General features: G+C 42.2%; 4 protein-coding genes and 1 long non-coding RNA gene across 15 annotated transcripts in view; 3 read left to right on the top strand and 2 right to left on the bottom strand.

The window, feature by feature from the left end:
* The window catches only part of LOC137380641 (protein PALS2-like), a 183,819-nt gene extending 181,396 nt beyond the window's left edge, over positions 1-2,423 (top strand). Inside the window, exon 12 of the mRNA XM_068052805.1 lies at positions 2,418-2,423. Within this exon, the coding sequence (XP_067908906.1) occupies positions 2,418-2,423 (6 nt within the window). The remainder of the gene's footprint in view (positions 1-2,417) is intronic.
* A 33,523-nt stretch (positions 2,424-35,946) lies between these two features.
* Positions 35,947-146,177, bottom strand: pex1 (peroxisomal biogenesis factor 1). 6 transcript variants are annotated; one of them, XM_068008745.1, is made up of 25 exons: positions 145,509-146,175; positions 130,892-131,038; positions 128,637-128,720; positions 126,406-126,520; positions 120,790-121,562; positions 118,214-118,333; positions 115,003-115,126; positions 113,073-113,182; positions 103,841-103,935; positions 100,845-100,977; positions 98,643-98,739; positions 82,689-82,859; positions 77,285-77,439; positions 75,842-76,031; positions 72,750-72,916; positions 69,433-69,567; positions 67,356-67,420; positions 66,339-66,481; positions 64,537-64,640; positions 56,589-56,765; positions 46,592-46,822; positions 45,945-46,142; positions 41,492-41,622; positions 40,892-40,932; positions 35,947-36,366 (listed from the first exon to the last, which is right to left on the bottom strand). In XM_068008745.1, the coding sequence occupies exons 1-25, from the start codon at positions 145,611-145,613 to the stop codon at positions 36,275-36,277; spliced, it is 3,903 nt and encodes a 1,300-aa protein (XP_067864846.1). In that variant the 5' UTR covers positions 145,614-146,175; the 3' UTR covers positions 35,947-36,274. The 6 variants fall into 6 exon arrangements, with proteins under 6 accessions (XP_067864846.1, XP_067864854.1, XP_067864877.1 ...); XM_068008753.1 differs by lacking the exon at positions 40,892-40,932 and having other exon boundaries at positions 145,509-146,172; XM_068008760.1 differs by lacking the exon at positions 41,492-41,622 and having other exon boundaries at positions 36,283-36,366; positions 145,509-146,177.
* Positions 145,345-169,270, top strand: rbm48 (RNA binding motif protein 48). Its single transcript, XM_068008798.1, has 5 exons — positions 145,345-146,050; positions 160,151-160,341; positions 161,155-161,300; positions 162,929-163,533; positions 164,861-169,270. Exons 1-5 carry the CDS (start codon positions 145,949-145,951, stop codon positions 164,930-164,932), a joined length of 1,116 nt encoding a protein of 371 aa, XP_067864899.1. The 5' UTR covers positions 145,345-145,948; the 3' UTR covers positions 164,933-169,270.
* clxn (calaxin) lies at positions 168,068-195,385 on the bottom strand. Of its 6 annotated transcripts, none has more exons than XM_068008809.1 (7): positions 195,235-195,385; positions 191,991-192,146; positions 177,622-177,726; positions 177,368-177,519; positions 171,834-171,881; positions 171,621-171,725; positions 168,068-168,867 (listed from the first exon to the last, which is right to left on the bottom strand). In XM_068008809.1, exons 1-7 carry the CDS (start codon positions 195,314-195,316, stop codon positions 168,817-168,819), a joined length of 699 nt encoding a protein of 232 aa, XP_067864910.1. In that variant the 5' UTR covers positions 195,317-195,385; the 3' UTR covers positions 168,068-168,816. The 6 variants fall into 6 exon arrangements, 2 of the variants coding, with proteins under 2 accessions (XP_067864910.1, XP_067864915.1); XR_010968571.1 differs by lacking the exons at positions 168,068-168,867; positions 171,834-171,881 and adding exons at positions 176,099-176,437; positions 192,308-192,497 and having other exon boundaries at positions 171,647-171,725; positions 195,235-195,320; XM_068008814.1 differs by lacking the exon at positions 171,834-171,881.
* LOC137345333 (uncharacterized) lies at positions 193,670-199,668 on the top strand. Its single transcript, XR_010968575.1, has 2 exons — positions 193,670-194,261; positions 198,594-199,668. It is a non-coding gene; the product is annotated as an uncharacterized lncRNA (long non-coding RNA).
* Positions 199,669-203,916: the final 4,248 nt, after the last annotated feature.

The following is a 203,916-nucleotide window of genomic DNA, read 5'->3' as shown; positions in this document are numbered from 1 at the left end:
TGAATAAGTAAAAAAAAAAAATTAAATAATGTCAAATTTCACAGAACACATCAGAGGCAAGAAGACTCTGTTACATCTCATGCCTTTAAATTCTTTGTAGGTTCTGTTTATAGTACACTATTTTAACTTTTTATACAAATAACTGAAGGGAAAGTGTTCTTATAAATAATTTATTTTAATTTTTCTACCTTTTTACAAATGTTCTTTGTATCCATATATATCAAGTGAAGGAAAGTAAGTTGCAAGGAAAATGTTTTTCATTTTTGCCTTCAAACACTTAGTTTACAAAGCAAAAGTTTTTTTTTTCCAGACTCCAAAGCTGTATCTGATCACAAAGTTATTTGTTGACTAAGCTTCCATTGTTTTGTGTCAGCTGAGGTTTTGCATCAGGATGATATAGAGTATTGTTTCTGTAATAAATGCAGAATAATGGAATGTGATCTTTCAGGAGTTTGACATAGCTACACTGTGTTGTTGAAAGGGTTAAGACATAGCTTCAGTCTATTCCAAAGTGTATAGTGTTCTTGTACCATTATGCATTTGAAAAGAATATATAAACTTGATGACAGTGGCCCAGTCCTGCCAACCTGGACTTGTCATTTTTTTTTTGTGGTTTCATTCCAGCATATTTACCTTCAGCTTTAAGTTGGGTTTAGGTAACTCCTGCAGTGAAAGTGGTCAAAATAGGCACGCTACTGCATCCTCGAGTATACAAGTTGTGATGAAAGTAGGCATGTCTCCACTGTTCATATTTTCTGTGGTGCAAGGATGTATCACTCACTTTATCCCTACAACAACTTGCATTTATATAGTGCCTTTAACCTAGCAAAATGTCCCAAGGCATTTTGCAAGTGTCTCTTGCGCTACTTATTAGATGTGCTGAGAGATGAGTGACTGACATTCCCACAATCTGTTTCAGAGCTCTTGTGGCCACCAGGTAAAGGTTATTAATATCAATCCTGGATGAGCTCCTGGCATAACTTTCATTTCTCCCTTTTCTTTTACTGAGATCTCTGATGGGAAACATGACCAAGTATGATGACCTTTAGTTTGCCTCGAAGGAAGTAGAAATCATATGTGGGATTTGAACCCAGGTATTCATTCCTTCTCACAGTGCACACTAAGCTTCTTCATTACTATAACTATTTTCATAATTATGATCCAGGATTTCCTTGGATGTAACATGAAATACGGTTGGCTAAGTGTGCCCTTGCAACACTAAAATTAAAACCAGAACTTGCCACCCCTTATTTAAATTACTTGTGTTACTACCACCACCACCCCCAGCCAACACACATGTCTGACACTGTGTGTATGACAAAAATGGATCTTTTTACAGCCTGTACTAACTGCTGTCACCAATCTGACCTTCCATTTACTTCATTAGTCTCTGGTAGCAATCCCTGAGCTTTCATTTCAACTCACCTTCACATGTTGACTGGTGTGATTCTTAAGTCCTTAATTTTGCAATACGGCTGTAATTGCTATTTTATTCCAAAAAATCACCAGCATGATTCTCTATAGATTGTGGTTTCTGAGTTAATTTTTAAAACAAAATGTATTGCCCCAGAGTCGGAGCGCATGACTGGCCCACACCTACCCTTCTAGTGGTGTCAACTTTTTAAAATTTTTGTAGTTTTCTCAGTGGTTGTTAATTGAAACTAATTTGGAATTCTAAGATGTTATACACTTGAGTGGAATAGACTGTAGCTTTATCTGTTGTCTGTCTACTCTGGGTTTTTTTGCATGACTCTACAGCAGCATATTTTCCTATTGAACTGAAGGCAAAGCAGTATATATAAGGACTTGCATCCCTATAATCAATTTAATGAGGTTATTCAACCATCTCATGGGCTCCACTGAATGCCCTCGATATTTATTGTTGCATTGCAACTTCCTTTGCCAGATCAGGCTGTTTCTGCTGATTTTATTTTTAAAAGCAACTGCAGATTTTGCAACTGCAGGTTTGTTATAAAATGAAACCTTTTGTACATTCTCTGTTGCGACTACAACTGTTAGGTAACTTATTGCCCATTGCTAGATCTTCAAATATTTGACCTGAAACATGGAAACAAGTGAAAGGAAATTGAAAGCTTTCACTCTTCCAACAAAGTTTACAAAGAGAAATATTTTAGTATTTCAAGAATTCCAGTGTTTGTATTTTTGATTTTTGTTTTACTTGTGGTGATAAGCATATTTTGAATGTGATTGAGATATGGATGTTAATTTTAGCTACAGTTACTTCAAAATATTTTATCAATGAATTGTGCTAGCGATTATGTTTGTTCTGTATTGATGCATATTTGTTACTGTACCTTTTAAATTGTAAAGTTGTTCTTTTTATATTTTATTTGAAGTGTTGTTTCCTGCCTTGGTGTTTTTATGTTTTTCTTGTTTTTTCCCCCTCCCCCTCCTAGGTATAGTTTAGATGAGCCTGGTCATCCAGGATTCTCGATTCAATTTGGTAATATGCATTCACCACATTTTTTTCCCCTTAATACTGAAAATAAAGTTCCTTGTTAACTGAGCTAGAATGACTGTCCTCTACTGCAAGGAGAGTACAAGAAGGGAATGAAATTGCAATTAACATGTATACAATTAATACCCAAGCTCATAGTGGGTTTTATGACATTTACATTCAATAGTCGTGTACATTAAGTGGAAGGTTTCTTTTGGGTTGAATGGTTGTGGTAAAAATGTAAATGAAGGAAGACTTTCAGGTGAAGGCTGGGGGTGCAAAGGAATTACTACGTCATGGGGGTTAATGACTGAGTTTGAAAGTACTCGAATACAGTGATCATGGAATGGGTAAAACTATTTTGAGAGGGAAGGAGAATAATCAGGTTGTGGTAGTTTGAATGAATTTTGTAGAAAAACAGAATTGAGGGCCCGCAAAGGCATTTCAGTAAATAAGAGATGACCTGATCTTCAGATTCTTCTTATAGTGTGATGCACTAGTTAGTGTAGAAATATGAAAAAAAAGTTAAAATCCTGGAGGGAGGTTTGTAGGAGGGAACGATTTATATTCCTGGGGCATTGGTACCAGTTCTGGGGCAACATTATCTATACATGGTGGTCAAGTTTAATCTGAGCAAAGCTGAAATCTTGGGCTGAATTTTAAATTGATGGCGAAGCTCTCGGCGCCGGTACACGAAGTGAATGCGGTTGCCGCAGGAGGGAAATGCGGCCAGCCGATCCTTAAGGAAGCGGAGGCCTTGGGCCCATTGAATCAAGAGCCTGAGGTGGGGAAGGGGATGCCTATGGCACAGTCATCTCACACAACAGAAGGTTTTGGGGCCATGTTTATAGGGCTGCCAGCCCTGCATGTTCTGATTGAAGGGTCACTGACCTGAAACGTTAACTCTGTTTCTCTCTCCACATGCTGCCAGACCCACTGACTATTTCCAGCATTTCTTGTTTTTATTACTGCATTCACTGTTGCCTGGATGGGAAACAAAACTTTGAGTGCCTTCTGTTCCCCCAGACCATCTCTGCTACCTTCACAGCCCTTGACCTTGTCAGCTGCCTGTGCTGCATACTAGGCAAGGTGCTGATCGCATGCCTGCACTAGCCATGGCTGAAGGAAGACTTTGGGTGGCCCCATGGTTTAGCAGTGCCTCCCTGCAGCTACCCCTCCACGCTGTAAAGGCAAGGCTGGAGGGCCTCTTGCTCAGGGATGGGATGGGGAGACCTGCCCGCCTGGACAGAGATTGCGGAAGAGGTTAGCAGCTGTGGACAAGTTTATTATGAACAAGGCTGACTGACATCTTGGATCCAGTGCAGGAAGTAGGTCAGTGACCTCATCCAGGCTTCTAAGGTGTGAACCCCAAATACCTTGAACCCATTGGACATTGCATCTGGCTCAGCGAGAGGGAGCAGTTGTTTTTCAGGCAGTGGCCACCCCAGTCACATTCATTGGGGAAGGGCATTAGGACATGATCTGGGATGCATCTCAGTCTTTGTTTAACTTTTCACAGTCCGTCAAGAGGACCCTCAGCAGTCTGGGGATTTTCCCCACTCGGAGACTAACTTTGTTCATCGTTGTCTGCAGCAGAAGACAACTCGCAATAGGAAGGAGCAGGCTAAGACTGGCAGTGGAGTACATTAACTCCATGTCGTCAACTAGTTGGAGGCGGTGGCCGTGGAACTGGCAGGGAAACAAGGCAGCTGTTCCAAAAGAGTGAATGAGCATCTCCTGGGGTATGAGGGTGTATCAAAAAATAAAGAGCCACACTGCATATGTGATCACCACTGGATCAATGGAGCTGCACAGTTGAGGCAGTTGGAATGTCATGATGAGTCAACCCTAATCCTTCAATGACTCTTTTCTCACGTAGGAGCTGAAGAGGCTAGGGGGCAGACAACCACCTCTGATGCGGAGGAGCGAGCCTCAGTAGGTGCACTATCACATCATTCCCCTGCACCCTCCACCAGCGCAAATACTCACATTGGTGGGTAGTTGCATGCGTTTAGATTCGGGCACACAACCTGGTGAGCACAGCATAGATGCCCCCAAGCAACTAACATAGGCTGTGACAGCCCGGTCCACTGGCTGTCAGAGGACTGTGGGCGGTCAAGCCGATGCTGAGTCCCAGGCTACTGAAGTGCCTCTCATGTCGGCAGCAACACAGGAAATGCTGCAGCGGGAGGACAGGCAACATCTGGCAGAAATGCCAACCATTCTGCGTACACAAGCGTGGATCATGGAGTCTGTCCAGGCCTTGGGTGCTGTACTGCCTCTGGCAGTTCAGCGTCTGGCTTCCTCCATTGAGAGATTGGTGACTCTCGTGGAGAGCCACATCCAGCAGACCAACCAGACCTGCACTCCATCACATTTGTCCATGAGCACCATGCAGAAATGGCAAGGTGAGAGGGGGTGAGGCACTTGGAGTCTCCACCAGGTCCATGTCCCTCTCAGGTCAGTGTAGAGGTACAAGAGTGCCTTAGAAGCAGGGAGGAGTGGCTGCCTTCTGCAGTTGGGTGTTCCTCTCGGGGTGCTTCTGATGTGGACAGTAGTTCCAAAGCCCTTCTACCAGTGACACCAGCACCTCCATCATCCACGCTGACAGAAGTTTTCCCTGCATCTGTGCAGGAGGCCCTCCAGATCTCAGGCAGTCAGAGGACGGCTGCCAAGGTCATCCCAAGACAGGAGCCAAAGAAGAGCACCTAGATGCTCATAGAGGATCAAGGGTGAAGGTGCAGTTGAATTAGATAGTAGTGCATTTGCTGTGACGCGAAATAAAATAACGACGTTCACTCACTACACCTCCTTTCTGTTATTGATGTCCTTTGGGAATTCGTTTAAACACTTCCTCCTAAGGGGCTGGAAGTGAGGGATCAAGCCCCAAGCGCTCAATACTTCAGTGCATTTTGCACAGAGGCAAAACCAGAGTGAAGGCAGCCACAACAGGAATGTTTAAAGGTAAGGTTTTATTGTTGTGGCTCCAGAAGGTGGTAAGGTTTAAGTGAGATGTGAATGTATCAGGGCAACTTGTGCCTCCATTGTGTGTATTTCATGGCACCCTTCCTGCTGTGCCTGGGGCCCTTCGTCTAGCACTGCCTGTGCAGCATTCTCTTCCACATCCTCATAATAGGAGGAGGCATCGAGTCCACAATGTCTTCACTTGTCAGTGCCCCCCCAATGCAGCATCAGTTTGTGCAGTACACAGCAGACCGCCATGATACGCAAGATCCTCACCAGGGCCTACTGAAGGACTCCACCGGATTGATCTAGGCATCTGAATCTCTTCTTGAGTAGACTGATGGCCTGCTTGATGGTTGGCCTGTGACAGGTGGTGTACTTCTGCTCTGCAGCCGTGCATGGATTCCTCACAGGCATCAAGTGTCATGTTCTCAGTGGGTAGTCCTCATCTCCCTAAAGACATGCAGGGGCAGGGAAAAGTTCTGGTGCCTGGAACTGCCTTAGTTTGTAGGCATCCTGGCTGCTTCTTGGGATTCGTGCATACACCTGTAAGATTTGCTTGCAGTGGTTGCAGATGAGTTGTACTTTGAGGGAGTGGATGCCATTCCGGTTAATGAAGGCAGCAGGCTGGTCAGTGGGAGCATTGATGGCCACATGAGTGCAGTCAATGACCCCCTGCATCTGGGGGAATCAAGTGCTTGCCCTGGCCCTGAATCTTGTAGCCCCCTCAGCTGAACTGGATTGGTGCTGAAGTGCACATAATCGCTGGACCTCCTGAGCAAGGCATTGGTGACTACCTTGAGACCTGCTGCAGACTGGGAGATTCCACACATCTCCAGCGGCTCCCTGGAATGATGCAGTAGCATAGAAGTTTAGTGCCATGGTGACGTTCAGCACCAGTGGCATCAGGTGCTGCTAACACTGAACTCCCATCTCCTTGTTGCCTCCTTTCACCAAGCGAAGCCATGAAGCCTGATGGTTCCTGTGCGCCATCAGAAAAATTCAAAACTGAGAAAATTGCAGTGTCTTGGGATGTTAAGTACCTTAATTGGCTTCCCACCTCGAATGTGCGAAATCCGCCCTCCATATAAGCCACTGACATTAAAATCCAAAAGCGATGACATGACGCCCAATGTCTTCTGTTTCTATTTTATCCCCCCGCCCCTGCTTCCTTTCCTGTCTCAAATGGTCCCTTAAAATTCAGCCCCTTATGTTCTCGCTGGGTGAGTAATCATTGCTGTGAGCAAAACTTTAAATTGATTTGGTGGATAGCAGAAAGGTCAAAGCACGTTGGGAAGATAAAAGGAAAAACAAGACATTTATAAAGCAATGTCTGAAGAAGGATCAAAATGTTCTGAAAAAAGGAAAAAGATCACTAACCTGAAACGTTAACTCTGCTTCTCTCTCCACAGATGCTGCCAGACCTGCTGAGTTTTTCCAGCACTTTGTTTTTATTTCAGATTTCCAGCATCTGCAGTATTTTGCTTTCATCAAAATGAGACTGCCAGACAGCCACAGATAGGTTTATATATATTGTAGATATACGTATTACGAATGAATTTTGAGTTGGATGTACAAGTTTTGATGTGATATATTATCATGAGATGTGGCTGGGACTGGGAGCTCAACAATCCAGGTTACAAAGTTTTAAGGAGGGATAGAATAAAATGGGTGGAAGGATGGCAATGCCGATCTAAGATTTTGTACAGCACAGAGGAGGTGGTGCAAAATCTAACATTTGGCTTTAGTTAAGAAAGCAAAAGAACAGTTAACCTCGGGAAAATATTGGACTGCCCAACAGTGAAAGAATAGGGTACAAATAGTCATTTGGTAGTACAGAACTTGAGTATTGCTGAAAATGGGGATATTTTGCCAAAGTTTTTCATCTTGCCCTCATCAGGACAATCCGTAAGAATACCAGTGTAAGGGAAAACGACTTTAATATACACAGTTGTTTGCAACGGGCAAGGTACAGGCCATACCCAACCAGCCCGTGCTTGTAAAACTCAAAACCGTGTCCGAGGTTAGATGTGATTCTGCGATTGGACAACGTTTGCTAAATAATCCTCAGTGTGCTAAGAATTACACTGATGACCAATTTAAGATTGTCAGTCATGTTCGCAGTGTGGTGCATTTGTATGTACTGGAAGGTACATCTATTATTATACAGGGTCCTGTTCTTTGCAGACAGATGGAACATGTAGAAACATTGCGCCTATTTCAGCTAAACAAAATAAGTGACAGCCATTCGCTGGTTCATTCCTCAGAGCAATGCCTTGACCAATCAGAGTCAAGCTGCCTATTTTAAATTTCAAACAAAGTTTGGCAGTTAACTAGCAGTCACTGTAAACTGGTGCATTCTCCATGCAAAGCCTCTACCAATCAGAGTTTGCTTGCCAACCAAGCAGCACTCTCTTCTCATACAGTATAAAGTTGTTTTCCCTTTATATTGGTATTCTTGCGGATTGTCCTGATGAATGCAAGATGAAAAGCTTTGACGATATATCTCTATTTTCAGCAATAGGGTACAGCGGAGTAGTGGTTATGTTACTGACCTAATCAAATCTCACCATGGCACTTTGAGAATTTTAATTCCGTTTAATGGAAAAGAAAAATCCTGGAAAAAAAAACTGATCAGTAAAAATGAAGCTGACAGATTGTCATAAAAAATCAACTGTTCACTAATATCCTTTTAGGAAAGGAAACCTTCTATCCTGACCAGCTGTGGCCTATTTTGACTCCAATCCAAATATATGGTTGACTTAAATATCTTCTGCAGGAACAGAGGAAAGAGACACACAAGAAGAAATAAAATGACTTGCGAAGTATGGAAGGGCAGCCGAAGTGATAATAGCTTGACAAAGAAGGCATAATGTGAGAAATCAGATATTTACGAGGGACAATGTGTAAATTTCTGAAGGAATTGGGGATAGGACAGGTAGAAAACAGGGATACCAGGAGCAGGCTCCAGAAGAAGAGGAGAAAACACTGATTTGGGGCAGGGCGGAATGGGTATCATTCCTCCTGAAATACTGGTGCACCCATCCTAAATCGCCAGCCAGCACTTGCTGCCAAAGAGAAAGAGGGAACACTTTTTAAGGCCTGAAATTATTTTAGAACCTATTCAGGCCAGGGGGCTGCAAAGAGGTGGTGCTGGATCTAGTCAAAGGAGTGGACTGAGTAAGCAATGTAAGAATAAGGGAACATTAATGAAAACAGTAACCATAACGATTAGTTTCAATATATAAAAAATTGAGGGAATTCTCAAAAATTAAGATATTTGACTGGAAAGTAATTTTTAGTGTGATAGAAAGGGAACTAGTCCAGATAAAGATGGGCAGATAAGAAAGGGCAAAACAATGGGCAACTTTCAAGCAGTGGATGATTCAATGCACAGCAGACATGCTCCCACAAGATGAAAAAGCACAAGATAGAGTAGTAGAAATATCATGGTTTTTTGCTCAGTTTTCAGGTGCTAAATTTGCATTCCACACACCAATCTCATGGTAGGATGATCCACACTGAAGGTATGCACAAAATGCAGCGACTGCTCCTTGGATGTACCACCTGGTGGCTGCCTGAAATGTGAATGCTGGGCTCATAAAATATTTTAATGCAGGTCCTGCACTTGTGTTAGGACCATTTTGGGAAATTAGTGTCTGGGAGTGTTTGATGTGATCATTCTTCAAGCCCAGAAAAACCTGCAATAAATAAGGAAGAAACGGGCTGAAGCAACGATATTTAAAAGGAGCTCCACTTCCATTAAACTCGCTTGATAAATTGTTTTTGGCTGCTGGCGAGTTTTGAATCCATTGTGTAGCTACTTTGACTGTGTTTGGAAAGTCTTTAACAGTGGTGCAGTGGTTAGCACCGCAGCCTCACAGCTCCAGCGACCCGGGTTCAGTTCTGGATACTGCCTGTGCGGAGTTTGCAAGTTCTCCCTGTAACCGTGTGGGTTTTCGCCGGGTGCTCCGGTTTCCTCCCACAGCCAAAGACTTGCAGCTTGATAGGTAAATTGGCCATTGTAAATTGTCCCTAGTGTAGGTAGATCGTAGGAGAATATGACCTCTGGCTGCAGTTGCATTCTGTCACTTCACTGGCTGCAGGAGTATTGTGAAGGATTTTGGGATATGTTGCAATCATGAAGGCACCATATACATTTAAGTTCTTTCTTTGTGCACGGGTTCAATCACAAGTTCCTTTTGATTGGATCATTTACTTCAGGCGTTTCTGCATATCACTGTCCGTCTTAAATCATTTGTTTATAATTGAAATAGCCGGTTTCTTCCTGAGAAATAAAACCGCATGGAATGAGAAAAGGACATTCCTCTCTGAGATATACGATACTCTTCCATTCTCTGCTCAATCTCTGTTAGTTAAGGAAAATTTCTGCAGAATGTTTTCTGAACTTTGCTCTGATCAAATTTCCCAGCTTGAGTGATGAGGTTATTAAGGAGAACAATGGTTACTTGCTGATGGGCAGAAGGCTGCTGCTGGAACATACGAGTCTGTTGTGTCATTCGTTGACCTGCAACTGGTGCCTGTAGAATACTTTACATTATTTTCCAGGAGAGCAGGAATAAGGGGAGAGAAGGAAGGTTGAATGATGTACGATAGAAATGCTAGCTCGGAGCAAAAACATTTTCTGAGTCTTGCTGGGGGTGCACTTTGGCTCAGAACACGGATCTCCTGTGCTGCTAGCTTTTTTTATTCTCTCATGGGATGTGGGCGTCACTGGCTAGAGCAGTATTTATTGTCCATCCATAATTGCCCTTGAGAAAGTGGTGGTGAGCTGCCGCCTTCAACTGCTGCTGCAGTCCATGTGGGGTAGGTACACCCTGTTAGGAAGGGAGTTCCAGGATTTTGACCTAGCGACAGCAAAGGAACAGTGGTGCATTTCCAAGTCAGGATGGTGTGTGGCTTGGAGGGGAACTTGCAGGTGGTGGTGATCCCACACATCTGCTGCCCGTGCCCTTCTAAGTTGTAGAGGCCACGGATTTGGAAGGTGCTGCCGAAGCAGCCTTGGTGTGTTGCTGCAGTGCATTTTGTAGATGTTACACACTGCTGCCACTGTGTGTCGGTGGTGGAGAGAGTGAATGTTGAAGGTGGTAGATGGGGTGCCAATCAAGCGGGCTGCTTTGTCCTGGATGGTGAGTTTCTTGAGTGTTGTTGGAACTGCACTCATCCAGGCAAGTGGAGAGTATTCCGTCACACTCCTCTCTTGTACCTTTATAGATGGTGGACAGGCTGTGGGGAAGCAGGAGGTGAGTTACTCGCTGCAGAATTCCCAGCCTCTGACCTGCTCTTGTAGCCACTGTACTTATAGGGCTGGTCCAGTTCAATTTCTGGTCAATGGTAACTTCCAGGATGTTGATAGTGGGGATGGTAATGCCATTGATTGTCCTCGACCTCAATGATGGGCGTGCCCAGCACATCAGTGCAGAAGACGAGGCTTGAACCATTTGCATCCATCTTCAGCCAGAAGTGCTGAGTGAATGATCCATTAATGTCAAGGGGAGATGGTTAGATACTCATGTTGGAGATGGCCATTGTCTGGCATTTGCATGGTGCAAATGTAACATGCCACTTATCAGCCCAAGCCTGAATGTTGTCCAGATTTTGCTGCATATGGGTACTGACTGCTTCAGTATCTGAGGAGTCGCGAATGGTGCTGAACATTGTGCAATCATCAGCGAACATTCCCACTTCTGATGTTATGATAGAGGGCAGGTCATTGATGAAGCAGCTGAAGATGGTTGGATGTAGGACAGTACCCTGAGGAACTCCTGCAGTGATGTCCTGGGTCTGAGATTATTGACCTCCAACAACCATAACCATCTTGAATTGAATTGGCTGAAGACTAGCATCTGTGATGCTAGGGTCCTCGGGAGGAGGACAAGATGGATCATCCACTCAGCACTTCTGGCTGAAGATGGATGCAAATGCTTCAGCCTTGTCTTTTGCACAGATGTGCTGGGCTCCCCCATCATTGAGGATAAGGATATTTATGGAACCTTCTCCTCCTGTTAGTTGTTTAATTGTCTGCCACCATTCATGACGATGTGGCAGGACTGCATAGCTTAGATCCGATCCATTGATTATGGGATTGCTTACCTCTGTCGTATGCTGCTTCTGCCGTTTGACATGTATGTAGTTTGGTTTGTAGCTTCTCCTGGCATGCCCTCCTGCACTCTTCATTGAACCAGGGTTGATCCCCCAGCTTGATGATGAAGGTAGAGTGGGGGATGTGCCAGGCCATGAGGTTATAGATTGTATTTGAATACAATTCTGCTGCTCTGATGGCCCACAGCACCTCCTTGGTGCCCAGTTTGAGTTGCTAGATCTCTTCGAAATCTATCCCATTTAGCACGTTGTTAGTGCCGCAAAACACGATGGAGGGTATCCTCAATGTGAAGACTGGACTTCGTCTCCACAAGGGCTGTGCGATTGCCAGTCCTACCAATACTGTCAAGGACAGATGCATCTGCGACAGCTATATTGGTGAGGACAAGTTCAAATAGATTTTTCTCTCGTTTCCCTCACCACCTGCTGCAGACCCAGTCTAGCAGCTATGTCCTTTACTGACCAAGCTGGTCGAGACCTCGTGGTGCTACTGTGACGAGGGTATTTTTTTTTTTTTTGTTAACTTTTGAGAATTTCAGTTTTAAAACTGAAAAGTATTCCATTGATGCTGGACCTTGGGGTGTCTTTTTTTTTAAAGAAGGTCACCAGTAGGTTTGGGAATGAGTTTGAACTGTAAACAGTCACTGGAAGGCACTTGTTTTCAAATAATCCAGCAGGGGTTGTTTCTGACTTGGAGAGATGTTTGCAAACAAGTGACAAACCAAGGTTGATGGTTGTCAGGATGCTTGCTTTCTGGAACAGTTTTAGTTTCAATTTCGACTGTTAAAGTCAGTTGCTTCACACCTTCCAGGAGAAGAAAGCTCATCTTTCTCTGGAGAAGAAACCCCGTATTTCCAATGTGGCAGCTTCCTATTTCCTCCTGTATTTGAAGGAACCTTGTATCTTTGAAGGAACCTTGCATCGAATGTGTGGGCACTGAAATCTTGTTGCTGCCTTCTGGCTGTAAGACTTATTTGGAGCCTTCTGTAGCTGCATCCTTTGGAACGCCTACCCAATCTGATCATCAACATCGCCTGGAAAGAACTATTCTAGGAAGATCCCATTGACAACTGACGATGCATTCGGGGCGCCAAACCAAAACAAAGGACATCTTTCCATACCTTCTTTTCAACCCAAGCTTTTTAAAAATAATTTCCTTTCATTTCTTTGTAACAGCTGTAAATAAAAAAAAACCTTTTTTATTTATTTCACCTGTATGTGTGAGTAATTGTGTGAGTGAATGTGAGGGCTAAGATAAATAAGGGGCTTTAATATTTTAATTTGTGTGTATGTTTTATTTTATTGGTTAGGATTTGGTTTATAATAATCTGATAATTTTCTTGTTTATTATAGAAACCTGGTTGGTGTGTTTTATTCTGGGGACAAATACAGTATCTGATTGACTGTATTGGTAAGTGGGAAAATTTAAATATATGTGATCTGTGAAGAAGTGGGACTGAATTAACAGTGCACTCCTCCTGTCTCCGTCCTAACATCTAATTGGGGCTCTTGTCGGGATAAACACAATGCCGACAATGTTTAATTGTAAGTGGGGTAAATTAAAAAGGGAAATAAAAGAACCAGGTTTCATGTGCAATAAAGTCTACACCACGGGAATGTCTTTAACAGTTGCGACTTTTCTGGGGAAGGAGGAAGTATCCCTGAATAATTTAACCAAGGTTAAGCTAATAGCTTTGACAGCACAATTAGGGTTAGAGTTAAAATCAGGAGCTAAAAAAGCAGATATAATTGAAGTAATAGGTCCTCAGTACCTTGCTCTATGGTAGCGAGGCCTGGACAACGTATGTCAGCCACGAGCGACGTCTCAATTCATTCCATCTTCACTGCCTCTGGAGAATACTTGGCATCAGATGCCAGGACCGTATCTCCAACACAGAAGTCCTTGAGGCGGCCAACATCCCCAGCTTATACACACTACTGAGTCAGCGGCGCTTGAGATGGCTTGGCCATGTGAGCCGCATGGAAGATGGCAGGATCCCCAAAGACAGTTTGTACAGCGAGCTTGCCACTGGTATCAGACCCACCGGCCACCCATGTCTCCACTTTAAAGACGTCTGCAAACGCGACATGAAGTCCTGTGACATTGATCACAAGTCATGGGAGTCAGTTGCCAGCGATCGTCAGAGCTGGTGGGCAGCCATAAAGGCGGGACTAAAGTGTGGCGAGTCGAAGAGACTTAGCAGTTGGCAGGAAAAAAGACAAAAGCGCAAGGGGCGAGCCAACTGTGTAACAGCCCCGACAAACAAATTTTTCTGCAGCACCTGTGGAAGAGTCTGTCACTCTAGAATTGGCCTTTATAGCCACTCCAGGCGCTGCTCCACACACCACTGACCACCTCCAGGCGCTTACCCATTGTCTCCCGAGATAAGGAGGCCAAAGAACAATAGCACATTTGGAATTGGAAGAAGAAGAAAGCAAAAGGAATAGAGTTGGAGACCACAGAGAGAGAGAGAGGGTATTTTAAGGGAGTAAAAACAGAGGGGAAAAAAAGTGACATCACAGGAAAACTAAGCTCATTGGTTGGTAAGTAACTGCTAGTTGAACTACTTATTCTAAGTTGATTTCAGATTAAAGGTGAATTGGAGAAATATTTTACAAATTTAAAAACTAAAGACCAGTTGGAAATTTTAAAAACAAATTAGCATCTAATTAAACAAAATCGAGATGCAGGGTCAGGTAATGTGTTGTACCTGCATGATGTGGGAGCTCGTGGACTCCATTGTGGTTCCTAGTGATCACATCGGCAGCAAGTGTTGGCTGCTCGAGGAACTCTGGCTCAGAGTTGATGAGCTGGAGTCTGAGCTTCGGACACTGCGACACATCAGGGAGGGGGAAGAGTTACCTGGGCACTGTGTTTCAGGAGACAGTCAAACCCCTTAGATTAACTACCTTGAATTCGGCCAGTGGTCAGGGACAGGAGGGTATGACTATGAGTGAGGCAAGTAGAAGGATCCAGGAGGTCGTGTTGCAGGAGCCTCAATCCTTGTCCTTGTCCAACAGGTTTGAGATTCTCGTTCCCTGTCTGGACGAGAGCAGGGACTGTAGGGAGGATGAGCAAACTGACCATAGCACCATGGTACAGGGAGCCATTCAAGTGGGGGGGAGAAAAGAAAAATGTAGTCGTAATCAATGATAATATAGTTAGGGGCATAGACACTGTTCTCTGTGGCCAGGATCGAGAGTCCTGTAGGGTGTGTTGCCTACCTGGTGCCAGGGTTCAGAATATCAGATGAGATGAGGAGAAATTTCTTCACCCAGAGAGTGGTGAACCTGTGGAATTCGCTACCACAGAAAGCAGTTGAGAAACAATGTATGTTTTCAAGAAGGAGTTAGATATAGCTCTTGGGTTTAAAGGGATCAAAAGATATGGGGCGAAAGCGGGAACAGGTTACTGAGTTGGATGATCAGCCATGATCATAATGAATGGCGGAGCAGGCTCGAAGGGCCGAATGGCCTACTCCTCCTATTTTCTATGTTTCTATCTCATCTGGGCTGCCGAGGAACTTGGAGTGGGAGGGGAAAGATCCAGTTGTCGTGGTCCACGTTGGTACCAATGACCTAGGTAGAATGAGGATAGAGGTTCTGCTGAGGGAATGTGAGCAGCTCGGGGCTATGTTAAAAAGCAGAACCAAAAAGGTGGTGATCTCTGGATTACTACCTGAGCCATGTACTAATTGACACAGGATCAATAAGATTAAAGAGGTAAGTGCTTGGCTCAAAGATTGGTGTGGGAGAAATGGGTTCAAATTCATGGGGCATTGGCACCAGTGCTGGGGAAGGAGGGAGCTGTTCGATGGGACGGGCTCCACCTGAATCATGCTGGGATGAGAGTCCTGGCAAATCACATAACTAGGGCTGTAGATAGGGCTTTAAACTAAATAATGGGGCGGAGGGTTTAATTGCATGGAAAATTAGGAAGTTAAAGGAGAAGGTAGGAGTGCAGGTTAGTGATGAGGCTGATTGATACCAGAAACTAAAAGATAGGGACAGAACGTGTGAACGTCATATTGCACCAAGGAATCGTACAAGGGTAGGGAAATTTGATAATAGAACAAACTTATGAAAGGCTTTGTATCTAAATGCACGAAGCATTCGGAATAAAATTAATGAGTTAACAGCACAAATAGACGAATGGGTATAATTTAGTGGCGATTACTGAGACGTGGTTGCAAGGAAACCAGGTTTGGGAATTGAATATCCAAGGGTACTCATTATTTCGGAAGGATAGGCAGGAAGGAAAAGGAGGTGATCTAGCTTTGTTAGTAAAGGAAGAGATCAGTGCTGTAATGAGAAATAATATAGGCACTGGAGATCAAGACGTAGAATCAGTCTGGGTAGGAATAAGAACTAGCAAGGGAAAGAAGTCCCTGGTGGGAGTAATCTATAGGTCCCCAAACAGTAGTTCTGCAGTGGGGCACAGTATAAACCAAGAAATACTGAGGGCTTGTAAGAAAGGTACAGCAATAATCATGGGTGATTTTAATATGCATATCGACTGGATTAATCAAATTGGCAAGGGTAGTCTCGAGGGAGAGTTCATTAGATTGTTTTTTGGAGCAATATGTTGTGGAACCAACCAGGGAGCAGGCTGTTCTAGATTTGGTATTATATAATGAGGTGGGATTAATTAATTAATGATCTCATAGTTAAGGATCCTCTAGGGAAGAGTGATCATAGCATTCTAGAATTTCAAATTCAGTTTGAGGATGAGAAACTGGAGTCCCACACTAGTGTTCTGGAGTTAAACAAAGGTAATTACATAGGCATGAGGAAAGATTTGGCCCTAGTGGACTGGGCAGGAAGACTAAAAGGTAGGGCAGTTGATGAGCAGTGGGAGATGTTTAAGGAGATATTCAATTCCTCCCAACTAAAATATATTCCAGAGAGGAAGAAAGATTGTAAGAGGGGGAGAAAAGCATCCATGGCTAAGCAAGGAAGTTAAGGATAACATAGACAAAAACTAAGGCATACCATATTGCAAAGGCCAGTGGCAGGCTGGAAGATTGGGAAACTTTTAAAGATCAACAAAGTGTTACTAAAAAAAGTAATAAAAAGAGCAAAGATAAATTTATGGAAGAAAACTATCACAAAATATAAAAACGGATAGCAAAAGCTTCTATAAGTATCCAAAAGGGAAGATAGTAGCTAAAGTGAATGTTGGTCCCTTGGAGGACATGACTGGGGAGTTAATAGTGGGGAACACAGAAATGACGGAGACACTAAATCAGTATTTTGCCTCATTTTCATGGTGGAGGACACTAATATCATCCCAATTGTAACAGGTAATGCAGAGGTTATAGAAAGGGAGGAACTTGGGACAATCATCATTACTAGGCAAAAAGTACTGAGTCCCCAGGGCCCGATGGGCTACATCCTAGGGTCTTAAAGGAAGTGGCAGCAGAGATAGTGGATGCATTGGTTATAATATTCCAAAATTCCCTGGATGCGGGGAAGGTTCCAGTGGATTGGGAAAATGCTAATATAACACCCTTCTTCAAAAAGGGAGGGAGGCAGAAAGTAGGAAACTATAGACTGTCATTGGGCAATAGTTAGAAGCCATTAAGGAAGTAATAACAGGACATATAGAAAGTCAAAACGCAATCCATCAGAGTCAGCATGGTTTTATGAAGGGTAAATCGTGTTTGACTAATTTACTAGAGTTCTTCGAAGATGTAACAAGTAAAGTGGATAATGGGGATCCTGTAGATGTAGTATATGCAGAAGGCATTTGATAAGGTGCTGCACAAAAGGTTAAAACACAAGGTAAGATCACATGGGGTTAGGGGCAATTTATTCTCTTGGAAAGAGGATTGGCTAACCAACAGAAAACAGAGTCGGGATAAATGGGCCCTTTTCTGGTTGGCAAGATGTAACTAGTAGGGTGCCACAGGGTTTGGTCCTCAGGCCCCAACTATTTACAATCTATATTAATGATTTGGATGCAGGGATAGAAGGTACTATAGCCAAATTTGCAGAAGATACTAAAATAGGTGGGATAGTAAATTGCAATAAAGAAATAAGAAATTTACAAATTGATATGGATAAGTTAGGTGGATGGGCCAAAATTTGGCAGATGGAATTTAACGTGGATAAGTGTGAGGTTCTCCATTTTGGTCAGAAGAATAGAAAGGCAAATTATTATCTAAATGGAGAGAAACTTCAGAATGCTTCGGTGCAGAGGGATCTGGGTGTCCTCATGCATGAATCGCAGAAAACTAGTATGCAGGTGCAGCAGGTAATAAGGAAGGCAAATGGAATTTTGGCATTTATTGCTAAAGGAATAGAGTATAAAAGTAGGGAAGTGTTGCTGCATTTGTACAAGGCATTAGTGAGACCGCACCTGGAGTATTGCGTACACTTTTGGTCCCCTTAGTTGAGGGATGTAGTTGCATTGGAGGCAGTTCAGAGGAGGTTCACTAGATTGATTCCAGAGATGAGGGGTTTGTCTTATGAAGAGAAATTGAGCAGTTTAGGCCTTTACTCTCTGGAGTTTACAAGAATGAGAGGAGATCTAGTTGAGGCATGTACGATGATTAAGAGGATTGACAAAGTAGACGTAGAGAGGATGTTTCCTCTGGTGGGGCAATCTAGAACGAGAGGTCATAGTTTTAGGATAAGAGGTAGCAGATTTAAAACAGAGATGAGAAGAAATTACTTCTCTCAAAGGGTCGTGAGTCTCTGGAATTCACTACCCCAGAGTACGGTAGATGCCGGGACATTGAGTAAATTTAAGGAGGAGATAGACAGATTTTTAATTAGTAATGGGTTGAAGGGTTATGGAGAACAGGCAGGAAAGTGGAGTTGAGGCCGAGATGAGATCAGCCATGATATTCAATGGCGTAACAGGCTCGAGGGGCTGAATTGCCTACTCCTGCTCCTAGAGGGTAGGTGCAGTTGCATTTATATGAAATTCAGTTACAGATGAAGCAGCTTGAGCTTGAGCAGGAAAAAGAATTGACAAAACCTGAACTTGGTAGAGAGGAAAGGGCAAAAAAGAGCATTTTGAAAAGAAAGCAATAGAAATGGAAAAACTTCAGCTTCAACAAGAAAGAGAATTGAAGAAACTTGAGTTTGAAAAAGAATTGATAATGAAATAACTTGAGTTTGAGGAAAATGAGAGTGAAAGAGAAGGAAAGGAATACAAATTTTAAAAAGATGGAATAAAGACAAAAGCATGTTCTTGATGCAGTGAAGTTTCTGGTGAGGAAGAATCTGACTCCAGCCCAGGACCTAGTGGAAGGCTGTTTAAATTTATACAAGCTCTCCCTAAGTTTGAGGAAAGGGATGTACAGGCATTTTTCAATTACTTTGAAAAACAGCCAAACAAATGAAATGGCCAAAATTAACAAAGTTACACCACCTCCTTTCCCTTCCTGCCCATCCTTCTGAAATACTGAGTAACCTTGGACAGCAAAGCAGGCTGATGGGCAGAGCTCATGAAGTTTATGCTTCTAAGGAGACTTCTGCAGATTATGAGAGGGTAAAGCAAATTAATTTTGATCGTTGGATATGGGCACTAAAGGTAGAGGCTACTTATGAGAACCTTAGCAAACTAATTCACCTGGAAGAATTTAAAAATTCACTCCCTCCATTGGTAAGAACCCATGTGGAGAATCTGAAGGTTTCAACGGCCAGACAAGCAGCAGAAATTGCCGATAATTATGAGCTTGTGTGTAACCCCAAACACTTTATCCGTTACCCCCACAAACCCTAGAAGGTGGGAAGGTGAAAGGAAGGCAAGTAGCCGGGCACAAGAAGGGACAGCTGGGAACGCCCCACCATCATCTCCTCGGGCCAGAAAGGAAGATGCTGAGGGTGGAAGTGAGGTCCATTGTCACAAGATGGGACATCTTCATGCAGAATGCTGGAAGTTGCAAAATAAACTTATTGGGGTATACAAAGCCAATGCAGAGAAAAGGGCCCTGACCGAGAGTACAGCAGATCAGGCTGCAGCTCTCACGGCAGCTGTAAAGCCAAATACCAAAACCAATGTGATTGTAGGGGTTGTGAATAAGATACCTGAGAGTTATAGGGAATTCTTGTCGAAAGGAAAAGTATTTCCTTATATCTCAAATGAGGCAGGCAAGCCTATAGTTATACTTAGGGATACAGGAGCAACACAAACTCTTTTTTGCTGGGGGAAGGCATAACATTTCCACCAGAGAGTGCATTGAATGTTAAAGTTTTAGTGAATGGTATTGGTGGGGACTATATATCTGTATGTCGGGCAAACCCGCCCACCTGCCAAGACTGAGGCACACATTATTTCGCCACCTGAACATTAAAGCATAAAATTGCAAGCCCCTGACTGGAAAGATATTTGCATAGTAACAGACAGTGTTGGAACAAGGCGATGCAGCCGTTGCTTTCCCAATACACACAAGTGGTCAGACCAGTTTTAGTCACATGACTAACTGGCTGTTGCAGAGGTTTGAACTGAGAGTTTTAAACTGAGAGTTTTACATTGGAGAAAATGGTGTTTGAAATCAGAAAGCTCCTGGTTTGAGAACATCTCTCTCTTCTGTCTGCTCTCAGCTCACTCTCAACAGCTTCGGAAACCTCAAAGAGAGAAAAGTCTCCTACGTTGAACAAGGCTTAAGAAATGTAAGAGCTGCCTACAATAAAAGACTCTACAGTGAGCTGGAACCACATAAACAGTAACCAGAAACCCCCTTTAGAGACTGCCTTAAACCTTTCATCTTATATTTTCCCCTCCTTTTTTGTCCCTATCTGTGTGCGCATGTTAGTGTGGGTGCGTTGTATATGAGGTTTATTCCTTGTTGCCAGATGAGAGTTCAGCAAATTATGAACTGACCAAAAATGCTATCCTCGGAGCATATGCATCAGTACCGGAAGCCTATCGCCAAAAGTTTAGAACCCTCAAGAAGCAAGCTAATCAAACTTAGCTGGAGTTTGAAAGAAGTAAGCAGCTGGTTTTTGACCAGTGGCTGAGGGCTCTTAAAGTACAGCTCAGCTATGAGAATCTCAGAGAAGTAATTCTGTTAGAGAAATTTAAATACTCTCTCCCATTCTCAATAAAGACCCATGTAGAGGAGCAGCAGGTTCAGAGAACCCAGCAAGTGGCCGTTCTGGCCGATGAGTTTGCTTTAATTTATAAGTCGGTTGCCCGGGGAGAACCTTTCCTGATTACCCCCAGAATTTGGAAAAGGGCAAAGTGTGGGAAGGTGATATCCACCCAGGCAGTCCTGGAAGAGAAAGGAAAGGAGACACAGGGGGCCCTCCTCCAGCCAAAAAGGAAGGCGCTGTGAGCACGAGTGAGACCCGGAGACCTGTGTGCTTCCAGTGTAATAAGGCAGGGCATTTAAAAGCTGACTGCTGGAAACTAAAGGGGGAACCGGTAGGGTTAATCAGGGCACACCCACTCAGGAAAGATGAGGGCCTGATGCAAAACAGAGAACAAGCTGTTGCTTTAACTGCAGTAAGAGTGCAACCCAGGAAGTTTACTACGGCCAATGCAGGAAAAGTTAATAGGATTCCTGAAGGTCATCAGGGTTTTGTATTTAAAAGGAAAGTAACCCCATATCCGTCGAGTGGGGCAAGCAAGCCCATAGTAATTCTGAGGGGCACTGGCTGCTAGATCCCTTTTACTGGGAAAAGGACAGACCTTTCCACCAGAGAGTGCAGTGAACACCAGAATGGTGGTGAATGAAATTGGAGGGCAATGTACACCTGTACCTTTACATTGGGTGCACTTGGAGTGTGACCTATTTTCGGGACCGGTGACTGTAGGGATTGTCCCTAGTTTGCCTGTGTAACGGGTTGGCCTGCTAGGAAATGATCTGGCAGGAGCGAAGGTAGTAGCTTCCCCAGTAGTGAAAGAGACCCCAGGAGGTTAGAGAGACAGGACAGTGCCAGGAAATGGTCGCTGGCAGATCCCCTGAATGTGTAGTGAATCAGGCCATGATCAAACCAACTCCCCAGAGGAGACTGAATTGGCATTGCAGGCAGATAACCATGAGGTCTGTCTGTCTGAGACTTTCTTCGGAAAGTTAGAGGACCCAGAGAATGAATGAAATGAATCTTCCCTAGCTGAGGCTCAACAAGCTGACCGAGTATTGAGAGTTAGCACAGGCTGCCCAGTCTGAAATTGAAGCAGAGGGAGTCCCTGATTGCTACAATTTAAAGAATGAGGTACTGATGAGGAAGTGGAATTCTCCTCAGCCCTGAGGACAAAGAGTGGACAGTGGTTCACCAGTTAGTGGTGCCACTGACATAACGGAGAGAAATGTTGAAATGGCCCATGAGATTACAATGGCTGTACATGTCAGTATACGAAAGACCAAAGTCCACAAAAGACAGCAGTTTGACTGGCAAAAACTCCACAAAGATGTGGTAGAGTACTGTAGGAGTTGCCACATGTGCCTGTTCGAGGGGACAGCCCAACCTACAGTGAAATCTGCACCCCTAAATCCTCTATCGGTATTTGGAGGACCCTCCAGAAGAGGGCTGGTGAATTATAAGGGACCCTACCGAGAACAAAAGGGGACAGACAGGCACAGGGCTGGCAAAAAGTTAGAGAGGAAAGGGGAAAAACGGACCAAGAGGACAGGTTAAAGGAGATCCAAGAGGACTCCCAAATGAAAACTCCTACCGTCTGGTCAGCCAACCCTGAAATGTTGAAAAAAACTAGTCCCCACATCCTCCTATGTAAATGCAGACACCAGAGGCATCCCACCAGAGTTGATAACAGCATTTACAAAAACCTGCAGAGACAAAGAACGTCCTCAAGAGGGCAGAGAAACTGTGAGGGTGATGCTTCACCTAGTCGAAATGTCACAGGGGCATGCAGTCAAATCTGGACAAATATCTGCAAGCAGGAGTGTCCCAGATGACAAAGGGAAGATTAGCAAAGAATGCCCACCCCCCCACAGTCAGGAGAAAAGGGAACCAAACATACCCTAAAGTGAAAAGCCCTTGCATGACTTATCAAAGTACTGAAGGAGAGATCAGAATGGATCCACCCACTGTTGACTCTCATGAGCAGAACTCCAAACCAGAGCTAATTAAATCTAACCCTCCCCTCTGCAGACAGGAACAAAGGCACCTTAGGCAGTCATGGAAATATACAAACTACAAACCTCCCCAAAAATCATGTTCATTGGGATGCCCATTCCCAAATGCAGGCTGATAGTGAAGAAACTTTAAATTCCTTGGGCAACACATAACTATCTCAGATCCACCTCAAGGGAAAAGGGGCAGTTTAAAGCAACACTGCGGCAAAGAAAGGACAGGCTGTGACAATATTTAGGATTTCTGAATGAATGAGAGAAATGCATGTGCTTTCCTGTACTTTCCCTTCTCTCTAATTTTTTTTATAATGAAGTGTTCTCCTAATATTGCATTTCATCCCACTGGATGTGGAGGTATGATGGAAACCACACCCGCCAAAAATGAGACATATTAATTTTGTCATATGGAACATTATTTTGAACTGTTACCGGACTTGAAATAACTTGTTTAAAAAGACCACAACAGTGGCTGAAAACATGGCTGCACATTTGCATTCCGAAGGACAGTGGCTGAAAACATGACTGCACATTTGCATTCTAAAAGACAGTTGCCTGGAGAAGACAATAGGAGTACCTCCCTGATTCAATTAGCCAGATGGTTTTTGATCAAGAGACATCGAATGTCATTGAGCCAGCATTCCACTCCCCACGGAGAGTGGCTGCTAAACTTGAAGGAATCCACAAAATCTCTCAGGATTGTTCCAAATAAGGAGCTAGTCACATGACTAACATGTTGGCCAACCTAGGGGTTGTTTGAATTGTGCCAGACGGAAAGGAGCAGACTGCCATTTGAAGAAAAAAGAGAAAGAAAGTCTCTCCCTCTCTCGCTCTCTCTCTCCCACGCAGAGTTCCAGCGACTCACGGAAGTAACTCAAGCCTCAAGACAGAAGACCATCAAAACAAGTTTGAACGTGTGCACTGGGCCCCAATGAGAACTGCAAGACTTAACTGCAATCAAAGACTTTACATCAAACCCACAGCCAGTAACTGAACTCCAGCTATTGTTTCAAACCTTTCCTCCTTTGATTCTTTCTCCTTTTCTATCTCTATTTGCATGTGTATTTATCGTGCATGCATGCTAGTGGGTCATGTTGCATATTTCTAGTAGTTTTAACTGAATTAGAGTTTTAAGGTTCATAAACTTACACCTTTCTTGTTTAAATCTGAGAAAACCTGTCTGGTTGATTTCTTTGCCATTACAATTAGAGAGGGTGTTGGTCAGCTCAGTTGGCCAGATGGCATGTTTTTTTACATCACAGTCTAGCCAACAGTGCGGGTTCATTTCCCGTACTGGCTGTGGTTGTTCATGGAGGCCTGCCACATATATATATATATGGTCCTTTGGGACTATGGCTATAACAACAATTAGAGAGCAGTCAGTAAGGACTCACTGAGAGGGAAGCTAAAAACGTGGTGTTTTAAAAATTAAATCCTGCTACAGCCAAACCAAGAAAAGGCTGAGAGGGAACCCCTAGACCCCTTTCTCACCTGGTCGTAACACTGACAAGTTCCTCTAACACCTCAAGCTAAAGGAATGTTGGCTTTTATCACACTGGACAGTTCTTTCCAGTGCTGAGTGATGCCATTCAGGCTAAAAAAAAATTGCCCCAGGGGTGGCACAGTGGCGCAGTGGTTAGCACCGCAGCCTCACAGCTCCAGCGACCCGGGTTCAATTCTGGGTACTGCCTGTGCGGAGTTTGCAAGTTCTCCCTGTGTCTGCGTGGGTTTCCTCCGGGTGCTCCGGTTTCCTCCCACATGCCAAAGACTTGCAGGTTGATAGGTAAATTGGCCATTAGAAATTGCCCCTAGTATAGGTAGGTGGTAGGAAAATATAGGGACAGGTGGGGATGTGGTAGGAATATGGGATTAGTGTAGGATTAGTATAAATGGGTGGTTGATGGTCGGCACAGACTCGGTGGGCCGAAGGGCCTGTTTCAGTGCTGTATCTCTAAAACTAAACTAAACTAAAACTTCTCAGACACTAGTGAACCTGGACAATGTTCCCAACTGTGTAGTTTACCTTGCTGATGTGCTGGTCTATAGAGACACTTGGAAGGAACATTTGGAACAATTGGGGAAGGGGTGGGGGCTCTGTTTGGAAGGTTACCATTGGCTGATTTGGTGATAGAATTTGTAGAAAAATTTTAAACCCAGAATGTCAGAATATTCGATTGATGTTTACTATTACAGCCCTATCATTGAAGTATTGTCCACATTGCGGGCAAAAATAATGTTATTGCTGATGCTTTATCACAAATTTAACTTTTTTGAGTTATATGAGTGCAACGATGATACAAAGCAAAACTTTATTAACTATAGGGAAAGAGTGAATGGGATGAGTATGAAAATATGTGTTTTAAAATATTTTTAACTTCTGTTTTTTAAACACTGTAATGAAATGCATTTAAAAATTGGATTTCATTTCTCCAAGGATGGAGGTGTTAAGAATGTTTCCATTTTTTTTTGTAAAATTTTGACAATTTCGGTTTTAAAACTGAAAAGGATTCCATGGATGCTGGACCTTTGGCTGCTTTTTTTTTAGAAGGTCACCAGAAGGTTTGGGACTGAGTTTGAATTGTAAACAGTTACTGGAAAGCACCTGTTTTCAAATAACCCAGCAGAGGTTATTTGACTTGGAGAGATGTTTACGAAGAAGTGACAAGCCAAGTTTTATGGTTGTCAGGAGACTTGCTTTCTGGCAAAGTTTTAATTTCAATTTGGACTATTAAAAAAGACAGTTGCTTTTTGCCTACCAGGAGAAGAAAGCTCATCTCTTTCTCGAAAAGAAATCCTGTATTTCCAATGTGGCAGATTCCTACTTCCTCCTGTATTTGAAGGAACCTTGCAATGAATGTCTGGGCACTGAAACCTTGTTGCTGCCTTCCTGCTGTTGTAGCTGCATCTCTTAGAAAGCTTACCCAATCTAATCATCAACATCACCTGGAAAGAACTGTTATGGGAAGATCCCATTGACAGCAGTCGACTCATTCAGGACGCCAAACCAAAACAAAAACCATACCTTCTTTTCAGAATTAGTTTTTTTTTTATTATTCCTTCCATTTCTTTGTAACAGTTGTAAATAAAAATCTCTTTTTATTTTTCCCGGTTAACCGGTGTGTATGTAGGTATGTGTGTGTGTGCGCGCGCAAGGGCTAGGATAAATAAGGGGCTTTAATATGTCAATTTGTGTGTATGTTTTACTTTATTATTGGTTAGGACTTGGTTTATAATAAACTGTTAATTTTCTTGTTTACTAAAGAAACCTAGTTGGTGTGTTTTATTGTGGGGACAAACATAGTATATGGTTGACTGTATCAGTAATTGGGAAAATGTAAATATATGTTGTGACCTATGGAGAAGTGGGACTAATTAACAGTGCACTCCTTCTGCCTTGGTCAAAACACTACTGAGCTGCTCTTGGTACTGGACATTCAAGTCCCCCCACCCAGAGTACATTCTGTTCCCTTGCTTCCCTCAGTGCTTCTTCCAAGTGGTGTTCAATGTGGAGGATACTGATTCATCAGCTGAATGGGAGGTGATAGGTGGTAATTAACAAGAGGTTTCCAAGCATCAGGTCAAACATGACTTCATGGGGGTCCAGCGTCAATGTTGAGTATTCCCAGGACAACTCCCTCCTGACTGTATACCACTGTGCTGCCACCTCTGGTGGGTCTGTCCTGTCAGTAGGACATTGTCTGTAAGGAATGATTCTGTGCGGTTGTAGCTCTCCCAGCACAAGCCCCCAGATGTCAATAAGGAGGACTTTGCAGGGTCAACAGGGCTGGGTGTGCCACTGTCATTTCCAGTGCCTAGGTTGATGCTGGGTGGTCTGTACAGTTTCATTCCCTTTAGGAATACTAGTCCATTTTAGGAGGGATTTAAGAGTCAACCACATTGCTGTGGGGCTGTAAGGATGGCAGATTTCCTTCCCTAGTTTCATTAATGAACCATTGTAATGACAATTTTAAATTCCAGATTTATTAATTGAATTTAAATTCCACCAGCTGCTATGGGATTTGAACCCATGTCCCCAGACTCTGGGCCTCTGGCTTGCCAGTCCAGTGATATTACCACTATGCCACCACCTGCCTGTGTGCTTGCAACTTTTCCAGTAAATTGGTTTCTAGGTAGCACAATAAATAGTATAGATGAGACAGGTGTTATTCCTTCATTACCACTAGGTCAAAATCCTGCAACTCAATCTCGAACAGCACTGTGGGAGTACCTTTACCACACAGACTCCTGGGGTTCAAGAATCCGTATGTTCTCAACGGCATAGACAATAAATACTGGCAAAACAAAAAGATTTTTAAACTCCTCCTGTTGACGATTTACATTGCTGTCATTATAAAAACATATCTAACAACCATTTATTCATTCATTGCTTCCACTGGCAAATTGATACAGAAAAGCATGGGAGAAATGCTAAACCTTTGAGTTATTCAACTTTGTATTCAGCAGAGCAGAAATTCATAATGTGTTAAAACAGCTGCGACACTACAGGAGAATTTTCAACAAGAATGAAATTAGATTGTTGATGAGAAACACTCAATCAGCAATAGTATTCTATATAATAAAAGCAAAATACTGCGGATGCTGGAAATCTGAAACAAAAACAAGAAATGCTGGAATCACTCAGCAGGTCTGGCAGCATCTGTGGAAAGAGAAGCAGAGTTAAAGTTTTGGGTCAGCGACCCTTCTTCGGAACTGACAAATATTAGAAAAGTCACAGATTATAAACAAGTGAGGTGGGGGTTGGGCAAGAGATAACAAAGGAGAAGGTGCAGATTGGACCAGGCCACATAGCTGACCAAAAGGTCACGGAGCAAAGGCAAACAATATGTTAATGGTGTGTTGAAAGACAAAGCATTAGTACAGATTAGGTGTGAATATACTGAATATTGAACAGCAGCAAGTGCAAACCTGAAGAAAAACAACCTGAAAAAAACAGTGGGTAAGCAAACTGAACAAACTAAGATGAAATGAAATAAATGCAAAAAAAGATTGTAAAAAATGTAAAAAGGAATGTAAAAAAAAGGAAGAAAAAATAACTAAAAATGACTAAAAATGAAAGTAAAGTTGGGGGCTGTCATGCTCTGAAATGATTGAACTCAATGTTCAGTCCGGCAGGCTGTAGTGTGCCTAATCGGTAGATGAGATGCTGTTCCTCGAGCTTGCGTTGATGTTCATAGTATTCTATATGCGGCCTCCGATAACCAACTTTTGAAAATCTGGGGTTATCTGGATGTTGTCGGTACTGTTGTACCAATATCAGTACCACTATTAGTGCCTGCCCTTCAGCTGTGATCCAATACATCATTTTGGTATTTGCAGAAGTGGGGGGTGGGGGTGCAGAGGTGTGAAGTGCTGAAGGGCTACCGCAGAAAGTAGTTACAACTATGTTCCTTGTTTGCAAGTCGCAAATACTATTTTGTATAAATTTTAGAATAGTCATTGCTACCTTACATTGGCCTTTAGGTAATTAATAGTTTACTGCTGATTTTACATCTATGTCTACCAAGCTGGAAGTTGCCCTGTGGCTAGAAAATGCCTGCCACAACATAGGATGGGCAGTCCTCAGCAGATCCAGGCCTACCCAAAGAGGTGGGTGTACAAGCAATGTGACATGAACTGGTGTTGAAAATGGGCTGTGTCCTATGGGTAAAGCACTAAACCTCATTCATGCCTGGGACAGCCCTACCAGTGCCAGTGAAAATCACTATCGTCACATCTTGTACATTATCAGCTCCTTTAAAGCTCTTGAGTCATTGCTGTATTATCGACAATGCTCTTCATTTCATTCCCAAGAGCGCAAGATCTCATCAGCAGAATCTATTTGATTCTAAAGAATCCTTTCATCAATACAATGGTACTTACAAATAGGATGGATTTATATTTAGTGTCCAGGTTGAAGAAGTACATCATGCAAATGAATGACCAGTACCGTGGAAACTCACAATGCATTTATTCTATGCCAGTCTACTGTTCCACCATTTTTTCAATGCATCTATACCAGCGTTACCCTCTTGAACTATGGTTGAAAAGAACAGCGCAAAGTCCAAAAACTCTAGCAAAAAGAATATGGGATGCACGTGGCATTCCATATAACAGGCATGCTGAAAGATTCATATCTCAGAGTTGCTGCTATAAAGGATTTGTAAATGAAGTAGCTATGTGTGCTTTAAAAGAAAGTGAATTTTCGCAGTTTTTTTGAATAAAGATATAGACTGCAGCTATTTAAGGTGTATTAAAGCCACGAGCTTCTTTGTGGAATATTGCGGCTCTGTCTATTTCCATTTGAGACAATAAAGATCAATTGTCTCATTCCAGCCCATTAAGTCAGGATGTCCCTTAATCATTTTGAGAATAGCAGATGTTTTCTTTGAACCGAACATCTCATGGATGGGATTGCTGATTGGGGAAAGATACAGGGGGATAGCTTTCCCATTGTATGGGTATACAAAGAAAAGGAAAAGAGACACAGGAAAGTCAAGTCAGCTAGCTTGGGCTGAGGAGGAAGGCTGGCTTATCATGGGAAAATGCATTCACTTTAAACACAGATCCAGAAGGCTGACGAGGAAAAGCTAACCAGCTAATAGGGATGTGCCTCAGTGGTGGATCTCAGAAGGTTGGTTCAAGTTCCACCCCAGAGACTTGAGCACATAATCCAGGCTGAGGCTTGTGTGCAGTACTGAGGGAATGCTACAAAGTTGGAGGTGCTATCTTTCAGATGAGATGTTAAACCCAGGTCCTGTCTACGTCCTTGGGTGGATATGAAATTCCATAGCATTATGTGAAGATGCTGCTTTAACATCTCACACTGAAGAGTGCCTGCAGAGTCTCATCGACAGGTTTGCGGCTGCCTGCAATGAATTTGGCCTAACCATCAGCCTCAAGAAAACGAACATCATGGGGCAGGACGTCAGAAATGCTCCATCCATCAATATTGGCGACCATGCTCTGGAAGTGGTTCAAGAGTTCACCTACCTAGGCTCAACTATCACCAGTAACCTGTCTCTAGATGCAGAAATCAACAAGCGCATGGGAAAGGCTTCCACTGCTATGTCCAGACTGGCCAAGAGAGTGTGGGAAAATGGCGCACTGACACGGAACACAAAAGTCCGAGTGTATCAGGCCTGTGTCCTCAGTACCTTGCTCTATGGCAGCGAGGCCTGGACAACGTATGTCAGCCAAGAGCGACGTCTCAATTCATTCCATCTTCGCTGCCTCCGGAGAATACTTGGCATCAGGTGGCAGGACCGTATCTCCAACACAGAAGTCCTCGAGGCAGCCAACATCCCCAGCTTATACACACTACTGAGTCAGCGGCGCTTGAGATGGCTTGGCCATGTGAGCCGCATGGAAGATGGCAGGATCCCCAAAGACACATTGTACAGCGAGCTCGCCACTGGTATCAGACCCACCGGCCGTCCATGTCTCCGCTTTAACGACGTCTGCAAACGCGACATGAAATCCTGTGACATTGATCACAAGTCGTGGGAGTCAGTTGCCAGCGTCCGCCAGAGCTGGTGGGCAGCCATAATGGCGGGGCTAAAGTGTGGCGAGTCGAAGAGACTTAGTAGTTGGCAGGAAAAAAGACAGAGGCGCAAGGGGAGAGCCAACTGTGTAACAGCCCCGACAAACAAATTTTTCTGCAGCACCTGTGGAAGAGCCTGTCACTCTAGAATTGGCCTTTATAGCCACTCCAGGCGCTGCTTCACAAACCACTGACCACGTCCAGGCGCTTATCCATTGTCTCTCGAGATAAGGAGGCCAAAGAAGAATTTGAAGAGCGGGTGAGTTCTGGTCCTGGATAACATTTATCCTTTTACCAACATCAGTAGAACAGATTACCAGATATTTACTTGATTACTGTTTGTATGAGCTTGATGTGTGCAAAATGTCTGTCATGGTTCCACAGTACAACAGCGTCTACATTTAGCAGTACCTCATTGGCTGTGAAGTGCTTTGGGATATCCTGAGGTTGTGAAAGGCACTATATAAATTGGAGTATTTTCTTTCTATGGTACTTTTTTATTTTTCTTGTCTTGAGAATTTTTGTAGTTGGCTTAAGCAAGATTTAAATACATCTGTTAGTCTGTATCTGCATTTAATGTCAGTAAAATGAAGCAATTTGTATGGCACCAAATCATTCTCAGACTACACTCAAAGATTAGAGGAGGGCAGTTGCAAGAGACGTTGGGGGCCGGGGCGGGGTAAAGGTTCCACTTTGGGTGCAACTGGCAATCTAGATGCAAACTGTGCTAGTTTCCAAAAGTTTTTTTTTGCTCAAGTTTCTGCTTGCTCATTTGCCTATCACCAAACTGAATCTACCATCACCCAATGCAGTCGGACAGCGTTTTAGAACTTAATTTTTCTTTTAAAAAATCCTTTCTATATTTAAAAGGTAACCTGGTGTGGTTTTATTAACACAGATAAAAATGGGTTTATCACACAACACAAGCATCTTTATTCAGTATCTAACCAACCAGTCCAGCACTTGAGTAACTTGATTTTAAATCACTGAAAATGACTATAATTTTTAAGCAGAACCATTTATTAGTTTCATTGGTGCAATCACTTTCTTAAAACCTGACTGGCCCCGCCCAGCTACCTAACCTTCTCTCCGAGGCTCCATGATTGTTCCTGGTCTGGGGTCTGCTGCAGTTCCAATAGTGGCCACTGCTCTCAGTGGCACGGCTGGGACTGGTGAGCTGCTGACCCTCTAATTGACCAGCAGCTCCTGGAGGTCAAATCATTTTCCATAAAGGGCAGGTAACCCAGCACCAAGCAGTTAATTGCCCTGGCACTGTAAAATGCAGCTGGGGATCCGTCATTCGAAGCAGGGTTCCTCTCGCCTTTTTGGCCTGGCGTCGGAACCCCCGCCTGTTGCATAAAATTCCGGCAATGGAAACTCTCTTGGTAGACTTTTAAAATTTCCACTTGTGCTTAGTTTAGCTTCACTGCAATATTTATAAAATTAGAATACGAAGTGGATGGTTATAGCTGTCACAGTTATTTATTTAATTTATTTAGAGATACAGCACTGACACAGGCCCTTTGACCCACCGAGTCAGTGCCGACCATCAACCACCCATTTATACTAATCCTACATTAATTCCATATTCCTACCACATCTCCACCTTTCCCCTACCTATACTAGGGGCAATTTATAATGGCCAATTTACCTATCAACCTGCAAGTCTTGGGCAGGAAACCGGAGCACTCGGCGAAAACCCACACAGTCACAGGGCGAACTTGCAAACTCCACACAGGCAGTACCCAGAATCGAACCCGGGTCGCTGCCGCTGTGATGCTGCGGTGCTAACCACTGCGCCGCCCTATATCCTTGGTCAAGCTTTACATATTTTATTAGTCCTCATTTCTTTTTTTTAAATTTGTTCCTGGGATGTGGGCGTTTCTGGCTAGGCCAGCATTTATTGCCCATCCCCTTGGGCAGGCTGCTGTCTTGAACTGCTGCAGTCCATGTGAGGTAGTTACACCCACAGTGCTATTAGGAAGGGAGTTGCAGACTCTTGACCCAGCGACACTGAAGGAATGGCAACATAGTTCCAAGTCAGGATGGTGTGTGGCTTGGAGGGGAACTGCCCTTGTCCTTCTAGATGGTAGAGGTCACGGGTTTGGAAGGTGCTGTTTAAGGAGCCTTGGTGCGTTGCTGCAGTGCATCTTATAGATGGTACACACTGCTGCCACTGTGCGTCGGTGGTTGAGGGAGTGAATGTTTGTGGATGGGGTGCCAATCAAGCGGACTGCATTGTCCTGGATAGTGTCGAGCTTCTTGAGTGTTGTTGGAGCTGCACCCATCCAGGCGAGTGGAAAGAATTCCATCATACTCCTAACTCTTGCCTTGTAGATGAACAGACTTTGGGGAGTCAGGAGGTGAGTTACTCGCCACAGGATTCCTAGCCTCTGACCTACTCTTGCAGCCAGGGTATTTATATGGCTACTCCAGTTCAGTTTCTGGTCAATGGTAACCCTCAGGAAGTTGAGAGTGGGGGATTCAGCAATCATAATGCTATTGAATGTCAAGGGGAGATGGTTAGATTCTCTCGTTAGATAAGGTCATTGCCTGGCACGAATGTTACTTGCTACTTAGCAGCCCAAGCCTGAATATTGTGCAGGTCTTGCTACATTTTTACACAGACTGCTTCAGTATCTGAGGAGTCGCGAATGGTGCTGAACATTGCACAATCAGCTAACATCCCCACTTCTGACCTTATGATTAAAGGAAGGTCATTGATGAAGCAGTTGAAGATGGTTAGTCCTAGGACTCTACCCTGAGGAACTCCTGCAGTGATGCCCTGGAGCTGAGATGATTGACCTCCAACAACAATCATTCTTGTTTGCGATAGGTATGATTCCAACTAGCACAGAGTTTCCCCCCCACTTCCCATTAACTCCAGTTTTGCTAGGATTCCTTGATGCCATACCAGGTCAAATGCTGCCTGGACATCAAGGGCAGTCACTCTCACCTTACCTCTTGCATTCAGCTCTTTTGTCCATGTTTGAACCAAGGCTGTAATGAGGTCAGGAGCTGAGTGGCCCTGCCGGAACCCAAACTGACCATCAGTGAGCAGGTTATTGCTAAGCAAGTGGAGCTTGATAAAACTGTTGACGACACCTTCCATCACTTTACTGATGATTGAGATTGGACTGATGGGGTGGTAATTGGCCAGGTTGGTCTTTTTGTGTACAGGACATACCTGGGCAATTTTCCACATTGCCAGATAGATGCCAATGTTGTAGCTGTACTGGAACAGCTTGGCTCGGAGCACAGCAAGTTCTGGAGCACAGGCCTTCAGTATGTTACGACCAGGTGAGAAAGGGGTCTAGGGGTTCCCTCTCAGCCTTTTCCTGGTTTGACCATAACAGGGTTTAATTTTTAAAACATGGTGTTTTTAGCTTCCCCTCAGTGAATCCTTGTTCACTGCTCTCCAACTGTAATGGCAAAGAACTCAACTAGACAGGTTTTCTTAGATTTTAAACAAGAAAGGTGTAAGTTTATTAACCTTAAAACTCTAATTTGGTTAAAACTATTAAAAATACACAATGCGACCAGGCTGGCATGCATACGCAATCAACACACCTGCAGATCGAGACAGAAAAGGGGAAAGAATCAAGGGGAAAGGTTTGAAGCAATAGCTAGAGTCCGTTTACTGTCTTTTGAGTTCAATGTAAAGTCTTTGGTTGCAGTTAAAATCTTGCCGTCTCGGGGCTCAGTATACACTTTTAAACTTGTTTCGATGGTTTTCTGTCTTCTTGAAATCCAGTTGCAGTCTCTCATGAGAGAGAGAGAGCGCGCAAGACAGGGAGATGTTATCTTCCTTCAAGCTCAGTTGCAGTCTGATTTTTTTTTCGTGTCAGAATTCAAACCAAACCTGGGCCAGCAGGCCAGTCATGTGATTAGCTCATTTTTTGGGCCAACCGGCCCAGTGGGGTTTTGTGGAATCTTTCAATCTTAGTAGTCATCCTCAGACGGGGGCTGGAATGCAGACTTTCACACATCCAATATCTTTTGATTCAAATTCATTTGGTTAATTAAATCAGGGAGCAGTTCCATTGTCTTCTCCAGGCAACTGTCCTTTAGAATGCAAATCTTTCCAGCCTGTCCTTTTAGAATGCATGTGCAGCTATGCTTTCAGTCCAGTAAGAGTTTAAAATTAATGTTCCATATGATGAAATGAATATGCCTCATTCTTGACAGGTGTGGTTTTCATCACAAGTACTATTGCCAGAATGTTGTCAGGGCCCATAGCCTTTGCAGTATCAAGCACTTTCAGTTGTTTCTTGATATCACGAGGAGTGAAGCTGAAGACTGGCATCTGTGATGCTGGGGACTTCAGGAGGAGGCAGAAATGGATCATCAACTCGGCACTTCTGGCTGAAGATTGTTGCAAATGCTTCTGCCTTCTATTTTTCACTGATGTGCTGGACTGCCCCATCACTGAGGATGGGGATGTTTGTGGAGGCACCTCCTCCAGTTTGTTGCTTAATTGTCCACTACCATTCACGACTGGATGTGGCAGGACAGCAGAGCTTAGATCTGATCCATTGGTTATGGGATCGCTTAACTCTGTCTATCGCATGCTGCTTTTATGCTGTTTGGTACACTACTAGTCCTGGGTTGTAGCTTCACCAGGTTGATGCCTGATTGAGGTATGCCTGGTGCTGCGCCTGGCATGCCCTCCTGCACTCTTCATTAAGCCAGGGTTGATGGTAATGGTAGAGTGGGGGATATGCCGGGCCATGAGGTTACAAATTGTGGTCGAGTACAATTCTGCTGCTGCTGATGGCCCACAGCGCCTCATGGATGCCCAGTTTTACATTGCTAAACCTGTTCAAAATCTATCCCATTTAGCACGGTGGTAGTGCCACACAACATGATGGAGGGTATCCTCAATGCGAAAATGGGACTTCGGCTCCCCAAGGCATGTGCGGTAGTCACTCCTACCAATACTGTCATGGACAGATGCACCTGCGGCAGGCAGATTGGTGAGGACGAGGTCAAGTATATTTTTCCCTCTCTGTTCCCTCACCTCCTGCCGCAGGCCAATTTTAGCAGCTATGTTCTTTAGGACTCGCCCAGCTTGGTCAGTAGTGGTGCCACCGAGCCACTCTTGGTGATGGACATTGAAATCCCCCACCCAGAGTACATTCTGCGCCCTTGTCACCCCCAGTGCTTCCTGCAAGTGGTGTTCAACATGGAGGAGTACTGATTCATCATCTGAGGGTTGGGGCAGTGGGTGGTAATCGGCAGGAGGCTTCCTTGCCCATGTTTGACCTCATACCATGAGACTTCAAGGAGTCTGGAGTCTATGTTGAGGACTCCCAGGGCAACTCCCTCCTGACTGTATACCATTGTGCCACCACCTGTGCTGGGTCTGTCCTGCCGGTGGCACAGGACAGACCTGGGAATGGTGATGGCCATGTCTGGGACATTGTCTGTAAGGTATAATTCTATGAGTATGATTGTGTCAGGCTGTTGTTTGACTAGTCTGTGGGACAGCTCTCCCAACTCTGGCACAAGCCCCCACATGTTGGTAAGTTTTCATATTAGACTCAAGTGTGAATAAAATTGTTTTTGGAAATAATAGCCCTGACTCTTGGGTTCATAATTAAACAGCTTACTAATATTTTAAAATTAAGTAAATGTTAAAATTTATTCAAGTGTTTTGTTTCCTTATACTTGTTGCTGCTTATGCAGTTAACATACTCCCTGACTTCTGTCAATGTAGCTGTGGAATCTGCTGTGTATAAGACTATCAACTCAAATTGGCATTTTGCTCTGGTGAAATTTATTTGACAACCAACAAAGTGGCCAAGACACAATAAAGTTAAAGCATTTATTACAAAAGTACAATCAGTTTGAATTATGAACTCAATAAATCCTGTCTGTTGCATGTTACCCTATTAAAGTACATTTGTCCTTTTAAAATTAAAGCAGCTATGGCTATGAACATAATGGAGTTAAAGTTAATCACAGTTTCAAGCATAATTGACATACTTGTAAAATACATTCTTTAAGATTAGCTTTGGTTTCTAGTCCACTTCAGACAGCTTTATATATTCTGGAATCGAGTAAAAAGTCAGATTGTACTAGCAGTGCAACAGATTTGACTTAGTTTATATATTTAAGGTTAAGATTTTTAAAAAGAAATTATTTCTTATGCCAAGGTAACTCTCTGTCCAGTCTTAACAATGACTCCACTCTGTCTCTTGGGGTCTCTACATTTCTGAAAGCCATCATACCTTAAAAGACAAAAAGCAAAACTGAACCATTAATGTTCATATAACTGGAAGACCATGGAAAATTTCTTTTAATCTGTGACACACAATCTGCACTCTGTCCAGGCAATGCTTTATGCCAAGGCAAAGGTCTACCCCAATCTTTGAAGAATTAATAGAAAAGACTTTCATTATCGTATTGAAGAGCATGTGGTTCATCAATTACATTGCAAAGGCTCTCATGATGTTACAGCATGGTAACATTCAGCCCATCATACCTATGCTGATATTTTTCTCAATTAGTTTAATCCCACTCTCCTGCATACTCCTCTTACCTTTAATAGTCCTCTTTTTAAAAAAAAGAACTATGGGCCGAATCTTGTGCTCAGCTGGAAGGCAGGTTTTGTGGTCGCCCAGGGTAAAATGGGGGGGCAGCCAATATTCGGAGCAGAACCGCCTGCCACACCACAGAGCCCTACGCTGGGATTCCCAGTTCTGATCTTCACGGGGGCGGAATAGGCCAACAATGACCTCCCTGCCCACAGGCCAAATGAGGCCCGTAAGTGGCCTATTAACGGCCAAATAACGGCTTCTTCCCACTGCCACTGGGATCTTACTGGGAGGGGGAGGGGCCTTATAAAATGGGGCACCCTCCCTGCAGGCAAGGGGTGGGGGGGACGTTTCACTGTATTGTGTCAAATTTGTGCTACATGGAGGACACCCCGGGAACAACTGTAGACCCCAGACTCCCTATGCCAGGGGCTCTGGACTGGCCCCGGCAACACCACCTCACCTCCCTGTGTTCTGGGATTCCACCACAGGGTCTGGGTCCCAGGCCTCTGCATACTGGCAGTGGCCACCGCTCGCAGTAGCGCTGCCGGCCCTCTGATTGGCCGGCAACTCTTGGAGGTGGGTTCCCCATCCCTATAAAATTTTTAAAGGGACAGGGATCTCGCTTCCTAAAACTTTGACCCCAAAAGACCAGAGGCTCGCTCCAGAGGGCCGAAAAAATGCAGAGGCAGGGTCCCCCCCACCCTTTCACCCCAGCGCCAGAAGCCCCGCCTCCTGCCCTATAATTCCATTTTTAATAATATATGGACTAGTCAGCAATAAATCCCACATTTTAACCATCAAGAATATTTTTCTAACCATCCCAAATTATTTCCGATTATCTTAAATTTATGTCTTCACGTTAGTGTAGCTGACCAGTCGGGGAAAAGAATCCATCATCATTTCTCAAATTACACAACCTTTCATAATGTTAAAGCACTTCATTAGGTTACCTGGTAATCTTTTCAACTCTAATTTTAAAAAAATCCAATTTCAATGTTAGTAAAATTCTAGTAAATCTATACTGTACCTTTTCTATATCCTTCCTGTAACAGAAATGTTTACAGCTGCATTGTGGTAAAGGTAAAAGGTGATGGATTTCTGAAGCATTATGATGAAATTAATGATGAATTTGTATCTTATTACAATGTCACTGGAAATAATCCAAGATAATCAGAAATAATTTGAAGAGGTTAGAATTCTGAATGCTCCTCAAATGCCTTTTGAGAATCCATCTAAACCATATCCACTGCATTTCCTTTAGAATTTATTTCATCAAAAAACTCTACAACATTAATCGATACCTTTTAGAAATCTGTGCTGTCTGACTCAGCTTGATGTTTAGTAATTTCATCCAATTTCACCTGCAGAATCCAGTTTCATTTTACTAATTTCAATGGAATGAAATTAGACGAGTTCTCCAACAAGTGGGCAATCTGTTCCACCAGGCATTGAAGATAATAACATACTCAGAGTAGTTGACTGCCAATTGGTCTGTAATTTCCTAGCTTATTTAGGTTTCATTTTTTTTTGGAGGGAGACACAATTACTACCCTCCAGCCTCAGACACAATTTTGTTGTGTAGAATTTTGGAAAATTAAATGTTGATAAATTGAGTGGAGGAAGTAATTGCTTATTGGGAAAGAGTACAGAGCCCTAGGGGAAGCTTCCGAGTTGATGGGTAAGAGAACATAAATCGGAGGAGTGGGCCATACAACCCCTCAAGCCTGCTCCACCATGTGATAAGATCATGGCTAATCCATTTTCCTGCCTGTCCCCATAACCCTTGATTCCTCTATAGTTCAAAAGTCTGTATTTCAGCAGAGACTATCAACAGGATAAGCCATCAATAACAACAATGGAGAGATTTGAGAAGCAACTAAATAGCTATAATAAAATCTGCCATTATCACCATTCTCCTCAAAAAAAATTCCTTGACCCCTCCGTCCTTGCAAACTACTACCCCATTTCCAATCTCCCTGAACACGTCACCTCCCAAATCCATGCCATTGCAGGTGACTCTGGCTATGATTGGATAGCTATAAATGGAACCAGGTGAGTGCAGACCCTGCAGTCCACCCAACTGTATGATGCTGGAGAGGCACTGGAGGAGGAGGATGGTGTGGCCAACTTTCCTGGAACTCCATGTTTGAATCCCTCCAATCTGTTTCCACCCCTGCAATAACACTGAAACAACTCGCAAAGTTACTAATAACATCCTATGTGATATGACTGAGATAAAGATAACTAGCTCTCCTCGTTCTTTTCCATCTGTTGGCAGCTCTGGCTACACCTTTCTCCCCCTCCAGTGTCTCTCCAGTGTCATGCAGCAGGGTGGGACTGCACTCAACTGGTTCCATTTTTAGCTATCCAATCATGGCCAGAGTCACCTGCAATGGATTCTATTTCCATTTCCACTCCCACACCGCTACTTCTTGTATCTCCCAAGGATCTATCCTAGCCGCTTCCTTTTTCCCAGCGAGATACTGCCCTCCTCAGCGGCATCATCTGAAAATGGAGTCAGTTTCCACCAGCTCTACCTCACCACCACCTCTCTCGCTCCCTCCATTTTCTCCTAAATTGTCAGATTGTTTGGCTAATGTCCAGTACTAAGTGTGAAGAAATTTCCTCCAACTAAGTATTGGGACTCCACAGCCACTGTCTTCAGTCCCTGCCACAAACTCCATTCCCAGCCACCTATTCCATCCCTCTCTGACAACTGTCCAGGGCCTAATCAGACTGCACACGACCTTGGTATCATATTTGACCCTGAAATGAGATTCCTACCACATTTCCATGCCATGATTAAGACTGTCTATTTCTACCTCCGTAACATCACCCAACTCTGCCCTGCCCCAGTTTTGCTGCTGAAACCCTCATCCATGTCTTTGTTACCTGTAGATTTGACTATTACAACACACTCCTCCTGGCATCCTACATTCTACCCTCCGTAAATCTGAAGTCATTCCAAACTCTGCTGCCCGTGTACTAACTTGCACCAAGTCCCATTCATTGATCACCCTTGTGGTCACTACATTGGCTCCCGGTTAAGCAACACCTTGATTTTAAAATTCTCAACCTTGTTTTCAAATTCTACCATGGCCTTATCCCTTCCTATCTCTAATCCTCTCCAGTCCTACACGCCTCATCTGCACTCTTCCAGTTCTGACTTCGAGCATCCCCGATTTTAATTGCTCCACCATTTGCAGCTGTGCCTTCAGCTACCAAGGCTCTAAGCTTTTTAATTCCCCAACTAAACTGCAAATTTGCACAAATGTATGATGGAAACTGACAACTTCATATTTCTAATTTAAAAATTGGAAAAGTGTGCACAGAAGCAATAATTTAAAAGATATGAAATCAAATACTACATAAAAATAAGGACAGATTTTAAAATGGAGACTCAAGGTGAATGGCAGAAGAACCAACAGCTCCATGAAGAAAAACTTTAAAGTGCAGTGAGTGGTTAAGATCAGGAATGTACTGCCCGACAGTAAGGTAGAGGCAGATTCAAGTGTGGCTTTCAAAAGGGAATTGGATAATTATCTGAAGAAAAAAATTTGCAGGGCTGCAGGGAAAACGCGGGGTAATGGGACTAGCTGAGTTGTTCTTGCAGACAGCTGGCACTGACATGACAGGCCAAATGGCCTCCTTCTGTGTTGTAACCATTTTATGATTCTAAACCTCTCTGCCTCTTTCCTCCTGTAAGAAGCTCCTTAAAACCTACCTCTTTGACCAAGCTTTTGATCAGTTGCTCTAATATCTCATGTGGCTCAGAGACAAATTTTGTTTGATAACACTCCTGTGAAGCACCTTGGGATGTTTTACTACACTAAAGATGTTATATATGTACAAGTTGCTGTTGAATAGTATTGATGGGTGATAGCAAGTTGGTAAAAGGCTTCATGATGGTTACTTTCTTAGAAGCGTGTTGGGCTAAAACTCATCAAAGGTGACAAGTGAAAGCATTCATTGTAACATGTGACAAGATTACCAGTGGAATAGCCATGCTGAAAACCATATCGAGGATAGATGCATAAAACTGGAACATTCAAGGTGAACAAGTTCAGAAACTTTAGAAAGTATAGATGCAAGGTAATAGGACAGCTGTATGATTAGTTGCTGAAGCCTTCACTAAGTTACAGTAATGTACATTTTAATCAATCTCCAATCTCACTTAGACTTAACCATTTTTTGCCCATGTTCAAGTAATCCTCACCATTTTTAATTTGCACAATTTTTGTGTTAAGTTGTAAGATTCTGAAACAAAAAAGATGATTAAAACATTACTGACATTGTATTGATTTTGATGGTCTTTGGAATTCAGGAAAGTTTGTAAACTTGAACTTGTTTGAAAGGTACCTCTTCAAAACACTTACACATTTGAAATCAGCTCTACAGCATATTGTACCTTAGCAGAAAAAAGGTACATCTGAAATTGGTGAGGGTTCCTCAAAGGCTAGTTAACAAAAAATTGGTAATCCTATACACTCAATATAAATAATAATGCTTTCTCTGGGTTATTTAAGATAAGCCAAATTTGTTCATAATTCAATAGTGCTGCATTTTAAAATCTTATACTATTTTAGGTGTTCACTTGATTAGATATTGTGGAGTTTGAAGTGCAGTAAAAAGGCCACACATGTTCATTTTCTAGTTTTCCCATCTATTCCGAAGGAATATTATGCAAGCTTTCATTTGAACTTTAGGCATGTATGCAGTAGTTAGATGACTATGTTATTCCACGTATTTGGTAAACAGTGAAACTTTTGTAGATCTTTATATTTTCAACTTTAATTTAGTAAGTATTTCTACTCACAGTTCTACGAAGTTACGCCATTCTTGCTGACTAATAGAGGGCCTTGTATTTTTAAGTGCTGTCAGTATGTGGGATTGGCAAATAAATTGTGAAGAATTCATGGGTCCTGATTGATAGTGGGAAATACTCTCCTGGAAAGAAAGATTCATATTGAACAAAATTTGATATTTAATATGCACAGCTAATGCAATCTTTTTAAACAAAACTTAATTCTGTAATGAATGGTCTTTGTAAATTCATGATAATTGAAACATAACTTATGGCAAATTAGCATGAACATTGATAAAACTGCAAAAATAAAAAGACATTTATCAGGAAGATTGTAAGCTTGTTAAGGACTGAGATACTTAACCACATCATTCCCCAATAGCTTCATCTACAGAAATTTTCTCATTCTATAATCATCCATTTCAGAGTTTGCATGCATCAAATACATGAGTAAGCGAACTCACTCAGCATGTTCATTCCACAGAACAATTTTTGCTTTACTAGTCTTCTAAACTATGTCATGATATAGTGATTCTTGTTCTGTAAAGCTAATTGGAAGACCTGACATGCTGATGACACTCCAGCTAGGATCTAAATTAGATGATTAGTGTTCCATGGAAGAAAAAAGCCAGTTTTATTTTACAATAAAACAATTTTACAATAAAACACTGTTGCAAGTCAGGGAAGAACACTAAGTTTGCATCAGTTATGGTACTTAATTAATAGATTCTATTTATAGCAAGTGTTAAATTCCAAACATCTTCCTTGTTAAACAATAACCTGCTTCTGTCTGCAGCAGTATCTGATGCAGGAAAAGACACAGAAAATTAAGTTATCTTATCTTGGAGGGTGTTCATGCTTTTGAACAAAATCTGCTGCACACAAGGATAAGCTCAGGCAACCAATAAAGAAACTTGTATTTTTTATAGTATCTTATGAAGTGAAAATCTCAAATACATCACACAATTAATTTGTTTAGAAGTGCTGTAACAGTTATACATTGAAAATATGAATAATCCTTTCAATTTTATGTTTTTTCCTGGGAGAACCATGTTGCTGGGCTGACTAAATTAGCTGCAACTGTATAAACATTTTAAACTTACCCCTTTATTTCAGTATCAGTGGTCAACAAGAGGCAGCTGCCCCACAGAAATACAGAGAACTAATGAAGAGGGGAAGATTGAGGCTGTAAATGTGCACAAATGTATAATGGAAACTGACTTCACATTTATAATATTAAATATTATTTAAAATATTAAATATTTTATATTAAAGATAGATAATATCAAATCAAATATTAAAAATAAAGTCAGACATTAAAATGGGGACTTAAGGTGAATGGCAAAACAACCATCATGAAGAAAAACTTTTAAATATAGCGAGGGGTTAAGATCTGGAATGCACTGCCTGAGGTATGGTAGAGGCAGATGTGCTCATGGCTTTCAAAAGAGAATTGGATAATTACCTGAAGGAAGAAAATTTGCAGGGTTACGGGAAAATGCAGAGTAATGGGACTAGCTGAGATGCTGTTGCAGACAGCTGGCACTGACATGACAGGCAAATGGCCTCCTTCTGTGCTGTAACCATTTTATGATTCTTCGACAGAATTACATTAGCATGCCCTTTTCCAGACCGGCCACCTCTACTGCTTAATAGGACAAGGATAGCAGGTGCATAGGAACACCACCACCTGGAAGTTCCCCTCCAAGATGGTCACACACTATCTTGACTTGGAAATATATCGCTGTTCCTTCATTGTCGCTGGGTCAAACTCCTGAGACTCTGTATGCAACAGCACTGCAGGAGTAGTACTTACCCCACATGGACCGCAGTGGTTCAAGAAGGCAGCTCACCGCCACCTTCTCAAGGGCAATTAGGGATGGGTAATAAATGCTGGCTTTGCCAGCGACGCCCACACATAATGAACAAAGTTTTTAAAAATCTGATCTTTAAATACTTAAAGATTACTTTTGGTCTTGTCCCCCCATATACAACACCACAGGAAATTAACTAGCTTCTATTCTGCTTTAGGCATAAAAGTGGAAAAAAACAAGAAAATATGGCAAGAGGCTTGAACTGATGGGAGCACAAAATGGCATGTAGAACTGACAACAAACAAGCAGTAGCTGTATTAAATACACTTTAAAGGGATACCATTCAAGTGGATCTCTGCTGGGTTATCTAACTTTATCCTAGTGTCACATGTAGAATGCTACGAAAGGGGACTACCACTTATTTATACAGCATCCAATAGCAACCATACTGAAATACTGTATTGTGAGTGAAATAGCATTATTTTATAAAATGATGGCCCATTTTAAAAAGGTTGGCGTGTATTCTAGTTATACAGAATGGTACAGCTGATTAAAAACTAGTTATACTATCTTTAGTAATTAACACAATGTTCATGTGGAGAAGTAAATTAAATAGTCTCCATAGGGTGTACTGTATACAAATGATCTCGCGTGTTCATTATGGTCTGAGGTTAATAGTTATAAAGAGATACTTGAAGTTAGGGATTTTCCATAGAGTGGAGAGGATGATTGAACTGAATCATAGAATTGTTACAGTACAGAAGGAGATCATTCGGCCTGTTGTGTCCCTGCCAGCACTCTGCAAGAATTCACCTAGTCCCACATCGCTGCCTTTTCCGCACAGCCCTGCAAATTTCCTCTCTTCAGGTTCTTATCCAATCATCTTTTGAAGGCCTCGATTGAAAATGCCTTCACCACACTCAGGCACAGCATTCCAGATCCTAACCATATGTTGCATAAAGTTTTTCCTCACGTCGCCATTGCTTCATTTGCCAATCATCTTAAATTGGTGTCCTCTGGTTTTTGACGCTTTTGCCACAGAAACAGTTTCTCCCCATCTACTGTTTCCAGACCCCTCATGATTATAGAAACCTCTATCAAATCTCCTCCTAATCTTCTCTTCTCCAACCTATCCACGTAACTGAAGTTCCTCATCCCTGAAACTATTGTATATTTTTTCCGCACTCTCTCTAAAGCCTTCACATCCTTCCTGAAATATGGTGCCTGGAATTGGACGCAATTCGCCAGTTAAGGCCGAACCAGGGTTTTATACAAGTTAATTATAATGTCCTTGTACTGCATGCCCCTATTGATAAAGTCCAAGATCCCGTATTCTTTATTAACCACTTTCTCAACCTGCCCTGCCACCTTCAATGATTTGTGCACATATACCCTCAGGTCCCTCTGCTCATGAACCCTCTTTAGAATTGTACCCTTTATTTAATGTTGCCTCTTTTTCGTCCTACCAAAATTAATCACTTCACACTTCTCCGCATTAAATTTCATCAGTCACTTGTCGGCATTATCCTCCTCAGTTCACAATGCTTCCAAGTTTTGTGTCTCCAAGATTAATGAAAGATTATGATTCGGTAAATAATGACTGCTAGCTTCAACTGGTTAGCAAAATAATAATGAGAAGGCACAAATTTAAGATTAAGAAATTATAAAGGTTAGAAAAATATATTTACATAGGAGGCTAAAATGTTGAATGGTTTGTCACAAACACATGGTTGAAGCACATTCTTTTAAAGGTGAATTATATATATGCTTGAAAAAGAGGAATATTAAAAGGACATTGGGATTGGAGTAGGTGATTCATGTGGACAGAAAACACAAACAGACCTGATGGGCCAAATGGCCTGTTTCTTTCCTGTAATAGTCTATAAAATCTGTGGAACTGAATGGAAGTTTATTATCCAAGTGTGATGATCATTTTAGTGAAATTAAAATGAAAATATGGAGCTAATTGTGTATAAATGTTTGCTGGTGCAACAACTTATGTTTTAAAGACAAAGAAAATTACAACATGAGCATGCCCCATCTTACTTTATCCAAAGGTATACAATGGCAAATGGTGAAAATTTCCCTACTGAAATATTACCCTTCAGTACAGAGTAACATCATCAAAATACATTTCAGAATGCCTTTACTTTTTCCTGTGTATTTTAATGACATTGAAGTGGAAAACTGATGTAACTGATGGGCAGTACAGTGTCACCATGTAGTGGAAATAATTGGATTTGTATCCATAATGTTCCCACATTTTCAGTTTTCTGGTCTGAGTCATGCGTTCAAAGGAGAGGCTGCAGCCCTACAGCAATACAGTTTAAATATGAGAGGACGATCCGAATCACTCTTGTGCAGCCCCAGTAGAGTAGGTCTCCAGCTTATAGTCAGTAAAATAAAAGTGTGCCAAAAAGAGACCAAAAAAATCTAACATTAACTTGTAGTACAGAAAACCCCTTGACTGAAGTTATTAAAACTCTATGCAGCACACTAAAAGACACTCCTTAAATCTTATTAACTGCAATGTAAAACAAAAAGTGATAGGAGAAATATCCTGTATGTAATAACTTAGAACCTCTATGTAAATACCCATCTCAAAACAAGAAACAGCAATCATTCTGTATTGGTAAAGAAGCTAACATTACCATGTTCTTGTTCCTCGTATTTGCTTTAATAACATTTAGCTCAAACCGTAGTTGTTCCATTTGCTCCTGAGTAAGTTCTTGGTATCCTTCTTCTAATGACATCATATAAACAGGGGGGTAACAAGATATAGTGTCCCTAACAGATGTGATAGTGTGATCAAGGCTCATTGAGTTCGGTCCTGACAAACATTGAGAGTTCTGGTAAAAGAAAAGAAAAACTTGCATTTATATAGTGCCTTTCACCACGTGGATTTCTCAAAGCGCCTTACAGACAACGAGGTATATTTTGAAGTGTAGTTACTGTTGTAAAGAATGTATAGTATTAATTAAAAGGAATCTACTTCAAAAAAAAAGTAAATTCTAACGTTTTAATATCCAATTTTAAGACAAGCCAAGAATATCAATAAAATTATGCACAATTTATATATGCTAAAAACTTAAACTAATAGCTATATAGTAGTGGTCACATTAAACCAGTTTGCTTCAGTAAATAATGTTCTTTCCACAGCTATTTCCAAGGAAGACAATGACATACAGATGCGGTGTGTTAGGAGAGCAACATTAGTTTCACAAAATAGTAACAGTTATGAAATTGGTAATAAAAAGTTAAAAATTAATTACACTAGTTTAAAAGAAAACATGCTGACCTGTTCAGAAGAGGTTCCAGTTCCCAGTTCTGATTCATAAGAGCTACCAAAGTAAAGACGCCAAATATTAGGGCAAGGATCATCAGGTAATATTTCGCTGGTATCCAGGTAAACTGGAGAATGCTCCAAACCTCCTTCTACATCCCCTACAGACTCATCAGAACCATTGCTGTGATTCAGGAAGATCATGGAAGATAGGCTCATATCACTATCAGAACCTGAACCTGCATCCTAGAGCAAATCAAAATTGTACTTAGTTACTGCACCATATATTGGTCCATCTCATATGATGGTACTGTTAACATTACTACAGCAGAACAAAGTGGAAAAACGAGCACTTGGAAAAATTATTCTTGCTGTCACAGAAATGCTGGCAGTAACTTTATGCATATCTGAGGAACAGAAGCTAAAAATGAGGACGATCATGAAGAAGTTGGGTCATCTCATTTTTCTGGCAACAGAAAATGACTAGGACAATGGACATCCAGCAGTTTTGCACTCAATGAAGTCTTGCAGTCATGTGATCTTCTCTCCACTTCCAAGTTTTATCAAGTCAAAGAAAGCCCATTTCTATTAACACCACTTTCAAAATCCTATGGGCTGTGGAGGATAAACAAACAAGGCGAAAATGGAATAACCTTCCATATATAGCCTTCCCCATACTTTCAATGTAATTTATTGCCTGTATGCCTCTCTCTCCATCCTTTCCAACAGTTCCTGTTTTAATTTAAAGTATCTGAATGTCATTATTCAACAAAAGTATTTTATATTAATAATTCCAGTCAAGCCAGGTGTTAAAACCTGCTACTGTAATGCCAATAGATGGTGCTACCTGTGACTGGTCAATGTTGAATGTTGGCCAGTGATTAAGTAACCTCCAGAAAGTGGCAACAGGCTGAGTGACTGGAGGAGAGTAGTGAAACCCTTGGAGAAAATGCCATCAAAAGACAGACAAGATAATCTTCAAGGTAGCAAACCGCATCAACCACTTGCAAGCTGTGATGGAGGTACAGTACATAAATCAATGAAAGAGCAATCATGGACAGTCCAAATAACCAGGGTTCTGTTTAGGTGGACTTTTCTTGTTTGACTTTCTCTTCACAAAGTAATTCTTCTTTTCGTTTCTTCAGCATTCCGATACCTCCGGCTAAGGCCAAGCGGCAATCTGTTCCTAGGTCACCACCAATGCAAATCTGAAACAAATCACTAGGCGATGCATGAAAGCAGTACAGGGTTAACTCCCTGTACAATCCAGTCAGAAACTCTTCATAGAGGCAGAGCTAGTAAAAATAAAAAGTATGGAGTCCAAATGCAGTTTTGTGAACAATCACTTCATGAAGCCCTATAAATAGAACCTATAAGCAATATGGGAGTCGGATAGATCACAGAACACTTAAGACTTAAAGCATAAAAAATCTCCAAGCGGAATACTTTCCAAGTGATTTTTAGGAAATGGATGATGAGCTTATAAAAATGAAGAATGACAAAATGGATATCTAATTGTTACAATTTTTATTTAACAGAAAAAAATGTGTTCAATGTAAAGGTGCAGAGGTATAAGGACAAAGAATAAAAGATTAGAAAGTGTAATCAGGCTTTAGGGAGGATCTTAATGAGAGAGGGTGGTGGAGAGGCAAAGGGTTCTAGGGAGGAAATTTCAGAGCACGAGACCCAGACAGTTGAATAGCATGGCTACCAAAGTTGGGGTAAACGGATGTGGTTGCACAAGGGTCCAGGTGGCAGGAGGGAGGACATAAATCAATTTAAACATGTGGATGAGAGTTCTAAAATTTGAATCCTAGGAGCCAATGTAGGTCAACGAAGGTGGGGGTGATCAGTGAGCAGAACTTAGGGCAAGATAGGACTCAGACCATAGAGTTGTAGAAAAAAATGCAGTTTATGAAGGGTGGATGACAGAAGACAGACATGGAGAGCACTGGAATAAACAGGTCTGGAGGTGACAGTGACATGCACAAGGGTTCCAGTGGCAGATGGGCTGAGGTTTGGGAGGAAGCAGGCAAGGTTACAGAAGTGGAATTGGCAGTCTTTGTGATGGAGGGAATGAGGTTGGAAGCTGAACTCAGGGTAGAACTGGATTCTCAAGTTCTTAACATTTCAGATATTGGTCAGCGATGGCGAAATGAACTTTTTTTGGCAAGGGTACAACTGGCTGGGGACCAAGGACAATGGCTTTACTCTTACTAGTAACGGAGAATGAATCAGAGTAGATAAAAGAAGTAAAACTGGGGAACATATAGTTAATAGGAACCATAATATAATATGGCTTACTATAATTGTCATGCATAAGGCTTTCTCAAAGATCAGGGTAATAAATTGAAGAGAAGCTGATTTTGAAGGGCTGAGAATAGAATTTGGGAAATAAAATAAACAACATTATTGGCAAACAATGATGTCGAGCATCAATGGGAAACATTTAAAAACAGCACAGAGTCGAGGAAAAATATATTCCGGTAAAAAAAAACAATGCTAATGAGACGCCATGGATGAATAAAGACATAAGGGAAAAACGGAGGGTAAAGAAAGATACATACACGGAGTATGTGGACAGCAGGGGACAGCATGACAAGGGAGAATATGGAGAGATTAGGAGCGAAGTAGAGAAATCAAAAAACCTAGGAAGGCAATTAGAAAATTAAGGAAAATATAACAAAATAGTAAAATATTTTACGTACGTACATACAAAGGGTAGGAATTACAGCTCAGTGTTCCTATTTACAGGGTTTTTAGAGGGGATAGAGAAGGCAATAACACGAGGAGGGTGTTGCAATACTGGTTAAAGAAACAACCACAGCTGTGAGGAGGAATGATATGCTAGAAGGATGATCAAATGAAGCCATATAGATTGAACTGAGGAACACAAAAAGGGACAATCACACTGCTGAGAGTATACTAAAGGCCCCTAAATAGTCAGGGGGGAATAGAAGAGCAAAAATGTAGGCAAATTGCTGATAACTGCAGAAACAATAGGGAATAGTAGGGGATTTCATATGCCCTAATATTAATGGGAATAAAATCAGTGTAAAAGATTTAAAGGACTCAGGAGAACCTTTTTTGCCAGTATGTAGCAAAGTTAAGATAAGGGGCAATACTGGATTTAGTTTTAGGAAATTAAGCTGGACAGATGGAAGGGTTATCAGTGCGAGATCCTTTAGTGGTATTGATCATAATTCAGTTAGATTTAACTTGGTTATGGAAAAGGACAAAAAAAAAAGTAAAAGTTTTAAACTGTGGAAAGGCCAATTTTACTAAGCTGAGATGTGATTTGGCAAAAGTGGACTTGAAACAGCTACTTGAAGGTAATTGGCAGAGCAGTGAGAGGCATTCAATAAGGAGATAGCGAGGGTCCAGAACAAATAATTTCCCAGAGAGAAAAAGGGTGGGACTCCCAAATCTAGAACCCCCTGTATGTCAAAAGCATAGAGTAGAGCAAGGCAAAAAAGGGAAGCTTATATCAGCTAACAAGAGTTCAATACTGTAGAAAGCTTAGAGAAGTATAGAAAATGCAGGGGTGAAATTAGGAAAGCGTAATGGCCATTAGATTATATTACTGCTAAATTACTTCGTTAATTTACAAAAATGGGATTAACAGCCAGGTAGACAAAATAAAAATTGTGCATGTTAATACATTATACAGATTTACCAGTTGCTGCAGTCTGAGTTCCAAGCAAGCAAAAACTTGGTGAAACTGCCTGGTGAAACTTAGCTCTCCTGTTTAGGTTGTGCAGAGCTGACTCCCAATGGTAAAACAAATTAAATGTGCAAGCAGTAGAAATGGGAGAATTTCTCCTCCAAGTACATTTAAAAAGTATCCAGGAGGTCCAAACCACCCCAAGTATTTTACAAGTCAGACTGGATATTACGTCGCATTTACAATCCATGCATTGTCAAATAGAAGCAGTGAGCAACAACCATGTCAAAGCAGTCACACTCTACCACTTTTCATGGCGAATTTGAATCCTGTCTCCAGATTTGCATTGCAAATTTACTGTCAGTGTGTAGTAGAATGTAGTTCACATCAATACTAAACCTGCAGTATAAATGTGCTCAAAAAACACAAGTAAAAAATAGTATAAGGGTCTGAAAGGGTTAATATTTGAGACAGTGAGAGTGATGTAATATTCACATGGGTAATAGACTTGGAAGAAACAAGAAGCATCATGAGAGGTGCTAGTAAGACACGCTTATGGAGAGTGTATATAGTTGTGTACATACAATAAACAAATTATTTAGACTTACGCAGACTCTGAGAACTCTGTAGACAAAGCTCAACCTAGCATCTTAAATGCTATCAATAATATATGACATGGTGGCAAAGGTGAACACACCCAAAGAATAATAAAAGACTTGACCTAGCAAGTAGCACCAAGACGACTGCAGATATCGAGAGACTGTGAAGAGCTCCAGAGCGGCTCTATAGCTGAAGAAAGACACGGACAGTTGGTGCATCAGCTGCACGGGCATTCAGGCTGCACCACGGAAGCGTGGTTGTCTGCAAAACGAATCCAGGTCCAGTGATCACATGCTGTGAGTCACAAAACTGAGCAACAGTTAGGGATCGGGTGAGAAACCTTTTGAAAAGGGTAGAAACATTGCCTAATGGCGCATTGGCAGGCAAATTAGGGAGAGGAGAAATGCAAATCCCTCACGAAGGGCGGGTCCGGTGTTGGCGGCCATTATTCGAGCAAACCACGAAGCCGATGAGCGGAAAACCTCCGAAAAACACGGGAACTCCCAAAGAGAGCGGGAACACCTCCACTAAAGCAATGAAAATTTCTAAATAGTAAGGGAACACCCTAAAGAGTTTAACAAAGGATGGATTCAAAATACACGATGTCTGAAAGGTTTCAGAATTCAGAAGGGCCCAATCAGGTATAGAATTGGTCTATGGGGAGAAAAAGATTTCTAAAATTTAGAACAGCTTCTCAGCTACACACCAATACTGAAGCATAGGAAGTAAATACTCTACTCCATGGGTGCAATTGCTGATGACGTGATCAAGCCATCAATGAGGCTTCAGACAAGTTTGATGATGTTTTACAAGCCTTCAATAAATACTTTAACTTAAGAAGCAATAAGATCCTGGAAACAGCCAAGTTTAATAAAAGGATCCAGAAGCTGGGTCAATCAGTGGGCGATTTCATTAATGATTTGGACAGATTGGTTCAGGGATGTGTGTATGGAGAATTGAAGTCTGAGTTGATAAGGGACCGAATTGTAGTGGGAATAGCTGATGAGTCTTTATCAGATCTCTTACAGTCAACATGATGGATCCATTTGCCCCCAGCAGCGACTACACCGTCACTTGCATCTGCTGTGGGAGAATCTGCCAGTCATGGATAGGCCTGACTAGCCACCAGTGGGCCTGTAATCGATGAGTACAACCTTCCCAAAATTTTTGTCCGCAAAGAAATGCCAAAAGAGACTGTCAAAAGATGACCTCATCCTTGAGAAAGTAATTCAGACGGCGCAACAGGTAGAGGTCCAAATACAAAATAGAGCCATTCTGCGGGCTGAAGAGAAACTTGGGTCAGAAAAAGTCCGATGACTGTACAGTTCCTGAAGCCCAGGATGGAAAAGCAATCCAGATAAGAAGGTACATTCAAGTGGGAAGCTGCACGACGCTGTAAAACCTTGCCAGTACTATGGTGTCAAAAAGACCCACAGGGGTGAACTGTGTCCTGCTAGTAAAGCAGAATGCTTTAATTGCAAAGAGACAGGCCATTTCAATGTGCCAGAGCAAGACCCCTTCTTCCAAATATGACAACAAAAAGTCTTTACACATAAAGCTGTGAAGTGGAGCAATTTCCATTGGAAGATAAACCAGGAGACTTCCCAGGTGAGATTAACGATGCCAATCAGGCATTCTGGGCGGCAGACTTTTATGTCAATGGACATATTACTAATTTCAAATTGGACACAGGTGCAAGTGTCACAGTGTTGTCAGACCAAGAGCCATGGTTGTCGAGACATTGCTTGCAACCAGCAGATACTCAGTTACACAGTCCAGGAGGGATAGAACCGAACATCAAGGGAAAGTCACAAGTTTATAGGGGAAGACAGATAATGCAAACCCTGTACATTCTGAAAAACCAAGAACTTTCTCTGTTAAGCAGAAAAGTGTGCTTAGACCTACATCTAATTAAAAAGGTGGATGAAGTCAAACAGCCAGAGTTCAACAGTTGCTTTCAATCAGACTTTCCAAAACTATTTTCGGATCTAGGGAAACTGAAGACAGAGTATAGTATAATATTAAGAGAAGATGCCAGACCGGTATGTATCTTTACACCTAGGAAGATACCACACCCATTGATGAATCAAGTTCAACATCAGCTGGAAGAGATGACCAGGATGGGAGTCATTTTTCCAGTCACAAAGCCAGCAGAGTGGTGTTCAGCTATGGTTCCAGTTCCAAAACCAAATGGTACTCTTCATTTCTGTGTGGACTTAACACAGCTTAACAAAGCTGTGGCAAGGGAAATTTATCCGATGTCTTTGGCAGACGAAAGCTTAGCATAGTTATCCAAAAGCATTATGTTCACTAAACTCGATACAAATAGTGGCTTTTGGCAGGTTCCATTGCAGGAGAAGTCAAGATTACTGACATTTATCATTCCATTCGAAAGATTTTATTATAATCATTTACCATTTGGTATAACATCTGCACATGAAATTTTCCAAAGAAATAAGTCAAACATTCTACAAGGTCTTAAAGGAGTATGGAAGACATCCTAGTCCATGTTGAATCTGTTGAAGAACATGACCATAGGGCAAGAGCGGTTTTAATTCAAGAAGAAGGGCTGACACTTAATGAAAAGTGTGAGTTCTCAAAAACATCTACTCGTTTCTTAGGACACATTGTAAGTAGCAAGGGCATAATAACGGACCCGCAAAAGATAAGAGCCATTAGGGAATTCCCAATTCCTACTTCTTTCCAACAGCGCCGACGATTCCTTCGAATCAGTTGGCAAAATTTTCTACCCAATTTAGCACAAGTTACTGATCCATTAAGATACTCTTGAAGAAAGATCAAGTATGGTATTGGAATTCTCAAAGAGCAGGCGTTCCGAAGAATCAAAGAAATGCTAATATCACCAGATGTCTTGGCACACTATCGCCCTTCACTACCAACCATAATTGCAGCAGATGCCTCATCTACAGGGTTAGGGGCAGTCCTTTTTCAAGAACAGCCAGATGGATATCGAAGACCAATCTATTATGCATCTAGAGGGTTGTCTGAGACTGAGACAAGATATGCTGTCACTGAGAAAGAAGCACTTGTAGTTACGTGGGCTTGCAAGAAGTTCTCAGATTACATTATTGGCTTGAAAGTTGTCACTGAGACAGACCACAAACCCTTAGTTTCCTTATTGGATGAGAAGGAAATCGCGAGGATGTCTCAGAGCATTCAGAGATTCCTGTTGAGGTTGATGAGATATACATATGAGACGGTCTATGTACAAGGAAAGATACAAACTTCCACTGATGCATTATCAAGAGCAACTGTTGACCATCCTACATAACAATATGCTAACTCTGTGGACGAGATAGAGTCGTATTCACAGTACACAGCGTCACAATGGCCTGCAAGTTCACGAAGCTCCAACAAGTTCGTCACGCTCAAAAGCGGGATGAATAATACATTTGCATGTACCAATTTTACACACATGGTCGGCCACAACAATGTCCCGGTGGTAAGATAATGAAAATCTTCTTCAAATTCAGGAAACACTTCACTATTGTGGATGATTTACTGGCATACAACGACAGACAAGTCATTCTGATCATACTTAGGTAGGATATTTTGCAAAGAATACATCAGGACCACATGGGTATCACGAAATGCAGAACACAGGCTCAGTCGTCCATTTGGTGGTCAGAAATATCCACAGACAGAGAATGGGGAGACGGTGGCATAGTGGTAATGTCACTGATCTAGTAATCCAAAGGCCTAGGCTAATGCTCTGGGGACAAGTTCGAATCCCACCATGGCAGCTGGTGAAAGTCAAATTCAACTAATTAATAAATTAATTTAATTAATAACAAAATTAGGAATTGAAAGCTAGTCTCAGTAATGGTACCATATCATCAATTGTCATAAAAATCCATCTGGTTCACTAATGTCCTTTAGGGAAGGAAATCCGCTGTCCTTACCTGGTCTGGCCTACATGTGACTCCAAACCCACAGCAATGTGGTTGACTCTTAACTCCCCTCTGAAATGGCCTAACAAGTCAGCTGTCAAAGGCAATTAGAAATGGGTAACAAATGCCAGTGAGCCGACATCCCAAAAAAGCATATAAAAAAGAAATTTTCAACAAGACCGTGGGAATGGATTTATTTATGTATAATGGAAAATCCTACATGATAGTGATACATTTTTCGCAATGGATTGAAATGAAAAGGTTGTACTCAACAATTACAGAATCTGTCAGTCGAGTTTTACAGGAGATCTTTGCAATGCGTGGTATTCCTGACAAGGTTGTGTCAAGCAACAGTTCACAGTTTGCAATCGAATACTTCACACAATTTGCAAGTAAGTGGGGATTTGAACATCTCAAGTTCCCCAAAATATCCTCAATTTAATGGCGAAGTTGAAAAAAGAGTAAGAACTAGTTAAGGCATTGTTGGAGAATGAAGATCTTCCAACTGTGTTCTTGAATTATCGATCACCTTCAGAGCTCGATGGGGAGGAAGCTAAAAACTCAACTTTCTATTCTACCCAACAAACTACTTCCAAGGACAGATGTCCAGGATCATCAGAGAGTTCAAGAGAGAGAGAAGTATTACAAGAAACAACAAGCTCACAATTACAATAAGAGATTTCATACCAGAAACCTACCCAGGCTGATGGAAGGAAATAAAGTATGGATACAAGACCTAGAAAGAGGTGCAGACATCCAGAGAGATGAAAATCATCAGAGATCTTATTTAGTACATGCTTCGAAAGGTACTACAAGACAAAATAGGAGAAACCTTATTGTTATTCCTCAGAACAACAATAAGTTACATATTTGGATGAAGGAGATGGTGATCATGAAAACCAGACAACTAGCTACTACAAACCTCAGTCAAAGCCATCCAAGTTGTTGACCGACACTTCTGAGAAAGACTTTTGATCTTCCGAGTCCAACAAGAACACAATCAGGCAGAGGCGTGAAGCCGCCTGACAGATTGAATCTGTGATGTCAGAGACTTGTGGGGGGAGATCGGGTAGTACGTAAAGTGGAAAAGAATGAATGTATACATCAAAAATATATATGGACAAAGACTTGGGGGGAGATGTAGTATAAGGGTCTGAAAGGGTTAATGTTTGAGATAGTGGGAGTAACCCCTCCCACTGTAGTGATGATGATGTAACAGTCACATGGGTAATAGGCTTGGAAGAAGCAAGAACAAACATGAGAGGTGCTAGCAAGACACGCTTAAGGAGTGTATGTAGTTGTGTAAATACAATAAACGAGTTATTATTTAGACCAGTACACTTTCTTTTTATTTGTTTGTGGAATGTGGGTGTCGCTGGCTAAGCCAGCATTTATAACCCATCCCTAACTGCCCTTGAACTGAGCCATTTGCTAGGCCATTTCAGAGGGCATTTAAGAGTCAACTACATTACTGTGGGTCTGGAGTCACATGTCGACCAGACCAGGTAAGGACAGCAGATTTCCTTCCCTAAAGGACATTAGTGAACCAGATGGGTTTTTACAACAATCGACGATGGTTTCATGGTGACCATTAGACTAGCTTTTTAATTCCAGATTTATTAATTGAATTCAAATTTCACCGTCTGCCGTGGTGGGATTCAAACCTGTGTCCCTGGTGCATTAGCCTGGGCTCTGGATTACTAGTCCAGCGACATTACCACTACACCACCACTTCTGTGAACAAAGCTTGACCTAGCATCTTAAAAGCTATCAAATATATAAAACAAAAATGATATAGTGTCTTTGAGTTAAACGTTCTTGTACTTGACGCACATACCCGGAGTACACTGGACGACAGAGTGCTGTGAACTGCATCCAGCTGGGCGTTGCACAGTAAAGCCTTCAGATCAGCTCCAGTAAAGTATTCAGTCATGGTTGCTATTTGCTGGAAGTCAACATCATCTGCTAAGGGTAAAGACTGGCTCAAAGCTTTCAAAATCTCATGGCGTGCCACCTGAAGTGGGAGAGGAAGAATGACAAGTGAATGTATTTCATTTTCAATATGAACCAATTCAAAGATTCAGCTACAAAATGTACAGTGTATTAGGATACATTGCTGCAATATGTACTATGAGCAGTAACATGATGACAAGGCAAATTTGTCAAAAACTTGGATAATGTACATATTGCATTCTTTACTTTCAAATGGAAGCATCCATCTATATCAGGCCCTGGCCACAAACATGGAGGATCACCATAGCAACACTCCAATGTTTTTGACACTGATGGACACTGCATAAAAAAAATGTAGCCCAACATCTGTTTCCTTTTAATATTTGGAATACTGAAAGCCTGTCACTATATTTGAGTCAACAAATAATACAAACTACCCAGTAAAGGTAGAATTGGAAAAGACTGTGAAGGATAATATGAACAAAAATGAACTGTTTTTCTTTTTCTTTTTTGTTATGGCATTCTGCTATATACCAATTAGAGTAAGTTAGTGATATTTATTAGATTTTTATGTGTGCAGTGTGCATCATCCTCCATGGGGAAGGAGAAGCAGAAAGTCAACAGGGTCTCTCTGGGGTCAAGATAGCTCCAAGGTGACTAAACTGGGGGGAATGATAACTTGGACTAAGTGAATTCTCTGTGACAGACTTGATACAGCAATACTTGAACCAGACAGGTCCATACCGAGGGCACTGTTCAATGAACAGCCAGCTTAGCTTACTTATGGAACCTAGAGGCGTAGACCCACCATTGGGGGACCAGAATTATTCTCACACAACTCCAAATATCCAGTTCCCCACTGGATATGATGGTCAAGCTGGACAAGCAGCAGCTCTGGCAAGTTGCGCGGGTTTACCTGGTTAAACACCAGAAGGATCCCTGTGCACAGTTGGTGGGCCCTGAGCCTTGGCTCTGCTAAACTGTGCCTATGTTCTCTGGACTTATGCAAGCTACAGGGAGAGAGTATACACCCCATGTTGGGCAAACAGAACTGAGATGTGGAGCTCTCAGTAGTTTGCTTTGTTGACTCAAACATGGTGACAGGTTTGCAAATGTGTCAGACACCCAAATTAAACAAAAAAATCTGAAACACTAGATAGTTTTCTATTTTCCAATCAAGTTTTATACTATAAATAACCCATTTTTTCACCAAGTTTTAAAGATTTATAATTATTTAAACCTAAAATATTTTATCTGAATAAGCAAATTGCATTCACTGGCTGTGATGTCCTCGGGACTTGACTGAGGTTTAGCCAAGTTTAGTATAGGATATCAGGCAAAGACAGAAAGGCAAAGACCTCAACACCTGAACACAAAGGCTTCTCCTTTTATTATCTGCTTTAGTTTCAGTTTAGTTTAGAGATACAGCACTGAAACAGGCCCTTCGGCCCACCGAGTCTGTGCCGACCATCAACCACCCAATTATTCTAATCCTACACTAATCCCATATTCCTACCAAACATCCCCACCTGTCCCTATATTTCCCTACCACCTACCTATACTAGTGGCAATTTATAATGGCCAATTTACCTACCAACCTGCAAGTCTTTCGGTTTGTGGGAGGAAACCGGAGCACCCGGAGGAAACCCACGCAGACACAGGGAGAACTTGCAAACTCCACACAGGCAGTACCCAGAATTGAACCCGGGTCACTGGAGCTGTGAGGCTGCGGTGCTAACCACTGCGCCACCCCTTCACTTTCACTTGCTAGCACGTGTGTTCTACAGCAGCGTCTGGAGTACACAATGCAATTGCAATTTCAAAACACTACAACACTACATCTCTCCTCCTCTTAGTAAATGAGAGACATAGCACGTTTCAATGGTCTGTTTCTAAAAATGTGAACGATAAACTTAAAAATAAATAGTTCTTTTTGTTACACAGTCACTTAAGTATGGTGGATGTTTTCTGACACGAAGAGGATATTGTCTGTCATCAGATGTAGTCTCATTTGACTCATGTTCTTCATGTGAAGTGTTGATGTCAGAATCAGATTCGATGCTTGCGAGTGGCGTTTTCAATGCTTTGAGGAATGAAGCGTTTCTTGAACCACGATTATCAGTGATCATTGATCCCTTTGTGTTGGTCACAACAAATGGTTGGATGTCATATTGGGTTGTTTGTTTTCCAACATGACCATCATGTTTCACAAGTACTTTATCTCCTGGCTTTAGCGGTATAGCTCTAAGTTTCATGTTTCGCTCTGCATGTACATTCCATTTGATCCTTCTGCTCTCGATCGCGTTTGGGTACATGTTGATCATTAGCTCTGCAGGGTAGCTCAGGTAAACATGTGTGCAAAGTTGAGTGTTGCTGGAGGTTTTCCAGTAGTCGAGTGAGGTGTTGCTCTGTAATTCAAAGAAAGTGATGTAGCTCTTGCTTCCATGACTTATTTTCAGCTGTAGCTGTACATATCACTTTTTTCAATGTTTGCATAAATCTCTTGACTTTACCATTAGCTCTTGGCCAACAGGCTGTGATTTTCTTACGAGTGAACCTTAGGTAGTTTGCAAATTTACTGAACTCACCGCTGTTGAATGGGGTCCATTGTCACATTTGAGGGATTCTAACCAAGGCGAAGATCTGGTCAGGCTTTGGGATGACTGCTTTCATTGAATTTGGCATAACTAATTCCACGATTGGAAATCTGCCGTAGTCATCAGTGACAACAAGCAGGTGTTCACCTGTGGGAAAATCTGTGAAGTCAACACTCACTTCAATCCATGGGCCTGGAGGTAGTTCGGACATATTGAGAGGATCATGAAGATTTGACATTGTGGTTGCTTGAAATGGCAAACACTGATTTTGTGCTGTGCCATACGGTCAATTCCTGGGAACCATACTTTTTCCCTAAGGAGTTGTTTGGTTTTGACAATTCCCTGGCGTCCTTCATGTGCTGTATCAACAACACATTCCCTTAATGAGTGTGGAATGACAATACAGTTGTTGCATAATGAAATCAGATGTGGTTGTGATGGTTAATTCATTTTGAACATTGTGAAGACCTTGTAATGTTTGAGCGATTTTGTTTGTAGACGGTTTCTTGATCATGTCATTCCAGTTTTGATATTTCATAGCCTCCATATATAGTTGCAAAGCTTCATCTTGCTTTGTTGCTGCTTTGATGTCAGCTAATTTTAGCGACTTTGGCACCACATTTATGCTTACGTAGTTAAGATGTTGTTCAGCAACCTTTGCCTCATGACTAGTAGGACTGACTGTTGGCAACGAATGTCACGAAAGGTAGTCCGTTGGGTTAAGCTTGCCTGGCTGATACTCAACTTGGAGTTTATACCCTTGTAGTTTGAGTATCCAACATTCTATTTGAGTGCGTGGTTTGCTATGTGGATTGTTGAACAAACGCACTAGTGGTCTACAATCGATTACTTTAAATTCGCTTCCATATAAGTAGAGATGAAAGTGCAAGATACCCCATGTGATTGAGAGTGTTTCAATCTCCTGCCCCGAACTAGAAAACTTTATCAACTTTGCTTCCAATTTCCACCCTTCTCTCACCTTTACATGGTCCATCTCTGACACTTCCCTTCCCTTCCTCGACTTCTCTGTCTCCATCTCTGGGGATAGGTTGTCTACCAATATCCATTATAAGCCCACCGACTCCCACAGCTACCTCGACTACACTTCTTCACACCCTACCTCCTGTAAGGACTCCATTCCATTCTCCCGGTTTCTCCGTCTCCGACGCATCTGCTCTGATGATGCTACCTTCCATGACGGTGCTTCTGATATGACCTCCTTTTTCCTCAACCGAGGATTTCCCCCCACTGTGGTTGACAGGGCCCTCAACCGTGTCCGACCCATTCCCCGCACCTCTACCCTCACCCCTTCCCCTCCCTCCCAGAACTGTGACAGGGTTCCCCTTGTCCTCACTTTTCATCCCACCAGCCTCCATATCCAAAGGATCATCCTCCGCCATTTTCGCCACCTCCAGCGTGATGCCACTGCCAGTCGCATCTTCCCCTCCCTTCCCCTGTCAGCATTCCGAAGGGATCGTTCCCTCCGCGACACCCTGGTCCACTCCTCCATTACCCCCACCACCTCGTCCCCGTCCCAGGGCACCTTCCCCTGCAATCACAGGAGGTGTAATACCTGCCCATTTACCTCCTCTCTCCTCACTATCCCAGGCCCCAAACACTCCTTTCAGGTGAAGCAGCGATTTACTTGTACTTCTTTCAATGTAGTGTACTGTATTCGCTGCTCACAGTGTGGTCTCCTCTACAATGGGGAGACCAAGCGCAGACTGGGTGACCGCTTTGCGGAACATCTCCGCTCAGTCCGCAAGCAGGACCCTGAGCTTCCGGTTGCTTGCCATTTCAACACTCCCCCCTGCTCTCATCTCTGTCCTGGGATTGCTGCAGTGTTCCAGTGAACATCAACGCAAGCTCGAGGAACAGCATCTCATCTACCGATTAGGCACACTACAGCCTGCTGGACTGAACATTGAGTTCAATAATTTCAGAGCATGACAGCCTCCCATTTTACTTTCATTTTTAGTTATTTTTTCTTCCTTTTTTTACATTCTTTTTTACATTTTTTACAATCTTTTTTTGCATTTATTTCATTTCATCTTAGTTTGTTCAGTTTGCTTACCCACTGTTTTTTTTCAGGTTTGCACTTGCTGCTGTTCAATATTCAGTGTATTCACACCTAATCTGTACTAATGCTTTGTCTTTCAACACACCATTAACATATTGTTTGCCTTTGCTCTGTGACCTTTTGGTCAGCTATGTGGCCTGGTCCAATCTGCACCTTCTCCTTTGTTATCTCTTGCCCCACCCCCACCTCACTTGCTCATAATCTGTGACTTTTCTAATATTTGTCAGTTCCGAAGAAGGGTCACTGACCCGAAACGTTAACTCTGCTTCTCTTTCCACAGATGCTGCCAGACCTGCTGAGTGATTCCAGCATTTCTTGTGTTTGTGTTTCAATCTCTGTTTGCAAATAACGTTGCTCTACAGGTGTTAGTGATCTGCTCGCCATTGCAACAATTGATGGGTTACCGGCCTGGTCTTTCTGTACCAGAACTGCACCTAAACCAACTGGGCTTGCATCCATGACTAGCTGGGTGGTTATCTTGGTCGAAATAGGCATTTTTTGTGCAACTTGCTAACAAACATCGTTTGATCTGGTGGGCCGCCTGTGTGATTTAGTCCATTCCCACTTGGTGGTCTCTTTTGGCAGTTCGCGTTGGGGGCAGAAAAACGACTGCAGTACATGACAAGTCCTAGCAGACTACGGTCTTCTTCCACGTTTGAAGGGTTCGCAGCGTTTGCAATAGCTTCAACTTTCCGTGGATCTGGTGATACTCCTTCACCACTGAACAGATGACTGAAGAATTCAATTTTGCTTTCACTGAACAAGAACTTGTCTCTGTTCAAAGTGAGGTTACATTCTCTGTGACATTGTAGGCATGCACGTAGGCGTGTCTCGAGTTCACTTTCGGTGCGGCCATAGATGAGAATGTCATCACTGATGTTCAGCATGCCTTCAAGTCTTTGAAGTGCAGATTGAATCAAGTGCTGGAATACCTCAGCTGCTGAGCTGACTCCAAAGTTGAGCCTCTTGTATCAGAAAATTTGGATTTGAGTAGAAAATACAGTAAGATATCTCGATTTTTCTACAAGCTCGATTTGATGGTAGCCTGCATTGAGGTCAAGTTTAGCAAAGTGTTTAACACCGTTCACTTTCTCTATGATATCATCGATTGTCAATGTCAAGTGTCTTTCTCATTGTTTGGCTTGGTTTGGTGATCGCATATCAATGCAGATTCTAATCTGGTTCTCGCTCTTGGGTTTCATTACGACTTGTATGGGTGAGACCCAATGGGTAGGCTCATCCCCAACTCTCTCAATAGTGTCAAGGTCAAGTAGGCATTGAAGTTCCTTCTCTGTTTTCTGACATGAAATGGTATTCGTTGCCGTTAATGCGCAACTGGGGACACAATAGGATCTACATGCAGCTTGCACGCAACACCTTTCAGCTTGTTGATACCAGTGGAGCAATCAGCATACAGTGCAAGAATGTTTTTGTTATGCGACGGAATCGGGTATGTGACAGCAATCATGTGCAGATCTGTTGCAGTGTGGAAAATGATAAGTGTATCAAATTCTCCTGCTATGACATCGAATATAGCTTTCATTCTACTGTCTTTGAATGAGACTGGCGTTGCAAAGTTCTGACGATTTTCAGCAGTTTGTCACTGTTGTAAGAGAAAATGTTCATGTTCTCTGGTTTGCAGAAAATGGGGCAATCATGAAGTTTGTTGAATATTTTGTCTCCTGTGATATTGACTGATGCTCTTGTATCTATGAGAGCATCTATGTCTGAGCAGCTATGGTCACTGTCACATGTGGCTGTTTTCAGTGTCTGAGAGAGAGCTCAAAAGTATGTTCGGGGTCATCTGCCTCTACGTTAGCTACATTCTCATCCCTTTTTGAAGTGGTATGCATACGTGACACCATTCTGTTGGTATTGGGCTTAGTAGTTGATTTTGCTGATAAGCGACAAACACAAGCAAAATGGTTGTGTTTTCCACAGGCTTTGCACTGCTAACAAGTAGCAGAACACTCTGTCCAGTGTGGGTAAGCACCGCCACAATTGAAACATTCTTTGGATAACTCGCAGCTCTGTGTCTTGACTGCTATTGCTTTGTAGGTGGTTGCCTGGCACATGAGCGATGAATACTGTTCATAGGAGTTGAACTTGGGAGTGTGGTAGTTATTGTTATCCTCAATTTCAGTAGCTCTAAACTCTGAAAGTGACAGTGATCTTGCTAACTGCAACAGCTCTGACAGCTTTCCATCTTTCTCAAGTGCTTTTCAGTGTAGTTGACTGGAGAGCCAGCCTTCGATTATTTGCGTTTTGGTTTCCCGTTTGACATGTTCAGGATCAGTGTAGTCACTTCTGGTTGCTAGTTGCCTCAAACACGTGCAATATTGGTCAATTGTCTCATTTCTTTCTTGCTTCGTGCGTCGGAAGACAATGGTTTTGTATATGGTATTTTTCTTGGGCATGTAGTAGGTTTTCAGCACATTTTTTGCTGAGTTGTAGTCATTTTGCTCAGGCATAAGTCTCTCAAAGATATCTTCTAATTCTTCACCTCCTTAGTGAAGAGCAAGGCTTTTTTCCTTGTGTCGTCTGTGATTGCAAAACCTGCCATTGCGCCTTCGAAACGTCGCACCCACTTTTGCCAATGTGGGGATAAGGATGATGGCTCAGAATATACATCAAAAGGTAATAGACTGGGCATAGACAATGGCATATTGATCAGCAACGCAGTGATGAGGGATCCGGGATCATGCTCCTTTAAGAGGAAGGTTCTCTGCAGTGATCTGAGATTATTTTCTTTGGATTGGATAGTTATTTTGGAGAGATAAATGTGTAAGTATACACTGTTCATGCTTTCTGTGCGTCACTCTAACAGTATCCAAGTTAAAATGCTGTCTGTGAAAGTAGACAACAACCTTCCAATTTTCATACCGTAAAGCAATATTTTCGTTTTTTTTCATCCTTTTCCCGTTTACCACGTTGCTAGTGTGATGTCCTTGGGACTTCAGTGAAATTTAGCTGAGTTTAATATAGGATATGAGGCAAAGACAGAGAAACAAAGACTGTAGCAGCTAAACACATAGGCTTCTCCTGTTATTCTGTTTTAGGTTCACTTTGCTAGCATGTGTTCTACAGCAAATTGCAATTTCAAAACACTACAACACTGCACTGACTACACCCTTAAAACTATACAATTTCAATACCTGCTCTGGAGGAGGGCAATACACAGATTTATCCAGACGACCTGGCCTTAGCAGAGCAGGATCAATCAAATCTGGGCGACTTGTGGCAGCCAACACGTATACCCCTGTAGACAACATTTTTAGGTAATTATTAGGTAATTCCTATTCTGGCCTAATCAAAGAAGAAAACTCATGGAGATAAGCACTACAAATTAATACTTGGTTAAACGCCATCCCCCCACACCCCCCGCAATTTCTCATTTAAAAAAGTATCCCAATTTGAGTTTCTAAATAGCACAGCCACTAAAGTGAAGAAGCTGCACTCCAGCTAGATCTGCTACTTACAGCTCATTGGAATTAATTCACTTGCTAGTATTGATCTTTGGGTTTGATTTGAATTCAGAACAGACCAATATGATTTATTTTTAGCAAAGAGCATATCCACTGAATTATATATTATATATATATTATCAGATTGCAAATTTATGTAGTGTCTTTCACAACCTCAGGACATCCCAAAGCACTTTACAGCGAAGTACTTTTGAAATAATGCAGGAAATGTGGCAGCCAATTTTGTACACACAAGGCTGGATTTGTACACACAAGGCTAGAGCCTGCTGCAGCGACCCGCCCTCCCCACCCCCCCACCAACCCCACAATCACGTGGAGGGGGCAGGTTGTCCCTCCCCGGTAATGGCGTCAGCTGGCTGCGCAGGTGCTGGCGCCATTTTAAAGGGCAACCAGCCCTGCCGGTCAATTTGAAGTTTTAATGCAGTATCCCCCAAAATCTTTCCAATAAATTTCTAAATGCCCCTTTCCACCCCCCAATAACAACGACATTATCTATTTGCCCTTCGCCACCCCCCACCCCAAGATACTTACCTTTTAAATTTGACCTTCCCCACCCCTCCCCTCACTCCCAAACTGCACAAAGTTTAGCGTTCACCCCTTCCCACCATCCCCTAGATCCATTATGCTTATTTGACCCCTTTTTCTGCACCCCCTCCCCCACCACACTGAAAATCTTAACTCCTCACCCCTCCCCACCAATGTCATGCTGGCTTTCCCTGGACAGGGAATTGAAGGCATGGGAGTGCCAGCCGACGCGCTGAAGATCGCGGTGGGCCCAGAAGATTTCAGCTAAGTTTATTTAAATTTATTCATGTTGTTCATTTAAATATTGAAATACTGTTCCCGTCACCCAGCGGCTGGGGGGGGGTCCGCCACGGAGCCTCGACTCCGCCAGGAGGATCAGGCTGGGTCCTCCCGCCGTCGGCCTCCATGGTGGGCCACTGCTGGACCCTTACTCCGCCATGGAGCCCGACGTCATGGGCTTGGTAAAATCCAGCCCACAGTAAGGTAGCAATGTGATAATGACCAGATAATCTGTTTTAGTAATGTAGGTTGAAGGATAAATATTGGCCAGACTCTTCGACTCTTCTTTGAATAGTGCCATGCGATCATTTCTCACCTGAAAGACTCATCTCCACCACTGCAGCCTCAGTATTGCACTGGAGTATCAACCTAGATTTTGTGCTCAAGTCGCTGAGTGGGGCTTGAACCCACAACCCAACTCTGATGCAAGAGTGCTTTCACTGAGCAACAAGTGACAACAATCTGCTTCAATCACCAATTCCAATGTGCATTCCACAGCCTCACAACTACCCTCTGGTAAACAAAATGTCCCTCCTACACTCTATGGCTAAATCTCTTCAATTAAATCTCATCTATGCCCCTCATTCTAGATCCACCAACTACTTACCCAGTTCAATCTCATCATAATTTTGAGAATCTCTATAAAATCACCACATAATTTTCAATACCTTGTAAACCTTCTACGCCATCCAGTTGTGTAAGTAGCTGATTAACTACTCTGTCAGTTACACCAGTGTTGTCATGACCACGGCGAGGTGCAATGGAATCAAACTCATCAAAGAAAAGAATGCAAGGTTTAGCTGCCTGTGCCCTAGAGACCAAAATGCATAAAACAGAAAGAATTGTGTTATTCTTTAGAATTCAAATTTTCTAAAATCACCTTAAAATAATCAATATATTTAATCTACTTGTGGGAATTTAACATTTATAGAAATGTGACAAGTACAATGCTGGCACAATAGTTTCTTTTTACTTTTTCCTCTAGCGTGATCGAATACAGCCTGAAAAGTGGCATGCTTGGTAAAGCTCCTTCAGTGCAGGACAGAAAAGGTATGCCTATTTTTCACATTACATGGTAACATGGCATTTCCAAACATGGTCACATAATAGCCCTGAGCCACCAGATCAAAAGGAGCCACCAACTGCATCAGATGGGATTGGACAACTGCTTCAGTCAGAGCTGAGATCAATTCATTGCCACCACTCAGTGTCTGGGCCCTGAATGAAACAGGTTAGGCAAACAGAGAGACCTGGGCCTTTCAACATCCTTTGGCCCCAGACCACTCAGTTCCCTTGCTCCTGAGTCTTCAGTGCCCTGATCCCACTCCTTCAGCCCCTGGTTCTTGTTCCCACTGCTGAGTTGGTATGGCAGCAAAATCCATCTCCTGGGCAAAACTTCTTCAGGAAAGATTTTGCTTTCTGCATGCACAGAGATTTCTCTGGATTACAAGAAACTCCCCAAGTCAGAAACTAACCTAGAAATAGAGGCTAAAGGCATTTCCTGGAATCAAGGATTTTATGCAACCAATTTTCTCTCCCTTTCTTTGTTGATGCAGCCATCGTGCCAGAGAAATATTAAATGAAATCTGACAGCTATAATTTTATGAAGGAAAAATATTGGTCTGCCACATCTCTGGAAATCACTGAACTGCAGTAATCAACAAATTTGGTCAGATCTAACATACTTGCTGAAAATATCTCGAATTGCCTGTTCACTTGCACCAATATATTTGCTCAGCAGTTCTGGACCCTGTGGAAAAAAGGCTGAAAATCAGTGAAATTATTTTAACTCAATTAGTTATTTAATACTGTTTAGATCCACAATGCGAGACAATTCATCTACTGACAGCTGAGGAAGGGAATTATTACCTAACACTCTCATTCTGCTCAGAAGCTTCTATTCGGAGTTTTGAGTGACCCCAAATGACACTTTCTCTGTGTGAAGAAGCACTAGCCTCTACTTGGCATTTTCACTTGATGATATGCCAGAAAACAGGAAGTGGGCAGCACAGTGGTTAGCACCGCAGCCTCACAGCTCCAGCAACCCGGGTTCAATTCTGGGTACTGCCTGTGTGGAGTTTGCAAGTTCTCCGTGTCTGCGTGGGTTTTCTCCGGGTGCTCCGGTTTCCTCCCACAGTCAAAGACTTGCAGGTTGATAGGTTAATTGGCCATTATAAATTGCCCCTAGTATAGGGAGGTGATAGGGAAATATAGGGACAGGTGGGGATGTGGTAGGAATATGGAATTAGTGTAGGGTTAGTATAAGTGGGTGGTTGATGGTCGGCACAGACTCGGTGGGCCGAAGGGCCTGTTTCAGTGCTGTATATCTAAAAAAATATATATCAAGAATTTCTAAAACTTCACAGCAAAACTGCAGAACAGAATGCTCGATGCTTATATTATAGCATGAAGTGGTAGGACACAGGGTCATGCTGGGATACTAATGGCAACTACTTAATCTTAAGAGAAAAGGCAAGAAAATCACCACATGCACAGTGGGACAATGGGAATAAGAGAATGGGGGGGGGGAAATATTATGGGCTGATCTTCACACAAATAGTTAAATGCCAGCCTTAGCTGTGGGTTAAAGAATTGAGCACATAATCTGTAGACTGACACTTCATTGCAGTATTGAGGGAGTGCTGCAGTCACATATGCCATCCTTTGGATTAGATGTTAAACCAAGGCCCTGTCTTCTCCCTCAGGTGGATGTAAAACATTTCAGGACACTGTTTGAAGAAGACCAGAAGAGTTATCCCTGACATCTTCACCAATATTTATCCCTCAATCAACATCACAGAAACAGGTCATCATCATTATCCCATTGCTATTTGTGGTACTGTCCTGTGAGCAAATTAGCTGTCACGTTTCCTACAACAGTGACTACACTTCAAAAGTACTTAATTGGCTGTCAAGTTCTGGGTCAAAATCCTGGAACTCCCTCCCTAACAGCTCTGTGGGTGTAGCTACAACACATGGACTGCAACAGTTCAAGGCAGCAACTCACCACCATCTTCTCGAGGGCAATTAGGGATGGGCAATAAATGCTGGACTTGTCAGCAGCGCCTACATCCCATAAACGAGCAATAAAAAAAAAAAGAGTTCTGTCCCAAGGCACTTCACAGAAACTTCAGGAACGAAGAGACCAGATGGGTTGACCAAAGGTTTAGTCCAAGAGGTGGGTTTTAAGGACAGTTTTAAAGGGGGCAACAGAAAGAAAGGTAGAGAGATGGAAAGGTTTTGAGAGGAAATTCCAGATTGCACATCCATGGCAGTTGAAAACATGGATGAGCAGTAGAACAGTCAGTGTTCAGGGAAGGGAAAGACGCAATGCTGGAAGTCAGAGTTGGGAAAGACCAAAGCCATCGATGGATTTAAATATAAATAAGTATATTAAATTTAAGGTGTTTTAAGGACAGCATCTTGACAAAGGATGCTGTAGACAACAATTTAGTTCATCAACTGCAGGTCTTCCTCATTCGTTGATTATCATTAAATTTTGGCTATTCGTCATTCGGTGTAGAAATTAAGTGAGCATTCAAAGAAATATAAAATGCTCTAGGCAGGCCTAGTTTAAAAAATCCATTGTTAGAGAAGTGGAAACATCATCTGTGACTACTGCACTAGTATATGTTATTTCAAAATGACATTACTGCCATTAAGAATCAGAAACTTTTATGCAATTGGGCACAACATTTTGATTCCTTGGTATAAAGTGACTGGAGAGGGTGTTCAACACCACTGTAGTAATAGTTATCGTACCTTAATACTAATAAAGTTCATTCCACTTTCTCTGGCGATAACACCTGCTAATAATGTCTTTCCAGTTCCTGGTGCGCCATATAATAGGATTCCAGATCGCTGTCGTATAGGTAGCTTTGCAAACAACTGTGGGTACTGAAAGGATAAGTGACGCAAGTCATTTCACAAGACTCCATAATCTTCAAAAGTAAACAATATATTTGTTTCATATATTTTAATTTATTCATTGCTCTAGGACAAAAATAACCCTGCATTATTGCTAAATTATCTTTTCATGCTTGTCGACAAGATTGTTTTGCATGAGTGCTTTTGCGAAGCAGGCTACCTAATTCACACTGTGTAATTCATAGTCTAGAGATACATTTCCATATGGATGGTTTAATGTGTAGTTTGTACACTATTAATCTTGGATAGTATTGTTAGTATTCTCCCCCTGCCTTCAGCAATCACCCTATAGTCGCTGACCTACAATGGCTCCCGGTCCACCAATGCCTCAGGTTTAAAATTCTCACTGTGATCAAATCTTTCTATGGCATCACCCATCCCTCCAATCCTCCAATTCTAGCCTCTTGGGCATCCCAGACATTTTTTTGTCCCAGCATTGGCGGCTGTGCCTTTAGCTGCCTGGACCCTAAGCACTAGATTCCTTCCTTAAACCACTCCGCCTCTGTACCTCTCTTGCTTTAAGATGTACCTTAAAACCTATCTCTTTTGCTCACTTATCATAATCTCTCCTGCCCTCTGTCCTATCATAGACCTTCCCCTTTGTTCCCCACCCCACCCCCCAATCACCTTTCACTTGCTCAAAGCCTACTACATTTTTAACCTTCGCCAGTTCTAATGAAAGGCAACAGACCTGAAACGTTAACTGTTTCCCTCTCCACAGGTGCTGCCAGACCTGCTGTGTATTTTCAGCACTTTGTTTTAATTTCAGATTTACTTTTGCTTTAATCACAATATTTTCCTTTTTTGGCTCAGAGTCGATTTTGTTTTGTCTGATTACACTCCTGTGAAGGGCCTTGGGACATTTTACTATGTTAAAGGTGCTATATAAATGCAAGTTGTTGTTGCTGTGACCCTTAAAACAAATGAAATTGACCATCTTCTTTCACTCCCCCATTACCTGTATATTTTGTTTCATGCCAGTTACTCCAATTCAGTTTAAGAAAATATAATTTCCAATGAGGTATAAAGTAGAAATTTGGTAATGAAATTAAAAGAATGATTTCATTTTTTTTAAATCTTTAGCTGAAGCACAACAATTATTTTCTAGTCTATACAATTTTCGTTTTAAATTCCCAATTAACCGAAAGCATTCAATATTGAGTAACAGTAAGGATAAATACAGAGGGAATAGAGGGAAAAAGTATATTGGTACATATATAGCTCAAATTTTCACATCTCTAGGGCAGTATGGTGTCATAACTCATTGGTGCTACCTGCCAAAACCCTCATTCACACCTTTGTCACCTCCAGACTCAACTATTCCAATGCTCCCCAGGCCAGCCTCCCATCTTTCATCCTCATCCATCACCCCAATGCTCACTGACCTGCATTGGTGTCAGATCCCACAAAACCTCAAAATAAATTCTGATACTCATATTCAAATCAATTCATGGCCTTGCCCCTCCCTAACTCCAACTCCACAAGCCTCCGGCATTTCTGTGTTCCTCGACTCTGGTCTCTTTCACATTCAAAATCTCCTTTGCTTCCCCTTAAGTGGCCATGCCTTCAGCATGTTCTTCTGTATTAAGGCACTATATCAATGCAAGTTGTTGTTGCTTTAGGAGCAGCACCACAGATTTACACCAGCATTCTCAGCGCTCAGTAATGATACGGAATGCAGTCCAGCCCCTATATTTATACTCAGTTCAGAAAGAGTTTAATTTGGGAATTTGGACAGATACCAGAATTTCTGCTCAACAGGGTGAGTGGGAGGATGCATTTGATAGAAGATCCATTGGCCATTGTCAGAGGGGTGTGAATGTGCTTCCTGTGTTCTTCAGAAATGAATGTTCAGTGCATGGGGCAGGGATTTGTGTGGGAATGTGTTTCTAACATGAGGTCCAAGAAATAGTGCTCATTGAGGAGTGAACTCTTCGGGCTGTTCACAATGTTAGGTGTTACCCCATTATTCTCAATTAGTCATGTGACATTATCTTCACAATGCCAAATGAACACAGTACATTTTGAAATCTTGAGACCACTCATCATTTCAGATTAACACAGAAGTATCAATAAATGCTATTTAGATCTGGGGCTGAATTTTGACTGTGGTACTCTTTCAACGCTGCAGCCTTCCGATATGGAAGAGCCGCCAAGAAGCCCCCACGATATTCGTGCGGAGGCTCATTTAAATGGGGGGGGGGCAGAGAAGCCGCCGCCAATGACTTGTCGGGGCGACCTCCGCATCCCCGGCAACAGTGTCTGGCGCCACTGCACAAGCAATGGCGCCATTTTTAAAGGGCTTTAAGCCCTTAGAATTACTGTTAATTGTTAAAGGTGCAGCAGTCTTACATTTTTATTAAAAAATAAGATAGATGCGGATGACCCTTCCTCAACCCCCCCAATGGTCATTTCAACGACCGAAATGACCAACACATGCCTTTTTCCCTACCCGAAGTTTACCCGCTAGACTTCTAACATTTGGCCTATAACCCCTTCTCACCATCCTCACATCCAATAAAAACTGACTTCCCCGCTCCTCCTCCTTCCACCCTGAAATTTTTATTACTCCATCCTCCCCACCAAGTTCTTCTTGTGGAGTTCCAAAGGCGCGCGAAGGCAGAATGGAGGCTGTAAAATCGGCGTGGGACATCAGGTAAGTTAATTTGAATATAATTAATGTTAATTTACATATGGAAATGCAGGGCCCGCCATCAGGCGGCAGGGGGCCGCACTGAAGTCCTCCACTGCCAGTGACATGCGGCAGGCCCTTCTCGATGTCTTGGGTTGAGACGGGTCTCTCCCCACAGAATTTTATTGGCCCCCACACTGCGAACAGCGCATCAAGGGGCCAGTAAAATTCAGCCCCTGGTGTTGATTTTTCTCTTTTGATTTTCAAAGTCTAGAAAAAACATTAAAGGGCAAGTGATTCAAACAAAATTAAGGCAACAGGGTTTTTGGATTTTGTGAAATTTAACAAAACATTTGGAAACTTTACAATCCATCGCTAACCTCCAACTGCACAGAAAACACTGGCAACCTTTTTTAATTTTAAATAATACACATCAAATATGATTATTTTCCATGCAATATCCTTAGTTCTCCAACCTTAAATAAAAATTACTTCACTGCACAACAGTTTAATCTCATACCTTGACAGATAATTGGATAGTATCCATAAGCATTTGCTTTACTTCATGTAGCCCTCCCACTTTGTCCCAACCCAAATCTTTAGGTTCGTGTAGGTTAGCATTTCTTAAAGAAATAGGTGTAAATCCCTCGAGGGCATGCTGGAAGTCCAATGTTGTCAAACATACTTCTACAAATAGAAAAATTACAAAATGCTTGCTTTAGGATTTCAGAAATTTGACATGTAATAGTTTGCCTTCAATTTGGCAAAGACGATACAAATTTGCCAATCAATTGCTGGTACTTATTCACTATTGGATTCAAACCATTTACTATTACCTTGACACAGGTATTGGAGATGAATTAGCTTTCGTCATGCAGTTATTTTCTTAGAATATGCACAGAGCTCAAGTTATAGCACTCCACAGTTAAATATAATTTACTACTTCCTGAAACTAAACATAAAATATTAACCCTTTGAGTTTCCATGACAAATTTATCTCAAAAGCACTCATCCCCCTGCTCTGTAAATACATTGTTGTTGGATATGCCAAGTTTTGCAGTACTGAATGTCAGTCCAAAACATCACAAGTAAGTTTGACCTGGTTACTCAAAAAAAGTCAGTCTTAGAATGACACAGCACAGAAGGAGGTCAATTCAGCTCATTGTGCCTGTGCCAGTTCTTTTAAAGAGCTAGCCATTAGTTCCACTCAACTATTCTTTCCCCACAGCCCTTCAGATTTTTCCCTTCAAGTATTTACCCAATTCCCTTTTGTAAGTTATTATTAAGTCAGCTTCCACTGCCCTTTCAAGCTGTGCATTCCAGATCACAACTCACTGTGTAAAAAAAAAAATCTCATTCTCGCCTCTGGTTCTTTTGCCAATTACCTTAAATGTGTCTCCTCTGGTTATCAACCCTTCTGCACTGGAAAGAATTTCCCCTTGTTTACTCTATTGAAATAGCTCATAATTTCGAACACCTCAATCAAATCACCCCTTAACTTTCGATGCTCTACGGAGAGAAACCCGAGCTTCTCTATTCACTCCATATAACTACAGTGCTACGTCCCTGGTACCATTCTCGTAAATATCTTCTGCACCTTCTCCAAAGCTTCTTTCCTAAAGTGTAGAGCCCAGAATTAGACACAATATTCCAACTGAGACCTAACCAGTGATTTATAAAGGTTTAGCATAACTTCCTTGCTTTTGTACTCTGTGGCAGCAATATTTACAGAGAGGTGGGGAGGAAGTGTGGGGAAAACCTAGAAAGGTTGAGGATGCAGAAGTCCTAGCAAATTGAATTGCAGGACCCATTACAATTTTTTCTTCCATTTCCCACCCAAGAGCCAGCCAAATTGACAGGCTAGCCAGCTGCCAGGCAGGGAAACCAGTGGCAGGAAGCCACAGTCCTAGACCTTTTATGAATTTCTGGACGAAGGGAGCCAGAGATTGTGCTTGGAGGCTGGGGGCGAGCAAAAAAAGAGAGGCAGGCCATGATCAGCAGATGGGAGGCTGAAGGCTTCCATGAAAGGTGCAGGAGCACTCCTACGCCTCCCAGCCCACTATGGAGTACTATAAAAGACATTTAACTTTTTAAGCAGATAGATCCTGCCTCTCTTTTACTGCTAGGTTTCCTGTGACCTGGAAAACCCAGTCAGCAATTGTTAAAGTTATAACAGGCTTGCATTTGCATTACGATGCCTAGAATTGGACACAGTCCAGCTGGGGCCTAGCCAATAATTTATAAACATTTTTCATAATTTCCTTGCTTTTGCACTCTATGCTGCTAGTTATAAAGCTAGGGATCTCCTGTCTCTTATTTTAAAAAGTCTCCTCACCTTGTCCAGCTATCTCCAAAATGATTTGTGTATTACACCCCCTGGTCTCTCAGTTCCTACACTCCCTTTAAAAATTGTAGCACTTAGTTTATATTGCCTCTCCTCATTTTTACCACCAAAATGCAACAATTCACTCAGTATCCTGACTGCAACCAATTTTTAGATGATTAAAAAAGGAACACCATGAGGATAGAGACTAATGAAAAGTAGAAAGGTTATTTAAAGTACTTAATAAGTTGACTTAAAATACTTAATGCGATACAATACCAGCATCCAATGCTAACATTATTAGAAGATGTTTAAGTGCCAAGAATACTGATTTTTTTTTTGAAAGGCAGGTCACAGTTTTAATTTGTGAACACAATTAAAAAATTGCTCATTCAATTGGTCACTTTACATGTACATGTGTTGGCGGGCTATTCAACTGTAGGGCACATATCCAAGCCTAGTCCTATCATCACCTGAACTGCACACATGTACATGACTAACATGGTTCATTAAACAACAAATGTGTGGAACTCGAGCCAATTTTTCCTCCCTTAACCCAGGGGTACCAACAGCAACATCCTTCCAACCAAGATCAGTTAACTCAGCACAGACTGAGGATCAAACCAGGGACCTTCCTGTTCTGAAAGGGTCAGCTAGTCAATACCATAAGGCTAGGTCAGGAACATTTTAACACAGTCACTATTGATCACTTGGGGAGTTTAACACACAGGTACACATGTAAAGATGTAGGTCCAAATGCTTTTGGTGGCCTCAGATGAAACAGTGATGAACAGATGAGGATCCTATATTAGACAGAGACAAAGAAAGAAATTTTAAAAAAGGAGACACTAAAATAGAAAGAGGAGAAAGAGGAAGACATTGAAAACAAAAAAAAGAGAACACAAGGATTCCAGAGGGACAAGTTTACATGGGCAATTTTCATTAGAAATGCAGACATAGAAATTGATAACGGAAATAACTGCACAACAGGAAGTAAAGTCTGTAAACAGGAAATGCAGGCAGCTATAATTTTTGTATTATAAATATTCAATGCTCTTAAATACATTTTAAATGTAATGGCTTGTGGCTATAATTGCTGCATAACAAACAGAAAATTACAAAAGATAATGAGTCCAGAACCTATTGTAGTGTTGGCACTGGAATATTTCTTCTCTATAAAGACAGCCAGAAAGATATCAGGTTAACTTAGTTCTTTAGAGTAATATACAGCCTGGTAACTTTATTCTAATTTATGCTATTGCCATTTAGGTCCAAATTTACAGCCATACCTTGTTCTCTGTTGTTTTTGCCATTTAATACATGTGAGTGCAGAGCTCGTTCCACCAACATGACGAAATCTCTTGCTACAAAGCCTTCGGTTGCTTTAGCCAGTCTTTGAAAGTCAATGTTTTGTAATGTCTCCAATGGAATAATGGTTTTATTTTGAATTATAGAGGTCAAGAGTTGTACTCGCTGATCCTGGTAACCAAAGAGGTATCTATGTAATGCATACATCTCCAAATATTTATTAATTTCAAACTTGAATTATTAGATGCACTTTGTAAATTACATTTCAATGAAATTCAGTATTTCTTATCCTAAATTATGAATTTTCAAGAGCACAATGATAAAGTCGCAAATAGTACAGGTTTCAATTTTTGGTTGTGCACAATTACAGTACCTAGTTTAACCAGAAATGAAAGAAATATAAATATTGTACAACAAATACAGTTCAAATCAGGAGACAAATTGGGTATAGTTCTGATATATACAATCTATGATATCCCATCACTTTAAAAAGACAAAACTGAAGAGATTTATCATGCAGTATATTTGGTCTCCACTTCCCTACGAGCTACTCCTGTAACAGTTTACAATGTAACTTAGTGTCATCTTGATTTTAACAGAATTCACTGCTTTAGTTTAGTGAAACAGCACTGAAACAGGCCCTTCGGCCCACCGAGTCTGTGCCGACCATCAACCACCCATTTTATACTAATCCTACACTAATTCCATATTCCTACCACATCCCCACCTGTCCCTATATTTCCCTACCACCTACCTATACTAGGGGCAATTTATAATGGCCAATTAACCTATCAACCAGCAAGTCTTTGGCATGTGGGAGGAAACCGGAGCACCCGGAGGAAACCCACGCAGACACAGGGAGAACTTGCGAACTCCACACAGGCAGTACCCAGAATTGAACCCGGGTCGCTGGAGCTGTGAGGCTGCGGTGCTAATCACTGCGCCACTGTGCCACCGCTTTGTGCTAAAATACAGAGGTTTCTATTTCCCCCAAAAACATTACAGGCAGCAAATAAATCAGTATTTGGTAGCCTGCAAGATGAATGGAGACAGCAAATATTCTCTTGCCTTTCCCTCTCTTCCAAGTTTCTATTGGTTTTAAAACAGACTAGAGTTCAGCCTAACCGGGCATATTCTACAGCTCCCCTGTATTACATGAACACAGTTAATTTACTATTTGAGACATCACATAGCTCATCTTCAGAGCTTGAAATAAGATCCTGAAGTACTAAACATTCAAAACATTAGAATTGTTTTTCCTTTAATTTATAGTATTTTTAAAAGCATGTTATTAATTTACCTCTGATGCCAATGCTACACTATAGTCCTCAAAAGATACAGAACATTTATAAAGAAAATTTCAATTCTATAATTCAAATAATGATGCAATGTAATTTAGTTTGAAATACTTGTCAAGTTGATACCTGGTTTGGAAGTGAAATATCCTGAATGCACTGAAATATGCGAGATCCTTCAGCACAAACCAGAGAGGAATGCAGAGTATACTCAGAAATGCTTGTGGCTATCACTGCAATTAGAGTTCCTTGTGAAACTGCTTCAGCAATTAAATACTTCAAAACTGAAAAAAAGGGATTGCACAAATTTCCATGTTAGCAATGCAAAATAACTCACTGAATTTTCAATATCAAATGTACAAAAATCTAGTATTACGGATTTTTTACTTATTTATTTATTTATTTAGAGATACAGCACTAAAACAGGCCCTTCGGCCCACCGAGTCTGTGCCGACCATCAACCACCCATTTATACTAATCCTACACTAATTCCATATTCCTACCACATCCCCACCTGTCCCTATGTTTCCCTACCACCTACCTATACTAGGGGCAATCTATAATGGCCAACTTACCTATCAACCTGCAAGTCTTTGGCATGTGGGAGGAAATCGGAGCACCCGGAGGAAACCCACGCAGACACAGGGAGAACTTGCCAACTCCACACAGGCAGTACCCAGAATTGAACCCGGGTCGCTGAAGCCGTGAGGCTGCGGTGCTAACCATTGCGCCACTGTGCCGGAGGAGGTTGGGGAGCAATGAAGAAGTCCGGAGCAAGCACAAGCAGCTTGGTGAAGCGGGAGGAGTGCACAGTATGAATGATTAGCTAAGAAGACATTCAATACCCTTGAGAGTATTACACATTTTACACAGCAACCAAATATATTCCCAATCAAATTTAAAATTTAAATTAAATTCCTACCACTCAAAAGGTATTTTACATTTACACAGTAGTTAAAATACATTTTTATATTTTGCCCAATTTGTTTTGCCCTTCATAGTTTCTAACATTGTTGTCGAGTCTTCAGAAACTGGGCAATCAAAAATTTGTACAAGTTCTGGGGAGTGAATTAAAAATAAAATTTGCTCAGTCAGCTCAAAATCCAGCAAAGAGGAGCTAATTTACAGTATTTGTGGTCCATCAAGGATAGCACTTCCAAATTTAGCAGCAATGGTCCTTCTACACCAACCCAGGTACTGGCAACAGCAAAATAATTGCTAGTCATGACTAGTTATTTTAAAAGTTGTTTTACATGCTACAGAAGCCATCCCCCAAAACAAAACAGTGCAATTTCTACAGTAGTGGGACTTGGTAGCCTACCCTCAACATAAATACAGCATTAGTATACTTCAATACCACACCATTGCTGTGGTAGGATGTGGACAACTATCTGCATTCAAGCAGAGTATAAGATAAGATCATAAGAAATAGGAGCAGAAGGAGGTCATTCAGCCCTTTGAGCCTGCTCTGCCAATTCAATAACATAACGGCTGATCGGATTGTGGCCAAAGCCAGTTTCCTACCGGCCCCTCATTACCCTCAACTCCCTTGTATATCAAAAATCTGTCCAATTCACTCTTGAATATATTCAATGACCCAGCCTCCAATGCTCTCGAGGGAAGAGAATTCCAAATATTAATGACCCTCTGACAGAAGAAATTCCACATCGCCATCTTAAATGGGAGACCCCTTACTTTGAATCTGTGCTCTCTAGTTCTAGATTCCCCCACGAGGAGAAATACCCTCTCAGCATCTACCCTGTCATGTCCCCTCAGAATCTTATATGTTTCAATAAGAATACCTCTCGTTCTTCTAAACTCCAATGAGTAACAGCCCAGCCTATTCAACCTTTCCTCATAAGACAATCCTTTCATCCCAGGAAACAACCTAGTGAAACTTCTCTGAACTGCTTCCAATGCAAGTGTATCCCTCCATAAGTAAGGAGATCAAAACTGTTCACCAGGATTGTCCAACCCATGGTGGGGTGGGGGGGGGGGGCAGGTGGGCACATTACAATTTTTGTCTTAAATAGGGGGGCCAGTGAGATAATTTCAGAAAAATAAAGGCATTAAAAATTTATCTTACTCTCAAAACAACAAATATGCATTTTTGTGAAGCTTTAAAAGATTAATTAATTGGCTTGCTTACTCATCACTATGTTGGATACTGATTTTGAGAGATACCTGGCATTTTTTTGTTTGTACAAGTAGTCAATATTTGCCTGCATATTTTTGTAGTGATGCGGAGTATTCCAGATAGATGTCCATCTGTCAGGAGTGATCTCGATCCCTCTCTTTCTCTCCCCGTGTCCCCCCACTCTGTGTTCCTCCCCTCTCTGTGTGTCCCCCTTTCTCTCTCTGTTCACCCCCCACCCCCGTTCTCTCTCTGCCCCCTCAAACTACACCCTGACAGTTGCAAGAAGCGGGAGTGCTCAGTACTACAGCTTTGTGGTTGGTCAGTTTTTTTAAAAACATCGCGCTGCCAGTTTCATAGCTGACAGGTGCTGACATCGGGAACAGTGGTGTCCGAACTTCGGACAGATTCAGGGTTTTCCGGCGGGCTTTTGAAAAATAAAAATAAAAATAAGTCAGAACCCTGTGATTCATTTACAAGGACACCCAGATCCTTTTTTGTACATTAACATTCTGTGGACTTTCTCCATTTAAATAATATTCTGCTTTTCTATTCCTCCCGCCAAAGTGGACAACCTCACATTTTCCCACAGTATACTTCATCTGTCAAATTTTTGCTCACTCACTTAACCTAGCTATATCCCTTTGCAGACTCTATGTGCTCCTCACAACTTGCTTTCCTATCTATCTTTGTATTGTCAGCAAATTCATCTCTGATGCACTCAGTTCTTTCATCCAAGGCATTAGTATAGATCGTAAATAGTTGAGGCCCCAGAACTGATCCCTGTGGCACTCCACCAGTTATAGTTTGCAAACATGAAAATGTCCCATTTATCCCAAAGCTCTGTTTCCTGTTAATCAGCCAGTCCTCTATCCATGCTAATATATTACCCCAACACCATGATCTCTTATCTTGCACAGTAATCTTTTATGTGGCACCTTACTGAATGCCTTTTGGAAATCCAAATACACTACATATACTGGTTCCCCTTTATCCACCCAGCTTGTTACATTCTCAAAGCATACTAATACATTTGTCAAACACAATTTCCCTTTCATAAAAGCAGGTTGACTCTGCTTGATTGTATTATGATTTCCTAAATGCCCTGCTACTACTTCCTTAATAATGGATTCCAGCATTTTCCCAATAACAGATATTAGACTAACTGGCCTATAGTTTCCTGCTTTCCGTTTCCCTTCTTTCTTGAATAGAGATGTTACATTTGTGGTTTTTCAATCTGCTGGGACCTTTCCAGAACCTAGGAAATTTTGGAAGATTACAACCAATGCATCCACTATCTCTGCAGCTACTTCTTTTAAGGCCCCTGGATGCAGGGCCACTAGGTTCAGGGGACTTGTCAGCCGTTAGTCCCATTAGTTTTCCTTGTACTTTTTCCTCTAGTGATAGTGATTGTTTTAAGTTCCTCCTTTCGTTTTGCCTCTTGATTTTCTACTATTCTTGAGATGCTTGTTATGTCCTTTATTGCGAAGACAGATACAAAATATTTGTTCAAAGTCTCTGCTGTTTCTTTGTTTCTCATTATTAATTCCCCAGTCTCATCCTCTAAGGGGCTCATGCTTACTTTAGCTACTCTTTTCCTTTTTATATTCTTGTAGAAGCTTTAACTGTCTGTTTTTATATTTCTTGCTTGTTTACTCTCAATCTAATTTCTCCCTTTTTTTAAAGCATCATTTGCTGGTATCTAAAATTTTCCCCATCTTCTGACCTACCACTAATCTTCGCAGCATTGTATGCCTTTTATTTCAATTTGATAGTATCCTTAACTTCCTTAGTTAGCCACAGATGGTGCACCCTTCTCAGTCTTTCTTTCTCAATGGAATACATCTTTGTTGAGAATTATGAAATGCCTCCTTAAAATGTCTGCCTCTTCTCTACTGCCTTACCTTTCAACCTATTTTCTCATACTGCTTTAGCCAACTCTATCTTCATAAACTTAAACAAAGGCAATTACAAGGGTAAGACACTTGTTTCAGATCCAAATATCTCAATGTAAAATTCTATCATGTTGTGATCACTCTTACCTAGAAGATCCTTTACTATGCGGTCCTTAATTAATCCCGTCTCATTACACATTAACAGGTCCAAAATAGCCTGCTCCTTTGTTGGTTCTGTACTGTTCTAAGAAACCGTCCCGAATAAACTCTATGAACTCATCCTCCAGGCTACCTTTGCCAATTTGATTTGTCCAATCTATATGAAGATTAAAATCGCCCATGATTATTACAGTACCTTTCTTACAAGTCCCCATTATTTCTTGATTTATACTCTGTCCTACAGTGTAGGTACTGTTAGGGGGCCTGTAAACTACTCCCACCAGTGACTTTTTTCCTTTGCTATTTCTTATCTCCACTCAAACTGATTCTACATCTTGATCTTCTGAGTCAAGATCATTTCTCATTACAGTCCTGATCTCAACCTTTATTAACAGTGCTACCCCACTTCCCTTCCCTTTCTTCTGATCCTTCCGAAATGTCAAATAACCTTGAATATTTAGTTCCCAGCCTTGGTCACCTTGCAACCATGTCTCTGTTGTAACTATCACATCCTACTCATGTATTTTTATTTGTGCTATCAATTCATTCATCATGTATCTGGTATAAAAGCTCTTGAGAGAGGAGTACAATATCCTCTAGCTTCCTCTTCTATTTCCAAACTTAGGAGTTCCTGATTTCAACTGAAAAAGGGCAAAGTATAGGGCAAGTTAGCATGCTCAGATTTTTTGCACTTCCTAGTAGCTAGCTAAAGGGTAGCATAGATAGTACTACAGCCAAAGAGCAGGCCACCTGTTAGCCACTCAATTAGCAAATACCTCTGAAATATGGGGAAGGAATAACAAAAACATAATTTGTAAAGGTTTGCGAAAAGTACTCACAAAATAGCTGACAAAAGTTGACTTGTTTCCAATGAAATACTGTTGGTATTGCAATAACAAGCATTTACATTCTGGACATGCTCCAGAAATTAATGTACCCGGATCACAGAAACATTTCAAAAGTTTTCCAAATATCTTAAGCAATGATAATTTAAAACAAAATCTTTTAAAACAACAGTAAAAGCCAAGTTGCTCAAGTGATACTGTCAACTTGTGTACAGTGCATAAGGCATTTATCTCTCAAATACAGAGTATCTAAACTCAAACCCCTGCGGTTGGTTTCCAATGTTCTAGGCCCAGATCTACTACCAATGACTCGAGTAAATCTAATTGCTGCGAGATAGCAAAAATATTTTATCACACTTTTTGCAATCAAATGAATCAGATAACATTTATTTTCAACAATTCATTATTGTTTTCCAATCTTGGAGTAATATAATTTTATTCTAATGTTATTAGCCTGTTACTTGAAAGGCAATAAAAGTTTTAAAATCAAAAGTAATTACTTTGAGAAAGCTGCTTGCTAAGAATAGCCTCAGCACCGTGTTCATGTTCTGGAGTAGAGACAGCACCAGCAACCTGATCCAAGTCATCCAACAGAACAATAGAAGGCTGCCTCCACGCAGCCTCTGTGAAAGCTTCTTCCCATTTCTTACGGATATTTTCAGCCCTTTTACCTAGATGTAAAAAACAAATTAATAGAGTTTATAGTTATAATTACACACAAACACTTCTCCCTTCAACATTTATGTCTAAGCCACAATTTTTAATAAATTTTACATGCTTACAGAAATTGTAACTTAATATTGAAGATTTTTTTTTGAAAATAGCAACATTTGACAGTTTTCTATACATTCTCACCATTTGAGCCCATCCTAATGAAAATAAAGCCCCAGGCAAAAGAACAGAAGACACTGTTCCAGATGTTTCATAATGCAATTCATGAGAATATGGAACTGGTCAGGTCACTTGTAAACAAAAACAAAATATTTCTGTTACATTGAACAAACAACAAATTGCATTTATATAGCTCCTCTGACATGGAACAATATCCCAAGGTGCTTTACAGAGGCACTATCAGACAAAAATGGACACCGAGCTGAGGGAGATATTAGAAGATTGATCAAAAGCTTGATCATAGATGGGGCTTAAGGAGGGTCTTTCAAAGGAGGAGAAAGTGGTAAGTGGAGAGGCAGACGGGCTTAAGGAGCGTATTCCAAATTTTCAGCATTGATGGTTGAAGGCATAGCCACCGACGGTGGGCGAAGGGGAAAGGGATAAGCTCAGTTTGGGTTCCGTCAGGGTCACTTAGCTCCTGACCTCACTGCAGCTTTTGTTCAAACATGGAAACATGGATAAACAGCTGAACTCAAGAGGTGAGGTAAGAGTGACTGCCTTTGATATCAAAGCAACATTTGACCGAGTATGGCATCAAGGAGCCCTAGCAAAACTGAGGTCGATGGGAATCAGGGGAAAACTCTCCGCTGGTTGGAGTCGTACCTAGTGCAAAGGAAAATGGTTGCGGTTGTTGGAGGTCAATCATCTCAGCCCAGAACATCAGTGCAGGAGTTCCTCAGGGTAGTGTCCTAGGCCCACCCATCTTCAGCTGCTTCATCAATAACCTTCCTTCAATTATAAGGTCAGAAGTGGGGATGTTCGCTGATGATTACACAATGTTCAGCACCATTCGTGACTCCTCAGATACTGAAGCAGTCCGTGTAGAAATGCAGCAAGACCTGGACAATATCCAGGCTTGAGCTGATAAATGACAAGTAACATTCGTGCCACACAAGTGCCAGACAATGACCATCTCTAGCAAGAGAGAATCTAACCATCTCTCCTTGACATTCAATGGCATTACAATCACTGAATCCCCCACTATCAACATCCTGGGGTTACCATTGATCAGAAACTGAACTGGAGTAGCCATGTAAATACCGTGGCTACAAGAGCAGGTCAGAGGCTAGGAATCCTGCGGCGAGTAACTCACCTCCTGACTCCCCAAAGCCTGTCCATCATCTACAAGGCACAAGTTCAGCAGTGTGATGGAATACTCTCCACTTGGATGTGTGCAGCTCCAACAACACTCAAGAAGCTAGATACCATCCAGGACAAAGCACACCATCCACAAACATTCACTCTCTCCACTACCGATGCACAGTGGCAGCAGTATGTACAAGATGCACTGCAGCAACGCAACAAGGCTCCATAGGCAGCACGTTCCAAACCCGCGACCTCTACCACCTAGAAGAACAAGGGCAGCAAATGCATGGGATCACCACCTACAAATTCCCCTCCAAGCCACACACTATCCTGACTTGGAACTATATTGTCATTCCTTCAGGGTCAAACTCCTGGAACTCCCTAACAGCACTGTGGGTGTACCTACCCCACAAGGACTGCAGCAGTTCAAGAAGGCAGCTCACCATCACCTTCTCAAGGGCAATTAGGGATGGGTAATAAATGCTGACCTAGCCAGTGTGCCCACATCCCATGAACCAATAAAAAAAAATTACCAGAGGAACATAGTTCTGAAGGGTGTAATGCAGGTTTTCAGGGCTTCAGGAGATTACAGGTATAGGGAGGGACATGACCAGGAAAGGATTTAAACACATGGATGATTGAAAATGTTGAGTGACCGGGAACTAGTCATCAGCAAGGACAAGAGTGATGGATGGCCAGAATTTGGTGTGGGATAGCATACGGTCAGCAAGCTTACGATGAGCTGAAGTTTATGGAGGGTGAAGGGTGGAGGCTGGGAGGCTAGCTGGAAAAGCATTGGAATAGTTCAGTCTGGAGGTGACAAAGGCATGGATGAAAACTTCAGCAACAGATGGACTGAGGTAGGGGGCGGAGGCAAGCAATGTTAGAGATAGAAGCGGGTGGTTTTCATGATCAAAACGATATTGGTCAGATGTTCAGCTCAGGGTCAAATAGGAAGGATGGAATCAATGACAAGAGTATGAAATCTGCAGCAGGAGTGGAAGACATTGGCTTTGATCTTCCCAATGACTACCTGGAAGAGATTATGGTGCATCCAAGATTGGATGGCAGACAAGCAAAACAACAGAGACAAAGGAGGGCCAAGAGAAGTGATGGGAGAGGTGGGTGTCATCAGCCAACACATGGAACCAGACCTGATGTCTACAGATGATGTTGCCAAGGGCAGAATGTAGATGAGGATGAGTAGGGAACCAAGACAAAAATTTTGGGGAACTCCAGTTGAAATGGTGCAGGGGCAGGAACAGAAATCATTGTTGGAGATGTTCTGGCTATGATTGGATTAGTAAGAATGATGAGGATTTAATGCAATAAATTGTTAATTGAATTAATTCATTGCTATTACTTTATACATAATGTAAACCCTAACCCTAAGGTAACCCTAACACTAAGGTTAAGATATTGTGTTTTTTGTTAAAAAATATTTTAAAAGAATTTATGGTTAAGAAATAAATGTTGGACCGGTGTTTTTTTTAAAAAAAGGAAGCCATCAGGTGGACGCAGAGAGAGTGCCTAATTGGCAACAGTGTTGTTGGATGTCACAAGGCTCAGGTTAGGCTTCCAACAGAAACACTGGTAACAGAGGCAGAAAAGTGACAAGCACTCCTTTGATTGGACAAGACCTGTAGTAACAGAGAGCACCTGGATAGGCAGAAAATAAACTGTCAAGCTTTCCGGTTGAGAGTCAGTGAGTGTGTGGTTTTACCTTCTGGAAGGAGATACAATTCAAGTGCTCCTGAAGTGTCAAAAAACGACAGAAGGAGGAGAGAATTCCAAGGAAGAACAGAATACTACAACCCAGCTCGTTTTCCCGCAATTCCCTAAAAGATTCTGTGAAGTTCATTGTGTTGAGTCATCTTGTTTCCTGTATTTGAGAAAGGCCTGCTAAATTACTTTTCAACGCCACCTGAACAGAACTGTTCTGGAAGATTCTAGTGACTTATCTGCGTGAGCTCGGAGGTTGGACTGTGTGCCAGTTTGATGCAACGTGTCTCATTTGCTATTTTTTTTCCAGGGGTGAGCAAGTGATCTGCCCGGGTGAGTTTTTTCTGTCTGTAATATAGCTTTGATCCAAAAATTCCTTTTGTTTTGGTTAACCTGTGTGTGTGCGTGTGTGCGTGTGCGTGCGCGCGAGTGAGTGAGTGCGAAGGGATTAAGGTAAAAGGGGACTTTTAAAACTTGGTTAAGGTAGAAAGGGGAACTTCAAAAATTCGATCTGCGTGTTTATGTTTTACCTTATTACTAGTTGAGACTTGTTCTATAATAAACTATTAATTTTGTTGTTCAGTGAAGAAACCTGGTTAGTGTATTCTATTCTGGGAAAAATAGTGTATCTGATTAACTATATCAATAAGCAGAAAAATGTTTTAAAATATGTTGGGACTTATGGAGAAATGCGACTGAATTAACATGCACTCCACCCACCTCGCGCAATCCTGACAACGTACAGTTGTAAGTGGGTTAATAATAATTGGAAAATGGGATAAAAAATAGGTTTCATGTAAAATAAAGTTTACACCACCGGAATGTCATTAGTCGCTGCAACTTTTCTGTGGAAGAAGGATGTATCCCAATGATTCGAGATATTTAACCAAGGTTAAACTAAAGGATTTGGCAGACATGTTGGCATTAGAGTACAACCAGGGGCTAAGAAAGCAGACATGATTGAAGTAATAGCACAACATTTGGAATTGGAAGGCAGAAAATCAGAGGGCAGTGCAGTTGAATTAGCTAAAATTTGGTTACAGACGAGGCAGCTTGAACTTGACAAGGAAAAAGAAATAGAAATAAGACGACTTGAGCTTGAAGAAAAATTGACAATAAAAAAACGAACTAGAATTGCAAAGGGAAAGAGAGAGAGAGAAGAAAGGGAAGTTGAGATTAGAAAGCTGGAAGTCAAAAGAGTGGTATTGACGCTAGTGGAGATTCTGGTGAGGAAGAATCTCAGCCCAGCCCCTAATCAAAAGTTGTTTAAATGTATACAAACTCTCACTTGGTTTGAGGAAAGGGATTTGGAGGCATTTTTCATTTCTTTTGAAAAGATAGCCGAACAAATGAAATGGCCAAAGAAAAGTTGAACACTGCTTATGCAAAGTAGGTTGATGGGCAGAGCTCATGAAGTTTTGCCATGCTTTCTGAGGAGATTTCTGCAGATTATGAGATGGCAAAAAAGGCTATTCTCACCACGTATGAGTCCCTGAAGCTTACAGACAGAAATTCCAGAATCTCCAGAGATTGGCTGGGCAGACTAATATGGAATTTGAGGGGGTAAAACAAATTAATTTTGATCAGTGGATACGGGCACTAAAAATGGAAGCCACATAGAAGAACCTGAGAAGCAACCTGAGCAACGGCTAAACAAGTTCCACGGTCGGAGGTAAAATTGGCACCACAGTCAGATAGCTGAATATCTGAAACTTTCCTTGGAAAAGGAAATTTTTAATAAGTCTTCTCTAATCATGGCTCAGCAAGCTGATCAAGAGTTCAAGAAATTGGCACAATCAGCTCTAACAGAAGCCGAGGCAAAAGGAGTTCCAGAAGGCTATTATATTGAAAATGGGGTTCTGATAAGGAAGTGGAGACCTCCTCACAGACCTGTGGACCAAGACTGGATAGTTGTTCAACAGATAGTTGATATCGCCAAAGTATTGCCGGGAACTATTAAAGATAGCACATGGGATTGCTCTAGCAGGACATATAGGGACCCAGAAGACCAAAGCACATATAAGTCAACATTTTCACTGGCCAGGTCTTTCCAAGGATGTGGTGCAGTTTTGCAAAACGTGCCAAATTGTGGGAAAACCACAACCTGTCATAAAATCAGTATCTCTAATTCCTATACCAGTTACTGGGGAACCATTTAGTAGGGTGTTGGTAGACTATGTAGGACACTTACCAAAAACAAAAGCAGGACACCAATATATACTCACTATCACAGATATGGCTATTCAGTTCCCAGAGACCATTCCCTTGAAAAAAGTTCTGCTACAGTAGTGGTAGAGAAGTTAACCCAGTTCTTCACTAGATTTGGATTACCGATGGAGGTTCAGTCAGATCAAGGTTCCAATTTTATGTCTAAAGCTGTTCAGGAAGTTATGGGTAATTTAAGTAGAACACAGTTGAAGTCTTCAGCATACCAGCCACAGGCACTGGGAGCTTTAGAAAGGTACAGTCAGACCCTCAAAAATAATGATTAGGGCATACTGTCATAAATATCCCCATGGTTGGAATAAAGGGCTAGACTTTCTTTTGTTTGCCACTAGGGATTTACCTAATGACTCTACAGGTTTTAATCCTTTTTAGTTTATGGATATGAGATAAGAAGTCCTTTAAAACTAATTAAAGGAAGATTTTTGGAACAGAGCGATGAATCCGCTGTGCTAGAACATGTATCTGTGTTCCGGGAACAGATTATTAGAGCTTGCAAAGTGGCTCAGGAACACCCTAAAGCTTGCCAAACAATTATGAAAAACTGGGCAGACATGTATGCTAAGACCCAAACGTTTCGGCCAGGGTATGAAGTGTTGATATTAATGCCTTTACATGGTGAACCATTGAAAGCAGAGTTCAGTGGTCCATATAAGTGGTCAAGAGAATTGGAGAAGTGAATTATTTGATTAACACCCCAGATCGTCAGAAAAAGAATTGGCTATGTCATATCAATATGTTAAAACAATATTATCACTGGCAGGAGAATAAGCAAACACGGGTATGTCAGGTAGTAGAGACAATGAAGGATGAAAGGGATAGTGAGGATGAGGCAGAAGGAGGCCGAGACAATTCTAAAATTGAACCTCCTACTAGCTGGTTAGCTAATACTGAATTGTTGGGGAGACTGGACACTATGTTTGTATCTAAATATGAAAGCAAACGAGAAGACCTAACAAGGCTACTCACAGCATTTAAAAGAGTCTGTCGGGATAAGCCAGGACGTACAACGTTAGCACACATGATGTGAATATATTGGAATCTGTTCCTATAGAACATCCTTACTGCTTCAGTCCAGAGAAACAGGCCCAAGTAAAAGCAGAAATCCAATACATGCTGGAGAACCATCTAATAGAACCCAGTCAAATCAGCTGGAGCTCACCAGCAGAATTAGCGCTTCAACCAGACTTTACATAGACTATAGAAAAGTTAATGCAGTGACAAAGGCAGATTCCTACCCAATCCCTCACTTGGAAGATTGTACTGACACAGTGGGCAGTGCCACGTTTCTTACAAAAATAGATTTGTTAAAGGGATACTGGCAAGTTCCTTTAACACCCAAGCTAAAGAAATATCGGCTTTTGTCACACTGGCGGGTCTTTTCCAATGCCAAGTGATGCCATTCTGCCTAAAAAATGCGGCAGCAACCTTTCAGAGACTAGTGAACTAAGTGGTAACCAGTGTTCCTAATTCTGTAGTTTACCTTGATGATGTGCTGGTCTATTGTGACACTATTGATCAAGGAGTCAATTATTGCAGTAAGGTGGGATGATATCTTAGAAGGTTCCTCAAATGAGGCCATATGGGTAGAACTTAAAAACAAAAAGGGGGCAATCACTTGGCTGGAAGTGTACTACAGGCCTCCAAATAGTCAGGGAGAGATAGAGGAGCAGATAGGTAGGCAAATCTCAGAGGTATAAAAATAATAGGGTAATAATAGTAGGGGATTTCAACTTCCCCAATATTAACTGGGATAGAGTGCAAAAGGCTTAAAGGGGGCGAAATTCTTAAAGTGCATACAGGAGAGTTTTTTGAGCCAGCACATAGAAAGTCCTACAAGAGAAGGGGTGGTACTGGACCTAATCCTAGGGAATGAAGCCGGATAAGTGGCAGTAGTGTCAGTGGGGGAGCATTTCAGGGATAGTGACCATAACACTGTAAGATTTAAGGTAGTTATGGAAAAGGACAAAGATGGACCAGAAATAAAGGTACTGAATTGGGGGAAGGCCAATTTCAATAGGATAAAACAGGATCTGGCCAAAGTGGAATGGGAGCAGCTACTTGTAGGAAAGTCTACATCAGACAAGTGGGAGTCATTCAAAAAAGAATGAGTGCGCGCTCAGTGCCAAAACGTTCCCGTAAAAGTGAAGAGTAGGACAAACAAGTCCAGGGAACCCTGCATATCAAGGGATATGGCGGATTGGATCAGGGAAAAAAAAGGAGGCTTATGGCAGATTCAGAGTGCTGAAAACTGCGGAAGCCCTAGAGTATAGAAAGTGTAGTGGGGTCCTTAAAAAAGTAATTAGGAGAACGAAGAGGGGGCATGAAAAACACTGGCAGGTAAGATAAAAGGAAAATCCCAAGGCGTTTTATAAGTATATTAAGGGCAAGAGGATAACCAGGGAAAGAGTAGGGCCCATTAAGGACCAAAGTAGCAATGTGTGTGGGGAGCCGGAGGACATTGGTGAGGTTTTAAATGATAACTTTTCATCTGTGTTCAGTATGGAGAAGGATGATGTAGGTGTTGGGATCGGTGAGGGGGATTGTGATATACTAGAACAAATTACCATTGAAAGGGAGGAGGTAGTAGCGGTTTTAGCGGGCTTAAAAGTGGAGAAATCCCCAGGCCCAGATGAAATGTATCGCAGGCTGTTATGTGAAGCAAGGGAGGAGATAGCAGAGGCTCTGACACAAATTTTCAAATCCTCTCTGGCCACAGGAGAAGTGCCAGAGGACTGGAGGACAATGAATGTAGTATCATTATTCAAGAAGGGTAGCAGGGATAAACCAGGTAATTATAGGCCAGTGAGTCTAACATCGGTGGTAGGGAAACTATTGGAAAAAATTCTGAGGGACAGGATTAATCTCCACTTGGAGAGGCAGGGATTACTAAATTGAATAGTCAGCATGGCTTTGTCAGGGGCAGATCATGTCTAACAAACTTGAGTGAATTTTTCAGGGAGGTGAAGAGATGGGTAGATGAGGCTAAAGATGTTAATGTAGTCTACATGGACTTTAGTAAGGCTTTTGATAAGGTCCCGCATGGGAGATTGGTTAAGAAGATAAGAACCCATGGGATCCAGGGCAATTTGGCAAATTGATCCAAAATTGGCTTAGTGTAAGGAGGCAGAGGGTGATGGTCGAGGGTTGTTTTTGGGATTGGAAGCCTGTGACCAATGGTGTACCGCAGGGATCGATGCTGGGACCTTTGCTGTTTGTAGTGTACATTAATGATTTAGACGTGAATATAGGAGGTACGATCAGTAAGTTCGCAGATGACACTAAAATTGGTGGTGTCATAAATAGTGAGGAGGAAAGCCTTAGATTACAGGACGATATAGATGGACTGGTAGATGGGTGGAGCAGTGGCAAATGGAATTTAATCCAGAGAAGTGTGAAGTGAAGCATTTTGGGAGGACCAATAAGACAAGGGAATATACAATGGATGGTAGGACTCTAGGAAGAGGGTCAGAGGGACCTTGGTGTACTTGTCCATAGATCACTGAAGGCAGCAGCACAGGTATATAGGTGGTTAGGAAGACATATGGGAGACTTGCCTTTATTAGCCAAGGCATAGAATATAAGAGTAGGGACGTTATGATGGAGCTGTATAAAATGCTAGTTAAGCCACAGCTGGAATACTGTGTCCAGTTCTGGTCATCACACTATAGGAAGGATGCGATTGCACTGGAGAGGGTGCAGAGGAGATTCACAAGGATGTTGCCTGGGCTGGAGCATTTCAGCTATGAAGAGAGACTGGATAGGCTAGGCGTGTTTTCCTTAGAGTAGAGAAGGCTGAGGGGGGACCTGATTGAGGTGTACAAAATTATGAAGGGCATAGATAGGAAGAAGCTTTTTCCCTTAGCAAAGGTGTCAATAACCAGGGGGCATAGATTTAAGGTAAGGGGCAGGAGGTTTACAGAGGATTTGAGGAAAACCTTTTTCACCCAGAGGGCGGCTAGAATCTGGAACACACTGCCTGAAGGGATGGTGGCGGCAGGAGCCCTCACAACATTTAAGTGTTTAGATGAGCACTTGAAACGCCACAGCATACAAGGCTACGGGCCAAGTGCTGGAAAATGGGATTAGAATAGATAGGTGCTTGATGGTCAGCACGGACACCATGGGCCAAAGCGCCTGTTTCTGTGCAGTATAACTCTATGTCTACAGAGACACACTGGTATATACTGATCATAACCCCCAACCATTCGTTGAAAAATTAAAAAATCAGAATGCCAGCTTATTCCGAAGGAGTTTATTGTTACAACCTTATCACTTAAAGATTATCCACATTGCAAGTAAAAATGTTATTGCAGATGCTTTATCTAAAATCTAACTTTGTTCACGTTATTAGAACGAAAAGAGTGAATGAGTATGATAGTGAAAGTGTGTTTTCTATTTTTCATACACTTCGTAATGAAATGCATTTTAAAATGGCATTTCATTCCTCTGAGGGTGGAGGTGTTATGAAATTGATTCTGTTTTTTGTTTAAAATATTTTTAAAGAAATTTATGGTTAAGGAATAAATGTTGAACCAGGGTTTTTTTTTAAAAAAGGAAGCCATCAGGTGGACACAGAGAGCACCAGATTGGCACCAGTGTTGCTGGATGTCACATGGCTCGGGTTAGGCTTCGAACAGAAACCCTGGTAACAGAGGCAGAAAAGTGGCAAGCACTCCTTTGATTAGAGAAGACCCGTAGTAACAGAGAACACCTGGATAGGCAGGAAAAAAAACTGCCAAGCTTTCTGGTTGTGAGTCAGTGAGTGTGTGGTCTTACCTTCTGGAAGGAGATACAATTCAAGTGCTCCTGAAGTGTCAAAAAAGGATAGAAGGGGGACAGAATTCCAAGGAAGAACAGAAGACTATGCCTCAGCTCGATTTCCCGCAAACCCCTAAGAGATTCTGTGAAGTCCACTGTGCCAATTCAGCTTGTTTCCTATATTTGAGAAAGGCCTGCTAAATTACTTTTCAACACCACCTGAAAAGAACTATTCTGGAAGATTCTAGTGACCTATCCACGTGTGCTCGGGAGGTTGGACTGTGTGCCAGTTTGGTGCAGTGTGTCTCATTTGCTATTTTTATTTCAGGGATGGGCAGGTGATCTGCCCGGGTGGGGCTTTTCTTTGTCTATAATAGAGCTCTGATCCAAAAATCCCTTTTTTTTTGGTTAACTGGTGTGTGTGTGCGTGTGCGCGTGCGCGCGAGAGAGAGAGTGGAAGTGTGAAGGGACTAAGGTAAAAAGGGACTTTAAAATGTGGTTGAGGTAGAAAGCGGACTTGTAAAAATTTAATGTTGGAACTTTAAAAATTTGATCTGTGTGTTAATGTTTTACCTTATTACTAGTTGTTGCATAATAAAGTGTTAATTTTGTTGTTCAGTGAAGAAACCTGGTTAGTGTGTTCTATTCTGGGAAAAATAGTGTATCTGATTAACCACATCGATAAGTGAGAAAATGTTTTAAAATATGTTGTGACCTGTGAAGAAGTGGGACTGGATTAACAGTGCACTCCTCCCGCCTCGGTCGTAACAACAAGGGCAGAATATAGGCGAGTATGAGTAGGGGACCAAGAAAAGAATTTGGGGGAACTCCAGTTGAAATGGTGCAGGGGCAGGAACAGAAATCATTGTTGGGAATGTTCTGCCTCTGATTGGATTGTTAAGAATGATGAGAGTTTAATGCAATAAACTGTTAATTGAATTAATTCGTTGCTATTACTTTAAACATAATTCAATATCAATTTATTCTAGCTGAGGTGGGGGCAGCCTGTATGGTCTCAGTTTCTCTGACCAGTGCTCTGGTGAGATTCTGGTACTAGCCTGGTTATTCGTGCACTGGCGACCTAATCTCAGTTCCACAGTGTACAGCAGGCTACTGACAGATTGAAGATAATGATTCTAACAGGGAGGATTTAGAGAAAATTCAGGATAATAATTGAGACAAATCTGTAAATTTTGAGGACACTCTCAGAACTATTTTCTCTTCAACTGAGCATAAACTCCACCATCCCTTTCCCTTTGTTGAAGTAAATCTTCATCTGCCACAGAGCTGAAGCTTGTAGAAGACCTTGGTTAAACCACATTTAGAATACTGTGCCCAGTTTTGATCCCCAATATGGTGGATGATAGGCTTTGGAGAACATTCAGAGGAGGAGGACAAGCATGCTTTTCATATTAACAACCTTAGTCACTCTGATAAACTTAAAAAGCTGGGAATATTCATTTTAGAAAAGTGCAGAGATCAGATTTATTCGACAGAGATATAAAAAACATGTAAAGTGACAGATTATGTTTCCATTGATTGACTGGGAAAACCAGGGATCGCGCAAATAAGTTACACACTTCGAGGATTAGATTAGATGTTAGGTGGTTCTTCTTTTCCCATGAGGATTGCAGACCGATGAAATAGGCTCCTGGCTTGTGCAGTGAATGCTGACTCACAACAAACCTTCAGAAAAGAACTGGACCAGTTCCTGCCTGGAGCAGAGGTCATGTCTTGTTTTTCATCGCCCAAGAAATTAAATGGCTGCTGGTGCATTGGGGGTATCTAATCATGATGCTTAAGCTATTATGACTGTATGCGGCAGGTTTGATGGACCAGATAGCCTTTCCTGCCCATCATTTTCATATGTTAGTCCCCCCACCCCTGCTAACAAATGTGGACATTCTCCACCTAATGGAAAGCAAATTCCTCCACCCCATCCACTGAGAAACAACTCATGCTTTATCCAGAGCCCAAAACCTACTCTCTCAAGTTGAGCCCGAGCCTAGCCCTTTCACCCATTATCATCTTCTTTCCACCCCTCCCTCCACACTGTTAGCTATGATCTTACTGAATGGCAGAGCAGGCTTGAGGGGCCGTATGGCCTACTCCTGCTTCTATTTCTTATGTTATGTCAAGAAGTGGGCCTTGACCCAGTGCCATGCACGCATACATTATTTTTTGTTGCTTCCTCCTCTCTACCCATCTTATTCTGCCACCCCCCCTTCCTCCCTCTCATCTGCCGACTCTCCTATCACAAAATCCTCACCCTGCATCCAGTTATCCTACTGTCTTCAAATATATTTACCTTAAAACTCCAACAATATGTGCTTGCTTAGTGGCTTTAAGGTAGTAAAACGTCCGAAGATGCCTCACAGGAGTGTTATTGATCAAAATTTGAAACCGTGCCACATATTACCAAAAGCTTGGTCAAAGAGGTAGGTTTAAATGAGCGTCTTAAAAGGAGGAAAAGGAAGCAAAGGGGTTTAGGGAGGGAATTCCAGGGCTTAGGGCCTCAGCACCTGAAGGCTCAGTCACCAACGGTGGCGTGATTAAAAGCAGGGATGCACAAGTGGCCAGAATCGAAGACCTTAGTTTTGTGTCCTTTCACAAAACCACTGCAGATTGACAAATAAATGTAACATTTTATTAATGTACATGTCCTCCCCTTACAATTTCCTCCAGAAATTATACTGCCCCTGTTGCTCAATTTGAACCACAACCAACAAAGCATTAAGACCCCATACTCATAGCAATGTGAAGAGTTCAAACAAACTTTCCTGGGTTTGTGAAAGCCATTTGCTGTAAATAACCAGGGTTAAAATTTGATGAGGCCCATTAGTAGGTGTGAGATGCATGATTACACCTCACCCAGTGCAAGTGATGCAGACAGCATACAAACTTTACACACTTCTCAATGCACCACACCCCCATCACTCTTCCACTGGCAATCTCTAGCAAACAGGACTCATTCGCATGCTCCACCTCACCCATTTACCATTGCTGCAAGTCACACATCAACATCCTTCCAGCTATTCAGTGATGATAGACAGATACGCTTCCCTCTCTCTTGTAGGAAAGAATCAGCAAAGAACCAATGGGGTCAAACTCAGGCCCTTGGAGACTGAGCTCAGCATTATTTGTGCAGCTGTCACGGAGGCCACAGCAACCAGCATCGCTGAAGTGATCCAGAATGAAGGCAAGTTTCTTGTCTGTGCACCTTCTCAAAGCCCAGTTTGCCCTTATCCTGCAATCTGGTATAATATATAAGTTGAAGATGGTATAACCATGCACCTCTTGCTTTCTAATCACCCACACCCTTAACCCAACCCTCCCCTTGTGCAATTATGCTTTCAGATATCAAAGAACTGCCGCCTGGCCAGCCGGGGTGCCTGAGGATGAAAGCCCAGAGAAAGAGCACACCTCTGAGGGAGAAGCACCATTATTGATCTGACACTGTCAGCCACCAGCTCAGATATTGGCACTGCACATAACTTAGATGGTAGCACAAACTGCAAATGGTGAGTCACCAGGCATGAGTAGGTGGCAGCCAGGCCTGGGGGGAAACACAGTGTGTACACCAGCTTCCTAGAGGGTGAAGTCACAAGACTCAACCAAGGACTTGGATGGGGCAGCGTACAGGAAAAGGCTGATGAGCACGCACACCAAAATGCTTGGTGCATTGAGAGACTTGTCAGAGAGCCTCCTGTCTCTGTCAAGGAGCATGGAGACATTTGACTCCAACTTTGCACATGGTTTGGCGCAGTGCTTGAATCCCATCCTTTCGAAGTGGAAGTGGTGTCCACCTTTCCTTGAGAACACTTGCAGACCCAGCCACGGTGCAGTATCTGATGACTGATGTCTCAGCTGTGGAACCTCAGAATGAGCTAGAGATCTCTGCTAGCTGTCATGCAAACCCAGCTTAGTTCCATGCAGACTCAGACTGCTGCCATCATTGCTATGGATACCAATGCTCAAAGAGGCTTGAGAGTCTCATAGCAGTTCAGCAATCTGTTGCCCAGTAGATTACTAGGATTGCTGAAGCACTGTCCCAGGGAAGTGGCAGTGACTCCATGGTGTATTCACCTGCTCTCCTCTCAGGCTAACATCATTTGTGCTCCTATCACTGCCACTCCGCCAGTACTCCTGCTGTTGCATGTCAGCAAATCCATACCAGACTTCTGCTGCGTAATGCTGAGGCAGTGCAGTCCGAAACCAGGTGCTCAAGGCCCAGAACTGCTCGAGAGCATCCTGCAAGATAACCTGCGGTCTTCCCCATTAAAATCAGCAGCCTTTCACCATCAATGCTGCAGCTACCGGGGTAGCACTATGTAGGAGCACTAGGACAGGCAAAGGCACTCTCAATACAGGCATTAAGGGATGCATAAGGGTGAATAGTTGAGTATGATATGCATTATTGGAAGTGCTGTTGGATAAGGTTGGCATGGTATGGTTGTTTGGTGCTGTCTTTTATTTCTGGATTTTGGTCAAGAGGGATGGTGGGGTGGGGAGGTGTGGAGCAATGGTAATCTGGGGATTTTTTTCGCAGAAGAACCATAGTCTGATTAGATGCTCAGAGACAGCCCATTCAGAGCGATGATGCCCTGGATGCCTCCTCATTTCCTACTCCTTTTCCTGAGGTGGTCGCTCAAACCCTGGTGGCAAGGGCTCACCTTATGATGGCCAAGTTGTGGAGGGCACAGCAGACCCTACTGAATCGGGAGGCACACGCTGGTGTGCACAGAAGGTCTCCTGCAAGCGATCCAGGCAGCGAAACTGTTTGAGGATGCCGGTCTCTTCCTTATTCTGTTCCTAGTTGCAGCATGGCTATTATAGGGGCGTTGTCCATATATGTTGGGATTGCGGAGGGGAGGCTCCTAGTTGCAGCATGGCTATCATTATAGGGGCGTTGTCGATATATGTTGGGATTGCGGAGGGGAGTCATCAGCCACATGTCAGCCCTCGTATCTAAGCAGCCACCCTCTGGTTCAACATAGTGGCTCGTGGATGGCAGGAATGGCTGACTGGCACAGGATGAAAGCATCGTGACTGATGTCAGGATTGTGAGCATTTCCGACATGATGGGCTGGGCATGGTTGCATGCTAAACTGCACATTTAAGAAGTGGAACTCCTTGCAATTCCAGTACATCTTCCTGTTGAGATACAGCACCTGCAGAACTACATGTGTGCAGTCGAAGCTCCCTACACCATGTGGAAGCCCGCTATTCTGGCAAACCCATATGTCCACTCCACCTGCTTCACTCTGCTTAGAGGGAAGACAATGAAATCCCCTCTCTTCAAATAACACTGGTAAAGGCATTGGGGGGAGGGGGCGTGCGGTCCCTTGTGCAACCAAAAGCACGTTCAATTGTGAGTGTTTAAGAAAAGGCGTTAACAGGACCTCCAAAATGACTGTCAGACATCACTATCTGCATGATATTGGTGTGCGCACAGGATACCTGCACTCTCACCCTTCAAAACATGGCGAATGCCAAAAGATGTACTGAAACTCACCGGGAGCGAACCCTCCCCATTTTTTTCCCCATCCAGCTCACATCAAGCCAAAACCAGTGGAGAAACAGAGTGGAAATTTCCAGCCCTAGTTTTGAAAATGAAATGTCTTCAAGGCCATTACTTTACAATTTCAATCAGAAATATTTTGAATTTTTAGAATAGTATATTAAAATTACTTTCTTATATTGAACATGCAAACATTTAATCGTTAGTTGCGATCAGTCTCATGTACATTGTAATTGTAAGTTATTCTTACCTCGCAAGGTTTTACAGTCAATAGTTTCCACATGTGCTTCCAGTTTATCTGATGCTTCTCTACAAATGGCCTTTGCTAAAGTAGTTTTCCCACTGCCCTGAAAAAGGTATATTTACGATATAGTAATTTTTATAAATGTCAGTGGTTAGGAACTAATTCTTTTTTCAAGACGCTTAATTATTTATTCGCCACAAAAATGCATAGACATCTACTTTATATACAATATTTTCTCTGAAGACTATTTATTCTGTCCATCTACTATTCATCAAGGAGATACCCCAATAGCTTAGCAAGTTTATCCAGTGAGCAGATGAGCCATGAAGAGAAGAACACAGGCCTCATCAAGGTGAGTTTGTAATGGCTTTAGTGGTCGTAAGACCTCCAGCTCCCAATATTCAGGTTTAGTACAGCCAGTGGAAACCCCAAAGAGAAACTGTTAGATGCATTTGGGCTGCCTGCCCTGAAGACCTAAATAAGAAAAACAGTTTCTGCAGTGTCTAGTCTTGGAAAATCCCTCTTTATTGTGCTATTCGGACGATAAGCAGGGGGGCGGTGAGGGTAGAGAGGGGGCGGGGAGGTAGAGAGGGGGAAGAGAGGATGGTTGGGAGGGGGGGGGGGGGCGGATTGCAGCCACTAGCAGAATATTTAGTTGTACGTCATGTTGCCCTACAACTGAATTAATGGCTTCCCTGGCGAAATGCAGCCTTCACCAGCACACCGATTGGTGCTGGAACATCTTGATCTGTCTATGATAGACTGGGAAGATTGTAGTGACGTGTTTCAGTGTTTCTCTGATGGCCTGATGCCCTGTCCTTCCTCTGAGGGTCCTCCTCTTCCTACAGCACAGCAGGGGTACTGCCAATGGGGCAATCGTTGTGGCCTCTTTGGAATTGGGCAAGTGGGAGAAATGAGATCCACACAGCAGAAGGCTCAACAGTAGAAAGTTGTCAGTGAGAAGCAAAAGAAAAAAAAAAATCAAAATTGGCTAAGATAAGCTTTTTATAAATTTAGTAACAACTGGGCTCCTTAATTGTCTTCCACCTTTAACTTAGTATCCAGCAATGCTAAACACTAGTTTAAAACAGGTGTACTTTACAGTCAATGCTAATGAGGCCACAAAGAGAAATCCAGTGTTATGTTCCCGTTTCTGCCCATCGGAATGACATCTAAAATACTAGGTTGTAAAGGTAAAAAAAAAATCTCAACTTGAGTTTTCAAAAACACAAAATGTTCAATAGAAGCAAAGCAAGTATCTCTAGAATATAGCTGATTTTTGGATACATATTTAATTGAACTGTAAAATTAAATGTACAACAAAAATGTATACATGCTAACTTGGTTCACAGCACGTACAAATGTGTAATTAGAAATGTAAACTTCTGTAATATGGTATTCTGCTCAGAAATGGAAGGAAAAATAAAGGCACGTTCATGCTGCCCCACCGTTATTACTGCATAAAAAGCCACGCAAGTAATTTCTAGCTGGAAAGAGATAGACTATGTGTTGCTAATTGCTGCATGATTTGTGCTATTAGCCTTGCAAAAGCAGCAGCTTGCTCCTCAACCTCCCAGCGACTACCAAGAAATTGCTGGATTTTTGACCTAAAGATAAATGAATCTCACTGATGACATTTAGAGTTGTTATTTCATGTTGTAAGGACTCTGTTAATTGTGATTTATGGTCCTGACATGAACCTCAACCTTGGAGGCTCAGAAAGGAAACAATAAATACTCCTGCAGGCTGTAAATTGTTCTCAAGATGCTTTTTCAGTTTTAATTTTTTAATTTTGTTCTTGCTTTTCCTTTGTTTCTTCTCACTCTCAATTTAATCTTCCTTTCCCTAACTTTATATTTCTTTCTGTATCGGATATGCCTCTGGTTCACCCCTATTTTCTTCTGTCATTCCCCGTTTCTTTATCCTTAAATTTCATTGGTTAAGGAGCTAGACCATTATACCCAGCATTCAGGAGGTCCCACATGCTACACGGACATCGTGGTGCCTATTATCAATTCACATTTTCAGTAATTTGAGGCACAAAATTAATATAACTCGAAAGGTGAGGTAAAGAAAAATCTAATTCACGGCAATCGCTGCTCAGGAAATTCTGGACCATTGTATTTTAATGTTGTCAAATTAAACATTTTAAATTTATGTGACACAGTTTTTCAATAGGAATTCTGAACAAAAATATAGGTTAGTCACCTTTACTCCTGTAAGCAGTAGTGCTCCACTTCGGAGACCCTGTGCAATTGAAGCAATTTCCCATGAAAGTGGGTGACCCAACAGGCTGAGAGAGATGTGCTCAAAAGCTGACAAGGCAAGCTCACGAACCCCTCTGCAAGGTATTATAATATAATGCATTATTATAATAGTTACATAGCTAGGTTACAGAAAGAAAAAAAACACCTCCTGCAAACATACATATATACTGTAGCTTATTGAGTTGTTTTACAACAACAATCAAGTTGACAAAATTCTCTCCACACAAAATTTACTCTTTAACAACATTGAAAAAAATTAATACATCTTTTCAGCAAGCAACGTCAATCTGCTGGTGCACATGAACTGGAATGGGGCACACCTTATGAAAAACCTGGAGCTCGCCTCAGCCAGTCATTCCATAACTGAAAGTAAACAAATGATCTTCTGCTGCTGAAATATTCAAATCAAGTAGTAGCAGTTTGACTTCCATACTGCTGATAAGCAATAGAATAAAACACATAGGCTTCCCAGGGGAACAAAGAATGAAAATTCTTCAGTGTCATCAGTCTTCAGGTGACAAAATAATATTGAAAGCAAATATTAATATAAATGAGCCTGAATATATCCTACATGGAGGTATTTTTTAGTGCAGACAAATGGAAAAAAAATCACAATACAATTGAGGTGATATAAGCAAAATATTACTGTGTAATGAAAGCACTTTCAATCTACTGGATATTTTAAAAATTAAAACTGGCATATAATGCTGTAGGTGAATGGAATCATTGTTTAAAGTCATTAGTTATACTGTCTGAAAAAATGTTGTGCTTCCAGAAATGAGCTGCACAATCAACCTTGTATCCATAGAAGCCCAGAAAATGTTTTAAAAATTTATACAGGTCTAGTAAAATATTCTCATAATAACGTGGTCAGCGAACTTCTAGCATGAAATGTGCTCCCAAATATGAGTTCACTAATCTGGAGGAGGAAAATCAAATGTGAAGGGCCTGAGGCAGCTGCATAATTGATGCCTTGAATAAAAATAATCACTTTGAGATAGGAGGCAACATATTCGCAGAGCCTGTAACAGCAACTATGTTGAAGTTAAAAGCCTTTAATTATGCAAAACTCAAGTCTATACCACAAAACTAACTCCCAAAACTCCATCCAACTTTCCAACTGCAGCTCAGGATCTGTGTGGCTGGAAATGACCATCTCCTGACTCGTACTGGCCATTATTGTTAGGCAACAGCAAAAAATAGCAGTAGTCAGAGATGAAAATGGTGTCAGGGGTCTTAATGGCATTAGGAGGCTTAACTGCATCCTTTGACCTCAATTTTTACAAACATTTATGAGCTTCCAGCCTGTTTCAAACAGGAGCTCCAACCACTAGAATGGAAGCCCACTCAAAAATCGGGCTGGACAACTTGCTTGGCACTTAACACCAGTTGTCTAAATTCAGTACTACTACCTCCCTGCTTTGAGGCAAATGACATGCACCCCATTTGTATTATTCTACTATAGTGCCCCATGGAGAGCACCCTACCAGCAGCACAAGCTGCCCCCGCTAAAACTAACCCTCCCTCCCACCCCAGCTCTCTGACCCATCCCACCTTGTCTCAGAGGGGCCGAAGTCCGACCGGGCCAAATAAGGGCCTGGGCCACACAAAATAGCAGTCTGACTTCCAAGCCCAGCAGAAGAGGGCTCACCCCCAACCTTTCAGCTGTGGGTGGGGCCACCATCTCAACATTAAATTCCAGCCCATATGTTTTCTCTCCACTGAGATAGAAAGCATGGCTTAGTTAAAAGTTAGTGCAGTTATACGTATTACAGTGCAGACTGTATGCCCGCATTTGCACAAAAAGCATTTATAACTAAAGCGCAGCTTCGTGTCAAAATACCACTGCCTTGCCCTGGAAAAAAGTGCTATGACATGGCAACTGGCTTGTAGTTCTTTAAAGCAGTGGTTCTCAAACTGTTTTGGTTGAAGGACACCTTTACAAATCGTTTCATAATCACAGGCCACATCCCCATCTAAATTTTAATATAAACTTGCGCTTTTACATTTTTGAATGTAAAATTCATCAGTATCCTGTTATAGAGAATTGCGTGAAATTTTGCCAGGGCTATCCGATATGGCAAACATTCATGTGATTGGTGACATGAAACTCTTGTCTTCTCTTCAGCTGAAAGGTAACCTTATAGGTTCAGCAACATGCCTGTTGCATATATCACCGCACAACCTTTCTGTTCTTGTAGTGGAATTAGGCTTGATGACTCCTGTTGCGAACAATGGCTCCTTCATCGACTGTACTAGAATATGCTGACACACTGCCTGATAGGCGGCATTTCTGCCACCTGGACGCTGCCAGTAACTGGTCCTGTGCACATTATTTCAGACCCCCTGGAAACTCATTCCAGCCCCCAAGAGTCTGCGGACCCCAGTTTCCGAACCACTGCTTTAAAGCACTGACTGGGCTTTTAATAATGGAGCAAGTCTACAGCAGGATGTTGCGGAAGTGGGATTGTAAAGAGGGAAAAGCACTTTGTGATGGTGGGGGAGGGGTTGTGTTAGATGCAGAATGAAATGTTAAGTGAGAGGACTGATTTTTTTTTTCTACACAGGCATCTGGTGGGCAGCATGGTGAAGATACATGCAACCTACTTTGGAGGTAAATCTGGGAGGATTCATTCTGAAGTATAACAAATAGTGACAGAACTGGAAACATATTAGAAATTTTACACTTATGAACTACAGAAGACTTTTCCTTAATACAAGTGTCGACATTGGAAGATAAATTCTACAACTTAATGCCAAAGCAGTGAACAAATCTGGACATTCACATGCAGATGAATAAGGATATATTCTGAAAACAATTTTCAACTGCTGGTATGAACATAAAAGATGGCTTTCAGTTCCAAGAACCACTGACCCACGACGCCACAGTAGTTTATATATGCAACATTACTGTATAAATCAGAATCATTTCCTTACCCCAAACAGCTCAATTTGTAAAATGGCAGAATCTGGTCAATATCATCCACAGTCTTTGCTAAATTGGAGTCGATAGTTGTGGAATGCATAACCACCTTTGCAAAAAGGAGCACAACAGTCAGTCATTCAACTGAACTATAAAAAAGGCAAGATGCAATTTAAGTATGACAATAAATAACAATACATCTAAAGTGTATTTCGACTAGGTGTGGAAGGGGTCTCAGCCCCCCACCCCCACTTTCATCCCTTCTCTGGTTTGATCGCAACAGGGTTCATCTTTTAAATAGTGATTTACCTTACCACCTCAGTGAGCACTTATCCCTGTTCCTCTAATTATAACTGCAAATGAACCAGACAGGTTTTCTTGGATTTAAACAAGAAAGATGCAAGTCTATTAACATTATCACTCTAAACCAATTAAAATTACTAAAATACACGAAGTATCCACACTCACATTCACACAAGAGGCACACACAGGCCAATAGATTACGGAGGGGAAAAACAGAGTTGGGAGGTTGGAGTAGAGTCCTTAATAAAAGTGGAATTTAAATACTGAGTCTTCGTATCTTTAGTAGAAGTTAAAGTTTTGACGTCCTCACTGGACCATGTGCACAATTCAGCTTGCTTCTCTGGCTCCGGAAGGCAGGAGGAAGGGCTTTATCCATGTCCCTTGGTTGTTGACTGTAAGGATCTGTAGTCTTGAGGTTTAGTAGTTGCCACTGAGACTTCCCTGGGACTTTGCTGGAGAGAGAGAGAGACAGAGAGGGAGAGAGAGATGTTCCTTCCTTGGAGTTCAGTTACTATCTGCTTTCTAAGGCACTATTCACAAACTCTCAGAGTTACACAGGCAGTCTTGTCATGTGACCATCTGTTTGCAACAGCAGCTTCTGGAATAATCTTTAAAATTCAAGGCTGGTCAGACATACTTGGTGGGGGTGGGGGGGGGTTGGTTCTTTCAAAGTCAATGGGTGTTGATGGCTTTTGACAATCAACATTGACAAATCCATTCCAGGTAACTGAATCAGAGAGCACCTCCATTGTTCTGGCTAGACTGGGTAATTACCTCTGTCTCCCAGCCGGCCTTTGGCTTCTCATATGCAAATTGTATGTGGCCATCTTTAGCTGCTCTGTCCTGTTTTCTTTTTAAAGTTATTTGTAATAATGTTCAGTAAAAAGTCTCAGGCAAAGTTCCATACAACAAAATTAATATTTTCCATTTGGCATGTGGGATTTTCATCACACCTCCGTGCCATGCCAAATGAAATGTGACCATGGGAGTTAAAAAGAGAAAACACAGGAAAACACACATGCATTTTTCATTCACTCTCATCCACTCAGAACCCTTAACATTGTTGCATTTGTCTTTTCGCTGCAGTAGTAGTGCTGATTTAAACTGCCCTTTTTCCTTGAGGCGAGTCTGAGATGGTTAGGTGTTGTCTAATGGGTTTAAAGTTTCTTTAGTATCTGTTTGCAATAACCTGGGGATAGGCTTCTCAATAAACACGTGGTTGTTGAGGAAGCTTGGTGGCTTCAAATTTCCGTAATTGTCTAGGGCGAGTTCTTCTTTGTGCACAAGCTTTAACCCCTTAGCTGTTGTTTCTGCAACCTGTGGTTCTAACTCTCTGGGTTCCAGTACCTTGCTAATTTCTCTCCCCATGGTAGTAGTGAGTAATAAATTGGTTTTAAGCCCCTGTAAGGTGTCTCAGATTTCCCCTGGGCCTTTGTTCTTGCTGTAGTCTTAAGTGAGATTGTTGGATTTAATTAGCTCTAAACTTGAGCTCTGATCATAGGAGACTGCAGTGGGTGGATCCACTCTGACCTCACTTTCAGTGTTCTGGTGATCCATACAAGTGCTGCTCACTTTAGAGCATTTTTGTTTCCCTTTTCTCCTGACTGTGGGGAGGGTCTCTTTGCTAATCCCCCACCCCCATGTCCTCTGGGACATTCCTGCCCACAGGTATCTGTCCAGATTCCACTGCACTTCCCTGTGGCACTTCGACTTGGTGAGGCATCGCTCTCACTATTTATCTGCCCTTTTAGGAACTTTCTTTATCCCCACAGGTTTCAGTAAATGCTATTAGCAGCCCTGGTAGGGTGCTCCTTTCCCAGGCATTTACATACGAGGAGGTGGGGTCTAATTTTTCCAACATTTCGGGGTTGGCTGACCGGACAGTAGGGAGTTCCATTTGGGAATTCTTCTTTAACTGGTCCTCTTTGTCTCCTTCCTCTCTAACTGTCTGTCAGACCTGTGCCTGTCTGTCCCCTTTTGTTCTCGACAGGGGTCCCTCACCATTCACCAGCCCTATGCTGGAGGGTTCTCCAAAAGCTAGTACAGGGATGAGCGGTGCAGATTTTACTGGTTGGGGCTTCCTCACAACCAGGCACATGTGGCAAGTTCTACTGTACACCACCACATCTTTGTGGAGTTTTGGCCAGTCAAACTGCTGTTTAATGCGGGCTTTGGTTTTTCATACACAGTACAATGTACAGCCATTGTAAACTCATGGGCCATTCTTAATATTTCTTTCCGATACATCAGCAGCACCACTAACTGGTGAACCATAGTCCACTCTTTGTCCTCAGATCTTTGAGGAGAGCTCCAATTTCAATTTGGCAGCCTATGCTAACTTCCTTAATACTGGGTTGGCTTGCTGAGCCCCAACTAGGGAAGATTTGTTTAACCCATTTCCTGTGTCCTCGAACTCCTTAAAAAAAGTTTCAGACAACATGGTCTTCTATCTGTGGTGCCAGTTGAGTCTCCTCTGGGGGAGTTGGTTTGGCCATGACCCGAATCACTACACAATCAGGGAAAATGCAGGGGACCGTCTCCTGCCACTGCCCTGTTGCTCTGACCTCCTTCTGTTTCTCTACTACTATTGGGGAAGCTACCACCTTCGCCCCTGCCAGATCATTACCTAAGAGCAGGTCAACCCCATCCACAGGCAAACTAGGGACAATCCCTACGGTCACCGGTCCTGAAACTAGGTTGCACTCCAAGTGCACCTAATGTAAAGGTACGATCGTATACTGCCCTCTGATACCATTCACTACCATCCTCGCTTTCACAGTGCTCTCTAGAGGAAGGTTCATGCCTTTTCCCCACAAAAGGGATCTGGTGGCCCCTGTATCCCTGAATATGGCGATGGGCTTGCTTGTCCCACTCGAGGGGTATGGAGTTATTTTCCCTTTGGACACAAAATCCTGATAGCCTTCAGGGATTTCATTACATTTTCCTGCACCTACAGCAGTATTTTTTCTGGGTCTTACTGCTGTTGCAGTTAAAGCCACAACCTGTTCTGCTGTGCTTTCCATTGGGGTCCCTTCTCCTGAACTAGTCAGGTGTGCCCTGATTAACCCTACAGGCTTTCCCCGTTTCCAGCAGTCAGCTGAGGTGAACTGCCTTATTACAATGGAAACGAACAGGTCTCTGGGTCTCACTCCTGCTTTCAGCACTATCTTTTTTTGGCTTGAAGAAGGTCTCCTATGTATTCAGCTTTTCTTTCACTCCCAGGACTGTTTGGACTCCCATCAGTCTCCCTCTTCTTATCCTTTTTGATGTTGCGGGGGTAATGAGGAAAGGTTTTCCCCTGGGTACGGACTTGTATCTGAGAGCGAACTCGTCAGCCAGCACTGTTTGGTTGCCTTGCTCTGTGCACTTTTTGTTCCTCCACGTGGGTCTTTATAGAAAGTGGGAGAGTTTTTAAATTCAAGTAGAATCACCTCTCTGAGGTTTTCATACGTGGGCTGTACTTTAAGGGCCCTTAACCACTGATCAAAAGCTAGATGCTTACTTCTCAAAAACTCCAGGTAAGTTTGATCAGCTCATTTCTGGAACATTCAGAATTTCTGGCAGTAGGCTTCCGGTACTAGCTCATATGCCCCAAGGATTGCATTTTGGTCAGTTCATAATTAGATGAACTTTCATCTAGCTTGCTTTGTAGCAGTAGTGTTCAGCTCTCAGCCGGCCATTTTAACTGTCTAGCAAGCTTTACAAAAGTTACAAAAAAAGCTTCCATGTCTCCCTCATTCAATTTTGGGATCAACTGGGAGAATTTCAAGAGCTCAGCACATGATCCTGAGTTAAGTGTAGTCTCCATATTAGCTATGCTTTCACTGGGGTACGTTCCCCTGTTGCCCGCTGGTTAACTCAAGCCACCGTAACTCCATTTCCTCCTGCTCCTTCTGGAAAGTTCTCTTTCCCTTTCCTGTCGCTCTTTTTCTCTCTTCTCTTTTTCCTTCTCCTCTCTGGAATTCCAATTCATGTTTTCTCTGTTGGAATAGTATTTTTGCTAACATTACACTATCCGCGTCTAATTCCAACCCTATCTCTGATTCTTGAGGTTAGAGGGAAAAATGATTGGCCACAAGTCTTAGGAGTTCTGATTTCTTAACTTTGGCACGGAAAGTGATCCCACACTGCCCAGCCATATTCATAGAAACACAGAACACAGGAGCAGGAGGAGGCCATTCGGCCCTTCACCGCCATTCAAAAAAGATTATGGCTGATCATCTAATTCAGCACCCTGTTCCCGCTTTCACCCCAAACCCCTTGATCCCTTTGGTATTAAGAAATATATCTATCTCCTTCTTGAATACACTTAATGACTTAGCCTCCACTGCCTTCTGCGGTAGAGAATTCCACAGGTTCACCACCCTCTGCGTGAAGAACTTTCTCCACATCTTGGCATACCCCATATCCTGAGATTGTGACCCCTGGTGCTGGATTCCCCAGCCAACAGGAACATTGTCCCTGCATCTATCCTGTCTAGTCCGGTTAGAATTTTATAGATTTCTATGAGATCCCCTCTCATTCTTCTAAACTCTCGTGAATATAGGCCGAGTTGACCCAATCTCTCCTCATACTTCAATCCTACCATCCCAGGAATCAGCCTAGTAAATCTTCTTTGCACTGCCTCCATGGCAAGAACATCTTTCCTCAGGAGACCAAAACTGCCCAGATATGGTACTCCAGATGTGGTCTCACCAAGGCCCTGTATAACTGCAGTAAGACATCCTTGCTCCTGTACTCAAATCTTCTTGCAATTAAGGCCAACATACCATTCGCCTTCCTAACTTTTTACTGCACCTGAATGCTTGCTTTCAGAGACTGGTGTACAAAGACATCAAGGTCTCGTTGCACCTCCCCCTTTCCCGATCTATCACCATTCAGATAATAATCTGCTTTTCTGTTTTTACAACCAAAGTGGATAACCTCACATTTATCCACATTATACTGCATCTGCCATACATTTGCCCACTCACCCAATTTGCCCAAATCACATTGCAGCCTCTTTGCATCCTCCTCACAGCTCACAGTCCCCCCTAGCTTTGTGTCATCTGCAAACTTGGAAATGTTACATTAAGTTCCCTCACCCAAGTCATTAATATAGATTGTGAATAGCTGGGGCCCAAGCACCGATCCCTGTGGTACCTCACTAGTCACTGCCTGTCAGCCAGAAAAAGGCCCGTTTAGTCCTACTCTGTTTCCTGTCTGCCAACCAATTCTCAATCCATACCAGTATATTACCCCCAATCCCATGTGCTTTAATTTTGCACACTAACCTTATCAAAAGCCTTCTGAACATCCAAATGCACCACATTCACTGGTTCTCCCTTAGCTATTCTACTAGTTACATCCTCAAAAAACTCCAGTAGATTTGTTAAGTATGATTTCCCTTTCGTAAACCCATGCTGACTTTGTCCAATCCCGTTTATGCTTTCCAGGTGTTCTGCTATTACATCCTTTATAATAGACTCTAGCATTTTCCCCACTACTGATGTAAGGCTAACTGGTCTGTAATTCCCTGTTTTTTCTCTCCCTCCTTTTTTAAATAGTGGGGTTACATTTGTCACCCTCCAATCTGTAGGAACTGCTCCAGAGTCTATAGAATTTTGGAAGATGATCACCAATGCATCCACTATTTCCAGGACCACTTCCTTTAGTATTCTGGGATGTAGATGATCAGATCCTGGGGACTTGTCAGCCGTTAACCCCATTAATTTCCCTCGCACTTTTTTTTTTAACTAATACTGATTTCCTTCAGTTCCTCCCTCTCATTAGACCTTTAGTTCCCTAACATTGCTGGGAGGTTACTTGTGTCCTCCTTTGTGAAGACAGAACCAAACTATGTGTTTAACTGTTCTGCCATTTCTTTGTTCCCCATTATAATTTTCCCCATTTCTGACTGTAAAGGACCTACTTTTGTCTTCATTAACCTTTTTCTCTTCACATATTTATAGAAGCTTTTACAGTCAGTTTTTATGTTCCCCGCAAGTTTACTCTCACTCTATTCCCCCCCTTAATCAAACTCTTTGTCCTCCTTTGCTGAATTCTATACTGCTCCCCATCTTCAGACTTGCTGCTTTTTCTGGCAATTTTATATGCCTCGTCTTTGGATCTAATATTATCCCCAATTTCTTTTGTAAGCCACAGTTGAGCCACCTTTCCAGTTTTATTTTTGCGCCAGACAGGAATAAATAATTGTTGTAATTCCTGCACACATTCTTTAAATATTATCCATTGCCTATCCACCGTCAACCCTTTTAGTAAAGTTCCCCAATCTACCATAGCTAACTCATGCCTCATACCTTTGTGGTTTCCTTTATTTGGATTCAGGACCCTAGTTTCGGATTCAACTACTTCACTCTCCATCTTAATGAAGAGTTCTATCATGTTATGGTCGCTCCTCCCCAAGGGACCCCACACAACAACACTGTTAATTAATTTTTTCTCACTGCACAATACCCAGTCTAGGATAGCCTGTTCTCTAGTTCCTCAATTCTTCCATAGATAGGGCTTTTAACTTATCCAAAGTTACTTCACAATGGCTTGGCGAGGGACTGGCTCTGGACGGGGACATGTTAGTATTCTAGCAACACAAACCATAAGAAAACCTGTAATGAAGTCTTTTTTTTGATTGGGATCAATTTGGTTCCCCACTTCCAATTTCTCATTTGTCTGTGGGTACAATGCCGGACTAGAGCCCACAAATTTCTGTTATGACCAGGTGTGGAAGGGGTCTCAGGCTCCCCTTTTGCCCCTTCTCTGGTTTGACCGCAATAGGGTTTATCTTTTTAACAGTGATTTACCTTACCACCTCAGTAAGAACTTGCTCCTGTTCCTCTAATTATAACTGCAAATGAACCAGACAGGTTTTCTTGAGTTTAAACAAGAAAGATGCAAGTTTATTAACATTATCACTCTGAACCAATAAAAATTACTAAAATACACAACACATCCACACTCATTCTCACGTGAGACACACACAGGCCAATAGATTACAGAGGGGAAAAACAGAGTTGGGAGGTTGGAGTAGTGTCCTGAATAAAAATGGAATTTAAAAACTGAGTCTCAGTGTCTTTAGTTGAAGTTAGAGTTGAAGTACTCACTGGGCCACGTGCACAATTCGGCTTGCTTCTCTGGCTCCGGAAGGCAGGAGGAAGGGCTTTATCCATGTCCCCTGGTTGTTGACTGTAAGGATTTGTAGTCTTGAGGCTTAGTAGCTGCCACTGAGGCATCCCTGGGACTTAGAGACAGAGAGAGACAGAGAGAGACAGAGAGAGACAGAGAGAGACAGAGAGAGACAGAGAGAGACAGAGAGAGACAGAGAGAGAGAGACAGAGAGAGAGAGACAGAGAGAGAGAGAGACAGAGAGAGAGAGAGACAGAGAGAGAGAGAGACAGACAGAGAGAGAGACAGACAGAGAGAGAGACAGACAGAGAGAGAGAGACAGAGAGAGAGAGACAGAGAGAGAGACAGACAGAGAGAGAGAGACAGAGAGAGACAGAGACAGAGAGAGAGAGAGACAGAGAGAGAGAGAGAGAGAGACACAGAGAGAGAGAGACACAGAGAGAGAGAGAGAGACAGAGAGAGAGAGAGAGAGACCGAGACACAGAGAGAGAGAGAGACACAGAGAGAGAGAGAGAGAGAGAGAGAGAGAGAGAGAGAGAGAGAGAGAGAGAGGTTCCTTTCTTGGAATTCAGTTACTGTCTGCATTCTGAGGCACTATTCACGAACTCAGTTACACAGGCAGTCTGGTCATGCGACCACCTGTTTGCAACAGCACCTTCTGGATTGATCTTTGAGATTCAAGGTTGTTCAGACATACTTGTTGGGAGGGGGGGTGGTTGGCTATTTCAAACCCAATGTGTGTTGATGGCTTTTGACATTCAACATTGACAAATCCATTCTAGGTAACTGAATCAGAGAGCACCCCCATTGTTCTGGCTAGACTGGGTAATCACCTCTGTCCCTAGCCAGCCTTTGGCTTCTCATATGCAAATTGTGTTTGGCCATCTTTCGCTGCTCTGTTGTTTTTTTTTATAAAAAGTTATTTGTAATAATATCCAGTAAAAAGTCTCAGTCAAAGTTCCATACAACAAAATTAATATTTTCCATTTGGCGTGATTTCCATCACAAGTGATAAAACATTTTTCATGTCATTAATTAGAATACAATAAATGTGGTATTTAATACAAAATTTAAAAAGTTAGAAAACTTCCAACTACTAAATGATTTGGCAAGATAATATTTACATAATACAATGAATGTCAGAGTCAAGTGTCAAGAGAATAACGCTTCCATCATTCAGAGAACAATGAAGAATAGCTTGCATTTATATAGGACCTTTAATGCAGCAAAATATTCCAAGGCACTTCACAGGAGTGATTATCAAGCAAAATCTGACACCAAACCACATAAAGAGTATTAGGGATGGTCAAAGAGGAAGGTTTTAAGGAACATCTTAAAAGGAGGAACACTTGAACGATCTTCACAGGCAGCCACAAGCAGAGAATTAACAATGATGCAGAGTTTTAAATTAATGTCTTGTTCATGCAGAATGCCAATGCCCATCATCTCACCTATTTGTGGGCAGATTATTAGTGGAGCTATCACATTTATATCAGTATACAGGGGGCCAATAATATATATATTTTTTCTAAGCAAATGGAACACTTGTCTCTGCATCCAAGTGCACCACATAGCAGCCAGTATAAGAAGCAGGTATATTAAAAGGAGGTAGTAAAAAGCTGATTTCACGTGAAAGTCATTGCCACCAATGGATCTGCATCCATCCCATGCAAACAACACCAACATAAATACTACTCAGTAGTTGGGTTTGTTTTACATTGGGTGCAATATGTAACAGCATTAGGTTCCAGCGCCAAAAAAAACTCCACTTAGCACTGTAAAAGTATAATTGTCAATAATTTGAGGTTATAGTATATTTACCTCTATACCAATCTCTTTAACCAAACGGGGATGCAATAAAAAACATTCGTTCCTTTCAGCTTTTGACTTTGTTACAAGCTGTTCTATAAACAGCATAAACTCGATCTCTCCTGCAACACAAAATAATTGTTTTAGTATCAACTAAATACTACCTTTAGTTTCAACATCAAATGAAAAATATTTCCAAAAAAATACAATAACCGAGTTCCTAAAAATCTCCATGAATATACTAAAACTGAAATGAAACAAAAAAGTTGTTTTGCAACTTCTTGACAGGTAATGAGCATGAATAGAAAACCAATTCATTTCAGTATACTTATTAATTCAGGCATTTGTTATTAAAAAATTGCTCACAAGCAACAAGCAGAATTCAATGATATAACAAGGTTACAAATGAGAATTCTGTTTTTCAGCTGGATATTAGAAATTTTACAGAAACCCATCACCACAATTGAGAGTTTCCAAACCAACATCATTAACAGTGTCCTCAATCAGGTACTGGATTGCTCAGTGTGCTGCAGAGAGTTGACTTAGATCTAATCTTCAATGAGGCAGGTCAGTTGACCTCAAACGATCCTGCTTATCTCCCACTTCAAAAAGTATGGTCAGAAAAATGCAAAGTAATACAAGACTAAACAATACACAGAAATAATGAATAAATTATTTCAATAGCCTATGCTGAAGATATGGTGATTTTGTTGCATTTGGAAATAATTGTTTTGCAGCACACCCAAGGCATAAATATTCCAATAAATCATGGGACATAATGATCAGTAGTAATAGCAACTGCAATAACTTTAGGTCAGTCATTTAATTCTATAGAGTCATTACAGCACAGAAGGAGGCTGTTCGGCCCTTCGGGTCCATGCTGGCTCTCTGTAGAGCAATCCAATCAGTCCCATTTCCCTCCCCCATCACAGTAGTCCTATAAGTTTATTTCCCTGAAGTGCCCATCAAATTTCATTTTGAAACAATTCATTGTCTCCGCTTCCACCACTCTTGTAGGCAGAGAGTTCCAGGTCACTAACACTCGCTGCGTTAAAAAAAAGCTCTTCCTCGCAGCCCCACTGCATCTCTTGCCCAAAACCTTAAATCTGTGTCCCCTAGTCCTTGTACTATCAGCTAATGGGAACAGCTTTTGTCATTATATACCTTCAAGAGTGTGTTATTTTCCCCAGAGTAACATTAATTCTTGAAGCCTATATTCATAACAAACAGCTGCTAAGATTTGGTGTCATTCTGGTTGTCCTGCTCGGCACCCTTTGCAGAGCCATCAATATGTGTTAGGGCATAGTGGACATGATACTCCCAACTGTGGACATGCCAAAGTCTTATCCATTCTTATCCGATGACCAGTTGCTACAGCCACTTGGCAACAGGCACCAATGTCAAAAACAACAACTCACAATGTCACTTGGCAGCTGCATGTGTAGCACTTGTGGCAGAATCTGCCTCTCAATGACTGGCCTTCACAGCCATCAACAAAGGTGCACCAAGAGAAGACACCCCACCTAAATGGATTGTTTGCGACGTGTCCATCATCTTTCACAGATGGAAGGATGCCAACCAACCAATCCATTCTTTATAATCAAATGATAAAAGCAATAGAACCAAAACCCTCTTTGCTTCACTTGTAAAAGCTTCAAATGATCAACTGAAGTGCCCATATCTTTTTTACTGGCCTGGTTTCTTTAACGATCACTCTTATGATATGCCTGTGATTTCCTAACCCCCTTAATTCTATCAATAGCATTCAGTATTCAAATAAAATATCATATAAAAGCAACTCTCAACCAGATTGGTTTTCATTGTTCGAGTAGCATTAGCCAATTACTACCAAAAGAATGCAAGATTAATGTAATTAGTGCAAAAGTAATTTGCAAACACACCAGAACCCCACTTTAATGTAGTACTATTATTCATAACTTACGTGCAGCAATTGGTATTTGCACAAGATTTGATAATGCTGCAAAAAAGGGCAAATCCTCGGAGCTCACAACACTTAGCCAGGAAAGGAAGGAGGATTTAATATCATCTTCTCTAATTTCCTGTGGCTGAAGAAGAAAATATTATTTATTTTTTAATCCACTGATTTATGAAGAGTATATTTGCATACTTAAAAGTTAAATAATTTAATTTTAATTTGTACAGTTGTTGAATATACTTTTTAAAGTAAGTTAACTTTACTGACTTCGGAAGTGTTGCAATTTAAGGCTTAAACTCTTCAAATGTCTTAATCTTGAGTATTTATCTGAATTATGCTCCACAATGTACATGCACCTTTTAAAATTTTTTTAAAAATTCAACACAAGATTGGTTGTCCCAATCAGATTCATTATCTTTGTTCTAATCGTAAAATTAATCTAATCCTGACCAATGGCACCAAGCAAGGCTGCATAATGGTTCCAATTCTGTTTGCCATCTACTTTTCAGCCATGTTCTTGTATGCACTCAAAGATCTCAACTTAGGAGCACACATTCAGTTCCAGACAGATGGCAACCTCTTCAATCTGCAAAGGCTCAAGGCGTGCACAATGATCAAAGAACAGCCACAAAGCGAACTCTTGTTTGCTGACGACTGTGCTCTCATAACACACACTCCGTAGGATATCCAGCTGCCCGAACCTCAGAAGCTTCGGCCTTACAAATAAGTCTGAAAAATACAGAGATCTTGTAGCAACTTGCCCATGGCCACAAACTCCAAGACCCCATAGTCACAATTAACAATACACCCCTCAACTCAGTTCAGAAGTTCTGCTATCTTGGGAGTATTCTCTCCAACACCATGCTGGATGATGAAATCGCCCTTCGCCTGGTAAAAGCTCAGCATTCAGCAGACTCACCACGGGCTTTGCAGAGAGCATGCATTCTGTCTCAATACAAAGATCAAAGTCCATCAGGCAGTGGGTCTCATATCACTTCTCTACAGATATGATGGCATGGATAACCTACTGGCATCACATAAAGCAACTAGATACATTCCACCTTTGCTGCTCAAGATCTATCCGCATCATCAAGGGGTAAGACAAAATCCCTAACACCGACGTCCGTGCATACCTGGTATTGATAGCATGCTTATCAAAACTCAGCTTCACTGGGTTGCCCATGTGGTTCACACGTGGTTCCCTGTATGCTAAAGACAGTATCCTACAGCCAGCTGAGCAAAGGATCCCACACTATAGGATGTCCCAAACTTAAATACAAAGATATCCTGAAAGCCAATCTCAGAGGTTGGACCTCACTATATGGAAAAAAACCATGGACAGATCCAAATGGAGAAGTCTCTGTCATTAAGCAATCTCAACATTTGAGGAGAACAGAGTCAGGTCCCTACTGGACAAGTGGGCATGCCGCAAAGCCAGTGCCTTCTCCCATCCTTCCAACAGTGACTTCATATCAGATTGTAGAAAAACAACAGATGGTCAAAATCAGTTTGTCAATAATATAGAAATATGCTAAAACAGCCAAAAGGCTTGGCTATGAAAACAGTTATTTGTTGTTTGTACTCTATAGCCAAAAATGCTTCAACACTTAGTTGAGTAGCAATTGCCTAACTTTGATAACGATTTAAATTCAGTTATATCAGAGATAAATTGTGACTTAAATTCAGTTTGTCAGCTACGGGTTTCTCTTTGCCAGTGGCTATGGCTGTCACCAGTATGCCAGTTTGGCAACATGAAATCAATTCTTTTTCCTGGTTTCAATATTTACCCACAAGGCAAATTATCAGTGGTTAGTAGCCAAGGAGAAGATTTGCTTGCAGATTACCACAATATTATTGTATGGGCTGAATGTTCGAGGGCTTCCAAAGTTAGCGGCGTGGAAACTATTCAGAAAATCGCAAGTGCATTGCCTGTGATGTTCAGAAATTAATGGAATAAAAATCACGTGCAAGCCGTGATTTTTCAATAAGCTGCCAGACACATTTGAGATCAGTGTGCATTATTGGTAATTTCTGTCCTGTATATCTAGTTACATTTATTTACTTTATCAGGACTGACTTCCTGCCAGCCTTGAAGTACTGTATTTAGTGTAATTTTTGCTTACTCAAGTTAGTATGCTTTAAAATTGTGCACTGCCCGTCTTGTGTGAACTCTTATTTCATCAGCTTAGATTACTTCCATTACTACATAAAGAACTTGTTCCAATGGATGAAAGATTAATAATTAGAGAGCATGGATTTAAGGTGATTGGCAAAAGAATCAAAGGTTACATGAAGAAAAAACATTTTTACATGAGGTGTGGTTAGTATTTGGAATGCGCTGCCTGATAGAGTGGTGGAAACAAATTCAATAGTAACATTCAAAAGGGAATTGGATAAATAGTTGAGGAAAAAATATTGCAGGAATATGAGGAAAAAGAGGGAAAGATGGGACTAGCTGGCTGGCTCTTTGAAAGAGCCGGTGCAGACTCGATAGACCAAATGGCCGCCTTTTGTACTGTACTATTCTATAATTCCACACGTAATATTTGTAAGCGCAGCTGCAGATCAAGATTTAGTCTAATATCACAGATGGTGAACAACCAGTCTCCTTGCTGAACACTCATCCATCAAAACAACAGGAGAATCCATCATCAATCCTAAAGTTACTCACTGCAACATGTCTTCATGTAGTCTCAGGTCCGAGTAGTGTCAATACCTGCAAAGCTTTCATAATTGCCAGAAGAGCAACCATATACCATTTTGGGCTGTTTACAAAATAGACTGAAACAGTGCAAAATAAATGCAACCTTAGTGAACACCCAAGAAACAAATTCACAATTGAACAGTGTAAAGCAATACAAACCTAGATAAAATGGTTTAATTTGGTCTTGTACATAGACCTACCAGCAACTGACACTGAAGGTATAATTTTTAATATAATATTGTATATAATACAATAATTATATGCATCAAATGTACTTAATTTTCTTTTCAAAAAGTCATTTGTAGTTAATTAGTCTGTAAGTTCCTCATAGTGAGTGAAGATATCCAATGCTTCTAGTACAGGCCCAAGAATAGAAACAGCCGGGTTCTGGGAATAGGTCCTCTTCTTGCCCTCTCACTTAGAGAATGAAGTGGATAGAAGAAGCAGATTGCATGTTTTTCTTAATGGGAAATAAAATATTTACTTTTTTCTTTGCTGCATAACAACACTCACCAATGTTTGTAAGGGTTGCAACTGAATTCTGGCCGGAAGGGAAGGATCTAATTTTAATGAATTTATCCTGACTGCAGCAGATGCTTCCACGTTCAACCTCCGTCTCAATTTATCTGGAATCTGTCAAGAAACTGATAGTCAAACAAACAGCAAAATATCGCAGCATTTACAGTTAGCAATTATTTTCTTTATATAATCCATAACATACTCATTTTAAAAGCCCACTGCAGCAGCAATAGCTTTCATTGAATTGATTGATAGTTGTTTTCCCATTTCCACTTTTATATAAAATGACTGGTATAAACCAGTGTATAATGTTAAAGTTTTAAATGTCCTCAGGGGTTTTCAGAAGGGGAAACTTTATGCAATTAAGTATTAGACAACCAAACATATCTTTAGTGCATATTCATAATGACAAATATTCTGGAAAAATGTCTCTTTGAAAACAGAGACATTTTGTCGAAGCTTTTCGTCTTGCACTCAAGATAATTCGCAATACCAATGTAAGGAACGCAACAAATTTATACTGTATGAGAGTGCTGATTGGTTGGCAAGTGGACTCTGATTGGTAGAGGTGTTGCCATGGAGAATGCACCAATTTATGGTGACTGACAGTTAACTGCCAAACATTGTTTGTAATTTAAACCAGGCAACTTGATTCTGATTGGTCAAGGTGTTGCCCTGAGGAATGAACTAGCGAATAGCTGTCACATGTTTTGTTTAGCTGAAACAGGCACAATGGGCTGGATTTTTATTAGTGTGCCGCGCTCTACGGCAGCACAGTGAGCACGGTAGCCTTCTGCCATGGAAGGGCCACCACGCAGTCCCCGCGATATTAAGTGCGGGGGCTGATTTAAATAGAGGGGGCGGAGCACCCGCCGTATCCCCGGCAACGGCGTCCAGCGTCACCACGCAGGTGCCAATGTCATTTTTAAAGGGCTATAAGCCCTTAACATGGATCTTAAAGTTTCAGTAGTGCAGATATTTTTAAAATAAACAATTATGATATGGAGGACCTTCACCAACCCCAATGGTCTTTTAATTGGCCCTCATTGACAAAACTCACTTTATTCCCTGCCCAACCTTTCCCCCCTAACTTTCTATCAATTGCCCTTCAGCCCCTTCCCACCAGCCCCACAGCCAATAAAAAATGTTTTCCCCGCTTCTCCACCCCGCCTGCCCTGAAAATTTTATTCCTCCCCTCACCCCACCAGGTTCTGGCCTTGGAATTCCATACGGAGTTCCAAAGGCGCGCGAAGTACGAACGGCGGCCGTAAAATCAGTGTGGGACGGCTGCCGCCTGCAGGTGTTTACTTACATATCATTTAGGTTTATTTAAATATGCAGATGAAGGGCCCGCCACCAGGTAGCGAGGGAACCGCACCGAGGTGGGCCTCTCCCCGCAGAATTTTACCAGCCCCCTCGCCGCAACCCACTGCATCGAGGGGCTGGTAAAATTCAGCCCAATGCGTGTACATTTTCTGTCTGCAAAGAACAGGGCCCCGTGTATTAATATATGTAGCTTCCAGTACACGCAAATGCACCGCATTGCTTCCCTTACATTGGTATTCTTGCGAATTATCCTGATGAGTGCAAGATGAAAAGCTTCGACAAAATGTCTCTAATATCAGCAATACACAAGTTCTGTACTACCAAATGACTATTTGGAATGTATTTTCTGAATAAAGATATTTATATAATTTTAAATTCTCTAAATTTAGCAGTTCAATGCTGTCTCTAATACTGATTCACGTACTAGCTCTGACTGACATTTGAACTCAGTAATTCAGATAGGTTTGCAGAGCCGCATCCAAAAATCATTGGAGGAGTGGGGAAAGAGGCAATCTAAAGTATTTGCATTTCTATACAACCTCAAGACAAAAAAAATCTCAAATGGTTCACACAACAAATAATTTCTGAAATGCAGTGACTTATGTTGGCAAATGCAGCACAATTTAGTACCAACAATAAGACGAATGCTAGTTTTTATTGATGGTACCTAATAAGGGAGAAATGATGGCCTGGGCATCAAAACTCTGCACTCCTCTGTAAAAAATGTCACAAGACCTTTTAGCAGCCTTCTTTTCAACAGAACAGGTGACTGCAGAAGACTGGATGTCTAACGATGCAGCTCTCTACCATTACTGCACTAGAGTGCCAGCCTAAATTATGAACTCAAATGCTGGGTCCAAAACTGAGCAATGCTGCCGACCTAGCCAAGCTTCTGTCATGTAATATACTGCGGCATTGATGAAAGTCATGAGGTCTGTCGACAAGACTGTCCTGTGCTTATAGAAGACCAGAAGTCAACAAAAACAAAAAAAAATTACAATTTAAATACCAATTAATTAACTGACCAGAGTGGTAACTGAGAAACCGAAACTAATATCCTGATCATAATTACATAAAACCATTAAAGTTTTAGAGCACAAAAACAGCTTTTCATGGAACATAATTATTCCAGAGCTGCTTTATTAGGATTGAGCATTTTGTAAAAAGCCTATTTGAGCATTGTTTGGTAAATTCAGAAAACTGAGACACGCATTGGAACACAATTCTCTACATGCAATACTAACCCAAACTTTTCCACTGTGAAAACCTGCAGACATAGTACATTTTAAATGTTCACACCGGTGAGTGATTAATTTAACTATGCAGGATTCATTTTCTTCTGCTTTTCCAACTCTGGCTTTTCTGTCACTTCCATCGCAGACTATATTTTTTTTCTCTGTTTGTAGATTTTGCTTGGTTATTTCTTTTTGTTGTTTATATGACAAAAGCTTTGTCAGTTTCCCACAAATAATCTGTGTATCAGTGTTATCCAGTGTAAGCACATCTTGATGCCAAGAAAAGATATGAACTGTATCAGACTGCATTTGGTTCCATGGTATTGAACTGTGTACTTCTAAATTATAAGGGAATCTCTTACACACTCTGAATACGGAGTCTATTTCAAAGGACATGGAAACATTGTTTAAAAAATTATCTCTGTGAACAACATTAGAAGGAAGTTGTTCTGGGCCATCTGAATTTAAATAGAATATATTTTTTATCAAATGCCATATATCCGACATGATGCTTCTGTTCGAAAAGTCTTGATTTTCCCTTGCATGTTTTTCATTCACTCCATGTTGAACATACGACCTCTTGCAAGGATACTCAACGCTAGGCTTCTCTAAATTTTCATTATGCATTTTGCTGCTGTCCAAGTTAAGTTCTTTATCTAAAATACTGTTTTTAACAAAGGAAGCTGTTACAGAATTTCCTTCAATTTGCCGCAGTTTAGGTGACACAACAAGTTCAGTGAAAGGCTCTAATCTTCCATATGCAGCAGCAGGTGTTAGGGAACCTAGACCAGAAAAAGAAAGATATATAAGTGTTATGAATACTGGACTTTGTAACATGATCATGTCTTAAAAACTGTGATTTTTACAAGTTTAAGATGGAGTCCGGAAGGTCAGGTGGCCTCACCTTCACTCTGCAAAAGGTTACCAGGACAACAATGAACACAGATTAAAGACGTTCTTCTGAAAACAGAGATTACAGGGCTAAGACCTGGAGAACAATGGGTTTCGCCCTCCCAGGCTTTCGGGTCGTAAACAAGGAGTCAGCAATTCAGAAAATGTTGAAGTACCAGGCAGCAGTTGGCATTTGGGAACAATGGACAGGCCCAAGTGGCTTTGTGAAACCGGACTTCTGGACTTTGCATTTTGGAGCAGAACAATAAGCTATTGACTTCTGAGTTCAGATAAACTTAACTCTCTGAAAGCAGGGAGGCTGTAAGAGAAGAAATCAACTGTTGTGGCCTAAAGACAGGCTAGAAGAAGGGAACTCAGCAGTGGCAGCTTCTCAGAGAAGAAACCAACAGCGGCAGTTCAACAGAGAGAGAAAACAGGAGGAGACACTTGCTCTCAGAAGCCTGTTAGAGTAAAAGGCTGCTGAGTTGAACCCGGTTTTGAAAGTTGAAGCTTGCAGAGAAGAAGACGACCAGCAGGATCACCAGGAAACGCTTTATTCACAGACATCCAGGTCAGAAGTGCTCGGAGAAGTGAGCAAAGAGAACTTTGATTTCTGAAATAATCTGGGAGATCCAACCATTGCAACTGGGAGGAGTTTGAGATATTTTACCGCAAAGGACGTTGTCAAAAAAAAGGACTGTGTAACGTATATGTGTAGTGTGAAGTTTTTTTTTTAAGTAAAGAAAATACATTTCTTGGTAATTTGGGGTGTCAGCTACTTACAAAATGCTATTCAGTTAATTGGGGATTTCTTTTAATTTAGTTATTATAATAAAGCTTAAAACAAGAATTCTTGTCAAGAAATACTAAATTCTCTTAAGAAAACTCAATAATTTTTTTCCACATAGGAATTAAGTAATAATTCAGGTACTGAATGAAGGCAGTTACCTCCACTTACATCTGACACAAGAGTTTCAATACATCAGCCAGGATCTTGTTCTCCTCCCAATATCAAGTTCTGCGACGCCATGACAGGGGGAGTAGCCAGGAGATTGGAGTGGTAGAGGCCCGCCGTGGAGCCCAACACCGGGATTGCTGCGCCAGATCTTCCTGGTGGTAGGGAAACTTCATGGTGGCAGGACCATACTTTAAATATTGAAATTATCTGTTTGCACACATTTTAATGGAATTCATCGCAATGCTACCAGCCGTTTCCAATCTTCATCTTGATGTGCAGCACTCAACATGCCTTCACGGTCCCGTCCTTGAAAAGCTGGCACCACCGAGGCGAGAGTCCTCGGTGCCTGAAAAGATTGGTAGGTAATATCCTGCTCTTATTCATTTTTGCTGCAACTCGGACATTTGCATTAAAGTAACCAGAAATGTGGCTGAGGAGTTTGGAACACTGCAGCCATTAACCAGCATCGGCAACGGGGTGGAAGGTGTGAACGCTACAGGTTTTGCACAGGAAAAGGGGTAGGGGCATACTCCGTATTTTTGGAACTGTCTACAGGGCTGGCAGCCTTTTAAAATTGGCACCAGCTCCTGCTCCCATCTCAACCGCAACTGCCACATGATTGGGGGGGCAGGGGGGTGGCCGCTGTCCATATGTTAATGAGACGCCAGACGCAAGATCGCGGCACAGTGGCAGTGTTCGGCCCATGAGTGCTGGCTGCCATCTTTTATCGCCCGCAACCACTTCCGGCAGCAGGACAAGTTTCAGCCCATCATGTGCCTTCCAACTCAACGTGCTCTATAACATAACAAGAAATAAAAATGCACAGCAATGGCCCAAAGAGATCAACTGACCAGCTGTCTTTCTCTCTGTACCATTATAAGCAGGTGCTCAGCTGAGAAAACTGAACAATCCAAATCCTACCACTGCAGCACTATTGTCTTCCAAGTGACGGCACTTAATATAAGCTCCATTCTTGTCTCTCTCTTTCTCTAGATACACCCTTCAAGGGAAGGATGACAGGCATGGTTTCAGAAGACTACAACTTTCTGAAAGTAAACTGATATCACATTATGGCTACAAAGCAATGAAAAATGGTCGGAAGTGGGGTGGGGGGGTGGGGGGGGGAGGGATAGTTCTTTAAAAAAAGATACAAAGGCAGTCTTCCCCACCCCACCACCCCCCCCTCCCCCCGCAACTACAAAACAAGGAAACTCCCTTTCATAGAGGATCAACAGTCAACAAGTTAATTTTTCTGGTAAAGTGAAAAATGGAATGCAATTTAATATCCATTTGCAGACTATTCAAGACAGGATTGCTAGCCCCTAATGGTTGTCATTTGAAACCAACCTCCCATTTACCTGAGACCCTCAGGAGACTTGTTGCATGCGTTTTTCCTTCACCAGCAAAATAAAGCGAAAGAATATTTTTTGGAGGGTAGGGCTATCCTAGCTTCCATATAACATATGAAACGGCCCGATTAAAATATCATTGGTGTGATGTTTTTTTTTTTAAACAGAGAGCAGAAAGAATTATGGCCTCCAAATGGCAACAGCCCACAATGATACAATTGAAATCAGAAGCTTACAGTGTGGGAATCAAAGATGCAGATCCATGTACCATTGCTTGCTGTAGCATTCCTGAAATTGGTCTTCCAGCTCCTGACCACACCTTGTTCCTCTGTGCAATTTTGCCCTACTCCAGGCCATTTATTTAGGCCCTCAATTTCTGCCCCATTGCTAGCCATTTCTTAAGCCCCAGCTCCTGGCAAAATAACTCTCAGTTCTCCTTCCGCTTTATGCCCAGGTCCCACTTTTAATTCACTACCAGAAATGTGGTTAGGCCCTGCTCCCAGCAAAATACTTCCTGGTCCTAGAAAGCAGGAACTTACCACAAGCAATGTCATGGAAGATCCGCTTTTTCTTTGTAGCTCCCTTCAATACAGATATGCCAACACTTGCAAATTCATTTTGAGACACACATTTTGGAACCTTGCTCATGATAGGACTTCCAAATCTCTTTTTTCCTAAACACACACAGGTGCCTGCGAAAGAGGCGAAAACTTTGAAAAAGTTCAAGAGGTCAGCAGTTCCAGCACCCATGGGCGGCCAGCTTGCGCTGGATTGTGCGGGTAAGTTCTGTGTTGGGAAAATGGTGAGTGGAACGCGTCCCTCTGAAGGAGACTTGCACATGCGGGGCTGAAATTTATGGTGCCAGCGCCAAAATTGGCAGGTGGTGAAAACAACGGCAGCCCGCCCATGTGGGCCGAACCTGGATATTAAACGCGGCGGCTCATGTAAATGGCCATGGTGACTGCCCACCCCAAAGACATGGAGGGAGGCGGGCTGTTCATCTCAGACAATGGCAGCAGCAGCCTTTGCGCAGGCGTTGACGCCATTTGTAAAGGGCTTCGAGTCCTACATTTAAATATTTAAAGAAACACTGATGTAAAATTGATTTTAAAAAATTAAATTAATTTATCTTGCCCCTCTCCCACCCCCCACCCCAAATAATAATAGTGTTAATTACCTGCCCTCCCCAGTTACCTTGTGCACCTGACCTTCAACCCGACAAAGTTCATAAACTTTACATTCTAACCCTTCCCAACATCCCCTACACCAATGATATGACTCTGATGTCGCTCCCCAACCCACCCCACCTGCTGCAATGAAAAACCGACCTGCTCTCAGCTCCCCACCAGTGTTCTACCTTGGATCCCCGCACAGGGATCTGAAAACGCGGGAGTGCAGGCCACCGGCGCGAGCACCGCACCAGGACAGACAGCAGGAGAGTAAAAGGTACTTAATGCATTTAATTCATTTACATATTTAAATTGGGCTTCCGTCACCAAGCGGCGGGGAGCCACCACGAGGCCTCGCCACTGCAGGCGATATCAGGCTGGGCCTTCTCAGCATCGATGCCCGTGGCAGGCGTCCCCTGCCATGACCCTCAATGTCGGGTGGGGGTCTGTAAAATTCGCCTTGGGATATAGCATTGGCACCCTGCCAGTCTCAGCCAAAGCACAAAGACACACACACAGACTGGTAACTCAGATGGTGCAGCTTCCAGCGACTTGCTGTTGGTGCTGCTTTACCAGACCTGGTGATCAGATTTGCATGGGTTTTAAATGTTGCAAGACCTCAGACAGGTTTTATTTATTTTCTCTGAATTGTTTATATTTTACAGTGGAAGATTAAAGATGCAAGACCATTGGTGTGCATATTTCCAGAATTATTTAGCAAGGTGCAAACACCAAATATTTTATTGGACTGAGAACTAGCTAAAAGGAGAGTCTATTTGTGCAAATAACTGCATTTTGCATTCAGTAGGCTCTCCAGCTCCATTGATTTCGGTTTTTCCAGTTCAGTGTAACCTCCACAGGATCACTGAACCCAGGGACTGGTTAATCTTTCCTCGAAGATGATTTTAATTAGATTAATACTGCCTAAATTTACATATTCCTATTTTTTCCCTTCGAAGGCAAATGAGGTCATTGGTTCCAACGCTGTTAATATTTGACAGGAAATTATAAAGAGACAGTCTTCCTTTTTAACAATTATGTATCCGTCTTTTTAGGTTTTTCTCCTATATTGGTTTATGTTTGAAAAAAAAATGCAACGCATGATCTATAAACCAAATCTCTTGATTTTCAAAAGTTTGTCTCTTGAATTATGAGATGGTGGGGTTAGCATCACTGTCAATATACCAGCTACTTAATAACATGAATATAAATAATGAAGCAACACGATTATTCACTGATTTGCATTAAACTTACTTACCAATTTCAATATAAATCACAGTATGTTTTTCTACCCATATTGGAAATACTCCTCCTGGAAAAACTATTCTGATCTGGTCCATAATATGTCTTTCAAGTGATGTACTATGAAGCTCCTACAAAAATCACATAAGATTAGTCCAGGATTCATATCTACATGCTACTTGAACATATTCAGTCACCATGTAAGTTTAAAAAAAAGCCAGATATTCTATTTTGTAGAAAACAGAACCAATATGAATAAGTTTAAGTGACGATTGTCAGTGAACTAAAACAAAAATAAAATGTTATCTTAGCAGGTGTTTTCAATACAGGTTCAAGCCAACTTAAACAATTGTGTAAGTGTAATGTTGGCATTAGAATTTCAGTAAAGAATAATGCTGGGCATGTGAAATTTCATACCACATTCACTTGAAATATGAGAAGCACAGGGCCTGATGATATGCATCCCAGAGTACTTAAGGAAGTGGCCTGAGAAATAGTGGATGCATTGGTGGTCATCTTCCAAGATTCTATAGACTTTGGAACAGTTTCTACAGATTGGAGGGTAGCTAATGTCACCCCACTATTTAAAAAAGGAGGCAGAGAGAAAGCAGGGAATTATAGACCAGTCAGCCTGACGTCGGTAGTGGGAGAAATTCCATTATCAAAGATTTTATCGCAGAGCACATAGAGAACAGTGGTAGAATCGGGCAGAGTCAGCATGGATTTACGAAAAGGAAGTCATGCTTGACAAATCTACTAGAATTCTTCGAGGATGTAACTAGTGGATGTGGTTTATTTGGACTTTCAGAAGGCTTTCAACAAAGTCTCACATAAGAGATTAGCGTGTAAAATTAAGCGCATGGGATTGGGGGTAGTGTATTGCGATGGATAGAAAATTGGTTGGCAGACAGGAAACAAAGAGTAGGGATAAATGGGTCTTTTTCCGATTGGCAGGCAGCGTCTAGTGGTGTACCACAGGGATCGGTGCTAGGACCGCAGCTATTCAAAATATATATTAATGATTTAGATGAGGGAACTAAATGTAATATCTCCAAATTTGCAGATGACACAAAACTGGGTGGGAGGCTGAGTTGTGAGCAGGATGCAGAGGGGCTTCAGGGTGATTGGGACAAGTTGAGTAAGTGGGCTAATGCATGGCAGATGCAAGATAATGTGGATAAATGTGAGGTTATCCACTTTGGTAGCAAAAACAGGAAGGCAGATTATCTGAACGGCTATAAACTGAGAGAGGGGAATACACAGTGAGACCTGGGTGTTCTTGTACACCAGTCGCTGAAGGTAAGCATGCAGGTGCAACAGGCGGTAAAAAAGGCAAATGGTATGTTGGCATTCATAGCGAGAGGATTCGAGTACAGGAGCAGGGATGTCTTGCTGCAATTATACAGGGCCTTGGTGAGGCCACACCTGGAAAAATGTGTACCGTTTTGGTCTCCTTATCTGAGGAAGATGTTCTTGCTATAGAGGGAGTGCAGCGAAGGTTTACCAGACTGATTCCTGGGATGGGAGGACTGACATACGAGGAGAGATTGAGTCAGTTAGGATTATATTAGCTGGAGTTCAGAAGAGTGAGGGGGGATCTCATAGAAACCTATAAAATTCTAACAGGACTCTATGACTTGACAAGGTAGATGCAGGAAGGATGTTCCCGATGGTGGGGAGTCCAGAACCAGGGCTCATAGTCTCAGAATACGGGGTAAACCTTTCAGGACTGAGATGAGGAGAAATTTCTTCACCCAGAGAGTGGTGAGCCTGTGGAATTCGCTACCACAGAAAGCAGTTGAGGCCAAAACATTGTATGTTTTCAAAAAGGAGTTAGATATAGCTCTTGGGTCTAAAGGGATCAAAGGGTATGGGGCAAAAGCGGGAACAGGTTACTGAGTTGGATGATCAGCCATGATCATAATGAATGGCGGAGGAGGCTCGAAAGGCCGAATGGCATACTCCTGCTCCTATTTTCTATGTTTCTACACAGAATTAATTGCGATTATATATGTGTCCTTCCACTGGTGGGCATTCATGTCTGAATAAAGAGCACATTCATGCCAATGACCCAACCTCAAATATCTACAGTTTTAATAATCCCAAACTGGAAAAATCCATTGTGCACCTCCTACTTAGAACTTATGGAATAAATCTAAAATATGGTATTATATAATTGCACCTTTACAAACAGCACATTATTACATTATCTTTTGTAAGCAGCTGTTAAGATAATAAATACAGTACCAATATTTCCCAGTCACTAGGTGAAAGAGGTTCCACGATTGCTTGTTGACAGGAGGAGACTTGTGCACAAGGCCTGAGAAATACCTGAATCACAGAAAACAAATACGAAATAACTGTCTCATCACAAAAGCAAAAGCATGATGCTTTTATGAATCACTCCTCGTGTACAGATCAGAACACTTAACAGACAGCTGGGCACGAAACAGAAAATGAGAAAACAGGGTAAGCGGCTTAAAGACATCCTTTGATAGCAGAAAACGAAGCAACAAAGCAAAGGTATGTTTGGAAGAGAGCTCCAGAAAGTAGGAGCACATTGGTTGAAGCGATTACTGTCATGGGTAGAGTGAAGATAGTGAACACGAGTTGGTGCAGGTACTTAACAGCTAGAGGAGAAGCCAAAAGTGGGAAGAGGTGGGTTGAGGGTTCAAGGCCATGGAAGGATTTGAACAGGACATTGAAGAAGTTAACACAGCTTGACAAAGACAAGGAGTGGGCATGCACTATGATATCCGAGATAGGTTTTAATTTGTGGAAGATGCAGGCTTAGAATATTCAAAAAGCCAAACTTTGAAATGAAGAGGACATGGATTAGGGTCTTGGCAGCAGTAGGGAGAGCTAGGGGTAAAAGCAGAAAATACGAGGAATTTATAAGAAAGCAGTCTTGGTGCCAGATTGGATGTGGGAAAGGAAGCTCAGTATGGGATGTTTTGCAACTCGAGATTAGCTTGAGATGGCAGCTATGGAAACTGATGAAGCCCAAAACATGGTGGTGATAGCACAAGTCACAGGATAGCTTTTTGTTTTCACTGCCAGTAAGCTGCATGAAGCCAAGACTGATCCAGGCCTCAATATTAGTCAAACAATCCGAAACAGTGTCAACAGCAATGGAATTTTAGATGAAAGCTGACATGTTTCTGGGCATCATCACTGAGGGGTAGATGGATGATGCCCAGAAACCTAGATGACAAAGAGAAGACCAATGATACAGTGCTGAGTACATCGGTGATGAACATATGGGAGAAGCATTGTAATTTAACATAGTAATTTAACTGCAATAGACAACAAAACGGCAGTGCCATGGAGGCGGACTGCAGTGATCGTGCCAATGGCAACGGAAGGGTCAAGGAGCATTGAGAAAGTGAGCGAGCTAGTCATGGAAGGTACCATTTATGACTTTGACCAGTGCAATTTCACTGATATGGGCAGAGCAGAAGCCAAATTGGAAAGCTTTGAATAATTTGAGAGAGAAGTGTAGTTGTGGTGCAATGAGGCATTGCAGATGTTTGGAAATGCAAAGGATGATTGAAAATCGATCATTGAGAAAATGGAGACAAGGGTGGGTTTTTTGAGCAGGAAAATAACTGGTTTTGACTGAGTTTGGGATAGTGCCAGAGAATAGACACAGGCTAATGATGTCAAGAAGCTTAGCTAAGAGGAGAAATTGGATAAACAGGTGGTGATCAAAAGAACAGCAAGGGGTTGCAGACAGGATTAGTTACAGCTCTGGGGGGCACAGCAAAAGAGAAACGGTGCAATCTGAGTGTATGGCTTGGAAGTGTGGAGGGACAGCTGGGAGATATGGGGATGAGAATGTATAACCTGAGGCAACTATACAGATTGGTCAGTTTTGCACACAATGTCATCCATTAGCTCCTTACATACAGTATCTAAGATGCAGATGGAAGGAGATGAGGAAGAGTGCAAGAGAAGGTAGGTAGTGAAGAAAATTAGTTTGGAATTATTCCTACTCTCAAGGATGATCTTGGAGGTTTATGTAGATATGACTATCCAGATGGAACTATTTGAGAAGGTTATCCTAAATCTGGTCGTGGATAGTTATGCTAGTTGATCACAATGTGGATTCCAGCTTGCGGCCCATAAGATTTGAGACCAAAGTAGTGTCTGTTGTATCAATGGAATAATGTAGATGGAAAACAATCTAAACCCTGGTAGGGGTAAGCACAAAATGGAGACAAGATAACTGTGGAAAAATTCAAGTCAACACCTGGAAGGTTATGGGTCAGAAGAGTGAGAGGTTAGCATATGAGAGGGTGTCAAAAAACAAGAGATGAAACATATTCAATAATAATGAGTTGAATAAGAGAGATTATAGTTAGAACCAATAAAGGTAAATTATTACAAGCAAAGTGGAGAAGACAGACAGTCTGGGAAATACCAATCAGACTAGTCTTTAACTTAATGACAACTAAACAAGGTTCAAAGAATTTATGTTGGAAAGTCACTGCCTTACAGACCTGTTCTCCATCTTTGACCCCAAGTTTTTCTCCCAGTTGCCTGTTGATCTCTGCAATTTTTTCTCCTTCAAATCCAGTATATCTGCGTCCCACCCAACTTAGGAATGCTGACTGCTGAATACCCCAGGACAATTCAATTGCTTGGCACTAAACATTGTAAAGAAAAATGTACAAGCAATTATATAAGCATTGTATTGATAGAGAACTAAACAGTATGAATGCTCAATAGTCTAAGCACCACAAAAGAGCGATACAGTTGTGCAGCACCAGAATTCCACAAGCTGCGTCTTGGAATAAGCACACACCTTTATGCCCATAAAGAATGAATCAACGTTAGCATAACCATTGCGATGAGAAGTCAAAGTTAAGTAATTCCTGGTTACACATGTGCACTTCTACCTGCAGGATATGGCACTGGTAGTGCCTAGGGACAGGAATATTGACCTGCCCCCTAAGATAGAGATGTGCATGACAGAGATCGGTCCAGATTTTGTGATAGTAACGACAGCATTCGCCGTCACTAATCCACTGAAACAGACAGCGACTTCTGGAGTCTGCATATACGCAGAATTACAAGGAAATCCAGAAGTTGCTGTCAGTGATTCTACCCTCCTCCAGTGAGTGTGCTGTTGAGATCACCCCACCAACCTCCCTAAACCCAGAGTGCAATCCTTAAGCAATTAGTGAATTGACGAAAACTTCCACTTTTACCCTCGCTATAAAAACCCTCGAAAAAGTAACACAATGTTGAATTAGGTGTAATTGGGTTTTTAAAACAGCGTACTAGGTTCATAATTATGATTAATCACTGGCCTTGAAAAGCTAATTTTATATTTGTGAAATGTCAAATTTCTCCATTATGATAAAAAAAAAATCACAAATTTTCAAAATAATGTTTTACGATGATGTTCTTTTTTCTATCTTAATCCAATCATAATCATTTATTTCACTACCTAAAAATTTACATTAAAATTGATAATCAGCACTTTTGACTTGCTGGTTTGCCATCTGTGAGAATACTTCAATGTGATTGGCTGCGTACCCTGCTTGCTGACATTACTGATGCCTGGAGATCCCCTTGACTTGGCGCCACGTTTAAACTGTTGTCAAGAAAGGGGAAATCTACACTATAAATCTTTAGATCTTTATGGGCAGTTTTCAAGGTCAGCAGCAAGTGCCATTTCTTTGCTGCTGACTGCACGATCCAGCCCAAAGACTATAAAGAGAAATACAACAACTACAACTTGCATTTCCATAGTATCTGTAATATAGAAAGAAATGTCCCAAGGAACTTAAATATCTACAGAACAAAAATGTTATCAAAGTGGAGACCTGGGTTGAATTTCTGTGGAGGTCCTCCCAATCTTCTGCCATAACTTCAGCACTATTTCTCTGGGGTTTCCACTAACTATTATGTTGGGAGACAGGGAAAACTCCAGCAAAACTTTCAGGCGCCAGTGTCAATTACAGCTCAAGATATTTTTCTACAACCCATTAACAATCATTAACCCTAACCTGTGGACAATTCTGAAAGCATATGTCTACATTTAAAAAGTAAACTTTAATAGTAGAATTATTTAACATGGTTAATTTAAAACCAAATCACCAAAATAATACAGTAAAGTGGATAGAATATTTTTAGAAGTCATTTTTGTTTGCTTTTGTTTTACAACATTCTTCAAAATCTAATTCACTAGAATATGGTCCTGAATACAGTTTGGAACAGCTAAAGAAAAAGCTTATTTTTCAAAATTTAGAGGAAAATGCATTTGCCAGTCTTCTTCTTCTTTGGCCTCCTTGTCTTGGAAGACAATGGGTAAGCGCTGGAGGTGGTCAGTGGTTTGTGGAGCAGCGCCTGGAGTGGCTATAAAGGCCAATACTAGAGTGACAGACTCTTCCACAGGTGCTGCAGAAAAAATTGGTTGTCAGGGCTGTTACACAGTTGGCTCTCCCCTTGCGCTTGTCTTTTTTCCTGCCAACTGCTAAGTCTCTTCGACTCGCCACACTTCAGCCCCGCCTTTATGGCTGCCCGCCAGCTCTGGCGATCGCTGGCAACTGACTCCCACGACTTGTGATCAATGTTACAGGACATCATGTCGCGTTTGCAGACGTCTTTAAAGCGGAGACATGGACGGCCGGTAGGTCTGATACCAGTGGCGAGCTCGCTGTACAATGTGTCCTGGGGGATCCTGCCATCTTCCATGCGGCTCACATGGCCAAGCCACCTCAAGCGCCGCTGACTCAGTAGTGTGTATAAGCTGGGGATGTTGGCCGCATCGAGGACTTCTGTGTTGGAGATATGGTCCTGCCACCTGATGCCAAGGATTCTCCGGAGGCAGCGAAGATGGAATGAATTGAGACGTCGCTCTTGGCTGACATACGTTGTCCAAGCCTCGCTGCCATAGAGCAAGGTACTGAGGACACAGGCTTGATACACTCGGACTTTTGTGTTCCGTGTCAGTGCGCCATTTTCCCACACTTTCTTGGCCAGTCTGGACATAGCAGTGGAAGCCTTTCCCATGCGCTTGTTGATTTCTGCATCGAGAGACAGGTTACTGGTGATAGTTTTGCCAATGACCTGCTCCTAAAAGTCAAGAGTATGTGGTTATACAATAATGTTCTTTCGTAGATGTTTAAATAACATATTGCTGAATTTTTCAAACTTGGATCGCTGTACTTCAGTTGGTCAGTGAGGGAATTGCAAAAGGCCTGACAGATCAACAAATTTCTGCATTGGTTCACTTATATATACATTCATTCTGTAACAGTATATTAATAAGCAAAATTTGCTACCGGGTTAGTACCATTTTCCTTTCATTAGCTGTCATAAGCATTTGGAAGTTAGGACAAGGGGCCCCACACAGAATCATTCAAAAACCACGTGCTTTTGTTGAATGCGGCAGTTATATACCCAACTAATGTTGCTGTAATGGGGTATTCATGTTACATTAAGTCAAGATGACCAATATAACATCTTTTTAACCTCATTGACCAGTTACCGATTCACCAATTTTACAGTAGACCAAGATCACCTTTCATAACCCTTCAGTTTTGGTCTAGATGTAATATAATATTGAACTTAAATGCGAAAAGGCAGCTTAGTACTTTTCCACTACCCTTTGTGTGAAGAAATGCTTCCTGACATCATCACTGAACAGCCTAGCATTAATTTTAACGTTATGCCCCTTGTTCTGGATTCTATCAGAGGAAATACTTTCTCTCTCTCTATCCTTTAAATCATTTCAAATACCTGTTACATCACCCACTAATCTTTTATACTCTAGTGAATACCAGCTTAGCCTATGCAACATGTCCTCATAATTTAACCCTTTTAGCCCTGGTATCATTCTGGCAAATCAGTGCTACATCTCCTTCACTACCCCTCCAAAGGCCAATATATCCTTCCTGAGGTGTGATGCCCAGAACTGAATTGACAACTCTAAACAGGGTTTACCCAGAGATTTATACATGTGAGATATAATTTCCACTCCTTTTTATTCCAGTCCTTGAGATAAAGCCAACATTTGATTAGCCTTTGAATTTTTTTTTACACCTATTCTTGAGCTCTTATGATTGCTCTATGTGAATTCCGTAAATTTAGCACAGTTATTAAAAAAAATTAGCAATGAAAGAAAATCTAGAGGTGGGGAAAGTGCAACTTTTGTTTAAACTATTCTTCCATGTTATACAAGAAAATAACACTCTTACCAGAAATTTCTGACATCAAAATCATTTCAGTAGAGTCTCTCACCATAAGTCTTTCCAGTTAAATTATCAGGAATGTCCAGGGCATAGAATCATAAAATTATTACAGCTCAGATGGAGGCCATTCATGCCAACTCGCTACAAGACAACTCAGTTAGTCCCACTCCCCATAACCCTGCAAATTTTCTCTCTTCAGATAATTATCCAATTCCCTTTTGAAAGCCACAATTGAATATGCCTCCATCACACTCTCAGGCAGCACACTGCAGATCCTAACCCATTTGCTGCGTAAAAAAGTTTTTTCCTCATGTCGCCCCCTTTTTGCCAATCACCTTAAATTGTGCCCTCTGGTTCACGATCCTTCTGCCAATGGGAACAGTTTCTCTCTATCTACCGTCTAGATCCCTCATGATTTTGAACACTTCTATCAAATGTCCTCTCAACCTTCTCTTCTCTTAAAACCTCAGCTTCTCCAATCTATCCATGTAACTGAAGTCTCTCATTTATTTATTTATTTATTTATTTAGAGATACAGCACTGAAACAAGCCCTTCGGCCCACCGAGTCTGTGCCGACCATCAACCACCCATTTATACTAATCCTACATTAATCCCATATTCCTACCACATCCCCACAATTCCCCTACCACCTACCTATACTAGGGGCAATTTACAATGGCCAATTTACCTATCAACCTGCAAGTCTTTGGCTATGGGAGGAAACCGGAGCACCCGGCGAAAACCCACGCGGTCACAGGCAAACTCCGCACAGACAGTACCCAGAATCGAACCCGAGTCGCTGGAGCTGTGAGGCTGTGGTGCTAACCACTGCGCCACTGTCTCATGACTGAAACCATTCACATAAATCTTTTCTGCACCTCCTCTGCACCTTCACATCCTTCCTTAAGTGTGGTGCACAGAATTAGACAGAATACTCCAATTGAGGCCAAAGTAGTGTTTTGTTAAAGTTTATAATAACTTTCTGCTTTTATACTTTTTACCTTTACTTATAAAGCCCGGGATCCTGAAAGCCTTTCTAACCACATTCAAAACCTGCCTTGTCACCTTCAACAATTTGTGCATATATATCCCCAGGTTCTGTTCCTGCACTTTAGAAATGTACCCTTTATTTTATATTGCCTCTCCTCGTTCTTCCCACCAAAATGTATCACTTCACAATTCTCTGTATTAAATTTAATATGCCATGTATCTGCCCATTCCACTAGTCTGTCTATGTCTTCTTAAAGTCTATCACTATCCTCCCTACAGTTCACAATACTTCCAAGTTTTAAGTCATCTGAAAATTTTGAAATTGTGTCCTATACACCCAACTCCAGGTCAGTAATATATCAAGAAAAGCAGTGATCCTAGTACAAGTCCGTAAAACAACCATTCACCACTATTCTGTTTCCTGTCACTCAGCCAACTTCGTATCCGTGCTGCCACTTTCCCTTTTACGCCATGGATTTCAACTTTGCAGGCAGGTCTATTGTGTGGCACTTTACACATACACTACATTAACCACATTACCTTCATCAACCAACTGCTAACGCATCAAAAAACTCAATGAAGATAGTTAAACACAATTTGTGTTCAACATCTCCCCTTGACATACAATGGCATTACCATTTCTGAATCCCCCACTATCAACATCCTAGGGGCTACCATTGATCAGAAACTGAACTGGAGTAGCCATATAAATACCGTGGCTACAAGAACAAGTCAGAGGCTAGGAATCCTGCAGCAAGTAACTCACCTTCTGATTCCCCAAAGCTTGCCCACCATTTACTAGGCACAAGTCAGGAGCGTGATGGAATACCCTCCACTTACCTGGATGGGTGCAGCTCCAAAAACACTCAAGAAGCTCGACACCATCCAGGACAAAGCAGCCTGCTTGATTGGCACCCCATCCACAAACATTCACTCCGTCCACCACTGACACACAGTGGCAGCAGCATGTACCATCTACAAGATGCACGTCAGCAACGCACCAAGGCTCCTTATACAGCACTTTCCAAACCCGCGACCTCTACCAACTAGAAGGACAAGGGCAGAAAATGCATGGGAACACCACCACCTGCAAGTACCCCTCCAAGTCACACACTATCCTCACCCGGAACTATATTGCCATTCCTTCACTGTTGCTGGGTCAAAATCCTGGAACTCCCTTCCTGCAGCAGCGTGTGTGTACCTACCTCACATGGACTGCAGTGGTTCAAGAAGGCAGCTCACCACCACCTTCTCAAGGGCAATTCGGGATGGGCAATAAATGCTGGTCTAGCCAGTGACGCCCACATCCCATGAACGAATAAAAAAAAAACCTGCGCTGGCTTTCCTCAAGTATTCTGCACTTATCCAAGTGACTATTAATTTTGTCCCAGATTATCATTCCAAAAGCTTTTCACCACCAGGGTTAAACTGACAGACCTGTAGTTGCTGGGTTTATCTTTATAACTTTTTTTGAGATAGGGGATTATGGTGCAACTTCAAAACTGCCTTACAGCCACTCGAGAGTTATCTAACTCCAAGGATGGATGGTAACTCTGAAATAACACTGTCCTCCCTCAGCACTGTCGTGGAGTGTCAGTCTAGGTTACAAGTTAAAGTCCTGGATTTGGACTTAAACCTAGTACCTTCTGTTGTGGCCAACATTTATCCAACAAAGGACATCTCATTATTATCACATTGCTGTCAGTAGGACCTTGCTGTGCACAACTTTGGCTATCATGTTTTCCACATTACAACAGTTATTACACTTCAAAGTGCTCAATGATGGTAAAGTGTTTATTTATTTAGAGATACAACACTGAAACAGGCCCTTCGGCCCACCGAGTCTGTGCCGACCATCAACCACCCATTTATACTAATCCTACATTAATCCCATTACCCTCTCACATCCCCACCTTCCCTCAATTCCCCTACCACCTACCTATACTAGGGGCAATTTATAATACTCAATTTACCTATCAACCTGCAAGTCTTTGGCTGTGGGAGGAAACCGGAGCACCCAGCGAAAACCCACGCGGTCACAGGGAGAACTTGCAAACTCCAGCAGTACCCAGAATCGAACCCGGGTCGCTGTAGCTGTGAGGTTGCGGTGCTAACCACTGTGCCGTTATGGGACATCCTGAGGTAATGAAAGGCACTATATGAATGTAAGTCATCTTTAAGACAAATTCCTAGTAGATGACAATAGATTGCTGATGCGGTGTTTCCACTCAATAAAAAGGAATATCTCCAAGATCCCCACTGCAATAACAAATGCTGATTCATCACTTATACACAACCAATCCCAAAGTCATCGACCAGACTTTTTCCATAAATTCAGACAATGCAGTTTGCTACATCTACAAAGGAGGATTTAATGATTACAACTGAAACAATACAAGTTTAATCAAGTGGTAATTCATCATTATTTACAAGAATATAACATTTGAATAGAACAAGAACAAAGAAAAACAGTACAGCACAGGAACAGGCCATTCGGCCCTCCAAGCCTACGCCGATCTTGATGCCTGCCTAAACTAAAACCTTCTGCACTTCCGGGGACCGTATCCCTCTATCCCCATCCTATTCATGTATTTGTCAAGATGCCTCTTAAACGTCACTATCGTACCTGCTTCCACCACCTCCCCTGGCAGCAAGTTCCAGGCACTCAACACCCTCTGTGTAAAGAACTTGCCTCGCACATCCCCTCTAAACTTTGCCCCTCTCACCTTAAACCTATGTCCCCTAGTAACTGACTCTTCCACCCTGGGAAAAAGCTTCTGACTATCCACAATGTCCATGCCGCTTATAACTTTGTAAACCTCTATCATGTCGCCCCTCCACCTCCGTCGTCCCAGTGAAAACAATCCAAGTTTATCCAACCTCTCCTCATAGCTAATGCCCTCCAGACCAGGCAACATCCTGGTAAACCTCTTCTGTACCCTCTCCAAAGCCTCCACGTCCTTCTGGTAGTGTGGCGACTAGAATTGCACGCAATATTCTAAGTGTGGCCTAACTAAAGTTCTGTACAGCTGCAGCATGACTTGCCTATTTTTATACTCTATGCCCCGACCGATGAAGGCAAGTATGCCGTATGCCTTCTTGACTACCTTATCCACCTGCGTTGCCACTTTCAGTGACCTGTGGACCTGTACGCCCAGATCTCTCTGCCTGTCAATACTCCTAAGGCTTCTGCCATTTACTGTATACTTCCCACCTGCATTAGATCTTCCAAAATGCATTACCTCACATTTGTCAGAATTAAACTCCATCTGCCATTTCTCCGCCCAAGTCTCCAACCGATCTATATCCTGCTGTATCCTCTGACAATCCTCAACACTATCCGCAACTCCACCAACCTTTGTGTCGTCCGCAAACTTACTAATCAGACCAGCTACATTTTCCTCCAAATCATTTATATATACTACAAAGAGCAAAGGCCCCAGCACTGATCCCTGCGGAACACCACTAGTCACATCCCTCCATTCAGAAAAGCATCCTTCCACTGCTACCCTCTGTCTTCTATGACAGAGCCAGTTCTGTATCCATCTTGCCAGCTCACCTCTGATCCCGTGTGACTTCACCTTTTGTACCAGTCTGCCATGAGGGACCTTGTCAAAGGCTTTACTGAAGTCCATATAGATAACATCCACTGCCCTTCCTTCATCAATCATCTTTGTCACTTCCTCAAAAAACACAATCAAATTAGTGAGACACGACCTCCCGTTCACAAAACCATGCTGCCTCTCGCTAATAAGTTTTTTTGTTTACAAATGGGAGTAAATCCTGTCCCGAAGAATCCTCTCCAATAATTTCCCTACCATTGATGTAAGGCTCACCGGCCTATAATTTCCTGGATCATCCTTGCTACCCTTCTTAAACAAAGGAGCAACACTGGCTATTCTCCAGTCCTCTGGGACCTCACCTGTAGCCAATGAGGATACAAAGATTTCTGTCAAGGCCCCAGCAATTTCTTCCCTTGCCTCCCTCAGTATTCTGGGGTAGATCCCATCAGGCCCTGGGGACTTATCTACCTTAATGCTTTGCAAGACACCCAACACCTCCTCCTTTTTGATAATGAGATGACTGACTATCTACACTCCCTTCCCTAGGCTCATCATCCACCAAGTCCTTCTCTTTGGCGAATACTGATGCAAAGTACTCATTTAGTACCTCTCCCATTTCCTCTGGCTCCACACATAGATTCCCTTCTCTGTCCTTGAGTGGGCCAACCCTTTCCCGAGTTACCCTCTTGCTCTTTATATACGTATAAAAAGCCTTGGGATTATCCTTAATCCTGTTTGCCAATGACTTTTCATGACCCCTTTTAGCCCTCCTGACTCCTTGCTTAAGTTCCTTTCTACTGTCTTTATATTCCTCAAGGGATTCGTCTGTTCCTAGCCTTCCAGCCCTTACGAATGCTTCCTTTTTCTTTTTGACTAGGCTCACAATATCCCGCGTTATCCAAGGTTCCCGAAACTTGCCAAACTTATCCTCCTTCGTCACAGGAACATGCTGGTCCTGGATTCTAATCAACTGACATTTGAAAGACTCCCACATGTCAGATGTTGATTTACCCTCAAACAGCCACCCTCAATCTAAATTCTTCAGTTCCTGCCTAATATTGTCATAATTAGCCTTCCCCCAATTTAGCACCTTCACCCGAGGACTACTCTTATCCTTATCCACAAATACCTTAAAACTTATGGAATTATGGTCACTGTTCCCGAAATGCTCCCCCACTGAAACTTTGACCACCTGGCCGGGCTCATTCCCCAATACCAGGTCCAGTACAGCCCATCCCTCGTTGGACTATCTACATATTGTTTCAAGAAGCCCTCCTGGATGCTCCTTACAAATTCTGCCCCATCTAAGCCCCTAGCACTAAGTGAGTCCCAGTCAATATAGGGGAAGTTAAAATCACCCACCACTACAACCCTGTTACCTTTACATCTTTCCAAAATCTGTCCACATATCTGCTCCTCTACCTCCCGCTGGCTGTTGGGAGGCCTGTAGAAAACCCCCAACATCGTGACTGCACCCTTCCTATTCCTGAGCTCCACCCATATTGCCTCGCTGCACGACTCCTCCGAGGTGTCCTCCCACAGTACAGCTGTGATATTCTCCTTAACCAGTAATACAACACCCCACCCCTTTTACATCCCCCTCTATCCCACCTGAAACTTCTAAATCCTGGAACATTTAGCTGCCAATCCTGTCCTTCCCTCAACCAGGTCTCTGTAATAGCAACAACATCATAGTTCCAAGTACGAAACCAAGCTCTAAGTTCATCTGCCTTGCCTGTTATACTTCTTGCGTTGAAACAAACGCACTTCAGACCACCAGTCCCACTGTGCTCAGCAACATCTCCCTGCCTGCTCTTCCTCTTAGTCTTACTGGCCTTATTTACTAGTTCCCCCTCATTTATTTCACTTGCTGTCCTATTGCTCTGGTTCCCACCCCCCTGCCACACTAGTTTAAACCCTCCCGAGTGACGCTAGCAAACCTCGCAGCCAGGATATTTGTGCCCATCCAGTTTAGATGCAACCCGTCCTTCTTGTACAGGTCCCATCTGTCCCTGAAGAGATTCCAATGGTCCAGATAGCTGAAACCCTCCCTTCTACACCAGCTGTTCAGGCACGTGTTTAGCTGCACTATCTTCCTATTTCTAGCCTCACTGGCACGTGGCACAGGAAGTAATCACAAGATTACAACCCTAGAGGTCCTGTCTTTTAAACTTTCTACCCAACTCCCTAAACTCCCCCTGCAGGACCTAGTCACTCTTCCTGCCTATGTCATTGGTACCAATGTGTACCACAACATCTGGCTGTTCACCCTCCCCCTTTAGAATGCCCCCTGTCCGTTCAGAGACATCCTTGACCCTGGCACCAGGGAGGCATCATACCATCCTGGAGTCTCTTTCACGTCCACAGAAGCGCCTATCTGTGCCCCTGACTATAGAGTCCCCTATAACTATTGCTCTTCTGCGCTTTGTCCCTCTCTGCTGAACAACAGTGCCAGCCATGGTGCCACTGCTCTGGCTGCTGCTGTTTTCCCCTGATAGGCCATCCCCCCCAACAGTATCCAAAATGGTATACTTGTTAGAGAGGGGGATAGCCACAGGGGATTCCTGTACTGACTGCCTGCCCCTTCTCGCGGTCATCCATCTATCTGCCTGCACCTTGGGTGTAACCACTTCCCTAAAACTCCTGTCTATGACGCTTTCTGCCACCTGCATGCTCCTAAGTGCATCCAGCTGCCGCTCCAACCGCTCCATGCGGTCTGTGAGGAGCGGCAACTGGGTACACATCCTGCAGATGTAGTCGTCCGGAATGCTGAAAGCGTCACGGACCTCCCACATCTGACAGGTGAAGCACTTCACCCCTCTAACTGTCATTTCTATCACTAATTAATAAATTAATTTAAGATAAATAAATACTTATTAAATCCTGACTAAATTGTTATAACAACTATATGGTCCCTAGTGCTAGATTCCTACTATAAATATTAAATGCTAACAAAATACAGCAATCTCCTCCCTCTGGTTTAGTTACTCTACTTATGAATTAGTTAATTAGGGTTTTAATCAATTTTTATCAATGTTTTATTTTCAAATTCATATATATTGAGGTAACAGCAATAAAGCTGGAAATGCACTGAGTATAAACATTCCCCTCACACATTCATATAAATAAACTTCCAGGACTACTGGGACAGAGCAGGGGAATGGGATTGACTGGCCTCTTCTAGAGAGCCAGCACAGACCCAATGGGCCAAATGGCTTCCTTCTGTGCTGTAATGACTCTACACACATATTCGTAATCCCACAGGAAAGCTGACAGAATTGTTATGATGATGTTGGGCCAACATTTCCAAGTTACTGAAACCAAATTACATTCAGACAAGTTTTTGTGCTTGCACAGATACTTATTCACAAGTATTAAAATTAGATTCAGGTATCTAATTAATTTTATTTAAAGATTAAAAGAAAGGTAACTTTTTAAATGCCGTTCTGATTAAAATGGAGTCATTCTACACCGGAATGAAAACCAAGTGATGAGATAGTATCACCTACAGCTGGTTTCAAAACACTTAGTGCAGGATGTACTTGTACTGCCATTTTTGAAATACTACAAATTGTATAACATTAAGCAAGGGACTAAATTTGATTCAAGACACAGCCTCACATCACTTTGAGCTTGACAGAGGAACATAGCAAGGATATGGTAGTGTACTGATTGTCACTGGTCTAGAGGCATGGATTAATCATCCAGAAGAACACAAACTCAAATCTCACCATGACAGTTTGTAAAGTGTACTTTTTTTTTAAAAAGAAAACATAAGAAATTAAGAAATAGGAACAAGAGTAGGCCATATGGCTCCTCGAACCTGACCCACCATTCAGTAAGATCATGGCTGATCTGATCTTGGCCTCAACTCCACTTTCCTGCCTGTTCCCCATAATCTTTGACTCCCCACAAATTCAAAAATCTGAATATATTCAAGGCTGAATTAGACAATGATTCAGCCTTCACAACTCTCTGGGGTAGAGGATTCCAAAGATTCACAACCCTCTGAGAGAAGATATTCCTCATCTTCATCATAAATGGGAAACCCCTTATTCTGAAACTATACCCACTATGCTAGATTCCCCCACAAGGGGAAACATCCTCTCAGGATCTACCCTTTCAAGCCTCCTCAGAATCTTATATGTTTCAAAAAGATCACCTCTCATTCTTCTAAATTCTAATGAGTTTAGGCCCAACCTACTCAACCTTTCTGCATAAGACAACCCCTTCATCCCAGGAATCAGCCCAGGGAACCTTCCCTGAACTGCTTCCAATGCAAGCAGATCCCTCCTTAAATACAGAGACCAAAACTGTACGCAGTACTCTAGGTGTGGTTTCACCAATGCCCTCTACCATTGTAGCAAGAATTCCCAAATGTTATACTTCATTCCCCTTGCAATAAAGGCCAACATTCCATTTGCCTTTCTAATTACTTGCTGTATCTGCATGCTAACTTTTTCCGATTCATGTACAAGGACATCCAGATCCCTCTATACTGCAGCATTCTGCAGTCTCACTCCATTTAAGTAACATTTTGCTTTACTGTTCTTCATACCAAAGTGGATAACCTCGCATTTTCCACATTATACTTTATCTGCCAAATTTTTGTCCACTTGTTTAAACTATTTATATCCCTTTGCAGACTCTGTGGCCTCCTCACAACTTGCTCTCACCTATCTCTATCTGTATTATCAACCAATTTAGCTACAATACACCCAGTCCCTTTATCCAAATCACTCATACTGATTATAATTGTTGAGGCTTCACGCGTGGCACTCCACTATTTTGTTTGCCAACCTGAAAATTACCCATTTATCCTGACTCTGTTTTCTGTTAGTTAGCTAATCTTCTACTTATGTTAACATATTCCCCCAACACCATGAGTTCTTATCTTGAGCAGTAAAGTTTTAAATGGCACCTTAGTGAATGCTTTTTGGAAATCAAAAATACACTACGTCTACTGGTTCCCGTTTATCCACCCTGCTTGTAACATTCTGAAATAACTAAATGAATTTGTCAAACATGATTTTCCTTTCATAAAACCATGTTGACTCTGCTTGACTGTATTATGATTTTCTAAATGTCCTGCTACTACTTCCTTAATAATGGATTCCAGCATTTTCCCAATGACCGATATTGTGGTAGTGATTGTTTTAAGTTTCTCCCTCCCTTTTGCCCCCATTATTGAGATGCGTTAAGTGCCTTCTACTGTGAAGATACAAAATACTTGTTCAAAGACTGCCATTTCCTTGTTTCCCATTATTAATGCCCAGTCTCAACCTCTAAGGGACAAATATTTACTTTAGCTACTCTTCCTTTTTATATATTTGTAGATGCTCATACTGTGTGTTTTTAATATTTCTTGCTACTCTACTCTCAATCTATTGTTGCGTCATCCTTTGCTGTTTTCTAAAATGTTTCCAGTTTTCCAGACCTACCACTAATTTTCACAGCATTGTATGCCTTTTCTTTCAATTTGATATCATCCTTAACTTCCTTAGTTAGCCACAGATGGTGCATTCTTCTGAGTCTTTCTTTCTCAATGGAATATATCTTTGTTGAGAATTAAATGTCTGTTGCCACTTATCTACCATCTTACCTTTTAATCTATTCTGGCAGTCCTCTTTAACCAACTGTCATGCGGAACTGCCTTTATTTAGGACACTGGTTTCAGACCCAAGTTTCTCACCCTCAAATTGAATGTGAAATTCTAACAAGTTATGATCACTATTCCCTAGAGAATCACTCAGTATGAGGTCATTAACTAATGCTGCCTCATTGCACATAACCAGATCTAAAATAGGAATCAGTTGCTAATGATCGCCAGAACTGGCAGACAGCCATAATGGTGGGGCTAAAGAGTGGCGAGTCAAAGAGACTTAGCAGTTGGCAGGAAAAAAAGACAGAAGTGCATGGAGAGCCAACTGTGTAACAGCCCCAACAACCAAGATTAATTAATACTGCCTCATTACACATAACCAGATCTAAAATAGCCTGTTGCCTGATTTGGTTTTCGAAAACCAAAGAATTATAAAAAGCTAGTATGTGTAAAAAAAAAATGACCATGAAAAAATGGCCAAATTATGGTAAAAATCTAACCTGTTCAAAAACATCCTTTCAGGGAAGGAAACCTGCTGTCCTTACCCATTCTGGCCTATATGTGGCTCCAGTCACACACCAATATGGTTGACTCTTACCTAACCTCTGAAATGGCTTAGGAAGGCTCTAGAATTGGTCCATCACCACCAAAATCACCACTTTCTTAGGGCAACTACGGATGGACAATAAATGCAGGCATAAATAACAGACAACGGGGAGAGAATGGAGAGAACAAGACGCCGTTGCCGGCAGCCATCACCTCCTCCAGGTGTAGTTGCGACGCTCGCTGTGAGGCCAGGTGCAGGAAGCAGTCCTTGACGTTGCTGAGTCTCAGCTGCACACACACGGCGCCAGAACCCAACATTCTGTCTCACCGCCAGCAAGATGCGGCACGGCCTACAATCACACATAGGCCGCACTCTGGGGAAGGGTTCCGCGAGCACAGTTACGCCCTCTCTTCCGTTAGCCACAGGATTCCAGAGGTACGAATTTAACCTGCATTCCAAAACACAAGCACCCGCCAACTTCGTCTTCACAAAACAAGCTTGCAAAGCTGTTTGATTGACATCGGACCACCCTATCACTTCCCGAGGAGATGACCAGGGCGCTCAAGGAAGGCGGGGTTTTTCCAAGGGACGTGGAGTTGCCAATAGTCGAGCGATCGGTGTTCGATTGCGGCCGCCTGTTGTTTGGTTGAAAATGGCTGCTCAAGCTCCGGAGGTGTTGAAACACCATCAGCAGGATAGTGTCTGTTTTACACGGCCTAAGTACAGAGAGGGTCGCAGGCTGAGGGCTGTGAAAGTAAGTCCTGTCTGAGTATTTGGTACAGTCTAGGCGAGAGCCTGGGCCTGAGGGACAGCTGGGTCCTGGTTTTCAGTAACTGCCCCGTACCGCTGCTTGCAATGCACAGTTGTGTCTCTGATTAAATCCTATTCAACCTGTATTAGGATACTCCTAACAATATGTCTGGGCTCATAGAAACATCTATGGAAAGCTGCGCATCACAGAAACACGGAATCGTTATAGCACAGAAGGAGGCCATTCGGCCCGTCATGATGCGCTGGCTCTCCGAAAGAGCAATTTACCTAGTGCCATTCCCCGGCCTTCTCCCCGTGGCCCTGAGCATTCTTCGTTTTCAGATGCCAATCCAATTCCCTCTTGAATTCCTCGATTAAACCTGCCTCCCCCACACTGTCAGGCAATATATTCCAGATCCTAACCATTTGCTGGGTGAAAAAAGTTTTTCTTCATGTCATAGAATCATAAAATGTTTATGGCACAAAAGAGACTACTTAGCCCATCATGTCTGTGCCGGCTGAACTTTACAGCATGTAGTCCTGCAGGTCACATCACTTGGGGTGCTTATCCAGACACCTTTTTAAATGAGTTGAGGGTTTCTGCCTCTACTACCCTTACAGGCAGTGTGTTCCACACCCCTACCACCCTGTGAGTGAAAAATCTTTCCCTCATCTCCCCTCTAATCTTTGTACTAATCAGTTTACATTTATGCCCCCTAGTCACTGACCTCTCTACTCTATGTAGGCCCCTCACAATTTTGTACATCTCAATCAAACTTCCCCACAGCCTCCTTGTTCCAAGGAGAACAGCCCCAGCCTATCCAATCTTTCCTCAGCTGCATTTTTCCAGTCCTGGCAACATCCTCGTAAATCTCCTCTGTACCCTCTCTAGCGCAGTTACATCCTTTCTGTAATGAGGTGACCAGAGCTGCACGCAGTACTCATGTTGTGGCCTAACTAATGATTTATACAGTTCAAGCATAACCTCCCTGCTCTTATATTCTATACCTTGGCTAATAAAGGAAGGGATTCCAAATGCCGTTTTAACCACCTTATTGACCTGTCCTGCAACCTTCAGGGATCTGTGGACATTCGCTCCAAAGTCCCTTACTTTCTCTACACCTCTCAGCATTCTCCCATTAATTGTGTATTTTTTGCCTTGTTTGACCTCCCAAAATGGATCACCTCACACTTCTCCAAGTTGAATTCCATATGCTGCTTTTCTGCCCACCTGACCAGTCCAATGATATCTTCCTGCAGTCTACAGCTATCCTCCTTGCTATCAACGACACGGCCAATTTTTGTGTTGTCTTCAAGCTTCTTAATCATGCTCCCTACATTTACATCCAAATCAATAATATATACCACAAAAAGCAGGGGACCTAGTACTGAGCCCTGGGAACACCACTGGTAACAGCCTTCCAGTCACAAAAACACCAGTCAACAATTACCCTTTGTTTCCTGCCACTGAGCCAATTTTGAATCCAGTTTTCTACATTTCCCTGGATCCCATGGGCCTTTATTTTTTTTAAACCAGTCTGACATGTGGGACCTTGTCAAAAGCCTTGCTTCTTTTGCTAATTGTCTTGAATTTGTGCCCTCTTTTTCTCAATCCCGCCACCAATGGGAACAGTTTTTCCCTACCTACCCTATCCAGAGCCCTCATGATTTTGAATACCTCTATCAAATCTCCCCTCTGCCTTCTCCAAAGAAAACAGACCCAACTTCTCTCTGGAATTGAATTGGATCTTCTCTGGATGAACATGTAGAATTTTCTTGTTAAGCAATTGAGCATGTTCCACATTTCCGTTATTCTTTTTGTGGGAAACTGTTTCTTGATTTCACTGCTGAATGACCTAGCTTGAATGGTAACTTTTTTTTGTGCTGGATTCCCCCACCAGAGGAAATTGTTTCTCTGTCTTTACCCAATCTGAGCCCTTTGTCATTGTAAACACCTCAATTAGATCACCCCTCAGCCTTCTAAACGTAAGGGGATATAAACCTTAACTTAACCCTCTAAACCCTGGAATAGTTCTGATTCTTAGCCAGTAGTTCACTTTCCTGAGCTGAGTACAATTCTCTGTCGCTTCTGGATCTGATAGTGACCTCCAACTTGACGATTTTTTTCTTCTGCCCTGCAACTAATTCTGCACATCTACACCTTAATTTCGCTCGGAAAAGCCACCACCGGTGCGTCATCTGATACACTACCCTTCAAATAACTTCTGGACTTCACTCGCCCACCACAGCTGTCTCCAAACTTGTACAACAGTTCATTGATGCTCCATGTCTAATCCACCTACCGATATTAACTTTATCCCACCACAGGACCTCCTGATTTTATCTGTGGACTACCTCTTGTTGTCTCCTCTCTACCAGGATATATATATGCTAATAATTCCTACGTAATCAGGCCTATGTAACTTGCGCTTTCCCTGTGGCCATTCATGTGCGTGTTTTGGCTGTTGCTCCAGACCAGAGCCCATCACTTCTATTTCCTCTATTTTTTTCTATTCCTTTTTAGCTATTCTCTTTACCCTGCCTAGACCCCTTGCTCCTGTTGACATGCATCCTTTCATTTCTCCTCCTTCTGGACCACCCACCTCCTCCACATCACTGGGAGGGGGGGGCATGGTCCGCCCCGGCCATTTAAATGAGCCATCGTGCTTAATATCGCGGTGGGTCCGCGCGGCAGTCTGCCGTTGTTCACATCCGCCATATATACTTGCCATAGAGGGAGTGCAACGGAGGTTCACCAGACTAATCCCTGGGGTGGGAGGATTATTTTATGGGGAGAGATTGCAGAAACTGGACTTGTATTCTGTAGAGTTTCAAAGAATGAGAGGTGATTTCATTGAAACTTACAAGGCATGACAGGATAGCTGTGAATACGATGTTTCCTCTGGCTGGTGAGTCTAGAACCAGGGGAAACAGTCTCAGAGTAAGGGGCAAGTCATTTAAGACTGAGATGAGGAGGAATTTCTTTGCCCAGAGGGTGGTGAATTCTCTACCCCAGAGTGCTGTGGAAGCTCAGTCATTGAGCATGTTCAAGACAGAAATCGATAGATTTCTGAATACTAACAACATCAAGGGATATGGGGATAGTGAGGAAAAATGGCGTGGAGGTAGATAATCAGCTATGATCTGTTTGAATAGTGGAGCAAGCTCAATGGGCCAAATGGCCCACTCCTGTTCCTATTTCCTATGATCTTAGGTATTCTGCCCTCCCAAATCCCTAACCCAACCCTTCAGTCGTCCTTGACCTTCCAACTCCTTGAGGCTTACTCCTTCTTAGGTAAACTTACAGATTCCCTCTTTGCCTCTCTTGGCATTCTCCAAAGGACCTGTTAAGGCACTCGTTGTTACCTCTTACATGCTGCAACCCCCAATTGCTCCATTCTACTCTCGCGCTTACTTTCCTACCCAACGAACCTACTAGGGGGCTGATCTTATCAATCTCCTCCCAGTGCTGACTCTGTGGTCTCTGCCAGCAGATCAGCTCTCACCTCCCCACCCCCCCTGCATTTCCCTTCAGAATGTCTGTTCACTTTTGAACAAGACTGTTACCATCCACAAGGTCTTTGTGGATGATTGCATTGATATCATGGCCTTAACGGAAACCTGAGAGGTTGATGTCACCTTTTCTCGAAATGTAGTCTTCCCTTCTGGCTATATCTTCCACCATTTTCCTCACCCATACCGTTGCAGTGATGGTATCACCAAATCGCACCTTAGTTTGTCCCCCTTACTCCTCTGGGAATTTCTCATCTTATGAGCAGCTCACCTTGTTCTACCCTTTTCACCTCTCACTTAAAACCGTCGTTCTCTACAGCCCACCCAATTAATATGCCAGTTTTACTCACTGAGATACCTTCACTTTTTCCTTCCTCAGCCTCTGCAGTGAATGATTTCTCATCCTCGGTGATTTCAACCTCCATCTCAATAAATTAGGCTCTCTCTCCTCTCAGTTTATTGCCCTCTTCTCCTCCCTTTATCTCGCCCTCCATGTAAACTTCCCAACCATGGATGCATCGCCGCTCTAAACGCTGGCACCTGATAGATTACATCTTGGTGTGCCAGTGTGACCTAAAGGACATCCTGCATACTGGAGTCATGCCCAGTGCTGACTGTCATACAGACCACCGGCTCATTCGTTCAGAGCTGAACTTCCACTTCAAGCTTAAGCCCAAGAACCGGCCTAGAGACAGCCCATCAAAGAAATTTCGAGTCAGCAACCTGCAAACCTCATCTTGCAGAGAGAGCAGATATCAAGCAACTTTACAGACTAGACTGGAACATCCTGATTTCACTGCTGATTCCACTCCAGAAGAACTCTGGGAACACATCAAAGCTGCAGCACTGGATACTTCCAACGAGGTCATTGGACCCAGCACCAAGAAGAAAAGGGACTGATTTGATGAAAATGACAAGGAAATTCAAATTCTGCTAAAAAAAATAAAAAGGTCAGCTCATCAGGCTCATCTGGCTCAGCCAGCCAGCCAAGAGAAAAAGACGGCCTATCGTCAAGCATGCAGCACCCTTCAATGTAAACTGAGGAACATCCAAAATGACTGGTCGATTGCACTTGCGGAAAAAACTCAACTGTACGCTGATACTGGCGACATAAGTTTCTATGAAGCACTAAAATCTGTCTGTGGAACAGCACATCAAACCCAAAATCCCCTGAGGAGCGCCGATGGCAAGACCCTACACACCAACAAGGAGTCAGTCCTGGATCGTTGGTCGGAGCACTTTGAAACACTCTTCAGCGTCAAGTGCACAGTGCATATACTGCCATCAATTGCATTCAACAGCAGCCTGTCGAAGAACTGGATGAGAGCCCAACTCTGGAGGAAACTGTGACCGCCATCAACCAGATGAAGAACAACAAAGCCCCCAGAGTAGATGGAATTCCACCCGATGCTTTGATGCATGGTGGCCCTGCCCTATACACCAAGCTCCATGAGTCTTTCAGGTCCTGCTGGGAACAGGGCAGGATTCCACGGGATCTTTGTGATGCTGTTATTATCACCTTGTACAAAAACAAAGGAGAAAAATCAGACTGCTCCAACTACTGTGGGATCACCCTCCTCTCTATTGCTGGGAAGATCCTGGCTAGAATACTTCTGAACAGGCTTGTGCCTATCATTGCGGAAGAAAACCTCCGAGAGACAGTGTGGTTTCAGAGCAAACAGAGACACCACTGACATGGTACTTGCACTCGGACAATTACAAGAAAAGTGTCTTGAGCAAAACAAAGGCCTGTATGTCACTTTCGTAGACCTCACCAAGACATTCGACACTGTGAGCAGAGGTGGACTTTGGAAAATTCTTGGAAAACTTGGATGCCCACCCAGGTTCCTGGCCATGGTAAAGCAGTTTTGTGAATATCAGTATGAACAAGTCAAGCAAAACAGTGACCTTTCAAGTCCCTTCTGTATCTCCAATGGCGTGAAGCAGGGATATGTGCTGGCCCCGACCCTATTCACCATCTATTTCAGCATGATGCTGCAGCAGGCAACAGAAGACGTTAAGGAGGGAGTTTACGTATGCTTCCAGAGGGAGGCCTTTTCAACCTCTGGCGCCTTCAGGCTCACACAAAGACACAAGAAAAACTCACCCGTGAGCTTCTTTTCGCCAATGACTGTGCTCTCCTGGCCCACAGTCAGTCGGACCTGCAACGTACAACAACATGTTTTTCCCAGGCGGTTTAAAGAAAACTGCTGCATCAGCCTGCACCCCAAGAAGAATATAGACCACCAAGCATTGTCATCGAGGGAACCGAGCTGAATGCCATCAAGCAGTTTACTTATTTGGGGAACGTCATCTCGTTTGATGCCACCATAGACAAGGAAGTGGACAATAGGTTCTCAAAAGCAAACAATACATTCGGCAGACTCTACAAACGTGTGTGGAACGACCAAAGCCTCAGAGCACAGACCAAACTCAAAGTGTACAAAACCATAGTCCCCACCACCCTTCTGTACGGTGCCGAGTCATGGGTCCTATACCACCATCATGTACGCCTTCTAGAGCACTTCCCTCAGTGCTGCCTCCACAGCATCCTCAAGATCTGCTGGCAGCACCGCATCTCAAACATTGAAGTCCTGGAAACAGCCAACATCACCAGCATCGAGGCCATCCTCCTGCAAAGCCAACTGCGTTGGGCGGGTCACGTTGCCCGAATGGACGTCAATTGCGCCTGCCCAAGATCATCTTGTATGGAGAGCTGACCACTGGTAAAAGGAACAGACATGCAAGGTTGTGAACAGACGTCCCGTGCAAACATTTCAAGGACTCCCGGAAGAAGTCCCTCTCTGTGTGCCACATTGACCATCGCCAGTGGGAAGCGCAGGCCAAAGATCATGATACCTGGAGATGCTACCTCAGGAGGGCTACAGACATCTTTGAGACTGAGCGAAGAACCAGCATGAAAGAGAAAAGGAGAAGGATAGATCCAATTGCCCCCAGCAGCGATTACATCTTCACTTGTACCCGCTATGGGAGAATCTGCCACTCACGGATAGACCTGACTAGCCACCAGCGGGCCTGCAACCAATGACTACAATCTTCCCAAAATCTTCGTCTGTGAAGAAATGCCAGGAAGAAATGTGGTTAGGTGTCAAATCTTGTTTGACGCTCCTGTGAAGCTCTTTGGGACGTTTTTACTACTTTAAAGGCATTCTATAAATACAAGTTCTTGTTGTTGAATCACTTCCAGGACCGATATATCCTTCCTGAGGTGCAATTTACATAGGATTAAACAGGATAAACGGCACAGATACAGGCCATTCTACCCAACCAGTCCATGCCGGCATTTATGCTCCACTGAAGCCTCCTGCCATCTTTCCTCATATAAATCTGTCATCATATAAATCTGTCATCATAACCCTCTATTCCCATCTTCCTCATATACTTGTCTAGTTGCCCCTTAAATGCATCTATGCAATGTACTTCAACCACTCCCTGTGGTAGTGAGTTCCACATTCTCACCGTTCTTTGGGTAACACAAGAAATAGGAGCAGCAGTAGACCATATGGCCCATCGAACCTGCTCCACCATTTAATACGATCATGGCTGATCTTAGGCTTGAACTCCACTTTTCCGCCCATTCGCCATATCCCTTGATTCCGTGAGAGACCAAAAATCTGTCTATACCAGCCTTAAATGTATTCAACGATGGAGCATCCACAACCCTCTGGAGTAGAGAATTCCAAAGATTCACAACCCTTTGAGTGAAGTAATTTCTCCTAATCTCTGTCCTAAATGATCGGCCCCTTATCCTGAGACTGTGCCTGTGTTTTAGATTCCTCGACCAGTGGAAACAATCCGTTCTATCTTATCCAGCCCATTCAGAATCTTGTATGTTTCAATGAGATTGCTTCTCATTCCTCTAGACTCCAGAGAATATAGGCCAGATTTACTCAGGTAGAGAAGCTTTTTTCTGAATTCCCTATTGGATTTCTTGGTGACTATCTTATATTGATGGCCTCTTATTATGCTCTTCCCCACATGTGGAGCTCTGTGTCCATTCTATCAAAATCTTTCATAATTTTAAAGACCTCTATCAGGTCACCTCTCAGCCTGTTCATCCTTTCCTGATAGGTATACCCATGCATTTCTGGTATTATCCATGTAAATCTTCTCTGCACTCTCTCCAGTGCTTCTACATCCTTATTATAATATGATGACCAGAACTGCACATAGTATTCGTGGTCTAACCAAGATTTGATATAGATTTAGCATAACTTCCCTACTTTTCAATTCTATCCCTCTAGAAATAAAGCCTAGTGCTTGGTTTGCTTTTTTTATGATCAGCCTGACGTCAGTAGTGGGGAAAATTCTAGAGTCCATTATCAAAGATTTTATAGCAGAGCACTTGGAGAACAGTGGTAGAATTGGACAGTCAGCATAGATTTACGAAAGGGAAATCACGCTTGACAAATCTACTAGAATTCCTCGAGGATATAACTAGTAGAGTTGTTGAAGGGGAGCCAGTGGATGTGGTTTATTTGGACTTTCAGAAGGCTTTTGACAAAGTCTCGCATAAGAGATTAGCATGTAAAATTAAAGCGCATGGGATTGGGGGTAGTGTATTGCGATGGATAGAAAATTGGTTGGCAGACAGGAAACAAAGCGTAAGGATAAATGGGTCTTTTTCCGAATGGCAGGCAATGACTAGTGGGGTACCGCAGGGATCAGTGCTAGGACCGCAGCTATTCACAATATATATTAATGACTTAGATGGAGGAACTAACTCCAAATTTGCAGATGACACAAAACTGGGTGGGAGGCTGAGTTGTGAGGAGAATGCAGAGAGGCTTCAGGGTGATTTGGACAAGTTGAGTGAGTGGGCAAATGCATGGCAGATCTATAATGTGGATAAATGTGAGGTTATCCACTTTGGTAGCAAAAACAGGAAGGCAGATTATTATCTGAACGGTTATAAACTGAGAGAGGGGAATATGCAGAGAGACCTGGGTGTTCTCGTACACTAGTCGCTGAAGGTAAGCATGCAGGTCCAACAGGCGGTAAAAAAGGCAAATGGTATGTTGGCCTTCATAGTGAGAGGATTTGAGTACAGAAGCAGGGATGTCTTGCTGCAATTATACAGGGCCTTGGTGAGGCCACACCTGGAATATTGTGTGCAGTTTTGGTCTCCTTATCTGAGGAAGGATGTCCTTGCTATAGAGGGAGTGCAGCGAAGGTTTACCAGACTGATTCCTGAGATGGCGGGACTGACATATGAGGAGAGATTGAGTCGGTTAGGATTATATTTGCTGGAGTTCAGAAGAGCGAGGAGGGATCTCATAGAAACCTATAAAATTCCAGCAGGACTTGACAGGGTGGATGCAGGAAGGATGTTCCCGATGGTGGGGGCGCCCAGAACCAGGAGTCATTGTCTAAGGAAACGGGGTAAGCCATTCAGGACTGAGATGAGGAGAAATTTCTTCACCCAGAGAGTGGTGAACCTGTGGAATTCGCTACCACAGAAAGCAGTTGAGGCCAAAACATTGTATGTTTTCAAGAAGGAGTTAGATATAGCTCTTTGGTTTAAAGGGATCAAAGGATATGGGGGGAAAGCGGGAACAGGTTGCTGAGTTGGATGATCAGCCATGATCATAATGAATGGCGGAGCAGGCTTGAAGGGCCGAATGGCCTACTGCTGCTCGCATTTTCTATGTTTCTATATTTTCTAACCTGCGGTGCAACCTTTAGTGATTGGTGTGTTCGTACTTCGAGATCCTTTTGTCTCTCTACCCCACCTAGACTCGTATCTTCCAAGTAATAAATGACCTCTCTACTCATCTTACCAAAATGTACTACCTCACATTTATTCGTGTTGAACTTCATTTGCCAATTATTTGCCCATTCTGCAAGTTTGTTATTGTCCTCCTGTAATTTGTTATAGTCCCCATCAATTTCCTATCCTCCACCCCACACATCCCCCCCCCCCCAACCGCCCAAAATTTGATGTCATCCACAAATTTAGAAAAAATTGTCTGATTCCAAAGTCCAAATTATTAATGTAAATTGTGAACAGTGGTCCCAGCAATGATCCTTGTGGAACACCACTTCCCACCTTTTGCCACTCTGAATAACTATCCTTTACTCCCAGTCTCTGCTTTCTGTCTCGATGCCAGCTAGATATGCATTCTGCCACTTGTCCTCGACTCCGCATTCTCTAACCTTATTCATTAGTCTATTTTGGGGCACCTTATCGAAAGTCTTTTGAAAATCCAGATGAATTACATCTACAGAATTATTAAGTAGGTGAAATAATGTGTTTGCTGTCTCTTCCCTAGATTTGTTTAAAATGCATGGATGCAATCCATCTGGACCAGGGCTTTTTCCTCGTTGAGTTTTGATTAGTTTATTCAATACATCCCCTTTTTTTTTACTTTTAATGCACTCATCTGATTACTCATCTCATCATTCAATGTCATGTCTACCTGTTCTATCTCACTGGTAAATACTGAATTGAACTAACTAATATTTCTGCCATCTCTCTATCTTTATCTGTGGTATTATGTTGCCTGTCCCTTAATGGTCCTATTTCCATTCCAGCCATTTTTTTATTAATGTGGTGGTAAAATATTTTACTATTCTGTTTTATGTTCCTTGGTTTAATTTATTGGTTCCTTTTTGCTTTCCTAATTTTTTTTTGCTTCTTTCCTAATCTCCTCATATTCTCTCTTATCATGTACTTAATGTATACCTCTTTCCTAACCCTCAGTTATTCCGTTATGTTTTTATTCATCAATGGAGTCTCACTAGTGTTTAGTTTGTTCTTCCCTTTTAGTGGGATATATTTTTCTTGCACTCTATTGAATACCGTTTTAAACATTTTCCATTGTTCTGCATTGTTTGCCAATATTGTTCCCCATTTTATTTTCCCAAGTTCTATTCTCACCCCTCAAAATCAGCTTTTCTCCAGTCTACTAACCAGGTTTTTGTCATAGTTATGTCCTTCTCTATCATCACCTTAAAGTGTACCATATTATGTTCACTGTTGCCTAGATATTTCCCTACTTTTGCGTGTCTTATCTGCTCTGGTTCATTCCTCATTACTAGATCTAATAGAAAATCTGCCCTTGTTGGATTTTTTACATTTTGGGTTAGCAATGAGTTCTGTACACATTGTAGGAACTCCATTCCCTTATCCCCTACACCTACCTCTTCTGTCCAATTAATATCGAGGTAGTTTAAATCCCCCATGATTATTTTATGTTTTTTACTCAATTACCTAATTTCTCTGCATATTTCATCCTTCCCCTCCACTATTAGGTGTTCTGTAGACTATACCTATTAGTGTGATTGATTCTTTATTGTCTTTTATTTCTATCCCTATGTATTCTGTTTTTGTCTTGCTGATAGCTGTGTCACTTTTTTTCTGCCATTATGTTATCCCTGATAAATACAGCTACTGTACCTCTCCTTTTTCTCTATCTTTTCTAAAAATGTTATACCCTGAAATATTAAATTCCCAGTCCTGATTTTTCTGTAGCCATGTCTCAGTAATCCCTACCATGTCTGGTTCCTTCCAACGCATGATTGCCTTCAGCTCCCCTATTTTATTGTGGACACTGTGTGCATTGTTGTACAGACATTTTAACTAATTTTTAATAGAATTTCCTCACACTTTATGTTTAACCATCTTTTTAGATTCCTGTTCTATAACTCTATTTATTCCCTGGCCATCAATGTCCTCTCTTACTTATTCTTTCCTATGCTCTCCTTCCCTGTTTTGTTTACCTTTAGGCTGCTTACATTTCTTGTAGATCCTTCTGCCTATCTCACTTGTTTAAAGCCTTTGTCACCTCCCCATTTACCCTATCCGCTAGGACACGGGTCCTATCCCAGTTCAGGTGGAGCGTTTCCAGAACTGAATGCGGTATTCCAGATGGTGCCAGACCAAGGCTCTGTATAACTGAATAACGATGTAACTTTGTATTCTAATCCTCTTGCAGTCATTCTAAGGCATGCTTGGTGCTGCTTCTAGCTTGATGGTGATCATGGAATAAAGATCTTTCAGGCCACAGGTTTACAGATTTTGGTATTATACAACTCTGCTTATGGCCACAGCACCTCATAGATGCCCAGTTTTAGCCTGTTGAATCAGTCCTTAGTCTGTCCTACCTAGCACATCGCTAATGCCACGTTACACAATGGAGGGGGTCCTCATTGTGGATGAGAACAGTACTGTTCAGCTGCCACCTCTACCACTGCTAATGTGCACAATCATATCTGCCACAGGTAGTTTGGTGAGGATGAGGTCGGGTAGATTACTTTCTTCTGTTCGTTTCCTCACCATCTGATGTGGGACATACTCTAGGGATGGTGTTGATATTACCACGCTGCAGCTGTCTGTTCAATTTTCTTCTTAGTATTGAACTTTGTTTATAACATTGTAACTTGCCAGGCCACTTCAGAGGGTATTCACATAGTGTGGGACTGCAGTTTCATGTATGCTAGACTATTGTCTGTTTCCTGAAGAACAGTTGTGAACCAGTTGAATTTTTATCACGCTATTTTTCTTGTGCTATTTCCCAAGTTATCAAATCTATTGGATTCAATTTCACAACTTCACATGGTGGGATTTGAACTCTCAATCTCTAGGTTACAATCACATAGCCCAGCCTACTATATCTGCAAAAATATTTCTAGTGTGTCTGTAATATTTTTCTATATATAACAGAGTACTTAAAATAAAAAGTACTCTCTTCTAGACTTCTACTTGAAGGTTTTGGTCTAAGGTCAGTAGCAGCTGTCTTGCTCTTGAGTCAGATTGTAGTTTCAAGCCCCACTCCACAGACTTGAATATAATGACCTGGATTTTGCTGAGTGGCAAAGGAACTATTTTCCCTGTTCACCTCATGTACAGTTGCCCAGAGACTTTTCACAGGCTCGCTACTGGATATTTCAAGTTTTCGGGCATCTGATTTAATGTGGTACCTTCTACTGGGGATCTGTAGCATCTGTGAACAGGGCAAGCAGCAGAGAGGTTCTTCAAACAATCAGATTGAAGAATAGTCACCGAGCCGCACGTACGCTGAAAAGCAGGAAGTAAAAATAAGATATATAAATTACATTTAAATCATTGTAGAGGTAGCTAAATAAGGATATGGACTTACATATAGGATTAAGGGAGGGACATAGAAACAAAAAAAATTGAAAATTAATTTTTATCTTTTAAAAGTCTGCACCATTAAGTTTCTTCTGATGGAATGCGGATTCACACTTGTAAAATTAATTGTTCAGAGCCAGAGAGGTTATTCAGCAGTAATTATCACTTATTACCCCGTTAAAAGGTCAGTACTCCTCATTGCACAAACCCTAACTTTATCATTTGTCTTTAGTGTAAGAATAGTGGATAATTAGCCTAAATTCTATATCGGTGATCTCATGCAGATTCTATTGGCGAAGACTGCAACAGTGCAGCCTGTGAAAACAGGGTGTACACTGATAGCAACTTCTAGATTTCTGTGTTTAACTGCAGGTGCCAAAAGTTGCTGGCAGTTTTACCCTCTAAAAACAGCGAGTGCTGACAGTCTAGCTGTTATTAGTACAGCAAATTCTGGGCTTTAGTTGAAGCTGACAGTGCAGTACGAAAGAAGTGTTGATTGTCAGAGGTGTTGTCTTTCGATGAGACTTTAAATCAAGTCTGCCCTCTCAGTTAGTTGTAAAAGATATAATGGTGCTATTTCAAGAAGAGCAATGGTGTCCTCCTGGTGGCCTGGCCAAGACATAATCATCAATCAACATCACCAGATTATCTGGTCATCTATCTCGTTACTGTTTATGGGGCCTTGCTGTGGAAAAATTGGCTGCCTTACAGTACACAGTTACAACACTTCAGAAGTACTTTGCTATCCATGAACCACTTTAAGATGCCCTGAAGTTGTGAAAAGTACTTTATGAATGAGTTTAGTTCTTGCTTCTGCTCATTCCAGCAGTCTCTATCTAGTTGGAGCACGATGAGCAGTGTAAAAGTAATTGCATAAAGGTCCATTGAGTACCTAAAACAAAAATATAATTTATTTGTGGTGTAATAAAGATTTTTTTATTCTTTTCATGGGATCTGGGCATCGCTGGCAAGGCCAGCATTTCTTGCCCATCCCTAATTGCCCTTGACAACTAAGTGGCATTCTAGGCCATTTCAGAGGACATTTAAGAGTCAACCACATTGATATGGGTTTGGAGTCACATGTAGGCCAGACCAGGTAAGGATAGCAGATTTCCTTCTCTAAAGGACATTAGTGAACCAGATGGGATTTTACGACAATCGATAATAGCTTTATGGCATCATTACTGAGACTAGCTTTCAGTTCTAGATTTTTAATTAATTAATTGAATTTAACTTTCACCAGCTGCCTTGGTGGGATTGTGCAAGATAGGATAGTGCAAGAATACTGGTTAAACACAGTAATTTTAGACATTGTTATCAGATATTAAAGACAAAATTCAGGAAGTGTAATCCATTTTGGCTCTTATTTTGTTGCCTGACCACGTCATTAATCTAAAGCAGTACTATAGTGTTAACAATTATAAAGTCACTAGCTTTATGTTTTCCTCACATTAATAATGTTTAACAATGACCTAGGTGTACACAATAAATATGGAATCGAGGCATCTGCTAATACAGGGAGTGCCAGCTGTGGGAGTCATGAAAGAGCTGATTGAACTACTTGCTTTGTATGGAACGATTGAAGAATATTCGGTATTGCATGAGTACCCGGCTGAGGACTTCACAGAAGTTTATCATATCCAATACCAAAGATTACAGAGTGCAAGGTAATGAACCAAGATAACTTTCTCGGTGCAAAACAAATTAAGCCCCTTAATTTTTTTTTGTACCTTAATCAGAATTAAAGTATAATTGTAATGAACTTACTTTGGTTTGCTTCTTAAAGCAACAAATTATCAGTTTTGTTTTTACTTAAGGGTCTGAGTCATACAAAGTGAATTACTTCTAAGAATACTGTACAGTATGCTTTTGGTTTAAGGCAGTTAATTGGGCATTGGGTGTTGTAGAATCTTAGTTTGTGGTTCCATGTGTGTTTGAAAATCTTTAGGGTAAAAATTATGCTGTCAATAGTTGTATGTATCAAATTTACATCATTTTGAATAAAGTGCGGGTAGTTTTTATTATGATGGACAGAGTAGCTGCCAGTATAACCAAAATCCATTTGTCAGATAATTTAGTGTTACTATTTTTCTCTGCAACTTGGTGCAATTAAGTTACAAGATTGATAAAACTTAAAATTTCAAATTCCTGGTAATTTTAACCATATCTTTATTATTGGGAACCCTGTAAGTGAGAATTGTATACAAGTAGGATTGCTGTATTGTGATAAATATTAGACTCCACACTTTTTTTAAATTCTGTATTTTAGTTGCTTGTAGCTTTTAAGAATATTTCATTTTTGTAGGAATGTTACTTCAGCATAATCTGGACACCGGAATAAAGAAATGTCACAATTTGTACATTTTCCTGAAAACACAATTTAACTGTAATTTTATTTTCTATAAACAAAGTTCACTTTCATAAAGTATACTGCAATACATAACAATAGTGTTTAACCATATGTTTTAACCATTTCTCAGAATAGCAAAACGCAAACAGGATGAGCGAAGTTTTTTTGGTAGTTTGCTTCACGTGTGTTATGCCCCAGAGTTTGAAACAGTGGAAGATGCCAGAGCAAAATTAAAGGAGAGGAGAAGGTACATAATGAGGGCAACAAGCAACAAAGGTTTGTTCATGGAACACTTTTTTTCATTTCCTTTTGTCACCTTACAACAAAGTCACCATGAAAATGTGGTTAGTCTTTTCAATTTATAAAGAGCACTTTAATATTATAGCAAAGCATTAAAGTTTACATGCTTCACACACTCATTTATCTTAGTGGGCCACTTACTATGTACGGTGGAGACCCATGAAATATATATAAATATTACAAAACAAGGATTACTTCAGTTTAAAATATGAAACATATAAGTTCATTTTAAAAACTGCACAAGCATTTTCATTAATGCTTTTTATCTTTCAAGAAGAATTTCTTGGTAATTTATGCTAGTTTCTTTTCCATATTGGTATCTGAAATATAATACTACATTTGTTATTTTTAAAACTGGTAGCTACTTTCCTAGTAAATTCACAGTGCATTAATCAACATGCATTAAATGTATTTTAATGTTAAGAGCATTGGTTTAAATTGGAAGCTTGGAAGTTATTTTAATAATTTAGCAAAATGTTAGATTTCTTTTATGTTCTGATAAAATCTGTCAGCTATAACCAGCATACTTCGAAATGTAAACAGTGAGGAGGATAGTAACAGGCTTCAGGAGGATATAGCCACATGGGCAGACAGCAGATGAAATTTAACTCGTGAAGTGATTCACATTATTGGGAAGAATGAGAAGAGGCAATATAAACTAAATGATACAATTTTAAAGAGGGTGCAGGAGCAGAGACATCTGGAGTGTATGTACAGAAATCTTTTATACAGTGAGTTGTGATTTGGAATTCACTGCCTGAAGGATGGTGAAAGCAGATTCAATAATAACTTTCAAAAGGGAAATGGATAAGTACTTGAATGGGAAAAATTTGCAGGGCAAGGATAGTGGGACTAATTGCATAGCTCTTATAAATGATTGACCAAATGGTTGCCTTCTGTGCTGTCATTCTATGCCTCTGATATGAGTAACACTATTTTAATGCATGACATCAATAAATAGAGTGAATTTAATTAGCTGTAAGAAAAGGAAGAACTTTCATTTATGTAGCACCTCAGGGCATCTCAAAGTGCATTAGAGCCAATGAAGTACCTTAGAACTGTAGACATTGCTGTAATGTATGAAATGCAGCAGCCAATTTGTGCACTAGATCCCGTGAACAGCAATGAGAGAATGACCAGATAATCTATGTTAGTGATATGGTTGAGGGGTGAATATTGGCCAGGACATCGGGAAGAGCTCCCCGCTGCTGTTCAAAATAGTACCACAGGAACTTTTACATCCACCTGAGAGGGCAGATGAGGCCTTGGTTTAACATCTCATCTCATTATAGTATTGCACTCCAGCATCAGTTTAGATTCTGTCCTCAAATCCTCGAATGGCACTTAAATCTACAGCTTTCTAACTCTGATTAGAGAGCTACCAGTTGAGCTTTAAATCGCTTAATCTAATGCAAATAGTGAACCTCGAGGTGTCTTTATGTTGTAATATAGCAGCGCCAAGTTTTACCATGCTATTTCATCAGTTATGTTAAGTTACATTTCACAATAAAATTTCTCATCCATGTTGCATGTACCTGAGAAAATTTATAGTAGCCAACTTACAAATATTTATTTATCATACTTTTTCACATTTGTCCTTTTAGATATAGACCTGTACAAGACAGAAATGAAAGTTGCAAATCCAGTTATATTACCAAACATCACAAGGGAAGCATTTTCTGAAAAACCTGAGCAATGTGGAAGTTTGGAACCCAACCAGCAGGAGTGGAATACGGATTCCATGTATGGTTACCCATTGTTATGGCCTCCACCACAGCCAGACTATCAACTGTCTTCATCCATTTCAAGGATCAGACAAGAATATCCTCAAATGCCTTCATCACATGGAACATCACCAAAAGACTTTCCTCCTTATACAGAAAACGCTTCATGTTTTGAATCAGAATTACCTTGTTTTCACAACCAGCATCGGGACAAATCTCATGATGCTCAGGACTCTCTGAGTTCAGAAAGAAAAAGCCAGGCCCCTATTGTTAGGACTTGTGTCTCAAGATTTGTTCCCAGAACTACTCAGCTGCAGGACAGGAAGAAAATAAATCAGCAAATGGACATTAATATCTTTGGTGGATTAGATACTAATAGTAGTACAGTACAAATAGGACCAAAACTTCCGGAAATACCAAAGGTGGACATGGGGGATAATTCCTTAAATGCCTCTGCTACTTTGATCAGAAATAAACTTACAGAGGTATGCTTTATACAATGTTAAGTCTATGGTAGAATATTGGGAATAAGGTAGCCAAATGTGATGAGAACTATGGCCAGAATTTCCTCTGTGAGCACACTCTCAAAAGTGCACCCATTCTCACACCAATTCTGCCACTGTCAAGTTGCACTCAAATTTCCTGAAAATCTCATTAGAATACGCCGGAATATAAAATGGGCATTAATCAGCATACATAATCTGGGCCCAAGGAAAGGGCCAGACTTGCATCGTATCTTTTCTCTTTAAGTATGAAAATTAAAATTTCAACTCATTCAACCATTATTCATGTACATTGGGCACAGCGGTTTAAGAACCTGCAATTGGGGAAGCTTTTCAATTTTAATATGACTTATACCAATACCATAAAAATCAATTCAAAGAAACAGAAAACACAGAGCTGGTTTCAGTGAGATATGTTTGCTTTTAAAAAAAAAAGGCTGAATAAATGGCAGTAAAACCCAGAAACAATACTCTTGCTTCCTCCTGAGCCTGAAAATCTGGTTGTGATTTGGAGAGGTGCTGAGCAAGAGCAATTGCAGGAAATGTGCAAACATGGTGCCGTAACTTGGGAGAAGGGCTTTTAATATAGCCAGAGATGTATTCTGGCAGAGGGGTCGATAGTCAATTGCAAAAGATCAAGGAGATTTGGGTGTGTTGTACTTATGCATGTAACTTGTATCCAAATTACGCCATCTTTTGGATGCTCCCAGATTGTGCAGTGCATGTGTGCGTGCACACATACACAGGAAATTTCCAGTTTATTTATACACATGGAGAGGATTTCACTGACATGGACTGGTTAGGCTGAATGGCCTGTTTCTATATTGTCACATTTATGTATTTTCAATTTTAAAGTACTTTATACATAGACTATACTATAAGTTCGAAGAACCAAATGAAAGTCTTACTTCCTCATTTGCTGTGCAAAAAATATTGAAAACTGGTTGATTTTCCATGTGACAGATTCTCCACTTTCTCACAGGAAAGCAAGTGCCAAGTGGCACATGGGGACTTGCATGCAGGGAGAGATAGAGAAGAGAGTAGTGTTCTGTAATAGTATTCTGGAGCTACTGCTCCGTACATCCTAGTGGTTAGTTCATGAGTGGCATAGGCAGAGGCCTGGGAATGAACTACTTGCCTATTTTTTTAAGCAAGAGACTAATATGTGGATGGGAGAACCTGAAAAGGAAATTTAAAAAGAACAATTAAGATATATTGGCTTTCTTAGAGTATTTTGTTTAAAAGTAACGTTGAAAAAATTGATAGGTGAGTTTATCATTTAAAAGATTTTTCTTGTTGCTTTCACAAGGTGCTGTCCGTTTCTACAACAGAAGCTGAAGTATCACAAACAAAACCTCCAAAGCAACGTCGAAGAATTTAAAGATGAACTCCCTGAAGGATGAAAGAATTGTATTACTATAGTGTCTTGTCACATCTCAAATACTTTCTAAACAATGTATTACTTAGAACAGAAGTAATTCTTGCTACGTAGACATATGTAGAATCCGATTTTAAACCTAAGATGATTCCACAAAGACCACAGAGGTGAAAAGTTACCAGTTAATAAGAGAGGAAGGGTTCCCACAGACACTGGGAGAACTTCCATTCTTTAGATAGTGCTATGGGATCTTTAATGTCCACTAGAATAGGCAGAAGGGGTTTCAATTCAATGTCTCATCAGAAGTACAGTATCTTCACCAACATAGCAATTCTTCAGTAGAGCACTGGAGTGTCAGCCTAGATTATGTGTTCAAATCCTGACAGGACTTCAACATACCAATTGCAGTCATGAGCCCTAGGCCTAGGAAATTCAAGATAGTAAATTTAGGTGGAAAATTAGATTTGCAAGAATAAGAGTTTGACATACATTCAGAACGGCAGACATAATAAAGAGACAGAACTGGAGGCACAACATACATGGTTGAATGTAAGAACAAAGAACAGTACAGCACAGGAACAGGCCATTCGGCCCTCCAAGCCTACGCCGATCTTGATGCTTGTCTAAACTAAAGGTGCATATAGAAGAGAGAGATGGCAGGTAACAATGGGGAAAAAGAAGAAATAGTTGTGCATAAGTACAGAAACAAGTAAGTCTGCATTTATAGAGAAGGTGAAAGACATGCTAGGAAGAGATTGCTTTCATGAAGACTTTCATTTTCACCCATGAGTAGTGTCATGGGAGATGAGCTGCACTTAAAAACAATCAAAACAAAAATTTATTTTCCACCCCGCAAGACAATGAATTTAGAAAAAAATATATATTCACCAATCTTACTTATTTGTTTATTGTGTAATTTCCCATAACCATTTCTAAAATGGAGATGGAGCAATGAAATAGTTACTGAAGAGAGAGGAAATGGTTCAATGGATTAGAAAAAATGTACATTTATTATTTGTTCTTGGGATGTGGGTGATGCTGGTAAGGCTAGTTGCCTTGCAGATATGGTGGTGATCCTTCTTTAATGGCTACAGTCCTGTGGTGATAGTGATCCTATGATGATAGGTAGGGAATTGTAAGATATTGCCTCAGTGCCAATGAAGGAAATATGATTTTTGCCAACGTTTGGATGAAGGAGAGCTTGGAACTGATCGTGTTTCCATGAAATTGCTGTGCTTATTATTCTTGGTGGTAGAGGTCACGGAACGAGAAGTTTTTAAAATGAAATGTTAGAAAACATAGTTGTAAATGTACCAGTGGATCTCCCATGGCTTTGCTTATATTAAGAGGATACACTCTCTATCATGCCTGTATGCGTCATCCTTGTGTAGCTGATGTTGAAACGTTGCGATTCTCTGTGCTTTCTTTCATTTGTGTTTTGCTTTTTGTTTTTTTTATTGTGCTGTTTTCTGTCCACCTAGCTTTTTCTTTGTGTTCTTTTTGATTAGTGAATTGCAGTCTGGGTGCAGTTGTATCTTTTTAAATTTCAGATTATTTTAATATTTAATGTCAGAGTGGCAAACAAATCTCAATTCTTGAATGGAAACTGTTACAGTTGGAAAATATTTTGTCCTTCAGGCTCAAGGATGAATCTATAATAAATTGAAAGAGGAAAACTTCTTTGGAGCCAAAGTAGAAGTGAAATTAGAGACCTATGTCAAAGTGCATCCCAAGCTGCTGGTAGAGTTATTGGGAAAGGAGGTAAAATGGTGAGTACCAGGGTGTAGTGGTAGGTGTACTTGTATTTTTATAAGATTTAAATGTCATTTATCTGCCCACTCTGCAAACTTTATATGGCATCTTGCAATTTGATGAAGTCCTACATGCTGCACAGTTTGGTATCATCGGAAAATTTCAACATCATGCCTCCCATTCCTATGTCCAAATCCTTCTTTCCAGATGGAAAGTTTAACCCAATCATCGGAAAGTTTAGCTGTTCTGTAGGACATTGGCTGAATTTGTTGAAAACTTGCTCCCTCTGCAGCATAGGCCATTATTATGGTGCAGCAATTCCAGGAAATTACTATGCCAGTGACTTAAGGCATTACGTATACCTTGCCATAATTTGCTGGGACATTAGCGCTGCTCCATAGAGACACTCGGTAAAAATATTGCACACCTCTGGGAAAATGAGACTTTAAATGTTCCTAGAAATTACTACAGGTAAATGTGCACCCACTTTCAGTTCACATTTTTGAATAGCACTTATACCATCTAAAGCTGATTAAAAATTCACAAGAAATTAGACACTTTTAGATTAGGATATTGCGGATTTGGCTTGCCTTTATTTATTAACGAAAACAAGTAAGTCTACAGTGAAAAGAAAATTCAAAAATTTTGCAAGAGTTACTACAAAGATACAGTGGACATTCCAGAAAATAAAGATATTCCCATTCTCTGACAGGCATTAGGCAGGCACAACGTACCTGGCAGGATCTTGCAGGAGGAAGGAAAGCAGAAATGTCTGGCAGGTGGAGGGAGGGGAAGCTGTACGCTTGCAACTGCACTCAACCATTAGCCTTGGAGCTTTCTGACTGCCACAGGAGAGGACTCCAGGACCAGCTACTTGAGTGTCTCATGCCAGATGCATTAGAAAGTGAGGCAGGAGAACTGAAATTACCACTTCCCACCTTATTTTAATACTAATACTGGACTTGCAACTATTCGAGGTGCAGGCTGTCACACACAATCATGGTTCTCCACAAAAAATGCCAGGGCTTCAAGTTGAGGGTGAAGACTTGACATAACAGGTTTCCACCCCCTTTGCTCTTAATTGCCTAGGAACTGAGCATTCCCCAAGCACAACAAAGACAAATATCTCCCTACTGAAATTTATGATCAATGGATTAGATTTACTTTTCCCTCTATTGCTCAATAAGTTCGTTATTCCTATTTAGAATCTGTGAATAAAAGTTCAACTAAATAAACAATTTAATGCAATGCTGAAAATCCCAATTCCATTCAGTCAGTTACCACAACAGTATCAGAAGCAACTGCCATTGTAATCCAGTCCAGTTTGGATGGAGGTAGAGAGGACACACAAAGGCGATGAAATTGGTCATAAGCAATAGAATCGGCTGCCTGTTTAACATCACATCCAATTTTATTTTCCATTCAAATTAATTTCACACCCAAAATACTCCCTTGTAAACAAAATAAATCGAATTACTAGCATTCAACAAATGTGTTCATTCAATGTAGTGAGTTTATGCTGTCACTTAATTGTACAGACGCTTTAGGCAAAAATGGCATTGGTGAAATTTTACAATTTTGTAGTACACAGCCCATAATCAAATTTAAACATCTTTATCTTTTATACATAACTGTACATTTTGCTTTATTAAGCATATAAAAACGGGAATCTTTCCTTTTTAAAATTGTAAGACAAATTTTGAAACAATCAAGAATGCCCTGCAAGTATTGTGCAAACTGTCTAATAAAAACATTTTCAAAAAGTGGCCCTTCTCAATGCAAGCTTTCATTTTTACTCCAGCAAATTTTTAAACAAGAAAAATTGAGATAACTGGAAGTACAGATTTATTTTGCAATCTCAAATACTTATTAACTTAACATGTAGATGTTTTTATATAAAAAAACAATTTACTGTAGGCATATACATTCATTCCATGCAAAGGTTATTGAGCTGGTGCAACAGGAAGACTATTTTATATAAGTTGATGAGTGAGAAAGACACTTAACCATTTGCACAATGCTTGATTTATCAAATTCCTTAGCGCTTGAGCTACTGGTAATGAATGATGAAGTACGAGTTTAGTTGACCATTATGAATACAATGGTGATGCAGTCTAAAGACGCGTCAACAAGAATTACTCATCCTTGGATTTCTTGAAGGCCTGTTCCTCAAATGCAAGTGCACTCTACAGATAGAGATAACAGGCATAATTATTGACTTCAGTTTTTCACTAATTCAAAAATATAGAGTCTTTTGCCAGTTATCCAATGCTGCCATTATAGTTGATACTTAATGTATGTTTCAATTTTCCACAATCTCATAATTTGTTTATTTCAGTTGTAGTTTATTTATCAGTTAGAAGCTACAGTTTACATTAGGTGACATTAAATATAGAAGAAATCATGAGTGGGACAGTATTAACAATCATTTCATTAAGCACAAAAGTGAAACTCAACCAATTTGTCAGATCATTACAACACAAGTGTGGTATGCTAGCATTCAAGCTATAGATACAATTTATCTTGTGCCTGTCACTTCCATATATTAAATCTGTCTTTATTCATAACTGCCTGAATTATACTGTAACTTTGGCATTGGTCCAGCACAACATTTTGTATCACTAATTTCAATCATGGGGACCCCATCCACCACCTTAAGCATTTACTTCCTCAAACACCAGTGCACAGTGGCAGCAGTGTGTACCATCTACAAGATGCATGCAGCAACTCACCAAGCCTCCTTCGAAAGCACCTTCCAAACTCGCAACTTCTACCACTTAGGACAACGGCAGCAGACACATGGGAACACCACCACCTGCAAGTTTCCCTCCAAGCTGCACACCATCCTGACTTGGAACTATAATCACCGTTCCTTCACTGTCGCTGGGTTAAAAACCTGGAACTCCCTAACAGCACTGTGGGTGTACCGACACAACATGGACTGCAGCAGTTCAAGAAGGTGGCTCACCACCACCTTCTCAAGGGCAATTCGGGATGTGAAACAAATGCTTGCCTTGCCAGCAGCAGTCATGTCCCATGAACGAATAAAAAAGTATTAGGCAATATCATTTTCCAAGAACCTGAAGTTTAGCATCACAATCTTGAACCGCCAGAAATAAAGTCAGTCCACTGAATAGCTTAACTTTCTTATTATCAAAAAGCTTGCTATCCTGTCAGCTTCTTTCTAACTTCAGAAACATCTTTAATAGTAGGGGGCCAATGAACAGAACTCCAAGCATGCCTTAAGAAAGAATGGGAAAACCTTTACATTCCCCAATTTGAGATGCTACCAGTGCTGCACCACTTGGTGATGTATAACCACAGTGTAAATTGAATCTTTACACGGGTTCTGCAACCATAAAGCAAACTTCTCAGAATTGCGACAGAACTATTCTTGATAAAAGGATCACCTAGGGAGAGGAAAGGGTATCTTACTGGGTAGTGTTACAATTCTTCACTAAGTACATCATTTATAGTGGTAAAACAAAGTCAAATTAATCCCAAGATCTGATTTTAATTTATCACTATTAACAATTACATATTCTGAAATGCAATGCCAATTCATAATTTACATTTTACAAAATTTATACTGGCAAATGGTTATCATAGAAAGTTTAAGGCACAGAAAGAGGCCACTTGGCCCATCATGTCTGTGCCAGCCAAAAAAACGATCCACCTATTCAGATCCCTCCTTCCAGCATTTAGTCCGTAGCCCCTGCAGCTTATGGCACTTGAGGTGCATATCCAAACTCCTTTTGAATGAGTTGAGGGTTTCTGCCTCAACTACCCTTTCAGGCAGTGAGTTCCAGACCATCACCACCCTCTGGGTGAAAAAACATTTCCTCACCTCCCATCTAATTTTTCTACCAATCACTTTAAAACTATGCCCCTTCATCACTCACCTCTCTGCTAAGGTGAATAGACCCTTCACATCCACTCTATCCAAGCCCCCCATAATTTGGTACATTTCGGTCAGATCTCCCCTCAGCCTTCTCTGTTCCAAGGAGAACAACCCCAGCCTATCCAATCTTTCCTCATAGCTGCATTTTTCCAGTCCTGGCAACATCCTCATAAATCTCTGTACCCTCTCGAGTGCAGTTACATCCTTTCTGTAATGAGGTGACCAGAATGGCACACAGTACTCACGTTGTGGCCTAACCAATGAGTTATACAATTCCAGCATAACCTCCCTGCTCTTGTATTCTATACCTTGGCTAATAAAGGAAAGGATTCCATATGCCTTCTTAACCACCTTATCGACCTGTCCTGCTACCTTCAGGAATCTGTGGACATTCACTCCAACGTCCCTCTCTTCCTCTAAACTTCTCAGTATTTTCCCATTAATCGTGTATTCCTTTGCCTAGTTTGACTTCCCCAAATGCATCACCTCACACTTCTCCAAGTTGAATTCCATTTGCCACTTTTCTGCCCATCTGACCAAACCATCAATATCTTCCTGCAGCCTACAGCTATCCTCCTCGCATCTACCACATCGCAAACTTCTTGATCATGCTCCCTACATTTACGTTCAAATCATTAATATACAGCACAAAAAGCAGGGGACCCAGTACTGAGCCCTGCGTTTTTCCACTGGAAACAGTCCTCCAGTCGCTGAAACAACCATCAACAATTATCCTTTGTTTCCTGCCACTGAGCAAATTTTGTATCCACCTTGTTGCATTTCCCTGGATCCCATGGGATTTTATTTTTTTAACCAGCCTGCCATGTGGGACCTTGTCAAAAGCCTTACTAAAATCCATGTCGATCAATGTCTGACTTATTTGTGCTCTCCTTATAGATTAGTGACCATCATATTCCATGCATTGATTATATTGCATTGTTTGACTACATCCCAAAATAATGTTGAAAATGGAATGATAATGCACTATATATAACAATTTAAGCAACAACATTTAAATTGGGCCATCAAGCAACCTACCTTTGAATCTGGTAGGCAGGGTCCAAAAGCTTCCAACAAGAGGTTTTCAACCTTTACTGCCTTCTCAAAGTCCACATATGAGACTTTGTTATCATGATCATAGTCCTAGTAATGAAAAGGAAACATTTTGCAACAATAATTAATCATACAGTATAGATTTAGACCACACGGAGCAATTGGGTGGTATAGTAAATTACCACACTGTCCATTCACCTTTAGCACTTGGTGCTCTCTTCTAACACTCTTCCACCAGTAACGGTCCTACAAAAGATTTATTTCAGCAGTTAAAAGCCAGTTTTTATTCAGTATAAGATAGTGAGAGAGATCGACAATGTTTCAAAGATGGAAGTCAGTCTCAGTGATGAACTGATCTATGGAACAGTATCCCAGCAATCAATAAATCTTTTCAGAAGAAGGGGACACAAGAAAAATGACAAAACAAACCAAAACAGAAACACTGCGACAGGTTAAAACGTTGGCTTTTGTCCAATGTCTTGATGCATTTTTCTATATTGGCTCAAAAGCTGGAAAATACTAGTCTCCCAGTTTTTATTTCTTCCAGTTCTAGAAAAAAAATTAAAGTTGTGTTACAACTGAGGCGGGAGGACTGCACTGTTAATTCAGTCCCACCTCCCCACAGGTCACAACATATATTTAAATGTTCCCACTTATCGAAACAGTCAATCAGATACTCTATTAGTCCCCAGAATAAAGCACGCCAACCAGGTTTCTTTAATAAACAACTAAATTATCCATTCATTAGAAAACAATTCTTAACCAATAATGAAGTAAAACATATGCACAAATGGAAATATGAAAGCCCCTTATTTTTATCCTAGCCCTCAAACTCACATACACAACCGGCTAACCAGGAAAAAAAGGGATTTTTGTTTACAGCTGTTACAAAGAAATAGAGGGAATAAAAAAAAAACTTATACTGAAGAGAAGATATGGAAGTTCTTGTTTTGGCAAGCTGTCCCAAAGGTGGTTGCCACTAGGAAACTTCCAGGAACAGTGCTTTCTAGGCAATATTGATAAACAGTCTGGGTAGGCTTTCAAGAAATGCTTCACATAGGTCTCACATCAAGTGTGCAGCAACAAAGGTTTCAATTCTCACACATTCGATGCAAAGTTTTTCAAAGATACAAGGCTTCTGCAAGCATTCAGGATTTCTTTAAATACAGGAGGCAACAGTACAACTTGATACAGGATTTGCTTTTCAAGTGAGAAAGATGGGCTGGATCTTCTGTTCTCCTGGCAGGTCAATAATCAAACTCCAATTGATGACATGTACAAGTACATTGATGACTGTATCGGTGCTGTTGCCTGCTCCCACCCCGAACTGGAAAACATTATCAACTTTGCTTCCAATTTCCACCCTCTCTCACCTTTACATGGTCCATCTCTGACACTTCCCTTCCCTTCCTCGACTTCTCTGTCTCCATCTCTGGGGATAGGTTGTCTACTAATATCCATTATAAGCCCACCGACTCCCACAGCTACCTCGACTACACTTCTTCACACCCTACCTCCTGTAAAGACTGCATTCCATTCTCCCAGTTTCTCCATCTCCGACGCATCTGCTCTGATGATGCTACCTTCCATGACGGTGCTTCTGATAGGACCTCCTTTTTCCTCAACCGAGGATTCCCCCCCACTGTTGTTGACAGGGCCCTCAACCGTGTCCGGCCCATTTCCCGCACCTCTACCCTCACCCCTTCCCCTCCCTCCCAGAACAGTGACAGGGTTCCCCTTGTCCTCACTTTCCACCCCATCAGCCTCCATATCCAAAGGATCATCCTCCGCCATTTCCACCACCTCCAGCGTGATGCCACTACCAAATGCATCTTCCCCTCCCTTCCCCGGTCAGCATTCCGAAGGGATCGTTCCCTCCGCGACACCCTGGTCCACTCCTCCATCACCCCACCACCTCGTCCCCGTCCCATGGCAATCGCAGGAGGTGTAATACCTGCCCATTTACCTCCTCTCTCCTCACTATCCCAGACCCCAAACACTCCTTTCAGGTGAAGCAGCGATTTACTTGTACTTCTTTCAATGTAGTATACTGTATTCGCTGCTCACAATGTGGTCTCCTCTACATCGGGGAGATCAAGTGCAGACTGGGTGACCGCTTTGCGCAACACCTCCGCTCAGTCCACAAGCAGGACCCTGAGCTTCCGGTTGCTTGCCATTTCAACACTCCCCCCTGCTCTCATGCTCACATCTCTGTCCTGGGATTGCTGCAGTGTTCCAGCGAATATCAACGCAAGCTTGAGGAACAGCATCTCATTTACCAATTAGGCACACTACAGCCTGCCGGACTGAACATTGAGTTCAATAATTTCAGAGCATGACGAGCCCCCCCCCCACCCCCCCCCCCCCCCCCCCATTTTACTTTTATTTTTAGTTATTTTTTCTTTTTTATATTTTTTACAAATTTTTTTTTTTTAAGTTTATTTCATTTCATCTTAGTTTGTTCAGTTTGCTTACCCACTGTTTTTTTTCATGTTTGTACTTGCTGCTGTTCAATCTTCAGTCCGTTAACACCCTATCTGTACTAATGCTTTGTCTTTCAACACACCATTAACATATTGTTTGCCTTTGCTCCATGACCTTTTGGTCAGCTATGTGGCTTTGTCCAATTTACACCTCCTTTGTTATCTCTCGCCCCACACCCGCCTCACTTGCTTATAACCTGTGACATTTCTAATATTTGTCAGTTCCGAAGAAGGGTCACTGACCCGAAACGTTAACTCTGCTTCTCTTTCCACAGATGCTGCCAGACCTGCTGAGTGGTTCCAGCATTTCTTGTTTTTAAATCAAACTCCAATTCCATGTTTTTGCCAAACCAGCTGGCCTTTTTTAACAGTTCAAAATGAAACAAAAAACCTTTCCAGAAGCAAGTCCTATGACAGCCATAAATCCTGACTTGTCAATAAGCAAATAGCTCTTCAGGTCAAATCCCCTGCTGGGTTCTTTACAAACACGTGCCTTCCAGTAAAAGTTTGTTTACTGGTCAACCTTCTGTTGACCTTCCTTTTAAGAAAACACCCACAAAGTTCAGCAATCTCCAGATGATTCAATGTGCAAAATTCAACTATAATTTCTTAAAACATATTTTGCAAAGAAAAATAGAAGCGCTCATATAACAGTTGCATATTGCTTAATGAATAGAATCTCTTGGATTTTAATTTAAAATGTTCTTAAATTTTAAAAAAGCTTAACGTACTTCAATTATATTATAAAAGCAAGTAAAATGGAACTCTGGTATAGTTAAGAACATAGTTAATGAAATGAGAGGCTATCTGGTTTACCAACTTATTTCTTTCACAGAACATCTCTAATCCACTGTCATGTACTCTACCCATCCCATTCATCTCTTGAGGAAAGGCTCTTCCTTGGGGAAGGGGAAGACAATGGACTGAATTTTACCAATCAGGTGGATGACCTAACATCAGGGGGCTAATCGGGTCAGTGGCATGCAGTGGCAGGACTTCCTCAGCGATTTTATGAGCAGCCAATTGAGGGCCGACAGGCAGGGGAGCCAGCTAATTAAAGGGGGCGGGCAGGGCATGGTGCCGACAGCTCACTGATAAGCGCCATTTTTAAACGCACATCTAAATCATTCAGGTAGACACAGGCTACTAAGGGGCTTATATCAACGGAAGTTGCAGAGGAATGTCTTCATTACTAGGAAGGGTCACTCCAAGATTCAGTGACACCATCCCTGGAGGTGCTCCTGCAGGCAGAAAGGCTTAGGAGAGATGTTCTTTTTCCAGCAGTCAGGAGGAAAAGGACAGTTGCAGCCACTTCCCTTTGGAGGAGTGAGGAGAGGCCCAGAAATGCTCAGCTTCATGCAGATGGTGAGCCTTGGGTGTCATCAGCAAAGCAGCAGATGCTTCAGCAGCAGTGTCAAATATGTGAACATATATCGGAGTTTCCAGAGGCAGTGCACTCACATGCGCAAACAATGGAGGAATCCATCCATGCCATGAGCGGTGCAATTTTTCTGGCTGTGAGCGCATGGTGTCCTCCATTGACAATGTGGTGACCCTCATGGCCTGAACAGCTGAGGCTCTTGGGACTGTCTAAGGATGTAGGAGTCATGGCAACTTCCCTCTAACCTCGCACACACCTGCATGATTCATTTATGGTTGTCACAAGTGACTTGAACATCCAGGGAGTGGAACCTCTTCCTGTTCAGAAAGTCGCTTGGCTGCTCTGAGGGAGCCTTAATGGCTGCCGGCTTTGGCGCCAATGACCCCCTGCACCTGGGGAAATCCAGCCATGGCCCCAAAGCCAACTGCCCTCTCAGCCTGACTGGCTTGATCAGTTATGAATTGGATAATATTAGCCAGCCCAACTGTACATGACATCCCCTTTATGCAACGATGTGCCGCTGACTGAGAGATGCCTTACATATCTCCAGACAATCGCTGGAACAAATCACAGGCAAAAATGTTGAGTGCCAATATCACCTTTAACGCAACCGGCATTAGGTATCCGCCACTTCCCAATGGCCTCAACTCCTGCTCCAGCATATCACACAGCTCCGCCACCACCTCCATGGAGAGACGTAGTCTTCATAGAAATTGGTGCTCAGATATCGCCATGAAACCAAGCCTGACGGTACATCCTTTGAGCTGGGTAGCACCTTTTGCGACCATGATGTTGCCTTTTTTCTTCCATGTGCCCTCCTTGTTCACATCCAATGACTTCCTCAATTCGCTGGAGCTCCCCTGGCTGCTGCAAAGCTGCTCCATGCAGCTGCATCCCCATCTCTCTGACACTTTCCCCCTCACCAGAGGAGTCAAACTCTGAAAGCACAGACCCCATAGCCAAATGAAACCTGCACTGTGATCAGCCTCTCAAGCCTCCAGTGGTTGCTGTGGACCTGGGAGATGGTCTTCCACTAACAGCATTTAAGATTGGACTCATCTTCTGCAGTGCCACCAAACTTGATAGCCCTTGCACGTTCAGCACACAGCGTTCCTGTCTCAGCTGAAAGATGGAAACAGTGCCACTTCCCTCCACCATTGAGCTGCCAGACAAATCTCACCTCTTTTGAGGAGGTGAGACGCTGAGCCTCTGAGAAATCTGTGCGGCCTTCACAAAATCGAAAAAAGCTTACAAAATTCCAGACAATTGGCTGTTTAACAGTCTTAATTACCTGCCCACCGCTGATCTGTCAGCCACTGACGCATCGCACCGCCTGCATCTCGTAAAATTGCTCGGCAGCGGGATGAGTCTAGGAGCCATCCCGGCACGTCCCATGCTACTTTACCAGTCTCCCCCCTCCATTCCTGCCGCCATGGGGCTGGTTTTGATGTTATAAGTTGATCAAAAAAAATTTTTTTGAAAAAACAAAATTAGACTGAATCCTCTTCCACTTTTTTGTGTAAAAACAGAAATATTACCTTTTGGAGTCTTGAGTTTCCTCATGAGCATTCCCTACACTTTTCTCAACTGGGCCAGGTTTACTGAGAAAAATCACAAAGCAAAGACGTCCCTTTAAAATGTTTTACGACATCATGATGAGACAACATCAGAGGCTTTCCTGTGTGATCTTCCTCATTTCAGGATATTGTTAATTTTTGCCCTAAGGCATGAGACGGGTATATCCCTTATCTGCATTCCCTACCCTAAGGGAAGAGCTGGTTGGAAGTGTATTGTGTAGAGGTTGCTCTTTAGAAAAAATAAACAAAATCTTAGAAAAGCATGTCTTATTCTTCATGCAGTTTTCTCACCATCTTTTTCAGTGCTATCTCTACCAAGTCTTTTACTCCCTCATCAGGGTCTTCTTCTGTTGGTTGTTTGATTAGGCTGCTTTTGAGCATGTGAAACATCTCCTCTCGTGAAATGAACCCATCTCCATTCAGATCAAAAACGTCAAAACAGACTGGATCAGAATAAATCAAGAAATAACTTTAGTGTTTATTAATTGGCATCCAAACATTTACATATATTTTATGCCATGCAACAAATGTGTAAATAATCCTACATTTTATCTTTTCATCCAAAGTCCCTCGGAGAAATATTGATAGTCCTTCAATCCATTCCCTCATGTTGACGTAGCTATCATTGTCTTTGTCAAATGCACGAAAAACTGAAAAAGTAAAATTCAAACTCACATTAAGTATTTGAAGTTTACTTAAAATTATTGGGTCTGCAGAAAAGACCTGAAATGGATTTTGGGATTCACCATCTAAAAGCAAACCAGCTGAAGAGTTTAAACTTTGCAACTCTCCACTTTCAGTTATCATGAGAAAAAAAAGTAAAACATGGTACTACATCCTTCCACTAAAACTCTGAAACTGAGTAAAATACAGTTCTACCAATATTGTTTTTTACCCTAAAGATGGGGATAATCTGATGGCAACTTAATTTCTGGTTAGATTAACCGTTCATTCATCTCACTGCTGTTTGTGGGACATTGTTGTGCGCAAAATGAGTACTTCATTCATTTACATAACAACTGTAACTTCATTTTGAAAAAATAACTGGGGGTAATTTTGTCTTTGGGTGCTGCTGTAAAATGGGCGATATCAATTCAGCTGCCCCTTACACATCTCTCCCAACTTTCACTGACATCAATGGAAATGAAAATCAGGAGAGATGTCTAACAAGATCATTTCCATCAACAATATACCAATATGAAGGTACTATTCTTTAACTTATGTATTCCCTCAATGCAAAAAGCATACAATTATTAATATTCCTCTGAAAACATAAAATAGTTGCCTGGTCAGACACTTCAGAACACGATGAAAACATTGTTTGGATTGTAGAAATGCCTCCTCATAATTCATGCCACTTCACCCACCTCATAAACCAAACAAATGAAATAGCATAGACGAATATTAACATGTGTTACATGATAATGTAAGTATACAGATGCCAAATAACTGCATGTGCACACACAGCAGCATCTTAGATTTCTGGCTTGTGTGTTTGAATAGTAAACAGAGACAGTTTCTGACTTTGCAGAAGGACAATTGGATTTCTCAATCTGAATGGGTGGTGTAGTCTACGCCTCCAATATTTATATGAGGAAAAGCATGTAATTAACCAGTGATTTTCATTACCAGATTGTTTCTCACATCAATAGTTCCTTAATTAGATGTTCAGATAGTGGTCTGTACAATTATCCACACTAGCTCTAGCTGTGGTTTGAACAGATCGTTTGATGGTTATAGGGATTTTGGCTCATGGTGAGTACCTCTGGGTAACTTTGAACAGTTAATAACAAGGAGCAAAAGTTGTAAATGACCAAAATCTGAAATAAAAACACGAAGTTCTGGATATATTTAGCAAATCACTAAGCATCTGTAAAAAGAGAAGTCAGGTTAACACTTCAAGTGCAGACTCTTTGCTAGAACTGGAACCTACAAGATAAGTGAACACCCTTAATAGGAATGAATAAAGCAAAGGTGGGGGAGGGCAGAACTACAGCCAAACACAAGAATGACAGCCTCTGTCCCCTCTGTAGAAGGGTTAAGTGCCAGCAAAACTGTTTTCATAAAATCTGGGAAAAGTAGGAACTGGTGGATGTTGTGTAAGGATCATCTCAGTGAGGCAACAAAAAGATTATAAAGGAACTGAGTAAGGTATGAGAAAATTGCACAGAAAATGAGCAAAAATAAATAGTTCAAAAGACGAGAAAAAACTGCAAATGCAGGAGAATGGAAACAAAATTGAAACATACTAAAAATAAACATTTTCTCTTTTTGAGTGGTGTTGGACCGATTGTATACTTTCAACATTTTTTATCAATCTGTGGATACTTTTGCAGTACCTCACCAATAATTAACTCATTCAACCTTAGGCTCTTCCCAGCAGAATGTCTGAATTTAATTTTTCTAACTATCAACTTGCTCCATTGGAATAACTTGTGTCAGGCAAACTCCCACCTGCCAAGAATGAGGAAAATTAATTTTGCCACATAAACATTGATTTTAAACTGCTGATGACGAAAGAACTTGCTTTAAAAAATAATTGGAAACTTTGGCTGGAGACAGACATTAGCATGTACTTCAAAGAACAAAGAGGCTATTCCCTGCTCCAATTTAATCCACAATGGACTTTTGACTACCAGAGGTTGAAGGTGGAAAGGCTAGTGTTCTGCTAAGATGGCAGAATACACAAACAGACATGCCTGGACTGCTTTGATCACATGGCTGCTGACTATTGGAGTTGTTGGAATTTTGAACTTGCCACAGAGTGTTTGAAATGCAGAAGGCTGTTATCTCCTGGACTGAGAACACCTCTCTCCTGGTCTCACCAGCTTTGGAAACCATTGAAGACATATAAAAACCAAGACAGAAAATTCTCCTATAGTGAATACTGGGCCCCAACATAAAGTAAGAGCTGTCTACAATCAAGGACTCTACAGCGAGCTAGAACCACAGAAACAGTAACAAGAAACCCCCTTTAGAGACTGCCTCAAACCTCGCCATTTTATCTTCTTCTGCTCTTTTCTGTCCCTATTTGCGTGTGTGTATCGCGTGTGCATGCTAGCGTGGGTGTGTTGTATATCCGTAGGCATTAACCGTATTAGAGTTTATGTTTAAGGTTTAATAAATTTCACTTTTCTTCTTTAAACCTAAGAAGGCCTGTTTGTGCTCATTTCTTTGCCTTATAATTGGAAAGCTGTGAACAAGGATTCACAAAGGGGGAGCTCAAAACACAGTGTATTTAAAATTAAACCCTGTTTCAATAAGACCAGGTGAAGACAGTAAAAGACCCCTAGACACCTTTCTCACCTGGTCATAATATTGGGTGCAAAATTTAGATCTGGAAGCCAATCGCACTCCTGGCGGTTGTGCTGCACTGCCAGCTGTTTCTGGCGCAGCCTGCACGGCTCACCATTTTGAGAAGGATGCTTGCATGGGTGTCCCCAGCAAGCGCTGGAAGCAACGGAATTGATGATATCATGATATCACACAGCTGATGTGATACCCAGTTTGGACCATGCAAGTCCATTCAACAAATTCGCACGTCACTCAGCAAAGACCAAGTGTTCAGCTGCAAGAGGGGTCCAGCACTAGCATTATTTAAAGGGTCAGGCATTCAAATTGCACATAAGGTGCTTTTGACTTACTTACGCTTAGGCGGCGTTTTTGGAATTGGTTCTTAACAGCTGCTGCTTATAGTCAAGGAATACCTGACCCAGGTATGGGAGTTACAGTGCCTCTTGGTCTACATGACCAGGAAATAGAGCTGAGGAAGCAGTGAGGTGAAGCTCTGCAAAGAAGGTGGAGGAGGAGGGTTCTACACAGCAGGCCCTACCCACCAAGGATTTTTCAAGAGCACTTCTCGTACCTACAGCTAACCCAGCAGCAGTGCCTGAGGTCACCCAGATTCCACAAGGTGGTGGTCACTGAACTGTGCCTTTGTTGCAGTGGAAGCTGAGACAGCAGCCATCAGACGCTCCATCATGGTTGGGTCTGCTAGTGCTGCTATGGTGTTGGCCACCACTTCCACAGAGGAAAGGCTCGGATCCAAATTCTGCACAATGCCCTATGCTACATTGGAGCGAAACTCCTCAATGCTCCTTTAAAGTGACAGGAGGTTCTGTGGCAGGCCTGCCAATGCATACAGCATCTCAGTGTGCATGCTCATCAGCCTTCTCCCTTTATGCCACCCCATCAACATCCTCAACTGAATCCCCTGCACCAGAACTGGTGTGCGACCTTGCCATCTGGATGAGTTGACACACGGACTATCCTTTTCGTCTGGCCTGGCTGCAGCCCAGTCATGCCCAGTCACTCCCTACATTTAGATTCCAACTCTAAACTAGCCTCTAAAGTTTGTTCAGTGCCAGTATCTGAGTTAGTGGCCGTGAGTGTCAGATCAAGTGATGGTGTTTCCTGATCACAGATGTGGGGTTGCTCTCTCTCTTCCTCTGCGTGTGCTGTGACTGGACAGGCAGGAGCTCTTGGGCATCTGAAAGCATAAAAGCAGAGGACATGATTGGGTTGAGGCATGGGGTGGGAAGGAAAGCAGACGGTCCATAAACACAACATCTGCAGCTTTCACTTCATGCCAGATCTCAGGTCGAGGATGAGGAGGGAACTGAGAAGGGGTATATGGCAATAACTTGCCACCACCCTCGATGATCTCAGTGATGGTGGATGTCATGGGCTCTGTTGCAATCGGACCCATGTTTCTCAGCACCATCTCCTCTGTCAGGCTGAGTGGAAGGAGTTGTGGCGGCCATCCACACACCCCCACTCCCCGGTCCTCTGGTTCTCCCTCCTGTTATGGGTGACTTTGTCCTGTGAGAGAGAGAACAGAATCTGAGTGATTTTTTTAAAAAAATTATTCATGGGATGTAGGCGTCACTGGCCAGACCAGCATTTATTGCCCATCCCTAATTGCCCTTGAGAAGGTGGTGGTGAGCTGCCTTCTTGAACTGCTGCTGTCCATTTGGGGTAGGTACACCCACAGTGCTGTTAGGAAGGGAGTTCCAGGATTTTGACCCAGCGACAGTGAAGGAATGGCGATATAGTTCCAAGTCAGGATGGGGTGTGACTTGGAGGGGAACTTGCAGGCGGTGGTGTTCCCATGTATTTGCTGCCCTTGTCCTTCTAGTTGGTAAAGGTCGCGGGTTTGGAAGGTGTTGTTTAAGGAGCCTTGGTGCATTGCTGCAGTGCATCTTGTAGATGGTACACACTGCTGCCACTGTGCGTTGGTGGTGGAGGGAGTGAATGTTTGAAGATGGGGTGCCAATCAAGCGGGCTGCTTTGTCCTGGATGGTGTCGAGCTTCTTGAGTGTTGTTGGAGCTGCACCCATCCAGGCAAGTGGAGAGTATTCCATCACACTCCTGACTTGTGCCTTGTAGATGGTGGACAGGCTTTGGGGAGTCAGGAGGTGAGTTACTCGCCTCAGGATTCCTAACCTCTGACCTGCTCTTGTAGCCACGGTATTTATATGGCTACTCCCGGTCAGTTTCTGGTCAATGGTAGCCCCTAAGATGTTGATAGTGTGGAATTCAGCGATGGTAATGCCGTTGAATGTCAAGGGGAGATGGTTAGATGTGTGGCACAGTCTCTGCATGATGTGCCTGCCACAGCTGAATAGCTGGAGATATGTGGAGGCAGCAAGAGGTGGGTGTGAGGCTGGCATCAGTGTAAGGTATGTTAAGATGAAGTGGAGTACATGAATGTTGGACATGAGTGCTGAGTGCTTGTGAAGGCTGCTGGGTGAGCAATGGGTGTGTGGTGCAGTAAGCAGCATGAGAGGCTGGTTGTTTGGTAGGATTGAGAGGTGATGTGAGAATGCATTCACTGACCTTGACTGTGCGTAAGGTCATTAAACTTCTTCTGACACTGCTGCCAGGTCCTCGGAGCCAGACTCCGGGCGTTTACCTCCCTTGCCACCTGCTCCCACTTCCTTTGGAGGGTCTGGTGTGAGGGCCACCTGCCATCCCTACAAACCCCCAACGCCCCACCCACCTGATGTAAACATGGCCTCTCTCCTAGAGTCCACCTCTAACATCAGTGCCTGCAGCATGGCATCTGAAAATCTTGGAGCCCTCTCTCTGGCCTAGTTCTCCATGGTCCTTCAGTTTAATCATATCAATACGAGTTATTTGTTGCCATCAGCTTTCCTTTGAACAGGACCGACTGCCTTTAAGAGCTGGAAGCTAGCTAGAACACGAGCTAACCTTGCACGCTCTTAGGTCTCAGTTGTGCATGCAGTCAGCCAGCAGCGTGGGTCATGCTGGGCCGCACACCACAATCATTTAAATGAGGAAGCAGGATGAAATTCACACACTGGGACTGGCATGAGCGGATTGCGAATCATGCCCCTGCACCCGAGAAATGGCACACACCAATTTTTAGTTCACTATTTTGCCCCATCATTCATGATTTTTCCCTAAATATACCTTATCTCACTAGAAACTCACCATCAGTAATCTTAGCCTATATTTTCCCATGAATACCCAGTCACAGAAATTGAGTGGAAGTCTCACCCCACGTAAACCTCAGTGTTACAATCAGGTGAGGAGGAATCAAAGGGCTCTCCTCTTTTCCCTCTCCTTGTTTGACCACAACAGGTTTATTTCTTTTTGAAGTGGATATACTTTCCAATTCAGCAAGCGTTTAACTGTTTACACACTGTGATCGTAAAAAGAATGAATCAGACAGGTTTTCTTGAGTTTATCAAAGAAAGAGGTTAGCTTTATTGTACTTAAACCGATCTAAGTAAAATAATAAAATGTGCTCCAACTTTCACACACACTCGAAGTTCACACACACATACAAATAAGTTACAGAGTGGGGAAGGATAGATTGGTTGAATTAGAATCCAGAGAAATATAAGGGGTATACAGTCTGTGGATGTTGGTGACTCGGCTGGCTTCAGGATGAATTTGTTGGTCACGCGACTTTCCTTGGTGATCCTAAGGCTTCCGGTTTGAAGACGTGGACGGCTGATTTGGTGGTTCTCCTGCAGACAGCAATGCAGCTGATTTCCTTCAAGGAGTCTCAGTCTACAGCAGGGATATGCCTTGGTGGTCACAGTCAGCAGGCAGGGTTCGAAATTTCCAAGGTGGATTGGGAAGAGAGAGAGGAAGGATGGATCCCACTTGGGTCTTCTCTTGTCAGTGTCTAGCTGCTTGTCTGGTTACTGCAGAGAAAACACCAGCTTAAGCACACAAATGGTGGGCCTGTCACATGGCTGTCACCCAGTGATTCAAGCATGGCGGTTACCAATGTATATTCCCTCTTGCAACTTAATCAGTCCATGTCTAGGAATTTCCTTCTCACAAGTAATTAGGTTTGAGTGGTTCCTCTCCACCAGTTTAACATTCGGGTGATAGCCCTGATGCCTTGCTAATGAGACCAGGATAGGTAGTTCACTCAGATTTTCCCAAGTCATTATTCTTGATGGGTCAATGCAGACAATCCATATCCACCTCAATTCATTGGAATGTGGAGTACTGTGATGCAAATTAGGGTGGCCATCATTAGCAGACTTTTGTCTGTTTCTTTTTCTTTTAAAAATTTAAGTCAGGTTTCCAGCCACTGGATTAAAAATCATCATTCGACACAGCACACTTTTATGACACCAGTTTTTACCCCAATAAATTTTCTAGCAGATAGGACTAACAAGGGAAGAAAAGCTTGCCTCAAACAGATAGGTGCTTTATTTAAGTATTCAGCTGGGGATGTGTCCATCCTGCAATCCATTTCTTGCTAGTTTGGTATGTAAGAAGTCAAAAGTGCCTACTTGAACTGAATGCGCAGAATCATTAAGTGGCATTAAGTACACTGCAGATTATGGGAAGGACAAAATAAAATAAAAGTAAGTAAATGTGGCCCATTTAATCCCTTTTTCACATTTGTTGTTTTTTCCTATGTGCACTCAGACTTTCATAAGCCTCTGTGGCAATTATTGCAAATCATTTATTTCCCCCCACTGTTACTAGCACCAAACAGTATCTAAATAAGAATCCACCACCTGACATGTTTGAAAAAGGAAGAAACATGGAAGGTTGCCGAGGCAGTCAGGCTTCATAAGAGATGTTATGGTCCCGATATTTACTGGGGCAGAATTTCAGAGTGGGGTTGGGGGAAGGGATGTTCTGGTTGGGATACCCAGAATCCCAGGTTTCCACAAATGCTGTGGAGTTTTAACTCCAGAAGCCAGACAGATTGACAGTCTTGCTTCCCTGAAATTCAGGGAATGCTCCAGAAGAGGCTGCAGCTAAGGAGCAGGTAATTCCTGCTGCTTGGGGTAAAGATCACAGAGGTGTGTCCAGCATGGTTTGGAGGTTAGGGTCTAATCACGGGGTGTTGGAGAAAGATTGCGGTTCAGGGGAGAAGGGTCAGTGATCTTGGTGCTTTGTGGCAGTGATCTCCGAGGTGAGGGGGCCAATATCGTGGAGTGGGAAGCAGGTTTGCTTGGTGGCTGAGGGAAGCATTCTTGCTCCTCCTGGCCCACAAGCAGTGCTGGTAAAGCAGTTCTTTCATGCATCAGTGTTCACCTCCCTTTAACTGCTGATTTCCTAAGACCTGGGAAACCGCATCGGCTAGCTCTAAAACTGGAAAAAAGATAAAAGCTGAGACACACAGCTCATTAAAATATTTAAATGAATGGCTATTTCCTGGGACCGAGTTGGTGGCCCAAAGCCACCACCCCCCAGCCCCATCCTGCCTCCATTAAAACGAGGTGGGTAAGGTATGGATTGAGGTTTTTTACATTTTACCATCCCAGCTAACTCAAACCCACCCACTTTGTATATTTAAAATTACCCACTATATGTCTATCCAGTGCTACTCACACTTAAATTTGCAAACAGACCTTACATTGTGTGATCAGTGTAATACTTATTCAGCAACTGCTAAGATTTCACCATGTAAGTAATTAGAGCAGCTTACCAGTTATCCAGGAATTTGCACTTTTTATATCTTCCTTTTTCTATAAGTTTTCTCCCTTCCCTTTTTTCTCTCCTTGAGATGCTGTCTCTTTGTTAGTGTACATTCATGACCAATTACCACCCTCCAAGCTCTCCAAAATTCCAAATTTCAACTGTGGACCCTGACAGTAAGTGATTGTATGCTTTTCAACAGCAGGAGGCATTACAGCCAAGACATCCAAAATAGTCAGTGTTTAGTGATTATGAAAGGAAACCTGGGTCTGCTGAGGCCAATTTTGTGTCCCTATCAATGCCCTGGCAGCTAACTCAGCATACATTGGTTGAACCTGGAATTATCCCAATCTTTCGTTCATCTATTCACTACTTAGCCAGTTGAGCCGTTAGAAGTGCAAGGCTGCACTTTTTTCACTTATTTCTTGGTTTTCCTCCTTACAACATATGAGCTTCTTTTGCAGTTGTGTGAAACTGTGGGGAAGAATTTCTGCGGGGGCTTTCTCAATCTCCTGCCACAGCTTAGGTCATTTACACTGTTGGTCCACTGAAGTTAAGGTGGGGGATTGAGAGAACCCCATAGAAATTCTGCCTCTGTTCCTTTTTTCTTTGATGTTTGTCCTTGCTTATTCAGAGGCATAAAACATCACATATTTGCTGTGCTGATCCACCGACAGATCTTTCTGAATGTCAGAAATCCTTAGGCAGAATCCCAAATTTTCCAAACTGGTAAAAGTTTACCATATACAACTGTGTCCTATGCTGCTAAGTATTTTTTTTATTTGTTTGTGGGTTTCGCTGGCTCGGCCAACATTTATTGCCCATCCCTAATTGCCTTTGAACTGAGTGGCTTGCTGGGCCATTTCAGAGTCAACCACATTGCTGTGGGTCTGGAATCACATGTAGGCCAGACCAGGTAAGAACAGCAGATTTCCTTTCCTAAAGGGCATTAGTGAACCAGATGGGTTTTTACAACAATCAACAATGTGTTTCATGTGTTTCATGGTTACCATTAGACTAGCCTAGCTTTTAATTCCAGATTTGTGAATTGCATTCAAATTTCACCATCTGCCGTTGTGGGATTTGAACCCATGCCCCAGAGTATTAGCCTAGTGTCTGGATTATTAGTCCAATGACATTACCACTATGCCACCACCTCCTCTAAGTATGCACTAGCTCCTACAAATTCAGAAAATTTCTTTCCGTCCTACAACATACCAAGCTTGTTAAAGATTGCATAGCTGAAGCTCTCACAGAGGCCTATCCCATCTGGATGATTTGAGGTGTTTCAGCTCTTACTGATCTCATATATCTGACACAATGCATTCATTGTTCTTTCATCATCGCTTGATCATTATTGTGGATTTCCCCAAGTGTGGTGGGCCACGTTTCTACCTCAAAAGCATTACATAACTGTAAATTGTTATTATAATGAATTGAAAAGAAGAAATACCAACACTTTTTCAGGGCAACTGGAAATGGGCAACAAATGCAGCTTTACCAAGGTCACCCACAACCCAAGCACAAGTAAAACAAGTCATACAGCCTAAAAACACCGATCATATTTCTCAATTTTTTTGAGAAACCACGTATTATTAAAATCAAGACCAAGATCTAAGCCATGTATGGCACAAAGAAAACAATTACCCTGCAAAGATGGGCTTTAGCTTCTCTTAACCCACTGCTGAAATTTGGCCCAGCATGTAATAATGCTGCATTATTTTAGAATTTTAATGTTAGCTGCTCTGAACAGTTCTTGAGGCAAATGAAAAGAAAGTGCCTTGGGTTCATATTTGTAGCATATGAAAATAAAACAGAAAAGAATAATCCTTATTAATATAATTAAGTAACAGAGTAAATTTAAAAGAATTCCTGGAGAAAGGCTATTAGATATACTTATTAAAATGCAGAAAGAGAACAGTGTTCTGCTTAAGACTGAGGCCCTGAAATGGTATCCTTATTTTTAGTATGAAACTTAAAGTGAAGGCAAGATGATTTCAAGGAACCGCAGACATACCTCTCCTGGGAAATTAAGCCCTTCACGTTACCAGTAAAATAATTTTTCCTAGCATGCTGGTCATAGAGTCATAGTCATAGAATTATACAGCACAGAAACAGGCCCATCAGCCCATTGTGTCTGTGTCGGCCATCAAGCACCTATCTATTCTAATCCCATTTTCCAGCACTTGGCCCATAGCCTTGTATGCTATGGCGTTTCAAGTGCTGATCTAAATACTTCTTAAGGGTTGTGAAGGTTTCTGCCTCTACCACCCCTTCAGGCAGTGTGTTCCAGATTATAACCACGCTCTGGGTGAAAAAACCTTTCCTCAAATCCCCTCTAAACCTCCTGCCCTTTACCTTAAATCTATGCCCCCTGATTAGTGACACCTCCACTAAGGGAAAACGTTTCTTCCTATCTATCCTATCAATGGCCCTCATAATTTTGTATACCTCAATCAGGTCCCCTCTCAGCCTTCTCTACACTAAGGAAAACAACCCGAGCCTATCCAGTCTCTCTTCATAGCTGAAATGCTCCAGCCCAGGCAATATCCTTGTGAATCTCCTCTGCACCCTCTCCAGTGCAATCACATCCTTCCTATAGTGCGGTGACCAGAACTGTACACAGTACTCCAGCTGTGGCTTAACTGGCATTTTATACAGCTCCATCATAACCTCCCTGCTCTTATATTCTATGCCTCAGCTAATAAAGGTAAGCCTTCCTAACCACCTTATCTACCTGTGCTGCTGCCTTCAGTGATCTATGGACAAGTACACCAAGGTCTCTCTGACCCTCTGTACTTCCTTGGGTCCTACCATCCATTGTATAGTCCCTTGCCTTGTTAGCCCTCCCAAAATGCATCACCTCGCACTTCTCAGGATTGAGTTCCATTTGCCACTGCTCCACCCGTCTTACCAGCCCATCTATACCGTCCTGTAATCTAAGGCTTACTTCCTCACTATTTATGACATCACCAATTTTCGTGTCATCTACAAACTTACTGACCATACCTCCTATATTCACATCCAAATCATTAACGTACACTACAAACAGCAAGGGTCCCAGCACCGATCCCTACGGTACACCACTCACAAAAACAACCCTCGACCATCACCCCCGGCCTCCTGCCACTAAGCCAATTTTGGATCCAATATGCCAAATTGCCCTGAATCCCATGGGCTCGTAACTTCTTAACCAATCTCCTACACGGGACCTTATCAAAAGCAAAAAGCAAAAGTGGCTATAGCATGCATGTATCTGGGTTACTTAACACTTAATGCTGTTGTTAACCATGCTTAGAGGTTGCAGTATACTCAGCAAATAATGAAAAAGTGCATGCAGCCTGTATCGAACATGGATCATTGTTCCTAACACATTCATGCACTTGTGCTGCTACTAAACACTGGCTGGTCTCTGCCTCCAAAACGTTATGTACCTGCATGTCTCTGGGGCTGCTGGTCCCTCTCCTGACAGTCTCTCACTGGGCAAGATGTCAAGGATATGTGACACTGCTATTTTTAGTAGGGCAGCATTTTTCCAACCAGGGCCTGGTACAGCAGGAAGGTCTAAAGAGCAGCGGCACCGATTTTTCTACCAAAAGCCTGGATCAATACCAATGACCAGCAGTCTGAAGAAAAGCAACAAAAAAAAGAACAACTTGCATTTATATAGCAGCTTTCACAACCACCAGATGTCCCAAAGTGCTTTACACCCAAGAAGTACTTTTGAAGTTTAGTCACTGTTGTAATGTAGGAAACGTGATACCTAATTCATGTACAGCAAATACCCACAAACAGCAATGCAATAATGACCAGATAATTTGTTTTTGTGATGTTGGTTGAGGGATAAATGTTGGCCAGGACACTGGGGATAACTGCCCTGCTCTTCTTCAAAATAGTACCATGGGATTTTTTTCTGTCCACCTGAGAGGGCAGACAGGGCCTCGGTTTAAAGGCCAGCTCAGGTCTACTGACAAAACCCGACCTGAGCCCACCAGAACCACATCCGATCCCGAGCCCAACCTGGCCCAAGTCCTTCCATTTTTTCCCGTGGCTGACCTGACCCGACCCTACCTTCCGTTTTTCACTTTGTTGCTTATCTGCACAAGCTTAACATAACAGTACCAAAACCACCTTTCAAGTCCAAAAAGTACATTAACATTGGAGCTACTTACTGGAGGTGGTGATAGAGCGTGTCTGACCCAGCCCGAATGCCGGACCCGGAAGTGCCGACACATGTCGTCGGGCCCCGTCGGGTTCGGGTCGGGTAGCCGGCCTTTACCTCGGTTTAACGTCTGATCCAAAATATGGCAGTTCCAACAGTGCATCACTCCCTCAGTACTACAGTGGAGTGTCAGCCTAGATTGTTATGCTCAAGACCTGAAGTGGGACCTGAACCCACAACCTTCTAAGTCAAAGGCGAGAGGGCTACCAACTGAGCCATGGCTTACATCTAACGTGCCCAGCCCAAAGCCTACAGGGAAAGAGAGACAGTTTTTGGACAACTAATAACCTGTGTAAACACAGGATCTAGGGAAATTAAAGTTATGGCACCAAGCCCCAAACAGTCAGCGTGTAGTCTGGCTTTCATCAGGGAGAAGCACGGTCAACATTTCAAGGAACGGGTGTCTTTTAGAGCAGTAGGAAGACCCAAAGATCAATATCCAAAAAAAAACTCAAGACAGAGCTCAGTCAGTCTCTTCTGTGGAAGAAGTGGAACCTTTTTTCAAATTTACAAAATGACACATTCCATATGACAGTACTTGGCCTCTATTTTTCACATCTTCTCCACTACATGATGCAGATTGAGAACTCAGTGAACACTCCAAAAATCCATGGGCAGGACCTTTAGGCACTGCTGCGGTCAGGAACAGAGGCAGGCAGGCATTAAGATAGTGCCAATGGCCAGCGTGCCAGTTCCCACCTCCTCCTGCCCCCAGGTCATTTTCCCAGTGGAGGGTTGGAGGGCGAACAGGGATACCTACCACCCGACTCCACCACATGTGGCAGGTAGCCAACTGAACTAATTAAAGGCCTATTGAGGCCGGCCTCTGCCGGCCAGGATTTTCCAGTCGGCTTCCAGGTCCCCGCAGGCAACGGGGTATAGTATAGATGCCTGGAGGTGGCCTCCTGGCAGCAGACTGGCGGGGGGTGGCAAGGCGGCAGCACTCCAGGCAGGCTTAGAGGTCTTCCCTGCCTGTCTGTGTTCAGCAGCAGCTACAGACCATCCTGTGGAGGGGTTCCCCCCATCACAATGCTGGGCCATGCGCAAAGGCCTTTTTCTACTTTTATTTTGAAAAGGTTGGAGAGAGGCCACTGCTGCTTTCAAGCTGGAGGGCCAATAGAATTAATGGGACTGTAAGCCTGCCCTCTGGCCACTAGTTGGCTAATTCAGGGAAAATCACAGATGAGTGACTTTTTCGAACACAGTGCATGCTTCTGACTCTCATTTCAGCCTAAGGGGGGGGGGGTCCTGAAGCCCTCAGGAAAATCCAGCCCTATATCTATATCTCACTTCTAAGGCACAACACATGGATTTGCTACACATTTTTAAATGACAGTTTACACATTCAGCTAACAGCATAGCAAACGCTTTTTATTTAGCTACTTGAACTGTGATGGTTTGGCTGTCGATGAAATTGTGAGCAATACTAATGGCAAGAGGTGTGAAGCCACCTCCATTGCCAGATAACTGCAGTCTGATACAAAATCAAAGGTATAAAAATTCCCAGGTAACCCATTGGAACGCTGTGGAAATATTTTTAAATTTAACTTGCAATGTTGTAGTGTAAATAAAGAACTGACGCAACTAATGGCTCATTTGAATATTTAAAAATTTAACTAGTATTTGAAAGCTAGTGAGCACAGCCCTACATACATATACAAGCACTCATGCACAGCTCTACAGTGGGTCCAGGCAAGATCCAGCATCGCTCAATTCACAGATTTACATATCCTGAAAACTTGCCACATCTGCAATTCACTGTAATCTCACCTCTGTCCATGATCATATCATCAGTCATTCCAAATGTGGTGTGCAAAATATTTCTGAACTTGTTTCGATCCAGTCCAATTCCAATACGCTGCTCAGGAAAAGTGGCAACAAGTGTGCTGAAGACTTTCATCAAACACTGCACCTCATGTCTGTTGACTGCAACATAGGCACAGAAAAAATGAGTCTTAAACTAAGATATGAAAAACTGCATCTCTATTTGATAAAATGTATTATTGATCTTTAGTAGGAATATTACTGAAATGATTATGCAATCTGATTTGCTACTAAATTGGCATTAAACGAAAATTGCTACTTACTAGTCTTTTTCAGTTACACCTCATTATCAGCTTTATTTTTGCTTCAGAACTACTGGTGAGGGATAGCCTGACAGCAAATCTTGTTGTGAACTCTTCCTCCTATGACATCACAAATTCTGCTCCAGTGACTTTACGGGTGGAAGTGCCACTCACAATCCTCTGTCTCCAATCACAGTGTCATTGGAAAGAACTTTATGATGTTAAACAGGGAGAGTTTGTGTCAGTTAGGTTGCCTCCAAGAAGTAATTCTAAAGCAGGATAACAACTGAGCTTGCCAAATCTCCCTCACTTAGGAGAGTTTCACTTGTGACCACCTATTATTCGTCTTCAACGTCATAATTTTATGCCAGCATGTGCTAATAATTCCAGGCATCATACAGCTTATAGTTTTATAACTAAAAACCATATAGTTTTTATAGAAGGCTTTCACTTGCCCTACCCCATAGAATTCTGTTATTCTCCAGCAACAATATTAGCGGAGCCTACAGACATTTGCGGGGGGGGGGGGGGGGGGTGTGTGGAGGGAGGGGGTCGCGGGTGTAAAAAAAAAAGAAATAGAGAAAAGGTGAAGCAGAGAGAATGAGAAAGGAAAAGAGAAAGAAAGAGAACCTATTAATGTCACTTGGCTGTCCTCTTCAGTCCATGTGACAGATGCAGCTTTTACCATATTTATGCATGACAAGGGCTGATGGTATGGCTTGGAACTGAATATCTGACACCCATGGTGTCGAAAATTGACAGCTACTGTAGCAGCAGTGTTCCTCAATTAATTAAGTGTAAAGGCGTCTTCCTTTCCAACATTTAAGATTTCTGCAACAATACAGTAGAATATTGTTTTAAATTCTTAAAATATTTAAATTTCAAAAGCAGCACCATAGAGCTTGTTAAAGGGACCCAGGGCTGAATTTTATCAGCGAGCCGCGCAGTCAGCAGCCTTCCGACACGGAAGTGCCACCGCACAGCCGCGCGATATTACCCATGGGGGTAATGGAAGGGGAGGAGGGCCACTCCCAATGACGTAGAGGAGGCACTGCCACGTCCCCGGCAATGGCATCAGGTGCTGCCACACAGGCGCCAGTGCCATTTTTAAAGGGCTTTAAGCTCTTCAGAATTTATTGACATATTTAAAGGTGCCGGTGTGAGTAACAAATTTAATAAACTTTTAATTTAACATCGAATCCCCTCTCCCACCCCAACCCTCCACTGAGTTCTAAACACATAAATTGACCTATCCCCCCAAAAATACACTTTATGAAATTCTGAATTTCCCCCCCCGAATTTCAGTACCTTTGAACCTCAACCTCTTCCCACCATCCCCACAACCAATAGGAATAGGTTTCCCCACTCTCCCCATACCCTGATAATTTTATTCCTCCCCACTGGTGTCCCGCCTCGGAACTCCAACGGAGTTCCAAAGGCATGCGAGTTGCAGCCAGTTGGTCGTAAAATCGGCATGCAAAAGCCGCCGGCAGCATGTATTTTAATTTAACTCATTTCAACATTTTAGTGAAGGCCCCGCAGCTTGCACCAAGACCTCGCCGTCGCCGCGAATATCCGGCAGGGCCTTCTTCGCATCGTGGGTCGAGACGGGCCACTCCCTCTTGCATTTTATGGGCTATGCCGCTATGACCCACGACATCGAGGGCGGATCAAATTCAGCCCCCAGTCTTTGATTATTTATAAAAGCAAAATACTACAGATGCAGGAAATCTGAAATAAAAACAGAAAATACTGTGAATACTCAGCAGGTCTGGCTGGCAGCATCTGCGGAGCAAGAAACAGAATTAACAGGCTGAATTGTACCGCAAACTTTTGGATTCTGCACTTGCCAGCAGCGAGACCTGCTCAGCGATTTTCACGAAGGTAGCCTCCTAACTGGACGGCGGGCTCTCGATTCTGCCTACTCAACCAGAGGGCCGGCAGCACTGAAACCTTAGCAGCCCCATCGGGAGAGGTGAGTGCAGTTGAGGCAGCTCGGAGACCTTGAGGGCGCCTTCATGTGACAGGAAAGTATAATTTAAAATTCATGATGAATAAGGGCAGAAGCCAACACCAATCGCAGGGCAAAGCCCTCTGGGCAGGATGGTTGCAACTGCAGGGCTGCCTTTCGTGCCCATGCCGTGGCCTTCTCATTGGGCCATGGAGCCTCTAGCTCTGATGACAGTCCACCATCCTCCCACCCTGGGCTACCACAGACAGGCCGCCTGCATGGAGCTGGTAGCCTCCCCACGCAGCTGAGAACTGCTCTGCTGTCATCAAAATGCCAGCGGACCCATAAAATGGTCCCTAGCCGGGTCCTTAATGATTCTGTCCACCGATTTACTGGCCCCTGGTATTTTACCGCTCCCACTGCCTGGGGCCAGTAAAATTCAGGCCTGTTGATGCCCCTTTGTCAGTTTTGCAATCTTGCAGTCCGTCCAGCTCTGGCCAGTGGTCCAGCTAGTGCTCCAGCCAGCACTCTGGCCAACACTCTAACCAGTGGTCCAGCCAGCAATCTCTCCCATGGTCCAGCCAGCGCTCCGGCCAGAGGTCCAGCCAACATTCCGACCAGTGGTCCAGCCAACATTCCGGCCAGTGATCCAGCCAACGCTCCGGCCAGAGGTCCGGCCAGCGCTCCGGCCAGAGGTCCAGCCAACATTCCGACCAGTGGTCCAGCCAACAATCCGGCCAGTGATCCAGCCAACGCTCCGGCCAGAGGTCCGGCCAGCGCTCCGGCCAGAGGTCCAGCCAACATTCCGACCAGTGGTCCAGCCAACGCTCCGGCCAGTGGTCCGGCCAGAGGTCCAGCCAACATTCCGACCAGTGGTCCAGCCAACGCTCTGGCCAGTGGTCCGGCCAGAGGTCCAGCCAACATTCCGACCAGTGGTCCAGCCAGCGCTCCGACCAGTGGTCCAGCCAGCGCTCCGACCGCTCCCCTCCTCACTTACAGCGCTTGGTAAGTTTGCAGAGGGTGTCAGACAGCTGCTGGTACTGCTTTCTGCTCATGTCCAAGGGCCGTATCCTCGACATTTCTGCTCCGGTTCGGCCACCCGTCCCTCAATATCACGGCTGCCTTCCAGTCTCTGGACCCGTCTGTGACCAACGCCAACCGTAGCCTTGGTAACGCCAAGCGACGCGGCCCAATAGAAAACCGCGATGTCATGGGCCGCGCGAGCAGTCAGTGGTGATGTCAGGCTGGACTTTGTCAGGAATTCGAGTAGAATGTCTGCACTGTCTACACTGGCAGAATATCTAAATTGTACTGGTAAGGTGTCTGCACTATCTACAATTGCAGGGTGTCTGCACTGGCAGAGTGTCTAAACTGGCAGTGTCTGCACTCTCTATACCAGCAGAGTATCTAAACTGGCAGAGTGTCTGCACTGTCTAAACTAGCAGAGTGTCTGCACTGTCTACACTGGCAGAGTGTCTGCACTGTCTAAACTGGCAGAGTGTCTGCACTGTCTAAACTAGCAGAGTGTCTGCACTGTCTACACTGGCAGAGTGTCTGCACTGTCTAAACTAGCAGAGTGTCTGCACTGTCTACACTGGCAGAGTGTCTGCACTGTCTACACTGGCAGAGTGTCTGCACTGTCTAAACTGGCAGAGTGTCTGCACTGTCTAAACTAGCAGAGTGTCTGCACTGTCTACACTGGCAGAGTGTCTGCACTGTCTAAACTAGCAGAGTGTCTGCACTGTCTACACTGGCAGAGTGTCTGCACTGTCTACACTGGCAGAGTGTCTGCACTGTCTAAACTAGCAGAGTGTCTGCACTGTCTACACTGGCAGAGTGTCTAAACTGGCAGAATGTTCTGTCTAAATTGACAAAGTGTCTAAACTGGCAGAATGTCTGGACTGTCTAAACTGGTAGAGTATCAGCACTGACAGACTGTCTACACTGGCAGAGCATCTACACTGACAGAGCGTCTGCACTATCTACACTGATAAGAGTGTCTGCACTGACAATTCTGTGCTCTCTATACTGGCAATGTCTGCACTGACAGAGTTTCTGCAATGACAAATGACTGAGAGGTGGCAGATGGAATTTAATACTGACAAAATGTGAGGTGATGCATTTTGGCAGAAGGAATGGGGAGAGGCAATATATACTTAATGGCACAGTTCTAAAGAGTGTGCAGGAACAGAGGGACCTGGGGTTGCATGTGCAGTGATCTTTGAAGGTGGCAGGACATATTGAATGGTTAGTAAAGCATATGGGATCTTGGGAGTCATAAATAGAGGAATTGAGCACCAACGCAAGGAAATTATGCTGAATATTTATAAAGCTCAGGTTAGGTCCCAACTGGAGTATTGTGTCCAGTTCAGGTCACCACACTTCAGGGAGGATGAGAGGGTGCAGAGGAGATTTACCAGAATGGTTCCAGGGATGGAGGATTTTAGTTACAAGATTAGGTTGGAAAAGCTGGGTTTGTTCTCCTTAGAACAAAGGAGATTGAGGGGAGATTTAATGGAAGTGTACAAGATTATGACATTATAAGTTAGACAAGGAAAAGCTGTCCCATTAAAAAATGGTACAAGGACTACAGGACACATATGAAGGTTTTGGGCAAAAGTTGCGGGGGAATATGAGGAAGCACTTTTTTTACGCAGCAGCTAGTAACGACCTGGAAATCACTGCCCACAAGGGTGGTGGAAGTGGAGACAATTACTGACTTCAAGAGGAAGTTTGATGGCCAAATGAGAGAAATAGACTTGCAGGGCTATGGGGATTGAGCTGGGGAGTGGGACTGACAGCATAGTTCTGTGGAGAGTGATGGGCCGAATGGCCTCCTTCTGTGCCGTAAATGACTCTATGGCAGAGTTTCTGCACTATCTACACAGACAAGAGTAACTACACTGTCAGAGTGTCTGCATTGTCTGCACCAACAGAGTGTCTGTAATCTCTATACTGACAATGTCTGCATTGGCAGAGTGTCTGCACTGGCAAAGTGTGTGCACTGTCTGCACTGACAGAATGTCTGCAATGACAGAGTGTCAGCACTGACAGAATGTTTACTCTGGCTGCATGTCTCCATCTGTAAATTGTGTATTGAATTTGTATATAAATGCTGCGTTTGGAAAAATCTACTGCAAGAAAAATCTGTAAAAACTAGAAATAATTTAAATGTGAAAATTTACCCCTCCTGTTTTATGAAGTAAAAGAGTTTGACAAGTTCAGAAATGAGCACAAGTTCATTTTTCTGTAGGGTGCAACCTCCTTGGAGTGTCCCAGCACCAGTACTGCTCTCTGGAGGCAATCCCAAAGTGGGAAACAACTACTTGAGTGTATAAAGTGGCAGGAAAAACACAGGAAAGAAAGGGAAGGGTGTCAAAGTTTGGTAGGAGAAATTAGGAGATGTAACCAAATGTCAACTAAATCCATTTTAAATAAGGTATTAAAGCAAACAAGCAAAGAGGTGAAGCTGTTTAAAATGGAAATGAAAATCTCAACAGATATAAAACAGATTGCCGATTTGCTAGCACTGTTTTTTTTTATTCGTTGATGGTATGTGGGTGTCGCTAGCTAGGCCAGCATTTATTACCCATCCCTAATTGCCCTTGAGAAGGTGGTGGTGAGTTTCCTCTTGAACTGCTGCAGTCCTTGGGGTGTAGGTACACCCACAGTGCTGTTAGGAAGGGAGTTCCGGGATTTTGACCCAGTGACAGTGAAGGAACGGCGATATAGTTCTAAGTCAGAAATAAAAACAAGAAATGCTGGAATCACTCAGCAGGTCTGGCAGCATCGGTGGAAAGAGAAGCAGAGTTAACGTTTCGGGTCAGTGACCCTTCATCGGAACTCAGTCAGGATGGTGTATGGCTTGGAGGGGAACCTGCAGGTAGTGGTGTTCCCATGTATTTGCTGCCCTTGTCCTTCTAGGTGGTAAAGGTCGCGGATTTGGAAGAAGCTGTCAAAGGACCCTTGGTGAGTTGCTGCAGTGCATCTTGTAGATGGTACACATTGCTGCCACTGTGTGTTGGTGGTGAAGGGAGTGAATGTTGAAGGTGGAGGATGGGGTGCCAATCAAGCAGGCTGCTTTGTCATGGATGGTGTCAAGCTTCTTGAATGTTATTGGAGCTGCACCCATCCAGGCATTGTGAAGTCAGGTGGTGAGTTAATTGCCACAGAATTCCCAGCCTCTGTCAAAATTACCCTGCTTGTCTTTTTTCCCTTCTCTCTAAAAATTACTCAGTAATCTAGGAATTAGTTGACAAAAATAAACCTGTATACTTCCAGCTTTGTTCCTGAGAATGTGATTTTAACACTGGATTTATAAAAGTTGTCATGATCCTGTCTTTTTTTTCTCTCCAGGAAATATGTGGTGTGTCTTTAAGACAGCAAAGGATCAGTACTGCTTTGAGATCGAGCAGGCCTTAGGAATTACCAAGAAGGTGCATTCTCATTGCCTTGGATACAGCCACTTTGACTGAGCATCGAGAGATACATTTGTTACAATTTAATTTTGAACTGTCTTATAGTGCAAACAGCCTGTTCTAACAGAGGACACAGACAAACAGCTGTGTGTTAGCACCTGAAAGAAGAGCTCACAGCTCATTTATACTAAAGGAAGAGAAATTAGTCTGTTTATTCATTATTCTCTCTCAAAATTATAAAAAAGTCAAGCCAAAACAGAGATCTCTGATAATTTAAATTGAAGGAAGGGAAGTGAGACTGTGACAATCTTTTATCCCTCAAAAACTTTAAAGCCAATTTGATTCATTAAAATGTGTTTGCAAATTGTTAATGTAGAAATTCATCACTGGAGAAGGAAAGCAACAATTCGGACTTCTGGATTAGGCCAAGGACCGTTCTACTGTTGAAGAATCTTTTTTCCCCATCGGAAAGCTGTGAGGACCTCAAGCAACATTGGACTGTAAATTTGGAAGGACACTAATTTTTTCTATTTTAATGTCTTTATTAATATTGCTCTTGTTGTTGATATACATATTTGGGGCGGCACAGTGGCGCAGTGGTTAGCACCGCAGCCTCACAGCTCCAGGGACCCGGGTTCGATTCCGGGTACTGCCTGTGTGGAGTTTGCAAGTTCTCCCTGTGTCTGCGTGGGTTTTCTCCGGGTGCTCCGGTTTCCTCCCACAAGCCAAAAGACTTGCAGGTTGATAGGTAAATTGGCCATTATAAATTGTCACTAGTATAGGTAGGTGGGAGGGAAATATCGGGACAGGTGGGGATGTTTGGCAGGAATATGGGATTAGTGTAGGATTAGTATAAATGGGTGGTTGATGTTCGGCACAGACTCGGTGGGCCGAAGGGCCTGTTTCAGTGCTGTATCTCTAATCTAATCTAAAAAAAAATGTTGTTTATGTTTTAATAGTGTTTAAGAATGTAGTTTTTCTAATTAAACAGTTAATTTGTTGATTTAAAGACACCTAGTTTGGTTAGCCTCATCCAGGGGTTAATAGATGGTACAATTTGGCTGGGTCTTTCTTTAATTTGGAAAGTTTAAAATGATATATTAGGTAATCTGTGGAGGGACGGGATTGAATTAACAGTGCATTTTTCCCACCACAATCAGAATCATATATTTTGATTGGGGGCTTTGACTGGAGCAGTCGGTCATCACAAAGTATATTGATTCACTTGAACAGTAAAACATTTTTATGAGACTGAGTCTATTTTTGGGTACCTCTAGTGAAAATGCAAGTAGAGAGCACAGTCTGCAATGTTTTGCATTTAGAAGTCCAGCCAGGATGTTACATCTTGTTAGGGCCAATCGCCTTCACATATCCAATGCACTTATCCTCTTCTTAATTTCACATTGATTGAATCAATTTGTCTGGATATCAGCATTTATGATGTTGGAGAAAGTCGGCAAACACAGAATAAGTATCATCCACTTGATATTTTTGGCTGAAGGCATTTTCAAACACAGTTAAGCTTTGTCTCTTGTTTTCCAAAATGCTACACTCCACCATAATGGTTAATTGGGGTGGTTATTGGAGTGTCCCCCTTGCTACAATTCCTTGATTGTCCACCACTTTTCTTTATTTGACGTGGTAAAGCTGTAAAGCTTCAACTTCATCTGTTGATAACGGAAGTTCTTAGCTCTTGTTTTGAAGTTTAACAGGCAGGTTGCCCTCGATCATTACTTCATAGGTTGATATCTCATATAGTATGCCTGGTACAATTCCTTATATTCTCTTCTAAATTCCCTATTGTACTTGGAGTTGGTCTCTGGACTTGTATCATGAAGTTACAGGTTGTGGTAGTATACAATTCATTTCCTGCAAGTCCACAGCACAATATGGGTGCCAAATTTTGAGCTATTAGGTCTGTGCTTAGTCTATCCTATTTAGCACAGTGGTACCGCTTAAAGGAACAGACACTGTCATTGTAAAATTTTTATTGGTGAAACTGGGGAGAAAGAAACTAGATAACTAGAGGCCAGTCGGTTTAATTCCAGTTGTGGGGATGCTACTAGAATCTATCATCGAGGATAGAGCAAGTGAGTGCTTGAGCAAATATAAGCTGAAAGGAGAGAGCAAGCATGCTTTGTTAAATGTAAATTATGTCTGAATAATCTAGATGAATTTTTTGAGAAGTCCACTAATAAGATAGGTAAGGCAGTGTCTATCGATGTCATCTAGATGGACTTCCAGAAGGCATTCAATAAATTGCCCCACAAAAGATTATTAGCAAAATGAGAGTACATGCAATTGGAGGTAGTAGCCTTTTGACATGGGTTGGAGAATGGTTGGCAGGTAGAAGACGAGAGTGGGAATAAAGGGTATTCACGCAGATTGGCAGGATGCAATGAGTGGTGTTACCCAGGGATCTGTTTGGGATTTCAACTTTTCATCTTTTTTTATTTAAGACTTAGATGAAGGAACAGACAGCTGCTTATCCAAGTTTGCAGATGACACTAAATTAGAAGGACAGTAGGCAGTGCAGATGGGAGCAGGAGGTTGCAAAGGAACATAAACAGATTAAGTGCATGGGTGAAACTATGGCAGATGGAAAAGTGTGAGGTCACCTATTTAGGACCTAAAAAAGATAAATTGGTGTATTTTCTAAATGGTGAGAAACCAGGAACGGTAGAGGAGAAAAACAATTTTGATTCCAAGCACACAAATCATTTAAATCTAGTAGACATGTAGAAAAAGCTATCAAAAGTTAATGGCAAGTTAGTCTTTAGCTCAAGAAGGGTGGATTATAAAGGGAAGGAAGTTACGCTTCAGTTGCATGCGGTCTTGGGCATAGAATCATAGAGTCATTTATGGCATAGCAGGAGGCCATTCGGTCCATCGAGTACATGCTGGCTCTCCACGTAGCATCCAGTCAATCCCACTCCCCTGCACGATCCCCATAGCCCTACAGATTTCTTTCTTTCAAGTGCCCATCCAATTTCCCTTTGAAATCATTGATTGTCTCTGCTACCACCACCCACATAGGCAACGAGTTACACTTCATTACCACTTGCAGCGTAAAAAAGTTCTTCCTCATATTCCCCCGGATCTCTTGCCCAAAACCTTCGATCTGTGTCCCCTAGTCCTTGTACCATCAGTTAATGGGAACAGTTTTTCCTTGTCTAATCTACCTAAGCCTATCATAACCTTGTACATCTCTATCAAATCTCCCCTCAATCTCCTTTGCTCCAGGAAGAGCAACCCAGTTTTTCCAACCTAACTAAAATCCCCCAACCCTGGAATCATTCTGGTAAATCTCCTCTGCACTCTCTCAAAGACCCTCACATCCTTCCTAAAGTGTAGTGACCAGAACTGGACGCAATACTCTAGTTGGGGTCTAACCAGAGCATTATAACTGTTCAGCATAACTTGCCAGCTCTTGTACTTTATGCCTCTATTTAAGAAGCCCAAGATCCCATATGCTTTACTAACCAGTCTCTCAATATGTCTGGCCACCTTCAAAGATGTCTGCACATGCACCCTGAGGTCCCTCTGTTCCTGCACACTCTTTAAAACTATGCCATTAAGTCTATATTGCCTCACCCTTGTTAAACTCCAGAAAGCTTGTTGTTGAAAGATAATGCTGGTGATTGTATTTACTCAGTTTCACATTTATTGTGTAGAGTAAAAGGATTACAAACATGTAGCTCCTCACTCAAAACCTCTCCCAGTCCCAGTGAGCGTCTGCTTATAAGTGCTCAACTAAAACCCTAATTAACACCTTCAACTGCATATAATCAAACCATTGACACACAATTAACAGATTCTCTTTCTTTTACAATACAACTTAGATTAACACACTTGAACAACATTTCAAAATAAATTCCATATCATGCACAAAGTATTAACATGCTCAAATATTCCAAATTAAATCAAAATAAATTCCATATTGGGGACAATGTTTTTTTTTTACATTGTGAGACGTCCCTCCTCTAACAAATTCTTTGAAATCACATTTCTCTTTGTGAAACAATCTGATAGCTGATGACTTACATCTACCCATTTAAGTTTAGAGATTTCCTTTCTGTCCAGCATTTGTTTCAATCCAGCAAGGTCAATACGTAATCTTTTCTCACTCACACTTTTTGTAGAGTGTACATTGTCCCACAAAGAACCTTTATCCACATAACATTCAAAGGGTATCCTATCTTCAGGATGTCCCTCGTTCAGAAATTCACCCAAAATATTTGACAAATAGAACCCCATGTCCACTGCCTCCACAAGACCCAGTGTTTCTGCAGCTAATGTGCTTTTAACAACCCGTTTTATTTTCTTAGCCTCCAGCCTTAGCTAAAGGACAACATTTCCCATTTTCACCCATCAGAACTACTATGAAGCCAGATGCACTCGAATACCCATCAGTAAGATTAGCATGTGAAACATCACTAAAAATGATTAGCTTCATGTTCTTTGGGTCACCTAGAATGGGAACTTTGGTGCACATTTCTCCAGATTTAGTTTTTTCATGTTTTTATTTGCCCTTAAAACATTCTCAATTTTTGGATGTTTCATCATCGTGCTTAACTCCAGCACATCAAAACTAACATCAGGCCTAGTCTGAGAGCCCAACCAGTTCAATTAACCCACCAGGCTTCACAATTGTTCAATCTCTGCTTTAAATAGATTATCATCTTTCTGTTTTGACCTAACACGATTAACCAGGATGGGAGTAACAGTCTCTAAATAGGATTGTTGATTCAAACATACCAGACTTATTCTGCTTAATATCTAAACCAATATATTGAAAGGCCCCACAAGCCTGACTCCCAATCTTAAATTCTGTCCTAATCTTATTAATAACATATTTCTCAAAATCCACAGTACCACTCCATAAGAAATCATCAACATGCATCATGAAGATGCCTGTAAGTTTCCCTTTATGATACCAATAAAACATTGCAGGATTTGCTTTTTGTTGAACACAACCAATTTTCAACAAAACAGATCTCACCAAGAAATACTACACCCTGGAAGTATTAGTAAGGCCATAGATGCATTTGTTCAATTTCCAAAATTTTTCTTCTGTATCTGCTGCCTCTTTAGGTGGTTTCAGATACTTTTCTCTCTGAAAAGTATCACCTTGCAGAAATGCAGCTTTTATGTCAATGGATCCACATTCCCATGAACATGTGGCCAAAAGAGCCAAAAAGATTTTCAAGATTACTTTTCCAGCTGTAGGAGAATCCACTCTAGCATCGGTATCCCCCAGT

This window comes from Heterodontus francisci, chromosome 2, assembly GCF_036365525.1.
Source record: "Heterodontus francisci isolate sHetFra1 chromosome 2, sHetFra1.hap1, whole genome shotgun sequence".
NCBI classification, from domain to species: domain Eukaryota; kingdom Metazoa; phylum Chordata; class Chondrichthyes; order Heterodontiformes; family Heterodontidae; genus Heterodontus; species Heterodontus francisci.
This window is presented reverse-complemented; position numbering and strand designations above follow the sequence as displayed.

Excerpts from the sequence above, each read along its gene's own strand:
- pex1 (XM_068008745.1), bottom strand. The coding sequence starts at position 145,613 with ATGTTGGGTTCTGGCGCCGTGTGTGTGCAGCTGAGACTCAGCAACGTC. Across the intron at positions 103,936-113,072 it reads TTAAAGAGATTGGTATAGAG|GTGGTTATGCATTCCACAAC; the intron begins GTAAATATACTA and ends CTTTTTGCAAAG. Across the intron at positions 46,823-56,588 it reads TGTCGTCCAGTGTACTCCGG|GATGCAGGTTCAGGTTCTGA; the intron begins GTATGTGCGTCA and ends GATTTGCTCTAG.
- clxn (XM_068008809.1), bottom strand. The coding sequence starts at position 195,316 with ATGTCGAGGATACGGCCCTTGGACATGAGCAGAAAGCAGTACCAGCAG. Across the intron at positions 177,520-177,621 it reads TTTGGATGAAAAGATAAAAT|TCTGTTTTGACGTTTTTGAT; the intron begins GTAGGATTATTT and ends ATTCTGATCCAG. Across the intron at positions 168,868-171,620 it reads CCTGCCTACCAGATTCAAAG|AGTGCACTTGCATTTGAGGA; the intron begins GTAGGTTGCTTG and ends CTCTATCTGTAG.
- rbm48 (XM_068008798.1), top strand. The coding sequence starts at position 145,949 with ATGGCTGCTCAAGCTCCGGAGGTGTTGAAACACCATCAGCAGGATAGT. Across the intron at positions 146,051-160,150 it reads GCAGGCTGAGGGCTGTGAAA|GTGTACACAATAAATATGGA; the intron begins GTAAGTCCTGTC and ends ACAATGACCTAG. Across the intron at positions 161,301-162,928 it reads GAGGGCAACAAGCAACAAAG|ATATAGACCTGTACAAGACA; the intron begins GTTTGTTCATGG and ends TTGTCCTTTTAG.